This window comes from Pangasianodon hypophthalmus, chromosome 22 (genome assembly GCF_027358585.1).
Source record: "Pangasianodon hypophthalmus isolate fPanHyp1 chromosome 22, fPanHyp1.pri, whole genome shotgun sequence".
Taxonomy (NCBI): Eukaryota; Metazoa; Chordata; class Actinopteri; order Siluriformes; family Pangasiidae; genus Pangasianodon; species Pangasianodon hypophthalmus.
In genome coordinates this window covers 15,413,445-15,642,051 of record NC_069731.1, presented here as the reverse complement: position 1 = coordinate 15,642,051, position 228,607 = coordinate 15,413,445, and the positions used below count along the sequence as shown (strand labels likewise).

The window sequence follows — 228,607 nt, the reverse complement described above, 5'->3', positions numbered from 1 at the left end:
ACAATGGTATCTGTAGTGTTGTAGTCAAAAAAAAAAAGCTGGAACTGTAAGAATAAATTAATTAATTAATTAATAAAAAAGATAAAAGAAAGAAAGAAAGAAAAAAAGCACATATATTATCAAGGTCCAGTGTCTTTAGGTGCAAAGCCTGACAAATAAGAGGAATGTACAAATTAAAAACCTTCAATAAAAAGGCACAGCATTTCAAACTCCGCCTAAATACTATAAGCGTGTTCAGTCCTGGTGGATTACACACACCCAGTTGTTTGGGTGACTGAACCAGATCATCTTCCCATAATCTTTGGAACTGGACTGGAAACAAATCTTATTTTCATCAATTCTGAGTTACCCACTGGAACGAAATCACTTTGAGATTCATCACCTGATACCGACAACCTGTGTATAAGCCAGGAACCTCCATCTGTCACTGCATCCTGTGTAAGTGTAGAAGAAACATATGCATCAAAATGTACAGAACTGCTGGATGAGAGTTTATTAGTGAACCTTTTTGTGTATTATTGAAAAGTAATGCACAAAAAATGCTCTCTCTCTCCCTGTCTCTCTCTCTCTCCCTCTCTCTCTCTCTCTCACACACACACACACACACACACACACACATTTGAAATCTGAGCTATATTATTATTTTCTTTGGTGTGTCTGTGAGTTGCAGGTTTCAGTTCTCACACTGCAGGATGAAGAGACACTGTTTGGTTATTGAGCAATATTCTTTATTACTTCTTCTTATTCATCATCATCTTCTTCTTTTTCTTCTTCTTCTTAATAATAATAATAATAATAATAATAATAATATATTGTTGTTGTTCTTGTGTATAATAATTTGCACAACTGAATTAGCAGCTGTCTTAAAAAATTGTGTGTGCATGTGTGTGTGTAGTGAACGCATAACTACCTACTGACTCTTACACACACACACACACACACACACAGCTGTAAGCTTGTATGCCCTACAGCAGAGTTTCACACACAGCTCTAAGTTTTCACATTACAGTGTCTCTGTGTCTCAGCGCTCTGGTGAGAAACAGCCGCTCTGTCAAGCAGCCATGAAACAGAGGGAAGAATAAAATTAAAGAGGAACCCACTCAGTTATGTAAAGTGTCACGTCAGCGTCTGTGCCAGGTCACAGAACAACAAGCAACCAACAGAACTGCACTTAGAAGACCTGGAAACTACTCATCATCATTCACACACCTGTTCACAATTATTGGGAAATTACTGATTTGTCATTGGGAGCAATGGTGATTAGTGATTTGTCAATGAGAAGAAGGGTGATTAGTGATATGTCATTGAGAACAACGTTGATTAGTGATTTGTCATTGGGAACAACGGTGATTAGTGATTTGTCATTGGGAACAACGGTGATTAGTGATTTGCCATTGGGAACAACGGTGATTAGTGATTTGTCATTTAGAGGAATGGTGATTAATGATTTGTCAATGAGAAGAAGGGTGATTAGTGATTTGTCATTGAGAACAACATTGATTAGTGATTTGACATTGAGAAGAATGGTGATTAGTGGTTTGTCATTGAGAAGAATCGCTAAGTTGCCACCCTAGACTTGACTGTATTTGGCCAGAGTTAAAGTATGACGTCACACATGTCCCAAAAATACACAGCGTATTATTTTTAGTTACATTGCAACAGAGTAATATCGAAATTAAATATTGAAATATTCAACCACATGTCGTAAATCTCCTCACATTTCCTCACTAATGACACATTTTTCATCAGCACTTCATCCTCCATGCTTGTTTTTCCAGTTTGCCCCACAACTCGTGTTCTGATTGGCTATTACTTTTCTGAACTTTGTTCAACTTGGAAGCATGCTCCTGTGCCACCCCTCCCCACCCCCCAAAAAAAAGAAAAACACATAGTGTAGACCATGAAAAAAAACAGCCGCATTCCACCTGACTAGACTTGCAGTCGCGTCCTATAGGATTATATGTAAAACTTGCTGGTGTTTGAGAAAAAATGGCAAAAAGTGTGAAAGCACTATTACTGAACTTTATATTTGGCTGTCTGATTGCTGCTTTGTCCAGCCAGTTTTCCTTTAGCCTCGCCCTCTCTGTCTGTTCGCTGATTTCCTGACTCATTGCCCATTCATGATTTTTTGAGTATTTCTCGATCCTTCTGGTTTCTTTATTATGACTTATTCTTTTTTTTATAAAAACTTTTTTTTTTAAATAAAAACCCAAACCTGTACATGCATCCCCCTGTCCTGCAGTTCATGACAAATTGTCTGCATAACAGGCTCCGCCAGATTTCAAACAAAGTCAAACAGAGTGTTTGTAAGAAAAATGCACCATTAGGGCGTACACTGCAGGATGTTTATCCTGATTATATCACTGCATCAGAGCTGAGAGCGAGCCAAGTGTGGGCACAGATGATCCTGTGGTGTGAGAGGGTAAAGAAAAGTCAGTCATAAAGCATGGTTTATGCTTGGTGAGAAGTGCTGCTGAGAACAGCCGGAAACAGTTTGGTCTTTCAGAATGGAAGGAGAATTTTAGCTATTTGCATGCTGTCCATGAAAATGCAAGGGGAGTGGTAATGAGCAGGTGAAAGTTTTTCATTCTATTGTTGTCTCTTCAAACAAAATGTAGGTGCACTTTACAGGAATGTAGAAGTTTACATAATGATATCATCTGAGGAAGATGATACAATGACAACCACAATGACTTGGACAACCTGACTTTAACATACATATAAACTACACTCAGGTACAAATTATTCTAATCTACAAACTGTAGATGCGTTACATTACAGGGAATTGTAGTTTGCTATACTACAAGCTACATGGTGGAAATAGTGTAATTATCTGATTTCGTGTCATTTTTATATCAGTATTTAACGGTGGCACTATTTACCTCATCCCATGCACATTTTGTCTCTACCTTGAGGCAAGTTGTGCCATAGGACTAACTTTTTTTTGATGGGTCATTGTTCTAAAATCATAATAATTAGAAAACTTGTTTTGATTTCCATGGGGAAGATAAGATAAGATAAACTTTATTAATCTCTGAAGGCAAATTCAGGTACACAACAACCCAGGTATATATAGTAACTATTATTTGAAAAAAATACACTTTTACTTTGCAGTAAAATCATCAAATGTATAAAAAGTGGCTCATGTTACCTTGTTCTCCCCTACTGGGAAATGGGATAAGCTTTAGCTATGTTGTGTAGTTAAATAACATAGCAATACTTACGTTAGCCAAATTTGTATAATTAGCATCTAAGCATTAGTGCACAGCTTAGTGTTATTTTTAGCCTAGCTAATTATGTAGGGAACAAAGCTGAAGTTTCAGTGTCAGTGTTCACTGTCCCATTCTTTCTGGAGGCTTCTTTCTAATGCACTGTGGCCCCGTTTACACCTGCAGTCTGAGTGACCACTTGTGCTCGGATGTCATACATCTGCCATTTTACAACTGGCATTTTAATCTAGGAAACAAAACGGCAATGCATGAACTCTTACAAACTGAACAACAGGATGTTTTCCTGTCCTCCTGCATTCTCCAACAGAACATGAAGTCATAGACAACAATGACAAAATTTCATAAGGTGCTTCAATAACTGTAATCCTAATCTCATATTTTGTTAGTAGCATATTCAACTAGTTGCTAATAACAAGCCCCAGAGACATTTAATTTTTAATCTTCTGTTCAAGTGGGGAAAAAAACAGTTACGTGTACTTTTTTAAGGAAAAATGATATAGTGGCAGCTTTAAACCAGTACTGAACTATTCGAAATCTGTATTAAAGAAATGATTTGACACAGTGCTAAAACTGGTAGCTACTGTATATAGCTATAAACACGTTAGCTCCATTAGTCTTGGAGCTTTACACACTAAAAACATGCCTTGTTTGACTACGTTTGGGGTAAAGGGGAATGCCGTGAACCTTTCTTCATTCATCATTCATCATTAATGACTTCATGATTCATGACATTCATGACAGCAGCTCCCCTAAACACACTGAAGAATGTCTCTCTTCAGATGAAGGCAAGAGTGTGTGTGTGTGTGTGTGTATGTGTGTGTGTGTGAAGTGAACACATAACTACCCACTGACTCATAAACCTGTTACAGTCAGACAAACACACACCCAATCACCCACCCACACACACGTTCACATCGTTGTGTACGGTGTACCAACTGTATTTCCTTGAAAACTCTGGGAATTTCCTTCTTAGCTCATATTATTCTAATTATCTAATTATATTATTATAATAAATAATTTATAACATTTTTATAAGAATATTTATGTATTCTTATAAAAACATGTGTGTGTGTGTGTGTGTGTGTGTAGTTGACTTGTTATTGACCACATGACTGTCGAAGCTCCAGTGTAGGAAATCTGACCTTTTTGAGGAAAAACTGAAGTGTGTGTAGTGCCTCTACACACACACTCACACACACACACACACACACACATACACACCCTCTTCCTGTTCTTGCTTCCTCATTCACCCTTTCTCTCTCTTCACCCAGATGTGATCAGCAGCTCCTCGGAGGAAAAGACACACACGTACGCACACACACACACTGCGCTGACGCATACATGCTGGTAAGTCACTCCTTCATTTTTTTTTCCTATTGACTGTATTAAAGAGAAATAAACAGCTGGTGAACTAGTTGTATACTGATCAGAAGTGACACTGTGACTTTCTCGCTTTATGTTCTTTATAAGTTTGATAAAGTAATTAAAATACAACTACTGCTACTCTCTTAACACACTGACACACTCTGAACACACTGTCAAGTCTAAGAATGAGTCAGTTCTTCAGTTGGCCACCAGGGGGAGACACTGTTCCACTCCGGCTCATCAGGACTCACTGGATTTATATACAAACCCACTTTTCACACTACAGCCTCAAATCACACACTATAGACATTCTTACACTATACTCTGCGTATTGTTCTATTTATGAAACATGGAACAGCCTCCACTGGTACAACTTCTTTTGAAACTTGTCACTTCTCGCTTGTGTCTACAACCTAGTAGCTCATTACGTCTCCAATTTACAAAAAAAAACGGCTTCCTCTAACAATGTTAGTGTTCCTCATGCAGTGTATAGCATCTGTGACCGCTGCATGCAAAAAGTGTCTAGCTTTCTAGTGCATGTTCCTGGTATTAGTAGTGCACTACATCTTAAACTTAAAAAGTAACAATACTCACAATACAATTACACCATTCACATCTAGGGGCAATTTAGTGCATCCATTGCACCTACTGGCATGATTTTGGGAGGTGAGGAAACCAGAGAACACAATAGAAACCCACACAGACATGGGGAGAACATGCAAAACTCCATGTCAACAGTAACCCGAGCCCAGGATCGACCCAGAGACCATGCAGCTGTGAGGCGGCAATGCAACCTGCTGCACCACCACATAATAATAATAATAATAATAATAATACATAAATAAATAAATATGCAGAACTAATTTTCCAGTATTAGAATAAATGACATTTTCCTAGTTTAATCCATAAATATGTTTTTCCCCCACGAAGGTCAGATATGTTTTATCACAGTCACAACATTAAAGGACAGATATGGGCAATCAAAAAATAAACATATATCAGTACCAGTGTATCGCCGTCACCAGTGTAGGTGTGTGTGTGTGTGTCACCTTGGTGTTTGAATCTGGTTCAAGTTGATTTGCATCTATACTCCTTGTAGCATGCCGAGTTTACAAAAGTTATTTTAGCAAATTGCATGAAATAAAAAAAAAAAAAATCAATCATGTGAGTTCAGTCTGTCATTTGATAATATTCACATTTCATTGTGCATTCATTTAGACAGATATAAGAGAAATATTTGCAAAGTTCTGGATTTATATCTATAGGGCAATCGTTTAATTAATTAAATGGACACAGGGTCCCTTTTACCCCAAAGGTAATTGATCGTTCAAGACATGTTTGGTGTCTAAATGATGATTTTATATACAGTACAGAACAACACTTTATAACTAATATAAGAGCAATGTAACTAACATTGACCTATCTCACCAATGTGAGCCTATCTCAGGTCATTTCGAGTGTTTGTGTGTGTGTGTGTGTGAGTGAGTGTTGAGTATGTTCAGTGCTCTGTTGTAGTTGATAATTGTGTTCTTCCTTACAGGTGATGTGTGTCTCTCGTTTGTACTGCAGTGACACAGAATAATGTTTCCGATGTTTCTGGTCCAGCCATAAAATGAATAAATCACTCTCATACCCTGGTCCATACTCTGTAAGTACATACACTCAGCCTGTTATTGTATTTGTGTGTGAAAAGTTTATGGAGTATGGTGTGGTGATTGCGTTGAGATTTGGTGCAGTGGGGATACAGCGGTTTGGGTTCTGTGTTGGAGAACAACACGAGCTTATGACTTTTGATGCGAGCCACAGACGATAGTCGTGAAAACTATTCTCTCTCACTCTGCGCTGAATTCTCTATATTTCATCACATCCTTTCTTCTCTCTCTTTCTCTTTCTCTCTCTCTCTCTCTCACACACACACACACACTATCATTTGCTGAGTCTATTTAATAGCATAATATTTGGCTAAATTACATCTCAAATACAGTAGTGTGTATTGATTATGTGAGAGAGAAAAGTCATGGCTCCTAAAAAGAATCCTAAAATGAATCTGCTTATCACATGGTAAGAGTGTGGAGATTTAATAAATCACCTGTAGATCAGGTGTTGGGTTCGCTGGAAGGAGCACATAATCAAAAAAATCATATGGCAACATCTTCCTAAGTAGCAATGAATTGCATATTTTTTATGTTGAGACAGAAGTTGTGAAAATCATGCAACTCTTTGTTGCTATCCGAGTGTCAGTTTCAGTCCTGAAGTTGTGCTCAGATTGTGTTTAAATACTGTATTGGATACATTTGACTGCTAAATTTCAGAATTGACAAAACCTGTTTTAGATTCAAAGTTTATACACAGCTGTGTATGCTGTGTAATAGTAAATATACCCAGGAGCAATAAAACAGCACAATATCAGCTGTAAAATGACCTCAGAGTGGTTGATTCCTGAGGAAAGGGAGTCAGTCTGTCACAATCTTATGTACAAATGTACTGTATATATATCTCAGTCCAGTCCAAACTTGGTGCATCGCCTGGAGACTAAACTCCTGAAATTATTCTTGGCATCAAGCACTATGAGCTTGCTTCTGGCACAGCCCATCCCTGATTAATTATTCTCTGTAGAGCTTGTAGGATATAAAGGTAGAGTCAGATCAGCTGGGTCCCCAAAAAGTAAGGTTTCTTGGCCATAACCATGAGCATTATTTGTGTAAACCCAGTAGACTCTTGGATGAGCACTGAACCAGTGGCAGATTACAGTCCAACTGGTGTGGATTTGGAGTGGAGTTAATTGGTGTATGTTTTCCAAAAGCTTGGTCAGTGGCTGACCTTCACTATGGCCTGGGAGGCGGAGGTTCTGGATTAACTCTGAGCAGTGTATTCAGTATTGACCATTATCCCAGAGACTGGAGCACACTTTGAGCAGAGCTTTGAATGCTTTTCCTTCTAGGGTCTAGCTCAGCTTGTTTTGTGCACCACTGAGGCTAATCCCATTTATGAACATCCTATTGAGTCGACTCTTCCAGGACCTTATTCAGTTTGCTAGTAATTTTATATTCTCTTACTCTCGTCTTTAATAGACATCATCCAGGTGATTGTTCACAGTGTAATCGGGTGCGAGATGCGCAAACACTGGCTATGTTTTGATTGCAAAGTTTGTTTGCCTGTCCATATGAATTCATTCAGACTGCAGATACTACATAAACTGTTTATGTGTGCCCTTAACTGGGCTGTAGATAAATCTCTTCTTATATGCACATTATAATGCAATCCAAATTTACTGTATGCACATGCAATGTTTAGTGACAAACTTACCATAACAATGAGAAGTGCGTCCTTTCAGCTTCCAGCACTGATTGTGTTGTTAACAAGTTTCAAAATATTTCAGTCTCACCAAAATGTCATCAATAAATAGTGTTTATTTACACTTATATTTACACCCTTATCCAGAGTGACTTACCTTTATCTAATTTATATAACTGAGCAGTTGAGGCTTAAGGGCCTTACTCAAGGGCCCAGGGATTTGGAAGGATTTGAAGATACGACCTTCTGATCAGAAGTCCACTGTTGCTTAGCATTTTATATTTGCCCAAGATTCAGGAGCAAGGAAGCGCTGGTTGTTGAAAAATAACATAAAATGCACACATAATCCATTTTGCTCATATTGTAATGTTACCAATATTAAATGACATTGCACTGGAATAGTTGCACAAGAAATTATTTTAGAAGAAGAGCTTTTCTTCTTTTTTCAATGTGTAAGTTCTGTATCCTTGCTGAATGTTAATATCAGATGCAGAGCTGAGTTCACTGAGCTCACTTCGTGTCCCGCATCTCAAGTTTGATGCCAATCCATCCTCACAGTTATGTGATTCAAATCTCTAAAATGCACTGTATTTTCTTTTTGGACTGCTTTAATGGAGCACACATCCGATTACATGTTAATGTTGCTAGCTTGTTGGCTTGGTGATTACGTTAGCTCCCTAGCTAGTCCTTAGTGTAATCTGATTTCACAAACACAGATGTAATGCTACATATGAGAAAACCACCAGCTAAGTGAATTAATTGTAATCCGCCAAGCGATCACAAACCGTATTCTTTTACAGTGTGTAACAGTTTCATGATATCCCACTAAATGGTAGTAATTAAACATAAGATGTTTAATAACTCTGTGAATATGGCTTGTCCAAGGTTCAGCCTTCATTAAGGCTAAATGATTGATTATAGCATATTTCCATTCTTTTAAAGAGCCTATAATGTTATATTGCCCTCAAGCATACATTAGCATTAGCACACTATGACCTAATATCAGTTGAAATATAAGTAATATAAGGTGTGTTTCTGTGTTATTATTCTGTGCATCATCCTTGCTGACCAATTCTATTTAACATCTCTGCAAATGTATTTCCTTCAAAAGATTTTGGATATTGAACTTCATGAACTTTATTGACATAGGGTTTTTTATGCATGATTGTAAGTACTGTGACTACATGTTATAATTATTATTATGAGCATCATAAGTAATATAGTCTAATAATAAGTAATATAAGCATCATAAGTTAATATGTAAGGAATAAAACATGATGGGCCATGCTATTATAGGAAAATCATCACTGATACTGTTACCATCCTGAAGTTGATTACTTTCTGGTCTTGATTACAGCAATTTACCAACGATAACCTTTTTCATTAATTAAAGAATAACACATAGTTCATAGTCATATAGTTGTTATAGTTCATAGACATTTAATGTTGTGGATCATCCGCAAAACCAGTAGTTCCTGTTATCACCTAATTTTATAGCAGCTATAAACAGTTATTCTCCTTACCAGCTTCTCTTGTTTTTTTTCTCTTTTGAAGATAATAAGGCAAAAAAAACAGCTTGTAATATTATCATGAAACCAAAAAGTGCAAAGTCCTCTGTCCTTAAGACTGGTGGAAACTCACTGACTGTCATAAAGTGCTGACACTGGAGACTCCTTTCATAAATGTTCCATTCATAAATAAATGCCTCCTTACAAAAATATGCATTTATATATATAGTATTTCTTTGTTAAATTACAGCATGTTCTTAAAATCCATTTATTATTTGCCTTAGATTATGTGGAGCATAAAGGCATAATGGAAACCTCCATTTATACAACAAGAATGTGACAGAAAAAAAATATCCCAAACAACTGAAAAAGCAAACAGCCCCACACTCCTGTTTACATCTCACAAAATGAGTCCTATAAAAATTAGGCAGAACAGCCATAAATAAATCTAGAATATCATAAAATATTTAGAACAGTAATAAAAATGCAGACTGCAGATTATGTTTAAAGTCAAAATTTGAAGACGTGTATGAAGTGTGGTGAGCGTGTTGTGTTTATAGCCTGTATCAAGTGTAGCTTGTTCTATTGCTATTGGTTTCCATCTACAGAGAGAGTGATGGTTAATCATTAACTGCACCAACGGCAAGTGTGTGCTTTGTGTGTGTGTGTGTGTGTGTGTATGTGTGTGTGTTTGGAAACGTTCAGTACAGTATATGGTTTAGAGTTTTATTAAAACTGTATCCTCCAGCTCAAATCATGTAGTGAAGTTGCATAAATGTTCAGTAAGTGTGTGTTAAAGGGAAACGTGTGTGTGGTTGGTCACTTTGCTGTTTTTGAAGACGAGAAATGGATTTTCTTTACACACAGGTCAGTAATCTATAAAACACTGATGTCGGATGTTGGTAACGTGTTAAATTAGCTTGTGTTAAGTTGCCAAGTGAAGAGTTCAGTCTCAATATTTGAAAGCAGAATTGCTATTTTGTTTAAATTCTAGACTCAATGTTAATAGCAACGTTTATAGCTTAAAAACACAGAGATACTTGATAATCAGTTACAAGTGGGCTGAAAATAATTTTTTAATAGTTAATACAAAACCTAAACAGAAATGTAATAACATATCCACGTGCGGATCTTTATCTAATGTACAAATAGAAATCAATATGTGTGTCTGTGCGTGTGTGTGTGTGTGTGTGTGTGTGTTTGCTCACAAGTGTTTATATAGCATAGTCTGATTGGTCAAGGCAGACCAGCGCCTAAAACTGCAGTAAGTGTTCAGGTAAATAATCCTAAAATAACACCTAACAATCAGGACCAAATCCAGATGTTGAGTTTAGCATTGTGCGATGGATTTCAACATACATTGTTTCACTGTAAAGTAACACCATAACAATGAAACTGAATTAGAAGTGCTAATGTACTGAATGATCACATTAGATCACATTAAATCATAGAATGATGGGGTAGTTAGATGGTAAGAACTGATGGATGAGTTAGGCATTAAGGGTTAATGAAGAAGAGGGGGTTAAGGGGAGATGAAGAAGTGAAGGATAAAAGGAAGATGAAGAAGAGCAGGGTTAAGGATGATGGAGATGTTTTCTGATGGATTAGTTAGGGGTTAAGGGAACCAGTATGTTGAAGCATGTTGAGGCAGTATGTTGAGGCTGAGGGGGTAGTTAGGAGTGGTTAAGGGCTAAAGGGGCAGTTAGGGGTTATGGTCTGAAGGGACAGTTAGGGAGTTAAGGGAACCATTAGAGGTTACGGGCAGAAGTCACAGTTAGGGGTTACAGGCTGAAGGGACAGTTAGGGAGTTAAAAGTAATGGAGCAGTTAGAGGTTAAGGGCTCATGGAGCACTTAGGGGTTAAAGGCTGATGGAGCAGTTGGGGGTTAATGGCTGATGAAGATATTAGGGGTTAAGGCACATTTGGGGGTTACGGCCTGAAGGAGCAGTTAAAGGGTATGGCTGAATTTAAGGCTAAAAGGACTGATTAAGGGCTTAAGGAAACCATTAGGGTTTAAGGGAAGTCTTAGGAGTTATTGGCTGATGGAGCATTTAGGGGTTAAAGGCAGATGGAGCAGTTAGGGGTTACGGGCTGATGGAGAAGTTAGTGGTTACAGGCTGATGGGGAAGAGAGGAGATAATGGCTGATGGAGAAGAGAGGGGCTAAGGGCTGATGGGAGCTTAAGGAGCTGATGGGCTTAAACCATTAGGGACTACAGGCTGAGGGGGCAGTTATGGTTTAAAGGTTAAAAGAGCAGTTGGAGGGTAAGGGCTGAAAGGGCACTTAGGGCTTAAAGGTTGAAGGAGCAGTTAGAGGGTAAGGGCTGAAAGGGCACTTAGGGCTTAAAGGTTGATGGAGCAGTTAGGGGTAGGGGCTGATGGAGCAGTTGGGGTAAGGGCTGATGGAGCAGTTGGGGTAGGGGCTGATGGAGCAGTTGGGGGGTAAGGGCTGATGGAGCAGTTAAGGGGGTAAGGGCTGATGGAGCAGTTGGGGTAAGGGTTCATGGAGCAGTTAGGGGGTAAGGGCTGATGGAGCAGTTGGGGTAAGGGTTCATGGAGCAGTTAGGGAGTAAGGGATGATGGAGCAGTTAGGGGGTAAGGGATGATGGAGCAGTTAGGGGGTAAGGGCTGATGGAGCAGTTAGGGGGTAAGGGCTGATGGAGCAGTTAAGGGGTAAGGGCTGATGGAGCAGTTGTAAAGGTTGATGGAGCAGTTAGGGGGTAAGGGATGATGGAGCAGTTAGGGGGTAAGGGATGATGGAGCAGTTAGGGGGTAAGGGCTGATGGAGCAGTTAGGGGGTAAGGGCTGATGGAGCAGTTGTAAAGGTTGATGGAGCAGTTAGGGAGTAAGGGATGATGGAGCAGTTAGGGGGTAAGGGATGATGGAGCAGTTAGGGGGTAAGGGCTGATGGAGCAGTTGTAAAGGTTGATGGAGCAGTTAGGGAGTAAGGGATGATGGAGCAGTTAGGGGGTAAGGGATGATGGAGCAGTTAGGGGGTAAGGGCTGATGGAGCAGTTGTAAAGGTTGATGGAGCAGTTAGGGAGTAAGGGATGATGGAGCAGTTAGGGGGTAAGGGCTGATGGAGCAGTTAGGGGGTAAGGGCTGATGGAGCAGTTAAGGGGGTAAGGGCTGAAGGGGCAGATAGAGGTTAAGGGCTGATGAAAATGAAAATGATTTTCTGTTACTATGTTTGTTGCTACTGCAGTAGTGAAAAACTACAAAGGAAATGGACATATGTGTCTTAAGACAAAATCCAAAACTGCTGCACATGCACCTGTGGTTTCTGAAGTCCTTAAGGCTGTCATTCATTCATTCATTCATTCATTCATTCATTGTTTTGTTTCCATATGTTTATTTTGCGTTTCTGAATGCAGTGTGCAGAACCCGGAAGTAATATGCCTTGGCATTGACTGTTGAGTTCAAACATTTATTCAAACACATCTTACATCAGCTAAAGTCTAGCGTCAAACAGCACAAATGAATCCTTCCAGAAGTGGAGATTTAATCATTATTTATAATTCAAAATCAACTTGCCTTGGCATTCATTGCATGTGCAGCTTCATAAAGGACTTTTTTTCTGTTGAATATCTGAGGAGTGTAAATTTTCTTGTAGTGTTTTATCAGAATGACTTTCAACTGTTACATAAGGTCAGCAAACACACACACACTCACACGCACATTTATGGGGTGAACAAGAGGGTCAATATTTACCTGAAAATAAATGTTAGAGAGAGAGTGTGTGTGCGCGTGCATGTGTGTATGTGCGTGTGTGTGTGTGTGTGTGTGTGTGTGTGAAAAGATTACATTGTTCCTGACAATGTAAGTAGCATGTGAGCATATTTGAGTTTGTCCTCACTCACACACACACACACTCATATTTGCTGTAATTGCACATTAGTAAGGGCAGACGTGTTTAGACCAGCAGAGGCACGGAAACACACTGCAGGAGTGAGCAGGAAAAATTCTCTCAGTCATTTTTTTTTATGACGAACTGAATTCAGTGAATTAACACATCACACATCAGAATCGTCAAACAGCTGAGCATGACTGAGGTACGTTGAAATCATCAGTAGCAATTTGAACACATCATAACCTTGCTTGGATCTGTTTGAGAAATTACACACAACAAGGGTGTGTTTTAGTACGTATTTAAAGTGTTTTATGAGTAATTGAATTTTTTTTGTCATCTGCCCTTAATAGTTGGGTCCCTACTCGGTCCTGGGGGCAGCTGAACCCCTTCAACCTAAATTATTGCCTTAAGTGCCCCTTGAGACTTTAGGCATGGTAACATTTACTGAAACTTTTGTAATCTTTGTATATTATATTATTAAATTTTTAACTTGGAAAAACAACAGTGGGGTCGAAAAATCTGAGACCGTTAACATTAAAGCTTCTGTTTTAGCATTTGTTCCTAATTTAATATAAAATCTTTCATTAGAAATTGTATCACCAGAAACAACTTGAGTGAAACGTTGAAATATTTGCATGAATTTCTGAATAGTACTTGGTATGTCCCGCTTTTGCTTTGATCACCAGGGGTGTAACGATCAGACGATTTAGATTGATGCGTAAGTTTAAAAGGCAACGATTGAAACATATTGAGGCAACAATCATAACTTGGTTATTCTCAATTAAAACTTGATTAATTATTATTATTATTAGCGAAAAAGGACAGACAACTTATGTGTAAAAAATAATTAATATTTTTTAACTGTGTAAATAGGCTAGCAAGGTGATTTTGCCCATAATCTGACACTTAAATAAATAGTCCTTCTCAACGTGATCATCATGTACGAATTGATGCTAGGCTTACTCCAGATTCTGAGCATTCTGTATTCTGAATTTGGTCACATATCAGTCAGAGGCTATACAATTGAATCGTATTGTATTGTGTTGTAGCAGATTCAGGGGTATCGCCAAATATCAAATCGTTACCTTAAGAATCGTACTGTAGCGTCTGGATGCCTGAGGCTTACACCCCTGTTAATGACAGCATGCACTCGAGCTGGGATGGACTGCGCAAGTTTATTTAAAACATGGTGATCCATGTTAGAATAAATCCATTAGATTGTCAAACACATCCTTCAAGACGCAAGGAAATTGTAAACTTTGGTACAAAATAGTTAACGTGGTTAATAAATCACAAGTTTGTTCAAATTTAAAGTGAAAAAAAAAGATATTGAACATTTTTCTTTGTTAGAAAAATTTCAAAACATTCTATTTACTTCCAGTTTTAAATAAAAACATAATTTTTTGTTGCAGTGTCAGACTTTTGGACCCTGCGATATCCATCTATCTATGTAAGATATATATATATATATATATATATATATATATATATATATATATATACACTCTAAATGTGATTTAACATGTCATAGACATTTCTATTAGTCTTATCAACTCGCTTCAGTGCCGCCACAAACCCCCGGTTAGGAAACCCAGGTTTAGGAGATAAAGGAGGGCCTAGAATTTTAGGGCTGAAGGAGGAGTTTAGCTTTAAAGGGCGCATTAAGGAGTTTAAGAACTGATGGAGAGCATGCTTTATTAAAAGCTCCTGTGTAATCTTTATACAGCTGCATCTACAGTCAGCACTTGCATTAGAACAAATTTCCCATTAGTCTTCTAATCCTTTTCATTTAGCTTTAATTATTTATTTTTTTCCATTAAAGTTTGACCATTTATTTATTGATTTTATGTGATTTATTGTTTAACTTATTTTTATATAAGAAGGTAATTGGCTAACACAGAGAGTCTACATTATAAAAAGGTAAGAGCAATGAAATCCTTTGCTCTCCTAATGTACATTTCATATTTTCCTCATCAGAAATTTGCATTTTATATTCTTATATTCCTGCTATCACATATACAGTTTAGTTTAGCCCATAAGTTACGCATAACATTGGTTGTATTTTTCTTCTCTGCTACAGATTAGATCAGGTTCTACCTACAGGTCTTCTAAAATGATATTTGTGTGTTCTATTAAGGTTTTTATGAAAGTTCATGTTTGGATGAACAACAGCTTAACCAACAGCTTGTATTTCAGTGGCCATATTTATGAATGCATATTATTCAAAAAAACATTCATTGTACTGCAACTTCTTTTGTCTGAATAAAAGTTGATGTATTATGCAAAATAATAATAATAATAATAATAATAATAATAATAATCTCCTGTGTATTCCACTTCAAATCTGTGTCACAAAAGCCAAATATCCTTCTTCTGTCATGCAGCACCATCACAGATTTTATTTTTGCTAAGGTTGAAGGGGAAAAAAAATCAATTCTCAAATCTCAATTCTCTTTAAACAATACTGAAATGATCTCTGTAATCCAATTTCTTTATTTTTTATAGCTCAAACACAAATGTGAAGTCAAAATGAAAAATGATAATTGCAAGGTCAATTGCAAGGTCAACTGCAAGTTTTGCCGAAAACTTAGACCTTTGCTTAGTGTTGAACAAGCTGGAGCGTGGAACAATTTACTTTATGGTTGAGTGTGAAGAATTGTCGCACAGTAACAAAAAATACATCATGTATAAAACGGATATGCATCAATATGCATTAAGAATCAATTTATGTTCATGCATTCTGTACGCCGAATCAAAATTGCACTGAATCATAGTCTGTTGGCTTGTTTCCTCACATTGCTCAATACAGATGTGTAGTATGTACAGCACAGGATTGCATAAACTAAGACTGCTGGTCATGATGCTTCTGACCAGTCATGCCTATTGCACAAAAATGAAATGATCAGCTGATGAACATGAAATTATATTCCCGTTCTGTAAACTGCTAAGAGAAATCTAAAAGTGCAGTGAGGTGTACTTCAATCGGAAATATAGAACAGAAGGTGGTTGGCTGAAAATCCTGCCATCCCCCAACACCACCACTGAATTTTCACTAAAATGTAAGCCTAGCTGGAAGCAGGCAAAAAGACAAATTCTAAACTGGTTCTGCGATGAACACTGACACCATCACTGATAACTTGTACTGTTTTACTCACCTTAGTAAGGGCAAGAAGTAGAATAAGGTGGTAGCAGCCCATAGTAACAGTATTTTCTAGGGTTAAGGGTGGGCAATAAGACAAAAATATCATATCACAATTTCAGCGAATCTAAAAAAAGAGTGATTTTTTCATTTAATGTCTGCAAGTGTCAATTATTGAACATAGAAAAGGAGGAATATTGAAAACAGCCAATACTAAAATAACAACGAAGTCAGCCAGTGCTATAGAAGTAGTGATGATACTCACGACGCTCTCAGAAATGTTACAAATAAAACATAACTCTGTGAGTTGTTATAGGAGAATAATCAACGAAAGGGTGGTGAGATTACTGGTGAGTTACATGTTACCAAGAAACCTCTAAGCATAAAGCCCTCCGTGGATGTAAAACTTAAAGGAACAGCTTTACCTCTGACTGTTGACACAAACTGCTGACACTGGACAATAAATGTCTCTTCAGAGAAAACAAGGAGTGTAATTTTTTAAAAATCTATTTATGTGGCACATCCACCATAAAAGCCCCTGTGAATTAGTTTTTACAATTGATGAATTACAAGGAATGCATGAATATAAACGTGTGATTTGCCTTGTTTTTGTTGTTATAGAAAATGTATTAAAAAATAAGATTATTACAGTGTCAATGCTATGTTTTCATAAAGTAACAACGAGTTGTCAATTGCATACAATCAGAATCTTTGTGTGTCTTTCTCCGCAGCCCGTGTCGTCTACAATCTCAACATCTCCAATACAGGAAGAGGAGGATGAAGACCTGAACAAAGCTTTTGGTGTTCAGAGATTTCAGCAGATTCTTAGTCCGACTTCACGTGAACCTAACGAGCACCGACAATACAGCGAGGAGGACTTCCAGTGTGAGTATACCAACATTGCATGGTAACAGAAACACACGCTAAATATTACACACAATCACATGTGCTACCCTACAAGCAACAAGATTCAAGAATCAAGATCTTATTTGTCACATATACAGTTATATACAGTATATGAAAAAAATTTAATAAAAATGAAATGAAAGCCTGGCCTACTCCTCTATAGGCTGTGCATTTAAATACTAAAATAAAAATCAGAAATGAATAAGAAATAAGTAAAAAGAAAAGAAATAATAAAAAATAAGACAATAGAAATAAGAAATACAGGAATACAATAGAGCATTATTCATGCAGTATACAAACTATGGGCTGTATCAGGAGTCAGATGTCCAAACAATACAATATGTAAATATTCGGAATATTATTCACAAAATTTTTTTATGCAACTGTATCTACACCAACATAGCAGGTTTCATTCATCACACAGACACCTGCTGAACATGATATCTGTATGTGTGTGTGTCATTCAGATCATCGTCACTCATCACACCACACCCGTCACCCTCTGTCCAAACACACTGATGGCCGGAGAAAGAGAACTGGGAAAAAGAAAAGGAGTAAAGAGCAACACCTGAGTGATGACCTCAGCGTGCAGGATGGAGAGGAAGAGGAAGAAACATGCACGGACAAACCTGAGAGTGAGACACAGGATGGTGTGCAGGTACATACCACGCATGAAGTGTGTGTATGTGTGGGTGTGTGTCATAGTAATGAGTCTAATTGACTGTTCTTGTGTTCTAATATTGAACACGTGTCATGTGTTCAATATTTAAATAATATATACTGTAAATTACACAACTCAGTGCTAAAGTGTAGTGCCTTCTCCCAACTCCATAAAAATAGTGCCCTATTTGCTGCACCCTACAAATGATTCCCTACTGAATATTTCCTACAGAAAGTGCCCTACTTGCTGCTACCTACAGATTAAGCCCTTCACCCTGCTCCCTACTAATGATGCCCTACTTTTTATTTCACAAAATTCCCAGAGCATTATGGGTATTGTGTACCTGCTTGGCTACCTTGTTAAAACACTACCCTATACACTATTAAGTAAATCATTTTAATAAAACCTTTAACAGAAATAGCTTAATAGAAACTTTACAGTGTGTATAGTGAGTTATAGCCACAGTTCATATCTTTTTTTTTTTTGTCCTCCATTTTGTTTCCTGTTCAGTTCTTCCTGTATGATGAAGAGGTTTTCCCTGCTGATGGAGAAAGCACAGCTGAGAACAAAAACGCGCCTACAGAAACACATGAGAGCACCACTGCAGATGGGGAGCTCACACACTCTGAGACTGAAACACACAATGACAACACTGTGACTGAGTGAGTGAGATTCAAACACACACCTTTGTTGCACATGACCACAAACTGTTCACACTTCAGCAAGACAAATGCAAAAGAGTCCCTGTAATAAACCTTCATACAACCTTCAAGCAAAGTACCCTTGTCTCAGTCCCCTATTTCCATTCATACAGCATTTCTAGTCCCCAGTTCCATAGATCCAGTCTAATAGTTCTGGTCCTGTAGATCCATAATCCTTTAGTTCCAGTCCTATCACAAATCACATCTTATTTCACATGTGATCATAAGGTTCTTACTTTATGAATAATATGTGAGCACATGAAAAACACATGTAGGTCCATTTCACCATGTTATGCCATTACAGTAAAAACACATCTGAAACTGAAACATCTCAAAATAAATGAATATATAAAAATATAGTATGAAAATCTTTTTTCCAGTTTTCTAGTTCTCTAGAAAGTTCCAGTTCTCTATTTCCACTCACCTACTGTTTTCTAGTCCCCTAGGTGCAGATCCCTACTTTCTCTTCTACTTTCCTATTTCCAGCTTCCTTACACCATACTTCCTGTTCTTTGTTCCCTATATCCTTACTTCCAGGATCAAGCTCCCTACTTCCAGCTCCCTACTTTCAGCTCCCCTAATTAAAAAACTAGTACCCTACATTCCCTATTAAGTGTGTGTGTATCAGCAGGACTCTTGTTACTCATTACACTCTGTCTCATTACTGAACCGTTGCTATAGCAACTGCTCCTTTTTTTTCCTCCTTTTTCCCTTTATCCTCCTCTTTACTTTCTTGGAGTGTGTGATCTGTGTATGGTGCATTTGTGGACTCTACAATGTGTGTAGTTTTTTTTTTCTTGATGGCTGACTCTGTGATTTTATAAAGTGATGAGTGGTGAGTGTTTCTCTGATTTTTGACTGTAATGTATTAAGTGTGTTTAAGAGCACTGCGTGTTTTCATTACTTGTGGGTATTCTCTCTATTAGCTGCTGAGCTGATTATATGTACAGTCTGGTTAGAATTTTCGATGTGTTCGCAAAATACAGAAGCACTGTTAATATCCTGTGCTCCACCATGATAAAATGGTAAAAGCCTGTTCATTAAATTACAGTTTGGGAACTCAGGCAGTAGAAGTATTTCCACTTGTAAAAGCTCTGACTTGTAACTCAAGTTGTGGGCATGTTTTAAATTTTAGTTTTATTTCTGTAGAGATTTTATCAACCATCTTGTTGCCAAAGCAGCTTTCAGAAGTTTAGATGTACTATCTAAAGAGGAACACGTCCTGTTATAGTGGACAGCGAATAATCTAAAAATATTATAAAATGGATTGTTTCAGTTCTAAATTCTGATCAAAGCTGTTGTATAATCCTCAACATACCCACACCTCTGACACAATAATTGAATTTTGTATTAATGTGCCAAGTTTTAAACCAATAAATCATTACACTATTGCCATTGATCTGTCCATATACGTAGTACCCTAATCTTTGTCTGTTATGTTGCTTAGCAACCAAAGGATACTGTTAACTACATTGCATGGCGGAAGAGTTGCTTATTATTGAGAACTTATTATTGCAAATATTATTAATAATACTGTAAGTTAGATATTTCTTGAACACTGGATTTTATCATATAGTTTTTTCGATGCCTTTTTATTAAAGCTGTTTTTCATGTGTAAGGGGATAAATCACTGTAACATATGCCCTCTCATGGCTTATTGCTTTATCTTATACATCTCACATATAATCGTGTGCTTCAGCTCCAGTACAGTAAATCTGGAAATCAATGATGAAAGCAAAATATTCATTGATTATTTTTTAAAGAAAGAGTATGATTAAGAAATACTCTTTCTTTAATCTCCAGTGATGTAATTCCTTTATTCCATCTAGCATGGCAATGTTGGAAATCAACCGGATTTCTTAGAACACTGAAATCACTCTTGCTGTACGTTGTTAGTCCATCCATCTGTTCTCTGTATTGCGGGGGAGCCTGGAGCATATCCCAGGGAACTCTGGGCACAATCACACACTACAGACAATTTGGAAATGCTAGTTAGCGTATACAATGCATGGCTTGGGGAAGGAAACCAGGGTACCTGGAGGAAGCCCCCAAAGCACAGGGAAAACATATGAGCACCCTGCACACAGGGTAGAGGTGGGATTCAAACCCCCAACCCCAGAGGTACAAGGCAAGCATGCTAGCCACTAAGCCACCATGCCTACCCCGCTGTTGTGGGTGATTTATGAGTACTTGGTAACTGCTTTACAGCAAACTTGGTTTTACTCTGTATTATGAGTAAACTGCATGAGTACTGCATGAGTACTATGACTCACACTGCATGACTCACTCTCTGTATATGATGGCACTTGACAATGTTCTCACGCTGTATGAGTACTTCTTGTGATGTGCACATAATCAGCAGCCATCAAATTCACAGGTATCCCCTTCAGGCTGGAAAGAATGTTAACAACCGGGCAGCACACAAAAACATCTAACGAAAAAGAAACCTGAAAAATATGATCATGAAGATTTCTCTATATGCATTATCCATTTCCTTTCAGGAATTCTGCTGAATTTACTCCACACTGCTGCCTGTATCTATACTTTATATACTTAATAGACCCGTGTACCATTCTACTGCATTCTGTGTCGCACTACAGTCCTAAAGAAACAACATTTCATTCCATTGCGTACGAGTTATATGTGGGAATGACCATAAAATGCCCTTGACTTGATAATTGTTCAGCAAAATTAGTGTCTAAATTGTCTGAAAATTGTACAGGGTAAGCTTGGCTTGAGCTGATTTTTGCTGAGTGAGATCTTAGTGAGATGTTATGTCAGTTGAAAGATCTGCACATTTAGAGTTTTCGTGAGGTTGTGAAAGTAAGCTGTAACCTGTCATAACATTGAGGCCTGTGTGCTAGTATTTAAGCTGGATATGAGCTAATTTATTCCAAAATCATATGCAGGAGCATTTACACAAGAAGTTCATGAAAATCCAGTTAGTTCAGGAAAGAAAAGAGAGCTCCTGAGTTGGTGTGAATTTATGTATAAGGAGACTTGCTAATGTGAACCTTGACTGGCTTCAAATTGTATAATTGGTGAGTTACTGCAATTTTATATATGGACTATAAAGTTTCATTCATTTATTTCATTGACACAAACTTAATGGTAATTTTGACAAATAAGATAAATTAGAAGAGCTGTTCAATTAGGACAAAAGTAATGGTGTACTATAAATGGAGTAGGAGTTAGTGTGTGTCTATTGTAGCTGACACGCTGCAATGGCTGAGCTGCATTACTGGAAGATTTAGCACACACTGTCTTTCGTACGCACTCTTTCACTGTTTAGTCATCATTTTGTCACTTTAATTTTGTCCCTTTGCCTTTTATGGAGTTTTGTGGGTGTCGCTAAATGTAAATCAGGTATGCTATGAATGCGTTATTACCGAAACGTATGTAAATATGTTGAGACGTTTTAGTTTGGTTTGATCGTCAAAACGTTTACACACCTATGTAATCATTATTCGAGTTTGCTGTCTCTCTTAGGACCAGGATCTAATTAAAGGACATTAGAGGATAGCTTGGCCTCCTGAACTTAATGATGATATTTTGAGTCATACATGATAAACATATAGTGACGTATCACCTGAGTTTATGCAAAAACTAAAATACTATGACTTTTATTACTTACAGTGTATCGTGCAGAAGTGTGTGTTTGTAACGTATCTCTCTTTTTCTGCAGTTCCACTAAGCACCACGCTGTGACCATCAACGAAAGCTCTGCAACATTTCACCCCAGCACTTTGACCTCATCCAGTCCAACAGGAAACATGACGGGAAATGAGAGCACAAAATATGAGAGGATTCCTGCAGACGAGGCAGAGACACACACACTTGGCTCAGCCAATTTGGATGACATTAAGAGTGAGTTTATATAACTCATTGTACCAAACCACACTGTTTTTAGGTTGTCACATGAGTGTCTTGTTTTTCTTGTAGAAGTTTTTAGAAGCCCACTCTCCTATAAATCTCTGATCACTAAATCTCTGGCTCATCATCTTTATTTTTCACCTTTCTTATTCTAAATTTCTACTCACATATACTTATCTTTCTCGAGCAATTTAATTCATGAATACAATTTTTATCTGAATAACAATTCTGTACTTACGCCATAACTTTCTCTTTAATTTGTAAACTGACCTTTAAATTTTACCGTTTCACTGTGCATGTGTGTGTGTGTGTGTGTGTGTGTGTTCTCCTTGGCAGCTTTCTCTTCTTGCATGTTCCCTGCCGAGTTTTAAAATTAAAACCTTTAAACTCACTTTGATCCTCGCATTATTCTGAGGACGTGTGTGTGCGTGTGTGTGCGTGTGTGTGCGTGTGTGTGCGTGCATGTGTGTGAGGGCATGTGTGCACACGTGTGTCTGTGTGTTGACATTTTAATATTTCATTCAGTTTACAGGAGGCTTTGAGAGGGTTTGTGCATCTTAATCAGAGCTTTTTAAGTGTATGCCCAGAACATGAATTTAACAGTGATACATTTTGGAATTGTGGTTAAAGCAACACTGTTTATTTGAATATTCGGAGGCCCAAAGTGATGTCCTACTTGTATTCATGAGAGTTTCGTTTAGCAGTGTGTCAGCAGAATATGAGATAGATATAACAAATGCTCTTGAAAATCACATTCGCCACATTAAACTGATAAACCTCAGCTGTGAGTATTCAGTAAATTTGAATTTTTTTGCCCGCTACCGCAAGCCAACATGAACTAGATTTTAGCAATATGATACATGTCTTACACAGAAAATTAGGCATCTTAATAAGGTATCAATAAGGCATAAATTAATAAATTAATAAGCAGATGCCAACATTAATATTTTAAACGTGGTGAATAAAGTAGAGTAGTGTGATTAGATATTATATCTGTAAGCAATATATGGCAAAAAATATGGTCCAGTCTAGAATTCCACCCAATACATTATCAGCGTGTCCCTAATAATCATAATCATCTATCCATGTCTAGAAAAAGGGCAATTCCAGCATCATGGATGTGCCATGTACAAAGGATTGAGGGTTTAAGGGTTGCAGCCATATTCCGAATATGATTTTTATATGCGTCCAGGCATCAGAATATTCCTGTATACATGGTTGTTGTAAGTATGCCTGAGTTGCCATTCCTAAATACATAGGCTTCAGCTAAGCATCTGTTAGCACCCACAAATCCTTGTGGACTGAACATGCGCATAGATCTCCTTTCAGTGGATTTTCTGAATAAGGTGTTTACATGCAACAAATTTCCAAACAACAAATAAAACATGCATATTCCAGAGGTGGGAATCAGAATTTGGGGAATCAAAATATTGTCTTAACTGGACTCGGGCAATCGGATTGTGGCTCAATGACTCAACACTAATTAGAATTAATATTCTAATTAGTATACTATATACTAATATACTAATATACTGTATACTATATACTAATATACTAATATACTGTATACTAATATAGTATACTATAATTAGTATGACTCAATACTAAATTAGAATATTGCCAAATTCTGATTAAAATGGGAATATTGACGTGCATATAAATGTAGCCAATGAGTCAATTTGCATATGTTGTTAACATTTAGAGAACAAAAAAGACAAATCTAATAAACTTATGCATTGATATACATGTTTTATATACATACACATAGCTATTTATCGGTGTTATGGATGTGACATTAAACTTTTTTATGAGATACACATTTTCTACAAATTAAAAAAAAATAAAGATTTGAAAACATTTCTTGTTTTGGGAATACATTATTGAGAAAAAATGGCATTATAGAAGAGACTTTTTTTTTTTTTTTTGCTTTATGGAAGTGAAAATGACATGCCTGAACCAGTAAATTTGGTTCTCCAAATAAATTTGACATATAAACAATGCATGTTTCTCTATAATTTGACCATAGAAGGTAAATACAGAGAAATATACAAATGAAAGGCATGAGTGAAATCCAAAAGTAGTTTTGTTTCTGTGTTCACAACTTTGTTTTTCCATGGTAAGTGCGATGATGTGTATTAATGTGTGGAACTGATTTTCCCAGCTCACCGTTTCGAGGACGTTCCTGGCGTGAGGAGACACCTGGTGAGGAAAAGCACCAAAACTGCCATAGTGCACATCAATAAAGATCATGCGGAGCCGAGCACACGCAGTCGCAAAGTTGACCGCACACCACACGAGGTAAGTCCACGCGCATTTATATGAGTTAATATATAAACGACAGAAACATGTCTACACTGGACACATTCTAAAATCATCACTGAGACCATGTGGTGTTTAGTTATTCCTCATTACTAAACTGACACGTGATGCATTTGGCCAAGAGTGGCACTCGAGCAATGGAATTAAGATCCAATGGGACTGTCGTTAGTATTTCCGGCCGCCCCATCCCACAAATTTTGATCTAGAATCAGTGAAAGGATGCAGAGATTTGATGAAGTCTGGTACACAAATAAATGTGTTAGTTGTATCACACCCGGATGTGGTTCAATACCCTTCCAATTACATACCAGACACATGTGAACTTTTTACATAAGACACTGGCATCACACAGAGCAACAATGTTGATGTGGCATAAAGCATATTTTTATGAAGCATGGTCATTGGAATTCTAGCTTGAAACACTACACACTACAGGATTCATGGTACATTTTGCAGTATACGCCAATAATCTAAACAGCACAAATGGGCGATATTCCAGTCTGTAGCCTAATGCATCAGTGTAAACAGAATCCAAACTCTGAGGCTCCCAAGTGGTAAAGACAAATCCAAACGATGCCACAGCCAACCAGAATCAAGGAGTCAAGAGAGCAAAAATTGGCCTGGAGAGATCGCATACTCTCTCTTCCCTGCCAATCAAAGCATTAAGCCAATCCTGGGCATCTGTGAGCTCATGTATGCGGGTAAGAGGGTAGATAGTGCTTTCCTCCGAGTGTGTTACGCTGCCCTGTGATGCAGCATGAGCAGCGTAAGACCAAACTGGGGAGAAAAAGAGGGGAAATATATTACATATATTACAAGAGCTGTTATCTAACTATCTATATATAACAAAACAGTTACTAAGCATTAGTGCATGTGCTTAGCATAAACACTGGGAACTGCTTTTCTTATATCATCTGACCCAACACAGACATATCGAGCACACACACACACACACACACACATAAACTCCTGCCTTCACATTGTAATAATACACAAACATATTAATAATATATGCTCTCCCTTATCACACACACACACACACACACTTACCCCGGAGTTTAATCCTCACTGTCAGTCTCAGTAGTCTCTATGTTGGATTATTTGTCACGTGAAAGCCGAGTGAATAGCACCTAATTAAACATACATGACTGTCGCAGACCTGAGAGAGATCCGGTCACTCACTCACACACACACTCACACACACACACACACACACACACACACACAGGTAAAGTGTGTGAGTGCATTAATGAAACATGACTCTGTTTGTGTGTTTATTTCTTTATGTGTGTGTGTGTGTGTGTGTGTGTGTGTGGGCGCGCATGTTCACTGCTCTCTCCTCTGAGTGTTGTCACTCGTGTTCTGCATCCCATGCACACACACACCATGGTCCTGTTAGATTTCTCTCAACGGCAGCAGGTTAGAGATGTTTCTGTACCGTGTGTGTATGTGTGTGTGTGTGTGTATGTGCATACTAGAGTGTGTTTGCTTTCAAGCTGTTCTGCTTATGTTAAAACATGTCATCATGGTTTGAAATGTTAAAGAATACATTTGTAAATGTAAAAAAAAATAAATTTCAAAAATACAACATAAACAACATGGTGACCGTGGTGGAAAAGATGGAAATTCAACAATGTTCTTTGCGTGCACTTGATCATGTCTTACAGGGTTTTTTTTTTTTGTACTGATTAGCATAAGATCACTGTAAGTGGCACTACAAACGTGCAGAAGTGGTAGAGTTAACGCTTCTGATTTAAAATAAACATTATTTCCTCACAGGCCAAATAATAAAAAGGCAAAAGATATGTGCTGAAAGCTATGTGCATTCAGAGTCGTGTAGCTTATGCAGCTGCCTGCCATGATTTTCCGTGCTCCAGATGTTTCATGAGCAGAAGTACCTGAGTTTTTCAAGTAGTGTCTTGACCACAGCCACAACTTTGAACACCCAATATCGTCTTGTCCACCTCAAACCATCTAGAAAACATCAGAACAAAATATGAAATCTCTCACCTATAAAGGTTAACATCATCCTTCCATTTGTTTTGCAAGCAAAATGCACCACAGAAGCTGAAAATAGATAGTGTCTAATAAAATTACTTAGTTATAATTAGCTCCTAACACTTTGATTACTACAATAAATGTATATGGAGTAGTTAAGAGAAATATATTGTAATGTACAGGCATTCAGTTGTCATATCTTAAATTAGTCTTATATCTTAAAAGCCCTTCATAGGCAGCTTACTGAGTGTGTCTGTGTGCTATAGGTGTTTGTAGAGCTGAATGAGCTGATCGTAGATAAGAACCAGGAGCTGCAGTGGAGAGAGACAGCACGCTGGATTAAGTTTGAGGAAGACGTGGAGGAGGAAACACACCGCTGGGGGAAACCACACATCGCCTCGCTCTCGTTCCGCAGTTTACTGGAGCTCCGCAAAACCATAGCACATGGTAATTATTATTAGTTTTATTACTACTACTACTACTACTACTGTGTGTGCGAATAATAGTAATAATAATAATAATTCGTTGTGTAGGCACAGTGCTGCTGGATCTAGATCAGAAAACGTTAGCTGGAATTTCTCACCAAGTCGTTGAGCAGATGATCATCACTGACCAGATTAGAGCTGAAGACAGAGCGAATGTACTAAGAGCACTACTGCTGAAACACAGGTATACACACACACACACACACACTTCCATTTTCCACCACACTTTCACTTACATCTCAGTTTACAGACACTTGAATGAAAATACTGTGACATGGTGTGTGTGTTGCATGCTGTGTGTTTTAAAATAATTTCAATATTGTCCCTGACCCCCATCACCCTTTTCAAGTGTGTGTGTTTCTGTGTGTGTGTGTTTCATCTGTATATGTTCTCTCATTTAGTCACCCGTGTGATGAGAAAGATCACAGCTCGTTCCCCAGAAACATCTCAACAGCCAGTCTGGGTTCATTAATCTCTCATCATCACCATCACCATCACCATCATCATCATCCTCATCCTCATCAGACAGAGACGTCCGTCACCGAGCCACTGATGGGGAACACAAACACAAAACACGACAACACACAGCACACACAACCTGACACAGTTGAGGTGAGAGTCATGGGAATCAGTGGTCTAACTAGAGGACCAGAACGTGAACTGGATGTAGGGAACTGGACTCATAAATGACTAGGAACCAGGAGTCTGAAACTTGAGGGCTTGAATTAATGAACTTGTGAAATAAAAACACAAGTAAATAGGAACTAGAAGACAAGAAGCATGAATGGCTAACAACTAGGGCACTGGAAGAAATAGGCAAATAGAAGGATGACAAGGAATCTGAAACTAGGAGAATGAAAGTAGGGAACATTAGCCATGGAAATAGAAACATGAATGAGGATATATGAGTTTAGAAGTACAGGATTGGAAATAGAGTACTGGAGTTAGGAAAGTAGAAACATAACGAATATGATATAAGGTACTCTAACTCAGGGACGAGAAACTGAATGACTAGGTACTAGGAGACGGGAAATAAGAATGACTAGACACTACAAAACTGGAACTAGGGGACTGAACACATGAATGACTAGGACCCAGGAAGTTTGAACTAAAGTACTGGACACATTAGTACTGACTAGGAACAAGGGGTCAGATTCTTCGGCACTAGAGGAAGAAGGGAACTAGCGAACTTGGAACATATATAAATAGACATGGGGAACTAGTAGCACAACTAACATGAATGGCTATCAACTGGAAGGAAGTGCAGCTACAGGACTGAAAATTGGGAACTGGAAGTAAGGAAGTAGACACATGAAAAACTAGTAATTGTTAAAACAGAGCAAGTAAAAGCAATCAATTTTTATAAAGGAACACAGACACCAGACAGAGTGGTCAGAGACATCTCTGAATAAGTTCTAATGAATGAGTTCTCGAAGTTCTAATATCTTAGAGCACACCTCAGTATAGGTGTGTGTGTGTGTGTGTGTTCATCAGGCACTGTCTGTTTATAATTTAGATAACACTGATAATTAAAAAAAATTGTCACACTCTCTGTAGGGTTTATTTTTGCATTTGTAATATTATTCAACCATATTATAGCTATTTATCATATTATATATTTTTGTTTGATGCACATCATATATATACTGTATGTACAAACACACAGATATATATATATATATATATATATATATATATATATATATATATATATATATAATTTTATTCCCTTTTTAAATACTTGTTTTGTTTTGTTGATAGATAGCTCCAAATTTGATTGTATTTGTTGTAGAGTGTTATCTCCTTCTGAATTCTCTATTGCATGTTACTGTGTGTTATTTGATTTTCAGGTTTTGTATGCAGTATAATGTGTGTATATTGTGTATAATGTGTTTCCAGAAAGAACCAACTGCAGCTGCTGGCATGCACAGATCTAAATCTAAACACGAGCTCAAACTGCTGGAGAAAATTCCAGAAGATGCAGAAGCCACTGTGGTACTTGTGGGTAAGAACACAATATTTTTACTGAGGCAAACTCTATCAGAGCACACTTTACAAATATATTCGTTTGTTATTTCATTAGATAGTGCGAGATGCACAAGCTGAATAAATATTTGGATTTATCAGTGTTACAATGTGATTGTACTGTTTTCTTATTTACACATTAATAATAATATAGATCATATATCTGGGTCAGAGGTCAATCTGTTGGGGTACACAGGCAAGTCCACTAGAGTCAGTCAGCTAGTAACTGGAGTGACTGAAAATCATGGAACTGGAAGGAACTACAGAGCTCCAGACCTAAAATTAGGGAATTAGAAGAAGAAAACTAAAACTAGGCAACTAGTATGGAGGACTGGATCAATACTATAAAACTGGAACAATATTATAACCAGGAAACCAGAACTAGGGAAATAGAAATTTTAGTAACTATCAAGTAGGGACCTGGAATGAGGTGACTGGGATTTGGGGATTAAAACTAAGACACTTGAACAAGTGAACTAGGAACATGAATGAATGCAAATAGGGCTCTAACTGTAGGAAGTAAAACCATAAAAGGTTAAATCTATAGGAAGCTAGAACTAGTGAAATAGTAAGTTACTATTAAATAGAGAACTGGAATCAGGACAATGGGTCTAGGAGATTCAAATTTAGGAACTAGTGACCTAGAAACGAATGACTGTAACAAGGGCACTAACTATGGGACTAGAACTACAGGAAACTAGAACTAAACAAATAGAAACTTTAGTATCTAGCAAATAGAGAAGTGGGATCAGGTAACTGGGTCTAGGGGACTAAAGCTAAATAACTCAGACAAGGAAATTAGAAACATGAATGACTGTAACTAAGGCACCAACTAGGGGATAAGAACTACAGGAAACTAGGGAAATAGAAACTTTAGTATCTATCAAGAAAATGAAATCAGAAATGGAATCAGTTGGAAACTAAGGAACTCGAGCAAGTGAACTACGAACATGAATGTCCGTAAATAGGGCACTGACTAGGGGAATGTAACTACGAGACTGGACCTAGGGAAATAGAAAGAGTCTATTGGATTAAATCCATGAAGTCCTGGAACTAGGAAATTAGAACTTGAAAAATAGAAATTTATAGTTTCTATAAGTAACTAGCAGCTATGAAACTGGAATCAGGTGATGGCCAAGTACACATGAATCACTAGGAATGATTAGGATCTAGGGTACTAGCTAGGGCACTGGAACAAGGAAAGGAGAATATGAATCAAAATAGTGATAGTGCATAAAAGTAAAAGTAATAAACATCAGTAGAACCATGTATAGAACTATAGTTAGTCGGTAGAAGTCTCTATACATACGTACCTCAATAATATGACAAATTCAAATGACATAATCACATGTTTATCTTCAGGCAGCGTTGATTTCCTGGACCAGCCCACCATGGCATTTGTGCGCTTGGAGGAAGCTGTGTTACTGGACTCAGTTCTGGAGGTTCCGGTTCCTGTGAGGTTCCTCTTCATCTTACTTGGACCAAACAACTCCAGCATGGACTACCACCAGATCGGACGCTCAATTTCCACGCTGATGTCTGATAAGGTCAGATGATCTAATAATGCTGGTTAGCTATGAACAGCATTATAATGTTGAATCAGTTTCTCCACTCTTTGGAGGAGCTTCATCAGCATATGGTGGGAAAATCATTTAAGCAGCTTATAAAATAGCACTTGATCCAGCACATCCTTTTATTTTGCTCCGACATTTACCCCTGCGCACCATAATATTGGCCACAAATGGTCTTTGATAGTTTTTTTGTGGAATTTACGGCCCAAAATATACATTTCACTGTGACATAATTATTCAATAAGTTATTAATGAATGCATTTATTACATAATTCTTGTCTCTAGTCGTTCCATGAAGCTGCGTATCTGGCTGATGATCGTCAAGACCTTCTAAACGCCATCAACGCTTTCCTGGACTGCAGCATTGTTCTTCCTCCATCTGACTTTGGGGGCGAAGACCTGCTGCGCTCCATCACTCACTTCCAGAGAGATATGATCAAAAAACGAGAGGAACAGGATATCAGCATGATGAACAATGAACAAAAGAGCCCAGAGGAGAAAGGTCAGAGAACATCTGGAATAAAGACATTATACATACAGAGACATACTGATATTATAGAATATTTTTAAATCATTTTATAAATTGATGATGAAATTATAACAATAAAGAATTAATTTCTGTAGGTATGTCCAACATTACAGGTGACTATCTAAAGTAGTTATTCAATTGATTATTTATGTACATTATTTCTCATATATTCATTATTATATGAACTTCTAAAGACTAAAATGCTTTCAGATGAGATTTTTAATAGCGTTATTTTCATTTATTTCCATGTACATATATTTTTCTCAGTTCAAGGACCTAAATATAAATCAGGAGATCTGGGTGATGTTAAATTTAACGTTTATTGAAAAGTTAAATCAATCCACAAACCTGGAAAACTAATGGTTAAAAGATGAAAAGACTAGATATTAAAGTTAAACTAGAAATAGGATTTAGGAGCACAAGTAAGAAGAACTATGGGGCCAGGATACTGATACCAGGACCAGAAAGTAAGCACTAGCTTTTAGCAGAACGCTTCTTAAAAGTTAACAGTTTTAGGAACTTTTGGTTCCAAGAAGGTTTACAAGGACGTTTAGTCTATCCAGGTTTCTGAGATTTTCTGAGAATGTTTTTACATAGCATTTTTTTTTACATAGCAAAGTGTTGCTACAAGATTTTTACATTTTATTAGAATAACATTTTAGGTTAACTTGGAACGTTGACAAAATGTAAGCCGTTATTATGGCCGATGGTTTAGGACAATACAGAAACATTATTGCAGTAATGTGACAGTCTAACCTTCTTAGATCCTATCAGATACTTACCGAAGATTCTCTGTTAGCATGGCAGAGGGATCCTTTCACACACTGTCACACCATTTCCAACCCATCTCCACGCCATTAGTCAACACAGCCAACATATTTATCTCACGGTGCTTCTTAAATGTGTTCATCATATTTTAGTATATAATTGTATGTAATAAGTGTTCTACACAATTTCACATAAGTAATAAAACACAACAGGGAATGTGTTGTAGGAAGCTAATCAATGACAGGGGGTGTGATGTAGCCCTGTTATCACTTACGTTATGGCAGCAGTAAACAGTTGTTCCCTTACCATTCTTTTTCCTTCTCATTCTTGAAGTTAATGAGACATAAAAATGCAGCTTGTCATGATACAGAGACCCCGGAAAGCACAATGACTTTCCTGTGGTGGAAAACTCCTTCCAAAAGTTTGTTTCCTCATGGAAACGATATCAACAATTTTTTTAAATCCTGTATAAGTTGTTACTATAGAAATGACAGTGTATTAGAATGAGCACATTAATATAAACCTGTGATGTGCCATGCAGGCAGACTTACAGAATTACTGTCCGATCCGTGCCATTATAGAAAATTCGTCAACACCTTCGGACTAATCAGATTCAAGAATTCAACAGCACTGTGGTTTAAACATTCTTAAAAAAATGTTGATGCCGATTTAACCTATGCTGGAGAAATGTTTAAAGCTTCCACAGTCTTGCCTTGTAACAAATAATCAAAAAAAATTCATAATAAGTTTATAATGACATGAATTTATGTCTCCTGTGCAGAATCTCTGTTGGCACGCCATGACCGTGGTGATGATGATGATGACCCCCTGAAGCGATCGGGTCGGCCGTTTGGAGGTTTAGTCCGAGACGCACGACGAAGATACCCAAAATACATCAGTGACTTCACAGATGCTCTGAACCCACAATGCATGGCGGCCATTATATTTATTTATTTCGCTGCTCTTTCTCCTGCTATCACATTCGGAGGGCTGCTGGGTGAGTTACAACAAACACTCTGGCTGATTTAATAATGACTACACATTTCCTGGCAAAATCGAACACATCTGATATGATTTACAAATATTTACGTACGCAGTGCATAGTAAGCAGCCTAATCTAGCAAGTGAGACAATACAAGCACAAGTTAACATCTGTGACTCTCATAATTTGTTATAGATCTTTGGTTCAGATATGGGTTTTTGTGTGTTTGTATATGTGTGTGTATGTGTAGGTGAGAAGACAGAGGGTCTGATCGGTGTGTCAGAGCTCATCATTGCTACATGTATTCAGGGAGTGATATTTTGCCTATTGGGAGCACAACCACTGCTGGTAGTCGGATTCTCCGGGCCGTTATTAGTGTTTGAGGAAGCCTTCTTTACCGTAAGTGTGAAATTATTCTTTTAATAAAACACAATAAATGCTCTATCAGACTCATGACCTGACACATCACATGTAGGAGTTAGACTGTGTAAACTTTTATCATAATATTTCCAGTATTCTTACAGCACAGCACTGTTGAATACTGAATTCTGATTGGTCAGAAGGCGTTGAAGTTTCTATAGCAACATGGTTCAGACACTATGTTGTTGGTTCTATAGTAACAACCTACACTGGGACTTGTATGACAGCCACTTCATATAAAAGTGTTAAGAAAACAATTTAGAAATGTCTAAGTGTTGATAGGGAGACGTGTTTCTGTGAGATGTTTATTTAGCATTTTTGGAAGGAGTCTCCTGTGTCAGCAGTTGTAACAGTTAAAGCCATTACTTTGCATTTTTCGAACATGAAAAAGTCTTCAGGATAAAGAAGTTCACAATTTCTTGGTAACATGACAAGCTGCATTTTTTTTTATCTTATTAACTTCAAGAGAGAAAAAAGAAGCACTGTTTTTAACTGCTATAATGTAAATGATGTTCAACAGCTTTAAATCTAACTATAAATGGATAAAAAGTACAATGTTTCTTTCTACAATGAATACAATTGTTAAATTGCTGTGGTCATTGCTGTAAGAAAAATAAAACTCTTTGTGGCATGCTGTTATAGGAAAATAATGCATTTCAGGCTGTAAATGTCTCCACTGATATGAGATGACTATATCATTTATCCACTCTGTCCCCCAATAGTTCTGTAAGAGTAATGATGTGGAGTACCTGGCGGGTCGGGTATGGATTGGGTTCTGGCTCATCATAATCGTGGTGCTCATGGTAGCATTTGAGGGAAGCTTCCTGGTTCGATTCGTCTCTCGTTTCACTCAGGAGATTTTCTCTTTCCTAATCTCACTCATCTTCATCTACGAGACCTTCTCCAAACTCATCAAGGTCAGTATGTAGAATAGCTTGCACTAAACTGGAGCATTCCATGACATAGCGCTAACCTTTTGCACGCTATTGTTCCAACTTGCCTTCATTGAATTCCACTAGTAATGCTTATGTGTGTAAATGCATTAATTAAAAGGGCCCATTTTGGCTCACTAACTTGCTGGTTACAAGCTAGTGAGATACATAAACCTCTGATGGAAAAAGTTCCATGTTAACTACTTTGTTTGCTAACTAGCTAATGGAACAACCCATAAAATTGGAATAAATAATTGTGTCAGGTTGAACCTGTGCCTTGGGTATGGCTGATTGCTGTTCAGAGTTACAGTATACTGTATATAGTTTTTCTAGCATGCATTATTTTTCCTCCAGATATTTAAGGAACACCCACTGAAACGCTGCTCACTCCTCAACGACTCCATGTTTAACGACTCTGAGACCTCACTGGTAGAGAATTTCACATTGAACTCATTAGCATCAAACAGCAGCTCGAAGGTAAAGGAGAAGATTGTCGGAGAGCCGAACACAGCACTGCTTTCTCTGGTTCTCATGGCTGGAACATTCTTCATTGCGTTTTACCTGCGCAAATTCAAGAACAGCGCCTTCTTTCCAGGCAGGGTGAGACAAAGTCTTCATTAAACTTATATTTATTCATTTTTCAAGCTTTACCCAAAGTGACTCTTAGCTGAGGCTAAATCTGAGCAAAAAACAGTTGAGGGTAGGGCTGTAGTCAAGACCATCCAAGACAAGGCCAAAACCAGGACTAGCCAATATCAAGTCAAGACCAAGTCTTAAGCTGATCGAAGGAAAATTTATTACTTATTGTCAACCTGTGTTCATGCAAAAAAGAAAAAAGAAAAAGCAACAAAAAATATTTTTACAAAGTCTCAGTTGAGTCCAAGACTATATTTAGCAAGACCAATGCCCAAGACTGAGAACAAGAACAAATGCAGGAACACAGAGACAAGTCAATACAGAAAATTACTAAAGACCAAACTCAAGTCCTACACCCTTGGTTAATGGTTAAGAACCCTAATACCCCATCCAGGGTTCCCTGGGAGAGGCTGCAGGCTCCCCTGCGTCCCTGTGTAGGATAAGTCGTACAGAAAAAGGATGGATAAGGTTTTATTTTTGGCAACCACATCAGATTATTTGCTAACAAATGTTGGATTATATACCACTTTGCTGGAACCAAGCACAACAGCACCACCAATGGTTGTAAGAAAAATACACAGAATGGTATGAAGGAGCAAAGATGGGGATGATTTCTTTCTAGCCCAGGCTGTAGTTTTATAACAGTCATGTCAGGTGATTACACAATGTGAAACACAAAGAGATTTGAACTCCATTTGAGCTGATAGATCTATAACACATCACCAGCAGTGTGTGTGTGTGTGTGTATGTGTGGGTGTAATATTTTGCCCCACGTCATTCTTATCATGCCATTGTTGAGGTCTCATAATATAATTCATTGTCAAACTATTGATAGATTTTAGCTTTCCCATCTAATGTCACTGTGTTATACAGTAGTGGTGTGTTAATTTGAAGTTGATAAAAAATGTGATAGAATGCAAATGTTTTGATTCTAATCTCTCCTGTCTGATTATGGGTCGCAGCTGAGGAGGGTCATTGGAGATTTTGGCGTTCCCATCGCCATCTTCATTATGGTGCTGGTGGATTACACTGTTCAGGATACATACACACAAGTAAGCCAATCCACTTCTGTTGATCAGTTATTACTGTTGATCTATTATACACTGCCTGGCCAAAAAAAAAAAGGTCGCTGTTTGGGTTTAAATAAGCAAATACATAAGAGCCTATGATTGGATCATTGGATCATTGGATCATTACAAGCAACAATTCCTTTAACCTTAACTGATGCAGTGTGTAGCTTCTCATTTCTTAAACAACCATGGCAGATTACGTATCCCATGGTCGTGGAAAAGATGTTACTGAAGGGGAAAATTGTTGGCCTGCATCAAGCAAAGAAAACAACTAAGGAGATTGCTGAAATCACTGGAATCACTGCCTTATTAAAGCCTGGAAGGATAGTGGTGAGCCGTCAACTTTACAGCAGAAATGTAATCAGAAAAAAATCTTGAATGATCGTGATCGGAGATCTTTAAAACGCTTGGTGATGTCACATCGTAAAAAAATCAACAGAACTCGTGGCTATGTTTAATAGTGAAAGTAAGAGCATTTCCACACGCACAATGTGATGAGAACTTACAGGATTTCGTCTAAACAGCTGTGTGGCCACAAGAAAGCCATTTGTTAGTGAGGATAATTGGAAAAAATGACTTCAATTTGCTGGGGAGCATAAAGACTAGACTGTGGAGCAATGGAAAAAGGTCATGTGGTCTGATAAAATCAGACTTACCCTATTCCAAAGCAATAGGCATGTCAGGGTAAGAAAGGAAATGCATGAAATGATTCACCCGTCATGCAGAGTGCCTACTGTACAAGTCTCTGGAGGCAGTGTTATGATCTGGGATTGCATCAACTGGTCAGGTCTAGGCTCCGCCTCATTGTGCGGCAATAAAATGAAGTCAGCTGAGCACCTGAATGTACTGAATGACCAGGTTATCCCGTCAATGGACTTTTTCTTCCCTGACGGCACAGGCATATTCCAGGATGAAAATGCTAAGATTCATCAGGCTTAACTTGTGAACTTGTTAACATGAATTCGCCAACAGTCCTGACCTTAACCCCATTGAAAGTCTTTGGGATGTGCTGGAGAAGACTTTACAAAGTGGTTAGACTCTCCTGTCCTCAATGCAAGATCTCAGCCAAAAAATAATGCAACTCTGGATGGAAATAAATGTTGTGAATTTGCATAAGGTTGTTGAAACAATGCCAGGACGAATGCGTGCCGTAATCAAAGCTAAATGCAGTGCAACAAAATATTAGATTGCGCGACCTTTTTTTTGGCCAGGCAGTGTAGTTTAGTAGTAGTGTGTAACAGTCACACTGTATAATATGCATATTAAATAGTCATGTTGTAACAATAATAACAATAACAACTTATTGTTGGTGGTATGTTTTGTGAGTGCAGAAGCTGAGCGTTCCTCATGGTTTCTCTGTGACGAGCCCTAGTAAAAGAACCTGGATTGTGAATCCTCTCGGCGCTTACAAGTCATTTCCTGTATGGATGATGGCAGCCAGCGTACTTCCTGCACTCCTAGTGTTTATTCTCATTTTTATGGAGACACAAATCACCACGTGAGTGACTTGACCCGAAATGTAGCATCAAACCTATGGTGGAAGACTTGAGTTGGCGTAGATGAAAAATACAGAAGTAGTTATGAGCTCTTCTGAATAGAAGAAAGTGATGTAATGTGGAGTATGAGGATGATTTCCAGAGAGTGTGAGAAGAAATACTATTGTTTAAAAAATAAGATGCTGTGTGATGATTTGTTAGTGGTGGGGTAAGCAGATTCTCTGGTTATTTTAATATGAAAATATGAATCATGTGGAACATTATTATTCCACAATTCTCTTATTTTTCCCCAAAACGCTGCATAGTTTTGGAGACTTTGTAAAGCTGTTCATCACTGATCTCAGAAATGGCATCATTTAAATGATTCCTGAAGCCATATTGTGTCCTGTGTGTGTCTGTGTCTCTGTGCAGGCTGATCGTGAGTAAAAAGGAGAGAATGCTGGTTAAAGGTTCAGGTTTTCACCTGGACCTTCTGTTGATTGTGTGTGTTGGTGGAACCTGTGCTTTGTTTGGTTTACCGTGGATGGCGGCTGCGACTGTTAGGTCCGTCACGCATGTTAATGCGCTAACTGTGATGAGTAATGCTGTTGCCCCTGGTGATAAGCCCCGAATTCAAGAGGTCAAAGAGCAAAGAGTCACGGGACTGTTGGTGGCCGTGTTAGTGGGTGAGTTATTAATTTACATCATAATCATCATCGTCATCATCCAGAATGAAACAACTACAGGCATTTATTTAAAAAGTGATTCATTATGAACACTAATGTTGACCTTAGAAGCTTTTTTTAAAGGTGCCAAACTAAAGACTGGAACTCTTACCAAAGAAAGTAGGCTTACTAACTAGAAAACAATAGTAAGCACTACAGAACATGAGCACTACTGAAACTAGGAGAACAGAACTGTAAGAGGACTAATGAAACAAAAGGAATGACTAAACTAAGAGAAATATAAGATTTATTGAAATTAGGTAAATAAAGTAGGTCATATAAGCAAACTAGCAGAACTAGAACTACACATACTCTGAGAACTAGGGAAGTGAGGAGAATGATAGAAACTAGGGAATCTAGAAAAACTAGGAGAACGAGGGAAAGCTAGGAGAACTGGAAGAATTATAAAAATGAGAGAAAACTACAGCAGCTGTGAGAAGACTTGGAGAACCAGGAAAATTAATAGTGTTCTGTTGATGAGTTTGACTGAGTTTGCACTCTTTGTGTGTGTGTGTGTGTGTGTGTGTGTGTGTGTGTAGGTCTCTCTATCGTGATTGGTGAAGTGTTGAGTCTGATTCCTCTCGCTGTGCTCTTTGGGATTTTCCTCTATATGGGTGTGATGTCACTCAATGGCATTCAACTCAGTGAAAGAATCAAACTGCTGCTAATGCCAACTAAATACCACCCCGACGAAATCTATGTCCGCAAGGTACACACACACACACACACACACACACACCTCATCTCTATCTCTTCAGGTCCCATCTTCATCCCCTTCCTGTCTACACATCATCTCATTACATTAAGGCATTTATTTTCTAAAATATTATTTTCACTCATAACTGTACTGATGTATAATGAAAATCAGTATATGCAGAACATAAATTACACTATATGATCGGATTATTAGGGGTGTCAGAATTATAATAAACCTGTAAAAGATGTCTACTACTTAGCTGTAAATCTGCCACTGTGTGTCTAATCACTCACACTCTCTGTGTGTTCATTGTTCCCTTATTAATATTAAACTGATTGACTTTGACCCGAGGAGCTGAGTGTGTTTATTTGTGTTTCAGGTGCGGACACTGCGCATGCATCTCTTCACTGGGGTGCAGTTGGTGTGTTTGGCCATTTTGTGGGTGGTCATGTCGACGGCAGCGTCACTCGCTTTCCCCTTCGTCCTCATTCTGACTGTCCCGCTAAGAATGTTCGTTTTACCACGGATTTTCAACTCACGCGAGATGCAGTGTGTGAGTATCTGTTTATTTTTTGCACCATGCTGTGTAAACTCTAGAGACTGTTGTGTGTGAAAATCTCAGGAGATCAGCCTTTTCTGAAATACTCAATCCTGCCCTTATGGTGCCAACATCCATGCCACGATCAAAGTCACAGAGATCACACTTCTTCATTCTGATGTTTGACATTAACATTAACTGAAGCTCTTGACTTGTATCTGCATGGTTTTTTGCATTGCGCTGCTCCCACATGATTGGCTGATTAGATAACTGCATAAATGTCCAGTGTACAGGTGTTCCTAATAAAGTGGACAGTGAGTGTAAACATTGTAACCCTATGTACAGGGGACACTGGAGGACATCTTAATGAAGCGTCTTAATCAGAGATATTGTTAAGTTGATGAGCAAATATTTTTATGGATAAATGAACAATACTTAAAGTGAGCCCTAAGCATAGCAGCTGAGTGCTCAGGCAGCTTTTCTTTTAAACTGTGGTCAGATTTTTTTGTTTGTTTGGTTGGTTGTTTTGTGTGGTTTGGTTGTAATGTGATAATCATAATAAGTACTATTCATGCAACTAAATATATGGGCAATATACTAGATTCCTGTTAGAGTTATTTTAATGCTTGCCATCTTCTCATTCATACATCATCATGATGCTAGTCTTTTTTTTTTTTTTTAATTTTATGTTACATTGTATTACATTTGAAAATAAATGCTATTTCGTTCTACATTTTCTATCCCTGATTTTTTGGCGGGTTTAAAGTCAAGTGCTTGCATTTAAAGATAGTGGACTAGATGATCTTGAAGAACTCTGTCTTGGATTACCCAAGAAAAATTTGAACATGAACAGGTGATTTGCATTTGAAGCAGAATTGTGCACCCATCAAATAGATTTCAGCAGCTACGTAACCTGTCTCTGAATACGCATAACTTTCTCTGTGTAAATATTGACATAACTTCTGGACTTAAGTTGCCAGGTCTGAATAGGGCCCCTGAAGTCTAAGTTGACTCAGGTCCCTATTTAATGATCATTTATTCACTGATACTGACTGATAAACATTTGTCTGGCCAAGGGAACTAAAGCAAGGGGAATTTGACATGGAGGAGTGTCAAAGACAGGATTGGAAAAGGGCCCAAATCGATCTGTGATCATGAGTTTGTTTATTATCTGTGTGTTTATTAGTTTAAACAGACAGACAGACAGACAGACAGACAGATAGATAGATAGATAGATAGATAGATAGAACTGTTAGCCCAGTTGTCTCACTCTTGTCTCATGTCTCTCTGCAGCTTGATGCAGACGATGCCGAGCCCACCTTCGATGAGAAAGAGGGAGTGGACGAGTACACAGAGATGCACATGCCTGTGTGATACTCACCTACACTTATTACACTCATCTTCTCTCTGTCCATCCACCCATGGTGGGATTTCACAGCCAGGGGAAATCGGAGTGAAGAAAGCGCTGCTGTTCAGTTTTAAGCTCAAAGAGGCATTGCTGAGCGCAAAAACCCAGAGTTAAAATGTCCAGTTCAACTCGTGCTTTGTTGCCATGCCAACAATACATTTATATATTGAATTGAGAAATCAATTTGACTCAAAAAAACACAACAAACGAGTCAGTGCACAAAAGTATTACGATGTAATACATAAATATTAGCTATTGTGAAAATAATTAATGAATTTTAATATATTGCAATCTATTCAAATCTAATTTTATGATCATGTTGATTAAGGGTGTGTGTGTGTGTGTGTGTGTGTGTGTGTGTGTGTGTGTGTGTGTGTGTGTGTGTGTGTGTGTGCTTAAATCGGTAACTCTATGGATACAGATGAATAATGTGTGTGTACTTTATTCCGTTAGAATTATTTACACCCTTGATGCCAAATTAGCTGTGTTACTCCTTTGTTGCCAATAATAAGGAAATTGTTAGTAGTTTGGTTTGTAAGTTAGCAAACAAATGAATCATAATGAATTAGCCGTAGACATAGTTTTGGTGCAGGACCCCATCCCTCAAACACCAGTAATATGTGACCAAAATATCCCGGTGGTTTCATTTTTTTTTTTTTTTTAATAAAGAGTGTTTTAATAGAATTCAGCTAAAGTTCATTTTAAAATTTTAGACAATTATGGTTTAATATATCGGTAGCTCGTCTAGAATCAGTGATCTTTTTCATATAATGTTACTATAGCATAACACGGTTACTTAATTTTCCTAGTTTTTGCAAGACAAAGATTGCCTAAACCAAAGATAAGATGGGTTTATGTGACAATGTAAGACACTGTCAGTATTTTGTTGCTGATACAAAATTACAAACATTAATGAGGAAGATACAGTACAATGCTGCAGCCATCCAATGGTAGTTTATTAGTAATATCTAGCATAGCCTGCTAGTTTAGTCTAAGTTTCTCATCTAACTTAGGCTAAAATTAGTAATAAATAATAATGCGTAATGAAAGTGCCTCTGAAATTGTGTTGTGACGCGACATTATAGCTAGCAGAATTGAAGTTTCTCATCTAACTTAGGCTAAAATTAGTATTACATAATAATGTTTAACAAGAGTGCCTCTGAAATTGTGTTGTGATGCTATATTATAGCTAGCAGAAAGGAGAAGTATTCAAAGTAAGAAAATTTTGCATACTGAATTACATTCTTAATGTAATGAACCATGAAAATAAAAAATAACCTTATAGATAATATAAAACAATTCTAATGCCATGTGACTCATAGTATGATTCAAAAATTAATAGAAGCCCACGACACTATGTTTTCTATCTAACTAGCAACGTATCTAACACTGTGTTTTTAATCATTTATTAGCATAATGCTAATTAAAGAAGAACAGTATTCACCACTTCTGTTGTTTTTCGGTTAAGTATTTCACTGAGTGGGTAAAAGAGAGTGAGGTTGCGTATGATAGTCAGCTGTACTACATTGACAGGAAAGAGAAAGGTGCCAGTGCACTGACTGAGGTGATTCCCACTGCTGAGCGGTTTTCCCAGATGTAACCCGAAAACCCTTTCCAACCCATTCAAGTTACAGTGTTAGCTGTCCAGGTTATGTAGCTAATGTTTAGTTCTTACAGTGATAGCCCTTCAATTTATTTAATACCTTACTTTATTTAATACTTTACTTTACAGAGTGATACTAAGCTAGCTAGCTATTTAGTTACTTATTTTTAACTCTCCACGAATCCCTTCGTTGTAACGCTATCTAGCTTTTCAGGTCCACTAATCACACAGTCAACTACAAGATAAAAAAATGTATACTAATAACAACAATTGTTATTTTTTTATTTTTTATTTATGCAAGGGAATCATGTTGGTGAAAGATAAGTATATGATCTTTAATTTTAATAAATCTGTTTATTAACATACTAGGTATTTTATTTTCTCTTGTCGGTTTTAGTATTAATATAATTTGTTGTGTTTTTTTTAATTATATAATAATGAAATGTACATTTCTTCCTGTTTTGTTGATGTTATAAATAAATATGTCATTCTTTTCAGTCTCATGCATTTTTGGAGAATATATTAAAATCATTAGACAGAATCAGTACAAACACTGGCTGCGTTAATTTTTATTTATTTTTTTTTTTTATGTCTCCAAATAATGAATAGCCTTAATGTAAAATAAGTTTGATGTTTGCTCATCTGTTTGTTCATTTGTGTTCAGTGGGGTCAGGGAATGTGTTATCTAGCTAAACATGCTTGTTCCTACATGGTGTTATGCTCGTTGACAAACCGCACCATTAATGATGAAATTAATTTTCAAATTTCCCAGAGATGTTGTAGTGGGTATTCGGTTATTCCGTTATCATATGACATTCATAAAAACACTGACAATAATGATAATAATGTCTCACTAGGTTGGGGAGATGGTCTACCCCCTATTTTCACCCATGTTTATTATCACAATGCAGTTTTGTTATTTTGCTGGAGAGCAGCAGCTGGATGGGATGTCAGTCAATCTCAGGGCACCATGCACATGTATATTCATTTTCACACTGCAAGGGCAATGTCAGAGTCACCAGTTGACCTAGCAGTGTATTTTTGCTACATGGCAGGAAACCAGAGGACCAGGAGAAAACCCATGCAGACACGCAGTCTGCACTTCAATTCATCCCAAAGGTGTTCAGTGGGGTTGAGGTCAGGGATCTGTACAGGCCACTGAAGTTCTTCCACTCCAACCTTGGTAGACCATGTCTTTATAAAGCTTGCATTTTGCAGAGGGACATTGTCATGCTGGAACAGGTTTGGGCCTCTTAGTCCCAGTGAAGGGAAATTGTAAAGCTACAGCATACAAAGATATCTTACACAATTATGTGCTTACAAATTTGTGGCAACAATTTGGGGAAGATCCACATATAGGTGTGATGGCCAGGTGTCCACATCCTTTTGGCCATATAGTGTTATGTCAAACAGTGTATCAAAAGTGTATAATAAGTGTTTCATCGTCAATCTTCTACGAGCAAATCAATACTGCTATGACAGAATCTCTCTCATGCTCTTCTGCTTAAATCAATGTTTTCTATCATATGTGCTTTCACTGCTTGGGTTCTTTGTTGACATGGCTAAAAGTTGACCCTTAAAGTTTGATCAAATTGGACCAAAGGCCAGTACATTAACCAATCAGGCCTCAACAACAAATCTATGATTCTGGATGTTCTATGTTAGCATTGTGTTAATGTGTAAGCTGTTTTGATCTCAGAGCTTCACTGTACTCTGAGTTCAGAGTGTGTGAAGAGTGTTTGAAGATGGCTGTGTTACCACGTGTCATTTTTTTCATTGCTGTTGTGTTATTTAATTTTTCTGAAGCCCAAAATGAATTCACAAAACTCGCAGAATCCTACAAGAAAGGAGTGAGACTCGCAGAGACTCAGGTTAACTCACATAATGGCGTGCAGCACCATTTCCTGTTCTTCAAAAGCCTGTCACAGTCCAGCATTGAGGTATCAATACTTTTTTAAAAACCTATTTCTTTTAGATTGCCAATGTTATTATAATGTAAGAGAATCTGGCACATTATATCAATTTCACCTGAGGCCACCAAGCTTCAGGCTGGGGATTGATCTTTTATTGTGATTAACAATGCATTTTAAATGAGTTTGTATCTGATAGTTCAATTTATTGTCTCATAGAAGTTGTTCATTTCATGTTTTAATATGTTATTCTTTCAGTAGTAGCAGACACTATGGCAGACACTACACGTAATCAAATAATAATCTAAAGAATGATAATAAATGGATAAAACCATGTGGATAGAAAATGGATAGAAAAACATACAATAGTTGATGTGGTGAAATTTTCTGTAAAGAAATATTTATTTAATATCTAAAGCTGTTCTGAATTTCCACCACAAGAAAATCTAGACACGCTGAGCTTTGCTGAAAACTATCTCTTTTTTTGTCATATTAACTTCAAGAGTAAAAAAAATGGCTGGTGCTAGCATGTAAGCGATGAGAAACAAACGTTTTGAGGATGTTCAACATCAACAATGTATCTATAAACCGATAAAAAGTATGACTTTCGTTCTTTAGTAAATAAAAATGTCATTGTTGATAAATTGCTATGGTATTAGAAGACATGCAGGATGTGTTGTTATAGGAATATAATCAACATAGTTCTTACTGAATGCATACATTCATTTTTAAAGGTTTGACCTGCTTTAATGAATCTGTAACCGATGTTTTATCTCTCTAGGCGGGATTTAACGTAAACTACTTTTACCATCACTTTCACCTGAAGGCCACTAAATGCAGCCGTGGAACTGAAAACGCAGACCCGAAGAAGTGTGTGTTCAGAAACGACCGAGTGAGTGAGAATACAGAGTCCATGTGTCTGTGCTGGACTGAGTTGGGATTGAATAAACACCACCTACAACAACATTTATTCTTATAAAAATTCTTATCCAATTTTATAAGATATAATTATTTATAAATTATAATCTAATTATGACGTCATTGCATATGAAGCACGAGATACATGACAACAACCTTTTTTTGTCATACCAGCCTGTGATTGACTGTGCCATCTGCTACAAGATGTTCGATGGCGAGATTCAGATGGAACCAAAACCATACATACACTGCATCCATAAACCCATGCTCACAAAGGTTCTGATACGTCCTTTATTTCTCTCAAATAAAATAAATTGGGTCATTCCTTGTATGCACACAATGCACAGTAGTCTCTAGAGTGTTACAGTGAGATGCTTTTCTGCTCACCACGCTTGTAAAGAGTGGTTATATGAGTTATTTTAGCCTTCTTATCAGCTCGAACAAGTCTAGCCATTCAACTCTGACCTCTCTCATACTCCCACAGAACTGCTCCTCATTGGATGTTTTTTGTTTGTTTGCTCACAGTTGTCTGTAAACTCTACAGACTCTTGTGTGTTAGAATCCCAGGAGATCAGCCATTTCAGAAATATTCAAACAATTGATGTGAACATTAACTCAAGCGCTTGACCTGTATCTACATGATTTTGTGCATTGCACTGCTGCCACATGATTGGCTGATTGGATAACTACATGAACGAGGAGATATACAGGTATATAGAGGAGTGTATATATCAAGGGGGTACACATATAACCAGTAAATAGGTAACAACCAACCAGCTTTATAATAAACTCATAACCACAAACAAGCATTACATTTTAAAATGTTGTATTAAAGTATCTTAAAAGCACACTAATACTATGGTTTGTAGCTAAGAGTTTTTCTTTACAAGGAATACACATATACAAGGAATGACCCAATTTTTAATAATGCCTCAGAAACATTGTGTCACACTCTAATAACTCTTTTTTTGTTTGTTTTGTTTTATCTGAAGGAGATGGAGTTGTCTCGAATCGAACACTGCAACAGTATGTCTTTCAGCAACGGAGCTATGACTCTCCTGGCCTCAACTGGATCTGAATAACAATGTGTGGCTGTTCAGTTATCAGTTATCAGTGGCATTATATGAAACAGGTTAACTACAAACTAGCATTATAGTAAACAAGCTAAATCACAAACTAGCATTAAAGTGAACAGGCTAAACTACAAACTAGCATTATAGTGAACAGACTAATCTACAAACATGTATTATATTATACAAGCTAAATCACAAACTAGCATTATAGTGAACAGGCTAAACTACAAACTTGTATTATCTTAAACAAGCTAAATCACAAACTAGCATTATAGTGAACAGGCTAAACTACAAAATTGTATTATCTTAAACAAGCTAAATCACAAACTAGCATTATAGTGAACAGGATAATTATGAACTTTTCAATAAGTAAGCTTTTAAAATGCACTTAAGATAGTGAAAGTGAATCAACAAAAATACTTTTAATCAATATTGATTCAGCATTAAAAGAAACAGCTGATTTGTCGGATACTATAATAAGTTGGCACAAAAATTAGGGCATGCGCACACACACACACACACACACACACACTTCCCGTTCACAGTTTATATCCTGTACATTACCCATGACAGAGGATAGCTGTAGTTATATCTCCTATTGGTTATTACATATTACAGTATTACAATATTACATTACTGAAGCTAAAGTTTATACGCCAGTGTTACACATGTTGGTATGTGCGTCATTATCACTACCAAACTGTGGTTTTGTGATCACACCACAACATCTGAAATATTTGACTTACAAATATTTTTTTGTTTGTTTTACAGTATAGTTTAAAATATTAATAGAGGAGAACACAATATTCCTTTTCAAGATCAACATGAGAATTACTGGCACCTTTCAAGAGAAACAAACTACTGACAAAAAGCTTCCATAAAAGCTATAGATTTTACTATATGTTTACACATGGTATTAATTTAACAGTTTTTATTTTTGCTCACTTTCTAGGAAAGGTGTCAATAACTGTACATACCATTTCTGAACCTTTGAAAATTAAATGTCAACCTTGAGCACAGAGCTATATTAATAATAATAATATTATTAATATAGTAATAATAATATAATATTTTATGAAATAAAATAATATTTCGACAATGACATTGTGGAATAAATTAATAAATAAATACTGTAATGTGACAAAAATAAATAATAATTCAAAGAAATATTTGCATAAATAATGCAATTTGTGTTTCTTTATTATTAATTATTCTATTCTATTCTCTCTCTCTCTCTCTCTCTCTCTATATATATATATATATATATATATATATATATATATATATATATATATTATACTGACATTTTGTTTAATTAATTTAATTCATGTTAAATGTTTAATGATAATGATATCAGTAATAAAGAGAACCTTTTTTCCCCATTGCTGTGTCCACAGGCCGACATTATTAATGCATCCTTCACTTTCAAAGATGAGATGCAAATACAATCTGTCAACAGTAGATGGTGCTAACACAAAGTAGAATGTAATTAATTCAAGAAGTCCTTGTATTTCTTGTAAAAGGACACAGACAGACAGAGAGTGACAGGAATGGATTGAGTGAGAGACAGACAGAATGAGACAGGGAGACATGGACACTCTCAGTTGCAGAATGACACAGTCTGAGGGAACAGTGAGGGACAAACTCTCCTAGCCACACTTAGAGATGATCGAAATATGTTTGTTCTGTTTTTTTGTGTGTATATGTGTGTGTACGTATAACAAATGATGTGTAACATGCAACACTCTTTCCAATAAATTACTGCTGAATTCAGAAAAGAAAGAGAAAGCGATTCAGGAGATTTAGAGATAAAGGCACAGGGGGAGGGGTAAGCTGTGTGTTTCCTGTTGCATAAGCTCTTTCCTGTTTTTCTCCTCGACTGGGAGATTCCAAAGGAATTAATCTGTCAGTTGATCAGCCCCATCTGCCTTTTTTCTTTGTCTCTTTCGTTCTCATCGAGTGCCACTCTGATTTCACAGCATTACACTATAGAGAGTGTGTGGAAGATGGCAACACTGTTTTTGGTTGTGCTGTTCGGCTGTGTGTGGAGCGCTGGTGGTCAGGCTGAGCTGATGAAGCTCTCTGCTGGCTATAAGGCTGGAGCAGAGCTGGCGGTGGAGCAGGTTAACACACACGCAGGTGTGCAGCACCACTTCGTGTTCTTCAAGAGCCTCAAGCAATCAGAAGTGGACGTGAGTGTGTATGCTTAACTTTCTTGGACCTGCTGATCTGTAACTGATTTTTTAAATGATCTCTAACTGATATGTAAAAGCTGGCATGTAACTGATCTGTGATTTATCTCGAACCGATTTCTCTTTGATCCGGAACTGATTTATAACTGATCACCCACTGACTTATGGCTGATCCATAAAATATATCTACCTGATCTGTAACTCACCTATAACTGATTTGTCAGCAGTTTAAAATGGATTTCATTTAATAACAGAACTCATAGGCTGCGTTTACATTGCGGGCCTTGATGAACAATTAAGATATCTGAACACGGATCTGTTTTTTTTTTCTGCCTGATTACATATACATAATACCAGACCCAATTCATGTGTTTACATCAATCTCCTGCCAAAATGAGGTAGACTTGCTGAAAACAGCAACTTTTTTCCTGTAATTGAATCATTGTAGTTGAGGAAAGGAGGGGTGATTCTCATTTCCGTTTTGGTCTTCAGCTTCTTTGTATTTTGCTATAAGGCCTTTAATTTTACATTGGCATAGTATCCATGCTCTGCCAAGGCCTGAGAAATGTCTGTGTAGATGGCCCAGGTTCTGTAGCAACCCCTTAGTTGTTTTGTTGTTGTTGTTGTTATTGTTTAATGATTGCATTTATTTAATCTGGACTCCACTGACTATTATTCCTGTGTGTCATTTAAGAGCCAGATAATACATTTTGGCTTTTGGCTCATCGCAAAACAATGATAATAACACCATGATTAACAGGAAAATCTAATGTGAGCATTTAGATGACTGGATATCAGCTCTGTTTTGATTTATAATGTCATTTGTACTTGGCTCTTTTCAGTGTGTAAAAAAAATCCAATCTGATTTGTTTACCTGTATGCTACAATATCCAATCTATAAATGAAGTCAGAGAAAGAACTGGAATTGGTTAGCAAGTAAATGCAGGCGTTTTGACATATAAAAACGTTTTATTTTTTGCGTTTTTTTTTTTTTTCTCGTTGTGTTGATGTCAGGTTGGATTTGGAGTGAAATACCTGTCTCATCACTTCTACCTGAAGGCCACCCGATGTGCTAAAGGAACTGCAGCTGCAGATTCAAGCAAGTGCGCCTTCCGAAACGACAGAGTGAGTTGACTTTTCCTTGCTCGCAGGCACAACCAGATGTGTATATTATGCACATTACATAAGCTGACAAAAATGTTTTCTTAAGTATAAACAGTGCTTGTGTTTTTCATTCCACAGCCTGTGATAGACTGTATGGCCTGCTACAAGATGTATAAAGATGAGATTGAAGAAAATCCAAAACCATACATTCACTGCATCCACAAACCAGCACTCACAAAGGTCAACATAGCAAAATATGCAAAATACGTTTGGTAGTTTTTGATACCCTTGTTAGTATCATTTCATTTAATTCACTTTAAAGATTTGCAGTGTTTTGGCACTTACACTTCCTGAGCTAGTTTAGTACAATTCAGTGAGTATGAGTACTAGGCCATTGCTAATTTAGTGTGGTGTTTATTGAGCAAATTTTCAGCCAGTTCAATACCATTAAATCAGCTGTGTATATCTGAACACTGTATCAACACTGATGGGTAAATTAGATCATTTCAATGAAGATACATCTTCTTGTCTTCAATTAAGTTCAACAGCAAATTAAGTTCAACAGTGGGAGTTTACTAAGCTACTACATTTTTATTATACTTACAAAATTCTTAATTAATGCTAATTTGTATAGCACAAGCTTGTGTTTAGTGCTAGTTTGAAAGTTAGCCTATGAATTAACAATAGTTTGTGGTTAGCATCTGTATCATAATGCTAAGCAGCTAAATAGCAAAAAAAAATATTTCTGCATGAGCTTAAATGAGATAACAATTCAATCTTTTATGATCGTAAGAATACCTGACTTACACTGTTTGTGTGTGTGTGTGTGTGTTATTATTTCAGGAGATGATAAAAGCGAGAAGGGATTATTGTGAAAAAATGAGCTACAGCAGCGGATCTGTTACACTGCTCGGCGTTAAGAGGAATACATAAGAACACACAGCACAAGGCTACTGTCACACATCTCTCCATTAACATGGAACTTCTCATTCCAAAATAAGTTACATTCCCATCATTTCACCATATTTTTTTTACAATGGAATTAGTTACTACTGTCACTACAGGTTACTAGTGCTGACATTAGCTAATTAGCTAAGCTGTGCCATCTTGTGTTGTAAAACCTCTATTATTTCTGGCCTACGGATAATATGGTATGTTTTTCTTTTAAATTTCAAGTTCACATTAATATCAACCACACCATATATCAACTAAGACATCACAATTCACAATAAATTAAATGCTTAACATTAGCCTAACACTAAAATAGCTAAAGGCCACTAGCACATGTATTAACTGTCACTGTTACTGCGTTGTCTTGAACAATAGATTTCTTAGCGTAAGTCTGAAAAAAAAAAATTCAACTCTGTACTAATCCTCACATATTTACAAGAGGATCCTTAAAAACTCTCTTCCAAGTTATGGTGTTTAGCTAGCTATTAATGCTAGTTTCTTTGTGTCATGATTTTAAGTACCTTTTTTTTTCATTTTTTAAGATTTTAAGTGCATTTTATTTCATACTTTGTTTTACAGAATGATGCTAGCTAAATATCAAGCTAGCTAACAATTTTAGCTATGTTTATCTACTCCAATGACAACCCATCAGTGAAATGCTAGTCAGCTAGCTCTTTTTTTATAAAATTACTACCTATTAGCTGGTCCGCCTTTTATGTTTAGCTTATGTACTTCAATGATCACATTTCGTTGTAAAGCTAGTTAGATTGCTGAATCTCAATTTAACACAAGCTATCTATCTTTAGCAAACTCTTAGCCAATTTTTTATTACAAACATTTTTGGATCATTTCAATCTGACACTGACCACACAGGCTAGCTCTACATTATTGCTTACATATTATGTCTTTTAATAAACGTTCATATACATTTTGTTAACATTTTGTGTGCATGTTTGTGTGTAATTTTTCTCAGTCTGTCAGAAGTCATAAGTTTGCTATATGCTTGCTAAATTTGATAAACTGTTAAAATTGATAAATTGTAAAATCCATCACTGGGTCGATTGTAATATACTGTACGTTCACAGACAGAACCCTGGCCACTAGAGGGCGCTCAACATACATAGATTTATACTGAATTATTAGACTGATTGGCGTCGGGGAGGGGCACTGCTGCCTCACATTTCTGGAGTTGGGGGCCCGAATCCCGCCTTCGCAGAGTTTGCATCTTCTCTCTGTGCTTTGGGGGGTTTCCTCCGGGTACTCCTGTTTCCTGATTGGCCATTACACTCAATCACATACTACACCTATCGACCTAATGGCGGAGTAATAGATCACGAGCCTCTGAATATAGTCAGTTAGGGCCTAACTGTTTTCAGCTGGAGCTAGAGAAGCAAATGTGGGGGGGGGAAAAAACATTAAAAACTGTAAACCCACAATTTTGTTGATGAAAAAAATTTAAAATGGGTCGGATTAAAGAAAGAACTACAGGCCTAAAAAGACTCAACAGGCTGCCACTGCTAGCCATTGAGTCAGAGCTTATTATAGAGCAATTAAAGAGCAAAGACAGTTTGGAAAATCAAGAAAGAAGCCAGTCGCACAGCATCGAGGCTGTTGAAATACTCATAATGGATGTATAATGTAATATTCCCACAGCTACACTCCAAAATCTAGAGTAAAGCCTTCTCAGAAGAGTGGTGGTTATTATAACAGCAAAAGGAGGAAATCTGTAATGGGATGTTCAACAAGCACATATGGGTGTGATGGTCAGGTGTCCATATACTTTTGGTGATATAGTGTATGTGCTTTTTTTTCTTGAATTTGTTGGGTTGCAGGGTGAGTACTAGCACTGCTAACAACTGAAACAAGGACTAATCACCATTTCAAACTGTGCACTATGTACTGTATGCTTCCGCAGTTCATTATGTATGTGATTTGAGACAGAGATTATAACTCAAAACAGTTTAAAACTCTTTCTAATCACTTTAACCACTCATTTCACAAAGTCACATGACTGCGCAGAACAAGGTTGTGTATCAGAGACTGAATAGTCAGAAATTGATTGAGCACAATTGAGCAAAAGTGATGATCTGAGACAAGCTCATTTTGACCCAAAACACAGTTCAGGTAAAGATCCTGCTGATCCTTGATCTGTGATTGTGGGCTCCATGATGTCTACCTTAGATAAACGGAAATATACAGCATGATAAGCATTTTATTTATATATTTATTTATTTATGTTTGATTTCATTAATATTTTTTCATTTATATATCATATCTATTTTATTTATAACGTAGAATATGCTATTTAAAAAGAAACATTAAATGCGTCATCTACATGCCTGCTGAACAGCGTCACCAAGCCACCAGAGAGTGCTGCGGCACAATATTTTGAACATTTCCTTTATTGTTTCAATCTCTTGAAATCTCCATTCATGCCACCACTACTTTTTACTGTATGCTTTATTTCTATGCAATAAATACTCCTATACCTATATTCACATAAAAAATAATATGATTACAGTAAACAGAGAATAATAAATAAATGCCTCATCCTGTACTGTACATATTTGTATAGTACGTTTTTATAATAATTCTGAAATATACACTTACTGTCCATTTTATTAGGAACACCTGTATACCTGCTCATTTGTGCAATTCATTATTTAATTACACAGCAGTAGCACAATGCAAAAAAATATGCATTCAGGTCAAGAGATTCAGATACATCACAATTATTTCAGAAATTGTTTCAGAAATTATTTCAGAGATACATCACAATTATTTCAGAAACTGCTGATGTACTGGGATTTTCATACACAAGATCACTGAAACTTCAACTGCCCAGTTGTTTCCCACTGTAACCTTAAATTCCGGCTCCTGGCTGACAGGAGTGGAACCCGATGTGTTTTTTTTTTTTTTTTTGCTTTTGTAGCCCATCAGCCTCAAGGTTCAATGTGCTATGCAGTCTGATATGCTTTTCTGCTCACCACATTTGTAATGAGTGGCTATTTGAGTTACCGTAGCGTTTTTGTCAGTCACTCTTTGGTTGTTTTTGTTGGGTTTTTTTTCGTATCCTTTATTTCACACCAATTGTAAACAACTGTGGTAACAGCATCAAAGGTTTCAAGTGACAGACTGTAAAAACTACTGCCATGTGTACACAAAGCTTTTCAAATTAGCTTGGCATTTCAATTTCAGTTTGAAAAAAAAGTTCCAACTGTGATTCTGTTTGAGAGACTACATGTTTAAATGTTCAATTGAAAACTAATTGTTTAAATGGGTTTCCAATTAGAAAAAAAAATGGCCTGTGAAATACACAGTAAGGCCACCTTTAAAAAACAACAATGATTAATTGCAAAAGAGTGTATAAACATGAAGCTGCTGTATAAATCATATAAATAATATTGTATACATTTAAATATATGTTGAATTGCCACCATTGAAATAAGCCTTGCCACTCCAATTGCCACGCTGACAAATCACGTCTGAGAGGTGTGTTACTCCTATTTAATTAAAGTAAGCTTAAGTAATAAATAATGAAAATGTAAATTCTTGCAATCTCAGATATGGTGCCTTGCATAAGTATTCACCCCCTTGAACTTTTTCTTAGTTTGTAGTGTTACAACCTGGAAATGTAATGGGTGAAAAATTTGGCAAACCTGTTTGGAAATAAAAAACTGTAGATGATGATTGCCTAAGTATTCACACACACATACACACGCACACACACACACACCTGGATATGAAACCATTAAAGTAGTTCTGGACTAACCAGTTCTCATCAGAAGTCACATAACTTGTTTAATGGAGTCCAACAGCATGCAATTAAAGTGTCACATGACTTCAACGTAAATGCACCTATTCCTTGAAGAAACTAGAGCTTGTTACAAAACATATTTAAACAAAAATCAATTGAAAGACAAGAGGATATCCCGGGACTGGAGGTTCTGGAAAAGCACTAATCAGGATTTGGTAATAAAAATATATATACCAAACATTGAATATTTTGCTGATCATCATTAAATACATTATTTTCAAAATGGAAAGAATATGGCACAAACTTGACTTTGTCTAGAGGAAGTAGTCCACCAAAGGTCAGTGACTGGCTGAGGAGGGAATTAGTTAGAGAAGCAACCAAGGAGCCAATCATATTTAGAAAACCTGGGACGGCATTAAACTCCATCATTATTGTTCTCTTTTCCACCATCATATTAGAAAATGTAATGTTTTGCGGCTGTGAGTGATACGAATGCTTGTGCTGTGTTGGTCTCTCCATAAATAGGTTGAATTGCTTGCAGTGATCAACAAAAAGTGCCATAGGCAAACAAAATTGATGTGAATGAATTGATGTGCCATTCAAGCCTCTTAGAAAAGAGGTTCCTGCGATGAGTAAAAACATGTTCCTCATTGTGCAAAGCTGTGTATGCCAGATCTTCAAGCAAGGTATTATTCCAATCAATTAGACGTATATTATTTTACTTTACATTTCGTCTCTGTCACCTGTCTGCACCTTGTTGTGAGCGCCATGTTAAATAATTATTATGCTGATATGATTGACAATAAGTGGCATCATAATTTGTTTACCTGTAATTACACTTTGCATCATCTGTACTCAAACTTGTGCTCTCCCAGTGGTGAGAGTTCAATTTAGTTTCTCTCCACAAGGGATCAGAAATGGATTCTGTACTTTTCTGTACCTTTCTGTGCTCTCTGCGAGGGTTGGGAAAACCATGTCCGGATTCTGCAGTATGCTGTGTAGTGCAACAGATAAATAACACAAACCAAATTCTCCACATTAAGATGTGCATATTACTTGTTTTAGCTACAACATCATAGTGTTTCACTTTGACCTAAATAAAAAATATTCATGTTGAGGTGACACATGTGAATTTCCTAGGTCAGAATGCATTAGCCTAGACAAATACTGCAGCTGGTATTTAAGGAAACCGTTTACTGTTTTAACTGCTTACTCTAACACATAATCCAGATTGTATAACATGCAGACGGAAGTGAAGAGTGAAGAGTATAATGGAGCAGAGTAAATAAACTAGATATTGGCAAACTTTGATATTGGCTAGACAAAGACTGTCTTGATATTGGCTAGACAAAATTTGAAACTGTTTCATAAGCTTGAAGATTGTTTGAAGTTGAAAGACAGAAGGAAAGACAGACAGTTATTGGTAGAAAGATAGATGACAAATCTATAAGAAAAAAAAAATCATGCTGTATCAGTCTGAACAGCTGAACAGTCTGAAATTCAATGAAATGAAAGTCAGTGTAAATTTTGACCACTTTGAGCTTCCGTAACGGGAAAACCGTAAGTCAGAGCACACTAAGTCAGAACAGGCTGGAAGTCTATGGTGAGTTTGGTGCATGTAGCTTAAAAGCTCTGGAGGAATAGCGTATAGGAATTTTGGGTCTCTGAAGAAGAAGAATAATAAGCTTAAACAGCAGAACAGAATGTCAAGCCATGAAACATGCAAAGAAGGTAAGACAATGTACTGATTATAAAATCGCACAGCCTGTTATACATTTCATTCATTCATTCATCTTAAGTAACCACTTTATCCTGGAAACATTGGGTACAAGGTAGGAATTCACCGTGGAGGGCACCAGTGCACACACATCATTTGCACATTTGCACATACAGTAGGAGCAGTTTAGAGTTGCCAGTATACTGTACCTATCAGCATGTTTTGGAAAGAAATCAGAGAACCTGGAGGAGACTCACATGCACACAAGGAGAACAAGTTACTCCACACTGACAGTGGACGAGCCTATGGAGAGCTTTGGAAACTATTTGTTACTTTTATAAGTAGCCAACTTAATTTGAATAGTCTCCAATAAGACCACATTTCTAACCACTAATTGCTTTACATAACCTTTTACAACATGGGGAAATGTTAGGAAGATACCAAACTCGCTACCTAACAAACACTAATTGGAAACAGCAACAACAAAAATCTTTAAAATGTTACAGTTGCTTGGGCACTATCAAGTCTTGGCTAACATTGCGTGTTAAGATTCACTCAGAAAGTTTGCTCAAGGTAATAAAATGTCATGTCCTGACATGAGCTGGTGTTTTACACATCTGTAATGGTTTTAGTCTGGAAATGGCCACTGTGCTTTAAAGTGATAGCACTTTTAGTATCCTGTAAAAATGTTAACAGGTACAGTCAATATGTGACCAGACATTAAGTAATAAACAAAATAGTAACGCATGACACAACATAAATAACACAAGAAGTAGGTAGTATTTAGTAGTAGTACCTTGCACGTTGAGTTAATTTATAGACAGCTTTTAAGTTAACCTCTACATAACAATTCATCTTTCAATTTCTCAGTTTCCTTTCCTGGTTAATTTTACCACCTTGTTACTTTAAATAATTCTCCAATTATGATGTTTTTTTGTTTGTTTGTTTGTTTTAATATGTTCTTCTACTTAATAGAACTTCTCAGGCATTTTAGTGAAATTTTGTTAAATCGTATTAGTACTTACAACCATGCTTACTATTTACACTAAAATAATTACCTTTTTTTTTTTTTGTACCACACACTTACTTGCTTAGTACCTCCTGTTTAAAGGTGGAAGGAACGCTGCACCTTAATGTACACTTACCGTTCGCTTCATTAGGAACATCTGCAGCAGCGCAGTGCATAACATCATGCAGGTCAAGATCTTCAGTTAATGTTAAAACATCAGAATGAGGAAATAAGTGACTTTGCGTGATTGTTGATGCCAGATAGGCTGCTTTGAGTATGTGAAAAATCACTGATGTGATCTGTGTATCTGTATATCTGTGTTTCTCAAGTGTACAGGTGTTCCTCATTTCAAAGATGTTAATATACTACTGTATTATGCCACTTAAATATAAATAAAATCATACTGTATGCTGGTAAAGTCATCAAATATAAACATTCTGGGCTGTTAAAGTATGAATAATAGCTTAAAATGCAGCTTAAAATATGATAAAATACTGTCCTGAATGAGAAAGTGAGACCTGTCACTTCAGTAGGGTTTCTGTATGAGGCAACAGGGAGACAGAAACAACCTAACACCATATAAGACACATGCCAATGAAGATTTTAATTTACACTTTATTAAGTCACAAAGCAGAGGGTTTACTTGGAAAGAAAAAGAAAAAAATGACACGAAGAAAAAAAATTTAGTGAAGGAAGAACTGAAAAAGCATACTGAGTGAAGTACAATACAATACCTAAACTGGTTAGAGAAGTGGCAAGCATTATCTAAATAAAATAAAGCTAATTGGAGTCTTGTGTATAGCGAATATACTAACCACTGCAAATGAATCAATGCAAATTTTGGTTTAATTTAACAGTATGGCTTCCATGCTAATTATTCGGCAGATTATGAAATAGCACTCAATCCAAGATGATCCACTTACATCCTATTATTATGTTGGCTTGGCAAAGCCTACATTCTCTTCTGCTGTTTAATACTATTATTATTATTATTATTATTATTATTATTAGACCCAACATTTCTAAATGCTACTCCTCCTAGAGCTTTCAAGCCACGTTCTACATACATTCAAGCTATCTGACTTAGTGTGCTATGACTTTTCTAACTGATCAGAATTCTTTCTATCAATCAGAATTCTTTCTATCAATCTACCTGTATCACTCTCTCACTTCTTCTGTCTTTCTACTAATAACATACTTCCTCCATCTATCTACTTGTGTCACTCTCTCACTCCATCTGATTTTCTACTTGTATCACTCTATTTGTCATCTATCTTTCTACCAGCAACTTTCTGTATTTCTGTCTTTCAACTTCAAACTCTCTTCAAGTTTATGAAACAGTTTCGAACTTTCAGACTGGCTTTGTCAAGCCAACATCAAAGTTTGTCAGGAGGAACTTTACCTATCTAGTTTTGCTTTTTATTTTTTATATCATGCTCCAACAGTTCATCATATATGCGCTCAACTCATTCCTATAAATAAAACCTGCCCAACATTTGAAGGATAGTCTGACCAAGCACTGATCTGTGATGCTTATGGCTCACTTTAATTTAATTAACAACTTATCAGTTTAATAAAAAGTCGGTCCTTGGGACAAACAGTGGCCCCCGATTAAGATGTTCTTCCAGTTTACTCCATGGGCATTGTAATGCTGGAACAGGTTTGGGCCTCTTAGTTCCAGTGAAGGGAAACCTTATTGTTACAGCATACAAAGACATCCTACACAACTGTGGCAACACTTTGGGGAAGAGCCACAAATGGGTGTGATCTCCACTGTCTCAGACATTGATGCCACTGACTAAAGCAACTGGTGCCTGAAATGCGCCACAGTTTGTAGGTCTTTAAAATTTGTACCTACTGTCTTTTATTTGGCTTATTGTCTTATGCACTGTAAAAAAGAAGGACTATAAATTTTACAATAATTTACTGGCAACAGGGTTGTCAATAAAGTACTGTAAAAAAAAACATTTACAGTAAACAACTGTAAACATATTTACAGTAATGTACTGTAATATCTTACATAGTATAAAACACATACAGTGTAACATTCTACAAACTACATATAACATATAATATCCAGTATATTTCCTTATTTGGCTGATGCTTTTAAAAAGAGTGACTTACAACTGAGGCAGGATTCAACTGAGCTGAAAGTTAAGGGTCTTGCTCAAGGGCCCAACCAGGGCAGTTTGGTGGCACTGGGATTTGAACACATGACTTTCTGATGTTTAACTCAAAGCCTTAACCACTGAATCACCAAAACTAGCTAAAGGAACGTATGTTGATTCAGTACTTTTAGTGCGAGTTATTTCAGTGGTACAAGTGGTTGAATCAATGCTAATTAGATGAGCTGTTTGTTTGTGGCTCAGTGGTTAAAACTTTGAATTACAGATCAGAAGGTTGTGTGTTCAAATCCCAGCACTTCCAAACTGCCATGGTTGGGTCCTTGAGGAAGGTGCTTCAGTTGTATCCTGCATCAATTGCAAGATTTTTTAAAGGATTATGTGTTATTTTATTTTATCTATGTAAGTTATTGCAGTACTTTATTGACAACCATGTTGCCAGTAAATTACTGTTAAATTTACAGTCATTTTTTAAAGTGTGGCATTAAATGCATTTTTAAAAAATCAAAAAAGATAAAAAATGATCAAAAATCAAAAATGATCAAAGTTGAATATTGATCAAAAATAAATGTAGTAAAGTTGAATATTTTATTTATAACAAACCTAAATAAAAGTACTATGATTTAATTATACTCAAAAAAGTACCATTACAGTGAACTATGTACTCAAGTACTGTAACAAGAGAACATGTAGGGTTACTTTCCATCCCTTAAGTTATTAATGAACTTTTTATTTTGAGTAGTCTCCAATTAGACTGTAGGTTAGCATCTTTAACCATTGGTTGCATTATGTAACTTTTAAAACAAGGAGAAATATTGCGAAGATGCCAAATTCAAAAGCTAACAAAAGCTGAAGTTGCCTTCAAACACAAGTACTTTTACTGTTTTGATTTTGCAAATGAGAAATAGCTTCAGTTTACATTTGCTAACACTTTAGCACTCAAGAAAAACATTTCCACAATGTAAATACAACATTTGTTTTTGATGTTATTTATATTTGTTATAGTTACAGCCTTTACTAATTTTAGGTCATTTTGTAACATGGTAATATTAGGTTTTCTACTCCACACATTACTTGTTTCAACCATAACATCTTACTATCATGCAGTAAACTTACCAATCTTAACCAGCCATCATTGCAGTCTCTGAGATCAAGATGAGTATTTCTACATTTGTGCGATGGTGCTGAATTTGGCCAAGCGCTTCACCTTGTTTTCCTTTTATTTCCTGTTACATTTACTGAGGTTCTTTTCTTTTATTATTATTCAAAGTGACTTACAATTGAGCTGAGCAAATAAGGTGTATGGGCAGTGCTCAAGGACAAAACAGTGGCACCTTGGCTGGGATTCAAATTCACAACTTTCCGTTCAGCTGTTTTTGGAATGCAGATTGTGATCTTTGTGAATTAATGAGGTTAACAAGCTCAGAATATATTAGCCTTGAAAAATACTGATTAAGCAATACTGTTTAAAGGAAACAAACTTCCTCATACTTAACTTTATCATCACTCATAAAGGTTACATAAAAATCATGTAATGGAACACAGTTGTAGTCATGTAAACTAAATGTAAGCTAAATTAATGACTGTGAAACACACCAGGACCCTTCACAATCTGTTCTACACTTCATTCATCTTCAGTAACCTCAGTGGTTCCGGCTTTGGGTGACCAATCAGAAGGATGTGACTTCTAATTCCAGCACTGCCAAGCTACAAGGATCGGGTACTAGAGCAAGACCCTTAATTCTCAACTGCTTGGTTGTATGCTGTCCCAAATGTAATTGTCTTTGGATAAAAGTGTCAGCCGAGCTGCTAAATTCACTTCTTTATTAATCCAATTTTGCCAAAAGACTTACAAAAGTACCATTGGAAATACACTATATGGCCAAAATTTTTTGGACACCTGATCATCACACCCATATTTGGTCCTTCCCCAAACTGTTGCCACAAAGTTGGAGGCACAGAATTGTCTAGAATGTTTTGCCAAGGTTGGAATGGAAGAACTTGAGTGACTTGCACAGAGCTCTGATCTCAACCCCAGTGAACACCTTTGGGATGAACTGGAACGCTGTCTGCACCCCAGACCTCCTCACCTAACATTCAGTGCCTGACCTCACTAAAGCTCTTGTGGCTGAATGAACACAAATCCCCATAGCCACACTCCAAAATCTAGTTGGAAGCCTTCCCAGAAGAGTGGTGGTTATTATAACAGCAAAGGGGGACTAAATCTGGAATGGGATGTTCAACAAGTACATATGGGTGTGATGGTCAGGTGTCCACAAACTTTGGGCAATGTAGTGTTCAAGACACAGAGCAAGAAGAACCAGTGTAAAAAGGAAATTTACACACTTGGTCAAAATAGCATTGAACTACAACCATGCAGATATCAGGAAACATTCATGTTCAAGGAAGACACATAACCTCATATGACCTTGGTAGGGTACTTTGTGTGTCCTACTCACCCTTACAAGAATTATTATAGTTTAGCTATACTATACACAATGTCCATGTACCTTGTTTTCATTTGTTACAAAATGAAAATAAGGAAACACTTTTTAATTTTATTTGTTTTACTTGGCATGCACTAAAATTTGAAATTAATTCAGGTTTTTTTCATAAACTTTTTTTTTTATAAATAAAATATCAACTTGTTTTAATTTTCTACTTGTTTCACCACACAAAGCCTAACAATCAAATATTCATGAATCCAAATATGAAATCATGCCCACTGCAGTACATTTCAGTATGAAGTACAAAGGAGACTATTTTACAGGCTATTCTCTGGTTAAAATGTGTACTCTGGAAATTTGTTCTGTTTTCATAAAATATATAATAAGCAGCTTATGCAGAAATACATTTTGGGTGATATTTGAGTGATATTTGAGTGATATTTTTAAATGGCATCACCTTGAAAATCCTGTTGATTTTCAGCCACCAAGTTGCTCTACTTTACCATCACCATTTTTAAAAAAGCCCGTAGTGATCCATATTAGCAGTCTATCAGGCACTAATGCCTTCTTCTTGTTAGTAGCTACGCAGTAATTTATGATACACATCCGGGTCCTTCAAGACCGTTCATTCATTTTAACCCCAAAATGAATTTGAAATAATGCACAAGCAAAGGGGAAATATGAAAACTTTTTGTAATATAATAAAAAAACATGTTTTTGCATGGTTTTTTTTTCATTCATGCAACACATGTGGGCCATTTTCACTCATCTTCACACCTGTATAAGTGAAATGTAAATGTTTTTATGGTAACAGAAGGTTAAAGGCAAAGTTATGTGCAGAATATAAGGCTTGAAAATAAAGGGAAATCAGCATAATAAAGGGACTACAAATCTGCTAATTGGTTCCTCGTTTGCATCTTCTTTGTATATGCATTGTCGACTTTCTGCTTCTCGTGTCACGCCAATAAAAGGAAACCCTTGACAACATGATGACAGCATTTTAATATGTGCGAATTTGTTTTCCATCTTCACTGCAAAAATTTGTTGTTCCCCTTCTGCTTATCAACAAGTCCAGTGTGTTTATTTAAAGTAATTATGAGCCAAGATTCCTTCTTGGTTGTTTTCTTTCACGGTGGCTGAGTATTGTTTTTTTGTTTGTTTTGTTTTGTTTTGTTTGGTTTTGGTTTTTTTGCCTGTGTTTTTCTGTAATAAATCTAAGACAAGTAAGAAGTGCATTAATGCAGAAAACAAGAAAACAGATTCACAGTGTGAGTCACACCATCAGAGAAACCCATCTGTATGACTAGTCAGGTCACACACCCAGCTGCAGGAATGTGAAAGTTTATCATCAAAGGATTGAAGATTTCTTTTAGAAGTACCGTTGAATTCTCAAATCTGAAGGTGTTGGCTAATTTTCTCTAACAGCACGACTCTGGTTAGCTTCAGATTCTTGGTGGTCTTCTGCTGTTGTAGCCTGTCCACCTCAAGGTTCGACATGCTGTGTGATCTGAGATGCTTTTCTGCTCACCACGGTTGTAAAAAGTGGTCATTAGAGTTACCATAGCCTTCCTGTCAGCTCAAACCAGAATGGCCATTCTCCTCTGACCTCTCTTATCAACAAATTTTTGTGTATATGCTTTTTTTTCAAGCTTTGAGTATGCAGAATTTTTGATGTTGATTCTATGTAAATCTGTTTGCGTGCACTACAAGAAAAACAGATAGTGTGAGTCACAACATTAAGTGCAAACCCATACGCATAGCAGCATAAATTATGCTAAAAATGCTTTCCTTTGTAGGTTGGTGAGGTTGGTACACACCTGGCTACAGGAATGTGGACCAGAACGATGCTTTATCATCAAAAGATTGAAAAAGTATTGTTATAACAAATCTGTTTTTAAAAGTGTAAACCAGAGTGGTGTTGCATTCTTGAATCTGAAGGCTTTGTATAATTTGCTAGAACAGCATGGCTCTGATAGTCCAAGTGATAGGTATAAAGTAATAGGCTCGTTCTTCTACATTATCATTTCTATTGTAACAGCTTCTACATAACTCCACATTTAAGCCTAATAATAAAAAACGTGTTGATGTTTAACAAAGAAAAACATATAATCATTGATGTGGTTAAGTCTCCTGTTAAGTCTCATTGCTTTGTACCCACATTGGAAATTCTTCAGGACTATCCAGTTTCTTGGTAGCATGAAAAGCTGTGGGTTTTTTTGTCTGTTTAACTTCAAGGGAGAGAAAAAAGAGAGGCTGATGAGGGAATGACAGTTTATAGCTGCCATTATGTAATTGATAACAGGGACTAACTTGTGGCGCAGATGTTCCACAACATTAAATGTAACATAGTTAAAAAGTGTGACGTGTTCAATGCCTGGAACCTGATGTGCTCTTCTGCTGTTGTAGGCCATCCACCTCAAGGTTCAATGTGTTCTGTGCATGCTGTGATGCTTTTCTGCTCACCACGTTTGTAAAGAGTGGTTATTTGAGTTTTCATAGCTTATCTGTCAGCTCAAACCATTCTGGCCATTCTCCTCAGACCTCTCTTATCAACAAGGCATTTCAGCTCACTGAATGTATTTCGTGCCATTCTGTGTAAACTCTAGAGACTGTTGAGCATGAAAAAGCCAGGAGATCAGCAGTTTCTGTAATATTCAAACCAGCCTGCTATTTATTTATTTATTTACTTATTTATTTATTACATGTAGTTTTTTTAAAGTTTACTGTAAAGCTTGTTTTTTTGTTCATCTTTTTACTGTAATACTAGTTAGATTAGCTAGATTGTTTAAGGCTGTTTTATTATTGGATTGTTTACTGTAACGCTGGAATATGGTTAGCCGGTTTACTATCATGGTAGTTCATGACTAGCCTGCTCACTGTAAAGCTATTTTCTGATTAGTGTGTTCATATGTTCATGTAATGCTGGTTACTAAAATGCTGCCACATTTTTAGATAATATACAACTACTGATCTGACACTTTAGCACAATGGAACGAAATATCACATACTGTTTTTATATTAATTGTAATCAAATTTCACAGAGCTCAAAAAAATGAGATGGAATGGACATGCATGAGGATTAATGCAGAATAAAGTTAAGGTATCTTAGATGTAAGATACTATATGAGAATTGCAGTGTCAGAATTAACCTTTGAAATGCCTTGTGTGTGTGCAGAAAGGCATTAAGTGGAAAGAAGTGAACTTCACTAGACAACTAATCACCTGTAATAAGGAAATTATTTTTATTCCATTTTTGGAAACATTTATTTTCATGCAAACAAAAAAATTCACAAAATATTTATTAATTTGGCTAATATATATTCTTTTGTGACTCGTGAGTCGTGTGTCTTCCATTTTAAAACGAATTGAAAATTAATTTAGACAATTTTACCTCCAGCTGCCTGCAATCGCGTCAGCCCTGCCTGTTAATAATATTTACTATGATTCTGGTGCTAAAGTGTGATTCAACATGACACAGGATGACATGACAAATGAAGATGTAGGTAATTAAGTCAGGTTTAATTAAAAAACAAACAGAAAAATATTTACTGCAACCACAACCAACACACCCAAAAATGAAAGGAATTGAAAATAAAAACCTCACTGATCTCATCTGACCAACCCAATTGTTCATTTTGAAACTAGACATCTATAAATATAAAAGGTGTTTTGAATAACACTTATGAGGGAAAAAAACCATGCTCATGAATCTTTTTTTTTTTTAATGAATGAGGTGCCATGGCTCCACAAATTACAGAGCGAAGGAGCGCTGAGTGCTGCACCCACACCAGCGCTTTGCGAATAAGATTGTTTCACAGTAATTGAAAGGACATAACACCAGATATGTCACAGTGGTGAGGCATCAAAAAGGATCTGTGAGCTATTGTTCATTCTGACTCTTTTGTGGATAGACCTCAAAAGGGAGGAAATTTCCCATCTCTCAGGTTAACCCTCATGGTGGGACCTCACAGGAAGGAGACTCTCTCTTTGGTCTGACTCTCTCTTTGGACAGGCCTCAAAAAGGAGACAATGGTTATTAGTTGAAAGTCAACCAATTCCACTCAGCAACAACATATTTTTTAATCAATCCCTTTTTTGTGCACGTTTCGCTACTTTTGCTTTAGACCTTCAAATGGTGGCCGGACCCACCCTAGTTATAAAGCAGACTGAGCTGAACTCACTCCTGGCAGGTCTACCCCTGCGTGCCATGCAACCCCTGTGATTCATCAAGAATGCAGCTGCATGACTTGTTTTCAACCATCACAAGTTCTCCCACACCACCACATTGCAACACTCAAGCCAAAAACAGACCAGCTCCAACCTACCTTAAGGCGCTTAACACACCCCGCTCTGCACCACGCTCTCTCTGATCCTCTAGTATGGCTTGACTAGACCAGCCATCTCTCAAGGTAAAAGGCGGACATGCATCAAGACTCTTTTCTGGAATGAACTACCCCTGGCTGTCCGAACAGCTGAGTCACTGGCTGTCTTCAAATAAAAAATAAAGGCCTATCTTTTCACCAAGCACGTGTATTAGCACTTTGTTAATCTATTTAAAACCAAAGTCCTTGCCTTTTGAGGTTTTTGTTCTTTCATACTATACTAACCACCCCATCAGGGTTTATAGGCAGATGGTATTCTTAGTCCTGGACCGACTGAACTAACAAAAGGATATGTTTTAATGGAGAATACAAATGTAATGTGAATGAACTGCATCAGGGAGCGTATCTTCGATGGATCAACCTGCAAACCACATGTATGCAAAAAATCAATGAACTCATAACTCAAACTCATAAACTCAAACTCAACGCATATGGGTACGTTCCAAAATCACTTAAATTAGCTGTTATTAAACCACTAGTGAAGAAACCAGACCTTGACCCTAACGACTTAACTAACTATAGGCCGATTTCAAACCTTCCCTTTCTATCTAAAATATTAGAGAAAGTAGTAGCGCAGCAGCTAATTTCATATCTACAAAGTAATAATATCTATGAACTTTATCAGTCAGGTTTCAGGCCCCACCACAGCACAGAGACAGCATTAGTCAAAGTAGTCAATGACTTGCTATTAGCCTCTGATCGGGGTTGCATTAGTCTATTAATTTTACTCGACCTTAGCGCAGCGTTCAACACTATCGACCATAATATCCTTCTTCACAGACTGGAAAAGGTCGTAGGAATTAAGGGCTCAGCCCTCGACTGGTTTAGATCTTATTTAACCGATCGCTATCAGTTTGTAGATTTAAACGGTGACCACTCAGCACGTTATCGAGTAGAATATGGCGTTCCGCAGGGTTCGGTCTTAGGCCCACTGCTTTTCACGTTATACATGCTCCCTTTAGGTAACATAATCCGCAAACATAATATTAGCTTCCATTGTTATGCTGATGACACACAGTTATACGTCTCAGCTAGGCCAGATGAGAATAGCCAGTTAAAGAAAGTTGAGGCATGTGCGATAGACATAAGAGACTGGATGCTAAGCAACTTTCTCCTGCTAAACCCAGAAAAAACAGAGGTTCTGGTACTGGGACCACAAGCCGCTAGAAGTAAGTTTAGAGATCACACTGTTACTTTAGATGGTCTCTCTGTTTCAAGTAGTCTAACAGTAAAAGATCTCGGTGTGATTATAGACTCTAATCTTTCATTTGAGGCGCATGTAGATAATGTAAGCAGGTTAGCATTTTTCCACCTCAGAGATATCGCTAAGATTAGAAATATACTTTCGCTAAGTGATGCTGAAAAACTAGTCCATGCATTTATCACGTCCAGATTAGATTACTGTAATGCTTTACTATCTGGATGCTCGTCTAGATGCATAAATAAGCTTCAGATAGTTCAGAACGCAGCAGCGAGGGTCCTTACTAGGACTAGGAAGTATGAGCATATCACGCCAGTCTTATCTACATTACACTGGCTCCCAGTAAGATTCCGCATCGATTTTAAAATATTACTCCTAACCTATAAAGCATTAAACGGTCTCGCTCCGCAGTATTTAAGCGATATGTTAGTACCTTACGTTCCGCCACGCCTACTTCGCTCTAAGGATGCAGGCTGTCTATCAGTACCACGCATTGCCAAAACCACGGCAGGGGGCAGAGCTTTCTCTTACCAAGCCCCAAAATTATGGAATAGTCTCCCAGTTAATGTACGTGAAGCAGACATGGTCTCAGTGTTTAAGTCGAGGTTGAAGACTTATTTATTTAACCTAGCATTTAGCGACTAGTGTTTTTATCAAAGGAGTAGATCTGGGGGACTCGTGGATGTTGAGTTTTATCTCCACACGGTGACTGTGAGTGTACCTAACCACTTTCCTTCTCCTTCTGCCGAGCTACACTCCTGAGCTGCCGGTGATCCAGACCTCCCCCCCTTCACTCTGGACCTGTCCACCGGCAATGCTTCATACTGCCACGAAGACGCTTCAGCTGTTTTCCATGGACTACACCAACACACACTGTGCTCACACACACGCACACTACAGTGTAAACCCATATGAGGATGGGTTCTCTGTTGAGTCTGGTTCCTCTCAAGGTTTCTTCCTATCACCATCTCAGGGAGTTTTTCCTTGCCACCGTCGCCCTGCTTGCTCATCAGAGACGGCACACACACACACTTCACTTTACTTTTGTTTGTGTAAAGCTGCTTTGAGACAATGACCTTTGTAAAATCCTCTCAAGGTTTCTTCCTATCACCATCTCAGGGAGTTTTTCCTTGCCACCGTCGCCCTGCTTGCTCATCAGAGACGGCACACACACACACTTCACTTTACTTTTGTTTGTGTAAAGCTGCTTTGAGACAATGACCTTTGTAAAATCGCTATACAAATAAAAATGAATTGAATTGAATTGAACACATACAATGGATCTACTGTGTGTGGGTATTTTCAACTCTTCTGATTTGTATCTGTAAACCACCTTTACAATCAGCGTTCTTTTAGACAAAGAGATTCTTGTGTACTGCTCTCTCTTTGATCTCTGTCTTTGCATGTGATGTCTATTTTTATTGAAGAACCTGATAGCGTTACTGCTTTGATACTGAGGTTTGATACTGCTTTGATCCTTTCTTACGGTTTATATCGCTGGCTGTCCACCATGTGTGGAGTCTTTGAAGTCTCCGCCATATTTCTCTTCCTACCGTTCCCCCATTTCACAGGCGCCCCTGAATTCACATAGGATGCTTCGCATAAGTGTCACAACAAGGATCATGTCAAGTGTCACTTCAAGACTTTAGTCAATCCACACTAGATTCATCTCAGCTGCATTTCTGTACAAGATACTGGCAGGAGAGAAAGCAAAAGCACACTTTGATTTGAGTCATTTTCTAATTTGGCAACTCCAGAATTCAATCCTCATGTAGATGCATTTACATTTCTGGTGTTTTTTTGGGTTTTTTTTTCATTTTTTTGCTTTGTTTTGAGAAAGATATTACATATTTACTGCTTCATAATTAATGGAATAAACCTAGTTTGACAGCTTCCAGAATCCCCTGCCAATAAGCACTCCCACCTCTCAGTAATGCCCCATCTCATCCAAGCCAAGCATATTCATCCTTTAACTAGATGCACTGGCCAGTTGCTTATTAACTCTTTCCTCTCCCGTGTAAATATAGCTCACATTGCTATAAAGGATTATACAGTATAATATAACAATGAGATGAGAAAATCTGCTTCAAACGCCACCACAGTGCAAAGCCACCCTTACATGAAAAGGGCACTAATGCAATGGCCTGGATGTAAAGTGCCCAAAAACCAAAAGAAGCAGAAGGAGAACTCACATTGCTAAGTTTTGTTTGCTCTCAAGCCTTCATTACAAAGACTAGATAATGATTTTAAATACAGTGTACAGTATATACAAAAGTGTGGTTTTGAGATTTTGTGGATTTCTCTGGTTTTTATGCTTCACTCAAAAAAGTCTTGAAGCATTAAACAAAGGCAATGTCAAGTGTGAGCTTCACTTAAGCTTCACTTCACTAAGGCACTTATGTGGAATGAAACATTTTTTAAAAATGTAACTGAATGAGGTCTCAATGCGACGCATGACATAACGCTACATATAACGCTTGACACATAATTACAAATGCAGATAAATAATGCTATGCTTACACCTAAGGAAACACACTGGCTCTTTTTGTAAATAAAAAAAAAACCAAGTTGGGTAAATAAAAGCTACAGTTGTTAGCATGCTTACTCTAGTACTATTTTGTGGTTAGCCTGTTATTTACATGTACTCATTTGGCAGATGTTCTTATCTAACAAGAGGTACAATTGAGCTGACCAGATAAGGGTTGTGGCTCTTGCTCATGGGCCCAACTGGTACAGCTTGGCAGCACTGGGATTTAAATTCACAATCTTCCAAACAGTAGTTCACAACTATAACTGCTACCACAATTATGGAATGCCCTTATGGAAAAAAATGAAGTTAAGTAGGTCAGAATATATTAACTTTGACAGATTTATCTTCTTCTAGAAGACATCCTTCCTCATACTTACTGTCACTCATATTGAAGGCTACATAAAATGCAAAAGGAAGTGAATATTATGTCATGGAACACAGCCTGCAGTTACATAAAGTAAATGCAACTTAATGACTCAAACACACTGGGACCTTGCAGAACCTGTTCTATGCTTCATCTTCATTAATTACTTTGTCTTAGTCAGGGTTGTGGTGGGTAGGTGGTGCCTCAGTGGTTAAGGCTTTGAACAAGGGTGTGATTTCAAATCTCAGCACTACCAAGCTGGTATGGTTGGGTCCTTGAGAAAGAATTTTAACCCTTGCCTGCTCTGTCTCAATTGTAAGTTTTTTTACATGAAAACATGAGCCAAATGAGCACATGTATATAGCTCTGGAGCCTAGCCCAGGAATACTTGGTGCAAGGTGGTGGGACTACACCCTAGATGCAGGCCAAGATGCATACACTTGCGTTCACCTCTAGGAACATTTTAGCATTAATCCATCTAGCTGCATGCATTTGGGAAGTGGGAGGAAACCGGAGAACCCAGAGGACACCTGCGAGAACATGGAAAGAACATGTGAAACTCCACGCAGACAGTAACCCAAGCTCATGATCAAACCAGCAACCCTGGAACTTTCTACACTTTAGTGTCTTATTAAACCAAATTTGCCTGAAGACTTAAAAAAAGGTACCATGGTAATATAAGACACAGACCTTATAACGACTGGAATATGGAAATTTACAAGGTGGGACAAATAGTAGTAAATTGCCATCATCAATGCAGATACGTGGAAACACATGTTCAAGGAAGACAAATAGGCATATAAGACTTCATTTGACTTTGGAATGATGCTTTTAGTGTATGTCTTGCTTACCAGTAAGAAGTAAAATAAATTCTTGCTTTTAATTGCTAGCTTTAATGTTTTTCTTCAAACTTCATGACCATTAGCTAAAGTTTTATTTTCATCTATGACTCTCAATGTCAGATATGCTGAATGTCACATTTTTTAATTGTTTGTGCTTCGGTATGGTCTCAGAATACTGTATAATATCAGATCACACCATGGTCAGAGGTGACATACTATCTGAATAGGCTTGCTTCTGTCTTATCTCTCCCCCTCCCTTCACCTTCCCTTCACTCTTCTCTGTACATAAGCTGGCTTCTCCATTCTGACAGTGAGCTAGTGAAACCTTTCTGACGTTATGCTTCTTTTGGTGAAAAGCTGGTCTGGAGCCACCATCTGTCAGAGTAAAAGGAATGCATGCATAGGGGCTCTTCACTGTTCTGGTGCCTAGGTGGTGGAATGAGCTTCCCCTAGATATTCGATCAGTTGAGTCACTGGCTGTCTTCAAAAGACTGCTAAAGACCTGCTTCTTCATGAAGTACTTAAATGCACACTTCAGTATGAGGATGTATTTTTTGCTGGAGACTTCAAAGCACTCTGTGAGTCACTCTGGACAAGAGCATCTGCCACATGCCATAAATGTAAATGTAAAGGCAAAACATTTCATCTTCACATCTGGTTAAGTGTAATATAACAATAAACAGTATTTGATGTGATTTTATTTGACATGACCACCAGATGTTATGATGTGATGGAGAGATGGTTTGATAGTGGGTTGATATAATATCAATGATAGTTGATATGAAAGAAGAAACTATAGTCCCGCCCCCCACCCCCAATTTACCTCAGCAAATGTTTTTTTTTTTGTGTGTGTGTGTGTGTTTTTTTCGTGTTAATGTATGCAGTGTGAAACCAAATCAAACCAAATTTTACTCTGAGCTAGTTTAGGCAAACAGACTAATAGGTTAGGAAGCTATGTAACACAGAGGCTTCAAGAGAAATTATATGCAAACTGTGAGTCATGACAAGAAAGGGAAACACTTGTCACTAACAATGATAGTATGATAATTAGTTCCTTGTTTCTATCATTGTCTAAAATATTTGCTCCCCTTCCACATCATCATGAGTACTGTGTGTTCATTTGCATTACTTATGAGCCAAGATTCCTTCTTCTTTTCTTCTTTTTCTTTTATGGCTCAGTTCACTAAGGTTGATTTAGATTTATTACGTCCCATAATAAATCTAAGATAGGTAAAAATATGCACTTTCCCTTCGCAAATATTACAGATGCTTGAGTCACAACATTAAAATAGAAACCCATATTCATATCAACAGTAATTATGATATATAAAAATCTTACCTTTTGATTTCCTGCATGAAATTCTCCTTTGAAGCTCTTAGACACACCGCTGATAGACCACTGACGTACAGCTTCAATAGAATCTTATGGCAGATTCAAGTAAGCTGTTTTTTTACGGCTGTTCTGTACAGCTGTTTATTTGAGTTACCATAGCCTTCCTGTCAGATCGAACCAGACTGGCCATTCTCTTCTAACTTCTCTAATCAATAATTGTTTCCGCCTGCAGAACAGCTGCTCATTGGATGTTTTTTTTTTGTTGTTGTGTTTCTCCCCACCACTCTGTGTAAACTCTAACGGATGCTGTGTGTGAAAATACCAGGAGATCAGCAGTTGCTGAAATACTCATACCAGTCTGTTGTTTTATTCATTTATATATTTTATTAAAAAAATTTGATGTGTATACATTTTCCCTGCTTTGAGTATATATGACTGTCAGTGTTGATCCTATGCAAAAATTTTCCTATAATACCAGAATTAGAACGAATCACAGACTTGGGTTCCCTCTGGCATTAAAAGAGAAGATAAGGAGTGACAAGAAGTTTTGAAGCTAATTGACTCTGCATAACCTTAAAAGCCTATAAACTGTCCACCTTAAATTTCAATTCAGATGACGGTCTTCTTTGTAACAAACAAACAAACAAACAAATAAATAGAACAAACACTATACGTAAAACTTACACTTTGTTAAAAGACGTTAAGGACTTCTGTTCACAGTTCAGTCAGTGCGTCCATAGAATTTTCTACTCTTAGCTTAAAAAAGAAAATTTTAGTAGTAGAAAGGACAAATATTCAAAGTACTCTGGTATGCAGACTGAGGTGGATCTAATGTTTATACAAGTGCATGTAATTCAGGTGCAATTGAGTTTTAGACTTGTATTTACTTGTATCTGTTATGAAAAACCTTGCGAATTGACCTAGCCTTGTGAGATTATGACAGAAATCTTTTGACAGAAATTAACAATTGGCAGTGATTAGGCAGGTGATTGCTGTAGGTGTGTTTTTGGCCAGAGATCAAAGTTTTTTCAGTATGAAGGTTGACAACAGAAAATGGTGTTTTAGTTGGGAAACCATGGACAGAAATACTTGGAAATATAAATGTGGTTCATTTTAACTGGTAATTAGAGAATTTCACATCTTGTTTACTGTCCTGCCAGTTCATAATGTTAAGCTACTGTTTTATTTTACTTGCCGTGATGCTACTTAAAGTGTTAGCCTGTTTATTATAATACCTGTTAGCCTGTTTACTATAATGTTAGTTTGTGGACATGCTTAGCCCATTTATTGTCATGCTATTATATGTTTAGCCTGTTTAATATAATGCTAGTTTGAAGTTAGGATGTTTGCCACTACTTATTCAGGTTAGCATGTTTACTGTAAGGTTGTTTTTGTTAACATGTTTATTCTAACATAGTTTGTGGTTTGCCTGTTAATTTTAATACTAGTTTAAACTCTGTTTACTGTAATGCTAGTTTGTAGTTAATATGTTTGCTATAATACTAATTCATGGCTAGCCTCTTTACTGTAATGCTAGTTTGTAGTTAATATTTTTGCTATAATACTAATTCATGGCTAGCCTCTTTACTGTAATGCTAGTTTGTAGTTAATATGTTTGCTATAATACTAATTCATGGCTAGCCTCTTTACTGTAATGCTAGTTTTTGTTAGTATTTTTGCTATAATACTAATTCATGGCTAGCCTCTTTACTGTAATGCTAGTTTGTAGTTAATATTTTTGCTATAATACTAATTCATGGCTAGCCTCTTTACTGTAATGCTAGTTTGTTATTAGTATGTTTACTGCTGGTTTGTTGTTAGCCTCCTTAATATATAATATAATGCTGATATCTTTTTAAATAATATTCAGCTACCAATCTTTTACTTTAGCACAGTAGAATTAAATATCACATACTCTTTTTATATCAATTGTAATATCCCAGAGCTAAAATGAGTTTGAACAGACCCACATGAGAATTATTGCACATTAAAGGTAGGTTGGATTGGAATGTAAGATAAAAGTAAAAAAAACCTTCCTCAGAATTGTGGTGCCAAAACAAACACACCCCTTAAAACTTCCTTGAGTGTGGCATTAAGTGGAAAGAAGTGAACCTGAAACTGTAGATCATATCTGAACCAGTCTTTACAATGTAAATAATCATTTCTAAATCTGAGATAGTGCGCATAAACTTGGTGAAACATGTATGAGGTGATGGCTGCGAAAACTGCAAACCAAAGAATACTTTCTACTAAACGTTTTATACTTTGGCTCCCAAATGGTTCTTGGGACTAAGGTTTTCTCCTATTGTTACGAGATTGTACAATCAGCCATGCCAAAGAGAAGTGCAATAAAGCAATGACTCATTTTTTTTTTACAGTGACATTTCGAAACGTTTATTTTCAGGCAAACACAAAACCCAAATCACTTGGCTAACATACATATTTTTGTGACTTACAATTTTACCAATTGAACACAACTTAGGCAATTTTAGACAATTTTATCACTTGCTGCCTGCAATCACATCAGTGCTGCTGGTTAATAATATTACTTTACTATATTTCTCGTGATAATTTGTGTAATGACCATCATCTTATTCTTAGGATGTGGATGACATAACACATAAGGATAGGTTATTACATCAGATTTCGCAAGATAATAGTGAAAGACTTACTTCAATTTATACAACCAACACACCCAAAAATGTAACTTATCTCTTAAATGTGTTAGAGATACAAACATTTGTCATGCTCTGGGGAGGAGCTATAATTGCGTGGGATTAATTTCAGTGGAAGACTGGGCGGGCTCAAGTTCTCAGATCATGTGATTTAATTTCAGCACCCTGGCATCAACATGTCATCCTTGTCAAAACACAATAGGCAAGAGGCATACAGCGAAAGGCCACTGATTTGGCAGTAAATGTTTTTACATACAGGATGAAATTTGGTATTCATGAAAATCCTGTAAATTCAGAAAAATGTTCATATTATATAAATATAAATATATATTTATATATATTTAAAAATTTATAGAGGCCAAATGTTTTTAAAATATTTTAAAGCAGTTTCTAAACTTATTTTGATTACCATATATACCCTAAATGGGCAATGTATCCTGGAAGATACAAACTGTAACAGTGAAAATAAATATAATATTTTGAAAAAAAAAAAAAATGCAATGCAATGTGTTAAATGAACTCTAATTTGTTTTTGTTTTTTTTAAAAAAAAGTACTGAATTAATTTCCTTAAGAGTTTTAATGTTCTAATGTTCTTTAATGTTAAATAGTTAATTAATGTTGGTGATCTTGTCTGTACATTACAATTCTTCATTATGTAACTAAACACTCAAAAATATATTTTTTAAAAAAATGATTAAAGTGACTAGGATAAGTTCCAAGAAAAAAGCTAAGCCTTTTTATTACTGCACTTTTACAGCAACCAGGAGGACTAGTTTGTAGTTAGCATGTTTTCTATAATACTAATTCATGTTTAGTCTGTTTATGGTACTAATAATTAGTGTACTGCATTAGACTGGCGTCCCATCCAAGAGTGTATTCCAGCCTCATGCCCGGGGACCCCGAGATAGGATCTGGATCTATTGCAACCGCAAACAAAACAGTTACTGAAAATGAGTGAGTGAGTGAGTGAATGAGTGAGGACACGACAGAGGACTGCATGAGATATGAGGATAAGTCATTCAGTCAAGTACCATAAGATTTCCAAATAACAGAAAAGATTACTACAGATTGGGGTGGGGACATGTTTCACAACCGACACACCCAGAAATGAAAAGTACTGCAAACAAAATCCAACTTCATTAATTTTGGTAACCTTATCTGAACTGCCCAATTCTTCATTAGGCAATTATTGTATGCACAGGAAGCATCACGTAAGCAGAGCATCAAAGGTTGGGTCAAGTGATGCGTCAAGACTTCAGTCAATCCACACTTGGATGTGTTTCAGGTGCAATTACCTATGAGCTATGAGCAGGGGAAAAAGCAACAACACACCTTGATTTTAATGTTTTAGTGACTCCAGCATTCAATTATCATTCACAAATAAAATTTATAAGTATCATGTAAAGTGTCCAAAGAGCAAAAGAAGGAGAAGCAGGCTGTGACACACAGATGTATGGCTACACTGAAATCTAACCTTAAGCTTAATCTCAGTAACCAAAAGAAAATTTTTTGGCTCTTTTAGTTTTTTTGTTTGTTTGTTTGTTTGTTTTAAATAAAGGCTGCAGTTGTGAGTTTACTGTAATACTTGTTTGTGGTTAGCTTGTTTATTGTAATGCTTGCCTCAAAAGCAGCTCGTCACAACAGATTTTGGTGCCTCAAATACAATGCAGTCTAGGGCTACCACATTTGACTTATGCTGTAGGCTACTATCAAGTAAATTTTTAGAGGAACCTCATAATAGGCATTCAAGAGTCAACAACATACAAACATCCATCATACAGTCTCAATCATTTTGATCAGTTTTAGATGTATCTTTGTTTAACTGTGTTTGAGGTAATATGATTAACCAGGGTTGCCAGGTTTCAGCAAGATTTCCAGCCCAACTACATCTCAAAAACCACACAAAAGATCTGAAACTAGCCTAAAAAAATCAGGAACTGGAAAAGGAAGAAATATTTTTCCTTTTTTCTCAGCCTTTGCATGGGAAACTGTGGTGCATGCACATTTCCGAGATACGGACATTATGCACTCCATAATCCCCCTTTCCCTCTCCCAATTTTTGCAATATATCTTACAACAGAAAAGGTTCTGTACATCATAGACACACTGTTTGCACTCGCATTTGTTTGTGCCGATGAATTGCTATACAACAAAATCTTGGTTCTTGCAGAGTATTTTTAAACTAGCCCAATTTGGTATTTTACTTTATTCTCATACATTTGTACATTTGTAAAGTTTGAGCACCCCTCACCAAATTACATAACTTGCTAAGAAAAAAGAAGTAAACACAACCTCTATAACAAACTATTTTAAAATAATACACAGTTACTTTTGCAAAGTTTATAAGTCTATTAAGTCATTACTTAAGTAATACATGTTAAGTATTACTTAACGCTGGCTGCCACACAACCCCAAAGCATAACAGATCCAGTGTCGTGCTTAACAGTTAGCAAGGTGTTCTTTTCATAAAATGATAGCGGTCATAAACTGATAGTGGTCATAAACTGATAGTGGTCATAAACTGATAGTGGTCATAAAATGTAGTGGTGGTAGGGGCCTAACAGTTCCACTTTTACCTTACCAGTCCAAAGCATCTTTTTCCAAAATACCTCTGGCTTATCTAGATGTTGTTTTGCATTCTTCAGATATTAACCTTTGTCATGAGGTCACAGGTAAGAATTCCTTGCCATCATATGGGAGTTTTGATTTGCTTTTCTGGCCAGCATATAAGCAGTTCTATATGAAAGTTTCTTCCAGATACCAGATCCTCAGTCAGGTGCCCACGGTTGTTTAGTGTTAGAACAAGGTTTGAAGAATCAGAGAATTTATTATCTGCTGACAAATCCTAATGACAATTCTCTGACCTGAGTAATAAGACCAAATGAGGCAATTAAGGCCTAACAAGTTAATTAATTTCTGGGATTTTACAACAGGAACGGTGTCCAAACTTTGCACATGCCTTAATTTTTTTTAAGTTCATCAAATATAAATTGACTATATATTTACATTTGCAGAAAATGTTTTTTTAGGGGTTTGTCTTAGAGGTTGTGTTTCCTTCTTTTCACCTCCAAAATTACCAATAAAATATGTGATTTGTCCAGGGGTGTCAAAACTTTTGCATACAATTGTATCATTAAATATCAAGTACTTAATTACAAAATGTGTGTTTAAATAGACACATATGAGAGTCAGTTTACCATGAATGCAAAAAACAAGTCAAGTATCTTAAGAATGTCAAAGCAAAAGCTTCCTGATGATTGTGGTGGAGATAGTATCCACACCAACACACATGCCCTAAAAAATGCTTCGCTTGATAAGAAGTGAACTTGAAGCCTGTGATCACATCTGACATATTCGAGTCTTCTCTCTAAATAATCATTCCTAAATCTGAGAAAGTGATTACAAAAGATTGGAGGATTTGTAGGAAACTAGGTTTGATTGGAGGAAACTAGGTTTATGAAGCTGTTAAAATTGCAGCCCACAGCATAATTTCTACAAAAATCTTTATACATCTTTATCCCAGGTTTTGCCCTTTCACTGGGAGATCATACACTCAACCTTTGGCAATCACTGCCTAAGCGAAGTGTAATAAAACAGGTAGTCTTATTCTTTTTTACAGTTATATTTGGAAACAAGTATTTTCAGGCAAATATAAAATTTCACATACAACCAAAAACTTGCTACCTGCAATCACATCTGCCAAAGTGAGTCGTTAATTAGGTCGTTTATTTAATCTGGTGTTGTTTTACTTTACTTGATATGGTGCTAGTTCCTGTGTTACACTTTTCAATGTAATTCTGGTTCATTTGGCATGAAACATGAGGAGAGGTGATTCATTCTACAATAATACAAAACAAGTTTCTTGAGAAAGAAACCTGCTTCACACCTAGTGCATATTTCCACTTCAGTGCATATTTATGGTTATGTGACATATTATACAAAGCAAAATTCTCAAACCGAGCGACAAATTCCATGTATGACAAATTGTCCTAACTTATTAATGAGTAATAATGAGATGGTTTCTCATGAAAACCATCTCATTATTACTCATTAATAAGTTAGGACAATGAAGGCTTGACCTTAATTCTCCATTAATGAAGAATGAAAGTTAGATTTCTTAAGAACTCAAGAATTCCTACCTAGGAATGACTGGTCAGTCATTATTGATTATTAGTTATTCATTTATAGATTATGGGAAATAAGGCTGGATATAAAACGCACACACACTATATCAAAAGAGCACACACATTATCTAAAGTTTTACTTTGTGAAAGCATTCCTTAAACTTCTTTCAATTCTGATTCAAAGTCTTCACTTTGTTGTGCATAAGTTTGTCCAATCATTCTTTATATAAATAGGCTATAATATACAAAATCATCTCAGACTATTTATTAATAGTAAGTCTACTCTATTATTCTGTTGTTCTTTAATATGAAATTTTACCATGACATTTTTAAAAAATATGCCAGGGAATATGCAAAATATGCAAAAAATGTAAGAAATGGTGATATGTCTTTTAAGGCCTCAGTTTCAATAAGCAGACAAAATACACTATATGCTCTTGCAAAGGATATTCCATACTATGGGCTCCTTTAATATGAAATCAAATTAACCATATCATTTTTAAGAAATATGAAACTTTAAAAAAAAAAGCTCTAAGATATTGTAAAATTCCCTAATTTTGGAGGTAGAGTAATTATAGGTTGTCCTGTAAACCAAAATATTTAACTCAGTGCAACTAAACAGATTAACTGGAGTCAGAGCAGCTGATAAAAATGGAAGGATAACATAACAGATTAAAAATGAGTAGGCTACATATGCGGCAATGTGCTACATTAATTAGGTCACATTTCTGCAAAAGTTATTGTTACTAAAATTTTTGATCCTGATCATGACTGTTCTAAAACTGTCCGACTGGTCTAAAATAGAATCACAGTCAGGGTGTGTTCTGGATACTCTTTCAAAAATAAATTGAAAAGTGTCTATAAAAAGCAGTAATTTTCATGGTCTGAATCATTTGAATGTCGTTAACTCAATGTGTTTGGTTTTCTGCTGGTTTTTTTTTCCCTAACACCTGCAGTCTTTTGTTACAGCTGAACCCAACCTTCTTTACAATGAAATCCATCCAGCTCATCTCTTACAAATGTGATCTCTTATCAGTTTTCTACCATACCCACAATGAAGTTTTTCTCTTTAATCTGATAATAGTTTTCCTTTTGTTAGTATATTATAGGAATGTCTATTCTAAAAAAAAAAAACAGTGTAAATGCAGTCTTAGGATTTGAACTTACAACCTTCTGGTCACTATCACAGAGCATCAGCTGCCAAGATAACACTGTCTATTCCTGTTTGTGGATAGCCTCACCTGAACCTAACCTTGTATACTGTAATTTATGATCACACTTTCTGCTGTCACCCAGAAGAGAATGGGTTCCTTTTATTAGTTAAAGGTTTCATCCTCATGTCATCTCAGTGAGTTTGTCCTCACCAGTGCTCATTAAGATTCCATAAAGCTGCTTTTTGCCAATGTCTAGTGCTATGCAGAAATAAAACTGAACTCAATAAAAGTCTTTAATAACAAAGTAGAAGGAGATTAAGTAACTGGAATACTTGAATACTTGCACCATAATCAGGACTTTATGAGAATATAAAACTACTTATATTTATTTTTACTGCCCTAAAATGAAATATTGCATACTTTTTTCATTAATTGTAATATTTAAGCAAAGCTCAAAAAAGTGTATGAACAGGCATGACATGAAGACTTAACATTAATTCTCCATTAATGAAGAATGATCAGATTGCTCAAGGCCATTCAAGGATGACTAAGAATGACAGATTATTGAGAATCGGGGTGGATATAAAAACAACACACACACACACACACACACACACATGTGCACGCACACACACACACAGTTAAGATGCTTTCTGTTTAAAAATACATTAAAGGAACTGAAGCGTAAAAATGAAACCTGCATCTTAAGTAGGTGCTCACAAAAAAAACAGCACGAAACCTTCTCAGGAAAAAAACAAAAAACAAAAAAACAACTTGCCCATGAACCAGGTGACATGGGAGGCTGGATCGTGAAAGCTCTCTGATTGCCTAATAAGCTGAGTGAATCCGTGCAAGAGAACAGAAACAAGTGAGCAATGGAAACAAATGAAAATACTAAAAGAGAACACAAAATATCTAAATTTTTACTTTTTTGAAACATTTCTTAAACTTCGTTCAATTCTGGGCAGAGTGTATAAACAGTTCTACTGTAACCCCACATGGATAGCCTATAAAAGGCACCCGATATATCATGCTCATCCTCTTTCCTGTTCTAATCACAGCAAGGGGCTGGAGAAGTCAGTTCAACATGCTAATTGTAGTGCTCGATCCTTGGTTTCTTGTTAATTGTATTACTGTTAAATCTGAGACTCGGGGAGATTTTGCTCGCCACTTTCACCTCTTTCTTGCTTATTAGGATTCTATAAAGCTGCATTGTGACAATGTCTAATGTTAAACGTGCTATACAAATAAAAATTTAATTGAAACAACATCTTTAATAACAAAGTAGAAGGAGGTTAATTAACTGTCTTAACTTAATTAACTGTAATTAAACTGTAATTAATCTTTAATTTTTGTCATTTTAGGATCAGTTGTGTAATCCTATCTGTAGTTAGGTTTCATGTAACTTAATGGCAGAGGCTCAGTGTCAATAGGCAGACAAAATAAACTTCATGCAAAGGATTCCCTTTAAGATGAAGTCGATTCACTGTGTCATTATTAAGAATTCCTAAAGCAAAGTTCAGAGAAAGATACTGTGAAATTAGTTCATTTTGGAGGCTGAAATCAACAGGTAACTTCGGCTGTCCTGCAAACCAACTAACTGGAGTCAGAGCAGTTGATAAAAATGGAAGGATAACATGACAGATTAAAAATGAGTAGGCTACATATGCGGCAATGTGCTACATTAATTAGGTCACATTTCTGCGAAAGTTATTGTTACTAAAATTTTTGATCCTGGCCTTGACTGTCTGTTCTAAAACTGTCCGACTGGTCTAAAATAGAATCACAGTCAGGGTGTGTTCTGGATACTCTTTCAAAACTAAACTGAAAAGCTCTATAAAAAGCAGTAATTTTCATGGTCTGATTCATCTGAATGTCATTAACTCAATTCGTTTCATTTTCCTTTGTTTTTTTCATGTCTAACACATACAGGCTTTTGTTACAGCTGAACCTGACCTTTTTTTTTTTTACAATGAAATCCATCCAGCTCATCTCTTAAAAAGGTGATCTCTTATCAGTTTTCTAACATACCCACAATGAAATTTTTCTCTTTAATCTGATAATAGTTTTATTTGTTAGTATATTAAAAGAATGTCTATTCTAAAAAACAGTGTAAATGGGTCTTGCACAGGGGCCCAACAGTGCGTCCCTGGCAGTTGTAGGATTTGAACTCACACCCTTCTGGTCACTATCAAAGAACACCAAACATAATATGCTCATACTGAGAATCCTTTCAAAACACTTAGTTTGTCTTTATTCTTCAACACCTGTATACTGTAATGATTTATAATCTGGAGTCACGAGAAGGATGGTGAGTTTGATTGTGAGTCTGGTTCCTCTCAAGGTTTCTTTCTCATGCATTTACATTTACATTTTTTTGGCATTTGGCCAACGACCTTATCCAGAGTGACTTACAGAAGTGCTTTGAAGTCTCTATCAATAAATACATCTTCACACTGGCTCACTAGTTCAGACACTAAGAGTGCCATCAGTGTATAAACCTTATAGAGGAGGTTAGTATAGTATGAAAAAAACACATGAATTTGTTTTTATAAAAAATGTACTAATTTAAGTACTTCCTGATTCATGAAGAGGTACATCTTTAGTTGTCATTTGAGGACAACCAGTGAGTCTGCTTTTGGAACATCTAGAGGAAGTACATTCCCCCACTTAGGCACTAGAACAGAGAAGAGCCTCGATGCATGCTTTCTTTGTACCCTCATGTCATCTCAGAGAGTTTTTCCTCGTCACTTTTACCTCTGCATCATTCCTACAAAGCTGCTTTGTGACAATGTATACTGTTAAAAGTGCTAAACAAATAAAATTGACTTGAATCAATGGATTTAATAGCTAAGTAGAAGGGGGTTAATTAACCATAATCAGGGCTTTAATTTTGGTCATTTTAGGATCAGTTGTGTAATTCTATCTGTAATTAGTTTTCATGTTAATTAAGGCCAGGGACATGTGACAATAAGCATCCTATAGTTACATTATAATTTAGCCTACACCCCAAAAAAACCCAGAAAGAAACCACACGCTTTACATGTGAAAAATTAATGTGAGAAACGAATCACCTTTTAAAAAAAACCCGACAATTCACATTTGTGTCTAGTTAATGCTTGTGTAGGCCTATATATTTCTCCTTTGTGTTTAGTTTTGTCTTGCTGGGTTTTTTTTTATAGTTTGTTTTCTCAAGTGTATTTGTCATGTTGCTTTAAGTTATATCTTGCATGCTTGTATTTTATTACATTACATTTGTTATGTTGACACTATAGGCTTAGTAGGCATAATGGGCCTCATTTATCAAGCTAGATACAAATGGATTTATTTGTGATAATATGACAATATTGGCATTAATTAAAGAATATGAAGTCAACACAAACACATAATTTGAGTCAAGTAAAACTGATCATTTAATTACAACAAAATAAATGCTGGGCCGGTCTGTCTGCGTATAGCCATAGGCCATTAACATACGCCTCAGCTGACAGAAGATGCTAATTAGTAGTAGTAGTAGTGGTGTTATATATTATGAAATATTTTTACTGACATCGAAGTGAGCCAAAATAACTTTCACTTCTGCCTTTCAACCTTACAACATTTAAACACACCTTTATTAAAAGGCCCATTTCTGTTTTTTCCCACTTTTTGAAAATACACATGTACATATCAAACTGCTAGTATTTTACTATGTGTTATATTTTTCATTCTCTATTAATAATATATTTTCAGTAGTCAATGGAGGTATCCCACGAAACAAGTTGACTAATTTCTGTCAATTTCAGTTCCATGAAGGAAGCTAATCTCAAACCCTGAGTAGTTACTATGGCAACTTACTATATACTCTATATACTGACTCTAAGTCACATGACATCAAACAGATACAGGAACAACAGGTAGGCTATAGGAAATCATACCTAGCACATATATACAGTCAGGTCCGGAAGTATTTGGACAGTGACAGAGTTTTTGTGATTTTGCCTTTATACACCACCACAATGGATTTGAAATAAAACAATAAAGATGTGATTGAAGTGTAGACTTTCAGCTTTATTTTAAGAGGTTCCACAAATATATGGCATTTACCATTTAGGAATTACAGCCATTTCCAACAAAGTACCTCCATTTTCAGGGGCTCCGAGGTATTTGGACAAAGTGACATAATTGTAAATATTGACCATAATTTTAATACTTGGATGAAAATCCTTTGCAGTCATTGACTGCATGAAGTCTGGAGCCCATGTTCTCAAAACTCAAATGCTCAAAAAGTTTCCTCCCTGGAGATGCTTTGCCAGGCCTTCACTGCAGCCACCTTCAGTTGCTGCTCGTTTGTGGGCCTTTCTGCCTTCAGTCTTGTCTTCAGTAAGTGAAAAGCATGCTCTACTGGGTTGAGATCAGGCGACTGACTTGGCCACTGAAGAATATTCCATTTCTTTGCCTTTAAAAAGTGTTGAGTTGCTTTCACAGTATGTTTAGGGTCATTATCCACCTGCACTGTGACCACACTGTGTGTGTTTTGTAGCGTTTGGCTGAATGTGAGCAGAGAGTATAGCTCTATACACCTCAGAATTCATCTTGCTACTTCTGTCAGCTGTCACATCATCAATAAACACCAGTGAGCCCGTTCCATTGGCAGCCATACATGCCCATGCCATAACACTGCCTCCACCATGTTTGACACATGATGTGGTATACTTTGGATCATGAGCTGTTCCTTTCTTTCACCATACTTTCTCTTCCCATCATTCTGGTACAAGTTAATCTTGGTTTCTTCAGTCCAAAGAATCTTATTCCAGAACATGGGAGACTTTTAAAGATGTTTTCTGGCGAAGTCTAATCTGGCTTTCCTGTTCTTGAATGTTACCAGTGGTTTGCACCTTGTTGTAAACCCTCTGTATTTACATTCATGAAGGCGTCTCTTGATTGTAGATTTTGACAATGATACGCCTACATTCTCCAGAGTATTCTTGACTTCTGTTGATGTTGTGAAGGGGTTTTTCTTCACCAAGGAAAGGATTCTGCAATCATGTACTTTAATTGTCTTCCGTGGTCTTCCAGGCCTTTCGATGTTGTTGAGCTCACCAGTGCTTTCTTTCTTTTTAAGAATGTACCCAACTGTTGATTTGGCCACACCTAAGGTTTTTGCTATCTCTCTTATAGATTTATGTTGTTTTTCCAGCCTAATGATGGCCTCCTTCACATGCATTGAGATCTCCTTGGACTTCATATTGGTAGCTCCAGTCGAACAGCTGCCAAATGCCAACCCAATACCTGATATCAACTCCAGACCTTTTATCTGCTTCATTTGTCTTGAAGTAACGAGGGAATGGACTGCACCTGGTCAATTAACTTCTTGTCAGTCAATTGTCCAAATACCTTTGAGCCCCTGAAAATGGAAGTACTTTGCTTAAAATGGCTGTAATTCCTAAATGGTAAATGCCACATTTTTGTGGAACCTCTTAAAATAAAACTGAAAGTCTACACTTCAATCACATCCTGAGTGTTTTATTTCAAATCCATTGTGGTGGTGTATAAAGGCAAAATAACAAAAACTCGTCCAAATACTTCCGGACCTGACTGTAATTACTTTATGCACCATGTAGCATAACAAGCATTAACATATTAGGATATAATTATTTAGTTATTTTTAAATAATATATTTTGGAGTGCTTAGTAAAGTAGAGTGTATAAGTGCATAGGCGAATTTTTTTATGCTTTTCTTTCAACTATTTCTTTCAGACGGCTTCTATGGATCTTATAAATACTCAAGAGATTTCCTCTTTCATAATTATGTAACTATGTCTGGTAGAGTTTCTGTTTCTTGCAGTCTCTTTATTTCAAATAAACCAGAGTTTTATGAGCTCAGCTCTTGGAATTCCCCACAAGCATGTCGCGCTGGAACACTTCTGGTTTTGTTGGGATTTTTTTGTTGTCTATGCAAATAGTGTCCTTTAAGGAATATGAAAGAGGTTTTGTTTCTTTGTTTGTTTTTAATTGAATATTTAACAGAAATTAACTTAATGCATGAATTAATCTGTACTTCTGCAAAACTGCCTAGTTACAGGTAAGCTGTTTGATTACAGAGTAAACATAAACAAAATACATTTTTCAAAACTTGTCTTTACTCATTTTTACTGATTTTTTTGTAAAAAAGAAATATAACATTGCATAATTTACAGTGTAGTATTGAAAAAAAATGTCCATTTTTTTACTGTTTATCAACAGTTTATTAATGAATACTTTAGTTTCAAACAAATATAATGTTATTGATTACTTTTATTACTTATCAATTGATATTAAAGGATGTTTGTTCATATTTCTTTGGGACATGGTTCTATGTGAGAATTAAAAATGTGAAATTTACTCTACTTTAATGCCTGAGGATCTGAAACTGCTCTTTACCCTGACATGGTCATGAGGTGTAAAGCTATAGGTCCCTAGTTCTACACTGCCTGGCCAAAAAAAGGTCGCTGTTTGGGTTTAAATAAGCAAATACTTAAGAGCCTATGATTGGATCATTACTGCAGTGATTAATATGTTTCAGCTGGCAACAATTCCTTTAACCTTAACTGATGCAGTGTGTAGCTTCTCATTTCTTAAACAACCATGGCAGATTACGTATCCCATGGTCGTGGAAAAGATGTTACTGAAGGGAAAATTGTTGGCCTGCATCAAGCAAAGAAAACAACTAAGGAGATTGCTGAAATCTCTGGAACTGGGTTATGAAATGTTCAGTGCATTATTAAAGCCTGGAGGGATAGTGGTGAACCGTCAACTTTACAGCAGAAATGTAGTCGGAAAAACATCTTGAATGATCGTGATTGGAGATATTTAAAACGCTTGGTGATGTCACATCGTAAAAAAAATCAACAGGAGAACTCGCGGCTATGTTTAATAGTGAAAGTAAGAGCATTTCCACACGCACAATGTGATGAGAACTTACAGGATTTGGACTAAACAGCTGTGTGGCCACAAGAAAGCCATTTGTTAGTGAGGCTAATTGGAAAAATGACTTCAATTTGCTGGGGAGCATAAAGACTAGACTGTGGAGCAATGGAAAAAGGTCATGTGGTCTGATAAAATCAGATTTACCCTATTCCAAAGCAATGGGCGTGTCAGGGTAAGAAGGGAAATGCATGAAATGATTCACCCGTCATGCATAGTGCCTACTGTACAAGTCTCTGGAGGCAGTGTTATGATCTGGGGTTGCATCAACTGGTCAGGTCTAGGCTCCGCCTCATTGTGCGGCAATAAAATGAAGTCAGCTGAGCACCTGATTATACTGAATGAGCAGGTTATCCCAAAGTCAATTTTCTTCCCTGTCGGCACAGGCATATTCCAGGATGAAAATGCTAAGATTCATCAGGCTTAACTTGTGAAAGAGTGCAACAAAATATTAGATTGTGCGACTTTTTTTTGGCCAGGCAGTGTATAATGATTCAGCTTTCAGACAAACAGAGATTAGAATTATTGTTCTTAAACTAGGGACAGATTATGAGACAATGTGCCCCGGGTATGGATGCACAAAAGGTCCCTCCCCTCCCAAACCGGGCACCCGCCATATTTATAGCCCACACAAGCCTCCATTTCTAGAAAGATGATAATAAGGCTTAACAATATTACATTTCACAAAACGCTCTAACAAGCAGCACTTGCAGCACCTCTAGTGGCGCACACTACCCCACAAAAATCAGCTCTATGGTCAAGTAATAATACAGTTGTATCCTGGTCTGGAGGACCATGAAGACCATTTCTTCAGTTTTCCAGGGAGACTTTAGAACCTATGACTCACCTAGTTAATAAGAGCAACTTTACATGGAGGCTCTGGCTTTGGGGTCCCCTGACTACTTGGGTCCCTGGGTCTGTGCCCAGTAGGCCCATTTGGTAATCCATGCTTGTCTTGAACAAATGGGATCTCTTCCAGCATTAACATCACACACGATAATACAGGAGAAGAAAAAGAGAAAGAGGAAGAAAATTTACACTTTATACTCGTGACTAGATTTTATGATTAAAGATGCAAATTCCCAGCAATCATGCCCACATTAGACCAGTGAGGGCTTGATAGGGGCATGTTGGTTGGGTTAGTGATATTATTTATCTCTCATTTCAGCATCAGGAATTCAGATCACTCAGTTCCTTTAGTGTCACTTACTCTTTTCCATAAATATGTATAAACCCATGGGGTTTTTCTTCAAGTGTTTATTTCCTTGTGAACTCAGCAAATTGGGAGAACTCTTTACCCTTATCTTACTTCTAGTATTCCCCACTCCACCCCCGCCCCACCCTTATTTTTTTTATATATTTCCTCTTATAGTTTGTTCTGATTATGCGCATCTTAACATATTCCCTTTTCACTTTAACATCCAGACCCAGGCCCATTCGTATTAGCATGAGGATTTAGCCATCCTATAAACATGCCCCATTAAATGAGCCCATTCAGTGACACGTTTTAATTTTCATATTAAGTAGTCCTCCAAGTTTTAATGTAACACAACTACAGCCTAATTTCAAATGAATTATTCACTGTGTGTTTATATAACTCTATTCCTGGTGAAGAAATATATCTAGAAAATTTTCAGCAGATATTCTCATGACATTCTCATGAGTATTCTGTTTTGCATAATACTCACAATATAAATATGTGAACACCCTCATGAATAAAGATACTTTTCCTTTTTGCATGTTTTGTACCTTTACTATGTAACTAAAATAGTATATCTTTAGATAGACACATCACTTTATTAATCCCAGAGGGAAATTCATATATTACAGCAGCAGCAACAGCAGCAAAACAAATAGTGTTTGCAGTAAGAAATAATCAAGAATAAAAATAAAAATAAAAGTAAATAAAAAATAAAATAAAAGTATTCAGTAAGATTATAAATAGTAGTAAAAATTAAGTAAATAAAACCGTAAAGACCAGTTTTCTGAGGAAATAAAAGTGACAGCGCAAGCAATACCAACAGACATGCAGCAAAGTATATATGATCAGAAGAGCGTCTACAATAAGTTGTATAGTGCAGTTATACAGTGAGTTAGCAGCAGTGCAGTAAACAGAATGCCACCAAGTGCAAAAATATCTGTATAACATTTTTAACAATGGAAATTGTAGTCCTAAGCCATCATAGCATAATTGTTCATATGAACTGTGGTCCAAAGCCATCTTCATGGTTTTTAATCCTCAGTAATCTCAATGATATTCAGGCTGTCCATGTGGAACCATCCTCAGCAGCAGCGAGTGATTTCCAATTGATGAGAACTTTCTGTTATCTTCAGTTAGGGTGGAGAGATACATTGATCTAGCAGCATTAAGAGCTTTTCTATAACTCAGGAGGCTCTCCTTCCAAGCTGTTTGAAATACTACCACTGTAGTTTGACACCATTTCCGTTCTCATTTTTGAGTGGTTTGTTTTAAGGTGCGAGTGTGATTGTTACACCAGGGTGCTAGCTTTTTCTCTCTAATTATTTTTCTTTTAAGTGGAGCTACCTTATCTAGCATGTAGTGGAACGCTGACTCTAAGCATTCAGTTGTCTGATCAAGTTCTTTGGGATCAGACGGTGATCCAAACATAGTTGATAACTCTGGGCAAGGTGCATATATTATGATTAAGACACATTTTAAGTCGTGGCCTTCACTTTGACGTTACTTTGACACGTACCACCCACCTAAACATTGTTGCAGATCAAGTACACCCCTTCATGGCAATGGTATTGCCTAATGACAGTGGACTCTTTCAGCAGGATAATGCGCCCTGCCACACTGCAAAAATGGTTCAGGAATGGTTTGAGGAACATGACAGTTCAAGGTGTTGATTTGGACTCCAAATTCCCCAGACCTCAATCCGATCGAGCATCTGTGGAATGTGATGTACAAACAAGTCCAATCCATGGAGGTCCCACCTCACAGCTTACAGGACCAACATGATCTGCTGCTAACGTCTTGGTGCCAGATATCACGGTACACCTTCAGAGGTCTTGTGGAGTCCATGACTCGATGGGTCAGAGCTGTTTTGGGCACAAGGGGGACCTACGCAATATTAGGCAGGTGATTGTAATGTTATGGCTGATCTGGGTATATTATACTGCATCAGCATTAAATAATAGTACGCAGTACCCTTTAGCTGAAACTTTATATAGTCGCATAATGATGTAGAAAAACCTGAACATTCAGATAACATGTTCAACCTCATTGGAATAAACCTATTTTTATGATTAGAACAAATAAAATGACGCAAGTCACACACCACATAATACTGTAATCATTAACGTAGGTGCTATTAATTAAGGTGTGACTGCTGGTGATTGTTGTGTTGTCAATCTTTACCTCACCACCCTCATTCTTTCTGCAATTAACTTCAAAAATGATATTCCTCCTGACATAGAGTCATGATGTCATTAATGTTCTACACTCTCATGACTTCACAAAAAAAATTAACACACAAAGCGATCATGCTTTTTACTCATAGCCTTCCCCTACCTATTTGCACATATGCTGTTTGGAGAGATCAAATGGACAGTTTTGTGGGCTTTCCACATTTCATGTTTTTTTTTATGCACACTGAGAAAATAATGAAGCTTTACTGAAAAAAAGCAATCATGGATCAAAGTTTAAAAAAAATTCTATTAACTTGTTGCAAGTATTTTTTTCTAAAATAACTAAAAATGTTTTTTTTGTTTGTTTGTTTGTTTGTTTTTTTCCACATGATGCAGCATATGTAACATATATTTTCAGTTGAAAGCTGAAATATTTTTAAAATCTTGTTCTGAGGTTTATTTTTTTAAATGCTGGATCAAAGTAAAAAAATAAAAAGTGTTAACTTTTTTTTTTACTTGCAGGTAAAAAGAAATTGTTGTAAAAAACATACTTTTTTTGACAGCATAAAAAACATTTTAGTTCAGAAAAAAATTAACAACAAATTGAAAAAAAATTCATTTTTTCCAGTTCAGCTTTTACTTGTTTAATTTTTTAAAAAGAAGAGAGGAGGTTAGTAAAGCTTTTATTTGACAAATACGTGCTTGGGTTGTTGAAGTGTGTGAGGGTGTTGGTGCTGTTGGTGTTATTTCGTTTTTGTTTTTTTTTCCTTTCCTTTTCACTCTGCATATTTAACATGCTCCGCCCATTAGTCTTAGAGTATAAAGCAAAAAAGCAGAGTCATACAACTCACACACGCAGAGATACGCACTCAGACACACACACACTCACACACACACACACACCCAGGCTTCTACAGTCTGCCTCATCCAGCCAGAATGCGCTTGCCTTTCTCCAAACACCCCTCCTCTCGGAGGAGCTCTACCGCTTCCTGCTGTCCGGTGATGGCGGGTTCCGCGGTCATTTACTGCGTCACGTGCGATCAGCCGCTCAGCAGCCGCTGCGTCATTAACGGCGCGCACCGGGACCACCGGCTGAAGGACCTGAAGGAGGCCGTGCACGATCAAGTGGTGAGAGCTGGTTTTTTTCTTTCCACTCACACTGTCTATGCATAAATACTGACCTGATCAATCAATAGCTTATTACGCATCACAGGTCGCAGTGATCAGCAACGATAAGGAATCTTTATGTTTATGAATGATAATGCATCATGGGGTTTATTCATCTTTATTTACTGTGTCACAGAAAAGATTAAATGACCTTTCCGGGAAGCTGACATCCAAAGAAAGGAAGTTTGGCGACATCACACCAAGGATTGAAGCAGCAGAGCGCGAGCTCGAGGTGAGATTTAACAGAATGAGTGTACTTGAAAAAAAAAGAAATTTAATTAAAAAAAATAAAAAATAAAATAAATACATTTTAAAAATCCAGGTAATGGTAAGGTTCTGTTTAGGTAGATTATTTGCAAATTCAAAACCAGTAATGTGATTAAAGAGAGAGAGACATCCAATAAATACTGTAGTAATAATAATAATAACAATAATAATAATAACAACAAGAATAATAATAACAACAAGAATAATAATAATAATAATTATTATTATTATTATTATTATTGTTGTTATTGTTATTGTTATTATTATTATTATTATTATTATTATTATTATTATTATTAATAAGCACATAATAATAATAATAATAATAATAATAATAATTTTTATTATTATTATTATTATATGATGCATTAAAATATACCTATTCTGTTCATTAAGAAACATTGTAGCATGTATTATTTCTCTTGTTTGTATGTGTAGTTGTCCTTTCATTTCTGTTGTCTTGTATTTAAAGCCTCTCTGATGCAACGCATTTAATGTTTACTTCATTTTGGCTTCACGATGCACATTAAAAATAGCAGCAAAGCTGAACAGAAAGTCTATAAAGTTTCTTTTTTTTTAAATTGAAAAGCAATTTGGGGAAAATATATGAAAAAGTTCCAGAAAAGGAAAGACAATTGGTGCCTGAAATGAAAGGAATACATAAAATATACCTATTATGTCTGCTATTATGATTACTCACATAAACGTCCTCTGGTGTTCAGGAGATATGCAACCGGACACATGAGCTGCTTCAGCACGAGTACAGTACCCTGATGAGTTTGATCGAGCAGAATCAGCAGCAGGCCTTTTTCATCCTGAATGTGCAGAAGGAAACAATAAAGCGGCAACTCCAGCAGCTGCACGAGGACACACAGAACTACCAGAGCAAGTCCACAGCCATGGCCGAGGACATAAAACAGCTCAGCAGCAGAGAGGAGAGCGACAACCCAGCCAGCCTGCTGGTAAACACTCAATTAGCTCAATAAGTTTGGATCTACTGTAAGAGTAACACTTCACAACAATACTAATCACTGATTTTACTTGCTTTCTGTGCAGGGAGAGATCAGCGCACTTGAGACCAGGTGAGTCCCACACACTCTCACTAACATCCTATTTATTCACTTATCGGATGGTCAGCTCATAACACTGAGCTAGCCCACAACCTTGAAGTCTGAGATTGAAAGAAATTGTGGTTCTCTCGCAGCTTGCACACGATGAACGAGTTTTACTCCTCTGTGGACAAGAAGCTGAAAGTCGATGACACAAGACTGAAAGCTCTGGAAAACTCCATTAAGAAAATCGTGGACAAAAACAGAGACCTTCTGCCACGGCCATGGGAATGTAAGTGCCTTCGGATATTTTTAATTATAATAGAGATAATAAAAAAGATAATCATAAAAGCTAGTTAAGTAACTACATGAGAAATGCCTGTGGTATGATAATAATACAAGGGTGTAGGGATTTAATTAGGGCACTAAGGAGGGGTAGAAGATCAAGGGGTAGAAGAAGAAGAAGCCTTTATTTGTCACAGATACAGTACATTACAGTACAGTGAAATTGTTTTCATCGCATATTCCAGCTTGTTAGGAATTTGGGGTCAGAGTGAGGGTCAGCTATGATATGGTGCCCCTGATGCATATAGGGTTAAGGGCCTTGCTCAAGGGCCCAACAGTGGCACCTTTAACCATTTGTTCATATGGGTTAAAGTTGATAGTTAAGGTCTAATAAAGTTTTTTTTTTTAATTTCTGACACAGTCTCGGAGACCATCACTCTGGATCAGAATAAAAATCAAGGCAATGTCCAGATCTCAGAGGACAAGATGGAGATGTCAGTGAGCCCTTCAGACTGTCTGGGCCTTACTGCTCGCTCGTCATGGTGCACCATGCGGGCGTCTCAGAGCTTCAATGAAGGCCTGCATTACTGGGAGGTGGCAGTAGGAGGCTGTGAGAGCTGGGCGGTGGGCATAGCGGAACAAAGCCGGGTTAGAGGCATCCAAACTCAGGCTGCGAGCCAGGAAAAGAATTTGTGGATTCTGGAGTGCGATGGTGGTGAGCTCTCAGTGCTGCACAACAACGACTTCAGCAGGGTCAAGGAGAACAATATTCAAACCCTTGGCGTCTTCCTGGATTGCAGTAAAGGGCGACTGAAGTTCTACAATGTCAATACAGGCAACATCCTGCACTCATTTATTGCCCAGTTCAAGCACGCCGTTTATCCCACGTTCCGCATTCGTGCACAGAAAGACAGTGTGGCACGGCTGAAGATCTGCAACCTGATGCACCAAGATGAAGGGCACTACGACAGCGTCAGTACCTCCGTAATCTCAGAGATGCCAATTGAGGAGGCTATGGAGTTGTCTTCTGAGGGCTCACATTAGGACATGATTTTAAAAATGTTAACATGTGTAACAATGCTAACATGCATATTTATTTTAACTACTGTCTATTTATTAAAATGCAGTGTTATGAAGGAAGAGTTAATGACATTTATCAGTAAATGCTGTTTATTTGTGTAGACCACTGTACAAATGTTGCTGTTTTATTAAATGTTTGAATAATGTCTCAACAGACTATGGCTCATTTTCTTGTTTTATTGGTGTTTAAAGCTCTTTTTAGGATTTTTCATCTCCTTTAAATCTTTAAAAGCTTTAAATCAAGTGGTACTCTAAGTGCTCCTTGTGTTTTTAGAACAAATCAATATGTGTGTGCGTGTGTGTGTACTGTATACAGTGGATTCAGACAGTATTCAGACCCCTTTACTTGTTACACATTTTGTGTTGTGGATTTGATTTTGAATGGATATAATTGCTATTCTTACCCATCAGTCTACACTTAATAGCCCATAATGATGATGTGAAAACATATTTTTAGAGATTTTCAAAAATTAATTAACAATCAGTCTTCCCAGGAGTGCGTGTCTGACCATTTAATGCTCAGAGATATAAAGAAAAACCCAAAAGCTACATCATGTGACCTCCAGATGTGGAGATGGCATGGGGATCACATATGGGGAGCTGTACTGTAATGGCTTGGGACTGCGATTGCTGTACCTTCATATAGATTTTAACCAACCGGACTTCTTGCGAAAACTGTGATGAATTTACTGGTTGCACATTTGCACTATTTGTCCATATAGTACACAATAATAGAAGGGATTTATTTATAATTGCACTATCCGTTGCACCCAGATGAGGATTGGTTCCCTTTTGAGTCTGGCTCTCAAGGTTTCTTCCTCATATTGTCTCAGGGAGTTTTTCCTTGCCATCGTCACCTCTGGCTTGCCCATTAGGGATAAATTCACATGTTTACAATATATTTTTTGAATACATTATTTCTGTAAACTTGCTTTGTGACAATGTCCATTGTTAAAAGTACTGTACAAATAAAATTGAATTGAACTGCATTGAATAAATGTTTGTCTTCATTACAGCACAATCAGAAAAAGACTGAGTAAGGATGGTTTTCACAGAAGGGTGGCTAGGAAAAAGCCCCTTCTCTCCAAATAGAATATGAAGGATGGCTTAGGTTTGCAAAATTGCATCTGAACAAACCACAAATAGTTTCCTTTGGATTGATGAAACCAAGGTGGAGATGTTTGGTTATCATGCACAGCGCCATTTATGACGAAAAACCAAACACAATGTATCACCATAAACACCTCAGACCGACTGTCAGGCATGGTGGTGGAGGGGTGATGATTTGGGCGTGTTTGCAGCCACAGGACCTGGGAAAATTGCAGTCATTGAGACAATGATGAACTCTGCTTTATAGGGTGTTCTTTTTCTTTCTACTTTCTTTTTTACTCAAAGTGGACTTGGATTTGGACTACAACACTCTTGTGCACTGTACAAATAAAAAACAAAAAATAATATAAAAAAAAAAAACAGAAAAGGACCAGAAAAGGTTTCTTAGAATGATACCACAGATGAAACGATTCATTTTAGGTTCCCAAACAAACCCTTTGGTTCATGATTCTTTAACCATCTTTTGTTGGTGCTGCAATAAACTGAGTAAACTATGGTACTGAAATAGTCTCTTTAATAGAGAGACTGAGGACAGATACACTCAGTTCAATGCTTCATGCTCGTGCAAACGTTTGCGTGCACGCAAATTTATGGCAGTTTGCTTTCTCTTTTAATTGCTGATACTACACTGTCAGGTCGGCTTTCTTCACACTCTCTTAATGATACCAATCTACAGTAATCACTTTTCACCACCAAGATTCCAAAAATAGTAACATTTATGGATATATTAATCGAAAGAGTATTAAGGCATCACTCTAAATTGGATTTTTTCACCCTCGATCTACAAAAATGAATGTTTTATTAAAAAGTTTTCTTCTTGTCTAAAAATCCCAGACAGAAAACACAGTATTATGTGTTTTGCTCATAAATTACGATTCATATGACCTAGATGTTAAAAACTCCCAATAACATACAACACAGAGAAGTAATATTTTATTGAACTAATAAGCAGTGTACATGCAGCTGACATTCATTTACATTTCTACTGTTTAGCATTTAACACATTTTTACTTTTATTTAAAAGAAAAAGAGAAATAATATTTATTGTTCTCTACAGCTACTGTATACAAACCACAGGAAAGCAGAACTAAGCGTCTAGCTTTGCTAACATCTGCATACACCCTGCCATCAAGGTTACTACAGTTACTTGTTAGAGTAAAGAGTTATACAGTACACATGTTGTTGTATTCAGGCTCTTTGGGTTAATGTATCATATATTAATGTAATACATTATTGTAATATACTGTATGTGTTACATATGTGTACACTGACAATTTCATTATTGTTATCAAATTTAATACTTCACCATTGCTGTGTTTCTTTAGACTTGAAGGACAACGGTGTAAATTTAAATCCGGCTCCTTTATAAAACTTGCTCTGAAATTCTACCCTGTAATAAGTACACAAAAAAAATGACACAGTCACAACGCACACACGCACACACACAGACACAGATGTGTGTGTTCAACAACCTGAAGGCAACCCTTAAGGCCTCAGATTTTTATGCGGAGACGGCATTGGTGAGAGTTACGCAAAAATGAAAACAACAGATGTTTAGCACCAGCTGAACATCTCCAGTACGCTGAGGCCTTCAGGGTCCTCTAAGTCTTTAGAGAATTTGTGAGAACTAAAAATCTAATTATGGCACACCTGTGTGCTAGAGGCAAACTGAATGCCATGTCTGTTAACCACCATAACATTATTACTAAATGATTCAGTTTTCAATGGGTGGAACCATTTTATGAGGAAAAAAAAACATCACTCTCGGCTCATGCATGGCTGAGATTCATAACTGGCCATGATCATGAGCATGACCTCACCATTAACTGACTGTGATTTACCGTCATAAAGCAGATCAACAAATTTAACTGGCCATTTTGATGTGCCTATTAAGATAGAAGTATTACACAGTCATAATACACGCGTTATATAATGTAATGGTAGCGAAATTGAATTCTGAAAACATGCACACTCACCAGTGCAGACGTAGAGCATGCAGGAATGCAGACAGTCCCTCCATGACTATTAGGACTGACACACTTAGCAACACAAAGCAGCAGAAGATCAGCGTGAGCATGAGCGATGAACCAGAGCGCAGAGCGATGCGCATCAGCATCCGCCATAACACCTCAGATAACTCTACACACATATACAGAAAATTAATGCGCTTTAGATCTTAACAAAGTTGATTTCTGCCGAAGTGTGTATGTGTGAGTGAGTGTGTACCTGAGTGGGCGAGGCTGAGAGCCCACAGCCGCAGATAAGACGCTGTATTGGAGACGCAGCCGAGGCAGTGTTCTATAGTGTGGATTGCTTCACACACAAACACGTCACTCAGACTGACCTACAAAAAAATGTGCTCAGTTTTAGTGAAAGATTATAACTTATCATTTGTGTGGTATCATTTGAGTGGGAAAAGAGGAAATGCATAAAAATGTATCTGTACAGTATATTCGAATAGATTTTTTTCCAACGTGCCAAGCCACTTTTCCATGTCTTGCTCATTATGGATCTAAACCTACATCCATGTTTCTGTAAAACTGCTTTGCAACAATGCCTACTCTTAAATATACTATGTAAATAAAATCGAATTACATTTTTTTTCTGGTAACATTTCCTGTAAACTGCAAAAGAATATGATAAATCCTTCTCACGTCTACTTTGAGTCATTCTGAATGAGTCACGTCTCATGTTCGGCTCACCAACCTCAAATGAGCACTAATTAATTTATTCACAGTGAATTAAGTTAAAGGGCTGTTATCATTAACTCTTTCATTTCTCATTAATTTCTGAGAAATAGCACTCTCAAATAAATGGGTGTACAACACCGCTTTGTAGTAACCCATCACCTTCTGAAACACTTTTAACAAATATTTTGTCTTTAAACTTCAGAATATGACTTAAAATCCCCACTTCCTACCTGAGTCTGATTCTGAATGGAGTGATACTATACAATGAAAATGTTTAGGCTTCAAGATAGACCTATGATTGTTTGCAACTTCATTTTGTTCATTCTATACATAACACTGTGACGAAATGACAATAAAGTTTAATTTAATTTAAGTCAGTTTAAGATAATTAACTTATCTGAGATTAGTGTGTGATTATACGTATAGGTATGCAGTTTAGCTAACAAATAGCTCTGGTGCAAAACAAAAAAAATTTAATTCAATTTCATTCAATTTCAAAGATTTCATTCTTGCTTTAAAGCACACAGGTTCTCAAGAACTGCATGCTAGTGTGTATCATGTCTCAGGGTCAACTTTATGGAAGGTAAGAGCATGCTTCTTGGATGGATGACTTATAATGATGATCATGATGATGTTACAGCAATTAGAGTATGAGGGTGTAAGATTCTGTACAAAGAACAGGGTGTAGGTTCAGGGTGTAGACTCAGGCACTGCATTGCATTGCATTTATTTGTATACACAGCTAGGAAACTAGAATGGAAACTGTATCCGTCAAGAGTCTTGCAGTTAATAAAAATGCCTTACGTTCCATGTCTAATCTTTAATAACGCACATGCTGGGTGTTTCTGTCAAGGTAACGCCAAACATAAAACCTGATCGGATTAACGTCACTGAGGAAACAGAATGTAAAATATTACAAATGTTCAGCAGGATAGCAAACTTTTTGCTAAAGAGTTTTATTTAAACATCCCCCAAAAATTGACTTGAAAAAAAAAAAACAAAGGAAAAAGAAATCTGATTGATAAAGCACTGCGTAAACACACAGTATAAGCATGGAACACGTGCACACTCAGTTAAATGTGAAATTGAGCGTACATGCACACGTACAAGTGTTTCGCCACACCTTGAGCTCACCCAGAGATACACCTTTTTTGAAAAAATCTGATGAAATCTGATAATTTTTTGAGCCCTATTTTCTCTTTCTTGCTGAGACATAAAGTGAAATTTTCTTGCTTTGATGTGGTTTGAGGTCTGGCGTCAGCAGTAGACACAAACCGATGCAGTGGCATCTGAGTGTGGCAGTGAAGAGGAAATTGGAGTTAATATAATTTGAAATATTCATGCAAATATTTTGTCTTACATTACTTTGCAAAAATCTTCTATAAAGCTAGATTCTTTCAAAAATAATCAAATGAAATATTTATAAAATTAACGTTTTATAGTTTGCTTTTAAATACTTTGTCAAATCTTTCTGGTATGCTGATGTGTAGTTTTATAAGGACACCAGCTTGTAGGTTGTTCTAAGCATCCTGGGGAACATCAGCAGACTTTGGCTTTCACTTGCTTCTCTAACAGTTGTTTGCTTAATCATTTTTTTTTTTTTTAGAAAATGAATGTTTGGAAAGGTAAGATTTCTGTAATACATGTAATAAATGTCTTCCAAATGCAGACTTTCTGTACTGGAGGGATAAACACCATTCTTCCAGAAGATATTCCCTATGTTGCTGTTTCGATGATGGTATGAGCAGCGCTGTCTAACACGTTGCTCCAAAATCAGCCATGAGTGTTCACTGTTCACCTGGGTTAAGATCTGATGACTGTGAAGGTCATAGCATATGAGTTATATCATTTCCAGCAGGATAGAAATGTTTCACCATTTGTCACTCGTCTGTTTTCACCTCCTCAGAACCACTTTCCTTGTAACATTTCCTTTGAACTACACACCTATTTTCTCCACAAGTGTTGCTTGTGCGGTTTGCTAGAGAACTGCTGCTAGAGAAACCCTAATATCTGGCGTTTTCCAGTGTATTAAATGAAAGCACCAATTTTAACAGAATATTTCACAATACAAACAGAAAGCAGCCTGCACATGTGGGATTATGCAATGTTCAATTATTTATTTATTTATTTATTTATTTACACAGGCAGCATATAGTACTGTATACAGTTCACTTTTGCACTTTACAAAAACTCACTGAAAGATCGGATATCTCTACTGGAGTTGGTGTAAAAGTGATTAGCCTATATATAAAGCTTTCAGGCAGGCATCTCTCTAGTCATATGTAGCAACAAACAAAAATATAAACAGATGTGACAGAGTTCATTTGGCAGAGAAACCCATCTTTCAGGTCTTCAAAAAAGGGATTACATGTAAATTATAGTAGCTTTGTAATGTGATCAGATATAATTAATACATGTACGTATGTGCAGTGACTCATGAACATTCTGTTCCATTGATAAAAGGGGGTGTGTGCACCCGCCTGGTTATATCAATTGACTTGCACTTGTTTGTGATCAAAACATGTTTCTCAAAATACTCACATATTTTCATTAGCTATAAGTGTTTTCCCTCACCTGGTCTGTGATCTTCTCTTGCCTTCTGTAAGTGAGCAGGGGTTTTATTAGCAGCATTATAGGGACCATGAGCAGAGCCTGGACCACCAGGAATATCTGCACAGCTTTCTGGGGAAAAATAAAGCACAGATTAGTGTGTAAGGGTGTTATATCAGTGTTTGTGTGTGTCTGTGTGTGAGAGAGAGAGGGAGAGAGAGGATGTCCTCATTCTACTGGTCATTCTATTGAAGTTTTAAAATGTGCTTAGACTTGTTTAAAGAAGATGTTTAAAGAGCATTATATATCATTTTATATCATTATATTACATGAACGCCATGAACGCAAACCTGTCCACTGTAGATGAATTTCTCGTCAGCCTGATAGTTGAAAAACATCATGTTGATGAAGATGAGGAGGATACTGCTGTCACACTGCACGCCCATGCACCACTTGAAGAGGATGAGGAAGACGAGATAACCGAAGAGAGACAGCAAGAAGATGAGCTCTGGCACGAAGCGCAGCAAAACGTTTTGGACATTTCTGAAATGTCTGGATAATAGCCAAAAATATCTGTGTTATAGGACTACAGCAGCACTAATCAGCAGAACTATTCCAATTTAATTACATGAATACACACATGTAGTTGACTACACTGAGCGTCAGACCGAAGGTCATGTGACAAACTCCAATTATAACTGCCATCTTCATCTTATAGGAGTTTAGGAAGGAGAGCTTATTTGATGCAATATTCCACACCTATAAGTAAAAATACAACATGTAAAAAAAATGAGAGTAAGAGCCACACACACTTGCTGCTTGAATAAAAGTTATCGGTTTTACATCTTGTTGCCTTCCATCACACCAGTCCTGACACTTAATTCATAACTGGGCTGTTTCGCTATGACAACTGAAATATCATGTGCAATTTGATTCAACATCAACTGCATTATAAATACACTATATGGCCAAAAGTTTGTGGACACCTAACATCACACCCATATGTGGTTCTTCCACAAACTATTGCCACAAAGCTGGAAGCACACAACGGTATAGGATGTCTTTGGACACTGTAGCATTACAATTTCTCTTCACTGGAACTAAGAGGCCCAAATCTGTTCCAGCATGTCAATGCCCCTGTGCACAAAGAGAGCATCATGAAGACATGGTGTGGCAAGGTTAGTGTGGAGGAACTCGAGTGACCTGCATCTGGAATGGGATGTTCAACAAACACATATTAGTGTGATGGTCAGGTGTCCACAAAAACATGTGGCAATATAGTGTATCACTGATATAAATATTCTGAGCATTAATATGAACAGACGTTGCAGCCCTGCACAATTCAAAATTCTACAGAATTACGATGCCTTGTGTAAGTATTCACTCGCTTGAATGTTTCCACATTTTGTAGTGTTACAACCTGGAACCTGAAACTTAAATAGGATTTTACATGAAATAGCACTTTTTTATAACCTGTTTTGATAGCTCCTTCATCTTCGTGACGCTGTTTGTTTAAGTAGTGTTTGTTCAGGGATAGGTATTACTATATACTATATATACAGCATTAGTATATACTGAGCTCACATGACACTTTAATAGCACACTGTAGGACTCCACTCAACTTATTATGTGATGCCTGATGGCAACTGGTTACATCAGAAATAACTTAGGGCTTTCACAGCAACAGAGCTGGATATGTATGCAATCACTTCATTTACATTTTTATTTGTAAATAATTCTGCAAAATATATAGATTTTTCCCCCATAATTCAATATTATGAGCTGTTTTGTGTACATACATGACATATAATAACAATTAAATCCATTTCAGTTCCAGGTTGTAACACTACAAGATGAGGAATAGTTCAGGTTTGGGGATATATATATAGGTGTGTGTGTTTGTGTGTGTGTGGGTACTGATCAGCCATAACAGTAAAACCACCTTCCCAACATTGTGTAGCTCTGACCCTTCGAAGCATGGACTCCACAAGACCTCTGAAGGTGTGCTGTGGTATCTGGCACCAAGATGTTAGCAGCAGATCCTTTAAGTCCTGTAAGTTGCGAGGTGAGGCCTCCATGGATCGGACTTGTTTGTTCAGCACATCACACAGATGCTCGATCGGATTGAGGTCTGGGGAATTTGGAGGCCAAGTCAACACCTTGAACTCATTGTCATGTTCCTCAAACCATTCCTGTTCAATTTTTGCAGTGTGGCAGGGCGCATTATCCTGCTGAAAGAGGCCACTGCTATTAAGGAATACCGTTGCCATGAAGGGGTGTACTTGATCTGTGACAATGTTTAAGTAGGTGGTATGTGTCAAAGTAACATCCACATGAATGCCAGGACCCAAGGTTTCCCAGCAGAACACTGCCCAGAGTGTCACACTGCTTCCACCAGCTTGCCTTCTTCTCATAGTGCATCCTGGTTCCATCTCTTCCCCAGGTAAGCGACGCACACGCACTCGGCCGTCCACTCGATGTCACATATCACTTTTACTCTGCACTGTATTAATTTAATAGCCCATGTCACTTTTACTCTGCCATTGAACACCACTGTCTCATTTACCTTATTACATTACAGCATCATCTCAACCATTTATGTCCAAATATGTGTTTGTTCATGTCTACTAAGTGTTTATAGTGTCCATGTCTAAATATGAGCCTTGTCACAAGCATTTCAATGTCCAATGTACCCAGTATAACTTTGCAAATGACAAATAAACGACTCTTGACTTTTTGTAAAAGAAAACGTGATTCATCAGACCAGGCCACCTTCATTCATTGCTCCATGGTCCAGTTCTGATGCTCACGTGCCCATTGTAGGCACTTTCACCGGTGGACAGGGATCAGCATGGGCACTCTGACCGGTCTGCGGCTACGCAGCCCCATATGCAGCAACCTGCGATGCACTGTATGTTCTGACACCTTTATTGGCCCTTTTCAAAGTTGCTCAGATGCTTATGCTTGCCCATTTTTCCTGCTTCCAACACATCAACTTCATGAACTGACTGTTCACTTGCTGCCTAATATATCCCACCCCTTGACAGGTGCCACTGTAACGAGATAATCAGTGTTATTCACATCACTTCGCAGTGGTTTTAATGTTATGGCTGATCAGTATTAAATATATATATATATTTAGATATTTAGGATTTAGAAACCTGAGCTGAACAATGATTTCACATTGCATAACCAAAATGACCCAGTATAGGAATGTGATGATATATCAAGATGACATGACGTCCTGTATAATGTATTTGACTGTTGTATGCACTGACTGGGTCGATGCCAAGCATGTACGGAGTTCCAGAGTAAACTCCTGGCACTGCAGGGTCCAAATGGAGATGATTCGAACTGTGCAGGGTTTGATTACTGAAGAACAGAAAAGAAAAATACAAGATAGATTGTGATCATGACAATATATATCAGTGATTTGGCTTTGTGTAATTCACAAAGAATTATTTTTGCTATTTGACATACACATATTATTTCCGTAATGCTCAGATAAATATATATATTTATACATTTTATCTTTCATTATTTACTCAAGATACATAAAAAACTAGTCAGTGAGAAAACTGTTTAAATCTCTAAAGCTACATCATGCTTTCTGTTTGCCAGTGAGCACTCCTGTGGTGTAGTTCATGAGGAGAGGTGGAAAATGAGGTGTTAAAAGCAGCACTGAAACTGAGCCTGTTCTCTCAGCGTCTCACTTCCAGGGTCCACTGGGCCAGAACATGGCTCTGACGCTCCATGACGAGCCGAAGATGTTGAAGGATTTGGAGAAGCAGTCATTATAAATGAGACCAGTGTAGATGGAGAAAAGGCCCATCAGCAGGACGATGTAGCGCCCGCCCACCAGCATGGACACGATCTGGAGGGAAAGAGTTACTAAAACTCTGGAAAGGGGAGAAGAGGAGAAAAAAAAGTGTTCCGCAAAAAACTGTATGCAGAATCAGGTCGTTGTTCGTGATGTTAACTAACATTAGTGCATATTGATCGTAGCTGGAAGTGTTAGCCAGTTAACCTACTCTTCACAGATCACAAATCTGCAATGCTGGCTGTATTGTAAGCTGCACCTGTTTTAACTAAGTTCCTATTCCTTTACTGTTAAATGACTGAGGACTGGTTTGTGCATCGAGAGGCAGAGCTGAGCAGCTGAGTATATTTCTAGACTGGAAAAATGTAAACAGAAGCCTGAAACATTACATTATATTGCATTGTAGGGCAGTATTGCAAATCACAGTCTTCTAAGGAATTACTATAACATTATATGACTATATACATCTAGAACACTTTTAATATTTATACACTGCACCTTAGACTCATACTGGTCTCATCTCTGGTTTATGTTGGTATAGACCATGATCTCACTATTGAGACTCATGGAGTTCAAGATGTCTGTTAGTGCCACCCAGTGGACATGACCTGTATGGGCAACTTTACAATAGTTTGTACAGTCATTTACCACAATTAATTACACACATTTCACACAAACACTCGTACCTCATTCTTCTGCTGGTTTAATTTCTGCTCATTCATGATGATCCAGCCAGCAATCAACGTCATTATGAGTCCGTGACCACAGTCACCGAACATTACAGCGAACAGAAACGGGAACGTCACCATGGTATATGGAGCTAAGACAGAATGAAAAAGAAAGAAAGTGTTTTAATTAACAGCATTAATAGATTTCACAGCAATACCACTGTTAAAACCTTGACACAATCCTAATTTGTGTAGACATAATGGCTGAATATTTGGGTTATCAAGAGACGCAAATATTAGCTCTAAGCCAGACACCAAGTGCCCCAAGTGGTCATGCAGGGCCATTAGCTATTCCTGTCTCCTGTCCTCCAACACACAGCAAACAATAAGCCCAAAAGGGACTCGACATTTTCTGACACAATTTTTTTTAACACATGTAAATGAATAAAACTTTGACATTACATAATCTAGTCACTAATTCGTGTTACAAAATCTTTCAGCAAAGACTGTGGTCCTCTCTGTCTTTTTTGCTGCACTTTTCTGTCTGGAATAGTAACACTTTGTCAGGGCTCTTCCTCTTCTTCCAAAGCCACCTCAGATATATTTTGTGCTGAATCTGAAAGCATTTGAAGATCTACCATCTTATCTCACATCTTCACATCAGAGTGTGGAGTGCTGGCTGGCTCAGTATTCCCAGGTATTCCCTGTGTTCCTTTTCAACCTACATACAGTCCCCTCCGAAAGTATTGGAACGGCAAAGCCAATTCTATTGTTTTTGCTATATAATAAAGACATTTGGGTTTCAGCTTTCATTTAGCAAAAACAAAAGAATTGCCGTTCCAGTACTTTCAGAGGGAACTATACTTGTTGTTTTGACGGCCCATAAAATCTGTGCTCAGTGACAAGCACTTCAGGTATACCATGTGCTGCAAGACAAAATTCTTGTGCTTTGGCATTTAGAGATGAATTAGAGCTCTAAAAATTGAACACCCTATAAGACAAAAAAAACAACCTCTTAAGCTTTGTGTTAGAAAAATAATTAATTAATTCTTCAGTACCAGTTTAGTTTTAGTAAATATTTAAAAAATGGATCTGTGGGGTTACTCAAAACTGTAACTGAAGACAACTGGTATCACCTGGATTAATCTCCTGATAACTGTTCACACCGTATGTATCGACAATCTGCTGAAAGCCTGCAGTGAAACGGTTCATCCTGTTATATGTGGGCGGCGTATCATGGCTCTGGATGCGATTTAGGACAGGTCTGACACTGGAACCAGCGTGCTCCTGCACGCACACACAAACATACACATGATAAGACACTGAACAGTTTTGCCCTGATGTTCGTCATGTAACTCTAATCATGATGTGTATGTCGCAATGATCTTTGCTCACAGCAGCTTTAGTGAGCGCACGCTGGACATGGCCGAGATCTAACACCGGACACCATATCTCTGCGATGGTGAGTCTGTGTGTGATATCGATGTTGCACAGGTTGAGTGTGTGATAGATGGACTTCATCTTGTGCACTTGGATGGACCAGTCTGTAACTCTGTTTGCTGCTTTATTCAAAACTGCAGTGCAGAATTCTTCACACTGGTGCAAAATCTGTAGACAGGTCACATGACAGCATTAGAGGTTAATCTAATTGCATGATTATTTTATATAGTAGTATAAATATTCTCTACATGAATTTCTGTAAACAGTCGGTTGGACATTGTGTAAACTGAATGAAATCATTATAACCACATGAGCGTATGACTGAGCTGTGATTCAGTGAGTTTAAATTACACGTATTTAATTACATGTATCTGGCATTCAAGGCAGTCTCAATTATAGCCTGTTATTACTTATAAAGTACAAGCATGCATAAGCAGATCCTTGCACACACGCACACACACGCACATGCACACACACACACATGTTGCTACTAAATGCAATTCATGTCTCTTTATAAAAATCATTGCATTTCTAAAGTATTATGAAACATTTTACCATTTGCAGTTCTTTGATGCGTGTCTGTATGTTACACTTCATCTCCTCTTGGGCGTGTAAAGTGTTCGGGCACGGGCACAAACTGACACTAAACCTTCAACACAAATATTATACATATAACCAGAACTCCATCCTTCTCTATCTGAACCAGGTGTGCAACAGGAGTCAGTAAACAGCAACCCAAAGGCCAAACCTGAACAAGATAATTTACCTTTTCTTTTCTCAAGTGACATTACAAATATTTCAGAACAATGATCATATATTAGGCATGTTGAAATTCAATTTTAAATTCTCCTTCAGAAAGTGCACATGCAATTTCTCTCACCCTTCGCATATTTTTCTGATTTTTCCCTGCACCTTCTCACCCTGCACACAGATAATGAAGGCGTCTTTCTTCACTATGCTGTTCTGTAAAAAGAGAAAATACTGTAAATGTAGATAATACAGTTGATACATGATCAAATAACAGTAACAAACAGGAGCTGCAAGGATTATGTAGCTTACAAGTATAAGCTTATAGCCTCCAGTTTAGCATTACCACCACACACTCACCTCAAAAGACTTCCTTTAGCTCAGTAACACAATTTATAAGGAAACCGTCTCATGAAATAGAATATTAAAATTACATGTATTAAAAATTAATAGGACTATAATGTCCATTTTTATAAATGACAGTGAATTCTACAGTACACTGAGATGTGCTGAACAACTAAAACAAGCCGACACTTCACACACTAAACATGTCTCGGATGATTGAACGGAAAACCTGAGCAGGAAGGGAACCAGTTAGGGTATAACACACAGTGGTAAATTTGCTTTAATTCTTGACCTCTGGTTGCTGTTGAATCTCTGCACGGCGCAGCAGAAAATTCTCATGAAAAAGACGCCACAGGACTTTCTCAAATGCAGGAAACCGATCGTGTTTAATCACACCGGCAATAAACCTGAGAAACGGGTTCAGAGGAAATACAAAAATGGAGAAGAGAAAAAGAAACAAACTGAGGATGTGGTGTTTATGATAGAGCAGCTTTTTGTAATACGAGTGTTTGTGTTATTTTTAACATGATAATTATACCATGCGATAGTAACTGACTTGTGATGAGTTTATACGTGTGTGTGTAAGTATCTGTGTCTGTATTCATATCTTCATCGGGACCGACATACACCTGCCTCCTGGGGAAAAAATCTGGGTCTCTATAAGTTAAATGTATAGAGAACAAAGTACAGAGGAGATAACTGTTAAGGAGATAAGAATTGGTACTACTATTAATAGAGTTCAATTTATGTCTCAATATCTTATTATTAATGGCAGGTAATAACATTTCACATTAAGGCATAATTGTTCCTAGTAATATTCAAGGTAACTATACAATCACATCAAATATTTTAAGTTGTTTCTGGACCGCTAAAATAGTAAATTGGGTCTGTTCCAATTTAGTGACATTGAACTTCTTCTGTAAACCAAATTATATGAAATTAAAGAAATCTATATGAGATAAATGCCAATTTAATAACTGTTAGTTATTATTAATTTAGGATTAGTTTATAATTAGGGTTTCATAACATCATATAACTAAACACATACACATTACGCTGTAGTTACTGAATAATATGCTTTAAGATGAATAACTGTATAATAAGCTGATAATAACTTATAATAACTTCAAATGGTTTAGTATCTATTCCAGCCCAGTCTCATAGACAAAATGTTCACATTCATTTTAGACATTAATATTGTTCACAGGGTTTTAAATAACAGAGTGCATGTTGGATAAAACAACTCAGTATTGGATTTTCACATTTTTTAAAAAGTGAAGCTCTTCCTGTCATTCAGTTTTAGAAATTCAAAATAGCAAAGGCTCTCATTTTAGTCCATTATGAACAGTTCAGTCTGAGTGTGTGTATGTGTGTGTGTGTGTGTTACCTCAGTTTAGGAGCTGTGATGGTGCTGATGCTATTTCGGCGATGAGCGATGTCCGGTCCGTCAGACTGAAGATCAGTGCAGGACAGCTGCATCTCAGCCTGAGGGTTTAATCACAGAAATGAAATTTTAATAATGTAATGACAATTCATTTTGAATTTTTTTTTTTTTACCTCCTGGAAGAAGTCATGGATGACGCCGAGCAGTGCACTGATCTCTAGCAGCTCTGTCAGGTTCCTCTTCAGTGTTGTTTGATTACAGCTGATCTCCTTCAGCTCCTGTTCCAGTTCTTTTACCTCACACTGTACACACAACATGACAATACACACAATCAGTACACACGACAAGCTGTCTGACAGACAGGTTAGCTGATTACACCTTACAAACAGTAAGATTTCCGATTAAGGTTCTTTAATATTTCCACTGCAACTGAAAAAACTGTTAGTATTGTGATTATTTCATATGAATCATTGATTAATAATCATTGATACTCTTGAGTTAAGGAACTACACCATAAAATTAATTTTTGTAATTGTGATCGCACCTCAAGCTCCAGTGTGTCTCTGCTACACTGAGTTTCTTTGCTGTGTGATCCAGTAGCGATAGGAATATTACATCGCAATATTTCACCTTCCAAAAACTCTGGAAATTTGAAATAATACAATATTAGAGAAATAACTAAATTAAAATCTTGCATAAAGTATTTCTAACTTGTCCAAAATGAATGACTTACTGATGATTCTCTCGATTTCCTCACACTTCTTCACCTCGTTTACAAATCTCCTCTGAGACAAACTCATTTCTGGGTTTAGCTGCAATAATAATAATAATAATAATTAAAATGTGCCATAAAAAACAGCAGTAGTCTTGTGAAGAGTGACAAAAAAGGATACATCCAGGCGAAAGAGGACACACACGCACACAGAGTTTTACTCACATCTCTGAACTCGACAAGTCCCAGAAGGCCAAGCTCATTAATACAGCTGAGTGCTGATTCGGTTTGAAAGAAGAGCTGCAGTAAACACATCTCCTCACTGCGGAATAGCAAACCCATACTGCTGCTGCTTTTAACTTCAACTTTTAAAAAATTCACAATAAAAGTGCACTATCCGCCTTCAGACACTCAGTTCCTACTCACTTCTCTCAGTCTGTGTTTTAAATGTGTGTGTGAGATGAGAGATTTTAGAATATTGTGTGTTTCAATCGATACAGACAATCAATTAAAACCCTGATCGATACGGACACTGATCAATAGAGACATTCATTAATAGTGACACAACCATTGCTGAGGTCCTGTATCTAAGATACCAAGACAACAATGTGATCAAATCTATTCTCGAATCACTTATGAAGCGATCGTTTGCTAAAGGTAATGATTCAGTATTTGATGTATCTACTGATTCATTGGGTGTGATTCAAATAATTCACTTGTTCTATTTATAATTTAAAAGAAGATGAGCTTTTTTAGTACACACATGCATCTCTTCACTTGAATTTGCACTAAATGATTCAGTTTTTGGTGAATCAAATGATTCAGTTTCCGGTGAATCAAATCCAGTTTAATAAATTTGAGCATTTTTAGATCATATTAAAATCATTTAGACCATATAATAAAATAAATTGTATAATATATTTATATAACAAAGTTATCATTTTTATTTCAACAGAGTAGTCACACACACACCCTTCCAACCACATGACACGTGCACACTCGACACACGAGCAAGTTCGCATGTGATTCTGACACTATGACATCTCCACCCAGTGGGTGAGACGCTGTTGCTAATTATGGACACAGTCGATTTGATACTGTTCAGCCAACTATATTACATCTGACACACACACACACACACACACACACAGAGGTTCATTTGAGCAATGTTTATACTGTTCTAGAAATCTTTCAACACTAGCTACCAGGTTTTTAGCTATGCTCTTTGGCATTTTGTCAGCTTCACAAACTATTTGGCTAGCTACCAGTTTGTCCTTTTTTAAACTTCATGCTCAAATCATCACATACTTGCCTTGAAAGATATTATTTGTCTCAGTCAAACTGAAACTAAACATACAATTCTACAATAAAGAAAATTATTCCAGCTTCAAGATCTCTACTACTGTTTTGTTTTGTTTTTTTATATATATAAATTTTATGTAAATAACTGTCAGAAGTCACAGTGTCTGAAAACACTTTAACAAGGTTAAGATACTGAACAACTAGACAAAGCAAATTGAATTGAGTGTGTGATGTTTAATTTCCATGATGCTTTAATGGGGCTCTAAGCTACCATCATTTATTAGCTACATTAGCTTTGTAGCTACAGTGCAAAACTAAAGAAGCAAACTTCAGACACACATGACATACACGTCCTGGCTGACATTCAGAATTGGGGGAACTCTGTATACATTTCATTTCTGGCCGAGAAAGCTTTTACTGTCTTTTCTATTAACAGCAGATCGTACGATTAGAGTTCGTGCCTCCTGTTCTTCTTGAGTTCTTTGATCTTCTCTTGGCGAACTGTTTTCTCCTGCATGGTGGACATTTCCAGAAGTCTCTGGATGAACGACGCTGAAGCTCCCAACACTGGATCTGCATACGACTGATCTAAACACAAAGTAACACACACACCTGGTTAAGCAACGAGGCTCTATGTTCAACTCCAAATATCTGAGTGCACAACAGAGCAAGTATTACTCAGAATTACTCTATTATTCACAATGGACACATAATCTCTATAAACAAGGAAACAAGGGAAAAAGGGACCTGTAAAACAGGCACACTCAAAACTAAGGGAGACAGTGAATAAGTAAAGTATAGAGCTGTAAGCTAACGACACTAGAATGTACAGAAGAGCGGAAATTAGAGAACACCTGTAAACCAGAAACACTAGAAACAAGGGAATAAGGAAATAAGTGACATAGGGATACTGAAAACCAGAAGTGAATAAAACTAGGGAACACCTGCAAACCAGAAATAAGGGCTGAGAAAACTAGAACTAGGGAGCTTGGAAACTAGGGAAGAAATACATTAAGGAGCATCTGTAAATGAGAAACACTAGAAAAACAAGTGAAGAAGGAAACAAGAGACCTACAAATTAGAGACAATGGAAACTGAGGAACAGCTGCAGACTAAAAACACTAAAAAACAAAAAAAGGGAGTGATGAATCTAAGGACTGGTAAACTACTCTGAAAAAAGGAAATATATGGTGCATACATAAGATGTAACAAGAGAACACATACAGCTTACATAAGCTTACATATAACATATAGTTTACATAAAAAATATAAAATTTATCAGCAAAAATTTGTTTAAACAAGGTTCTAATTACTGATTTGATCTATATAGAGTGGCTATGATCAATCTGCATAGTATTAATGTGTTCAAATTACACTATAAAATCTCTCAAGGATGTTGGCGCTGATGGAAAGAAATAACTACAGTATTAAATTAACTTAGCTGACTCGTATGCAGCCCAATAACAAAGTGGTAATGTCGCTGCCTCACAATACCAGTAACCTGGGTTTGATCCTGAGCTCTGGCGAAAGCTTGATTTTTTTTTTCAGGGTTTGAAAATACATGATCAAATCATCTTGGATATACAAAAACAAAATGTGTTAATGCAGCTCAATTCATTTACATGGAACTGATGTACGCATGACTCAAATAAATTCACCAAGCAGAGTATGCATGTAGTAACTAATGCCCTGAAAAAGAAGAACGAGAGAAATTAGGGAACACCCATAACTATTAAAAACCTGCTGTGATAAAATCTTATGATTATTTTGATTTGAAAAACATACGCCAGCAGATGTCTGGCATCATTTCAATTTCAAATGGCTTTGAAATGTACACTATGTGAAAAATGATTCACTTACCAGTGGTGGTTAATTTAAGAGCGGAGAGATTACACACTCTGCTCTTTATCCTCCTGCACAAACACACACACACACACCCACAGGCTGACATGTGAAATATTAAACCACTTGACTAAGGAGTTTATTTATACTGCTTTGTTTTTGATGTGTGTTACTCACGTGTTTTTGGAGATTCTGCGTGCGCTGATGGGTGCCGCTGTAATCGATACCGGACCTGACGATACAGCATTAAGTCTGCACCCGTCTACTGAGCTGAGATCAAAACACAGAGCGCATCCATGGGACGCATCGATACTGGCATCAGGTATCAGTCTGGTACCGTGCTCATTTAATCACGCTCGTAAAGAATGTTCGGATCCCGACATCCGATACGACGTGATACTACGTGAAGTAAATGCTGTGTATGCTGACGTGCTAATAACCAGACAACACAAAATGACAGCGATCTGGATGTATTTCATGGTTCATGATCAAAGCAAAGCAGAAATCATCAGGAGGAGAAACTACAGCATCTTCTTACAATACAAAGATTCCTGATTAAAACTCCCTGAGGCATTTAAACAGTAATTATTTAATAGAGAGCGCAAGGGCAGTCGGCCTGAGTGTGCAGCGAGCGCGGTCTTTAAAAATGAGTGCAACGTGCCATGAATTGCACACACACAACTGTATTTGTGAGTCTGCGCCAGTGAAGCGAGCATGCACATGAGAGTACTTCAGTTCTGCGAGCACTGAGCAGTGAGACACACCAGGGTCTACACTTTGTTTTGTGAGTCAGCGTGCAATTGCGCTCATTTTTAAAGTCTACGCTCACTGATGCTGCTCTGCGCACTCCAGTCAGCTGCCCTTGCTCTCTCGAGTAAAAATACCATCGCAACAGCATAACATCTCAGACATAAAACTCAGCACAAAGCGCTCATTACTAGCAGCAGCCAGCATAAACACAGCTAAATAAAATGCTCCATGACGCCCCTGATTCGTATTGATGCCCCGATTCAGTATTGACGATCGACAAAGAACATCTACTTGTACTTGTTCTCAGTCTAAAAAATGGCATCGAAGCCATTATTATAATACTCACACTAAAGTACAGGACTCTGTAACTGTGAAAGGCGACTCCTTCCTGTTTACACTGCATGCTGGATTGGGAACTGGAGGTAAAAGAATTGAATGTTTGAAGAACAGATCTTCATCTGTTTGGGGAGATAAGCAGGTCATAACCAGTCATAATCAATTACAATTATTCCCATCACAATAGATATTTAAGTAATCAATCAACTGATTTATCTATCTATCTATCTACAGACGTGTGACAAATTAAAGGAAAAACTGACTCTGAGTTTGTGTGAGATGAAGAAATAAACACACCTTTTGAATGCTGATGAGTGTTGGAGAAAATCCCGTTTTCCCATCTCGGATCAAACAGAAAATGTCGCCCAAAGCCATGACACTGAGTGTTTTCTGAGCTCAAACTCAGCACGGGTGCATGAATGTCTCCTGGGACACAAGAAAGTACACAAGGGCATGAATTAGTCCAATATGTAATAACCACCCTAAACTATTATAACATCCCGATTTGAATCAGGAACTCAGATTGATGTGTTGAAATGCTGGACTGATTCAAGATATACCACACTCTCATCAAATCTAAACAAACTTGACATTATCGCTGACTAGCTAAATATAGAGAACTAATGAAGAGAGTGCATAAAGACAGAACTGCGTTCTCGATCAGCCTGAGGAAGACATAATGGAGCCTCAAGTTGGTAAAACAGACCTCTGAAAAGTTCCTGTCACATAAACCCTGACTTGCACCAATTACAACCTCTTAGATACTAAAAAAAACTCTTTTTTTTTTTCAACAAAGGGATGGTTGTAAAAGGAAATGGAAGGAAGATGCACGACCAAATGCACTGACCAGTCATGTTTGCTGCTAATGAGCTGCCATTTTAGAGCAAGAGAAACCCCCAGGGGCGGGACATTTACGACCTAGAGAGTATTTAATTGGACAAACACAAAACTAGCACATGATGAGTCATAAAAAGAATGTATAATATTCCCAGAAGTGACAAACTACAAATTAAAATCTCCAAAACAAATCTTATTTCGCTTCTATAGATATTCTAGATCTAGTTGCCGATAACACTAAAGGACAGATACAGAAGCAGCGAAACACCAGTTTTGTTTTCCAGAGCTCTAAACCTGTGCTGAGGGGACACGGTGGCTTAGGGGCTCGCACCATTGCCTCGTATCTTTGGGGTTGGGGGTTTGAATCCCGCTTCCGCCCTGCGTGTGCCGAGTTTGCATGTGCTTCGGGGGTTTCCTCCCCCAGGCAAAAGACATGCACTGTAGGTTGACTGGCATCTCTAAACTGTCTGTAGAGTGTGAATGGGTGTGTGATTGCGCCCTGCGATGGGTTGGCACCCTGACCAAGGTGTCCCCTGCCTTGGGAGAGGCTCCAGGTTACCCTGTGACCCTGTGTAGGATAAGCGGTATGGAAAATGGATGGCGCTGAGCTGAATGAGGCAGTAAGAGTTATTTCATAATTAGCAGACTAGATGCATTGTGTGTAACTATTTTTTATTTTTTAACAATTTATAGCCTGAGTTTCCTCTATAATTAAAATCAGACTAATTTAAACAAGGTTCATAATAAAGGTTCGTTGAAATATCTATGTATTGATGATGCTGAAGTATTTTAGTCTGGTAATAGCCTTCATAGTTAGTGATGTAAATAACAGCCTCGTCATAACGCTGTAATAAACACAAGGCTACATTAGGAGTAGCATTAGCGTTAGCGTTAGCATGTCCAACCCTGAAGCTCGCTCTCTCCTCCTCTGAGTTACTGTACTCACTTCTGAGGCTGTTCGGCTGCTGTTTTTTCGACGAAATAACATTAAATTTTACTCCTTCAGCCGTGTCCTCGACGGGTAATAATGTAAAACAGGAAAGTTTGCTGTTAGTAATGTTTTTCCGAAGGTACTGTGCGCCGTATGGGTTTTTATTGCAGTCTCTCTCAGGGGTCTGTGACGCTCTACTGACTGCTTCTCTCAGTTTAGGAGAAAAAAGTGGTCGCATTTCAGTCACTGATATTCTCTTAGCCTGATATTTTGACATTAAAACATCTAAATCTGTATTCCCAATCGCTCGGAAAGTCAATTTTGACCTTAATTTGATCATTATTTAACTTAGCTAAATAGTACCGTTACATAAATTATCCTCACGGGAAAGCGTTTTCTGTCACCTCATTTTGAGTATACGCTGCTATAGTTACCGCATCCCATAATAAGTACACTTACGCGTTACTATAGTACCGGTGGCCGGATGCCAGCAAATTCTTCACCTGGGTACGCATGCGCAGTTTTACTGGAGCAACGTATTAGTTAAAGAAAGAAAGAAAGAAAGAAGGAAGGAAGAAAAGAAAGAAAGGTGTCTATACAGTATAGCAATTATTTTCTTCGCATACAGGTTATTTTGGCATAGTGGAGTAGAAGAATAACAGTTATTAAATGTAAATTTATTTATAAATGTAAAAAAGAGTGCAGTATCACCGTCGACCACAAGATGGCGCTCCCACACAGTCAGAATTTTAACTCCAGCTCAATGGGACAGTTCTTACTGAAGGATTCTAAACTTTTTGAATCGTATAAACATATCTTTTCCTAGATTTATTAAAGAGCATTTTGATTCAGATTTACATTAGGCTTATTTATGGTAGTCTTAAACGTGATTGAGCTCTAAATTGGGAAACTGCTTCTTAGAAGAAACACTTTAGTGAGACTGTCAGTGAGGTTTATAATTATAACAATTAAATAATAACTGTAGTAAGTAATGTAGCTGAAAGTGATCACTATTGTCATCACACATTTTAAAACATGATATTAAATGCATTTATATGTTAGTTCTTCTTAGTTTTATCTTTGGTTGCTTTGTAAATAAATGTCCTTAAGATCACTCTGTTTGGAGTGCAATTCTACGTGATAAATATAATTAAAGTCTTGTGTTTATGAAGTATTTTTGACAGACCCTGACCCCAATCAGCCTTGTATTGGACCAGAGGAGTTTAATATGCTTTCGAAGCGGATAAACCAAACCTTGATGTGCGAGATGAATAAGATAAGCCGTCACAAATCACAGTGTTACGAGATCATTACGTCTCAGATTTATGTGCGCGCTGAATCTTTCCAGTCAGGCACTGACGCGGCCAGCCCGCAGGGGGTCCTCGCCGCAGCTCTGGGCGGGTTTAAATGGGGCTCGCGCGCATGATGTAGCGAACAGCAGCTGGAACTGGCGCTCCGTGGCTCACGCGCGCGCGCACACTCACACTCACACACATACAAACACGCGCACACGCACGCGCACACCGCCGCGAGACAGGCAGCTATCGCACCTAACACACCGGACCGCTCAGCGCGAGACTCCGCAGGTTCAGGAGTTTATTCGATTTAAAACGATTTGACTCGGCTTTTATCTGTTTCTGAAAAGAAAAGGTTTTATTTTATTTTTTATTGTTCTGGGGTTAAAGCTAGTTTTCTCGTCAGTTAGTCTGAAGTTCTCAGAGACCGGAATGTTTAAACCGAACTAACAGATCCGTCTCATTAGCTATTGGTGCTAATTCGTTTGTTTTTTTTAAAAAAACAAACCAAGAAATATATTAATATTTACTTTAATTTGTTTTCTGGTTAATTTATGTTAGAATTTAATACCGAATTATTATTTTAATTAGGTTCCACTGACAGCTATAGATTTAGTTATATTAATTTTTTTAATGAAAGAAAGAGCTGTTTAGGATCATTTGTATATTTTGAGTGTTTTATATAGTCGTTAAATTCGGTTTATTTATGCTAGACTTGAAACGTTTTGTCATTTAGAGCAGGTTTTATATTTACTGTGTGTATAAACCCCGTGCAGTAGTGTGTTGTGTGCTGAGGGTCTGAGTGTACAGTGATGATGCTCGGCTTGGTGCTGGAGTTCTTGCTCGTGCTGATGAAGGTCATGTGGGCGATCGCGCTCGCGGCGCTCCGCTGGGTCGCGCGGCCCCGCGAGAAGAGCGTGGCGGGCCAGGTGTGCGTGATCACGGGCGCGGGCGGTCAGCTGGGCCGCCTGTTCGCGCTGGAGTTCGCGCGCCGCCGCGCTGTGCTCGTGCTGTGGGACATCAACAGCCAGAGCAACGAGGAGACCGCAGAGCTCGTGAGACAGATCTACCGGGAACAGGAGACGCACGCGGACAGAGAGGGTAAACAAAAAAAAAGAAAAAAACCCACAGGGTGTGTGCATGTGCGTGTGCGTGCTATAATTATGTTCTGTAACTAGCTTGTAACCTGATGCACATTAACACTTGGATGAGAGGATGAGACTGTTGCAGTTGTAGGATCACTAAATGCTTCCTGTTTAGAGATGTTCATGTAATCAGATCAGTAATACACTGTAGGGCTGTAACAGTTTAAAGTTTTCACGGTATGATAAGCTTGTCTTAAAATATCACGGTGTCACGGTGGTATCACGGTATCAATTAACTATTTAAACCAGGGGTGAAGTCCTCTAATTGTTTATATATCTTAGGAACGCTTTCTCTAAAAAATCTCATTACATTGTCAGTATTTATCACATTATCCTAAGCTGAATGCGATGAAGAAGCGTTGCAGTGTGCAGCACTGCTGAGCCAAAAACAGATAGATATTTCATTTAGTTTTGGTCAGCAGCACCATGATGGTGGGGCTTTCAGTGCACTGAGACTTGACATGGACCGATCATACACCGTGACTTACTGTGAATCCATCACACGGTAACAACTCTACTACTCTGTGATATTCAACACACACCTTAACGTCATTGTGGATGCCTTCAGATATCGTCATTCAGGAAGATCACCATCACTGACACAACATTGCATTAATATTATAAACCATGCGAAAATGTAATCTTCAAGCGTGCCTGTTTGAGAGAAAGTAACTAATGTATAATTTGTTGACTGGTGTGTGTGTGTGTGTGTGTGTGTGTGTGTGTGTCGAGCAGGCGGTGTGGAGGAGGTGCAGCCGTTCAAGCCGCAGGTCTACACATATGTGTGTGACGTGGGGAAGCGCGAGAGCGTGTACACAACGGCGGAGCGTGTGAGACGCGAGGTGGGCGATGTGGACCTGCTGATCAACAATGCGGGCGTGGTCTCTGGGCAGCACCTGCTGGAGTGTCCAGACGAGCTCATCGAGAGGACCATGGTGGTCAACTGCCACGCACACTTCTGGGTGAGTCATACTGCATCTGCGTGATCGGTTTCATCCCAAACCACATCGTATTAAAAATACGTCTCGAACCAGGGGGCCGTAGTTCATGATCGTGTGTGTTTAGAGAAAAGTGTGATGCAGAGAGTTACTCCTCTTCAAAGGGGTAGATGATGGAAACACATAACCAGTCCCACTTCTTTTAACACTTCGGCTTTACATTTGGTTGGAAATAGAGCTGCGGTTTCAGTGTTACTGTTTATTACGTAGTCTCTGACCCGTTGTGAGTCACATCTCGTTCCTTTTATTTGTGGTATTTGTGCTTACCTCTTGAAAGCATGTTTGCCTTTTGTTGCACACAGACCAAACGGCTGAACCTAATACCCTTTGTCCATTTGCAAAAGAGCAAAGACGATCCCTCTCGCGGCCACATCACAGAGAGAACAAAATGTCGACAGACAACTGAGCATTTCTTGGCGCACATAGCCTCTCTCCATCACCGTTTGCTCCTATTAAGCAACTTTAACGTGTCTCATGAGCCATGATGTATAAAAGTGAGTTATACATATGCACGTACGGCTTCCTCAGTGTTGAGATAATAATATTAAGCAAAGTATTCATGACACTCGTATTATTCATCATCACGCGGCCCTATGTGTGCATGAATACACTTATGCTTTTTTTCTCTGTCTTTCTTATCAACATCCACACCTGCTTATCTGCAGCTTAAAAGAGTAAGAGTAGGTTTATTTTGCAGTGAGATGCACCTTAACTGTTTTAGGTCAGGAGTTTTTGGTTCTACACATATGATTAATACTATCAAGATTATGTCACGTAGCCTTTTTCCACCAGCAAGGTTCTGGTGCTCATGTAAAAATCCTACACAATAGTGTTTAGTTTTAAAACGCCCACATCTGATAACGTAATCGTTTCGCTCTTTTGCTGCCTTCCTGCACAAGCACTATGTAGAAGAGATAGTTCCATTACGTTGCATTAATCAAATAGCATTAAGCCCTTTGTTTGGAGCCAAAAGCATATTTATAACAAGGCTGGATGTACAGGGTGTGTGATGGGTGTTTATTTGTGCATTTTTTTTTTTTGTCTCAGACGTCCTCTGTGTCCTGTTCGGGAGGAGGCCGCCCAGGTCTCTCTTTGTTGTGGATATTAGGTGGTGCACTATTTATCTATTACGGTATTGTTCTGTTTGGGACATGGCCCATGACTTTAGGTGTAAACGTTGTGGTGTGGATTAAGGCCAGAATGGAAACAGCATTTGGAATAAATGATGACATAAAACAGTGCGCCATTTATGTAATTGGCATAGTACCATATTAAACAGTACGTGTGACATCTGTGTGATTGGTTATTCATAGTACTGTGTGATTGGCTACGTCCCAAACTGCAAACGGTATGTCAAAATAGTGCACTGTGTGACTGGCCAAATCCCAAACCTAATAAAAACTCCCAGATTGCATAGCGTGTTAGGTGATTGTGTTGATTTTAATGTTTTTTTATCACCACATGCCTGTGAGGATGAAGTTCAGTAATCAGTGGAGAGTGAGCGCAGTGCAGCTCCGAGGGAACTCCATTCCCACTCTGTAGAGACACAAAAGGCTGGCCGTCTCACAGGAACTTTCCCCGCTTTGTTAATTAAAAGCCCACTGATGGGGCCATTTGGAGGTGGCTTTTTTTTCCCTCCCTAATTGAACTGGTGTCAGTAAACGAGTGTGCTTTCTCCCCCGCAGCGCCCTGTGGAGGGGGCAGTTTGTGCAGCACCATGCTGGGCTGCGCTCACACGTTCACAGGGAGGATCTGTTTGTTTATCGGCCTGACAGAGCTATTGATGGGCCAGTGGAGAGGAGTGTGAAGGTTCACAGAGTGGCAGACACACACACAAGTCTTTACACCTCTGCCAAGTGATCTGAATTAATTGAGTGATGTTGATTGCTTGTTACAATGACTGCTGTGGTTGTGCTTCCTGTTTTATTTAATGAGCTGTCTCAAATCACATACTGTTTTTTACTTCTAGTTTACAGCGAGTAACTCAAAGAAATGCAGTAGATCTGTGTCGTTTACTGATAGCAGTACAATTTTTGCACTAATCTCTCCCATTAAACACCTTTTATTTTGCTTGGCAACGTGATTATGGATGTCTGTGATGGCAATAGGAAGAGTTCCTATGTAGAGCCGCTTCAATACAGTTAATGCTAACGAACTGTAAAATGCTTAAATAGCGGGTCAATCCTTTTAGATTTCAAATTCAGTATTTGAGCATGGATTAGAAAGTTTGCTCATATTTTCTTAAGTACTGAAATGCTACATTTTAATATTGTTATTATTTTACTAAGCCTTTTTCGATAGGCCTTTTACGCACTAAATGAGGTGTCCATTGTCATTTTTCTTGGGAGCACAGACCCTGAGAGGATATTTTGCAATGAAGGAAAATGACAGATGAAATTATTTGAAAGGAATTAAAATGAAGAAATCACAGAGAGGAAGAAGGGCACTACACTGCAGACACAAATTAGGAACAAAAACGTTTATTGCAGACATTTTGAGTTTAGGCCAAAATCTGGTCAAATGATATGAACTATGGAACAGTAATTTGTCATTTCTGGTTAATCTGAGTCATTGTCTCCTCACAAAACGAATGTGATATCTCATTTTTTTAATGACCACAATAGTAATATGACTGTATAGCAGTCACTTTCATTCACACTTTTGTTCAGAATTTCAAAGATTCACTGACTGAGCTTATTTTTTTGTTGGTCAGTTGATGGGGGCTAAAAACATTTTCAGATTCTAAGTGCTGCGTGTGTGTAGTTTGGACCCTCATTAAGGTTCTGCTTGTGTTTTCTTAAGCACTTTATGTTGTGGTTGTGAGATGAAAGCTTTGTGTGATGAATGGAGACGTGAACAGGCCACAGTAGAGGATGTGGTTCGTTAATACCACAAAACCAGAAGTGCTTTCTCTCTGACACACACACACACACACACACACACACACACACATGCTTGTAGTGGTATTTAGTCACTACAAGTGTATAGGTTTTTTTTATAGTTTGTTAGATTTGGGTTTTTTGTGCTTTAATGGAACTTGCCATTTTTAAGTAACCATGTGAGCACTGCATTTGCTTAAAAATTACTACTGGCTCTTGGAGTAATTACAGATGCCTGACATTATTTAGGATTTCTACATTTAAGCAGAGAACGTTGGATTTAATAAAATCGAGTCTCTTGATAAATAGATACTTGATTTGATTGATCCTGTAAGATAAATTGCTTTGTTACAGCAGTTCCACAAAACACCGTGCACTAAAGAATATGAATATTAGACGGTGACAGAGAGTAGTTGATTAGGTATAGAGGTACAGTGTGTAAATAAATACATCAGGTGTACAGATCAGTAAATACAGGAACCAAATGCACAGTAACTGAAGATTCATTGTAATTCATTGTATTATATTTCACTTGTTTTAAGTCCGGAGTCCTAAAATGCCTTGTACAGTCTGATAGCAGTCAGCAGTCTGATAGCACTCAGGAGTCTGATAGCACTCAGGAGTCTGATAGCAGTCAGGAGTCTGGCAGCAGTCAGCAGCGCTCCTTACTACACTGTGGTTGGATCAGTGTGGTACTGAAGGAAATCCTTGAATCGAGGCACTGGCAGTGGTGGTTATCAATTTAGACACATTAATTATTTAATTAAAAACAGCTAACAGGAATAATTAATGAGAAATGTGTTGCACTACTTTGGATCGGAGAACTGAGAATGATTAACAAAACTTAACAAAGAACTGGAAAATTTGAACCTTGTAAAATGATGCTGTTATAACATTGGGCAATAAAGTACAAAGCAACACCAGTGATTCTTATATCTTATGTACAGTATTTCCATAAACAGCTATGCAGAGAGGGAGAAGCAACATGGCGACCTTACAGCGATGTGTATAGAATGATATCATCAGAGATCATCATCAAGTTTCCAATATGGAGATTAAAAGCAATCTGAGACCGATGTAGCGTTTCAGCCTGATATTGACCTGATACCAATACAAAGTGTCAGATCTGCTCATTCCTAGTTTTGGGTTTCAGTTCGTATCATCCTCAGTCTGAATAACGAGCCGCCTGGCTCTGCAGCTCACAGCCGCCGTGTTTGAAACAGCAAAGGCGAGACAAACCCGTTTCCAGATGGAGCTCGTCTTTACTACCTTATGGGAATGGAGCAAGAGCCAAAAGGAAGTGATGTCATTATGTGAGCGCCCTGAGGAGGCCCCCACACTCTTCACAGACTCTAAACGCAGCTGCACAGGAGAATCACAGCCAGCATACACACACACGCACACACACACACACACCAGAAAGAAAAGTGGTAAGAAAAGAATTGTGTGTGTGTTTTCCATCCATCTGGTTTTACGTGAATGTCCAATTTGTGCAGAAGAAAACCAGAACAAAAACAACGGATGTGAAAGGCTATGCTGTGCCCCAAACCGCATACTAACCTACTACATAGTACATCAAAATAGCACCTTAGCTGTGCTATTGGCCGTGTCCCAAACCGCATACTAACCTACTACATAGTACATCAAAATAGCACCTTAGCTGTGCTATTGGCCGTGTCCCAAACCGCATACTAACCTACTACATAGTACATCAAAATAGCACCTTAGCCGTGCTATTGGCCGTGTCCCAAACAACTATATGGACTGTCTCATGGTGCTGTAGAATTTTGGGATAGTGTTTCATACAGTAGTATGTAGAGCGTTACATTATTGCTTCACAAACACGTACATTTGTGCAGGTGAAGTTACTTGTATGAGCCATGAATTGTGGATAATGCAACCAGAGTGTAACAGAGAGTCAGTGTTGTATACCATGAAGAATTTTTAGGATGAATTTACCCAGAGAAAAGCATCATGGGAAATTGGGTGCTGTGTTAAGCTGGGCTGTAATGGCGAGCTGCTGTCTGACCCACTTCCATCACAATCGCTTATTGTTCGAGATTAGTTTGACGAGATGCCAAGCGACAGGAGCCAAATTCTCCAAGCGGCGCTCTCACTGAAAAAAGATCCGGCCAGGCAGAAGAGTCGCGCTCAGCGCTGTTCAGCTCCCGCACCTGTGTGTGTGTTTGTGTGTGTGTGCAGTATGGCTTAAAATGCTCACAGTGAAGTTCATTTGAGTGTGACTGTCAGGGTTGCCTGTTGTGGTTACCAGTACTTATTACTTCATTTTGTAGATAATTAGTCTGGGCTCGCTGTGGATTTTTTTTACCCCACAGCACTGTTATCGTTTCTATAGTAGCAGCTCATACACAGGGACTTGTATTCCAGACTCTCCACATAATTAGACTAATAATAAACAGATTAAAAAACATATTGTCATTTAACAAAGAGTAATGTGTAATTATGAAGGTGATGAGGGTTTTATTTTTGGGTTTCGGGTGTCAGAGGAGTTTTCAAGTTGTACTTTTTTTGTAACGTCAAGTTGTGCGTTTTTTTTTGTCTTATGAACTTAGTGAAAGAAAAAAATAGAGGCTGGTGAGGAAACAACTGTTTATAAGTAATTTAATGTAAGTGATAACGAACTTACTTGTCTAGTAGATGTTCCACATTTAATGTAACTATAAACTGTTAAAAAGCATGAAGTGTCATATATCAGTAAATAAAAATATTTAAATTGTTGGTTCCTTGCTGTGGTATAAGAGGAATAAACCACTTCAGGATGTGCTGTTATAGGAAACTGATCCATGCTGGTAACACACCACCCCATCACCCCAGTCAAACACTTTCAAACTGTTAAACTCCTGAGAGATTTTTACAGTTTTACATTTCTTTCCTCATTACACACCCAACATTTCTTTTTACAATATGCTTTTCAGCACAGTTTTAATATCTAAGGACAGAACAAGCACCTGTGTTTTTGATGTTCTGCACACACAACACTGTTAGCAAAGATGCACCAGGAACCAGGATCACTGCACTTCTAGTTATTCATTCATTCGTCTCCTGTAACAGTTTTATCTTGGTCAGGGTTTCAGTGGATCCGTAGCCTATCCCGGGAATTGCTTAATTTGGCTTTATTAGACTTCTCTTTGTCTCTCACAAATGTTGCACACAGCCTGTTTTTTCTACAGCAAACTTATTCTTACCTTTATATATAGAGAGCAGCTGATAGATGACTAATAGATATCTGAGGGAGGGAAAGTGTGTGTGTGTGTGTGTGTGTGTGTGTGTGTGTTAGTTAAACTAAAGAAATTCCAGTAAGTTGTGAGATTGATGTTTTTAAAGGCTGTGTGAGCTCGTACCATCCCAAACACGTTTATAAACACTGACATCACTGAAGCGCTTGCTCTGCTCTTCTTCACTCCACTGCTCTCTGCCTCCATAAATCCACTGACTGCACGGCTCCAGCCAACACACCGTAAACTGATTTTTAATGCTTTCTGTCAGCGCTGTGCAGGCTCGCCTTGGCTATTCCCACTAACTGAGTGTGTACCTCTTGAAAGATTTTGAGCTCTGTGAGATTTGATTGCGATTTATTTTCAAATCATTGTGTATGTGATAATTTAGTTGCAATGAAAACGAAGTGTTTTTTATTACTGTGGAAGTTCATGTTAACTATGAATTCCTTAAAACCGGAAAGTGATTTGGGTTATTTTAAAAATATACTGAATGCCAAAAAATATTTATTTAAAGATATTTCAATCAACTAATACTGCTACAGACCTCCTAACTAGGCTTAATTCAATTTCAGGTCACAAACTATAATGCAATATTACTGACCTTTATCACAAAATGTTGACCACTTTTCAAATCAAACACACAAGCTAACAGAGTCACAGTGTTCTGTACATTTTTGTACTAGCTCTGCACACTTGTTTGCAAATATATGTCAGTGTGACCAGTGGACTAATGGTGTCAGTCACTGCGAGAAGGTCTTACCTTATTTGTTCAATTCCAGGTCAAATTCAAAGTAAAGGCCGATATCCACCACCTGTCACACTAACTGAAACTAAATGAATTTTGATTGCTAGTTTTTGCATGAGGTGAAACTTTTTCAGTGTCTAGAATTGACTTCAAAGCTTTGAGGTTTCCAATTCCTCGAATCAGGGAAGGGACTCATTTTGGGATTGACTCCCAGCACTTTCAGTGTGAACCGAATGCAGGATGGCGACTTGTTGACTTGACAGAAATATATTACGTAATGTACGTTAAGAAAATTAAACAATGTTAACATAGAAACATTTGTCAATAGAAAAAAAATGATTGAACTACTTACAAGCTAGTTGATTCAGATAGCTTTGCGTGAAGTTGTGTGAAGTGATGTAGTGCATCCCACACCATGCTTCATAAATACACACCAACTAATTGATAATGGAATTCATTACCAACTATTTTTATTAGCAAATTTTATTGATTTTGTAAATCGGATCTTGCAGCGTTACACTGAAATACCATTCATTTCACTGATTTGAAATTTCTGGCATTTTTCCATGGAGGAAAACTTGATAGTGACGCCCTCGCATATAGTGACGCGGAGTGACCTTTCACTTCACTACACAGCTACACACATGCAAATCATGCACAGAGTACACAAAGTATGAACAACAATGTTTAAAATTTTTAGGTGTAGGTATACAAGGTATAAAAATACAATAAATCTTTGCCAAAGTTATAGTGTAAATCCAAATTATTTTAAGGAAATAGCATAAGGAGACTGAAAAATAAATAAATAATGGCACTTTTTCAATTTAGTTTACACCAGAGACATCCTTTTGTCTGTTTTTATAGATAACAGGGTCACATAGATACTGTGTCAGAAACCTCAAAAAAAAAAATTTATGGAAAGCATGTGACTGATTGGCACGCAGTCAACACTAAAACATACTTATGTTACTACGTCAGTTAGCGCTACTTTAGACTAGTAGCACTAGTGCAGAACTACAGACGTTTCACACAGCAGTGTGCATATGGTGTAAAGAGCACATCTTGGTAATTTCCATTTTGACGGAACTGTCACTTTAAGTGTTCATAAAGGGGAATGTCCTTCTAAAGACATAGCTTGGATGTTTGCCTGCGTGTGTGTGTGAGAGAGAGAGAGGGAGACTGAGCTATGCTGTGAGAGGGCGGTGAATGAGAGTTGCTCTCTTGGCTGAAACGTTATCCTGCAAATGGGATTGGTGTGTGTTTGTGTGTGTGTTTGTGTGTGTGTGTTTTTGTGTGTGGAAAGAGGAAACGCTGGACAAACCAGAATGTTTCTTTCACTCATGTTTCATTTCCAAGTTAAACCCCGCTAATACGTGTCGAGGTTGTTTTCCACATACGTGTAAATGAATCTCTCGGGTGCGTGCGAGAGCAGAGCGGTCACTAACGGTCGTCACTCTCTCACTCCCTCCGTAGGGCGAGTATTGTTTAGACTCGGTGAATTATTATAAGAGGGAGGGCAGAAAAACACGCGGGGATCAAAGCACTTTGGCAGAGATGAAGAATGCAAGGAGAATAACCCCATCTAATAATCCCCCCTCCATCTTCCTCCCCCCTTCCCCTCATCTTTCTGCCCCCACAACCACCCCCTCTTGTCCTCTTTCAGACCACCAAGGCTTTCCTTCCCAGGATGTTGGAGATGAATCACGGCCACATTGTGACGGTCGCCAGCTCACTGGGCCTCTTCAGCACGGCAGGGGTCGAGGTCAGTGCGCACACACACACACACACACACACACAGAATACAACACAGCAGCTAATAATAATGAAGGGGTTTACACAGGATCAGTAGGTTCATCTTCAATCAGACTTTTTTTTTATACTTATAATGCGAGAGGGCTTCATATAGAAGTATGTTTACATTTCGGCACTACAGCTGTCTCGTTTTCTGTCTTACTCTCTGTTTCTCTTTCTGTGTGCACTCAAGGCGAGAATTATACTGATTAATTTTATTTATGTCTATACATCTTCTGTCTGTTCATCTCCGACTTTCTCTTTGACTCCCTTGTGTCGGTCCTTCATCTCATCTTTTTTCTGTCTCTCACATATTGTCACTTTCTATCTCTGCTTTAATGTTCCTCTGTCTTTCTCTCTGTTTCCTTATTTCTGTCATTTTCTATCTTTCAGTCTTCTTTTTTTCTTTCTTGGTCATATTGTCTTTCTCTCTGTTTCAGTGTTTCTGTATTTCTGTCTCCTGCTCTCTTCCTCTTTCTCCCTGCATCTTTGCATCGATCTTCTTTTCATATTCTTTCTTTGTCTGTGATTCAGTGCCCATCTTTCTCTTCTTTCTGTTTTTCTGTCTCCCACTCTTCTTTCTGTCTCTTTCCACCTGTCGCTTTTTCTGTCTCACTTTTATTCTTTTTCAATCTCCATTTTTATGTATTTCTGTCTTCCGCTTTCTCCCTGTATCTTTCCATCTTATTTTTTCCTGTTTCTCTAATATTCTTTCTTTCTTTTTGTGTTTCAGTGTCCCTCTCTGTATTTCTGTCTCCCTATCTCTTCCTCTTTCTCACTGTCTGTCTTTGCCTCAGGGGTATTTGGGCCTCACTGTATAGAACCGACACACACACACACACACACACACACACACACACACACACACACACACACACACACACAGACATACAGTAAGCTGTTTGTCTACACTATGAAAGCTTCCTATTCTGTCGTGTACATTCATGAGCTGTCCTTTCATTCATTCATTCATTCATGCTCTGATCCTCCTCTCCACTTTCCCTGCGCTGTCGCCGATTCATGCCGAGCGGGTTACGCTGTGTTAATGAAAAGGCCTGGCTGTGTTAATGTGTGCTGGTGTGTTCAGCTCCTCAGCTCTGCAGCTTGGTGTTGGTTTTCCTCTCCTTCAGGGAAGCTCTGCTCCTTTGTTGCGTTTTTACACTCAGCTTCTTTTTTCCTACTTCAAAGGCAGTGTTTTATTGTTTTTTATGGCCCAGCATTAATGCAGTGACTCAGAGCTGCCGTCGATCTGTGTGTGTGTGTGTGTGTGTGGACACACTCCAGGCCCTTTATCCCCCGTGTGTTTATCTACACGCATCTGTGTTTGGCCGAGCTGCTTTCTGAAGAGCAAACCACATCAAAACCGTCCCTGCGGCCGTGCACAGCGAAGAATGCTAATGAAACTGTACACGTCTCGTCGTGTCATCACACACACACATACACACAGCCCATTCAGTGCTGTACACTTTTTTTTGGGACACAGCCCATTATTGTGTAAAGAGATGTGATAAAGGGGGATGGAAATAAAGTGGAAATTGGAATTACTGATGACTTGGCTATGTCCCAAATTGCAAGCTATCTGTGTGCTCAGCTACACAAACTGCATACCAGTGCACCTTTTATGGCAAAATGTAGGAAGCATGGTGGAGTACAATAGTGTGAGGTTTGGCACACAACCATGTCAAACTGAAAACACTTCGCTCAGCTAAACAGAAGGTGGCTAGTTGGCTAACTAGCTAAACATTTAGCATCTCGTCCAAAACCTGCACTGAAACAGTGTAGCAACACACTACATAGTAACCTGTGGCGTTACTGCTTTGACATACTGACTAGGACACTAGTGCTGGGTTTGTTTGTTGTTGGGTTTTTTTAAGGTTTTTATGTTTGTTTAATTCACAATGGCAGGATTACTGCGCGAGCAAGTTCGGAGCCATCGGCTTCCATGAGTCACTCAGCCACGAGATCAAGGCTTCAGAGAAAGACGGCATCAAGATGACGCTGGTGTGTCCGTATCTGGTGGACACAGGCATGTTCAGAGGCTGCAGGATACGGTAAATATCCAAACTGCGTTGCTCTGCAAGCCGACAGTATTGCAATAATAAACATTTAGAAGGAGATTATTTTAATATAGAACAAAACACAATTTATATTGTTTGAAATTGCTACAAATCTGAATGTTAACAGTGTAGTGTAGAGTTGATTCTGCTAGCAGGAAGTGACCTACTGTTTTATTAACCTGATGCTGTAGCATTGAACTAACTGAACCCCAGCCTCACCCATGATTGGTTAGATGATAGGTCAAGTATTTTCAATGAGCTATCAAATGCAAGCCAAAAGCAAGGCATAATAATGTACTGCTGTTTGTGTAAAAGTTGGAACTTCCATCTGCTGTCTCCATCTGCAGTGGTAAGCACTATTCAGAGCTAAACACTTGGCATAACACTCGAAATCTGAGGGTGAAGTAATGACATTAACATTACCATAACAATACCAGCAGTGCTTACAGTCTTATGGCATTTGCTGGAAACGAGACGTCATTAACATTCGCATGTATTCTGTGAAAGGATTTGTCAATAATTAACTATTGACTTATAAATTGTCAAACAGTTTGAGTGGCTAAAGGTCATGGGTCAGAACGAGCACAGATTTTCTTTAATGGGGCTCTCACATCACCTCCTCTGTCCTCTCCTGTCTCTCTCTTAGTAAGGAGATCGAGCCATTCCTGCCCCCGCTGAAGCCCGAGTTCTGTGTGAAGCAGGCAATGAAGGCCATCCTGACCGACCAGCCCATGATCTGTACGCCACGCATCGTCTACATGGTCAACTTCATGAAGAGGTGAGCATGTGACTGCACAGAAGCTTATGCTAACATTGTCCTCTGGCCAAAAAGGCAGAAAATAGCTGTGTGTATATTGTATAATCAGTTATACCATATAGACTGTTGTAATTCTATCATTAGCAAGGCTATAAGCGAGGTAATTAGTATTGCTGTTAATGAGCCTCATTTATCAAAACCAAACCAAACGTCAAATTCTAGCCAGATTTACACAAAGTTTGGGTAACATTAAATTTCTTCGTACTCACGTGTGTGCAATGATAAATGCCAATCACCTATAAAGTACCAAGCGTGTTCATGGCACAGATTTACAGTTAGTGACTCAAAACAAAACAAGAACACTGTACGCCAATTCTTCCAGTAATGCAGCTCAGCCAACTGCAACGTGTCGGCTACCAGACACGCACTAACTCTTCCTCCATCTGTAAGGTTCCATTATTTTTGTCCTAATAGAATGGCTAGTCTTATTTCTCTTAATTTCTGGATTTGTTTTGGATTGATTTCTTTCAAGTCATTGCAGTAACTCAGGCTACTTACAAGATTTGAAGCTGATCAATCGAGGTTCATGTTATACATAAATTTACATAAACTTGTGAGCTCTCATAGGATAAAAATTTTCTGAATTTTCATGAATACCACATTTGTTGTGTAAATACAAAATCATAACATTCTTTCTCATTCCTTTTAGCATCTTGCCATTCGAGGCCATTGTGTGTATGTACCGGTTCCTGGGTGCGGACAAGTGCATGTATCCATTCCTGGCTCAGAGGAAAGAGGCCATGAACAACAACGAGGCGAAAAACGGGATCTAAACAACTCGCTTCATGAAACAACGAGAGGATACGACCACTGAGAGAGAGAGAGAGAGAGAGAGAGAGAGAGAGAGAGAGACTGAGTTTAGACTGGTGCACTTGCATTGAGCAGATGCAAACGTTTACCATATTGTTCCTCTGGAACTAAGAGCGCTGTGGACTACGCTGAGGATTTCCTCTTTGTGTTTGTCTTTCGTTTAGTTCGTTTGAAAGCAAAGCGAGCTTCTATATACCGCGTCAATAGGTCTGAAATCATACGTGAGGTATTCAGTAATTATTTACATCATGTAGTCACCAGCATTATCTAGCGTCTTTGCGAAATATACAGTATGTTACTGTACGGGCAGTAAGAAACCCCCTTTGTCACTTTGTGTTTTGTAGACATGCACTGTAATTACGTAATTTCTCTACACTGCCATTATTGTTGTGATTAGCCAAAACCGCTGCACCACCTCAATTCCCGGAGCAACGCTTCATCTCTTGGACGCATGGATTAAACTCAGACGCACACAGCTGAGGCCTGTGGGGAGGTCTGAGAACGTATTGGCCCTTTAGCGTCCATCGCAATAGCACAGACTGTAATTCGTCACTTTGTGGCTGCTGATGCAAATATTCCTGTATATATATATGTGTGTTATTTTATTTTTCTCCTCACAAAATATTCAGACAACAGCAGACTGATCTTCCAAATTCATCCTTCAGTAACATGGCAATGTAGAGGTTGTGAAAATACAACCCAGTCATTGAAATGTTTCTAAAGCTGGGTGTTAATGTTATTATAGCAAGAATTAATGCTAACAGTGAGGGCATTAATGTTATCACCAGCAATGCTAATCAGTAATCAATAATGTTAATGTCACTGATGTCATTTATTTTCATGATCATTGCTGGAAATTCTTTCAGAGACTTAAATGTGTCATGCAATTAACTGTAGGTCAAATGTCATTTATTCAGCAAGCTCCTTCTTAATTATGGAAAAACAAAGAACGCAGCTGCGTTTTACTGATTTGTTGATCTTTTAAAAAATTTTTAGGCAGGATGAGGTGTGTGTCTATGTTTTATTTGTAAAAAAAAAAATCAGTATATATTTTTAATCACTGAAAATGTAAAAGAAGCAACATGGACTGAAATGTGTCTACGTTATCATTTCATCTGAACTGAATGAAATGTGTCAAAACATTGGTTTGTACATGTATTCCGCATCTCTGTCATATATTTCCACTTCAAACAGATGTGACTCGTAATTTGATGATCGGGATTCGGATACTCTGTATGTCTACGAAAAGAATCATTGATGGATTTGATGTACATTCCAGTAGGTGCCGTTTGTTCACAGTGACGAGCCTGAAGTCGCTACCTCTTCATGTTTGCCGTTTGTTGACAGTATGCCGTTTATTTGATGCCTCTTTTTGTAACTTTCATAAGGAGCTGCACGCCGTGCGGATCCGATGTTTAGTGTCTCTGCCTAACTTAAATTAATAAACTGATTTAGATTGTGTTTATTGTCAATTCACAATCATTCAGAATGTCTCAAAAGACCATGTGGTGTGAAAATACCATTTATTACACTGAACCCTGAGGAACAAGGGACATAAACATATATTACTTCCAGCTCTGTGTTACAAATAGTGTCGCTAATTTACACTCATTTGTTAAACCGAGTTGCAGACATTTCTGTGTGAAACCTGATGTACACTTGCCATGCATTATGGGTAATAGACATGGCCACCATGAATAATACTGTATAGGACCTCAAAATACCCACTAACAAGATGTCTCATTAAAACGGATTTTATTTGTTCTAGTGTTTGGTCCAGACCCTTAAAATGGCCTAATTAGAACACCAAGTAGAGAGGTTTCACTAAAGAAGCAGCACACACAGAGAGATTAGAAATGCCAGTCCCTTTAACGAGGATTTTAGGTTTCTGACGCGTGACTAATTGAATGGACAGAAGGTCTGAGGGGAGATTAAGACTTAACACACAGAAAAGAAGAGGGGAAAAAAATCAGGAAAGCTGAACTGGCAGCCAAATCCTCCCCCGAACCCCCCAAGAAAAAAAAAAAAGGGAGACACGGCTTGCTGAGGACACAGAACATTCCAGAATTCAGCACTGAAATAGGTAAAATTATTAAATGGTGGAACACAGAGATGGCATCAGATGCCTAGACACTAAAAAAATCTAGTTAGTTTTGCTGTTTTGTTGAGGTTTCTTTACTGTTTGTAGACCAGTAGGGCAGTTTGTTTAGTCTCTGTATGTGAGAATGGTACTGTTATTCCTCGTACTACTTCTCACTGCCTTTTCTAAGATGAGCACAGCCAATAATAATAATAATAATAATAATAATAATAATAATAATAATAATCCTTAACATTCAAGCTCCATTCAGCTTTGTGTATCTCCATTGTACAGATAAACTATGCCATTGTACAGGCCAAAAGTATGTGGACACCCCTCCTAATTATTGACTTCAGGTGTGTGAGCCAAACCCATTACTAACACATGCACAAAATCAAGCACATAGTCACAGCCCAACACAAAGCCCTGACCTCAGCCCCACTGAACACCACTGAGATGAGCTGGAACGTCGACTGCGAGCCAGGCTTCCTCATCCAACATCAGTGCCTGACCTCACTCATGCTCTTGTGACTGAACGCGCACAAATTCCCTGAAACACACTATCGGAACGTTGTTCAATTAGAATTCCAGCTGCCAATGTGTGTAGCATAATGGACATTACAGCAGCCAACCAATCAGCAGCTTCGCTTAAACTCACACTAAGTGGAAGTGCACAACAGAATCGTAGCACACTCATTAAAATCCTACCACACACTCTTTAGAATCCTAAAACACACTCATTAGAATACTAACACACTGTCATTAAAATTCTAACACACTTACTAGAATCCTAACACACACATTAGAATTCTAACACACACATTAGAATTCTAACACACACTGAACAGAATTGTAACACAAACTGAACAGAATTGTAACACACTGAATAGAATTGTAACACACTGAATAGAACTCTAACACACACTGAATAGAACTTTAACACACTCTCCTTAGAATTCTAACACACTCAGAATTGTAACACACACGCATTAGAATTTAAACACATTAGAATTCTAACACGGATGCAGAATTCTGACACACACTCAATACAATTCTTACACAGTCACTAAAATTCTAACACACTCAACAGTGTTCGATCACGCTCATCTACCTGAAGCCGTTCCAGATCCACAAAACTGATCAGTGCATCTTGTGGTAGTTTAACTTACAGCTCCACTTACATTCTTCAGAAACGTCACCTGCGTGGCAACAGTAACCAGGTGTGGGAGGAGCTTGGAATCTGTTCCTATTAGGAAGTGAAATTTAAAATAAACGTTAAAGACGGCACTGACGCTGATAATCAACATGGTGTTAACGTACTGTCGTCGGACTTCACCCAGCAGGTTTTCAGATTCCTGATCAATGATGGAGGATCAGGTGTACGCTGAAGTGTGTTAAGGTGGAGAGTGTTAGCACAGCACCATCTGCTCCAGCAAAAGGCTCGTTCACTTTAGTCAACACCAAGTGTGGGTAAAAAAAACACAAACACTTGCTACTACACAAAAACGTGCTACTACAAGGTGCTAATGGTATTCCTGCATTTACATTCTTACATTTGACACCTCATTTCACTTGGAATTACATACACTTGGAATTCATTTCATGGAATTACATATACAACGGTATAAAAAATGAGCTACAATTACATATAAAATAGCTAAAAATGATTTTAGATTTGTCATATTTTATTGTTATTTTATTTTAATTGATTTTTAGCTTAAATTAAATTTAGTTTAAATTTAGCTAAATCTCTGCTCTGTGCCTGATAATGACATGAGATTTTTATTGGAAATGTTGTGCTTCTGTTCCCAAAACTAACAATACATTTAAATATTTTCTTAAAATCTCTACATTTTTCACCTCCTAGCCATTTTACGTTTTTAACTCAGAAGTGATCCATCCAGAGCCGAGCAGCTGAGGATTAAGGGCCTACAGTAAAGAAAAAAAATATGAGGGGTAAAAGTAACCCCTGATAAGTAGATAAATAGATTTGGTACAAATGCATATGAACATCTCTCAGATCTCCTATAAAAAGCTCTTACTGGTGTAATAAAAGATATATAAATAGATAAATAAGAAACAAGTTATGGAAGTTATTTCCTTCTTGCTAACAGGATCTCATTGTACCATCTTATGTTTTGACATAAACACTCACCGTCCCCCGAACACCTGAACATTCAGGCAATTATCCAACCAGCCAAACGTGGCATCAGTACGATGCAAAAAGCATGCAGATGCAGGTCAAGAGCTTCAGTTCATGTTCACATCAAACATCAGAATGTGATCAGTGACGTTGTCCATGGCATGGTTATCGGTGCCAGACAGGCTGGTTTAAGTATTTCAGAAAATGCTGATCTCCTGGGATTTTTACGCGGAACAGTCTCTAGAGTTTACACAGAAAGACATGCAGTGAGTAGCAGTTCTGCAGGCGGAAACACCCTGTTGATGAGAGGTCAGAGGAGAATGCCCAGACTGGTTGGAGTTTATTGGAAGACTATGGTAAATCAAACAACCACTCTTTACAACCGTGGTGAGCAGAAAAGCAGCTCAGAATGGGCTACAGCAGCAGAAGACCACATCAGGTTCCACTCCTGTCAGTAGCCACAGACTCACTGAACCTGGACAGATGAAGGCTGGAGAAAGACCAGGTGAGCTTCCAATCTTCAGCTGAGGTCAGCTGAGGAGAAAAGACACTAAAATCTCACTTTCTACTTTTCCATGACTTCACTTAAATTCCCAGGGGGTTTAATCAGTTTCCTAATTTCCGAGGTTTTCCAATGAAACTAAAAAAAACTAAAACTGAAATGGGCAGTGTTTAAAATTTGAGTGAGTGATTTCCCAGAAGAGTATCGCCAATTACTCAGCTGTAATTATTCGGTACTTTATAAAATTTGTATATAGCAATAATTAAACCAATCTTCAATTTATTAAAATGTGGTTTTTTTTATGGTTAAAACCTTTTGGGGGATTTTTTTGATTGCACAGACTGATAAAAATGTAAAATCTGACCTGAAATTGAGCTGAAAATCTTGACTTGAACATGTGACAGTGACTCCAGCACTTTTTAACTATAAACTAGTCTGGAGCTAATTCTCACTAAGTCTCCTTGTAGGAGTATTGCTGCTGCGTACAGAGGAGATGGCAGGCTGGACTTTTAATGTTTTATTGTTCACAGTTGGCAAGAAAACACACGTAAAAACAACATGGGAACTATTGTCATCATTAATAATAGTAATAATTAAAGTTGCTCTAAACGGTATACACCACATTTTACCAGATTATTTTATGAAACAGGAAAGCTGAACTTCCTGAAATTGAGTTAGTGTTGTACTCATTAAAAGCAAGAATTATTGCGTCATAAATGATAAGAGCCAATCATGTTCCAAATATGCAAATGAAGGTCATGATATTAGGATGGTTTACAGAGAGGAGGGGCAAGTGGGCCCACACAATCTTGATTTCTTGATGATGTCTATGACTTTTTCTGTTCTCTAATTACATTTTTGGGCAACTTTTAAAACATAAAATATCAGACATTTTTTCACTTTACATTTTTCAAATGATTTCCTAGAAAGCTATCTTTATTTTTCCTGTGCAATTACTGGCTACTTTAATAATAGTAGTAATTAAAGGTTTTGCTCAAGGGATAAAGAGTGACTTTATGCAGTCTGGATATTTGAACTCACAACCCGTTGTGTCACTAATATAGAACTTTAACCACTGAGGTACCACTGCATAATCATTTGAAAATCTCATGAATTTAGTCTGGAGATAAAAACACAGAGCAGCTTCAACATCAATTGTTTACTTCCTGTACTAGCAGGAAATGAGGAAGTGGGCAGTGGAGCTCAGCAATTAAGGTTCTGCGCTAGTGATGAAGAGAGATGCAAGTTCAAGTTCATTAATTTTATTATTAAGGTACGTAATCCTTGACTACTCAGCTCTGTGCTCAGACCGGATTGGGCCTAAAAGGACGGTAAAAAGAAAATAAAAACACACACACACATACACACCTTTTCAACACAAACTGATGTGATTTTACTGCATTTCTTTAACTAAAATTTAAACACAGAAAAATGCTGTTGTGAAAATGAAAGATTCAAGTAATCGAGCTGTTTGGAAGGAGAAGCTATGCAGGCTCTCTTCGCTAAACTCCTCCAGAATGCAGTTATTAAAAGCACTCAGTTGATGCATTATCGATACAACACACAGCGTTTAGGGTGTAGATGTGCTGGGAGAAAACACAGAAACAGAATTAGCACGTGACTGTTACACATCTCGTTCAACTCGCAAATCCACAAAAGATGTTGCGTAGGAACACTTACAACTGGTAATGACTGGTGTGGGTGGGGTTAGGGTGTGGAGCAGGGGCAGGGTGGGGCTAGTTACATAGTAAAAGAGGAGGTGGGGTCTGTCTGAAGAATCAAGGCTTGAGCGAGAAGAAGAAGACAGCGTTAGAGTGAATATTTAGGTGAAGGCTACGTAGGAGTGAGTGAGGGGCGGGGTTAAAGCAAGAGACGAAACAAGGTTAGCATTAGGGCTGGAGGTAAAGCAAGGGATCATGTTAAAGCATAAAGCATAGTTAAGGTAAGAAATGAAATTTAAGATGGACGTGAGGTTGGATGGGGGCGTGGTTAATGCAGTAGACGAGGTTGAAAGGAAAAGGGGTTAACGTGAGTGGGCGGAGCTGAAATGAAGTAAGTAAAATGAGTTGATGTTAGGATGCACAGGCGGGGTTTAGAAAGCGAACACGGAGGTAAGGAATGCTGTGTGAAATCGCGTTGCTCATAAAACACTGAGTTGATGTGAATCTAGTGGACTTGCTTTATTTACAATAATACAGACCACATCCTCATCGACCTCTCAGCTAATTCTGTCTCTGTCGTTAGATTTTTCGTTTTTTTTCTTCTCCTTCGTGTGATACTTGTACACATCCGTACAGATACATGAACATCAGCATAAACGCTAAGCTGGGTGATTATATATGAAGACAACAACTACAACTTTTACAGCACTGCCATCGTCTGTTAATCTTCACGCACTCAAGCATTGCTATTAAGAAAAAATAACGTACGTAAACCCCCCTCCCCCCACACCCTTTACAGAACTTTGTTTATAATGTTTCGTTTTAATTCCATGGCATGATACACACCTGCTTAATCCATAAGAGACTAAAATAAAATTAAAAAAAAAAAAACATCTATCAATCAGGGAAATTTGTAATACTTAGATTTCCCATAAAGTCAACACAGTACCATGCATTAACTCATTATCACGTTAGTTCTTCTTCTTCTTTTTTTTTGGTTTGGTTTTCTTTTTTTTTTTTTTTTTACATTTGTTAGCAAGTTAAATTTTCCATAGTAACTAAAGGTTAAGATAGTGTTGTCTTCACATAGACTGAGAGCGAGTGTGTGTTGTTCTACGTCATGTTGTTGAGACACATCCACCCTATTGCGTGTCGATGTTCCGAGGAATCCGGCGGCGTTCGCGAAGACTCGTTTTCTACACGACAGCGTTCGGATCTGCGCAGTCCTGAGAGCCTGAGTTAGTCTGTTTCCCATCCGGATGCTTCACCGATCTGCAAACCACAAACACACACACACACACAACATCACTTCACTAATGACTCCACCCACATGAGGTAATTACTGATATGGGGGATCAATCTTTTAAAAATGGAGGCAGAGTCATTGAATTAAGCTACCACAAAACGTGAAGAATCCGCTTCACAGATAGTTAAAACACTTTGGGACTTGCTGTTATGGGGAAATTGTCAATGTTATGGTGGAAACGGATCACACCAATCCATCACTGATTATTTTCCTACAACAGCATGTCCTTCTTTATTGTTTGCTTACAGAAGACACGAGAGATTTTTGACTGAATGCTACTGTACCTTGATAAATTTCCTGCCCTCCATCCATATTAGTCAGAAGTTGAAATATTATAAATTAAGCTCTGGAAATGAGTAAAGCATCACTTGACCATATTTGGAGACACAAATGAAAAATATATCCACAGGGATCACTGGTGCGTTTATTAAGTGCTGGGCAAATGGCAGGTAGCAACAGTCGCTAGGCAGTCACCAGAGGGTCAATTAAAATAAGGCGAGGCTTAGGATCAGTCGATTTTATTCCACAACAGTGTGTTTTATTGATAACTCTGATTGACAGCATCTAGGCTTAGGGGACACAGCCCTGAATGAAGACACACATTCTGTGGGACATAGCCAATAGCACTGATTGTGAACACTGCACTAACTGGATAGGAATACATCCATCACAGGGGACACAATCCTGAATGTGGACATTGAGGTAACAGTCTGGGACGAAGATAGCACTAGTTAGGGACACAGACCTAAATATGGATAAAGCCCTCACAGAAGAAAAAAGCTTGACTGAAGATGTGGTCCTTACAGTGGAAGCATCCCTGACTGGAGACACAGCCTTCATCTTTAAAAGAAACACAGCATGGCTCTGAGCCTTTACGGGGATGTGTTCTGATTGGGGACACGGCCTTCAATGAGAATGCAGCAAGGTTAAAAGTGTATAAGTGTGTGAAAGGAGGTGGGATGGAGAGAGACAGAGAGGGAAAGAGACAGAGAGGGAGAGAAGGTAACGGAGAGAGACAGAGAAGGAGTGAGAGACAGAAAGGGAGAGAGAGATAGAGAAGGAGAGAGAGGGAGAGAGAGAGGGAGGGAGACAAAGGGAGAGAGAGACAGAAAGGGAGGGGGGGGGGGGAAACAGAGATGGAGAGAGAGACAGAAAGGGAGGGAAACAGAGAGGAAGAGAGAGACAGAGATGGAGGGAAACAGAGAGGGAGAGAGAGAGAGACAGAGATGGAGGGAAACAGAGAGGGAGGGAGACAGAAAGTGAGAAAGCGACAAAGAGGGAGAGACACAGAAAGGGAGAGAGACAGAAAGGGAGAGAGAGAGACAGAGAGGGAGCAAGAGACAGAGAGGGAGAGAGAGAGAAAGGGAGAGACAGAAAGAGAGTGAGGGAAGAGAGAATTCCCCATTTCCCACAGGTGGATAAGGATCATGCAAAACATTCATTCATATCATAATGAGACGATAACGTGTGTGTGTGTGTGTGTGTGTGTGTGTGTGTGTGTGTGTAATAGGTAGGCTTCTCACAATCACTTAGCGAGATTAGTTGACACACGAAGTCCAACTCTGACATTTAAAGGACACATTTGAAGCACACAGCCAGACACGTGTGTGTGTGTGTGTGTGTCTGCGTGAGAGAGAGACAAAGAGAGAGAGAGACAGAGAGAAGGAGAGAGAGGCAAAGACAGAGAGACAGGTCTGTGGCCTCACAAACATTCATTTCTTAGCAGTATGTGTGTGGATAGTCAGTTATAAATTATACCATGATAATGCACGCCGGGGGGGTGTGATGTGGCACAACGCACAAGCGGGGTGCCGCTACCACCCAGAAAGCATTGTTTTTGTTTAACAGCACAGTAGGGAGGGTGTTATTCTGCTTATACCACAGTGATTTGCCATCAATTACAGTGTTTCATTTATTAATGAATGAAACATTGAACATTTTAACGGTTTATAGATTTGATGTTGTGCAACATCTGAGAGACAAGTTAGTTCCTGTTCTCACTTGTGTTATAGCCGCGATAAACAGTCACACTCTCACCAGCCGCTCTCATTTTTCTCTTTCTCACTTGATCTGATCACTGTCTCAAAAAATGCAGCTTGACATGCTATCGAGAAGCTGGAAAGTGTAAACTCCTCTGTCCTAAAGACTTTCCTGTGCTGATAAACTTCACAAAGTGCTGACACTTGAGACTCATTCCATAAACGTTAAGTCACATGTCTCCTAAGAAAAACATCATCACAACAATAACAGGTTTTACTTTGTTAAACAAATTTTTAAATCTGTTAATTATCAGTCTTAGGTTACGTAGAACATTCACCATACAAGTCCCTGTGTATGTGCTGTTACTACAGAAGCAAAACCGTATTGGGATGATTGGTCATTGGGAACAATGGTGATCAGTGATTGGTCATTGAGAACAATGTTGTTCAGTGATTGGTCATTGGGAACAATGGTGATCAGTGATTGGTCATTGGGAACAATGGTGATCAGTGATTGGTCATTGGGAACAATGGTGATCAGTGATTGATCACTGGGAAACAATCATGGTTGGTGACTGGTCATTGGAAAACAGCCTTCTAAACAAAGTCACTACACTGGCAGCACTGGTGAGAGAGATACTTACATTTCACAGGATCCATTCTCTACCTTGACTCCTCCGTCCACCGGGTCGAGTCCCTGCTCCGAAAGCTGCTTCAAGGCACTCAGAGCCGCCTGCAAATAGAAAGGATGACTGAGACACAACTCCATCAGCCACCTCTCAAACAACAGCAGCAGCACCACCACAAGATAGATTAAAGATAGACTAAAAGACAGACGGATAGATATATTGACAGACAGATGGATGAATGGATGGAAGGATGGATGGATGGATATACAGACAGACAGAGTGCAGAGAGCTAAAAAAATATAGCCATGCTTATAAAGTCACTAGGAGTGAATTGAGTGCGTGTATGTGTGTGTGTGTGTGTGTGTGTGTGTTCAGATCCACCTGGCTGCAACTTGATGCTCTGACGCTGCCAATGAGGACCAGATGTGCAGCAGGACATAAATCTAACAACACACTAAGCCTCAGCACACACACACACAGATGTGGGCGAGACTGTCTCACCTACCAGTCCATATGCTGTGAGTCCTAACACTAACACACACACACACACACACACACACACACACACACACATACTACAAAGAAGACAGAGAGATGGACAGACAGAGACAGGCACAGTGAGTGTTTTTTTTTCCCCAGTCCAAAACTGACCTGAAGTGTGTTACTGTCTCTTTAAATGTAAATATTAAACACACAACTAATACCCTCTGATCACAGATCTTGCCTGTGTCTAAAATGGTGCCTTACTCCCTATTCCCTACAAATGCCAAAGTGCATTATAGGGGCTCTGTTCCTTTTAAAGGTAACTTGTTTGGACACTAGCCCCAGTGCATTGTGGGATTACATGAGTGCACTGGACATTTTCCCACTAAGCTTTTGGACATGTCTACAATACAGCAAAACCCTCTAACTAGCGCACTCTATAGTGAATGCAATGTGATTGGCTTAATGTTTGGGCTGTTAAATGATTTTCCTTGTGGTATTTATAAACGCAAAGAAGCCATATGTTAATGGCATTTCTATAATATATTTGTAAAATAATGAAAAATTAAAACTAGCGGATGCTCAAGCAAGAACGCTACACCACACGTTTAATTTGAGACGTCACCACCCTACAAACATGTAAGCTCTAGATAATCAAAAACATAGTGTATAGTTTAAAAAGGTGCACAATGAAATGATTTGGAACAAAGCTAGCTAGAAAGCAGCCATTTTCGTACAAGAGTCTTCTGCTTAGTAGTTTTCACCTGAGAGAATTCACAAAAAATTAAGGAAAAATAAATAAATAAATAAAATAATGGCATAGTAATAGGAAGATAATGATAAGGAATAGCAATGAGAAAGCCCTAACTGTCTCTACAGCATACTAGCGAACCAAATAAAGTGGACACAAACTCTCGCAGTCAGTTATGACGCCCACGTGAACAAAGACCACATTTATTAACACTTTCATATTTTTACTCATCCTTAGTAACTGCCTGGTCAGGGTCGTGCTGGTTTAAATTAGGCTACTACTTTATCTATATATTGGGAACAAACAAAAATAATAAAGAGTCCTGCACATATATCTAGCTGACAACAAGAAAACTCGAGTGATGTAGCTGAGGTTGAGGAACTGTCAGAGGCAGAATTCACACACCATGCTGACACTTTCGACATCTGTTTTATTTTGTCAGTGTTTCTGGGGACATAGTGGAAGGAATCATATTCTAAATAAAAAAAAATAATAAAAAAAAAACTAACTGGTTTAGACCACGCCCACTTTGAGTTTAAATCCGAATATAGATAAATACAGGTATTTGGAGCACTAAACAGATACAGATAGTGTCATTGCGTTATACCCCATACAACACACACAGAAAGTTACAGCTACATTCAGAAACACTTAGATAAATCCAGTGGTTTTAACACACACACACACACACACACACACTTAACCTTATCTATCAGTAAGATCTGTGTAAATAATGAGAGCTTATCTACACAGGAACATGCGGTCCAGTTACAGTGTGTGTGTGTGTGTGTGTGTGTGTGTGTGTGTGTGTGCGCGCATTCCCAGGATCTGTTCTAAATCACACTTTAATTGAATTTTTTTTCGTGATTGATGAGGAGAGTGTGTAGGTCACAAAAGGAGGAGGTTTTTAGCAAAGAATTTTTCAGTAGAGCAGAAAAAAATGGAAAAGTCTTAGCATCTGTGATTTATTTTAAGGGTTCTCCCCAAATGCAAGAATTTATGCCTAATTAGTGTACTTACTAGAACACTGGCTATCTTAAGACTCATGATTAGTCAGTGGTATTAACAGAACACTGGCTATTTTAAAGCTCCGTCTCAAATGCTAGAATTTATGTCTAGTAGTATTCTTACTAGAATGTTAGCTATTTTAGGGCTGTGTCCCAAACGGTAATTCCTGCCGAGTTAGTGTTTTTTTTGTTGAACATTGACTATTTGGATTTGTTTTATCTAGATTCTTGATAGTGGTTATGTCTGAGTGTGTGCACCCATAATGCACTGTGGAGGCCTCGTGTGCTATGCTAAAAAGTGCATGGGGTTGCACATTTTTTTTTAGTTGTAGCATTCATCATTGGAATATTACTAGTTCATTACAGAAGTATGCAATTTGAGACACAACCCATAACTACCATAAACACACAACTGCCATAAACACACAATATGCAGTATGACTGCAGAGACTGCCTTTCTCGAGCTAGTCTTTATAATCAGTTCCAGAACCTTTCTTTTTTTTCTGAATATGGAGGCCATACATGTTCAAACTTGCAGCTCAAAGCATGCTGGGAAAATCTCATTCTCTCTCATGACTAATAAAGTGCTATTAAAGCACTGATTACTGATGTGTGTGTGCGATTAGAGTTTCTGGGTAAATAATCAGCTTCTACAGATCCAGATAAACTCCAGGCCTCAGGGAAGGGGAGAGAGAAAGAAAGACAGGGAGACACACTCGGCATCCATCAGCGTAAGATAAACATGCCGTTATCTTTCCTAATTGTCGTCAGCCGCATCGTTATTTTTTCTAATGAGACGGAGTGAGGATGGCTGAGACATCAGCCCTCAGAACCGTGTTTATTTTAGAGCGACAACCTGGAAGTGGTTCGTCTCAGTCACCGAGACATCAGACGAGTTAGCTGAGACGCTAAATGGCGCTAACGCAGATAACACACACACCACCTCTCAGCACACGCACATTAAGCCACAGAATGGATGTTTCCAGGCTAAAGACACTAGCCCGGGTTTCATTCATCACCTTGCCGCTGAGTTCAAAGGCCAGCGGGGGGTGGGGTGGGCGTGGGGGGACAGGACGGATGGGGAATGTGACATCAGGCTGAATATGTAAATACGCAAGAGCGCACTAAAAGGCTGTGCTGGAAGAAGGACGGAGAGAGTGTGTCAGAGGACAGAGACGCCTCATTTTTCTCATGTGCTTTAATGGCCTCCCTGATTGCACCCTCGTCTTGGCTAAACAGTGGCGATTCGTCCCAGAGGAACATGGAACCCTTCAAACTGGATACTTCATCACACACACACACATACACTCAGAACAAAGAAGTGTGTGTGTGTGTGTGTGTGTGTGTGTGTGTGTGGTGTTAACACACCATGACCAGATTAGCCTTTTCTAACCACTAATGCACAAAAACCACTTTCTGAATTCTTACAAACCACTGTGGGTGAGGTTATCACCACCACGTCAGCCACTAGACAGTAAACACTTTAAATGCAAAAGTGCATTATAGTACACAGGCTAGCCAAATACTAGCATTATAGTACACAGGCTAGCCAAATACTAGCATTATAGTACACAGGCTAGCCAAATACTAGCATTATAGTACACAGGCTAGCCAAATACTAGCATTATAGTAAACAGGCTAGCCAAATACTAGCATTATAGTAAACAGGCTAGCCAAATACAAGCATTATAGTAAACAGGCTAGCCAAATACTAGCATTATAGTACACAGGCTAGCCAAATACTAGCATTATAGTAAACAGGCTAGCCAAATACTAGCATTATAGTACACAGGCTAGCCAAATACTAGCATTATAGTAAACAGGCTAGCCAAATACTAGCATTATAGTAAACAGGCTAGCCAAATACAAGCATTACAGTAAACAGGCTAGCCAAATACAAGCATTATAGTAAACAGGCTAGCCAAATACTAGCATTATAGTAAACAGGCTAGCCAAATACTAGCATTATAGTAAACAGGCTAGCCAAATACTAGCATTACTGTAAACACTTTTACCATAAACTAGCATTATAGTAAACAGACTAGCCATACACTAGCATTATAATAAACAGTTTTACCATAAATTAGCATTATTGTAAACAGGCTAGCCAAATACTAGCATTACAGTAAACAGTTTTAACAAAAACTAGCATTATATTTAACAGGTTAGCCATACATTAGCATTATAGTAAACAGTTACAAACTACCATTGTAATAAACTGTATCACAGCAAACTAGTGAAAGCATTATAGTAAATAGTTTAACATGAACTAGCATTACAGTAAACAGGATAGCCATGCACTAGCATTATAGTCAACAGGTTTTTTTTTTCTAGTGTTGATGAACTTTTCATGCTCTCTTTAGCGACAGTGTACACTGTCTCAAACCACATGCTCTTTCAAGTTTACTTGTTAGGGCGAATCTTAGTAAGGAACTGTTCTATCAAGCAGTAGCATTTGGGACACAGCCAGAGGGTTCAATGTCAGGGAATTTCCCACTGTTCAGTAGAAACTCGGATGAGCGAGGGAATGAACTTAATAATGCTCGACATTTAGAATAATCTAGAAGACTCTGTGTGTGTGTGTGTGTGTGTGTCATCCATATTATCCGACCTGATCACTTGCTGTTTTGGATGGAGCACAAGCTCTGTGTGTGTGTGTGTGTGTGTGTGTGTGTGTTTTTCCCCCTCATGATCCAGCAGAGTTTCCCACCACTGTGAGGCTCCGTCCCAATCCAAGAGAATCAGTGCCGGCTCCCTGCTGCCCTTTGATCGCCAAGTCCATCATTTGTTTTGCTTGCCACCTCATCGTTATTAGGACACAGCCCATTTAGTCCTCCATTAAGCACCGGTGACACTCAGCATCTTTGGCACGGCTATAAACAGACTTACGGGCTGCAACGCAATCAAACACTCTGCAGGTGCACACACACACACACACACACACACACACACTTCTACTGACTCACACACAGGCACACACACAGAGCGGCGGGTCTTTTCCCAGCAGATTCTGGGTGGTGATACTGTCCAAACCACAGGCTGAATGGAAAATCACATCTTAGTTTTTCTTATTACACAACGTTGGCTGCATCAGAGGAAACCTAACACAACTGATGATGTCACAGCATCCGCAGTTCTCCCGTACAGCTGTTACATAAAGCTGAATCCGTTTCTTCTGTCATCTAAAACTCTTCATCAGAAATATAGTAGAAATATGGTTTTATTTTGGAGCTCAGTAAGACATGATGTAGGTCGGACTACCCGAAGCAAAACACACACAAAACAAAAAGGAATAGTGCATCTTTTGTTCAGCTCTGTATTTGTATCAGTTAAGAATATGTTGTGTTCATTTGGAATAATGCATATGTGTTTGTATTGTATTTACCTCTTTAATGTACCCAGATACTGTGTCACCAGGAAGAGTGGCTAGAGTAGGTAACAGGCTAGCTGAACAGGCTAGCTATATGAGATTAGCACCCTACAGAGTAGCTAATCAGCACACCCTGCTAAAGCCCTGTTAAGATGGATGCTCCATCACCTCTTGCTCCATGTCAGAGATAACGGCTTTATTTCATTACACGGCCAGCTGAATCCTACATTTGTAAACCGACATTCAGCCATTTCTCAGTTTTAATACTGACACACTCACAGTGCATTACGGGTAATACACACAGCCTCTGAGAATAAAACCATATGAACTCTCAAACGTAAAAGAACCACTGGAAATATGAAATTTGTTTCATCATTTGAAACGGGGCCTTCAAATTCCTCACATTCTAATACGAAAACTAAGTGAATGTCAATTTAGGACATGGCTGGTTTACTACTCAGATCACTAATTCACTCACAAATGACTTCTAGCATTTGAAACACAGCCTTAAAATAACACATTCTAATAGGAACATTTACAGAATACAGATTTAGGTCTGGGCTTTAATGTTAATGTTTTTGTAGTATCAGAACTGAACATGGATTTAGGACAGGGCCTTAACTTAAGAACATTAACTGGTTATGAATTTCTAGCATTTGAGACAGAGCCTTAAAACGGCTGACGTTCTAGTACCAAACACTAACAACATGAATTTAGGACAGAGCCTTAACATGGCTGCTTTTCTAATAAGAGCACTAACTGGTTATGAGTCCTAGCATTTGAGACAGAGCCTTAAAATGGCTGACATTCTAGTACCAAACACTAACTGAACATGAATTTAAGACAGGGCCTTAACATGGCTGCTTTTCTGGTACGAAAACTAACTACACGTGAATTTAGGATGGAGCCTTAAAATGGCTGACATTCTAATTCGAACTCACTAACTAGACAGGAATTTGGGACAGGGCCTTAATCTGGCTGATATTCTACTAGAAACACTAACTGGACATAAATGTAAGTGATTGGAGCAGAGCCTGATAATGGCCTGTGTTCAAGTATTGACACTAGCTGGACATGAATTTGGGACAGGGCCTTAAAACGGTTGACATTCTAGTAAAAACACTACTGCATCCTGGATATGAGGATTTTGGACGGAGCCGTAAATCCACAGTGTGTTTTGCCGAGATTGGGCAGAGTTGCACGTGCTGTAAGTGAACTTTACGTCTGAGAGGGTCGGTGCAGCTGCAGCGCACGAGCTCGGCTTCAAACGAGCCGCTCATCAGAGACAGGACATTCCAGAGCGCTCGGCTCAACGAGCTGTGAAATCACACTGACGGAGGGAGGGAGGGAGAGAGGGAGAGAGGGAGAGAGGGAAGGAGCCGATAGGAGGGAGTCGTGGAATTTCGGGTCCGGCTCGCTCACACACCTCTCTTTCTCCTTCTTTCTGTCCACACAGGTGTGAGGAAAGGCAGAGTGTCAGCGAGGTCTGATCAGTGAAACTGAACGATTAATTATTGTCTTCTCAATAAAACGACTGAGATGAAGTTTCACTGGGGTCTCGTGTGTGGATGGTTAAACAGAATCACACTGTCTACTGGAAAACATTTATGTAAAAGCCTAAATTAAGACTTCTGTATTTTACTCAAAAAAATCAATTAAAGCAGAATGCTTGTATGGCTTTTCTGCAACTTGTCTCACAATTTGATGATATAAACATGAATGGATAACCTAATTTAAAAATTTTAGCTAGCAGTTAAATTACAAGTTATGTATGATGCCCAAACACTGGTTATGTACACTCACTGAGCACTTTATTAGGAACACTATACTGATACTGGGTAGGGCCTCCCTGCTCTCTAAACAGCCTCAACTCTTCATGGCATGGATTCCACAAGATGTTGGAAACATTCCTTTGAGATTCTGGTCCATGTTGACATGATTGCATCTTGCAATTCCTGCAAATTTTTCAGGTGCACCTTCATGCTGTGAATCTTCCGTTCTACCACATCCCAAAGGTGTTCTACTGGCTTCAGATCCGGTGACTGGAAAGGCCACTGAAGAACACTCAACTTATTGTCATGCTCATGAAACCAGTTTGAGATGACTTATGCTTTGTGACATGGTGTATTATCATACTGGAAGTAGCCATTAGAAGATGGGTAAATTGTGGCCATGAATGGATGCACATGGTCAGCAACAATACTCAAATAGGCTGTGGCATTCAAGCAATGATTGATTGATATTAACGGGCCCAAAGTGTGCCAAGAAAACATTCCCCACTCCTGTGGGTTTACAGGTGTTCCTAATAAAGTGCTTCGTGGGTGTGTAAACAGCTCCACTGTCCTCAATGACTCAAAACGTTTAATTTTTCCCTCTTATAATCACTGTGTAGTGGAGAAACACTACATCAATACATTTTTTCATTTCCTTTGTTCATCCATCAGTTCAAAAACCTGTAGAATTTGTACGACTAGAAAAGGAGACAATGGAGCACTTGTCTCTGTTAATTAGTCAATAAAATATTTTCACTATTTAGAAGCTGCTGGATTTCAAAGGAACAAGATTTTCACCTCTCTATGCAAAATGCTATTAAATTAATAATTTGCTACAACCCAACACTTTACTATAATAGGCATGTTTAAGGAGAGAGTGTCAGACACAGTCAGAGCCAGGGTTGCCAGGTCTTGTTAAAAATTCCAACCCACTGAGAAAGACCTGAAACTAGCCCCAAAAGTTCGGACGTTGCAAAGGGAGACATGGTTGTCTTTTTTTCTTGGTCTTTGCATGACACACAAGATCACTGTGGTGCGCACGTATTTCTGATTTGCAGTATCTGCAATATGTCTTATCGTCATCACCCAGTACAACCGTTATACACTCCATCAACCCCTTTCCCTTTGTCAATCTTTACAGTATATCTTACAACAGAATTAAAATTAAATTAATAGCCCAATTAAAAAAAATGCAACCCTGGAACTTCCACCTTTTTTTTTTTGCCCCGTATTTATTCACATATCTCTCTACCAGCCAATCACAATTGATGTGGGTGGCCAGTTTGGACGTTTCAGTGTCAGAAAGCAACTTTTCCAAACAGCCGCCCCATCCGAAGTGCCTTTCCGAAGCCTCCGGAATGCTTCAGGTGGAAGAATAAATCAGGCTTTATGCAACACCTCATGTTCTGCTGCTTTTATACAATAGTGAATAGAAACAGTAAGAATAGTAAAGTCTGGCTTTTACTCTATAAAACAGAAAAGCAGTCTAACTCGGGAGAGACTGGCCTTCAGTGACGTATGGGAACTGGACGGGAGTGTCACTAATAATAAGTAGTGACGCAATTCATTATTTAAACTCGATTTCCCTGTCCTGGTAAATTCATGGCAGAGATAAAATAGCCATGAACAAAAGCCGATACACATCACTAAAAAAACAGGTAAACTTTCGACATAGATTATATTTGAAGGTTTAAAACAATCAGAAGTACTTTTTAGCTATTTTAGCTAACGAGTGATTACTAAGGTTATCATCTGAAGCTCATAATAATAATGACACAGTGTGTCCTCTTATAATTTAATCACCCAGAAATTAAGAAAACAGTGCAAAATAGTGAAAATCTGGTCTGTACATAAATCAGAGCTGTGTGTGTGTGTGTGTGTGTGAGGCTCCTTCATGTTGAATAAGACCTTTAATGAGCGTGCTCTGATTACAGCCTCTAACTGATTGGTTGATAGAGTCTCATCAAGTCTCAGTTTATTACTCATGCAAATACAGGAAGTGATTACAGTGATTACACTCCCACGCTGCACCGGCACGTGGCCTCCAGGTCAAAGCCCCGCCCACTAATCATGATAACACAGGTGTGATTTGCATGTGCACAGTGTTTATCTGAGGGTCAGACCTTTCCTCCTCTCAGCGTGTGTGTTTTATTCAAGGTTTCTTGCTCTTACATACACACACACTCACACGCGTTCCACCCACAGCTTTCCACCTCACACAATGTGATCTTTATGTATGGCAGCATGTGACAGCGTGTGTGTGTGTGTGTATGTGTTTGACAATGATGCTTCAGGGCTGAGGGGAATCCTCATGACATTTATCCAGCAGAGAATTGAACATGCAAATCTTTCTATCTGTCACATATCACATTCACTTAATTGCTTATAAGCCATACATTCAAGATGGATTAGCTAGCTGGGGAGGTACTGTAACGAACAATGAGATTCATCACTGCAATCTGTAGGTGACCAGTAGAGAGGGAGAAAGAAAGAAAGAAAGAAAGGTCAAAGAAGAAAAGGAGAACAAAAATATATAATAGAAAGAAAGAAAGAAAAATGTGCAATAGGAAGAACAGGAAAACGCCAATCGCAGGTGTCTGTGAGCTCATGTATGTGGAAGAGGGCTGATAGCGCTGTCCTCTGAGTGTGTTACGCTGCCCTGCATGAGCAGCAGTTTGAAGAGATGTGATTGAATAAATAAATAAATAAATACATACATACATACATACATAAATATCTATCATATATGCTCTCACACACACACACACACACGCACACACACACGCACACTCAACAGTCTGTTACAGCCAAAAATTCTTTATAAAACTGTCAACTTACTGAAGTGTCAGAAAAAGACACTGCACTGCCAAGAGTGATTTTATCCGGTCTCTCTATCTGTCTCTTTTTCTCTGTAAATGAACCATACTGTTCTACTCTGTGTGTGTGTGTGTGTGTGTGTGTGTGTGTGTGTGTCTGTAAAATTTATGACTTCCTTAACAGTGTGTTTTTCTCTCCATTGGGAATGATTTTTGTGACCTTAAATTCCATCAGCAGGTAAAAAATCTGGTATTTGGATTATTTAACAGATGCTCCATGTGGCGTTAGCTTACAGTGGAAGACAGAGAGATACAGCGAGACAGATAGAGACACTTAAACGAGCATAAATGATCACACACTGAGTGCCCACAGGTCACTTTACACAGAAGGAGGATAAGTGTGTGTGTGTGTGTCCCACAGGTAACTGATCATGGTAACTGGACACTATGTGCAGTCAGACAGCGTTTTACACTCCTCCGCTTTGCAGTCCATACATGACTGACAGGAAGTGCCAATAACATGCTGAGATTCCCACGGCAACAAGGACAATTAGTTCAATCCTCATTTTCTACATTGCCACCATTTTCTATCCATCCATCGCAATATTCTGGAAGGAGCATGCATGTTGGCCTTTGTTATCCCTATATATCCCATAATTCTGTGCATAAACCAACAGTATTGAGGAAACGCTGAAGGTTGAAAATGACGTAATTCTCAGCCCTGACTTCCCACTTCCGAAGTCAAATGCAGCATTTGGATGATTTCAAATCCACACCTGGATGAGTGGAAAGTTCAGCGGTGAAAAGCGTAAATGGCTTGAATAAATTAACATGATGGTACATATTTGTCCTAGTTTCCTTTTAAACAAATCTGTACTGTGGTCATAAAGGGGTCCTTGGAAAGGTTGTCCACTGGAATTTGCAAAACGTTTGAGAACACCTTCACAGCCACTGACACACTTCAGTGGTCTGAATCTCAGATATCATGCTGCTAGTTATTGATGACAATCATAAAATGATATCGAGGTATTTGGGGTCTTTGGTCAAGTTCTCAGAAAGAGGTGGAAGGTTTGGGTTTTTCAGATTTCCGCCACCTGAAAGGGTTGGCATTATATTTGCTTTTACCTGTGGGTATGCATACACAACACGACTGTTTATAGCTGTTATAAAGTAAGTGTTCACAGGAAGTAACTTGTTTCATAGACATTCCACAACATTAAATGGACTATAAAAAGTAAGACGTCATTCTAGATGTTTTTAGTCTAGACTGAAATGACAAATACTACAGCAATTTTACTCTCAAACATAACATCCATCCATCCATCTTCCATACCGCTTATCCTACACAGGCTCGCAGGGAGCCTGGAGCCTATCCCAGGGGGCACAAGGCGGGGGACACCCTGAACCAGGTGCCCACCCATCTCAGGGCACAATGGCACACAAACACCCATACACACACTACAGACAATTTAGAGATGCCAATCAGCCTACAACGTATGTCTTTGGACTAGGGGAGGAAACCAGAGCACCCAGGGGACACCCTGAAGCACAGGGAGAACTCTGCGCACACAGGGTGGAGGTAGAATTCAAACCCCCAACCCCGGACCTGTGAGCCACTAAGCCACCTAGCCAACTCTAACAGACCCCACCCCCCAAAACATAACAATTTTAGTTTATTTTTTAAATTTCCCCTTTGTGCTCATTTTAGGTTTCCAAACCACAATGCAATAATTTCTAATGTTTTAATCCCCTCTTAAATGAAATGCCAGAACACTTTACAAATATCACATTGTCATTATGGGCCTGCTAAAGCAGCTCTCCTTCTCGGATGTGCCTGAGTAAATGAAAATTCAGCAGTGGCTTAAACGATCATGAAGCTAGGACTGTGTCTCTGACATGCAGCTGCTCCTTCACAGGGAACTGGGTACATGTAATCCCATTAGCCTAGTCAGGACATTTATTATACGGCTAATATATCAAATAAATAAATGAAATTGGGTGACTTTGCCGGGTTGTAATCAGGTATCCTAGTTCTAGCTAGCTAGCAGTTTAACATTTTATTTTATTTATTTATTTATTTTAATTAGCACAGGCTCAGATACACCAAAATGCAGGTATCTGCCATCTAAACATTATGCAGGAGCCCATGCTCAGTCTGCAGGGCTTAACATGCACACACACTCTCTCTCTCTCTCTCTCTCTCTCTCTCTCTCTCACACACACACACACACACACACACACACACACACACGCACACCATTTTAAATCCACATTAACACACTCGGGTTTATGAGCTCCCTCACACAACTTTACAACACGGCAAACAGACAGTAAACACCAGGCGACGGGATTTAACACGCGATTAAGATGGCGTTAATTAGAACTAGAGGAAAGCTGTAAAGCCGAGGAACAGGACTAGGGGGGTGGATGGGGTTAGGGAGTGGGCTCAGGGGGAAGTGAGGGATGGGAGTAGGGCTGCACAGCTGCCCCTAAACGAAAAGAACAGATCGTGGCGTCGGTGCATGCGACTCATCTCATCTTTTTTTTTTCTTCCCTCCAGAATTCCTGCGTTTGCTTGCCGTATCAGAGGTCAGAGTGTTAACGGCCTTCTGAGCCTCTCCAAACATTCCCTCACACACTCGCTGATATAAATCACCCCCTGCTCACCGTCTATCAGTCTGTCTGTCTGCTACTCCACATTTCAAACACTTCCCCTGCACAACAGGACCAACACACAGTACCGTCACTGCAGTTATGGCCAACTTGTTGTTCTTACTATCATCAGCATTAAACATCATTTCATGTATTTGTGTAATCCTACATACTCCACATACTTTCAAAGAAGAAAGGATTCTAAAGATGGTGTGTTAGGCCTGGTTTAGACTTCTGCACCTATGTATTTGTCAACATGTGAGTGGGCCATAATGTAAATAATAAAATAAAATATAGAAATATTTATATAGAAAATAAAAAGAAGTAAATAAAAGTTTCACTGCAGAAGGAATGGAGAACTGGTGAATGTGAGAATACTCCAGATCACTGCTAACGTCCGAGTTCTACATCACTGATACCATGCTTTTGGGTATTGAAGTCAACCAGACAGGGAACAGTCACGTCTTTCTGTCAAAGACAAGTGTAAGTACTGCGTACTGAAAGAGTATACATAATAAGACCCTACTACATACCATCTCTTATTTATTTATTTATTTACTTACTTACTTACTTACTTATTTACTTACTTACTTATAAAGATAGCTAAATAACATGAAATGAAATACTATTTTGTTTATATCAGTGCGCTCGTTCTAATAAATTACTATTTCTATATTAACAGCTATTGTCTTTCCAACGAGTTCACAAGTTGTGACACAACGTTGATGTTTCTCAGAACAGCAGACCGCTTAAGAGTTCTGCCAACAGTCAATGCAAAGCGTAAGTTTAATATTACAGTGTAACAGTATAATAAAAATTCAACAGTATAATATTAGATGTATGGAGTCTTTATCAATATATCTGAGGAAAATGGTAACTGGTTTGCCACTGTGCTTGCCTGTACAAATACAAATGACTTCATGGCTGGGAATTATAACTAGCCAAAACTGAAGTCTCAGACCTTACCTGGCCTGTGCATATTAACCAAATTATTCTCACTAATTTCCCATTTGCCTCTTACTTTGAAGAAGCACATATTTTATTTTAATACTCTGTGTATTTGTGTGACACAAGAAATGTAAGTAATAAAGTGTCATTTATGGTTAAATTTGGGACCTCAGACAGACAGACAGACACACACACACACCATATACACAAGACACCACAAACATAAGCACATTCATAGAAATATGACATTATGGGGACTCAGATCATACACTAGCTTTGTGGGGACATTAGTACATCATGAACACACAGTCACACGATTATACACACATAAAGAAACACACGGTTATACAAAAAACATGGTTATATGCACACGCAATGGACATGTGGATATTATAAGGACACAGATCACACACTGGCTTTGTGAGAACATCAGTACAACATTGCTGTACTATTATAGAGACAGAATTTGCACAGAAAATGACCATTTACACACACAGACACACACACCACATATACACACACACACATTCATGGAAATATGACATAATAGGAACATAAATGACAGACTTGCTTTGTGGGGACATTAGCACAACATGGATGCATTATTACAGAGACCTGATTTGTATATATTTACACACACACACACACACACACACACACACACACATAAAAACACACGCATGGAAATGTAAACATTATGAAAACACAGATCACACTCTGGCTTTGTGGGGACTTTAGTAGAACACGGACACATTATCATAGAGACGTCTTTTATATATATATATATATATATATATATATATATATATATATATATATATATATATATATATATATATAATGATCACTGTTACACACAAACACACATTCATGGAAATATGACATTACAGGGACTCGGCTCACACTCTGGGTGTACAGGGACATGAACACATTATTAGAGACCTGATTTATATACAGAATGATCATTTGCACACATACACACACCACACTCACTCACTCACTCACTCACTCACGCTCTCTCTCACTCACACACACACACACACACACACACACACACAAAGGGGCTGTTTGTTTTAACCACAGGAGTGTGTGACACCTCGTCTGTAATCGGTGTTAACCCCGTTTTATGATGTCTGCTTCCTGACGCATGAAATTACATTAACAGAGAGACAGAGACACAGAGAGGGAGACATTCTCAGGTTGCCGGACTCATCTCAAAAAGCGAGACACCCTGAATGTGGTTTTGTGTGTGTTTTTGATTGAACTTCTTTTTCTTTCACAAAGAAATCAAATTAAGCATAAAGTGAATAAATCAGCATATGGTTTGGAGTCACTGAACAATAACACTTACTATATTCTCGCTTGTGTGTGTGTGTGTGTGTGTGTGTGAGACAGTAATTATACACTGACAGGGTTTTGTTGTTGGTTGATTAATGCTGAAAGGCACTTCACCACTAAACACGTGTCACGTATCAAATAAACGCGTTGCATTTAACCCGCGTTGTCGCTAAAGCAGACGCTAAAGCCTAGAGGAAACCCACTCTGGCTGTGTCCCATATGCCTGAGAAGTGTTAATTCGCCTTTCACGCTACCGAGAAATAGTAGTCAAGTAAACATAAAGGAACATGTGGTTTGGGACGAGAATACAAATACTAGCTAGCAAAGACGTAATTCTGTGAAATACAGTGTACTAGCTAAGTGACTGATTAGCGGTTAATGAGACAATAAAGCATGAAGTAAGAAAGAAAGTAAAGGGTGTGCAGTTTTAATCAGTTTAAAAAGTTAGCAGGAGGTTAGTACGAGGAAACGAGAAGGACAAAAGCTGAAAAAGTTTCAGATACAGACGACGAGGTTTGAAGGTGAGGTCGCTTAACATGGTTTTCAATTTAAATTTAAATGTATCTGCTTTGAACAAATCTCCATTTCAAGGGCATTGAGTGGCAGAAGCCATTAATCAGCACACACTCAGCTGTGTGTGTGTTTGTGTGTGTGTGTGTGTGTGTGTGAATTCACACGCTCTTATAACATCACCAATCAATGACTGTTGGCTAAACACTGACTGCTGTTAGCACCGTAGTGTTAATAAATTTAACACCTAACTGAGCAGAGCTTAACGCCTTTATCATCTCCAAAACACACACACACACACACACCTGCCAGATGCTAAACACAAACTTAAAAGTTAGAGTGTTCCATAAGCTGTGTTTATCTGTCAACATCTGTGAATTAATGTTGAGTGAAAATAAAAGCCTTGCCTCAGGTTTAGCCAAACCATTTTACCTCGCAGCCGTGTGTGTGTGTGTGTGTGTGTGTGTGTGTGTGTGTGTGTGTGTGGTAACGGAGGAGAACCTTGGATCTGGCGCTGCATAAATGTTTCAAAGGAAACCTGTTTACTTTTTAATACCCATAATTCAGCGCAGGTCTGGACGCTTTGTGGAGCTGAGTCAGTAGACGGGATTAAACCACATCAGAGCGTGACTGCTTGTTGTACAAATCTGAAGAGAAAGTGTGTTGTGTGTGACATTTAATCCTCAATCAGCACATTCATCAGCACAGCGTCCCTAACCTGTAGCTCCTCACACCTCTTCAGCCTTTTCTGTGATGAGTCCAAGACTAAAGCACTTAACGTACAGACTCTGCTCCGTGGATCGGTTCAGACAGAAGTGTGCTGTGGCGAATGGTTTTTATTCATTTTATACTTTTTCGGTCTAAAAATGTTACAATCTTTCTTTGTTATCTTTTCATTTATTGTTTATTTCTTTATTTGTCCTTCTTTCTTTCTTTATCATTTATCTACATTTTCTTTGTTATATTTATTTTCTTTCTTTTTTCTCTTATACAATTTTCAGTCTTATTTTGTTCTTTTCTCTCTTTTTCATTTGTTCTTACATTCTTACTTGTTATACATTTTTTATTCTCCCTTTGTTCTTTTTTTTTTTACTAATTTGTCTTTCTTTCTTTCCTTCTTTCTCTTTAATCATTCTTTTCTTCCTTCCTTTCTTTCATTCATTAATTTTTTTTTCTTTCATTCCATCTTTCTTTCATTGTTAATTTTTATTTTTGCTCTTTATAATTGTTAGAGGATTTTCTTCATTCTCCTGTTCTCTTTCTTTCTTTCTTTCTTTCTCCCTTTTTCCTTTCTACTTTTTTCTAACTTTATTTATCTCGCTATGAGTTTTAGTACAGAAAACTGAGCTATCTTGCTAACCACTAATTGGCCAACGAGTTAGCAGGCTCAGATAGCACAAAGTGTTTCTCTTTGTGACTCTTCGAAGTGATGCAGTATTTATTACCACTGTTCCAAGCCACATGCTTGCTTAAGTGTTCTTGCTGAGCATGAATGCTAGAATGAATCCCGGTGACAACACTTCTAGCATACACTAGTGTTTGGGACACAGCCCAGACGTCCTCCGAGCTTTCTTGTGGGCTCTGATGTGTGATAATGCACTTAAAACTCTGTATTAAAAGCTGCATTCAATAGCTGACATACAAGAGCTTTTGGTGAAGAGCTTTTCGTCATTAATCATCAAAACTAAACCCCCTCCAGTGTGTAATTACAATTACCCACTTACCTGCTCCACTAAAAAAAAAAGAAGAAAAAGATCTAAAGTGTTAAGTGCACGTTAACCCTAAAGCGCCCTGCACTAGGTGGTTGCTAATGTTGTCCGTTATCAGGCTCTCTGAAGCTCTTCAGCTTTCATCACACTCCTCCTCATCTGCAAGTTCATGTTTACATTGTCAGTTAAAGCCTCAGTCATTCTCACTTTCTGTCTCTCTATCTGTCTCTGCATCTCACTCAACTGCTGATGGCTCATTCCTTCTTTCTAAGTGAAGTGGTTGACGGAGGGATGAGTTTGCGAGAGAAGACTCTTTGTTTATTCACCACCCTGCGACGGAAGGTGCGATTCTCTCACACATGGCCAAGGGCAGAGATTCGGTTTCAGAAATGGTGGGTGGGTTTTTGGTGGAAGTTGTGGACGGTGATGTTGCATACAAGAAGACATTCACACACACTTTATTGTTACACATAGATACAAAGTAATCACATACTTAGACACATCTACATATAGAAAGATTATAGAAGAGTTACACAAAAAGACAAACAGCAAAAAAAGTATAGCAAGCTATATATTTGTCTAACACTCCCATTAGCATCCAGCATTATCAGTGAGCTTCCTTTCTTCATTCTGTCACAGTCATGCTGGGATTAAAATACCTACCTACCCACCTATCTATCCCAACAGTAGTAGTAGTTGTACTAGTAGTAGTACTAGTAGCTGTAGTAGTAGTAGTTGTAGTAGTAGTCGTAGTAGTAGTGGTGGTGGTAGTAGTAGTTGTCATAGTAGTAATAGTACTAGTAGCTGTAGTAGTACTAATATTTGTAGTACTATTAGTAGTGGTAGTAGTAATGGTACTAGTTGCAGTAGCAGTAGTGATGGTGGAAGTTCTAGTAGTAGTAGTGGTGGTAGTAATAGTAGTAGTGGTTGTAGTAGTCGTGATGGTGGTAGTTCTAGTAGTAGTAGCTGTAGTAGTAGTTGTAGTAGCAGTAATAATAGTAGTGGTTGTAGTAGTAGTGATGGTAGTAGCAGTAGTAGTAATAATAGTAGAAGTAGTAGTAGTAGTTGTAGTAGTAATAATAGTAGAAGTAGTAGTTGTAGTACTAGTAGAAGAAGCACTAGTAGCTGTAGTAGTAGTAGTAATTGTAGTAGTGGTTGTAGTAGTAGTTGTAGTAGTAATAATAGTAGAAGTAGTAGTTGTAGTGCTAGTAGAAGAAGCACTAGTAGCTGTAGTAGTAGTAGTAATTGTAGTAGTGGTTGTAGTAGTAGTTGTAGTAGTAATAATAGTAGAAGTAGTAGTTGTAGTGCTAGTAGAAGAAGCACTAGTAGCTGTAGTAGTAGTAGTAATTGTAGTAGTGGTTGTAGTAGTAGTTGTAGTAGTAATAATAGTAGAAGTAGTAGTTGTAGTGCTAGTAGAAGAAGCACTAGTAGCTGTAGTAGTAGTAGTAATTGTAGTAGTGGTTGTAGTAGTAGTTGTAGTAGTAATAATAGTAGAAGTAGTAGTTGTAGTACTAGTAGAAGAAGCACTAGTAGCTGTAGTAGTAGTAGTAATTGTAGTAGTGGTTGTAGTAGTAGTTGTAGTAGTAATAATAGTAGAAGTAGTAGTTGTAGTACTAGTAGAAGAAGCACTAGTAGCTGTAGTAGTAGTAGTAATTGTAGTAGTGGTTGTAGTAGTAGTTGTAGTAGTAATAATAGTAGTAGTAGTAGTTGTAGTACTAGTAGAAGTAGCACTAGTAGCTGTAGTAGTAGTAGTAATTGTAGCAGTTGTTGTAGTTGTATTTGATATTATGATACAATATATACTGCTAAAAAATGTAAGCCTTCATTTAGTGTCAATATTTCTATAATTCTTTAATTTATCTCCATGTTGCAGAAGGTCAACATTTCCCCATTATTTTGTACAATGGTTTGGTCTACTATTCAACTTTTGTTTGGCTATGACTCGTGTGTTTATGACAGATCTTGAAAGTCTGATTCATCACATCAAACTGATATTCAGTGCTACATCAGAGTGGAACTTCAACACTAAGGAGCTACTGATTATGCAGACATTCCATGTGCTTTTGTGTTGCCAGCATCATGAAACTAAGCATTTGCCACTTGTGTTAAATCAAAAACTTGCTGGAAATCTGTCACTCTGTCACACCACTTCTCAAGCCGTAATAATCACTTGTTAGCTAATTGCTGGTTTTTACAATGGTGGGTAAGATGATCATACTATGAAAGCTTATGTTTGGATAATCTTTATGATAAGCTCCACCCAGGAACTAAAAAGGTTTCTTTAGTTACTAGGAACTAAAATAAGTTCCTGCAGTGGAAATTCCCTCAATTATACATTTTCTCTTTCCCCTTTCTCCAGAGTGGCTCAAGTGCTCAGCATTCCTTCAGAAAAATAAAAAGAAAATTTCCAAGAACACACCAATAGCATATCCTGTTGCATTTTATTCCCTAAGTAATTAGTAAGTAATAAGGAATTAGTAAGGAATTAGTACTACTACTACTATTAGTACTTACTAGGACCGAAGTGGTTTAATGACAAAAACATTTAGAACTGACGAAGTTCATATGAAAATCCGAGATTCATGGTCACAACACAACACTGTGATTTGGTGAAAAGCTTGTCATCATGAAAGTGAAACTTCTCGTCAGGAGGAATGTACTCCTGATAAATACGGGATTCTGTGACAGCTGGGAACAGTGGGGGATGTCTGAATGAACATATTTAGATATGCTTTAACACACCGATAAACAGAGACGGTAAACAACTGGAGCTGAGTCAAATGGGAAAGTAAAACTAAAAGAGTGTTGGGATTTTCCCAGCAGGCACTATACAGCAGGTGTGCCACAGCATTGACCACAAAAATCAGGATCAGTCTGACAACTGGAGAACTGAATAGATAGAAACAGAAATTAAAAGAGCATTTTTAAAAAATAGTTTTGATAGTATTGTTCTTCACACTCCTCCTTCTGTTCTCCTTTTCTGTACAGAAACTGGCATGAAGCACTTAAAGCACATTAAAGCTTAATTCTGTAGATCATTTCAGTGCTGTATTTTTTTATTTTATAAATTTTACACTACATTACAGGACATGCTGTTATAGAAATATTTTAATATATATTTAGATCTGTGTCCCAATAACACTTTGCCAATGATTAAAATGTTTTATTTATTAATGAATGACGTCACATTATGACTTCTTAGATGTTTAATTTTGTACAATGCCCTTGAGAAGTTAGTTCCTGTTATCACTTACGTTATAGCAACTACATACAGTTATTCCTTCACCAACATCTTTTGTTTCTCTCTCTTTACATTAATAAGCCAAAGAGCTTGTTACTGAGAAACCAAAAATCTGAAACATCTCCTTACAGAAAACTTCACCATATCAACAGGTATACTGTATGTTTTTCTTTGTTTATTATAAGACTTAGATTATGTGCCATGTCCATCACACTAGTCACTCTAGTCACTGATATAAATTTTAGGCATAAGCAGCTCATTAGTTTCTTAAAATGCTTAGTGACTCATTTTTTTCTGAAATGTCAATACACTTGGTCAGCTGAAACTGCAGCATATCTGTAAAATCCAGGAAATGCATTACCACGTCTAATTACACTGATAAACTCGACTATCAGTGTGCCTGCAGCACACACACACACACACACACACCTCTACACACTTGTTTCACTCAATCAAACCATCGTGTATAGGAGTCTGATCATTGCAGCGTGAAACGCCTACACCTATCAGTCTTTACTTCCTGATCTGACTAAAAGCCAAATGGCTTCCTACACATACTGCTCTAGATTTCTAGATATCTAGTTGTCCAGTGTTGGGATATTTGTAATTCAAAGCCCTAATTTTAACATAAATTACATAAATTAACATATTCATAGGATATGGTATGAGTTTGCTCTACACTCTCTATAGCACACGTCGTGATCATCAGTAAGAATATAAATAGTACAAAATAATAACATTTACATCCGATCTAATAACAAAAGCTTCTGCACCACTTGATGTCCAACTGGTTGAAATTTGGAATTTAGCTCATTAATTTTTATGGAATATATTTTTCTTTCTACACCCTATCTATACAGAGAGACTCTAATGACTATTAAATAAGAGCTGTTACACCCTATCTGGTGTAACAGGGAACCATTCGGAATTCAGCTCCCTACTTTTCATACAAGTCAACTACACAAATTGTGAAATAACACCTTCTATACCCTATCTAGGGTGCTATACATCCAATAGGAGTGTACATGTCTGATCACTTGAAACAAATATACAGAATATATTAAATCTGCCATAGTTATTATTACAACATCTGTCCATTATGCTGGAGTCTGGGGGAGGAATCCCTCTCTAACAGGCACTCATGCACTAGTGCACCTGGTAAAAACAAGGCTGTGTCCTAAATCGCATTAATTTGACTTTAGTGGCCATGAACCCCCCTCTGCAGAATGTGCACTTTATCAGAGAGGGAGCTTTGAAGGGCAGAACAAAAGGGCATCCCATGTTTAGATTAGGTAATGTAAGCAGTGCATTTTCTGCATGAACGAGTTAACACAAAGAGACACACACACAGACGAGTGACATTTCTACTGTAATTGCTTTGAGAAATAAAAGCAGGGATGAATAAAAGGGGGCGTGACCTTTGTGTCTGTCAGTCTCAGAGAAGGAGGCGTGGCCTCTGTCAGTCCCAGTGAAGGAGGCGTGGCCTCCGTTTGTCAGTCCCAGTGAAGGAGGCGTGGGCTCTGTCAGTCCTAGCGAAGGAGGCGTGGCCTCTGTTTGTCAGTCCCAGTGAAGGAGGCGTGGCTTTGGTGATCGTCATTGCCAGTGAGGTAGAGATGTGGTCTCTGTGTATGAGCAGCTAAACGCTCAGCATAAATACAAACAATCCCAGCAAGTACCTGTGGCCATGAGCTTAAAGTCAGTTACACAAGATCCTCTATGATTGCTGTCATGGTAACACTATGTGCTATTGTCCGGCTCTCAGACCGATGAGAATGTGGTCCCAATCACCAGCTCCAAGTCGATGTTGTGATCAAATTCTGAGGCTTACAGAGACCATGGTTATGGAGGAATATAATCCCAAAATAACTACGGTAACCATCTAAACAAACACCACAATAAAATGCACTTTGACATTTTTATATTTTAGTTCAACTGGCTGTGTCACAGTCTGTTTCACTGTATTCACTTAATGCCTAGTCAGTGCAGCTCAAGCTGCTTTATATGGCATTAAATATAAACTACTTAAATGATATAAAAATGTTTTGATTGGCTAGCGACAGACATAGAGACAAACAGAGAGCGGGATAGATACAATGGGAAAACTGAATCCCATATAGTTATAGATACACCTGAATAACTGAATCTCATATAGTGATGGATACACTGGGATAACTGAATCCCATGTAGTGATAGATACTCTGGGAAAATGGAATCCCATGTAGTGATAGATACTCTGGGATAACTGAATCTCATATAGTGATAGATACTCTGGTATAACTGAATCTCATATAGTGATAGATACTCTGGGAAAATGGAATCCCATGTAGTGATAGATACTCTGGTATAACTGAATCTCATATAGTGATAGATACTCTGGTATAACTGAATCTCATATAGTGATAGATACACTGGGATAACTGAATCTGATATAGTGATAGATACTCTGGGATAACTGAATCTGATATAGTGACAAACACACTGGGATAACTGAATCTCATACAGTGATAGATACTCTGGGATAACTGAATCTGATATAGTGATAGATACTCTGGGATAACTGAATCTGATATAGTGACAAACACACTGGGATAACTGAATCTCATACAGTGATAGATACTCTGGGATAACTGAATCTCATATAGTGATAGATACTCTGGGATAACTGAATCCCATATAGTGATAGATACTCTGGTATAACTGAATCTCATATAGTGATAGATACTCTGGGATAACTGAATCTCATATAGTGATAGATACTCTGGGATAACTGAATCTCATATAGTGATAGATACTCTGGGATAACTGAATCTCATATAGTGATAGATACTCTGGGATAACTGAATCTCATATAGTGATAGATACTCTGGGATAACTGAATCTGATATAGTGATAGATACTCTGGGATAACTGAATCTGATATAGTGACAAACACACTGGGATAACTGAATTTCATATATTGATAGACACAATGGGATAACTGAATCTCATATAGTGATAGATACTCTGGGATAACTGAATCTCATATAGTGATAGATACTCTGGGATAACTGAATCTCATATAGTGATAGATACTCTGGGATAACTGAATCTGATATAGTGATAGATACTCTGGGATAACTGAATCTGATATAGTGACAAACACACTGGGATAACTGAATCTCATACAGTGATAGATACTCTGGGATAACTGAATCTCATATAGTGATAGATACTCTGGGATAACTGAATCCCATATAGTGATAGATACTCTGGTATAACTGAATCTCATATAGTGATAGATACTCTGGGATAACTGAATCTCATATAGTGATAGATACTCTGGGATAACTGAATCTCATATAGTGATAGATACTCTGGGATAACTGAATCTCATATAGTGATAGATACTCTGGGATAACTGAATCTCATATAGTGATAGATACTCTGGGATAACTGAATCTCATATAGTGATAGATACTCTGGGATAACTGAATCTGATATAGTGATAGATACTCTGGGATAACTGAATCTGATATAGTGACAAACACACTGGGATAACTGAATCTCATACAGTGATAGATACACTGGGATAACTGAATCTCATATAGTGATAGATACTCTGGGATAACTGAATCTCATATAGTGATAGATACTCTGGGAAAATGGAATCCCATATATTGATAGATACTCTGGGAAAATGGAATCCCATATAGTGATAGATACTCTGGTATAACTGAATTTCATATATTGATAGACACAATGGGATAACTGAATCTCATATAGTGATAGATACTCTGGGATAACTGAATCTCATATAGTGATAGATACTCTGGGATAACTGAATCTCATATAGTGACAAACACACTGGGATAACTGAATCTCATACAGTGATAGATACACTGGGATAACTGAATCTCATACAGTGATAGATACTCTGGGATAACTGAATCTCATATAGTGATAGATACACTGGGATAACTGAATCTCATATAGTGATAGATACTCTGGAATAACTGAATTTGATATAGAGATAGACAAAATGGGATAACTGAATTTGATATAGTGATATACACACTGGGATGAAATGAATCTCATATAGTAATAGTGTATAATTGGGTACCTGGTCATGGCTGGCCTGTATGGAGCTCCCAATGCCGTGGAACGTCATCTGAACGGGTGAGAGAGTGAGATACGTCACAAACTCTGTGTCCGTCTGTCTGTCCGTATACTGCACCTGAAACACAGAATAACAGCCAGAGACAAGTGAGCGATTATAATAAGTGTGCAGTTTGAATGTAAGCAAAGTGGCTCTTCTACTACTACTTCTTTTTCTTCTTCTTCTTCTTCTTCTTATTATTATTATTATAAGAAAAAGAGGGTATGTCTATTAAAATACACACCCTACAGCTAACCTTGCTAAGAGTGTAGATCCAGTGACTTTTTGGTTTCATCCTAAATGTTCTAAGGCACACTTCCTTCACTGCTCTGATAGTGTGTGTTAGTATTACCAGGGTGTGTAGGGGAAATCCAGCCCAGTTTCGACTCTTAAGGTCTTTTAAGGACACGAGAATATGTCCAACTGTACTCAACACCAGGAGGAGTGTGTGTGTGTGTGTGTGTGTGTGTGTGTGTGTGTGTGTGTATAAAGTATCCAGTCTCACCACAGGCACTTTTTGATCATTTCATGCCTGACCTAAATACACCTCAGACAGAGAGAGAGAAAGGGAGATGGATAGATAGATACACAAAGTGTATCTACACACACTCTCTAAGTAAGTAATAGAAGATTGAATGCTGAAGAGGCCACAGACATGCAAGACGTTGTTAGAGATCTTACACAAACTATGCTCAAAGTAGCAAGTCAGAAAACACAGTGATGGTGCCACAAAGCTAGCTAATATCAGCGCTAGTAACCTGTCGCGACAGTAGGCAATTTAGCCGCTTAGCAAAGCAGCAATTCAGAACACCAGCCACTGATGTTAAAAATCTAGAAATGCATTCTGTGCATTTATTTACATATGTGGCTTATTAACTGCAACAGGTTTGAGACGGAGTTTACATGCTGGTTTTGTCTGTTACCTGCTACAAGCCCATCCCCCTTTGTTTAATAGAGCATGATGGGTCTCTTGCTCGCTTTGTTAGTTTAGCAAATCTAGTCCATTTTTACTATACTACGTAAAAACGTACTAATATAGTCCGTTTTTTACCATACTACATTTGCTACTATTTTTCAGAGCGAATGAACTAAACAGTCCAGAATAGTCAACAATCTGAGACACAACCCGCTCTTCTTTTCCTTCACACCATAGCTATGGCAGCTGGCACATGTCAGAAACTCAAAATCGCGTCCGGCGCTGTGTTTGCTGATGAATACCCGCTGCTCGGTTCGGCGAAGGTGAGACAGGAGGAACGTTTGATGTGGAGAACAGAGAGAGCACTGAGCCGAGTGCGACGGTTTTGATGTGGGTTTCACACACGAAAGTGGAGGAAAGACACAAAAAAATGAGGGACGAGAGAAAGAACAAACTGTCACTCAGGGTCCAAATATTATAAACACACATTGAGCAACAGGCTGCACCTTCACTAGAGAGGGAACTGATCCGACTCACACACACTCACATCAAATACACACACTGTCCCATTCACACAGCGCCTGTTAGTGTACACACTATCATTCAATTAATAACTGCTAGAGTATTGTTTACACTGCCCGAGAGACAGACAGACAGAGTGAGAGAAAGTGCCTAAACATAGAGAGGGTGGCAGGAAGAGAGACGGAAAAAGGGATAGTTTGGAAGAGATACAAGAAGAGAGACAAAGACAAACACACAGAGAGAGAGAGAGAGAGAGAGAGAGAGAGAGAGAGAGAAGAGGATAAACATGACAGATGCTTATTGTCAAGCTTGATCAAGCTTCGTGCTTTGTCAGAACAGTCTGGAACAAACTTCTGAATGTCTGGAACGTTCCTGGTTTTTCCATCAAAGGGGGAGTGGGTTAGTGAGTACAACTTATTAATACACAGTAGTAGAGACATGTTTTGTTGTTATCTGTTCAACCCACTTTGACAGAGACGGTGCTATTCCCGTTTATACGCAGAAGACAAAATCCTGTCATCTCAGCAGTGTTCAGTGTTCAGTACAGCCACTCTGTCATGGAGGGACAACCAAGGAAGCTGTCCAGGACCGGGCCATTAATAGTCCACTGATATGAAGGATAGGTCTAAAATACATCTATTTGATAAAACTATGATGGTCAAAAATGTAGCCCTAGTCATCATTTGCTCGTGAACTCTTCAGATAAGTTAATATTTCCCCTAAAAATTGTAAAATGGTTTGTTCTTCTGTGTTTTTGTGGTGAGAGACTGCATATGTACACAGTCTCTGGCTATTAGTTTACATTTTACAGTTTGTGTGTTTCCTTGTTGGGTCTTCTTAAATGGTTTGCACCTTGATATCTTGCTGTCTCATAACATCCTATAAGACAGCACTTCAATATCCTTCGTAATACCTGTAAGAAAACAGTATGAGTTGGCCTCGAAGGCAGCAAACGTCATCACGTCACCAGGTTATTGACATCTGGCCAATGTCGCCACTTTTCTTAATCCAGTAGCTTGTAGGTAAACACTACATGGGCTGTGCTCGAAAGAATCTTTAGGATAAAACTAGCTTCTAACTGGCCAATCCTAAAGCATTTTAGAGCTAAAAACAGGCCTTAAACCTCTAATTCAGCAAGACTGAATCATGAGCAATCCTCAGTGGATGCTGCCTGTGATTAACTGCAAGTTCTAGTGATTTGCTATAATTAATGACAACAGGTTTTTAAAAGGTATCACATTTATTGCTGGAGTATTTCAATGATTGAGCCGTAAGGGAAGAAACCTTACATACGAAATACAGCTTACACAGCTCTCTGCTTCTCAGCTACATGAAACTTGCAGTTATGCAGTAAAGATGTAAAGGTATTCCTGATTCCTGAACACATAAATTAAAAGCAATATAACAATATAACTATGGGACTTACATGCCAAATACAGTTTTTTAACTATTCTCGCAGTAGACTGGTGTTCCATTCTGCCAGCGGAATGGAAATTGACTTATTGGACATTTTCAATCAGTTTAAACAAATGAATTATTCTACCAACGCAAGTTTAGTTTAGTCAGGTCACTGTTGGGTTTCTGTTTGTAGAGTATCATGACTCTGTGTTTAGCTGCCGGTGAGCAGGGCGATGGAAAGGAGGAGTGTGAGCCCCCTGCTGGGCAAACAATTCACACCTCTCCACAATAACATTGGTACAGAGATAAAACAGACAGATAAAACAGACAAACTAAAGCTTTTTTGACAGTAAAACACCATATACAACTGCCACAATAAAATTATATAATATTTAAACCTAGTAGGCTAGGGACAAAAAAAGAAATACTTACGAAATATTTCTGAGTGTCTACATTCATATGAGCCATTAACCACTACTATGGCGTGTGACATCTCAAATAAATTCAATCCTGAACACGGGCACCCCAAAACAGGCAGAAGGTCCATTTTTGGCTTCTGGTAAAAAGAGTTAACCTGGAAAGCCATGCATAAACTAATGATATAATTCTGTTACATAGGGACTATGTAAATTTAATACTTTATATAAATGTACAAATCTTGTCATTAATAAGCAACACATATAGATTATGCTGACAATTTGACAAAAATATTTTTGACATTTGGCTGATTGTTTTTCTAAAAGAAATCAGCAACAGTTCCACTTTCATTTAAAATTTTTTTTTAAACTGTTTAAAGACCGTGCATTGGGATTTCGTTTATACGGTTACCGCACAATCACTGTCAATATCTGTGACTATGTTTAAGAACAAATTCTTAGCGAGGATCTTTAAGTGCCACTTAGGAGAGCTCTTTCTGTTCATCCTGATGCTCTACTTCTGCATTTATGACTCACCTTCTGCTGCTATGGATGGCCCCACATGGATTTCCTAAAGATCTGCACTTCCCAAAAACAGTTTATTCCAAAGTCTTACCCTTGCTGCAGTGTATAATCTCATCTCGATACTGTAGATTTGTACTTAAGAACTATCTAAGATGGTCCTTTGCCCCGTCACAATATTCTCATACGGGAGAGACTATCAACACAGGACAGGTTCCTTTTGAGTCTGGTTCCTCTCAAGGTTTCTCAACTATTTTTGGATTTTTTTTGTGACAATGTATTATTAAAAGCACTACACAAATAAACGTGAATTGAACAGAATTGAATATGGCCCTAGATGTTTAAAGTCTAGAGTGAAAGACTAAAAGTGGACATTGTTAGCACTATGGCACAGTGGTGTAGCTGATGATGTCAGATGATGTGAAGTGATGATGTAATGGTGTGTGTGAGCGTATCGTATCCTTGCAGGCCTGCTCTGAGCGACTGCGAGCGAGCCAGTAATGAGTGTGTGCGAACAGGTGGTGTTTCTGATCACTGAGCTCCAACGCTGTGCTGCTAACGCTGAGATTAAACTCACACAATGAGCACATTGAGGCGCAGACTCGCTACGCTGAGCGGCCAATCATCAGTCAGTGCTCGGCCATTAGCACACCGCGATACGGTTACAGAGGAAGCAGGTGCACACAGATAGGCTGTCCCATTAAAGAAATAGGAAAGAATTAATAAATAAATACACGTGCACATACACATGCTCGGAATTTGTCATTTTTTAATCACTGATTAGAGCACTTTAGCACAAATCAGCATTTATCACTTCCTGCAAAGCGAAATGGACATCATTCCTCATCATTAAACACCTGTACACTAAATACTAGACATTGCAAAGCAAATTTAAAACTACTTCTAAATCAAATAAAATAAAATCAGCAAGTACATACATATAACACATTCCCTGCAACAATCTTAACTATCTCACTGTATGCCCGGGATGCTAGCTGTCAAGCTGACGGTCAGTTTGTCAGTGTTGCAGCAGTTCTAGTGGCAAAAACAAGGATTCTAACAGAAGATCTGTGTTTTTGGCTGGACTTTTTTGAAACACAACACCAGTGCTGAACTTTCGATGTAACGTACACTAACATATACAGTACTGTGCAAAAGTCTTAGGCACCATATTTTTTAGTACAAACTTTGTTATAGATTTGTATTTTATGACTTCTACATTATTGATTCAGTACAAAAACACTGTAAATTTCCAAACATTAGTTTTCCAGCACAAAATTAAATGCTCCAGAAAAGTGTTTGTATGTCAGTAAAGAAAGCAACATATTACATAAGAGACACTTTTCAGACAAAAAAGCATAATGAAGGCTGCTGGGTTTTGCTGCAAAAATAAGAAGCAAGTGTGACAAAGTCTCCAGAAGAACTGTGGCTGCTTCTGCACGATGCTCAGTAAAACTTACAGCTCATTTCCTTATAAAACTGCACTAATTGTACCTGAGACTACTATCTTTTTTTTTTTAAAGCGAAGGATCGTCACAGCAAATATTGACTTTGTTTCATTTATTACTGTTTACTGCTCTTTATAATATATTTTTAATGTAGAAGCATTTAGTTTCATTATTTTTGAAGGCATCTTTGCTCTACAGCATTTCTTTGCATGTGACTAAGACTTCTGCACAGTACTGTCTGTTCTTCAGCCACTTGAAGACGTCTAGGCAAACATGTTGGTTTAAGAAAGAAGCTGAGGCTACTCTCTGTTGTCAGTTCACACTGAGAGCTATATGACGCAGCATTAAAATCTTTAAGGGCAACTCACGGCAAGCCTCAGCTCAATACGTTTGGTGTCTATGAGCTCCAGTACCTCTGCTGCGTAATTCTGACATTTTCCACCTAAAATGGCAGCCTGATTTTTGCACCTGAGGTCACACAGATAACGCTAATCTCAAAAGGCAGTCCTGTTACAAAATCCCAAACTAAGCTCTATATTCAGTTTGTTTTCCGTATGCAGAAGTAAAAAGTGAGGTCATTTATTATGCTGAATACTTAGGCTACTTAGGGCTACTTTATCAAAGAGCAAAGGTCTGTGCTATCTTTACGTTTATTATATCTGTGTGTCTATCCATTTATTGACGTGACTGTATTGAACATGGCAAACGCTTTGGAAATATAATACCATGTGCCTGTAGGTTTTAGTATACTGTCAGAAACTGTAAAGATTTGTCAATCCAAATCCAATCCCAGACTCTGAATGCTCCATTTTACATGCATATGGTAACTTAAATGTTTGGTTGTCTGTGTTGACAGGCTAGGAGTAGTGTTTAGCGACAGTATTACCATAACGACGACACATTGTTGTCTCACATTGTAGTGAGTAGCTTACTGAGCTAGTGTTCGATCGATTCGCTCGTGTTTGAACAGGTATTACACGATGCAAGTCTCAATAATAGATGCTCCAATGTATTCATTAAACCCGAAGCATTGACGTCTGACGTCATCCTAATGGATGTCCATCTTACAAAAATGTGTAGCATGAACGTTGTTTCATCACAGAACGTCTTTTTTGTTGTTGTTGCTATATATAGTAATGCCATTCAGTAGTCCACCTTGTTTAATCAGAAACAAATTACACTGAGATTGACATCTGTGAACACTAATGTGTATTAGCGTGGACGTACTTGTATGTAATGCGTGTCTATGTATCTGCTCTGTCTACACTGTATAACTGCTTTAGCAATAAAGCAAAGTCCGAGTCGAGAGCTTCACCTGCTGCTCTGCCCTACACACAGACACTACAAAAGACCCTTTATGATGTCCACCTGATGCTCTGCACACTGCGTTCCCACAGAGATACCCTTCATTTACACACACACGCACCAACACACACACACTCCAACCCACCCTTGCTGGTATTATGGAGGGAAAGTGAGGTAAAGTCCGTCTAGATCAAAATATCAAGTCCAGTGCATGAATATTAAAGTTGCTATACCAATTTAAAATTAAAATTTGTTCCAGACGTTCATTTGAGTTTTACGATGAAAATCACATCTCTGTGTATTTACTAAATTGCCATAGGATGCCTTTCAAATCACCAACTCCGCCCACCAACCATTACTATTCATAAGCCTATGTAATATTCATAAACCTACCTGCTCATTAACATTCCCATTCATTAGTAGTTGAATCAATTATGGTGAGAGTACAGGTAGAAAAAAAACAATTTTCAATCTTTTTTTGGGTAAATTGCATCTATAACATGTCTTCTCTTAAACTATAGTAATAAAATGACCAAAACTCAACAGAAAATTTCATTTAACAAGTAAATTTCATGATTTCTTATATATTCATTTTCATCCCATTATCTGAAACCCAACAACTTTGCAGAAGGCTTAAGCCCCGCCCACTTGGCACAATCACATTGTGTCATCATGATATATATCCCTGAAAAGTCAAATTTCATTATAAACCTTATAAACCACATTAACTAAAGCTGTTTACATACAGTGTGCATACAGTGTGGTTTAGTGTGTTTACATTGAACCACTTTGTATGTTTACACTGTATGTTTATATATTCAGAACAAAAATCTCACTTTCTAGCTGACCAGCATTCATGAAATGTTTCATGTTCACTCTTATCGGTAATTAGAAAGATATTATTAGAAGAAATTTCCCAAAATGTTGATAACTTTTGGATTTACTTCAGATTATATGCGGAAAAATGACCCATGGTGTTTTCTTGGTCAAACAAATGATTTTCCAACAAAAAAAAAAAGGATTTTTCTCGTAAGAGTGTCTTTGCAGTGAAATGAACATTTTAATCCTAACACCATCCAGAGACTGTTGTTTTTTTTTGGCTTTATTAAGTATACGAATTTATATATAATTAACTAGACACAGCCTCATTTGCATAAATAAAGGTACATTTTTGGAAATTTCAGATACATAAAACACTAGCAAGAATATGAGCAATCAACTGGTGAAAATTGATAGTGATATTATTTTAAAAATTGCAAAGTCAAAATGTCTTAAATATTGGAAAATGTATTATTCTTTTAAGCCTAGATTTAGACATTTTTACTAATTTCACACTCAAAATTGTCTTGTTCTATTGCTAGATATTTGTGTTAACATATTTTTTTATATATATCTAGAAAGTTCCAGTACTCAATTCTTGTAGATATGGGTTGCTGCATGTGCCACAGTATTTCTGTAAATCAAACAAAGTCAAATTGATTCATTCGAACAAACTGAATCATTGAATTGAGTGACTCAGTGTGAATCAGTGAATTAAGTGACTCAGCTATTATCGCCACCCAAAACAAATGTTCCTTCTTATCCATAATATCAACTTCTTACATAAGATGTGTGTTAAGCACTGGTGTTAAACAAACACAACTCACTATGCATGACACACACACACATACACACACACACACACACACACACACACACACACACAGGTGTTTCCAGTCATCTACCACACTTCCTTTAAATAGCAAGCGGCCAAAGGCATAACTGTAATGCAATTTAATCCTAAATATTTTAAGGAAGTACATTTCGGATATATTTTCAATGCAATCTGATAGATGACAGATGTGAATTTATTTTGTGAATATACAGAATTAAAATCTATTATTTCTGTCATATCTACATTTTTTTCCTTTTTTTTTTTTTATATTTTATTATCGTGATATACCACCTCATCAGTGTAATGTATACCGCCTCAGCCCTAATGAGGCTTCATCAATGGCTACATTATGACTGGAAACTGAATGAACACATGGTTTGGTTCATGAAAGTAAAGTTTGCTGGAAATAATGAACTTAGAGAATGGAGAAAGGGAGAAAGAGAGAAAGTATGAAAGCATGTGTTATAAATTACAACACTCACTCCATTATTTCTGCCCTATTTCCACCAGATACAGGCAGAGCCAAGGGGGAAATAATAGCACACATGAATAGACACACACTGTATACACACACACACACACAGAGAAAGAGAGAGAGAGAGAGACAGAGGGAGGAGAGAGAGAGAGAGAGAGAGAAGGACAGAGAGTGGCTGAAATTCCAAAACAATGAAAAAAAAAAACGTGATGTGAATAATTTTTTCAGTCAATTCACTGTACTTCCTGTGCTGATATTTAATTTATGATATCTAAAATAATTTATTAATTTGTCTGAATGTTGCTAATTACACATGAAAAGAGTTCTTCTGTGCTCATTTGTGATGGAGTTTGTCATTTCGTCCTCATGTGTGCACGTTTCACACCCTGCACGTTTCCATACTAAGACGTTTGTCCCTAAACGTCCACTTAAACGTGAAAGTAAACATCTCCATTCACATTTACGTTACATGTCATCCGAATGAAATTATGTGGAAGTCCTGTAAGAGTGTAACACCTAGCTGATGCTAGCCGAATATTCAACCGGCTCAATCGTCTAAACAAGAATCTTCCTAGAACAAAATGTAATAACAAACAGATCAATAAATGTGTTGATATTTATCAAAGAAAAACGTATAATGCTGACGTTTCCTGTAAAGTGATGTTTATTTAAAACGGATTGAATGAGACTACAGTGTCAGCGCTTTGATACAGCTGTACGTTTTCCACCATGAAGGTATTCAGGATAGAGACTTTGCACTTTAGATTTTCATCATAAACTGACAAGATGCATTTTTTGGTTTTTTGTTTTTTTTTTTGTCTTTTTTTTTTTTTTTTTTTTTTTAATCAGAGAGGTGAGACAATGAGTGGAAATAACATTAAATGTAACCTTAAATAGTTAAAAAGCATGATGCATGATTCATTAATTAATAAAACATTGTAATCATTAGTAAATTGCTGTGGTATAAGAGGACTAAAATACATTAGGACATGCTGTTTTAGGAAAATAATCCACTTCAAGTTGATAACGTATCACCCCACTGTGGCATGGATTATTTTCCTATAACAACATGCACCATCGTGTTTTATTTCTTACATAAATAAGGACATTTAGTACAGAAAAACAGATGAATTTATGTCCTGTATAATTTTGCTTTGAAATACGAGTAGGAAGTCCTCCGCTGATGACCCTCCCCACCCTCAACCAAGAAATTTCACAAGTTTTGCCCTTGAGCTGAGTTTGTACTGAGGAAAACCACACCATGAGTTTTATAATACAGAGTGTTTCTGTTATTATCACCGGAGACCAAGAAGATAAAAATGTCTTCTTAGTAAATGAAAATATCTTGAATATAGTCTTCATGAGTAGTATTTCTTATTATAAGATTACAATAAACCAAATAAAAGCTCATTAAACCTATTTCTGGACATTATTACTCATTTCAAGCTTGTAGTTTTCTTATTCTACTGGCAGATAATTTTGCTTCTTTTTAGAAATAAATGCTTAAAATGAGTAAAATTATTTGCCAGTAGAAACAGACTACTTCAGGCTTTAAAAGAGTACAAATGGCTTCAAATATGTTTAATAATCTTATATTTGGTTTCCTGTACTCTTATAATAGGAAATACTAGATAGATTTGACTACATTCAAGGTATTTCCACTTGATGAGATGTCATTTTTTGTAGTGTAGCCTGAGCCTGATTTAAACAAACAACAAAAAAATCAATCAATCTAAAAACAAATAAATATAATAATAAATAATTAAAAAAAAAACATAATACTCAACACAGGTCTTCTTCCTGAGCAGCGTGATGAACTCTGCTGAACTAGTGATGAATGATTTAGCAATGAATCATTTTTTATGTGTGACTCTTAAGGGCCTCTTAAGGGCAAATTAACTAATTAATTAAGAATAATTAACTGTTATCATTACTCAAAGAGAAGTTTATTATCAACCATAATATCTTCTATAGATGTGCGTTGTAGTGTACAGTGTTTCTGTGCACCACTAAACAGTGAATCAAACACAGTGAAACTGAATCGGTTGAATGAACTGAATCATTTAAAGTGACTCATTCAGACTGTCACTAGCTTTAACTCAAACCTGCTGCTCTCACAGTGTTTATGTCTCAAGTTTCAGGCCCAATTTAAAAAAACAAAACACTTCCACAAAGGCACATCATGCGTGTTTAGATCAAGTGTTTTTACTGGGCGGTATTAAAAACACCTGGTGTTAAACAAACTCGGTTCGCTATGGGTGACACACACGCACACACACGCACCCACACAAGTGTTTCTAGTCATCCACCAGATTTCCTTTTAATAGAGAAAGGGAAAGACCCAAACCGCAATCACACACACACACACACACACACAAACAGTGATGAGGTCAGTACAGGTGGTTATCTTTTGCCAGGAAGTGAAAGATAGATTTCATTTTTTTTCCATTATTTATAGAAATAATCTACATGTGACAGCTTACTCTGATGTTAATAAACACCAGAGACAACTAGATTTGCATTTGTAAAAGGCAGCCGGTAAGGAAGGAGAGAAGGAAAAACAAGAAGAAAAAAAGATATGTAAAATAAGCAGAAAGAAAAGAAGGCAAAACACTGAGGAAAGAAAAAGAGAAAGTAAGGTAAAGCAGTGAGTGATGGAGAGAAGGGAGGGGGGCTTTCAGTGTGCACCTGTGCCTTGTGTGTGTGTGTGTGTGTGTGTGTGTGTGTGTGTGTGTGTTTAAAGCAGAGCTAATGATTGGTCAGCCGTGAAGCCCAGTGTGACATCAGCAGGTGACATTACGTCAAAATTCAAACTGACTACATGATTCTTTATTTCTCCTTGAAGAAGAAAGACCTTTGAGGACTACCACGCTAAGCACTTTAAGTGACCGTCTACGTCCCAAACTGCACACAAACCTGTTTAGACACAAGGTCTAAACTATGAGTGAGCGGCTACGATCCAAACCTATGTGAGCCACTGTGTCCCAATCCATACACTATAATACTATAATACACCCATCCCTCCTCTGTACCGCTTATCCTACACAGGGTCTCAGGGAGCCTATCCCAGGGGACTCGGGGCACAAGGCGGGGGACACGCTGGACGGGGTGCCAACCCAACGCAGGGCACAGTCGCACACACTACAGGCAATTTGGAAACGCCAATCAGCCTACAATGCATGTCTTTGAACTGGGGGAGGAAACCAGAGTACCCGGAGGAAATCCCCGAAGCACGGGGAGAACATGCAAAATCCACGCACACAGGGCGGATGCGGAAATCGAACCCCCAACCCCGGAGGCGCAAGGCAACATAGCTAACCACTAAGTCACCGTGCCCCGATAATACTATATACTAAGTATAATACTATAATACTAGTAAGATTGGCTACATCCCAAAGCCCACAGTTTTGTACCAGAATGCTGACATCTACATGATTGGTTAAGTCCCATATAATACCACAGCATCTCTAAACAGTACTCCAAATCTTACAAACAGTATGCCACCTATGTGACTGAACCTCCTTGATTGGTTATGTCTCAAACCATAAAATATCACGACGAAGAGTATGTATTAATTGCAAGGTGATCGGCTACATCCCAAACCACACACTAACATCCTGTCTATGTGACTCTCTGCTACATCCCAAATGACTATACTAAACACTAACTAGTGTACACACTGATAAGATCGGCTGCATATGTCATCAGCTATTTCCCAAACTGTCCTTGCACACTATGGTACTGTGGTACCGTACACCACCTGTGTGGCTAGTTCTCCATACCTGGAAGCCCTGAATGTGAGCGAGGTACTCGAGCTGCTGCGATGGCTGAACGGAGCTGCAAGGGATCGTGGGTGTTTTTGGCGTTTTGCTCAGCAGCTCCCGTGCGATGGCGGCTGTCTTTGAGGCGCTGTTGTTGTAAAACGGTGCCTGGCTCACTTCTTTCGGGTTCATATAGGTCACAGAGGTCACGGGGGTCATAGGGGTGACGGAGGGGGTAGTGCCACCTTTATTCCTGCTGGCCTCCATCTCCTGGTACACATCCGGAGAGAGGTGGAGGATTCCTTTCTGCGCTGCAGGACGAGGAAAGAGAACAGGCATGGAAATCAATAAGTAGTGTACATGGATGCAGTCCATGAAGTTATTTTGGTAGTTTTGTCTTATTTTCACAGTGCACTGGCTAATTTAAAACCCCAATGAGCATATTTGTCAATAATTTGCACTTCCTAAAAACAGTTTATGCTCACGTCTCTTCCTTGGTTCAGTGAGTAATTTTCCCTGAATGCTGTAAATTTGTACCCAAGAACTGCTGCTGCAATCAGAAAGACTCATCTCATCCCTGAAATCTTATTCACAATATACACACACACTGAACATCCTTTCAACAAACTTTTACCGTTTGCCTTTACAGTATAGAAGAGTAATAATTTATAATCCAACCATCCGTTCATCCAGAAGAGCATGAGTTCCTGTATGAGTCTGGCTCCTCTCAAGGTTTCTACCTCATGTTGTCTCAGGGAGTTTTTCCTTGCCACTGTTGCATTTCGCTCGCTAATTAGAGATCTAAAGCTACGTCTGGGATTTCTGTAAAGCTTTGGGGTGAAAATCTCTATTGTTTAAAGTGCTACAGAAATAAAAACAAATGAATGGAATTAATCTCAGTGCCACCAACATGTGCTGAGCAGGAAAAATATTTGCACTGCTTTGTATTTTTAAAAGTGCAAGGTTCTGTTTTTTTAAATTGGGTGTCAAATTAAAGTGGTGCAATACAGCTGGCCTCGGCAGACCAGAAACTGGCATTTCTCAATATGCAGGCATGTCCAGATCATGTGAACTTTTCCCAAATGTTGCACGCGATTTGCTAAAATTCGCACTAGTTACTGTGCCGCTGTGGGAAGGGGTGCGTTAAAGACGCCATTAAATCACGGGTGTAGATGCTGTGGTCTGCCAGTGATGCATTTCTGCAACTCATTAAATATAAAAATATGAGCTTGGAGTCCCACTTGCGCTTTTTTTAAAGTAATAACCAGTGATGAATTTAGTCTCTCTTATGAAACATAACACAATAACATGCACTCAACAACAATATTAAAAGTGAAGTGTGAGCCAGGATGACCTCATCAGTGACATTAAAACAGCACTTAAAGGTTCAATAAAGTCGATAAATTACCCACTTTTTTTTTTTACCCCCAATGTCTTTACTCAGAGTCTAAAATAAAACCTAAGCAACAGATTTTTTTCTTCACTAACTTTATTTGATAGTTCTGCACTATTTATGATGTAAAATACATTATTTTATATGCTAAGGAATCTCCTGTTAGATATGCTGTGCACTACATGTTGTGTAAATGCTCTTCATTCCTGCCTTATTTACTGTCCTTATATAAGACGTAGGAAGCTACATCGCAGATAACTATCTACTATAAAGTTTGTGCACTAAATAGAGTGGAAAAGCTTTTCATTTCAAACCTCATTTATATAGCAGGCAGCAGTTTGGGAAATGCGGCTCCCTACAGTGAAAGTGCCTCCAAACATATAAAGTGTGTACTTACAGTAGTAGCACATTTTCAGTAGTATATTCACACTAGTGAACTCCTTCAGATGTAGTAGACTTTTAATGAAGTAGAAAATCTGACACTTTTTGCATTTGGTGGTTTAATGTAGCAAAGGGGGAGGAGCCATCAGAGACTGGTGTGGTTCAAAATAGCACATGCACCAAGCGAGAACCCAAATAAGGAGCGAAAAGTTTACTTTTCAGGGTTTAAAACTGGTGGGTAATTCTGTGAAGGTGGCCATGATTAATGACATGAGGCATCACTCCATTTCCATTTAGTGCAAAATAGGGATGCATAGATACCCTGCTCATTTACTCAGATTGGTAAAAAAAAAAAAAAAAAAAATGCTCCAATACCAACACAATGTACCATGTGATAAATGATGACTTAAACCAAGTGCATGTTGTCGTGCTAATGAACGGACGACACAAAATGACTTGACATATTTTATGATTAATGAAACAATAATAAAACAAATCAGACTACAAACTGTGCTGTGTGAAAATATCAAAACAGGACCACTTTCCTGCAATATCAGCAACCTGATAAAACATTTTAAACAAAAAACTCAAGCATGAGGAGTTCATTGCAGTCCAACACTGCAGCAAGTGCTGGCTGGCGAGGGAAAAAAAACATCCACGATCAAAGCTAGGTGAGCGAAAATAACAGCCAGCTCTTTTGAAAATAAAATTGTACTTTATTTAGAGCTTTTCAGAAGCACTTTTCAACTCACGGACATTATTTTTCAAGTCAAGTGGCTTTATTGTCATTTCAACCATCTACAGCTAGTACAGTACACAGCAAAAATTACAGGAGACGACACAGAACTAAACACGACTACACAGACCTACACAGGACTACAGGAAATGCACGTGTGCAACTGTGTGCAAACGGTGCAAGACAGTATAATAATTACTAAAACAGGACAATATGCACAGTAAAGATCAGTGCAGTGCCAACCAGTACACAGTTCTAGTGTGGAATAAAGTGCAATAAGACATTACAGTGTAATAATAATAGTAATAATAATAATAATAATAATAATAATAATAATAATAATAAATGCTGTGAATGTAAACACAACATACTAGATAGCAGCAAAAATGCAAATGGTCAATACAGTATTTTGTTTACAGTATTTTAGCAGCACTTTAAGAAAAAATTGCAAAGGGAGTGGAATGGTGTTTGGTTGAGGACGAGTGTGTGTGTGTGTGTGTGTGTGGGTTGGTGTCAGTTAGGGTATTGAGGAGTCTGATGGCTTTGGGGGAAGAAACTATACAGAATGAGCCTAGTAGCTGAAGAGCACGAACACACACGTGTACGCTTTTCATGGCCGCTATGTAAACCATGGAAACATAAACAAAGTAAAATAAAATGTTCTGTAACACCACTGATTGATTAATACTGCAGCTTACTCATTTGAGTATCAGTATCAGTACCAAAACGGGTACTCATACTCATACTCAGTCTGAAAACAAAGGTTTTGTTGCATTCCTACTGCAAAAGGTTTGACTCAAGACACAAATATCCAAGTACTAGATGATCAAAGACATAAATCTAGTGCATGATTGGTGCAGAACCTGTTCTCTCGCTCCTTTTCTCTCTGTGAATGTAAACAGAGATACTGTATGAAGTGTAAGGACTGTGTAGAAAGGCAATGCTGAACACTGATGTCTTTTATAAACCGGATTAGTCTTGGATAGTTTATCACACCGCACTGTTTGGACATTTTAAGTCCTCCTGACTTTAACGATGTGTGTCTCATATCTGAGCATTAAACGCTCCTGGAGTTATAAACCCGAGAAGACAGAATGCACGCAAATCACATTCTGAGGGTTAACTAGTGGAAAAGAAACACACACACACACACACACACATGTCTGCTCTGGATCATATCAGACCTAAAGAACTGTAAATTACAGTCATTACTGTGACAGTGAAAGCTCTGTGGAAGGGAAAGTTTACAGAGCGAGTGCACACTGATAGTGTCCTACAGCAGCACTGAGATAAGAGCGAGCCAGAAAAACGTCTCCGCTCCAGCACAAAAATGCACTTCTACCCAACGAGGGCCCACGAGCAGAGACAAGGGCTCCGTCCCAAACCACATACTGCCATACTAAGGGCCATGTTAAATTAGCATGCAGTTTGAGACACAGCCATATTTTTTTTCTCCCCGTTTTTTGGGTCATATAATGGAGACAAATTCTCCATCCTAAAAAGTGTTGTACTAAACTCTATGGTAATTTAGCAGACAGTTAGAGTCAGAAATATTGACACCTGCTTTATAACAATAGGCGATTTGTTTGCCTTATTTTTAAAAAATTCTTATACATTATTTTTTATATATATTTTTTTAAGCAAAGATTCTGAATCATTATGCGTAATCATTTTCGTCTATTCTGTTAAAAGGTTTCAATAATTCTGCACTAGGTGGCTGATGACATGACAAATATCCAGCATCGTTTACACTCCTGAGATAAAGACTATCACATTTGAAAGGTTGCCTAAGAACAGCTGTCTTATAAGGGTCCTTGTTTTAGACAAACGTGACGGAGCCTCAGAGAATGCCATCCCACAATTCTGTTCACTAGACGACGGTGAAGATCAAAGTGTTTAAAAAAAAAAAAAAAAAAGAACAGACATTCGATTGAACAACAAGTATACAGATAAGACTTAGCTATCTCATAGCCAATGGGCCCTGTCCTGAACTGTACACTAGTGCACTAAATAGTATGGCAAAAAAGGCAAAATAGTACACTACTTCTGTCACTAAAAGTGTCTCTCTGAAACCTGATCATGAAAGTTTTACGTGTTGGTAATGGTGAAATCCTTTCTGACAGCCTTAGTCTTAGTGTCAGAATGTGTGTGTGTGTGTGTGTGTGTGTGTGTGTGTGTGTGTGCGTGTGTGTGTGTAATCCTGAGTGACAGGAAAACAAGAGCTGCCCCCTGAGTGTGTGTGAATAGGGATAGTCTGCAGGCCATGCCCTCCAGTCAGATAGATTGAACACGCAGCATCACTTACACACACACACACACACACACACACAGAGAAAAACACTTACTGTTAGTGCTGGCTTCGGGGAAAGTGGCTCTTTGTCCATTCCAGCTTTTGTTGTCCATGTGTGGCTGATGAGCAAGGGGATGACCACCACACACACACACACACACACACACACACACACACACACACAGAAGAAGAGTGAGTGAGATGGGAAAAGCACTTTTCAAGCATTTCACACAGGTTAATCTTCACTAGGAAGGGAGGAAGGGAATTGAGACATCACAGCTAAATCCTACACAGTCGAGTATAAAACACACACACACACACACACACACACACACACATAATTTGTAGGGCCAACTGGACTGAAGGTAAGGGACAACAGTTCTAGAATCTAAACTCCTGGACTCTAGACTCCAGAGTGAGAAGTTTCGAGGCTTAACTATGATTCTAGACTAAGTTCTCCACTCCTCGCTGTAAACATAGACTACAGTTACGGTGTTCTTGACTCCCTAACAGTGATTCTAGACCCCTCGCTGTAAACGTAGGCTACGGTTACGGTGTTCTTGACTCCCTAACAGTGATTCTAGACCCCTCGCTGTAAACGTAGGCTACGGTTACGGTGTTCTTGACTCCCTAACAGTGATTCTAGACCCCTCGCTGTAAACGTAGGCTACGGTTACGGTGTTCTTGACTCCCTAACAGTGATTCTAGACCCCTCGCTGCAACGGTTCTAGAATTCACAGTGCAGAGATCCTACTGCAATTGTAGATGGCACAGTGCATTGTGCACTCCTGTGTGTTAAGCTTCTAGACTCTTCAGCATGAAGGTTCTAGACTCCTCATTGTGAAGGATTCGAGGATTCTCAGTGCACAGGCTTGACTCCACCTAACACGTAGACTCCTGGCTGTGAGGGTTCAAGACTCCAATGTTGATGTCCTGCACTCTTCAATGTCAAGGTTCTAGACTCCTTAACTGCGACTGTAGACCAGATTCTAGACTCCTGCAGTTCGAGTGAAAATGGGATGTCATAGCGAGTGTGTGTTTTAGTCTCTCCAATCTCCCAAACTGCGCACTGCCACACTAAACAGTAAGCCAAAATAGTGCACTCTCTGAAGTACACACTCATTTAGAAATTGACTCACTGACACACAAGCTACGTGTTTAGCTGCCATAACAAAGCTAACCACTGACTGCGGCTGCGTCCCAAACTGCACTAAAGTCTGTACTAAGGTGTACATCAAAATCTGACAAACAGGCCTGTGGTGGCAGTATTCTTACATACTACTGAGTTTGCTAGTATTCTTGTTTGGGATGTATCCTGTGAAATACAGTACAGAGTGTGTGCTCCAGTCCCTCCACTACTCTGTGTGTGTGTGTGTGTGTGTGTGTGTGTGTGTGTGGGGTTATGTCATCCTGTTGCTGATCATCAGAACGGAACAGGAGTTGACGGAAACGCACAGCCATTAACATCTGGATGGAAACATTGTGTGTGTGTATGTGTGTGTGTACTGACCTTCTCCTGTGTGTTCTGAATAGGCGTGGAGGCTTTGTATCCCAGATGGAGCAGCATCGCCTCTGCAGCTGCACGTTTAGCGACTTTTTTATTTGACCCTGTTCCTGAGGTCACTTCATCACCCACCTTCACCTGTTCTCACATACACACACACACACGCACGCACGCACACACACGCACACACACGCACACACATGCACACACACTTTAAAATTATTAAAGAGCGAGCCTAAAGTGTCGAACCAGCTACAAGAACAAGTCATGATCACTGTCTTCTCAAAGCAAAAAAACTATTTTAAAAACACACTCTATGTATTTAACCTATTTTAGGAAGAAATGAACTCATAAACTCATACAGCACTATGAATTGTGTTACTGAATCAGTTTTCCTGCACTTGGCCTGTTTCCACAAACTTTGCGCTTGCATATCTCCTCTAGTGCTTTTGGAGAGATTTCATCTTTGTGTAAATATTGTAAATATGCGTTGTGGTCTGGGAAAACCTGTCGGATGTGTCTGCAGCTAAATTCTGTTAAACAGGCAAAAAATAACAAAAAAATCAGGTTTTGACCAAAAGCAGGTCACTTTTGATACCTCAGAAAACATTAATATATTTACTAAAGAAGTAGAAATGTAGAGTGTCATGTAAGAAACCATTTTAATAAACAAATAAATAAAAAAAGAATCAGTCTGCCTTTTAATTGTGATTGTACTCACTTAATGAATGTCATGCTTTGATCAAGTTGGTTACAAGCTATAGCGAAATGAACATTAATATAATGAATTCTAATCATCTATAAAAAGCATTTAGCCCTTTATGAAAAATGAAATGAAGAATTAGGATTATTAAAAAGTTGTATAAATATAGATATTATTTTATGGTCATATTTATTATTTATACATACACTCGCCATCCACTTTATTAGGAACACCTGTACATTCATGCAGTTATCTAATCAGCCAATCATGTGGCAGCAGCAAAATGCCCCAAAGTCCTGCAGATACAGGTCAAGAGCTTCAGTTAATGCTCACATCAAACATCAGAATGAAGAAAAAGTGTGATCTTTGTGACTTTGATTGTGGTATGTTTATTGGTACCAGATGGGCTGGTTCTGGTTCCTGGGATTTTCACACACCATAGTCTCTAGAGTTTACACAGAATGGTGGGAAAAACAAAAAACATCCTGTGTGCGGAGAGTCTGTAAGCTGAAACACCTTGTTGACGTGAGAGATCAGAGGAGAAGGACCAGACTGGTCCAAGCTGTCAGGAAGTCTATAGTAACTCAAAAAAACACTCTTAAAAAAAAAAACCTTGGTCTTTTTCCAGTCCTTCAACCGCCCAGTTTGGGTGAGCCTGTGCCCATGATGGCCTCAGATTCCTGTTCTTGGCTGAGAGGAGTGGAATCTGCTGTGGTCTTCTGCTGTTGTAGCCCATCCACCTCAAGGTTTGATGGTTTGTGCATGCTGAGATGCTTTTCTGCTCACCACGGTTGTACAGCGTGATTACATGAGTTACTTTATCCTTCCTGGCAGCTTGAACCAATCTGGCCATTCTCCTCTGACCTCTCTCATCAACAAGGTGCTTCGACCCACAGAACTGTCGCTCACTCGATGTTTTTTTGTTTTTCACACCATTCTGTGTAAATCTCCAGAGAGATTCCCAGCAGAACTGCAGTTTATGAAATTCTCATACTAGCCATTCTGGTGCTAACATCTATGCCATGGTTAAAGTCACAGAGATCATACTTCTTCTTCATTCTAATGTTTGATGTGAACATTTCCTGAAGCTCTTGACCTGTATCTGCATGATTCCTTGCATTGCGCTGCTGCCACATGATTGGCTGATTAGATAACTGCATGAATGTGCAGGAGTACAGTAAAGTGGATGGTGAGTATATTTACTTTATTTAGAGAATCTTGAATATAGAGAAAGACATCATATATTTTTACACTGTGAGATCACAAAATTATAAGATAAAATAAAAATAAAATTATTTAGCCTCTGGTGTTTTGAAGCCTACGTTTTTTTCTAATGTCAAGATTGAATTTGTTCTTATAATTTGTTCTCAAGTATTTATTTGCTAGAAAGAAAAGATAATAATCTGCCAGTAGAATATGTCAATTTAATAAATGTCTAGAAGCTGACTTAATTATCATACATTTTGTTTATGCTAATATCATAACTAGAAATATTAAACTGTCTTTATTGAGCATATGTTCACACTGTGTTTTATCACATTTCTTTTTTTTTATTCAACATTGCTAGATGTTTACTATAACACGTCTGGTATCATAGAACCATTTAAAATTTTTGGTTTTCTGTATAAATTTTGTGATATCTGATACTACAAATACGATGATTAGTTGTGGCTCTGAGAAAGTTCTGTAAATTCCTCTCAACCATCCATGTCTCAACAAAGCAGTAAAAACTGTTGACTCCTGGAAATCCCTCTCGTCACACATCCTGGATTTTATACAGCACAGGAACAGAAATATAAATATAAATATAATATAATCCTCTAAGGCATGTGACCTTTTTTATTTTTATTTCCTTCAATTTCCTCACAATTTCCCTTGATTGTAGCTCCCTTGTTGTGATCAAATAAAAACCATAGATTTAAAAAAAAAAAAAAAAAAAAAAAAGTCTAGCATAGACTTTCTTTTTTTAAGAGTGTAAGACATCTGGAAATAATTTTCACTATGTTAAGTATATTGCACTCAATGTGAGACCTTAAACCGTATTAAACGATTCTGAACATTAACAGACTAGACATTAATATATGCCATTTTGCCATCCTGAATATCTTGAGTTACATTTGCACATCCAAATTTTCTTCTCAGGCATGTTCCATAGTCTCAGTGGAGTGGTTTCGTTATACAGGTAGAGTTTTTTTAACCCAGAAACAATAGAAAACCACCCTGTAGTGAAATAAGCAAAAGTAAATCAAATAAACCCAGACGTCTAATAAAACAAAGTGAAGGGCCTACAGAGGGAATGAAACACAACCAGAAACATAAACAGGACATATCGCTGCCAAAATCAAAACAGTTCATGAACGATACCGCAGTTAAAAACAGAGGAATATTTCACTTGTCATTTCTCAGTGGAATGTTGCTTTAAATAAATGTTTTTAACTATTTTAAACAAAACTGAATAAAAGCCAAAAACAGTGGAAAATTGAAATATGGCTCTCATGGCTGATCAGATATGAGCTCCATTTTGAAATGACTATGCTCTATTATTAAAAAAAAAAAAAAAAACAGCATAAGCGTAATAATATAACTATTTTTTTCATAATACACTGCATTACTGTTGTTATATCATCCCACTCCTAACTATTATCATTATTATCACTATTATTATTGATGATCGTTTTTGTGTGTGTGTGTGTGTGTGTGTGCGCGTGACACAGAGAGAGTAGTACCTGCATGATGAACTCTCGGCGGCGTGGCAGGCCTCTCTCAGACAGCAGTGTGTACTCGGGCTCTTTCTCTCGTTTAGCCTGCTGGATCTGTGCGAGTCGGCTGATGGGGTTCATGCCCTGACCGTACTCCGGCCCCGCCTGTGAGGAGATCACACACACACACACACACACACACACACACAGCACCAGTGTGAGTCTGTCTGTAGGTCAGAACGTTTCCTCACCATCGTGGTCATGGATAATACTAACACCATCAAATCCTACAAAGTGAACTACCCAAGTGTCAAGTCCTGATTAGCTGGTAGAGGAAAGTGAGTTCATTTCAGTCTGTCAATCAGTCTGTCGGTCATTGTGTGTCTGGCTGGCTGTCAGCATGTCTGACTAGCTGTCTGTCAGCGTGTGTGTCAGTCTGTCTACCAGTTGGTCTGTCTGTCAATGTTTCTGTAAATGTGTCTGTCTACTAGCTGATCTGTCTGTCTGTCTGTCTGTCTGGCAGTCATTTGCCTGTCTGTCTGTCAGTGTCCTTCTATCTGGTAGTCACTGTCTGTCTGTCTTGTTGTCTGTCAGTGTGTCATCGAGTCTGTCCACCAGTTGATCCATCTGTCAGTGTGTCTCTCAGTGTGTCTGTCTGTCTGTCTGTCTGTATGTCTGTCCGTCAGCCGGTCTGTGTGCTTGTCTGTCTGGCAGTGTGTTTGTTGGTCTGTCCGTCAATCTATCTACCAAATGATCTGTCAATCAGTGTGTGTCATGTCAGTGTATCTGTCTGTCAATATGACTACCTGTCAGTTGATCTGTCTGTCTACCAGTTAATCTGTCTGTCTGCCTGAAAGTCAATGTGTCTGCCTGTCTGTCTGCCAGTGTGCCTGTCTATCAGCCAGTCATTCTGTCTCTCTGTCTAGCAGCCGATCTGCCTATCTCTCAGTCAGTGTATCTGTCAGTGTGTCTAACTGTTTGTCAGTGTATCAGTCTGTCTGTCTGTCTGTCACTGTGGCCTCTTTCTTCTTGTCAAACCATCAATCTAACTAACAGATGGCTTCATCTGTCTGTTGTTGTGTTGGTCGATCGGACTGTCTGCCTGTCTGTCTGCCTGACCGGGCATCAATCGCTCAGTATGGCTTTCAGTGCACCTTTCTGTCAATCTGTCATTCTACATACCATTTATATTAAATATATTAGGTTATGTATCTATCTGTCTGTCAGTATGTTGGTCAGTCTGTCTTACACTCTGTCTGTCGATGTACAGCATAATAGGTGATGTGCCTCTCCCTGTATGTCTACTTGTCTATAATATTTGATATGATGTTATGAGGTATTATGCATCTGTCTGTGTCTAGCTTGCCATAACAGTGATATAGTATTATACTACACTACGTATACTATAGCGATACACTTTTGGGTGCAGTGCACGTCTGCAGTACCCTTACTAGGCAGCCTACCTTGAGTATGGTCTTGGGCCGTTTCTTATAGTGCACTTTGGGCTTCTCCACTACAGGGATGAAGGGAAGCTTCTTCAGCTCCTGCAGGATGGAGAAAGCTGCACGCTTCTTCGACAGCTTCTTGCTGTTGCCCTCACCCTCGGCGGAGAACTCGCCCACCGTCACGCGGGTCAGGAAGCTCTTCATGTGGGGTGGGCCGCTCTCCTTCAGCACCTGGGGACGGAGGAGGATAGGGAAGCCGGTGAGACGTGGAGCAGGTCATGGCTGTAACGTATATATTAAACATTCAGAACATCAGAGTTACCCAGAATGCAGCTGGACATGCTGCTTACTAAATCATGTGTTTCAACATTCAGATTCATTTCCAGTGTCTCTGCTTGGGCAGCAAAGCAGGTGAGCTCAGTGTTAAGGAGGGGGATTAGATTACACACACACACACACACACACACACACACACACACACACACACACACACACACAGGACCTGGCTCTCTCTAGGTTTAGTGAAAGTTATCCCCCTCCTGAGACTCCTTTTCACATCCTATCCTCATACACATAAGCACTCTGGCATTTTCTCTCTCTCTCTCTCTCTCTCTCTCTCACACACACACACACACACACACACACAAGGACAAAATGCGTAAAAGTGTGTGCATGTGTGCGGATTTAACTGAGAACATAGAAACCAAGTTATTCCTATGTCTATCTATCTGATGTCCATCTCTCTAACCATCCATCCACCCATGTGTCTGTCTAACCATCCATCCACATCTCTATTTATTCATCCTCCATCTATCCACCCGTGTGTCCATCCATGTGTCTATCCATCTATCTGTCTGACTACTCATCAATCCACGTCTCTATCCATGTGTCCATCCATCCATCCACCTGTGTCTGTCTGTCCATCCATCCATCTGTGTGTTGATCCATCCAATCTGTCCATCCATGTGCCTTTCTAGTTGTGCATCTTTCTATTTGTCTATCTGTGCACCTTTCTATCTGTCTATCTGTGCATCTTTCTGTCTGTCTATCTGTGTGTCAGTCTGTCAGACTGTGTCACTCATTAAAGTTGAATAAAATTTTGAAAAAATGAAACCCATCTAAGTGAATTTTGATATTTATCTGAGCAGTTGGAAGGGAAACACACACACACACACGGAGTTCCTCACACACTTGACAGAATTTATGATCCAATATTTACACGACTTTCATGTGGAGGGATTTGGTCATCACACTCCCATGTTACGGAAGAGTTCTGTATTTCTGCGGTGGCTCTGAAGCTGCCCTGTTCACTCCAGGCCGATATTACACTTTCATATTTATCACGGTTTATGATATCATAATAACTGACTCCATGTTTATCTCTGTGCGTGCTTCAAACAAAAATATTTTGCAGACTACTTTTACAAAAGACTACACAAGACTTAATTGCTGTCTGCACGTCTGTGTTTCTGTCTATTCGTCTGTCTCTCTACCGAGCTATCCAGCTGTCTGTCTCTCTCTTTGCCTACTCATCCATATATTATATTCATATTTACAATTATGGATGTCTGAGAGCATTTCCAGTCATACCATACACCACTCTAATTAACATGGATCCTGAACATGTCTGAAGCCCTGAGTCACCTGACCTCACACAGAGTCACCTGACCTCACACAGACTCCATCACTGCAGTTATTGTTGGGAATTCAGTGGTGGAAGCTTTTTGCCTCCAGCATGTGATTGTCTAATCGCAGGAACAATGTCTTTGAGGAGATCTTGGCACTCCTTAAATCCATCGGCAGCAGACGAGCCATCGTCCTCGGCGTCAGACGGTGTAACATCTTCGGCGCGGTGATGGAATTTCAACGAGGACTTTGATCTGACCAGTTTTTCTGTCCTACATGGATCATGTTCTCCGGGAAGACGATGTGGTACGATCCATGTAAAGGCAGGATGTGAGGACGGCAAGAGACACTGAGACCCACTGAGCGAAGAAAGACTCTTTTGTATGGCGTGTTGATGCGTCTGCCCCCAAGATACACACTCATGCACATGACTCAGAGAGAGAGAGAGAGAGAGAGAGAGAGAGAGAGAGAGAGAGAGAGAAAGAGTAAGAGACAGAGAGAGAAATATCCAGGTCTGAAAGTCTGAATCCACTGTCTGTCTGTCCCTCTGTCTGTCTCTCTGTCTGTCTACTTGCCCATCTGTATGTCTGTCTACATGTCTACCAGTCTGTCCACACATCTGTCTGACTGCCTGCCTGCTTGTCTGTTCACCTATATAACCGTCTGTCTGTTTGTCTGTCTTCCCATCTCTCTATCTATCTGTACGCCCGTCTGTCCACCCATCTGTTTGTTCATATTACTGTGTGTCTGTCTTCCCATCTGCCTGTCTATCCTTTTCTGTGTATCCTCCCCATCCGCCTGTGTCATCTGTCTGTCAGTCTGTTCACCCGTCTCTCTCCTTGTCTGTCCATCTATCAGTCTACATGACAGACTGTCTGTCCACCTGTCTGTCTGTTCAAACAGCTGTCTGTCTGCTGATCCATCCATCTACCTGTCTGTCTATTCAGCTTAATCTGTATGTCTATGTCTATCAATATATACAATATGTATCTGTCTGTCTGCCCATCTAGCTCTCTGTCAGTCAGTCTCTCTATCAATTTGTTCCTCCATCGAATTCCTAATCTATTGAACTGTCTTTGAATTTGTCTGCTAATTTACCCCACTGCCTATTAATTTATCTGTTAAACCGTCTGTCTGTCTCTGTCAGTGTAATGCAATGGGAGTGAGTGTATGCTCCTCAGTGAGAACAGTGATGAGTGGCAGGTGATGACAGCAGGAGTGGGAACTGAACGCCAGTGATGATGTTGAAGGTTCTCAGTGTTCTGTGAGGATCATCATCTCTGCTGTTCGTGTAGATGAGACGGTAGTACTGCGTGAACAGGCGCTGCTGCAGCTGTTACGAGTCAGACGTACGCTGTTTTCACGTTTTGCGTCTTGCTCACATTGTTACACTTACTCTCGGTTTCAGTGTTTATTCATAAAGTGCGCACTACACATTCTTTCCAACTCCTGATCACGGGCCAAGATTCCTGTGCAGCCCAGGATCCCGCAGCTGAACGATGAAGTGGAGACGACACGGGAAAAGAGCAATACATCATTCACAAGTTAAGCTCTGCATGACAGTGCACACCGCATGCACGCACAGAGCGATCTCCAGGGGGGAAAAAAGCGCAATCATGGAAAACATAACATTTACAACATAACATAACATTTACACATGCAGTGTGTTCAGAAGGTTGCTCATGAGGCTGATTGTTAAGTTTAACGTTGCTGTGTAATGACTTCTTGGTAAGGATGGAATAACACACAGACATTTTCCAGGCCTGACAGAGGGATTAAGATCAGCACAAATCTGGTAACACTAACAAGACAAATACTAAACCAGACATACAGGCAATACAAACAAACCTTTCCTGCTTTTAGAGGAGATGGTGCTCTTATGTGTACATAAATCTCAGATTCTTATTATACACATTTAAGTAAATACATATACACCGAATAATTAAGTTAGATAAATAAATGAAAGAGTTATTGAAAGCTGAAAATTCATTGTACTTCAGCATGTCATGCTATAATGTGTGTGTGTGTGTTTTTTTTACCTCAAAATTCACAGGCATGTTCCTCTTCAGTGCAATCTCATACACCAGACTGATTTCAGATTTATTTGCGTCGCTGTCCTCCTCCGAGCCTTTTTTCTCCTCTGGACTCTAAAAAAGTCACATGCACAAATCAACCCTTTTTCTTTCACATCTCTCAGAAAAAAGGGGGAAAAAAGGTTAGGGGCAATTTCATGTACATGTCCACATGATGCTGGGAAAATAAAATATAGTTAACCTCTTTAATCTGAGCATATGAGTAGTGTTTGATCCATAACGCTCAGATTTCCTTAGTAATATACACCCCAAAACAACCCGTGTAAATTCATGTCTCTTTCATGAATCGTTATTAAAAATTATGATATTATCTGCGAAGCTCTGTGATATGATTTTGCCTCAAACAAAGTGCTATAAAAATGTTTATGCTGTGATGCTTTGGAAATAAAATGCACTAAGTGCAGATTTTTATATAGAGGATTTATCATCCTGTTTAACAAATCACAGATTACAGGAAGCTCCACTCCAGTAGTTCCTGGTTTGCACACAAGCACCCAGTCTGGAGTAGGAACTAAAAAAAAGGCCCCTGGAACCACTGTATGAGTTCCTGAAAAAAATTCCTGCAGTGGAAATACATCCACTACATGCACGTGTGTGTGTGTGTGTGTGTGTGTGTGCCCGAGGCAGTACATGACCATGGTGTTCTTCTCTTGGTAACATAATACAGGAAGAGAAGCAGCTGATAAAGAGCTCGTTATGAACACAGCGAGACTGAACAGGAGAGAAAAACACAATATTACAGCTTGAATAACTAGATCGATGCCAAATGCTCACACACACACCCACACACACACACCCACCCAGGCAAAGGTTTTTGTATTAACATTTTTGGTTAGACTTCAATAAATGGGTTTGAGTTCAATTGGACCTGAAAATCTAACTAAGAAGTAGGTATAAGTGGACTGAGAAATGTTTCATTTCATTTTATTGGCAAAAAAATGTAGATCTAAGTGGAAAGCGTCGATCCAGTTCACTCTAATTAGCCACTCGTAGCATACAACATACACTATATGGCCCAAAGTTTGTGAACCTTTGACCATCACACTTATCTGTGCTGGTTTAACATCCCATGCCATATTTAGTCCCCCTTTGCTGTTGTAATAACCTCCACTCTTCTGGGAAGGCTTTCAACTAGATTTTGGAGCGTGGCTGTGGGGATTTGTGTTCATTCAGCCATAAGAGCATTAGTGAGGTCAGGCACTGATTGTTAGGTGAGGAGGTCTGGGGTGCAGTCTATGTTCCAGTTCATCTCAAAGGTGTTCAGTGGGGTTGAGGTCAGGGCTCTGTGCAGGACACTCGAGTTCTTCCACTCCAGCCTTCACACACCATGTCTTCATGGAGTTCGCTTTGTGCACAGGGGCATTGTCATGCTGGAACAGGTTTGGGCCTCTTAGTTACAGTGAAGGGAAACTGTAATGCTACAGCATACAAAGACATTCTATACAGTTGTGTGTTTCCAACTTTGTGGCAACAGTTTGGGGAAGAACCACATATGAGTGTGATGATCAGGTGTCCACAAACATTTAGTTATAAAGTGTATATTTGTCATACAGTTGATACCAACACTATATAATATCATCTGTAAGACAAATCTACTTACACCAAACCTTTAATAAAGAGTTTATCTAGAATCAGAGTGGACAAATAAATACAAAGCTTTAGGTATTTAATGGAAGTTTGTCTGTGTGAAGACCACTCATATAATTATTAATGCTAATTAAGGCTATGCTACACCTAAACCGTAAAGAAATTTTTTTTATTAAAAAAATGTTTTAAATTTAATAAAGGCTGGCATTTTTGTCAAACAAACTGTTTTTCCTAGATTTGTCAGATTTATCCTTGTGAGGACATTTGGTCCTCACCAAGAAATAAAAACATGCATGTGCACACACACACACACACACACACACACACACACGTAAATTCAGTAATTAAAAATAAAAGAATGAAGGAATCAACCAAATAAAAATTGATCAATCAAATAAAAATAAAAAAATTAAATAAAAGTAAATCAAAAGTTGTAAAGTAGGCAGACAAATAAAATAAAATAGAATAAAAAATTAAATTAAATTCAAACAAAACTTGTAAAGTCTCTGGACAAAAAAAAAAGTGTCAGTTGTGTTATTTCCCCCATAATACTTGTTTACATCACCCCTATTTTGGAGTTTCCATTGCTCTTCCATAAAATCTCACAAGCTTTGGGGTTGATGCCTGTTGATTCTGCTGTCCATTCAAAGTGTCTGACACAGAGAGTAGACATGTTTCAAACTAGACACCCTTTTCACTATCTAGTCCACAAAAAACCCATCACAGATGATTTCTGTGATGACTTACACGTTTACACGTATTGTAATTAGTGTGTGTAATTAGGGTGGGAAATGTCTACAGTGGACTAACCATGGCGAGGCATTTATATGGTAAGGTGTGTATGTTTAACTAAGGAAAAGGACATTGGAATCTGAGCCACTGAACAGATTAGGGGTGTGTGTTTGTGTGTGAGATGATGGCGTATTTTTTTTTAACCTGTAGATACGGCACGCTCTATTACGTGTTCCACATGTTGTGTAAAATCAGAGAGAGGGAGGGAGCGAGAGAGGGAGCGGTGACATCAGCGCTGGCACGGAGCATCAGTGTGTTAAGTGATTTATACACAGTGACACGGTGTTAAGCTTACAACTGGGCATACATAAAAGCCCTTTAAGAGTGTGTGAGGTCGTCTTTACACCCCAATGTGACAGTAAGGGGAGGAATAAAGATACAAGAACAAGGGGATCTGAGATCAGCACAAGGGGATTGTGGGTAATCTGCCTACAGTAACACGAATGAGAAAGTGAAGAGAGAGTTAAAGTGAGAAGGAAAGAGGAAATAAAAAAACAAGGTTAAAGGTGTGTCTAATGTAGTGTGTATCACCTATTCCCTACTTCCTAACCCCTATTCCCTACAGTGGACTATAGGGACTATATAGCACACTAATATAGGGAACAGTGTAAATGATTGCAGGTCACTGATTTGGTTTACTGCACAGTTTGTCCTCACCATCACCAGTCGAGTGTGGGTGTGTCCCAAACCACATACTCTATTCACTAATCACCATGAAATGTCATGACTAAGGATGTGTCCCAAACCGTATTCACTGTAGACTCCACATAAACACCATAACAACCGAAAACTACCCCAGTCTCTATAGAGGCCAAATAATCACTATCACTAACACTAAGACGCACAAGTCCCAAACCGTACCATAGTCACTATCTATCCTGCACACAGTCTTCAAATGCTGCAGTGTATTCTGGGTATTGAGTCTCTCTTCACTTTGAGTCTTGGTGACTTGTTAATCTGACCATGTCTTAAGGTGTGTGTGTGTATACCTGAGGTTGCTTTTCAGGAATGGGTTCGTTCCTCAGCGCCTGCAAAGCTTTCATGGCTGCGTTGTGCCGAGCTGCTTGGCGAGTTCGACCTTCGCCAATAAACTCGTTACTGCCTACCGTCAGCTGCACGTAGAACACCTTGGGGACTGGATAGTGATACCTCGAGTAAAATGGGGGGAAGGGGGAGGAGGTAAGAGAAAAAGACGTCAAAACAGAATTAGCTTATTGAAACACGACTGTTTTATCACGGTGTAAATCAAGGCCTGTTGAACTGACGGACACAAAATAATGACTCAAGGATTCCTCTCTGTCATCTCCTCAAACTTGGACATCACTCGTTTCTATGGCAACACACACAACACCATAATGGGCACCCAGATCGCTAACACATAGCTAGTCTGGGAAAACATATATTGATGACGTTCGTCGGCTAAAATCTTCAAGCTAAAAGCTACAGCTTATTGTACTGTTTATTATGAGAGAATGATAGATAAGAAAGAAAACATGACGGAATGTGTGTGTGCTGTTATACGAAAATAACATAAGACGGGGTGGAGTAATGCAGCCCAACACAAAGCTTTGTTACTGTTACCACCCTGAAGTGATTAATATCCAATAAAGACCGCCCCAAAGTGTTATATTCATCTTATACAATAGCAATGAGCCAAATTTTTTATTTATTAATGAACAACACATCATACTGTTAACTATCTATAGTTATAGCGGGTTTGGAAATGGTTCAGACCACTTCAGTTTTTGTACACTTGATTGTGTTAAAGATTTACACAATAAAACACATTAAAATTGATTAGTTTTTCCCATTAATCTATACACAATAATCCATAATAACAAAGCGAAAACATGTTTTTAGAAATGTCTGTAAAAACTCTGTAGAGTTACAGCTTTCGAGTCTTCTTGGGTAAGTCTCTCCACAAGCTGGCCGGAGGTACTGTAGTGCAGCTCTGAGAGGAATAAAAGGTTACAGCTGATGACTTCCTAACAGTATTTGTGAATGTGTTGATATTTATAAGTGTGGCAAGAATGACGTTAATCCTGCGTGATGATAATGGGGAGAAATTCATGCCAAAATATTTTGGCCAGTATATGCAGCCTTAATCTTTACTACTTCCCCAGCCTATGACGTTTCACAGAGAAGAGACTAAAAACACAATAACAAAGAGAATATTGTAGCTGTTATTAATCTTATAATTACTGGGTTTTATTATCACTGTTCAGCTGGCATCAGTTGTCTAGAAGAAGGTTGTTGACGTTCACCCAGAAATGAGGCTCCACATTATCAAAGTGACACAAACTTTCTCACAGCACACACAGAGCTCCTGTGGAGAAAAGGCTGAAGTAAGGAGCAATAGACAAAAGCTTAGAACAACTCAAGAAAAGAGGACAGATTTATATCCGTGGCCGAACCCGAACGATATTATCCTAGTTATAAATGGTGAAATTAACGCCGTAGGGCAAGCGAGGTAATGGCCCCCGGTGGACCGCGCCTCAGGAAGGCAAAACAAAAGCCCCGTCACATTTCTGCACTTTCTCCTGCGTAACTCTGGCTCGCCCACGCAGCCTGTCAGACGGCTCTTCAGAGCCCAGATTTAGGAGTGTGTTCGGCCTTTATGAAGAGTGACACAGACTGATCCGGGGTCAGCGCCCTGATCCCAAGCACCCCCACTGCAACCCATTCACACTCCAAAATCACACGCTTAGCACTCTAGCACTAGTTAGAGATTCCAAATCCAAATTTTGCAGATCTCACTCGTGTAGAGCTCGACCGAATGAAGAGCTGTTTTATTTTAGTTTATTTATTGGCTATCAGCCACTATTCCAACATTAAGGTTTCCCTGACAAGATAGCTTAAAATATTCAAAATGTTTATGAGACCCAAGTTCAGTGCTATAGTAAATATTCAGGAAGAAAACAAGCAGAACTTGACGTCAACGGCGTCGACAGGGATGCCTTCTCCACCAACAAGTCTAGTCCTTCCTGTTTCTAACATGTATGCCTCAAATAGCTTTAATATTTCAGACATTTGACCTTGCTGTGACCTTGACCCTGTCTGGATCAATTCCAAAATCGAATCAGTTCAGCTGCTAGTTGCAATAATAATTCTATATAAATCCTACAAACATTCAACCACTCGTCCTGGACAACCCAAAAACATTCCTCTCTGAGACATTAAAAAGAAGAAACGCAAAATTGTGATAAAACTCCATCTGAACTCGCTGATCAGATGGATGAAAGAGCTGTCTGGGCATGGCCTAATATTCTGATCAGCATGCTTGATTGACAGCCCTATGTCCAAGACTCCCAGCCTGTTATGCCCAAGAGGTGAGAAACAGGACTATTTTTCCCTTAGGATAGAGAGTGCAAAAGTTTGTATACTCCTAAGCCAAAACAGAAAAGACTTCAAAAAGAAGGGATATCATTTATACCAAGAAAAATATTAGTCCTCCTTCATTAACATACCAGTAAGTAACAAAAATGGTCAGCTAGATATGTGTTACAGATGTAGTCTTTAATGATTTAGAATCACATTATCCAGTGGCACCCAGAACGGGTTATCTTCTGAGTCCCTTTGGAACCTTGAGTTCCTCTCCAGGTTCCTTCCTCAAGTTGCCTCAGGGAGTTCGTCCTTGCTATTTTCACCTCTGGCTTGTTCATTAGGAATCTAAATCTACATCTAGATTTCTGTAAAGCTGAGTTTCAAAGAGAACTGGGGCTTATCAAACATTTTTTCTAGCAGATTTTAAAAAGACGAGTAATGTATGTGAGTCAATGACTCCAGTGAGAATGGATCCCCTCAACAGCCAATGAAAATGCAGAGTGAAGTCCATGAGTAGGAAGTAGCTGAAGAAGGACTGGTAAAAAAGCTAAACTCTGGAAACCAAATATGTCCTAGCCTTTCAAGCACATTTGGGGTAAGGGGAACATTGTGTGTATTTCATTTTTGGCCAAAGTGTTCCTTCAGTGTCTATTTAATGTTTGATAATTGATGGAATAAGAACATGCACTCAAACCTGCAGACCCCGCTGTACCTGAATCCTCCGCACTGTGTAATTTCATAAATATTCCAGCTGTGTAGGTTCATCTGTTACTGAACTTCCGCTTCATTGTGAGCTCAGATTTAATTCTGATGGAAGCCATCTGGGCAAAGTTAAGCTCAGGGCATGTGCAGAAACCACCAAGGAATAATACTAAAACAGGAATTACACACATGCAGTAATGAAATGCAGAAAACAATTCCAGAATAATTATGAACATCCTGAAAAGAAAAGGCAGATCGTGCAGTAACTGGCGACGATCTGATGGGCCGAGAAACATAACAGCCGTTGAGAACAACCAGTACACAGAAAAACAGACACTGTGTGCACTTTCTCTGAAAGGACCGTCAAACAGCAAGAACTATAAATGTTATACTATAAGAAGGCAGCAGCAACTCAGCTCAGCTCTACTTGTAGAAGTACTAATAGCACTGATAGCAGTAGTAGTGACAGTAATATTAGTTGCAGTAGTAGTAGTGTTAGCAGTAGTATTAGAATTGTAATGTTAGCAGTAGGGTTAGGAATAGCGGTAGTATTATTAGAAGCAGTAGCAGTAGACACTATTATTATCAGCATGACTACTAGTATTAGTAGTAATAGGAGTAGTAATAATAGCAATAGTAGTTTTATTAGTAGTAGTATTTATACTAGTAATGACAGTGTTATTGATAAAAGCAGTAATAGTGAATAGTGGTGGTATTAGTAGTAGTAATAGTAGTAGCAGCAGTAGCAATAGTAATGGGGAAAAATTGTAATAATAATATTAGCAGTAGCATTAGCAGTAGTAATAGGAGTAATGATAGTATTATTAGTAGAAGTAGTAGTCAATGTTATTAGCAGCATGGCTACTAGTACTAGTAGTAATAGTAATGGCAGTAGTAGTTTTATTAGTATTAGTAGTATTTATAGAAGTAATGATAGTATTATTGATAAGAGTAGTAACAGTGAATAGAGGTGGTATTAGTAGTTATATTAATATTAGTTGCAGTAATGATAGTGATAGCAGTATTAGTATTAGTAATAGTAGTAGCAGTAGCAGTAATGAGGAAATATAGCAGTAATAGTAATGTTAGCAGTAGTAGTCAATGTTAGTAGCAGCATGACTACTAGTATTAGTAGTAATAGTTGTAGTAATAGTAATAATAATAGTAATATACAAATAGTTTTATTAGTAGTAATGATGGCGTTATTAATAAGATTAGTAATAGTGAATAGTGGTAGTAGTAGTGGTGGTGGTGTTGGTATTAGAAGTAGCAACTACTAGTAGCAGAAACATAGTATTAGGAGTAGTAATAGGAGTGCTAGCAGAAGTAGTAGTAATAGTATTAGCAATAGAAGCGGTGCTGTTACTACTTCTAGCAGTGATAGCGTTCTTATTCTTATTAACAGTAGTAGTGAAAGTAGCAGTAGTAGTGGAAGCAGGGGTTATGATATTAACACTAGTAATAGTAATAGTATTATTAGTGGTTGTAGAAGTAGAGGTAATGGTAATAGAAATAGTAATAGCAGTAGTAGTGATATTATTTTTGGTAATAGCAGTAATAGCGATAGAATTCTTATAAATAGCAGTAGTGAAAGTAGCAGTAGTAGTACTAATGGTTGTGGTTGCAGTACTAGTAGTGGTTACCGTATTAACAGTAGTAGCAGTAATAGTATTAACAGTATTAGCAATATTTATTATGGTGTTATTATTATACTTATTATGGTATTATTATTATTAGTAGCAGTGGTTATGGTAATATTATTAATAGTAATAGCACTAATGGTTGTAGTGGTGGTAGTAGTAGTAGTTATCGTATTAATAGTAGTAGTAATAGTCGTAGTAGTAACAGTATTAGCAATAACACTGGTGGTGGTGATAGTAGTAGTAGTCGAACTGGTAGTATTAGTAATAGTAGTAAAAGTAATATAATTCTTATTAATAGTAGTAGTGAAAGTAGCAGTAATACTAACAGTTGTAGCAGTCGTAGTAGTAGTGATTATGGTATTAATCGCAGTAGTAGTAACAGTATAAGCAGTAGTATTGCTGGTATTGATAGCAGTAGTAGTAGAAGTATAAAAGTAGTAGTAGTAGTTTTGGTAGTAGTAGTAATACTATTAGCAATAGCAATGGTGGTGGTAGTATCATTAGTGGTAGTAGTGGTAGTAGTAGTAGTAGTCATAGTATTAGTAATAATAGCAATAGTACTAGAATTCTTATTAATAATAGTACTGAAAGAAGTGATGGTACTAATGCTTGTAGCTGTGGTAGTAGTGGTTATAATACTAAAAGTAGTAGTAATAGTAGCAATAATAGTAGTAGTAATAACAGTATTAACAATAGTAGTAGTGGTGGTGGTAATAGTAGTAATAGTAGTATAAGAGTAATAGAAGTATTATTATTAGCGGTAGTGGTAGTAATAGTAGTACTATAAAGACTCTTGACACCCAAGTGGCACAGTGGCTCAGATTGGATTCTTAAGTCATTTTAAATAAATGTAAAACGCAATGCTCAGTGATGATGACATGATAAGCAATCGCCAAATTACATTAATATTTCAAGATCTACAGACAATAGCAGCACACAAACACATGCTGGCATAAGTGGAAGCAAACTTTGCAAATTTGGTCATTAGAGCTAAAATGCTGTAGGAGACGACGTCCTTAGTGTGTATCACATAAAGAAGAGAAAGAAGGAGGAAAAGTAGGACAATGTATTAAAAATATCTGCTAAAAACAGAAACCTGTGCCTTGTAAGGATCTTTGAAATAAACTTTTTTTTTCCCAGAAACTTTATGAATTTCACACATTAGCCACTTTCAAAATCTATTAATGCTTTCTGCACAGTGATGCTGAAGTTCACTCCCAGAATTCCATGGGGTGCCTCATTTCAGGAGGAGGGGTTTGGGCGGTGGGGGGGATGGATTCGGGTGTCATGGTGGGTGAATACAGGTGCCGCAGCGTGGGAAAGGAACTGCTTACACACACACACACACACACACACACACACACACAGAGGGCCGTCTGGTCTGAATTAAAAAGGAACGCGAGCCAAAGTGGGAACACCTAACAGGAGGAATGGGAGAAGCGCCAACCACACACACACACGCACACACACAAAACCACACACAAAAACCACTGAAACATACAACATATAATGTTTGTACTCCATGAAGTTCACGCTACCTCAAAGATTGTTTTGTTTAGTATTTGTCCTGATAGTGTTGCTGTAGTTAAGCTTCAAATCGTCCTCCTGAAGCGTTTGAAATAGTACGATCAGTGTTATGTTTGTGCTAAAATAACTGAAAGCTTGTGAATCTTGGAGTAACTATCGGACTACTACACCTATCACAAACACAAGTGTCATTTACAGTGCAAGTCGGTACCTGGTAAAGAAAAAAAAGTGTCATAGTCTGTTAAGTATGGTATATTATTAGTCATATACCTGCACTAGTAACAAGCTCACACAGAAATGTACACATATCTCCATGGGCTGTGTCCCAAATCTCATACTTCTATTAAAATCAGAACTATCTGCTGTACGTCTTTTGTAAGCAAGTGGCATTTACGCGGCGTTTAATGTCATCCTCTATGAAAAGCAGATATGGTGATAGACTGAAAACCGTCACCGTCTCAGTATATTAGTCAAAGAGCTTTTGAAGACTGAGCTTCAGTGAAGCTGCTAATCAGGTGAATTTTAAAAAAGGGGGGGATTCTGATTTAAAACATACGGATTGAAATGACATTTAGACTGGCTGATTAAAGTGTGACATTTAAGAGCATCAGACTGTAATGCATATCACCACAGCAGGAGCAGTAGATTAATGACACTGTCACACATTCATTGCTAAAGTAAAAGCAGAAATATCATCACATTAGGGATCTCAACAGTTCATGGAGAACATTTCAGTTCATCAGTAAACAGTTTAAAGGTGCATTAGGTAAGATTTGTGAAAAATAGATCTCTAATTGGTAAATATATGATGCTGAATAAGATTTGATTTCTTTTTTTATTCATTTGGCCCACCCACATTTCCAAGTATACAAAGCTCCGCCCCCAAAACTTATGGTGGTTTAATGAGTGTTAGCATGCTAACTAGAGTTACCATTAGCAAATACTGTCATGACATAACTTTCAAGCAAACTCAGACATCTTTCATCAATTACATCAAACTGCTTGAAAGCCAAGTTACAACTCTATAAACATACAACTTCTCCTCGTAATGATTTATGTGGATGCGAAGGGGCGTTGGGGGCGTGTCTAGAAAATGACTGACAAGAGGCCAATCCCAATACAAACAAACGTTCTGGACCAGAAGGCAGGTTTCCAAACTGTTTTTTTTTTTTTTTTTTTTAGCTATGTAATACACTCTTACTGAGACAATGGCTTAAACTATAAATTTTTAGCATTTCTACATAATTTTCCACATTAATGAAAAATATCGACTACTGCACCTGTAATTAATATCAGTACAACAAAAAAGTTTATTTGAGATTTGTTTAGCTTTTTTTTTTCCCCCTTAAAAAGGTCTTTTATTTTGGTGACTGAAGCTGGTTTCAGAGTGTGTGATTTCAGCAATCTTTTAAGATTATTACTCAAATTAATCCCAATAAAATCTTGGCTTAAATCCATAACAGACCGCCTTCTCTAATGATAGATAATTACTGCATTCTGCTTACATGATCTATCAGTGTGATCTGGGATCATGAAAAAAAAACCTGCTTGAGTAAACGAAACTAAATGCCTTGATATAATAACAATGCAGCAATGCTATGTCTAGAGAAGCTGCAATGTTATGTCTAGAGAGAATACATTTTAAAAGCTGAAGAGAAGCAATTTGGAGATATTCAAAGAAACATTCTCCCTGCTGCCACAATTCAACAAACCGCTCTACTTTTAAAGCCCACTCTTCATTTATGTTCTGCAAGTGCGCTACCGTATTTGTAGCTGTCCACGCAAAGCCGTCTGTCCTGAAGACTTTCATGTGGAGGAAAACTCACTGCTACAAAATGCTGACTCCTTCTATAAATGTTAAGTAAACTTCTCCTTACAGAAAGCTTTAGCTAATCAATGATCTGTTTTTGATAAAAAATAACACTGATAATTCTGTTATGAAGCTAAAATTATGTGAATAAAATTCTTGTGAATATTTTTTTACTGTAGTAAAAATGGCGTATAATATATTGAAATGACATATTAATATAAACTGAATTATTGTTACTGAGCTATAAATAATAATAATATAAACTGAGCTACTGTTATAGAAAATTAATCAACATCTTCTTACCAATCAGAATAGAGGATTCAACAGTGCTGTGGCATAAAGTGGAATAATGGGAATAATAAACTAGTCATAAATGTGTAACAGATCGGCATAAAACCGCAGAAATGCACGATTCTTGATGGCTGTCTGGAAGTTTTAATGTGTTCACATAAAACACATGCTGAATTCATATGTATGTTCTATTCAGCTAAAATTCAACCGTATACTTTATTAAAAACAGAACTTTCTGTGCTTCGTTAAATTTTTTTAAGCAGCATAAGAAATTTTTTGCATTCTAGAGATGACGTCTTTTGAGTAATTGATCAAACGACATACGTTTCGTATCTTTGCTTCTGTACTGGAACTACAAGGCTGATGTTGCTAACATGGAAATGAAGAGGTGATAGCTATGAGTTTAACAACTGGGTCACCCCTCACACCCACACACCCACACACACACACACACACACACCTCAATCTGATTTGTTCATTGTTGAGTATCTCAAACAGATTTGCTTCTGTGGTTCCTCAGATTGTATGATACACTACTCAAAAGGACGCTACAGAGTTAAAAACAGTAGCAGCCGCCATCTTGAAGCCATAATCATTTTCTTCCTCAGCAAACAGTTTGGGATCACTTCATGCAAGCGTCGGACTCAGATAGGAGATGAAGACTCTGGATTTTACAGACTCTGAAGGTGGAAGTGATTCAGATAATAATATAGAGTAGTTCCAGGTTGTGTGAGGCAAGTGTGTCTTAGACATTCAGTTTACACAGTGCTAAAGTACACTTTTGTTTTGACACACTGACTACTTTTTGAGTAAGAGGGACGCTTTGTACTTTTCATTTTTTGGCTGAGCTACTGCTTAAAATGTGGCTCCAGGGTGAACCGCCCCATATGCTTTCACCCAGTTCTGCTTCAGCTGAACGCTGCACGGAACATCCGGGCTTCCTGACACTTAAATGAGCTTGGGAAATTGAAATTCCTCTGGTGTTATTGCTTCAAACGCATATGAGACACTAGGGGTGACCTCTGCTTTTTAATCAGAGCACTCAGTGTTTACCCTCCAAAAAGAAATGACCCTTCTACACAGCGCTATTGCTTCCCTCATAAAGACACACCATGTGCTGTTTCCATAATTTCAGGGATTTAATGGGATGTATAGCCGAGCTCAGAAAGGCAGACAGGCAGCTGTATTCAAGATTTCTAATTTCTTTTTTTTTTTTTTTTTTTTAAGTGTTTTAAGTCTGTAATGCTCTACGGGGTTCATGCAAACATGATAAACAGGAAAGTCGTAACTCTTTTGCTCAAACCAAAAAAAAAAAAAAAAATGCCAAACCTATTTCTTTCTTCTGTCCTTTTGTGTGATTTGTATTTTGATCAGACAATGTGTGTTCAGTTGTTCTACTTTTAGTTGTTTCTCCAAAGGATGATAGAGTAAATAACGGCGTTCCCGCTTCATGCCTAGTGTTCCCAGAACAGGCTCCAAATCCGCCTCGACCCAGAGCAGGAAAAAGCAGTTACTGAAAATGAATGAATGAATGAATGAATAATGCATTTAACTAAAATAACATTGCTGAAACGTCTTTCGTCAGTTGGAGTAGAGGTGTTTGGAATGACTAAAAAACATTTCAACATGAGGCCAAACTATAAATCATATCTCTTGGATTATATTCAAGATTATATGATGCCAGACTACGGGATTTTGGGAATTTCAATTTTGAGATAATCTGGCAACCCTGGTAGAAATACACACTTTTTTTTTAGTAATGCAGTGGAGTAAGAGTGAAATATTCAGCATAACATGTCCAAAGTAAATTTAAAAAATAGACTGTTACTTTAGTCGGGTAACTAGCCACCTAACTGAACGGTTCGTACGAGTTCTGTTTATGAAAAAGGGTGTATGCTTCCTGAATGAGTGTGTCTCCTCTTAAATTTCTTCCCTGGAAGCTAACAGATATGATCGACTCAACACTCTCTGATGCAACACTGACAGTAACTGCTGCTGCATCCTGGGTCACTGGTAATAATTATGAGGGAGGATGTGATGATATATTGTTATGACATTATATCATGATGAGGAAATCTGAAATAATTTATACAGCATGTGCAGGTACAACCTCTGAATAACTGATGATGTTCCAACTGCATGCAGAGGTTTCTTTCTATGTAAAGTCAGTTTTAACCCTTTCGTGTATAGTTCGTGGTGTTTTTTGGAAAATATAAGAAAATTTCCTTAAATCAGGTTCAAATCACTTTTTAAATTATGTTGATTTCAGTCGTTCTCTAGATTCAATGCAGCTTCTGCATAAAGTCACAAATTACATTTTTTAAATAAAATTTTTTGTTCCACACTCCAATAAACATGTTTTTTAAAATTAGTTTTTTGTTTTTTTTACACCTCTGAACTCTGAAGCTGAATTATGTCACAGTCCTAAACTGCATAATTTCTGTAAAGTCAAGAATATTGCTATATTTTGAACCAAAATACATTTAGTATTTTAAACATGAATATTAATTATTTTGGTTTATAAATACAGTAGATTTTTTTTTTTTCAGGTATAATACTTTATCCATTTTTACTCATGGTTTACTCATGAACAATACAGTTACTACCTAATAAAGTACATGATATTTAGAAAAAGTCAAATAATCACATGTAATCAAATAATAACGTAATTTTAGATAATAAAAAAAATAAAGAATCTGGATACGGTTTATAAATAATTTATGCATGAAACAGTTAATATTATTACTAAAATTATTATATTTTAATTTTTTTTAAGGGGGCGCCCATCTATTTTACCAATTTTATACAAGGTGTCTGAAAAGTCAGGAACCACTGAGAGTTAAAGTACATAAACAATGCTGTGCAAGAGTCTCAGGCACATGTAAAGAAATTCTGTAGACCAAAGATGCCTTCAAAAATAATGAAATTAAATGTTTTTACATTTAAAAAAAAGAATAAATGAAACAAAGTCAATATTTGGTTTGACGATCCTTCGCTTTTTTTTTTTTTTTAAATAGCAGTCTCAGGTACAATGTGTGCAGTTTTATAAGGAAATGAGCTGTAAGTTTTACTGAGCATCTTTTTACTGAGCATCTGAGCAAGTTTTACTGACCAGCCACAGTTCTTCTGGAGACTTTGACTGTCACACTTGCTTCTTATTTGTGCAGCAAAATCCAGCAGCCTTCATTATGTTTTTTTGTCTGAAAAGTGTCTCTTATGTAATATGCTGCTTTCTTTACTGACATACAGACATTTTTCTGTAGTATTTAATTTTGTGCTGGAAAACTAACGTTTGGAAATTTATAATGTTTTATACTGATTCGATAATGTAGAAGTCATAAAATAAAAATTTATAAAAAAGTTTGCACAAGAAAAAAAAACAAAAAAAAAACAGACTGCCTAAGACTTTTGCACAGTTCTGTTTTACTGTCTGTTTATTATTCACAACATACGCTCTGCACATTTTCTCAGCCTCTGTATCACGTTTTTGCGGATTTTGCTCTACATGTTCGGATCAACAAATTACATATTCCTGTTAGTTCCTGCCTTTCAGACACCCTGTATACTGTTATTCATGAAGAACAGGTTTAAATAGATGATTAGTTACCTAGTTAGATACAACCTAGTTATAAAACAGTAGTCATTCTTGCATAATTTAGCATTCCAAAAGAAAAAAACATCAATAAATGTTGTATTCTATGGATTGTTTTCCGACAATGGCACTAAATCAGCCATTTCCACATTACATCCTAAGACCGCCGATCTCAGCTCATGACCAGAGAATCCTTTTATGTTGTGTGCTTTTCGTCTGCCACAGCAAAAATCGTACAGGCTTAACGTAAAGGATGTGTAAACTCAGGTTAATTCCACCAGTCTATATTATAATGTTAATGCTGTTGAGCTTTTGGGTCGAGACAGTGGCACTGAAGAAACGAAAGTAAAACGCAGGGAGACTCAGGGAGCTTTCCATGCCACGGTCATTGAAGATCTAAATCTAAATCTACACCCAGATTTGTGTAAAGCTGTTGCAGGTTTATTGAATGAGATCTGCATACAAATGCTTTTATTTACACAATGCTACGCAAGCGTACAGCTCGTGTTCAGTTAATCAATTCAATAACAAGCTTTCGCGATTGGCACTTTTACTCCTGTTGATCTCGTATAAGTACAGATTGCGTAATTTTCTCTATCTGACCTCAGGAAGAAATGCTTGGACACCGCTACTCTTTACTAAACCAACAAGATAAGAATGAAGAAGGAAATTTCCATCAGTGATCTAGCTTTCGATACAAATATGAGCAAGAGCTGGTGATGATTCACAAAAACCTATAATCACACACAGCTGTGCTGAAAACACACACACACCCTGAAATGATGAAACCTACACACATGACTAAAAAGCCCTTGAACATTTTTTAATGATGCGTTTCTTCACAGCTAGCCTGGTAGCTAGCTCCCTCTCAGCTAGTCACCTAGTATGTCAGCTCTTTTGAAAATGTTTTCCATTAGTGTTGTAGTAAAAGCTATTGAATTTTGGCTTAAAACAACATGGAAATAAAGTTTACCGAATTTTACCATCAAATAGTAATTATTATCTACTGTTATATAGCATACCCGACTGCTCGCTAGCTTGTGAGTTAGCCAAGCTAGCTAGTGTTCTAGCACGAGGCGTTCTTTAAACTTTTACGCCTTTAGTAATCTTAAGCTCCTTAAAATGACATTCTTTTATAAGCTAGCTAGCTGGGATGTTAAGTTTTGTTCGATGAAAGCTCGAAACTCTGAATTTCAAATCTCTGACTGGGAAAAATGAAAAGAAAACCGCCCCTTAACTTGGCATTCCTACTCAGAAAGTCAGGAAATGTCTCCTCAACACCAAGTTCAGTGTATGACATCAGATCAAAATGGCCGCTCACATCGTCAACAAAAAAAAAAAATGCCCTCACTACTTTCAAATGAGTTTAATAGTAGTCTTTACTTTAGAGTAACCAGCATAGACTCGTTATTTGTTTAAATCTACAACACTTACCGTAAAGTTCACTGTTTTGGAAAACTCGTGATCACTAATGTTAGCTGTCTCGTTAAGGCGTACATGTTTTTTCCCACATTGTAGCTCCCACTTTGTATAAAATGATTTAATTTAATAATTAAATTAATAATTAAATTAAAGTAATTCCGACTTCAGACTTCCCACACTTTCTGAGTTAAGTCGAATTCAGCAATAACCTCGTAGCTTGGACTAGCTAGCTTGAATTTTCTGAATGGTAAAGTCACAATTCTTGCAAAAACACAGCCATAAAATGTGCGGAAAATATATATACTGCAATTTTGATCAAACAAATGTACAAAAATTGTTTTCTCAGAGTGATGCCACTTTGTCAGAGTATTTCAGGCAATATGCTAAAGTGATGTCGTTATATTTTTACAAGTCTGACAGAATTCGATTGGCATGTTCACATATTAGTTATTGTTATTACATTCTTATACTCCCACTGTATCCACCAACATTCCACAGATATACAACAGAGGTTCAAGACTCACAAAAGGCCATGAACACTGAATCATGCATGCTAATACATTACATTGCATACTGCTAATGATGACTTTATGATAAGAAAACAGCGCTGTGGTTCAGGTTTTCCCTTTAGCATGTTTCTCTCCGCTCAGTATCAGAGCAGGAAATATCATCATTTTCAACATGGTGGTTTCCCTCGTTACGGTTCCAGCTGAGAGCCATGGCGCTGACGCAATCACACACTCCTACACAAATCAGCTCAGGAAGTCGAGTAGTGGCGGAAACAATGAAACCACAATCGCGATCAATTTCCTGACGTTATCAATCTTACTATGCTGTTTAGAACAACGTTCCTTATTGGTTCCCCTTTTGAAATTTTGGTTCCTCTCAAGGATTCTTCCTGGGTTTATCTACTACCACCATTGTTATTCTTTCTTTTCATTCTTGTGCTTCTATTCTGATTTGCAGTTTTACAAATACAGCTTCAGCTTTCTATTTTATTATACTTTCTATACTATACTATACTACACTAATATTCACATAAAAAATCCCACATACTTTGGCAATGAACATGTGCCTTTGTTTCTCATGCCAATACATTTAGACTGAATTGAAATAGTCCTCATGTTTTTAGGGAGTTCCTCCTCACCACTGTCACTTCAGCTTGTCTATTAGGAGTTACTCTGCATTCTGACACTCAATATTGTTAAAAGAGCTATCTAAATTTCGCAATGAGCCAATTCCACTGCGCCAATGAGCAACTGGTATTCGCTGGCCACCGGAGTGTCATGGTACTCCTTCCTCAGTGTCCCCTGGTGAGTTCCCAGGATTTGATTTACTGTCATCACTATATATCAGAAGAGGTTTAATGCTAGAAAGCCACCATTTCATAGAGCTGACATTTCTTTATGTGCTTTTAGCCAAAAATATCTGCTGTTCATGATGGTTAAAATGATGCCAATGCAATAAATAGGAACCTTTTTGATAAGAATGATACACAAATAGTTATTGTCTCCTGTTTTGCCAAAAAAAAAAAAAAAAAAATATATATATATATATATATATATATATATATATATATATATATGTATATGTATATACGTGTGTGTGTGTGTGTGTATGCATGTCTGTGTATAGATATATATATACATATATATATATATATATATATATATATATATATATATATATATATATATATATATATATATCTATACACACATATGTGTGTGTGTGTGCAGATATATGTGTGTATATATACACACACAGTACTGTGCAAAGGTCTTAGGCACATGCAAAGAAATGCTGTAGAGTAAAGATGCCTTCAAAAATAATGAAACAATGTTTCTACATTAAAAAAATACTATAAAGAGCAGCAAATATAATAAAAGAAACAGTGTCAATATTTGCTGTGATGACCGTTTGTTTAAAAAAAAAAAAAATTGTCGTCTCTGGTGGACTTTGACTGTCACACTTGCTTCTTATTTTTGCCCCAAAAACCAGCAGACATAATTAAGTTTGTACTAAAAAAAATAGGGTTCCTAAGACTTTTGCACAGTACTGTGCAGTACACACACATATATATGTATACATGTGTGCGTGTGTGTGTGTTTGTGTGTGTGTGTGTAATAATTACACAATTTGGGTTAGCATTCATGACTCAAAACAAGTGCACAATCACAAAACAAAAAATGGCTTCCTATTTACTATATATGCTACACAGGGCATAACACCCAACAGAATGCCTTCTGAGATTCAGCCTCAGAAATAAGGCGACTCCAATAAGTGGTTTCTGGCAATCAGTTTTTGATTAGAAAATTCATATATCAATTTAAAAATGTAAAAAATACAGTAAAAAATATTACATGTGTTTATCCAGTATTTATATTTCTTCATCATTTAAATAAAGAGGTTTTTAAAGACTCATTTTAAGAGAATAAGATCCCGTGTAGTACCTTTAAATATTTGAAGTTTGTTTTCTTTACGTACAATGGATATAAAAAGTGTACACACCCCTGTTAAAATGGCAGGTTTTTGTAATGTAAAAAAAAACAAGATAAATCATGTCAGAACTTTTTCCACCCTTAATGTGAAACTACAGCGTATAAAAATTAGAAAGATTTTAGGGAAAAAATTGAAAAAATAAATAACTTACAATAAACTGGTTGAATAAGTGTGCACACTCCTAAATTATTACTTCATTGAAGCACTTTTTGATTTTATTACACCACTCAGTCTTTTTGAGTAAGAGTCTATCAGCATGGCACATCTTGACTTGGCAATATTTTCCCACCCTTCCTTGCAAAAACATTCTAGATCCATCTAATTGTAAGGGCATCTCCTGTGCACAGCCTGCTTTAGGTCACCCCACAGATATTTAGTTGGATTCAGGTCTGGGCTCTGGCTAAACACAAACATTGATCTTCTTATGGTTAAGCCATTCCTTTGTTGATTTGGATGTACAGTCAGGTCCATAAGTATTTGGACAGTGACACAATTTTTGTAATTTTTGTGTCTGTACACCACCACAGTGGATTTGAAATGAAGCAATCAAGATGAGACTGAAGTGTAAACTTTCCGCTTTAATTCAAGGGCTTTAACAAAAATATTGCATTAACCATTTAGGAATCAAAGCCGTTGTTAACGGAGTCCTTCCATTTTCATAAGCTCAAAAGTAATTGGACATTTGACTGATAAGTAGATTCATTGCAAGGTGTGGCCTGATTCCTCCTTATTTAACGACAAATTAAAGTGATAAAAGGTCTGGAGTTGATTCCAAGCGTTGAATTTGCATTTGGTAGCTGTTCAGGGGAACTCTCAATATGCGGTCCAAAGGGGTGTCGATGCAAGTGAAGGAGGCCATCATTAGGCTGCAAAAACAAAACAGACCTATCAGAGAGATAGCAAAAACTTTAGTTGTGGCCAAATCAACAATTTGGAACATTCTTAAAAAGAAGGAATGCATTGGCGAGCTCAGCAACACCAAAAGACCTGGAAGACCACAGAAGACAACTAAAGAGGATGAATGCAGAATTCTTTCGTTGTTGAAGAAAAACCCCTTCACAACATCTACCCAAGTCAAGAACACTCTGGAAGAGGTAGGCGTATCATTGTCAAAGAGACACCTTCATGAATGTAAATACAGAAAGTTCACCTCAAGATGCAAACCACTGGTAACACTCAAGAACATAACGGCCAGATTAGATTTTGCCAAAAATCCTTAACAAAAAAAAAAAAAGGCTTACCAATTCTGATGCAGGATTAACTTGTACTAGAATGATGGGAAGAGATGAGTATGGAGTAGGAAAGGCATGTTCCAAAGTATACCACATCATCTGCCAAGCTTGTGGAGGCACTGTTATGGCGTGGGCATGTATGGCTGCCAATGGAACTGGGTCACTGGTGTTTATTGATGATGTGGCTGCTGATAGAAGTAGCAGGATGAATTCTGAAGTGTATAGAGCTATACTTTCTGCTTAGGTTCAGTCAAACGCTGCAAAACTGATAGGACGGCACAGTACAGATGGATAATGACCCAAAACATACTGCTAGAGCAACCCAAGAGCTTCTTAAGGCAAAGAAATTAAACGGTCCTAAATGTCCGATGATCTCAACCCAATTGAGCTGCTTTTCACTTACTGAAGATAAAACTGAAGGCCAAAAGACCCACAAACAAGCAGCAACTGAAGGCAGCTGCAGTAAAGGCCTGGCAAAGCATCTCAAGGGAGGAAACTCAGCATTTGGTGATGTCCATGGGTTCCAGATTTCAGGTAGTCATTGACTGCAAAGGATTTGCATCCAAGAGTTAAAAATAATCCTCATATTTATGATTGTTTGTCCAATTACTTTTGAGCCTGTGAAAATGGAGAGACTCTGCAAAAATCACTTTAATTCCTAAATGGTTAATGCAATATTTTTGTTAAACCCCCTGAATTAAAGCTGAAAGTCTACACTTCAATCACATCTTCATTGCTTCATTTCAAATCTATCGTGGTGGTGTACAGACACAAAATTACAAAAATTGTGTTACTGTTCAAAGACATATGAACGTGACTTTATGCTTTGGGTCATTGTCACACTGAAAGGTGAAATTCCTTTTTATCATCTGCTTACTAGAAGGTGCTTGAATGTTTTGCACTAAAATTGACTAATATTTGGAGTTATTCATGATTCCCTCTACCTTGATAAAAACCTACAGTTCTGGCTGAAGAAAAGCATCCCTACAGCATGATGCTGCCACCCCCATGCTGCACGTGGGTATGGTGTTCTTTTGGTGATGAGCTTTTTTTTTTTTTTTGCACCAAACATACCTTTGGGAATTATGGAATTATTATACCTTTTGGAAGTGGTCTTACCAGACCATAACACATTTTTCCACATGGTTTAGGGAGATTTAGTTGGGCTTGGATGTTTTTTGTGAGAAAGGGCTTCCGTCTAGCCACCCTACCCCATATCCCAGACATGTGAATAATACAAGAGATTTGTCACATGCAGAGAGTAATCCATAATTGTCAGATATTTCTGCAGCTTTAATGTTGCCATTGTTTTATTGGCAGCCTCCCTGGTAAGTTTTTGTCTTGTCTTTTTATAAATTTTGGTGGGACGTCCTGTTCTTGCTAATGTCACTGTTGGTGCTCCATTCTCTCTATTTATCCATGATGGTCTTTACAGTGTTCCATGGTACGTCTAATGTTTTGGAAATTCTTTTATACTGCTCTCCTGATCGATTCCTTTCAACAAGTGAGATACTGTACATGCTTTGTATGTGCTTTGTGGACCATGGCTTCTGCAGTCAGGTGAAACCACGAAGATGTTAAGAAATGGTTAAGAAAATCCTACAGAAACAGCTGATTTAATCAGAATAATTTCACTGATGACTATTTTATTATAATGAGAATTACTTTTGAACATGAGATTGAATGTGGCACATGCCCAATTAGAAGTGAAGTGAAGTGAAGTGAAGTGACTTGTGGCCATACTTGGAATTTGTGCTCTGCATTTAACCCATCCAAGTGCACACACACAGTAGTGAAAACACACACACCCAGAGCACTGGGTAGCCTTTTTTTTTTGCTGCGGCGCCCGGGTAGCAGTTGGGGGTTCGGTGCCTTGCTCAAGGGTCTCACCTCAGTCATGGTATTGAGGGTGGAAGAGAGAGCTGGTCATTCACTCCCCCACCTACAATCCCTGCTGGACCTGAGCCTCGAACCCACAACCTTCAGGTTCACCTTCGGGTTGCAAGTCCGATTCTCTATCCATTAGGCCACGACTGCCCCCTATAAAAGGGTGCACATTCATGCAACCAGATTGTAAGTTTTTTATTTTTCCAATTTATTTATTAATTTATTTTTCTAATTGTTTTTCCACTTAATTCTTATATGTTAAACTGCTTATGAATCAATTGTCCAATTACTTTTGAGCCTGTGAAAATGGAAGGACTGTGTTAAGGATAGCTGTAATTCCTAAATGGTTAATGCAGTATTTCTGTTAAAGCCCTTGAATTAAAGCGGAAAGTCTACACTTCAGTCACATCTTGATTGCTTCATTTCAAATCCACTGTGGTGGAGTACAGAGGCAAAATAAAAAAAATTGTGTCACTGTCCAAATACTTATGGACCTGACTGTACATCCAAATCAACAAAGGAATGGCTTAACGAAAAGAAGATCAATGTTTGTGTTTAGCCAGAGCCCAGACCTGAATCCAACTAAATATCTGTGGGGTGACCTAAAGCAGGCTGTGCACAGGAGATGCCCTTACAATTAGATGGATCTAGAATGTTTTTGCAAGGAAGGGTGGGAAAATATTGCCAAGTCAAGATGTGCCATGCTGATAGACTCTTACTCAAAAAGACTGAGTGGTGTAATAAAATCAAAAAGTGCTTCAATGAAGTATTAGTTTAGGAGTGTGCACACTTATTCAACCAGTTTATTGTAAGTTTTTAATTTTTCCTATTTTTCCCTAAAACGTTTGACTGTTTTTAACTTAATTTTTATAAGCTGTAGTTTCATACTGAGGATGGAAAAAGTTCTGACATGATTTATCTTGGTTTCATTTGTTTACATCAAAAAATCCTGCCATTTTGTCAGTTAGTCAGTTTGTAATTATTTTTAAAAATTATAAAAATGATTAAAAAGCTTTCATGAACTCAGAAATTGACATAATTTATCACAATATCAATATTATTTTGTGATATCATGCAGCTGTAACAAATATATAAAAGGTTTTTTTTTGCATCTAGGAGTTTAAAGAAAACAACATTCTAACATTTTTTTTAATTCTTTTGTATCTATTATCTATGTTTAATGTTTTTAAATATTGATGAGACTTCATACATCTCAGATTTTGTTTATTAAATGTTAAGGAGGAATTAATATCCAACATCACTCTACTGGAGTTTCAGTGAACCCACAAGATCCCGTCTCTCTCTCTCTCTCTCTCTCTCTCTCACACACACACACACACACATTAACTGACCATATGTGAAACCCATAAAATCAATTATAGGCTCAATAATAACTTTTATAATTCAGTACAAATGTCTTTCTGCTAATAGAGGAGAATATGGAGTCGTAATGATGATGATGGTGGTCACTGCCTTATAAATCACACACACACACACACACTTTCAGCAATCAACAGCAGGCGCATTTTACACATACACACACGTATGAAAAAGGCTTTTAATCAGACGACGAACTCTGAGGGACGAATGTGGAGGAAATGTTGAATATGGTGACAGATGTTGCTTTCCCTGATCGATCTCGGTTGTGGTGTGGAGTTTAATCACACTGTTTAATATCACCACGGTAACCTGTCTCTCTCTCCCTGTCTGCGTTTGCCTCTCCTTCTTTACTAGTACCCTCTTTATTCTCTCTCCGTCTTCCTCTCCTCTGTCTCTCAGCCCTTTCCTGCCTGTCTGACTCTTTCTCTCGCCCTTCCTGTCTGTCAGTCATTCTAGTTTCTGTACGTCTTTCTCTCTATTTCTGTTAATCTGTCTTTTTCCACTACGTTGTTTCTCTCTCTATCTCTCACTCTCCTAGTTTCTGTCTGTCTCTTTCTCCCAGTTTTTGTCTGAATGTCTCTCTCTAATCTTTTCTGTATATCTGTCTCCCTGTAGCTTTCTGTCTATCTGTCTGTCTCTGCCCTTTTCTGTCTGTCCCTCCCCTTTTTCATTTGTCTCTCTCTCCCTTTCTGTCTGAATTGTCTCTCTCTCTCCCCTTTTCTGTATCTCTATCTCTCTCTCTCTTTCTGTCTGTCTCCGCCCCTTTATGTCTTTCTCTCCCTGTTTCAATTTGTTTCTCTCTCTCTCCTTTTCTCTCACTCTGCCCCATTCTCTCCTTCTGTCACCCTTTTATTGACTTTCTTTGTTTCTCTTTCTCTCCATATCTATCCATCTGTCTCCTTCCTATATCTGTCTCTCTTCCTCTTTTTATTCATCCTTTCTGTTCCCATGGCTCATTCCATTTCTAACCCACTTTCTGTCCCCTCTTTCTTGCTCTCTCCTTTTATGTCCCTGTCTCTCACTCCTTTTCTGTCCATCTTTCTCCCCATTTTTGTCCCTCTGTCTCATTCCCCTTTAGCTCCATTTCTTTCCAACTCCCCATTTCTGCCCCTCATATTTGTCTCTCACTCTCCCGGTCTGTCTTCCACCCCATTTCTGTCCGTTTTCCCTTTTCTCTCCTTTCTCCCCGTCTGTGCATCTGTCTTGCTACCCTTATACTGTCACCCTTTTCTGTCTCATCTCTCACTGTCTTTCTCTTTGACTTTCTATCTTCATTTTCCACCCTTTCTCTGTCTCTTTGTTGTCTCTCACTTCCTCTCTGTCTGTCTGTCCCTTTCTCTCATTCTCTTTCTCCCGTCTCTGTCTGTCTGGTCCAGAATGATGTAATCTTGCGGAGATCGGATTTGCCTCGGCTCCTTGTTGTCGTACTGTTTCTAAAGCTCCATGCCAGAGATCCACGGCGGGACACAAACACACGTCTCACTGAGCGTTTAGGACGGGACAGGATGAGACCGTGTGCCATGCTGTTGCAGTTTCTCCCCCGCTGCACACTGCACTCTGACAGCATGTATGCCTGTGTGTGTGTAACCGCTTGTGTATCTCAGCAGGGCTATTTCCTATTGACATTCATTATTATGTATAGAAATTCAATCTAAAGGAACAGCTTGGCCAAAAATGTACACAACATCCCCCAGACTCCAAAAGTAGTCTATTGGCCAAGATATGTTTGCTCTAAAACTGTTCCTTTAAGGCCTAAGTGTCCAACATCATAGCAGTCGAATGTGTCCTGAAAACTTTAGCTCATCCCAGTGATGCTCTTACAGCTCAGCACAGTTAGCGTATATGCTGTGTTTAATAATTTATATGTTTCTCGTTCATTTGTTTTTGTGTCATCATTCTGGCACAAAATCTTTAAATATAGCTATTCTGATAAATTCACTATTTTAAAAATATTTGTATACACACACACACCTATATATATATTTATACCACAGACACTTGTGTTGTTCAAGTGTCTGTGGTATAAAGATCACATTGCTTGCAATTATATATATATATATAATTGCAAGCAATGTGATCTTTATACCACAGACACTTGAACAACACAATACAAAAAGATGAAAAGTTTAAATGCAGCTATTACACATGGAGCTCTTCTGCCCCCTAGTGGACAGGAATAAAAATTATGCAGCTTCATAATCAGTCCACTTGGACAGATGACACTTTAATAATCTGATTTAAAACACAAAAACAAGGCCATCTTTTAATGAGCTGCACTCACGGCTAAGAAAGTGGAACATAACCTAACATTTCTGTAAGCACAGGGGTAAATACACTGTTTCTGTTGGACAGATTCTTTAACTGCGCTACATATCAGGTTCTACGTGTTCAAACACAACTAACGTTATTGTTATTAATGTTATTAATCATCTTTTTTGTGCTAAGTACAGTGTTCAGTACATTGCATGTTTATATATACTTACTATCCTTTATATATACCTACTTACTTACTATAATCAACCATCTCTATTCTGTCGGAGACTAATCACTAATCACACAAGTCTCATGAGCAAGGGATAGTCACTGAGTCCCTGTTTTTTTCTGACACGATCCAGCGCTGATGAGGCTCACACACACACACACACACACACACACACACACCTTTCACCTGGAGGGATCCCCTAACAAACAGCGCCACATCCTTTGGACCACTGTCTCACCAACACACACACACACACCAGACCTGCTGCTTGGAACTTGCTGCAGCTGCTTACTCAGAAATCTTACGATTTCTCTGTAGTCCAGCTCAATTCTCACCTCTGATTGAATATTCCTCTGAAGTTGTAGTTGGCCCTGTAGTTGTAGAGGGGTTTGGGTTCCAGCGGCCTGTAGACAGCCGGTTCTCCTCGCTTCATCGCCAATCCATTCAGCTCCACAGTGGGGGTGATGCTGCCTGAAGAACACACACAGGTGTTAATGTGGAGATAAACACCGCTGACAAGATGCACCGACATCACAGACACCTCGCTTTCTAACTCAATGACCGTGCTAATGTTCCCACTGCGTGTGTCACACTCGGATTGCTGAGTTAACACGCATATAGTGTACTAAGATAATTCAGCATCCAACAAAGACAGAAAGAGAGAGAGACAGAAAGAACAGAATATCAACACTCAGTGTAAAGCTTCTAGAGCCTAGAAGGGAAAAAATTCATGGGCTATCAGTGATAGTCACTGCAGTGTGACGGATCTAGAACTCTTAGTGCAAATGTTCTAGAACCCTAAGAGCAAAGGTTCTTGGGCTATCACTGCAACTCTACATTCCACATTGTAAATGTATTAGAATCTGCTGTGTGAAGGTTCCAGAGCTGCCCGTGCAAATGTGCTAGAATCTTCAGCACAAAGGTCTTAGAATTTTTTGAATCTTCAGAGTGAATGTTCTAAAATCCTAAGAGCAAAGATTCTATAATGGCAAAGGTTCTAGAATCCTCAGCACAACAGTTGTATAATACTCAGCGTAAAGGTTCTAGAGCACTAAAGTGCAAAAGGTCCTAGAATTTTTCTAGAATCTTCAGAGTGAACATTCTAGAATCCTCAGAGCAAAGATTTTAGAACCCTCAGGACAACGTTTCCACAATTCTCAGTGTAAAGGTTCTAGACTCTGATGTGCAAAAATTCTACAGCAACTCAGATCTTCAGAGTGAAAAATCATAGAACCCTACAATACAATAGTTCTAGAACCATCAATGCAAAGAGCAGAGACACAATCCTCACTGTGAATGTCTTAGGCTCCACTCTGTAAAGGTTGTAGAACCCTCAGTGCAGAATCATTAGTGTGAAGTTACTAGAACCCTCAGTGCCGCTCTAGAACCTGAGGATGATGTAGTAAGAGTGTGTTCCAGTGTGTGTACCTGGATTGGTGTGTGTGTCTGGTTTAGTGATGCGTGGCGGGGGGTGGGGCAGCGAGCTCTCTGCCAGCGCTTTATTGGCTGTTGAGTGTTGAGCTTTCTTAATGCTGGAGCCTTCAGATTCCCACACCTGCTCCCCTAAACACAACTGTACAGTGAAGATCTGCACACACGTACACACACACAAACACACGCACACACACATGCACACACACACACAAACACACGCACACACACATGCACACACACACGCACAGACACACACACGTACACACACACGCACAGACACACAGACACACACACACACTCAGTTAGAGTTCAGCACTAACAATGAAACCTGTATTATATATACATAGATGTAAACATAGAGTATATTTTGTTACATATTTAAGTAAAAACGGAATATAATCAATGAATGAAGTTAAAATGAAGTTGGCTTTCGAGTACTGAGCGTAACTGAAGCAGCGCACCTTGGCGTGTGCAGGCCCCCGCTCGTTCAGCAGTTTGTACTGCGGCTGGATCCGGTTGAAACGGGCTAACTCATTCACCAGACACATCGGAGTTTTCTCTTTAGGGTTTGCCATGTTATCCTGGGGAGGAGCTGAAACAAAAACACACTCAGTCATACCATGACATGACGTCACTTCAAATAAGACACTCTGCTACTGAAAACTCTTCTCTTAACAAACAACATTCTAGAAGTTTCCGTCACTGAATAACAGAAGCCTCACACTGCCGCTGCACTGTTATGTGGCATTCAGGCTCGTCCTCTTTGAAAATGAGAAGCTGTAAGTGGATACCATAAAGGTTTTTTCTCTCTCTCTCTCTCTCTCTCTCACACACACACACACACACACACACACACAAACACACACACACACACACACCTGGTGGGACGGTGGGCACAGTGCCATTGATGGAGGGCACGGCGTGCGCTGAGGTCTGCACTTTCACTTGAGCCATGCTCTATATCTGTAAAATGAGAGAAACATGAGACGTTCCGTTCATACAGGAAGTGCTATGAGGAAGAGTATGTGGCTGATACAGATGTGGCTGATACAGATGTGTTTGCAATGTGTGTCACTATGTGAAGCTTTAAGTCACATAAGGCAGATGACGTTCTAGAATCCTCAGTGTGAAGGTTCTACAGTCCTCAGTGCAACAGATTTAGGATCCTCAGTGTAAGGTTCCTGAGTGCAACTCTACAGTCCTCATTGTGAATATAAATAAGTGAATATGAATCCGCTGTGTGAAGGCTCTAGAGCACTCTGTGCTAAGGGTGAACCCTTAGTGCAGCCCTATAATCATTACTGTAAGAGGCCAAGAATACTCGGAACAAATGTTCTACAACCGTTATTGGAAAGGCGCTAGAATCCACCACACAGAAGTTCTAGAATATTCAGTGCAAAGGTCCTAGATTTTTTAAAATCTTCAGAGTGAATGATCTACAATTCTCAGCGAAAAGATTCTAGAACCTGCAGGGCAAAGGTTCTAGAACCATCAGTGCAAAAGGTCTAGAACCCTCAGTGCAAAGGTTCCAGAACCCCCACTGTGAAGATCTTAGTATCCTCAGTGCTAATGTTCTAGAGCAGTCAGTGAAAGGTTTTACAATCTTCTGTGAACTTCCTAGAACCATAAGCACAAGGTTCTAGAACCATCAGTGAAAAGTGAAGGCAGCTCTACAGTGCACTTTGTGAATGTCTTTGGATCCTCTGTGTGAGGGTGCAAGAACCCTCAGTGTGGCTCTACAATCCTCAGTGCATATGTTCTACGTTCATCACTGGGATGATCTCAGTATGCTCAGTGTGAAGGTTCTAGTACACTCAGTGCAAAGGTTTTAGAATAATTATTGTGGAACCCAAAGTACAAAGGTTCAGACTCATTAAACATCTTTGAATAATGCATTCAAAGTATTTTAGGCAATTAGCTTATGCGTGACGGCTACAGAACACACACATTCGGCCACTAATGAAACAACACACACTACATAAATAAGTGCTTGGCCCCCTGCTCAGTACTCGCTCCTCAGTACTCAGCACTCAGTCTATCCCCAGAGGACAAGAGACACAGTTTCAGGACAATGTAGTGAAAGTGAGTGAAGGAAGCTGGGACATTCTCCAATTTCCCCGCAGAGATGAAAAATCTGAGAGAAAAAGGTAGTAGCGTCTCTGGTGTAAGTCAGACACGTCAAGACTGCTGCTGTTTCAGACACGGCGACTTTCCCGGCTGAGCTCGTTGATTTAAACTCTATTCACAACATCAGCTAAGACTTTAGTGCTGTTTACTTTCTCTTCAACTTGACCACAGTTTTTTTTTAATTATGTTCTTAATATTCAGTAGTATTCAGTAGCCTAGGGCCTTGTCTGTCATTTTAGCTTAAAAAACGTGGAAACTGGAAACACTGTATTTAACACCGCTCTGTTAGCTACTTTAAATAAACAAATGCTGTTAGCGTGTTTGTTCGGCTCTCCCTCCACCTCATTCTCTTTGAAACAGACATAACTGCTTAGTGCCTAGTTACTCTTACTCGTGTGTTTATTAAGGGTTTTGACTTTTTATTTGTTGATGATTAAAAGAGGAGTTCCAAAGGTCTGTTACTTTCTATAACCGAGTTTAATATTTACTTTTCTGCTAGCTGTATGACTGATCTGACCAAAAGCCTGAGGTAAGTTAGCGTTCAAGCTAAATATACACTACATAGCTAACTTACCATAGTCCTGTAACGTTACCCGTCCACTTGGGAACTGCACATTGAGCTTTGGAGCTTATAAACTTCAAATAAAAAAAATTATCGAGGTAGTCCATCAGAGTCATTAATCGCTCACTGTCTCGAAGTTTTGTACGGATCAAAATCATTATTATTAAATATAAAATTATTTTTATCTCTTCCCCGGAAAGTTAGCAAAAAGCTCTCTCTGACACAATCCCACAATGCAGCGAGACATTATGATGATATCAGTTGTAGAGTAAAGTGAGGCAGTTGTCATGTGCAGATAAAGGAGCGCTGAATGAAAAATCCATAAGAGAGTGATGCAGCAAAGCTTTTAGTCCTTCAGTCTGTCCTGCTCTCTCACCGTCAAAACAGATCAGCTTCCAAAGCACAAACTTTCATGCTAATATCACCTAGAGTCAACCTAGAGTTGCATTCTGGGCCTTTGAGTTCAACTTTAGCAGAGTCTCCACTACTTCTACACTTGATTTCTCATTAATATGACACTGAATGGTGAAAATGGAAAATAGTGGAAATGGTGTTTTTATGAGTTAAAGGTGCATTAGGTAAGATTTGTCAGGAAACTAGGTCTCTAACAGGTAAATATGTGGAGCTGAATAAGATCTGAATGATATTTAAACTCATTGAGTCCGCCCCCATTTCTACCCACAGATAAAAAGCTCCGCCCACAAAACTTATCAGATTTCATACATCGTTTCTTCTGGAGAAAGGCTGTCACACACGTTTATTACGTCAGTCTTTCCTAGCGTTTATTTTCGCCAATCCTCTCATGAATCGTTATAGGCAAAAGTTTTAATCGTTTGGTTTGCTAATGAAACTTATAACCATGGGAATTAGAGATGAGACAACGAATGAAGATATGAAATCAGCTGCTTTCATCTCTACTGTTATAGCATCGTCTTCACCTATTAGCCTAGTGGCAGTGAGAGCTACTGTCCAGCGCAGTTTTGCAATGATTATGTATTTTCCAGCTAGTTGGTCCTTCGTTACTGTAAGGGACTCATCGAGACGCATTTGCGTTCACACTACTAATGTGATGTGGCCATGATCGAGATGCATTTGTCCCCGTTCACACCTGTACTTAGTGCTATAAACCTTTATACCTACCTAACACGAGATTAGGCTAGTTTGGTGTCGCTAGCCAAGGGGAGGCACAACTAAGCTATCACTGTATCTGTTTACCATGCAAAGTACATTAGCTGTTCTTATGGTCTGCTCATATCATGCTCACGTAAATTGGAACTCATATAGACATTTACACACCTTGTTTTCCTGGCTCAGCATGAGAGGATGTTAATGTTTCAGTTTCAACCCCTTTACTGGTAAAATTCGGTGTATAACCAATTTTCCCCTCACTAACTGACTGTGTGAGCTAGCGTTGGGCAGAATTGAGACCTGTCAGCCAATAAGACGCGAGTATTTCCACGCATCAGCCAATAAGTCGTGAGTATTTCCACGTATCAGCCAATAAGTCGCGAGTATTTCCACGTATCAGCCAATAAGACGCGAGTATTTCCACGTATCAGCCAATAAGACGCGAGTATTTCCACGTATCAGCCAATAAGACGCGAGTATTTCCACGTATCAGCCAATAAGTCGCGAGTATCTCCACGTATCAGCCAATAAGACGCGAGTATCTCCACGTATCAGCCAATAAGACGCGAGTATTTCCACGCATCAGCCAATAAGACGCGAGTATTTCCACGCATCAGCCAATAAGTCGCGAGTATTTCCACGTATCCGCCAATAAGACGCGAGTATTTCCACGTATCAGCCAATAAGACGCGAGTATTTCCACGTATCAGCCAATAAGACGCGAGTATTTCCACGTATCAGCCAATAAGACGCGAGTATTTCCACGTATCAGCCAATAAGACGCGAGTATTTCCACGTATCAGCCAATAAGACGCGAGTATTTCCACATATTTTCCTGTAAACTCTGTCTAATTGGATTTGCCTCCGTTCACTGAAGATACAAAATTACAACACTGCCGTCTTCTTTTACTGACGTTCAGTTACGTAGTGACAAACTGCTCCTTGTGGAGAATTATTCACGGGCTAAAGCAAAAAATCTTTGGGGCTACAGCCCTGAATACCCAGTTCAGATTACGCCCCTGATTGAACGCTCTGAGCCTGGTTTGACCTGTTACGCTAAATCAAGCGAGGCTATTTTAAATAATCCTCTCTTTTATTACTTCACTCTGTGGAATACCCATCTTATCACTCGCTCTTATGTTTTATGGTGTACTATTTTTTTCTCTCCTATTAAAAAATGCCATTGTAACTGTATTGGCAGTGTCTCCCTGTGACATCAGCACGACACAACCTCCCAACTTCTCAGGAGGATAACGAAAACTCCAAAACAGCTACTAAAGTGACACCACAACAGATAAGCAGGTCACAATTATTTGAATATAAAGATGTTTAATGGGTTTTAGGGTGAAATGTTCCTTTAAGCATTACATAGGGATTAATGTGGATTGATATATGAGACTTGCTGAGTGTCAATACAACATCAGACATCTAACAATAACTCAAGACTGAGACAGAGAAGCACAACAGCTCCTCACACGCTTAGGAGAATGATCAGGAATGATAAGGAAGGAGAGGAAATGATAATAAATGAGGAATCTTGCTGCATTCAGCTGCAGTGATGATGTGATGTTGTAGTTCAGCTCTTTCTCTCTGTATTAGTGGCCAGTATGTTAGGACCCGCTTGCTTTAAAGGAGCTCTGCTTTCTTTTACATGTTTCCGTCCACACAGACAGCTTCAAAAGGCTTCCCAGGTTTATATATTTGATAGAAAGAGTTCGACAGTATTTTTATATGTTCTTTTCTTTTCGCTTTAATTCAGCCTTAGCTGCACGGTTAGCTGTTAGCTGTGTGTTTATCCATCATGGCTGAATCTCTCAACTCCCCCTTGCGCATCCGACCCAAACCTCTCCATCACATCACTCAGCAGCTTTAACAGCCAAACACACACACACACAAACACACACACACCAAACACAGCTCACACCGTGCCGCAAAAACTTCCACCTCACACACTTCACGTTTCAATTGTGTTTTTTTTTTTACCTCAGTCCGCGGCCAGACCTCCAACATTGGCAAACACTAAAGAGAACTAATGACACTGGACCGAACCACCGAGCGGATGAGCACCGGATTTTTTACACATTATTAATCATTTATAAATCGAGTCTTTACTATACAGCGAACAGGTTATGAACCTAAACATCTTTATTAGTCCTGTGAATGTATTGTAAGATCCACTGTAAGCGAGGTGGAATTTAAATTTCGCGCATTAATATTAGAATGTCCCCCATTCGCTTTCGCAGCCATTGGTACAGTCCGACTTCCTGCTGCTGTGAAGAGCTTTTCCAAACTCCTCATACATAGCATTAAGAGAATAAATAAACCCTCATAACAGGCTCGTTTATTAAATATATATCATTTATCCAAAATGGCATTCTGCAAACAGTTAAAGTTAATTTAATTAGTTGAGTAATTAATTGAAATGTAGTTTCATTTAATGTAAAATGTATCTAAAATTAGGTTATAATATGTTAATTATGTTAGCTTTTTGCTCACATACTATAAAGTTACACACCTGTAAAACATCAGGATAATTTATATATTTATATAATTTATATATTTGTTTTAATTTTTAAAATTATTCATTTAATCGATATTAATAGATACACTATATGACCAAATGTCCACATACTTCTGGCTGTACAGTCCATTTTTCTTGATATGTATAGAAGAAAAATGTTGTCTGGTCTTTATCCAGTCTTCATCTGTCCAGTTTCAGTGTCCACTGTAGCCTCAGATTCCTGTTCTTGGCTGACAGGAATGGAATCCCATGTGATCTTCTGTTGTTGTAGCCCATCCACTTCAACATTTGGAATAATGTGCATTCTGAGATGCTTTTCTGCTCACTGTGGCTGTAAAGAGTGGTTATATTGGTGCAACAGAACAGTGTTCATCCTATTGTTGCGAGGTTCGGATCCAGATGTTGCCACAGCCATCCTTGGTCA

The 228,607-nt window shown here is 38.2% G+C and overlaps 6 protein-coding genes across 11 annotated transcripts; 3 read left to right on the top strand and 3 right to left on the bottom strand.

Annotated features, from left to right (window-relative positions):
- Positions 1-290: 290 nt before the first annotated feature.
- On the top strand, positions 291-43,214 carry LOC113541204 (anion exchange protein 2). 4 transcript variants are annotated; one of them, XM_026938050.3, is made up of 24 exons: positions 291-438; positions 4,502-4,577; positions 6,136-6,243; positions 17,117-17,270; positions 17,759-17,949; positions 18,463-18,614; positions 22,339-22,520; positions 24,688-24,824; positions 27,110-27,290; positions 27,377-27,512; positions 27,730-27,940; positions 29,228-29,333; positions 30,716-30,900; positions 31,210-31,426; positions 33,003-33,218; positions 33,454-33,602; positions 34,346-34,540; positions 34,910-35,155; positions 36,154-36,243; positions 37,593-37,759; positions 38,169-38,422; positions 39,001-39,170; positions 39,538-39,711; positions 40,990-43,214. In XM_026938050.3, exons 3-24 carry the CDS (start codon positions 6,208-6,210, stop codon positions 41,068-41,070), a joined length of 3,630 nt encoding a protein of 1,209 aa, XP_026793851.2. In that variant the 5' UTR covers positions 291-438; positions 4,502-4,577; positions 6,136-6,207; the 3' UTR covers positions 41,071-43,214. The 4 variants fall into 4 exon arrangements, with proteins under 4 accessions (XP_026793851.2, XP_053083977.1, XP_026793853.2 ...); XM_053228002.1 differs by lacking the exon at positions 291-438 and having other exon boundaries at positions 4,467-4,577; XM_026938052.3 differs by lacking the exons at positions 291-438; positions 4,502-4,577; positions 6,136-6,243 and adding an exon at positions 10,023-10,264.
- A 48,460-nt stretch (positions 43,215-91,674) lies between these two features.
- Positions 91,675-95,983, top strand: LOC117595668 (E3 ubiquitin-protein ligase TRIM39-like). Its single transcript, XM_034297961.2, has 6 exons — positions 91,675-91,959; positions 92,135-92,230; positions 92,988-93,227; positions 93,322-93,347; positions 93,470-93,606; positions 94,021-95,983. Exons 1-6 carry the CDS (start codon positions 91,768-91,770, stop codon positions 94,641-94,643), a joined length of 1,314 nt encoding a protein of 437 aa, XP_034153852.2. The 5' UTR covers positions 91,675-91,767; the 3' UTR covers positions 94,644-95,983.
- Positions 95,984-96,705: 722 nt separating this feature from the next.
- Positions 96,706-111,534, bottom strand: si:ch73-173p19.2 (V-type proton ATPase 116 kDa subunit a 1). The gene is made up of 19 exons (XM_034298261.2): positions 110,371-111,534; positions 110,167-110,245; positions 109,978-110,075; positions 109,607-109,735; positions 109,437-109,534; positions 108,342-108,456; positions 107,838-107,920; positions 107,513-107,606; positions 106,913-107,125; positions 106,654-106,804; positions 105,536-105,669; positions 104,743-104,903; positions 104,308-104,401; positions 101,670-101,788; positions 101,380-101,581; positions 101,054-101,161; positions 98,016-98,133; positions 97,766-97,928; positions 96,706-97,179 (listed from the first exon to the last, which is right to left on the bottom strand). The coding sequence occupies exons 1-19, from the start codon at positions 110,485-110,487 to the stop codon at positions 97,092-97,094; spliced, it is 2,364 nt and encodes a 787-aa protein (XP_034154152.2). The 5' UTR covers positions 110,488-111,534; the 3' UTR covers positions 96,706-97,091.
- Positions 111,535-111,675: 141 nt separating this feature from the next.
- On the bottom strand, positions 111,676-116,795 carry si:ch211-171b20.3 (uncharacterized). 3 transcript variants are annotated; one of them, XM_053228174.1, is made up of 6 exons: positions 116,159-116,780; positions 114,673-114,801; positions 114,386-114,497; positions 113,467-113,559; positions 113,308-113,360; positions 111,676-112,035 (listed from the first exon to the last, which is right to left on the bottom strand). In XM_053228174.1, exons 1-6 carry the CDS (start codon positions 116,481-116,483, stop codon positions 111,896-111,898), a joined length of 852 nt encoding a protein of 283 aa, XP_053084149.1. In that variant the 5' UTR covers positions 116,484-116,780; the 3' UTR covers positions 111,676-111,895. The 3 variants fall into 3 exon arrangements, with proteins under 3 accessions (XP_053084149.1, XP_053084151.1, XP_053084150.1); XM_053228176.1 differs by lacking the exon at positions 116,159-116,780 and adding an exon at positions 115,223-115,500; XM_053228175.1 differs by lacking the exons at positions 111,676-112,035; positions 113,308-113,360; positions 113,467-113,559 and adding an exon at positions 113,572-113,721 and having other exon boundaries at positions 116,159-116,795.
- A 761-nt stretch (positions 116,796-117,556) lies between these two features.
- rdh10a (retinol dehydrogenase 10a) lies at positions 117,557-133,380 on the top strand. The gene is made up of 6 exons (XM_026938192.3): positions 117,557-118,539; positions 119,319-119,545; positions 128,108-128,206; positions 130,141-130,286; positions 130,939-131,070; positions 131,759-133,380. Exons 1-6 carry the CDS (start codon positions 118,251-118,253, stop codon positions 131,880-131,882), a joined length of 1,017 nt encoding a protein of 338 aa, XP_026793993.3. The 5' UTR covers positions 117,557-118,250; the 3' UTR covers positions 131,883-133,380.
- Positions 133,381-137,146: 3,766 nt separating this feature from the next.
- stau2 (staufen double-stranded RNA binding protein 2) lies at positions 137,147-227,711 on the bottom strand. The gene is made up of 15 exons (XM_026938099.3): positions 227,646-227,711; positions 222,724-222,808; positions 222,307-222,437; positions 221,840-221,999; positions 220,747-220,882; positions 197,607-197,766; positions 194,185-194,292; positions 190,538-190,750; positions 189,102-189,239; positions 185,679-185,810; positions 184,224-184,287; positions 179,390-179,679; positions 166,916-167,029; positions 142,235-142,323; positions 137,147-139,577 (listed from the first exon to the last, which is right to left on the bottom strand). The coding sequence occupies exons 2-15, from the start codon at positions 222,797-222,799 to the stop codon at positions 139,502-139,504; spliced, it is 1,887 nt and encodes a 628-aa protein (XP_026793900.2). The 5' UTR covers positions 222,800-222,808; positions 227,646-227,711; the 3' UTR covers positions 137,147-139,501.
- Between the last annotated feature and the right edge of the window lie 896 nt (positions 227,712-228,607).

Coding starts and splice junctions, on each gene's coding strand:
- LOC113541204 (XM_026938050.3), top strand. CDS start 6,208: ATGAATAAATCACTCTCATACCCTGGTCCATACTCT. Junction 18,615..22,338: donor AATGACAACACTGTGACTGA/GTGAGTGAGATT, acceptor CTTTTTCTGCAG/TTCCACTAAGCACCACGCTG. Junction 29,334..30,715: donor AGCCACTGTGGTACTTGTGG/GTAAGAACACAA, acceptor GTTTATCTTCAG/GCAGCGTTGATTTCCTGGAC.
- LOC117595668 (XM_034297961.2), top strand. CDS start 91,768: ATGCGCTTGCCTTTCTCCAAACACCCCTCCTCTCGGAGGAGCTCTACC. Junction 93,348..93,469: donor ATCAGCGCACTTGAGACCAG/GTGAGTCCCACA, acceptor GTTCTCTCGCAG/CTTGCACACGATGAACGAGT. Junction 93,607..94,020: donor TCTGCCACGGCCATGGGAAT/GTAAGTGCCTTC, acceptor TTTCTGACACAG/TCTCGGAGACCATCACTCTG.
- stau2 (XM_026938099.3), bottom strand. CDS start 222,799: ATGGCTCAAGTGAAAGTGCAGACCTCAGCGCACGCCGTGCCCTCCATC. Junction 189,240..190,537: donor GGCCCAAGACCATACTCAAG/GTAGGCTGCCTA, acceptor ATCTCCTCACAG/GCGGGGCCGGAGTACGGTCA. Junction 184,288..185,678: donor TTCAGAACACACAGGAGAAG/GTCAGTACACAC, acceptor CTTGCTCATCAG/CCACACATGGACAACAAAAG.
- rdh10a (XM_026938192.3), top strand. CDS start 118,251: ATGATGCTCGGCTTGGTGCTGGAGTTCTTGCTCGTGCTGATGAAGGTC. Junction 118,540..119,318: donor GACGCACGCGGACAGAGAGG/GTAAACAAAAAA, acceptor TGTGTCGAGCAG/GCGGTGTGGAGGAGGTGCAG. Junction 128,207..130,140: donor TCAGCACGGCAGGGGTCGAG/GTCAGTGCGCAC, acceptor TCACAATGGCAG/GATTACTGCGCGAGCAAGTT.
- si:ch211-171b20.3 (XM_053228174.1), bottom strand. CDS start 116,483: ATGATCAAATTAAGGTCAAAATTGACTTTCCGAGCGATTGGGAATACA. Junction 114,802..116,158: donor GCAGCCGAACAGCCTCAGAA/GTGAGTACAGTA, acceptor CTTGTGTCCCAG/GAGACATTCATGCACCCGTG. Junction 112,036..113,307: donor TCTTAAATTAACCACCACTG/GTAAGTGAATCA, acceptor CTTTGTGTTTAG/ATCAGTCGTATGCAGATCCA.
- si:ch73-173p19.2 (XM_034298261.2), bottom strand. CDS start 110,487: ATGGGTTTGCTATTCCGCAGTGAGGAGATGTGTTTACTGCAGCTCTTC. Junction 106,805..106,912: donor GTGCGCTCACTAAAGCTGCT/GTGAGCAAAGAT, acceptor GTGTGCGTGCAG/GAGCACGCTGGTTCCAGTGT. Junction 101,789..104,307: donor ACATGCTTGGCATCGACCCA/GTCAGTGCATAC, acceptor TTTTACTTATAG/GTGTGGAATATTGCATCAAA.